At 36.5% G+C, this 243227-nt stretch overlaps 2 protein-coding genes across 3 annotated transcripts; one reads left to right on the top strand and one right to left on the bottom strand.

Annotated features, from left to right (window-relative positions):
• The first annotated feature begins 51057 nt into the window (after positions 1-51057).
• LOC149806584 (ferric reductase 1-like) lies at positions 51058-147044 on the top strand. Its single transcript, XM_089955082.1, has 16 exons — positions 51058-51401; positions 106606-106803; positions 108414-108535; positions 113987-114084; positions 115507-115729; positions 126251-126451; positions 126799-126897; positions 135366-135519; positions 136348-136464; positions 137382-137497; positions 139146-139232; positions 140535-140615; positions 141093-141192; positions 141801-141947; positions 143453-143559; positions 145090-147044. The coding sequence occupies exons 1-16, from the start codon at positions 51359-51361 to the stop codon at positions 145183-145185; spliced, it is 1989 nt and encodes a 662-aa protein (XP_089811208.1). The 5' UTR covers positions 51058-51358; the 3' UTR covers positions 145186-147044.
• A 20136-nt stretch (positions 147045-167180) lies between these two features.
• Positions 167181-220975, bottom strand: LOC149806583 (intraflagellar transport protein 52 homolog). Of its 2 annotated transcripts, none has more exons than XM_089955063.1 (14): positions 220914-220975; positions 215820-215947; positions 207388-207475; positions 204749-204878; positions 199662-199737; positions 198004-198066; positions 191634-191760; positions 189011-189094; positions 188531-188599; positions 184865-185019; positions 184152-184239; positions 180359-180467; positions 171639-171784; positions 167181-171071 (listed from the first exon to the last, which is right to left on the bottom strand). In XM_089955063.1, exons 1-14 carry the CDS (start codon positions 220938-220940, stop codon positions 170994-170996), a joined length of 1368 nt encoding a protein of 455 aa, XP_089811189.1. In that variant the 5' UTR covers positions 220941-220975; the 3' UTR covers positions 167181-170993. The 2 variants fall into 2 exon arrangements, with proteins under 2 accessions (XP_089811189.1, XP_089811195.1); XM_089955069.1 differs by having other exon boundaries at positions 215820-215944; positions 220914-220966.
• Positions 220976-243227: the final 22252 nt, after the last annotated feature.

The raw sequence follows: 243227 nt of genomic DNA, 5'->3' as shown, positions 1-243227 counted from the left end.
CAGGATGCGTTTTAGGCACCGTATATGGAAGGAGTTGAGCCGGCGTTCTTGCCTCATGTAGGTACTCCAGGTCTCACTTCCATATAGAAGGGTGCTGAGAACGCAGGCCTGGTAGACTCGGACCTTGGTGTGCTCTGTCAGCGCGTTGTTTTTCCACACCCTCTTCGTTAATCGAGCCATGATGGTATTTGCCTTTCCAAGCCTTCTGTCCAGCTCCATATCAATCGAGAGAGTGTTGCTGATGGTTGACCCTAGGTAGGTAAAGTTGTTGACTGCTTCCAGGGTGACCCGTTGATTTTTATTGAAGGGGCAATGGTGGTATCTTGCACGCTAACATTTGTTTCTTCCAAGCTGATGGTGAGACCAAACTGCGTGCAGGCAACAGCAAAACGGTCTCCCAGTCTCTGGAGGGCTTCCTCGGTGTGGGCCACAAGAGCTGCGTCATCTGCAAAAAGCATCTCCCTGATGAGCACAGCTCTCACTTTTGTCTTTGAGCGCAGTCGTGCCAGGTTGAACAGCCTCCCGTCGGACCTGATGTGTAGATATATGCCATCCGTGGACGTGTCGAAGGCGTAGGACAGGAGCAGGGAGAAGAAGATCCCAAAAAGTGTTGGTGCCAGTACGCAGCCCTGCTTCACACCACTGTTAATTGGGAAGGAGGTTGAGGAGGATCCATCATACAGGACTGTTCCCATCATATCTGCATGGAAAGAGATTATCATGCTGAGGAGTTCTGGGGGGCAACCGATCTTACTCAGAAGTTCAAAAAGGCCCTTCCTGCTGACCAAGTCAAAGGCCTTGGTGAGGTCGATGAACATCATGTAGAGTGGTTGACCTTGCTCTCTGCTCTTCTCTTGGAGTTGTCGTAGGGAGAAGATCATGTCTGTCGTCGACCTGCCTGCTCTGAAGCCGCACTGTGATTCCGGGTACACACGGTCTGCCAGCAACTGCAGCCTGTTGAGTATGATGCGGGCGTACACTTTACCAACAATACTCAAGAGCGAGATCCCTCTGTAATTATTACAGTCACTGCGGTCGCCCTTGTTTTTGTAAAGGGTCACAATTGTGGCATCACGCATGTCTTGGGGGACTACTCCTTCCTCCCAGCAGCGGCAAAGTAGCTCGTGCAGTGGTTTAATCAATGCTGGTTTTCCACATTTGATAGCTTCGGGCGGGATGCTGTCACTACCTGGTGCTTTGTCGTTTGGAAGGCAGTCGATTGCTTTGCTGAGCTCCTCTAAGGTTGGCACTTTGTCGAGCTCTTCCATGGTGGGCAGATTCTTTATGCTGCTGAGGGCTGCATCAGTGACTGACGTTTCTCGGGAGTATAGTTCTGAGTAGTGCTCCACCCATCTGGCCATCTGTTGCCCACGGTCTGTGATCTTCTCTCCCGTAAGGGATTTCAGGGGAGCGACCCCTTTCACTGTAGGGCCTAGAGCCTTCTTGATGCCACTGTACATACCTTGGATGTGTCCGGACTCGGCACTGCGCTGGATCCCTTCACACAGATGTTGCCAATACTCGTTCGCACACTGTCTAGCAATGCGTTGGGTGTTACTTCGGGCACTTCTGAGAGCAGCAAGCGTCCGTTCATTAGGGCATTTTTTGTAAGCTATGAAGGCTTTTCGTTTCTCCTCGATTTGTGGTTCCATCCTTGATAGGTGTGCATTGAACCAGTCCTGGCTGGGTCGTTCCTTCTTGCCAAACGTTGACATAGCTGTACTGTAGATGGCACCCTTCATGGCGTTCCACTTGGCTGTAGCGTCGTATTCAGGCAGGTCCTGGAGAGCCTTGTTCAGGGCAGACACATACTCCTCCACCTTGGCAGGGACTGACATCTGCGCAGTGTTTATGCGAGGACGTCCTTTTGGTTTTGAGCGGTGTAGCGTGTGTGGCTGTAGATGCACTCTGCTGCTCACAAGGGCATGGTCGGAGTCACAGTCTGCACTGTGGTAGGTTCTGGTGGAGAGGACACTGTTAAGGGCAGAGCGCCTGGTGATGACCAAGGCGAGTTGGTGCCAGTGATGAGATCTGGGGTGTTTCCATGACACTTTGTGTTGTGGCTTACACTTGAAGAAGGTGTTTGTGATGCACAGGCCATGGTAGGTGCATAGCTCCAGCAGTCTCTGGCCGTTTTCGTTGGTCTTTCCAGTGCCATGATATCCGAGGCAGGTAGGCCATGACTCGTGGTCCGCACCTACTCTGGCATTAAAGTCGCCGAAGAGGAATAGTGGTTCATTTTTGGGGCATCCTTTGATCTGTTCGTCCAGCTGCCCATAGAACAGATCCTTCACGTCTTCTGATGACGTGAGGGTTGGGGCGTAGACACTGATGATGTTGACAGGACCTGAAGCAGTGGTGAGGCGGATGGACAAGAGACGCTCAGAGCCCCCTGTGGGAGGTTCAACCGAGGCCAGGAGATTGTTTTTGATGGCAAAGCCCACTCCGTGCTGACGGGGCTCCTCAGGTTCTCGACCCTTCCAGAAGAAGGTGTAGTTTTCCTCTCTGAGGGAGCCACTAGAGGCAAGCCTGGTTTCCTGGAGGGCAGCTATGCTGATATTTAGTCTGGTGAGTTCTCTATCGATGATGGCCGTCTTTCTGGTGTCGTCTACTTCTCTGAGGTCGTCGGAGAAGCCTGTACACATGGTGCGCACATTCCAGCTTGCAAATCGTAGAGCTGGAGTCTTCTTTATTGGTTTCTTGTTTCTTTTGTCTGGTGTGGAATTACCGTCTGCTTGTCATGCTGAACAATACACTGAGCTCCAGACACCCACTGGAGCAGGCAGACTATGGCGGGTCAACACCTTATTGACCGGGGGCTGTCCGGCTTGAGGCGGGTGATAGTTGGCCAGTGGGACACGATGATCCCTCCCACCGTCAAAGCTGACCCGTGGCGCCCCTTCCCTACGCCAATCGGGTGGGACTTATAACCCGTAAACTGTCAGCTTCCGTGTTGTTTCCTCACTCAGTAGGCGTGGAGTATGGAGATCCTGGGCTGCCCAGACGTCAGGATCCCCCTCTCGTCCTTGCTGGTGGGGTCCAAAGGAATGCTGAGCATGACATTTGGCACCAGTTTGGATGCAGATATATAATGTCGTCTGGGAAATAATTACATCATGCAATGACTTTGAAGGTCAACACACTTGTTCTTTTTTATTGTTTATGCAAGCCTTATAGTTCAAGATCTTCTTTGATATAATAGCTGTATGTGACTATTGCGCTAGCTGCCACAAACAATGACTGAACATATTACAATAAATTGTAGAAACGTGAATGCAAAAGAAGAAAATGTCCACCTCCCTTTAGAGGCTATATAAACCTCTTGCATCCAACGTCTCTCAAAATGTGCATATATTTTGGAGTCCTATTAATCATGCTGATCTAACACAACATAGGTACAACGGACTAAACACAGATACAATTTAGCTCGTATGGAGTAATTCAGGAGTAAACATGTAATATCATTATAGTTACTTAATAATAATCTTTAAGAAACTATAACCATGGCGCAAACAAAAAACATTTACCACATATTTCATTTTGGTAAAATGTATATCGATAATCTATGAAATCAGAACTACCTGTTTCTTGGGGGCCCCGAGTGGCCGAGTGGTCGAAAGTGCTCTCCGTTACGGATCACTGCCATCTCACCTCTGTCTGCGTGGGTTCGAGTCTCGGATTCAACCAATGTAGATATGCCAGTAGCTTCTCGTAGGTCGGTGTTTTTTCCGGGGTTTTCCCGGGTTCTTCCTCTACCATTAATACTGGCCGCCATGTATAGCCAATCGTGTGCTGAAAAATGGCGTAAAACCCAACAACAACCTGTTTCTTGTTATCTTTACAGATGTTATATATTTACCTGAAACTTCTTTAAAATTATGCTAGGAATTTTTTTGATATGTACCATCCTCCTTTAATCTTCTGTTAGATCCGATATCTGCACATAAGATTTTCTTATCAGTTTGATTTTTATCCAGTTATGTGCATCTTCAGTTTACCTCGCAAGAATTGGAAAATATGAGGAGTACTAAATTTATAAAGATTGATGAGATTAGCTGATATTTACATAATCTAATACATGATGAACTTATGCTCTTAAAATAATCTTAACAATGGTTACAATCCTTATTTAATAGACCAGCTATATTATTATTGTAGGCCCAAAATCACTGCCAAGGTTTTAAGTGTATAATGATAACAGGTTAAAAGAGTTTACAAATATTGTTGACAAGAACAGGCTGGATACTTCAGAAAAGTAGCAAAGATGACGCACGTGTGATATTAAATGAAAGATATAATTAAGGCAACCATTTTTCTGCTTCACGCTTATTAACTCCTACAACGTGCCACATCCTGTTTAGCAAGAAATGTGGGTCATCACAATCACATCTTACTGGTGTTAAAATAAGTGTGACACATGCATGCACGCCAAAAATAGCAATGTATTGACCATGCATACAACAATGTCGTGTAAACGGAGGTATAGGAGTTAAAGAATGTTCAACATATTTTTGCTAAAACAGTTAGGATCGCTTTATATGTCAAGCTCGAGGGAGAGAGAGAGAGAGAGTACACTTTCGTTCAATAACATAATGAAGGACCTATACCATTCATTTACATAACAATCCATTTGCCTTATCGATTGCTTAGCAAATTGCTGACCAAAGCTATTTACCAAAAAAAATTACATAAAAGCATATTCTGCTCTGCCTACTATTCACATCGTAGATATGTTGTCCATTGACAGAGGATTTATGACCAGCATAGTAAAAATTAAATCTACAGCATGTAACGAAAATATAACACTTACCACAAACTAGTCCTGTAACAAAATATTATTTCCTTTCAAGTTTACCGGAGTCATCTTTCAGTGTGTATGTACCCTCCTCAGTCATTTCAAAATGTCTCCATTCTTCTTTTATTAGCTCTAACATCATATGAGTGAAGAACACCTTCCATGGTCCTCCTAGGTAGGAAGCTTCTTCTCCATAAAACGTCACCTTAAAGGGTACCAGAAGGTTTGGCGCTTCCAAGATCTCCGCCATTCCTGTTTCAAACATATTCATCCGAGACACATAGATGGGCTGGGTTTCACCCTCCAGAGGTTCTGTTAGTGATGTCTGATATAACTGTCTTCCAATCATTACAGATTTTTTAAAATAACACAAGACTGCTACTGGGTCATGAATGTCCTTGCTGTGGCAACAAAAAAAAGAGCAAGTCAAGGTACTTGAAGTGCTTAATTCAGGTGAAATTTTATAAACTAAGACGGCATCAACATATACTGAAAAAAAGAGGAAAGAAAAGCAAGGGAGTCTAAGAATCTTAAAATGTGTCATTTGTATCTAACTTTCTTAATTCAAAGGGCAAGCAATCATTCCTATGCATCTGGTGGTGAGAAATAAAGATATTTACTGAAAACATATAACTGCAGTCAAACTATATACAGGAATTAATATATTTTACTTGAATACCAAAGCAAAATAAATACCCAACAAGGTTAACTAGTTGATAGACATAGCATAAATCGATGCTTATTGGTGTGTGTGTGTGTGTGTGTGTGTGTGTCTCAAACAAGCCTTTAATATTAAGAAAAAAGTTCTATTTGTGCAGATGGCAACATTAGCAGGTCACCTAGCACAAACATACGTAGTCTAGCATGTAAAATGAACTAATTAGAGTAACCTGCATCTTAGTCTGCGTTATTATGACCCATCTAGACAAAGGAATTTCCACTATCTCATATAAAGTAGTGCATTGCTGAAAAGACACATACTGGCCTCAAGAATGAAACTTTGTTTTTCATATAACTTTGATCAAAGATTGTTGATCGATAATTTTCTAAGCATGAAAGTATACAGCAACAATACAACAAGGCATCTCATAATAGGATCTTTCCCAAAATTGTTTTTAAAACATCTTACACTTCTTCCAAAATCACATCCATGTTGTCAACTAAACAAGAAGACCTGTAATCTGTCATTACAGTATGATGCAGATCACCAATGTTGGGATGTCTGGTTACGTCGTTATGCTATTCACTAGTACCAGTGTTTGTTGATCCAACACCATGCTCTTCACTGGTACAGTGTACTGTTGCTACTATACCAGCATGCTCACAAGTGCCAGAGTTGGGAAGTGTGGCCACGACACTATCATGCTGTCTGATGTCTGGAAGTGTGGGTACATTACTATACATTTTACCAGTGTTGGGAAGTGTGGCCACGACACTATCCTGTTGTCTGATGTCTGGAAGTGGTCGGTACATTACTGTACATTTTACCAGTGTTTGGAAGTGTGGCCACGACACTATCATGCTGTCTGATGTCTGGAAGTCTGGGTACATTACTGTACATTTTACCAGTGTTGGGAAGTGTGGCCACGACACTATCATGCTGTCTGATGTCTGGAAGTGTGGGTACATTACTGTACATTTTACCAGTGTTGGGAAGTGGGGCTACATTACTTTATTGTTCATTGATGTTGGTAAGTGTTGTTACAACTCTAGGCTGCTCACTAACGTTAGCTTGATCATCGCTAAAACATTGAAATATAATTACAACATTTGATTAATCAGATTATTATAGATCGATTCAGATTTTATGTCCTCCTTTAAGTTTCATGAAAACCACATGCGTTCTTCAAGACATGCTTTAGATACAAACTGTACTGTAATAGTTGAAAGATATATAGGACACAACTGGAATGGCTATCAAGTGGCATATTAATTAATCAAGGACAATTAAATTCCATCAACAAACTCTGTCAGATTCAAGAGGATTGACAATGAAGTAAAACATGTTTAGTGGATTCCAAACACATATATGCAGTCTACTTCCAGTAAATCATATATCAATTTTGCAGGAACTGTACGAATGTAAATCATATATCAGTTGTACATGGAACTATACTATACTCTACACAAATATGAATCATTTATCAAATGTACATGCAGTTACACACTCTAAACAAATATTAATCATTTAAGGCAAATAATCAAGTACTGAAGGATGGACAGAAGACCGTCACACAACTTATCTGGTCCTGAATTAAGTAGATCTAAAACCTCGGTTCAAAGACATACAATTTACTTGAAAATTTCAATTAAATTTGTATCTTCTCCTGATATCTGAAAATCATGAAAACAATATGTGGGTACGTTTTTAGCAATAACACTCTCATCTCCAACATTACGTAAATACTCTGCACTCATGATACCATTGTATAAATTTAGTGATCTAAATAACAGGCACTTTCTAGCCAAACAAAATGCATACGCTTTGATTCGGTCTAGGTATCAGTAAAGTTTATAAAAATACTTTCAGCAGAAAAGCAAAGCAAAACCTCATTTACACGGCACTTTATGTTCGCTAGCCAAGGTTCCGATAGGATAATCCTATCTACATCTTGGTGGATAGAACATACATACTGGTGCTTTGTCCTAGTGACATCTATTGGATTTCATAAGCTGCCCCCCATCTTACGTAATGGTAACTAACCAATAACGTGGTGCATTGTACGTTGGCCGAAAATGGTGGAGGCAATTGACCTAAAAGGGTACTTTAGATGTTTAACCTCGAAAGTATGACTATGTGCCAGAGGGAAGCCATTACATGTGTATTTGAGTGAAAGGAATTTGTGCAAACAAGGACTGTGACTAGAAAATTGCTAAGTTCTCAGTCCATTCTAGCTGTGTGCTCCCCTTGTCCCGATCATGTAGGAACAGTGTTCAAATTTGAACAACTAAATTTTGATTGGATGAGGTGGCTTCCAGTGAAATTCACAGACCTGAAACACAGAAATATCTGCCCGATACGCCAAGGCGTAGATAGGGTTATCACATCGGAGCCTTGACTTGCGAAGATGACAGCCCTTAGAAATTGCACCTTTGTCTAACATATATAAATTGAATATAAACGGAGGTAACATACTGTTGGATTAATTTTAAAGCTTTAACATGGTCAAAATACCTGATACAATTAATTGATAATTAGACTACCTTACCTGACAAGTTTGCATGTGTTCTCTCAGATCTTTTATAGGTACCATGCTTGAACAAGACAAACACTTTTCTTGTTCTTCAACGGAGCCTTTTATATCAATTATAGCGATACTCTTCTCAATCGTCCTGATGTATATGCGAGCTACACCGAACTCCCTAATGTATTCTGCACTGCAGCTTCCATGACTTACTGTAGTTAAAACTTTTTTGGAGTTGCTTTTTAGCGTTAACACCTCAAAACCACCACGCTGATATAAAGCCGGAAAAGAGCTGGAAAACAGATAATGAATATTACATTTTTTTTAATTTCGAGTACGGAAAACAGTTTTATATCAATGTTCACTCTTAAACTCAGTTTAAAAAACTTTATGTACTGTGACTGTTTGGCGTTACGATTTCAGAAATAGAGATATGGTTAAATTTATTTAGAAGGTTGGTTCAGGCTGGAAATATTGAATGGATGATGTTGAGTACTGAGAGGAATCGTCATCGAGTCTTATATTTCATTAACTTTTTGTATATCATTCAATTATTTTTACTCAGATAATATCGTTTTGTTAACGTATCTAAAATTTGGTTTATACTTTTACTTGGTTTTGACAAGTAAACCATAGGATGTAGATTGTTCAACCAAATCTTACTTGTCCACTTAAACGTTAAGAAAACAACCTGGTCATACAAGTAGAGTATTAAAACCAACCGCAAAAAAGGATACCGTTAGGTCTAGAAATAAAATAGACCTTATCTACTGAATCTGTAGGTTTCAAATTTTACATAGTGTTTCTGAACTTCAATTTTGTGGAATATATTATTTAAAAATGTAATAGGAACTTAACGCATAATTTATGGTTCAACAAATGTTAGCTTCAACTATTCCCACTCGCACATAAGTTTGATGGTTTAGCAGTAAGCACTTAATTGTTTGATTTGCCAAGAAAAAATATTCTAAGTAAACATTAGAGAAAAACGTTTCCAGCTGGTATATTCTTTTCATGTTGAGGCGTGGGACAACTTAAAAATGGGATTTTGTATATTTTCGCATTGGTGAGAGCAAGTTAATTTCTATGACTTAACAAATCCGTATATTGTGAAATAGAAGTGCATATAGAGATAAAAATTGAAAGAAATATTTGCATCAAGAAAAACAGCAGATATAACTCACATCGACAAGCGAATGTATATCTTCTCTATCATGACTACAACTGTAACTCGATGAGCATCCTAGAGTCGGAAAAGGACTTGCAGAGTGCCTACCTGCTGAAGCTTTTTGTTTTTCCGTTCATTCTCTACAGATTTAGAACGTGACATACAAGCATTTATTCGCATGCACTTCACTCGTTTCCTTCATTTATAGATTTGCCGATCACATTTCATTACTTTTTTGAAAACATAAATACCTTAGTATGGCCTGTCTCACTTGAACAGGAAAAATAACTTTCTTTTCCCCAAGGCCATTTTTAATTATGATTCTCCATTCTTCCAGAGATGGAATAGTAGTAGAAGTTATTGGAACTCAGACAAACAAAAGATCGAGTCATAGTGCGACCTAAAATAGAAATATGTATCACCGCAGTTTACTTGCTTTGGTGACTAATCACCACATTTTACTTGTTTTGGTGACTAGAATCAGAACATAAAAATGAGCAATATTTCCTGAAACTTTATATTAGTTTATGTTGCATGAGTGAAGCAGCTAGGTACCGGTATGTGTTTGTGAGACATGGATGAACACACGTTCCTGTTGGACTAAAATTCAATGAAGAAATAAATATGCATGTATTTATAGCTCATACTTAGGTTTCATATTCTCTGTTGCAATTGTGTGTGAAAAAATGTGATAAATTGCATTTGTGTACATTTTAAATGTAGCCATTTCACCAGAATTTAACAAAGTACATTTGTGAATCGTCAACCACACTAACACAACGATATAGCAGAAACAACAACAACAACAAAACAGGGAAGAAATAAACAAATAGTAACATTTGTGGACCGTAAGACAGACACACATCACGCAGACAGTCAATACAATAGTTGGGGTACTTATTTTATATTCAAAATAATACTAGTACAGAATATTTAAAAAACAAACATTGTGCCTTGTTCTAGTGGTTAACTTGAATGTTGATGTGCTGTGGTGCTGGTGTCACATCAAGACAATAATGGCTATTTATTGATTATATGTATGGAATAATCTATTTGTGTGTGTGTGTGTGTGTGTGTGTGTGTACACGTTCTATTAGATGCATTGTTTGAAATGTATGTTTCCATTCATGAGTGTTGTCTTGGGTGTTGAATATGGCAAAAACAAAACAAAAACAGAAATAAAATAGTGATATATAGTGATAATGAAGGGTGCTTTTTCTTCTTCCATTAATCCTGACCAAATTGATATCAGTCCTACCAGTTCTCGACTTATATGGATTGAATCTCTGTGCAAAACAAAAAGAACATGTGACAATTCGAAGTTCACAGAAAAAGATGAAGTGGGTTTTTGTCATAGAATAAAAGATGATGCCTAGTTCATTATATTTTGGGAGAAATCAATAACATTTCATGTCGATATTCGTGTACTCTTCTATTGAAAGAAGACCCATTTGATACACTAGGCTTATATCAATGTTACAGGGCTTATATGTACGGAAACACATTCTATGAGTCATAACGTTTATTTAAAGTTTAGCGGATTTTACATTTTTACACATTATAAATAGGACATTAGCAAGTCACGGATAGGCAAACATTTAAATTAGTTGGTGTTAATGGTTTTATTGTTTTTCTCATAGCATTTAATTCAGTTTATTGGCTGTTGAATCTGCTAATTAAACTAATTAAATGGAACAGTTGCATAAAATTAAGTTAAAATTGAATTTTAAAATCGTCATGGCATCAACAACGCAGGAAGACAGACAGAAAGATGAAACACCGTGATGACAGCGATGTAGCTTGTGGAATCAAACAGCGGAAAAAGGAAAGGTTTGTTGCAATTATATACCATTGTTCTACTAAACAAGCGAATGTGTTCCTCCGACATCGATGCAGATGATGTGTGACTCGTAGATGAACCAGATGCAGAGGATGTAACTGATGATGAGGTGGAGGAAATCTAGTCTGCGACCCTCCTCAAGATAGATATTACATCATCAAGGTTGCTACTCATTTTTGAATTAAGATCAAAATTAGTAATAGTTATGGAACGCCATAAACTGTACTTGCGTGAAAGCTGTTGGTATGAACCGTATGTGTGGATGAATGTATGTATGTATTTTTAAATTCGCACTGTTTGCTTGTTAGTTTTGTTTTAATTTTTTAAAATTTCATTTTATGCTATTGTGATGTAATATTATATGTTGGACTTAACCCTGTCAAAAATCAAGTTAATTTTCTACTTGACCTTAATTACTGATTTTTTTAAGAATGTGAACATGACTTAAGATATTCTCTATGTGTATGGGATTGATATTAAAATCACTATCAATAGAAGTAAACATGTTTATTTGAGTCTGGGTCTTGGTTATTGGAAATTTCCCATAAATTGCCAGGTCTGCCTGTTGTTTACTACAGTTTGTAGTATAATTTTAGAAATTGTTATAAATATAGTAATAAATAATTACAAGTAAGATTTTTCTGGTAAACATTGGGAGCCTTCTGTAATAGCTTTTATTACAAAATGCTAATTGTGGCCTGAGATCAAGTAGAAGACTATGATCTTGTCACTGGAAAAATTTATTCATATGTGCTTTAAAATCTTAGTAGAATTAGTTTGTATTATTGTTGTGACCAGTAGTTCATTTGGGCTGGAATTTTAATTATTCCAATTATTTCTTCTCTGGAAATACAAAAGTACTCTGATAACATTCTTGGAAATAGAGACTTGGATTTATACAAAAGAAACGATATAATCACGGATTGTATTATTGTGATCCAACAAAAGAAAGACTGTTGACTAAACCACACTGTGTGTGTGTGTGTGTGTGTGTGTGTGTGTGTGTGTGTGTGTGTGTGAGAGAGAGAGAGAGAGACAGAGACAGAGACAGAGAGAGAATGAAAAAGCTTTCAAACAGTTGGGCGTCGAATCATTAGAAACTAAGTCTTTCCACTTTGAACAAATTTCTCTTAGAAGCATTACCACGTATTATGTTGTCACCCATATTTATACGTAATATTAATTTCATGTCGTATGCTAACATTACCCTCATCTCGTTTTAAGTCATGCTTACTGTACATACCTGACATATTGATTGGAATGCATCCGTCGCACTCCTTTTCATAATATTTTACTGAGTGCGCGTCTGCACATGTGATACTGGTGACATATATACATCTTTTATTGAATTTAAAAAATCTATGATAAAAGGTATAGATCCCTACGGGAGTACTTCTTACAAACATTACAATCACTATCGCTATTTAGCACCACCTTGACCAACAAGTTGTTCTTCCTTTTTCTGACATAACTGCTGACGCCACCAGTCATGTCAGAAATAAAAGACGGATAACAGCTTGTAGGTGTAAAGCACCACAATAAAACAATATCAAAAGAATAAATTAAAGACAACAGCAGCACAAATACCATGTTCACCAATAATAATAATAATAATAATAATAATAATAAGAAGAAGAAGAAGAAGAAGAAGAAGCAATGGAATCAGTTTCTTTTCTTCTGTCTGTCTGAATTATTCCAGTATCATGTCTCTATGATTCTTGTAAAATATTTTCTGTTTTCACAATTTTTAAGGAACTTTACAAAACCATATATAGCTATGAAAGTTCTATCTTCGTTTTTATTACAAATGTAGACGCACCAGAAATAATATGTAGATTGAAAACTGGAATGGAATTATAAAATTACCTGACATTAATAATTTATTCAAACTAGATATCCATGTAAAGTACAAAGTTATTATTTTGGTACTAGGTTTTACATATTGGAAGACAAAAGACAAAACTTTTCGCTTATAAAAAGATTAAATGTGGACATAAATAGAAACTACAAAAGAATAATTTAACTATTATGCCAATTGCTAAAACTTGTTTCACGAAGGTTGCATGCACAAGGTTCGTGTCAATTTTTATCACATGATTTTATAAAATTCCATGTTAATGTTCATTTCATAATTTTTATTTTTATTTAATTTAGTCTTTATTTTATTAAAAATAAATTAATAAATTTAAATTATTTATTTTAATTTAATATTTTAATGGCCATATTCTCTTCGGTGTTATTTTTAATATACATATTGCCATATATTATTACCGTTCACTGATAATACACTTAAAATATAGTCAAAAACAATGTCACGCCCAAAATACATCCTCCTTTATGTACTTTGATCAAGAAGTGACCAGCATATAAGAAATAAAGCAACATATACACTGAGTTTCTTGATATGTGGAAGTCTGTGAAACTGACAGGATTATACAATTTTGGAGAGAACGCTGTTATTGGTTGATCTTAAAATTAGTCATTGCTGAAAAGTTATACCATGACAATATATAAATAAATAAATAAATAAATAAATAAATAAATAAATAAATAAATGTATTTCTTCTTCTTCTTCTTCTTCTTCTTCTTATTATTATTATTATTATTATCATTATTATTATTATTATTATTATTATTATTTTGATATTTTGTTCTTGTTGGCACTGACAATGACATCAAAGTAGAAAAGTGATACAATATGCCTCCTTTTCTTTCGCATGTAAGACAAAATAAATTCTTTAAATTGCCTGACAATGTAATCAAGTAATCTTCAAACTCAAAGAAATCTGCTTTCCAAACAATACAGTGATACAGGATAGCAGCGACTGACATAAAAGTACACAAAAGACGTACACACAGCATATAAACACATATCGGTACAAAACTGTTTACATATATACATGGACTCTTCGTCTTTCTGTCCTTCCTCCTACATAAATCTTTTCAAGGAAAGAAAGAAGGAAACTATGATTTTAAGTTTATCGCGAAATTCTTCAAACGTGTTACGAAAATATAAATCAAAATGAAGAGTTTTCAGTTCCATGGCCAGTAAACCCTTTAGTGAAGCATCATTTTTCACATGAATTTTGAGAAAATGCATATTCATATCCACGAAAACGTTCTCCTTATCTCCTGTGTGCATACAGTCTTAAATATAAACACCCACATGTGTCTCGGCCACTGAAAAGGTCGCAATTTCGAAACTCGCGGCAGCATCCCATTTCTTTAAAAAACTTGTTTGTATTTGCATGTTCGAACACTCTTGCAAACTCGCTCATCCAATTAAAAAATAATTTTTTTTTTATTTTTAAATTCGCTTTCTAGGACGGGCAATTAACCTGGTCTTATATATAAACACCCACACCTGTCTGTGTGTCCCAGCTGCGATAAAAGAGGTCTAGAGTTCGAAATTCGCGGCGGCATAATATTTTTATATATACCTTTTTGGTATTTTTATTTTCAAACTTTCTTTAAATTCGCTCATCCCATTTTTTTGTATACGTTTTTAAAATATTTTTATGTTGAAACTTACTTTCATCATTCCCATCCTAAGAGACAGGAAATTGAGCTAGGTACAAATAAATACCAAATGTATGCTACTTAAATCAATGGATAGCAGGTAAAATCTAGCATCGGTCCAGCAGTCAGTAGAAAGTACAAGCTTAGACTGTTCTATGGCAGAGAGAGAGAGAGAGAGAGAGAGAGAGAGAGAGAGAGAGAGAGAGAGAGAGAGAGAAGAGAGAGAGCTGTTTTTTAAATTAAAATTCTGATAGAATCCATACCCTTTCCTTGTTATTTTCATACATCATTTGCTAAATTTTGGGTTTATTCAAGCATGATCCGTGCTTCTTCTTCGACATAAAACACTCCAAAATATATGACATAGCCCCCCCCCCCCCCACCATTTTCAGCGCGTTTGGAAAGGATAATGGGGTGTTTCAGATGCACTAAGAGTCGTGAATAAGGGATTCTAATAAAAAATATATTCGATATCAAAGAAAACAAAAAGCGCTGATATGTCGCTGCAAACTGGATTCAATGGCGTAAAAAGAAGAATTGATAACATACTGACCTTGGACAAATAATGTGTACGCATGTAGGGCCGGTAATGTAAAAAAAAAAAATACCAAAAGTGACGGGCAACAAATTTTTGGCTTAGCGTGCATGCTACGAAAGGTCATTAAACATGGTAAATACTATCATTAAGATCAAGATTTAATCTCTTTAGTTGATAAATCTCGCTTTGTTGAAGCGTTGGAAACTCGCGCAGTACAGGGCAGAACTTTAGAAAAAAATACACTCATATTCATTAATCTAGATAAAGTCACTTAATGCTGATTAGAAAACATAGTTCTTGTTGATATCATACGAAAAGAAACACTTACCTTTGCTGTCCAACTGTCGCCTGCAAAAAATCTCAGCTGTAAATACGCCTGTCGATTGTTATGTTTGGGCGTGCTAACATCAGTAGTGAAGTGGGGCACTATAGGGTCTATGGGAATTAGCATTAAAAACACCCCTGGGTCGATATAGGGTCTATGTAAATTTAACATGGAGAAAAATCGTGGGTCGATATAGGGTCTATGGGAATTAGCATTACAGACTTAACCTGGGTCTGTATAGGGTCTATGTAAATTTAACATTAATCACCCTGGGTCTGTATAGGGTCTATGTAAATTTAACATGGACAAAAAAAAACCCTGGGTCTGTATCGGGTCTATGTAAAATTGAAACAGGGAGGGTCTCTATTTTTTTAAAAAAAAACTAAATAAAAAAGGGGTAGGCAATGGAAAGACTATCTCTTTTCGAGAAATATGGCTGGCCCTGAAAAGGGCCTTTGGGTTTTCTTCTTCTTCTGCTTCTAATTTCTTCTTTTCCTCCACCAACTTCTTATTTTCTCACCTACACTCTTTTACTTCTTTTTTTTCTCCTCCTCTTCTTTCTTCTCTTCCTCCTCTTCTTCTTTCTTCCTCTTCTCATTTTCTTCTTCTTTTTCAATTTTTTCATTCCATGCTCTCATCCTTGTCCTTTCCTCTTCATCCTCCTTCTCCTCCTTTATTTCCTTCATCACACCACTTATCATATCCTTTGCTTTTCTTAAATTATTAATTTCCATTTTTGCTCTATGCGGACTATAAGAATAGTGATCTTCAACTAGTCGTACGAGCATTTGTTCTATCATTCCCAAATTGTCAAGGACATCTTGCAATGATTGAAATTTATCCAGGTGGTTTGAAGCCATCTTCTATGAAGAATGGTTTGAACGACGAATACTGTGGGTTCTTATACTTAAAGCGCGTACGTGAAGGAAAACATCCCCCTAAAAACATAAAATGGATCTTACCTAGATCATGACCCAACAACGCGCGGACGTGAAGGAAAACATCCCCCTACTTTTTTCATTTCATATAATATAACCCAAACTATACTCTCCACATACGCTAAGAAACCCATAATCTACTATTCACACAAACATACCAGAGCTCTTACAAACACTCAAACACACAAACACATACCCTCACATCTTTTAAAAAGAGTTAGTGTTTATATTCACACTACTCTACCTACACACATTGGCAAATCGATCGTTATTTCTTTTCTAGAGTATTGGGTAGCCCTGAAAAGGGCTGTTTTGTTTGGAACTTCATGGACACCTGGTTAATGGTGGCACCTTCCAGGCCTGGCGCCACATACACATCTTATCCCCCAGTTACTTTTTACCTTTTGGGGGGAGAGAGCAGAGGCAGGATATGTCGCTTCAGAATCCCAATTTTCGCTCTCTGGGATTCTGAAATTTTTTCTTCTCTCCTTTTCCTCCTCCTCCTCTTCTTTGTATCTTCTCTCCTCCTCTTTGTATCTTGTTTCCTCTTCTTCTTTATATCTTCTCTCCTCCTCTTCTTTGTTTCTTCTTTCCTCCTCTCTTATCCTTCCCTCCTCGACAATGGCTTCCGCGGCCAGTTCATTTAATATGCGCCTGGCATATTCCAGATGCACATGAAGTTCCAACAGTTTCTCCAGTCTCGTGTTCATTTTTGGTGTTGATCAATCAACAAGGGTAGCTGGACTGCCGAACGAGTTTCAATTTATACTGAAAGCGCGGACGTGAAGGAAAACATCCCCTAATAACATAAAATTGATCTTACCTAGATCGTGACCCAAAAAAACAGCAACGCGCGGACCTAAAAGAAACACTCACTCACTTTTTTATGCTACCCATCACTATTGTAAAATTTTTTATAAATCACTTCAATAGACTATCCACATACGCAAAGCAATCCAATCTAACTCCAAATATACACCTCTAACAGCCAAAAAAAAACAAACATCATTTTAATCTACTATCCACACCAATCTACTTTATCACTTACAAACACACAAACACACAATCCTATACACAAACACATACCCTCACATTTTAAAAAAGAGTTAGTGTTTATTTTCACACTACTCTATCTACACACATTGGCAAATCGATCGTTATTTCTTTTCTAGAGTATTGGGTAGCCCTGAAAAAGGGCTGGTTTTTTTTGTTTGCTATGGCATTCTTTTTTAGTTTCTAAGAATGCGATGTCCTCTGAGGATAGACTTTCTGGCGATAGGTCTGCTTCTTCGGAAAGAGAAGAAGAACTCTTTGGTGTCGATACGACAATCGACAAAGCCTCTGTCAGCTTCAGGTTGCTGCTGCTGCTGCTGTTGCTGCTGTTGCTGCTGTCTCTGAAGTCTGTACTTCTCTGTCCATTCTTCTTTTTCCCTGTTCATTTCTTCTCTGAAGAGCTCTTCTATCAGGTCTTCAGTGATTTTTAACATTCTCACATTCTCTATTTCTTCTGGTTTCGGTATCAGACTGTGTCTGACCCTATGCAAATTCACGTAGGTTTCGTTGAGCTTAGCTAGTTTGGAGCACATCTTCTTAGGAGGATGAGTCGACAATGGATGGCTAGACTGGGAACTACCCGGTTCTTAAAGTCAAAGCGCGGACGTGAAGGAAAACATCCCCCACACGGTTTTCGAGCCGCAACGTTCAGTGAGTGTCATGAGAGGGATAGTAAGAAATGAAAGAGCATCAATCCAACATTCTTATAGCTAAACAAACCACAAAGGCATTTTTTTTCAAAACACAACATTTTTATTCAAAAATCACTTAACACTAAACAACAACAACTCTAACATTTTTTAACAATAATATAACACTATAACATCAAACATTTTTTTTCTAATCACAAACATTTTTTTCTCAATTAACAATCTACTTAGAACAGGGCTGACAACGTTGTGAATGAAATTGTGATTTCCACTGTTGGAAATCATTAGGCCATTGATGGACACTACGTTTCCTAGCTTGAGACAAAAGATAAGCATAATGGTCACAAAACCATCGATCTACTTTCACATCGTTTCTAGCAGAAGAACGAGGATCAAAATGAGTCACTAAATGTTCTAAGGAATAGCCCAGGCTGCGATGATGCAGAAAATACACACAGTACTGTCCACACACCAAGGAATCTGTGCCTTGTAATTTCACGTTATTGAATCGGGTGGTCTGAGCATTTCTTCTCATAAAGTCGATGATATCGTCTTCCAAAGGGGGCAATCCGTACGAATCGAAATATTCCACACATCCTTCTTGAGGAAAGTAGACGGCTACCCAGTGGGTTCCTGGGAGATGACTCTCGTCCGTGTTGATCACGTAAGCTTGATGGTCTTTAGGTTTGCGATGAGGGACTTCATCTTTAGCACAGACGACAGGATTCCAAGAAGCTGTATACGAACTGTGGTTCAAAAGGTAATAAAGTTCCCAGGTATCCATTGTTTTCTGTATTGTTTTTTTCTTCTTCTTCACAGGTAATAATAAGTCGTCAATTCGATCCTGACTTTTTGCTTGAAAATGTCTGACGAATAAACGGTTATTCGTTCTGTTTCCTCACTCTGATTCAGGAGAGCTTCGATACGATGGATCTCTTGAGTGGTTAATGGTGGACAAGAATGTTCACGCAAGTCTTTATACCACTGGTGCAACACGTCTTTGTTTGAGATGAGACTCCAAGCTTCGTCCAGATACTCGTCCAATTTTTCTTCTTGACTCAACATCAGGCATTTATCGTGTTGAATTTGACTGGGATGATCGTTTTGACATCCATACCAATTTTTCTTGATCAATTCCGTCATTTTGTCGACCAAGTGTTTGGCAAAACAGGGGACTAAATGGGCTTCTTGTTCTGGCCATCTCGACTTCGTCATGACAATTTCTTCGTCTTTGTCTTGGGATTCTCCTTCCACGGTCTCCTCACATTCCATGTCCAAAGTTTCTTCACTAGGTAAAGAGGGATAACAGTCTTCCATGGCTTCTAGTAATCTAGAATGACTTCTCTCAAACTGTTGATTTCTATGGTATTATCGAATTCTGCATACAGGATGACGTTCAACGTTGGATTATCATCAGCACCGGGGTCTTTGATTGCAAACTGAATTTCCACACGAATCTGGCCGGATTTTATAGGATGGAAATGTCCCTCGTCGCTGCCTTGGTCTGGAGTGAAATCGAAAGCCCACAAAGCGTAACCTCCTGCATAATCCTCGTACGTAATGCCGTGACTGGTGTTGGTTCCTAACTGTCCGGTGGCTTCGTACAGGGACAAGTACGACCTCAAGTAATTCTTCTTTTTAAAGTCAGGTTCGAAAGGTCGGGTACACAAGGTCTTGCCATCGGGACTGACTTCAATCTTAGACACGTCAAAGTGTTTAAAGTAGAAAGGATTTTTTTTGATAGTTCCGTTGAAGGCTTCATTCTCGACGATACCAATGATTAAACGTTTGGGTAGCTGTCCTTGGAACAAATGATCTTCGATCATGGATCGCTGTCCCTTGGGAATGGTGAAGGTTTTCACTTCCACGCGTCGGATCGGATACTTGGCGGTCGTTCTGCTCAACGTCTGACTGATGTCGTTACCTACTTTAGGTAGCACTTCCACACGTCGCACGTAGAGTCTGGCTTCTTGGATTTTGGTTTTGTAATCGTCATCATTAGCCAATAAATGGAAAGCGGTACTGCTCCGATTCAGTCTCAGGCGAACATTCACCCCGTTCAGCAAATATTTCTCTTGCAACCACATGTCCAAATGTAAACGATCCATCAGTTCTAAACTTTTGTTGACTCCTTTGATTCTGTCTCTTCGTTCTACAAATCCCGCATTGTGTTCTTTGGTTGTATCAATTTCTAATGATTCAAACTGATCTTCATCGTCAGCTTCCCATACCACACAGGCATTGAGATGAGTGTTCTTGGCATCTATTCCGTACGTCAAGAGATTTTCCAGGTAGGCTCGATAAGGGTAAGTATCCATGCTGCTGCTGACCAGTTTGTTGTTCAAGTACAAGTCCACTCCACTGAACAAGGAATGCATGAAATTGTTGATGGGAGCTACTGCTTCAGTGTCTATATCACCTCCTGTCTTATCTACAACTTTGACTTTCAGGTACAAGTAACTGCTATTCAGATCGATGTAATCTTCGGGCTGTCCTTTGATTTCAAACTCGATGGGAGCGGAATCGGTCAATGAGGAGACGGGGTGAAATTCCACCCACTGAGATTCTTGCATGGTCATCATGGTGGGGGGGCATGGCAAACAGATCCAGTTCCGTCTTGGAACAAGCGCAAGACTCTCGGTGCATCATTTTTTTGTTCTGTGTCTCAATAATCGAAAACGTCTAAGTCTCGAACGGTTCTTCTTTTCTTGGCCTTTCTCGTTTGAAGTCTGGTGAAAGGGTGTTTTCTTCGTCGTCGTCTCTTTCTACCTTGTCCTTGCTGAATGCCTGATTCGGTAGCGTGCAGGGCATTTATAGGTGTGTCTCGTCGGCCTAAAATGTCTTTACCCGTTTGCAGCAAGACATTTTTGCCTGCCCTCATCAAGGCTTCTTTAGGGTTTTGTTTGTCGATGATGACATTTTGAAGAAATTCTTTGCCTTGCGTCAGTGCCGCATCTTTCAAGGCGTGCAATCCGCGTGTCACCATCGGTTTCAACACCGGGGCCACCGAACGAAAGGCCGATTTTAACATGTCTCCTAAACCGTGTCCTCGCTGTCGAGCAACCCCTCGGTACACTGGATACATGACTTACTTACGTGTCGTGAGAGAACCGTTTTCGAAAATGGAGTTTCACCGTGACTTTTCCTTTGGTGAATGGAATATTTTGTCCCAAATCTCCTTTTATAGTAATGTTGACTGTGTCCAAATACGACTTGCTGACAGGCAAATAGTGAGGATGGACAAATTCGCGGTGGACGTGGTAAGTGTTTCCACCTTCCTCGTCAGCGTTTGCGGCAGAATCCACTTTGAAAGGAATGACACGCAGTAACGGTACGGAGGTGTGTCCCACCACGTTGTACTCCACCACATCGGAGTACACGAACATCAAATTCAGTCCTTGGTTCAGTTCTACCGGGGTACGAAAATACTTGGCAAAAGAATCGTTGTCATAAATGACTGGTAATTCGGGTTTTTGTTCTACTTTCTTCCTCAGCTCCATGTCTCCGCCCAACATGTCAAACAATTCAGGACAAAATAAGAAAGACATCATTTTACGCCCCTCAGGAAATTTCATCAGGAAGCGACGAGCTGTTTTATGGTACTCCAGGGTGACGATACCTTTATTGACACTTTCCAAAGCTTTCAGAAAAACGCCATTAAACCTGGTGGCTATGGTGCTGACCAAATGTTAACCACTAAAATAATAGCCTGGGGGAATGAACAAGTGATAGGTGGTGTACTTTTGTGTACGGGTTTTCTTGTCATATTTGCTATGGGTTTCCATCCACTGTTGCATTTGTTCGTCATGAACTTCCACATCAAATTTATTTTGATTGGGAAGGACATTGAGGACTTGGGTCGGGTGAATCATTTCTACTAAAGCCACTTCCCAATGGGCTTCGTGATCTAAGGGGATGGCTTGAGGTAATTTGGCCGTGTAACAGCACAACGTGTTGTGGGGAAACACCTCCATGGAACTGTCACTGGGTAAGGTTAAGTAAAATTGGTTTTGGTGACTCATAATTCCAGAGTTCTGTGGCTGTCCGAGGGGTTAGTGGACGTCAGAGGCGTGTCTCCGCCCAAAATGGGGTTCTGGTTGTGGTTGGAGTGGTGACTGGCACTGGCACTGGACACAACGTTCCCGTTCGAGGAGAATTTCAGGGAGGGATTGGGAAGCAGGTAACCGATGCAACTGCTCAATAAAATGGTCCACAATTGTTTGTCTCCTTGTTGCAAACTCAAATTGGCAATGGCTGCCCCGATGACACAATACACCACGAAGATTTGGCAGAAAAAGACGATTTGCGTTTTAGGCACACGTTCTCCACACCACACCCACAAGGGTTGTTTTTGTAAATCTTGCACAGAAGAACTAGGGGAAGAAGGACTGGTCGACGTAGCTGCGTCTGCTGTGTGAAAGGGCATGATGGTCACTTCTTCTTTTTATAGTCGATGACTTGCGAAGCGTCGATCCAAGAATCGAAACTGGGTGGATATCCTTTCCAACGTACTTTGACTTCTTTGACACGTCGTTTGCCCACTTTACGGATTCTGCGTTCGAGAATGCTTTCGATGTCGTACACGTCGTCTTCTTTTTTGGTGACACGTTGTAACTCGGGCAAATAAAACGTTCCTTTGAGTACTTCTCCGTTCATGTCTTCCAATTTATAGACGGTTGGATGACGGCCATGCACTCGTCCAGTGACGCGAAACAATTCGGTCGTCCAATTAGGTAAGTAACCTTTGTCGAAAGTGCGTTTGGTTTTGCCAATGCGCACCCAATCTCCTACGGCCAACTCTCCACTTTTCTTGGGGACAGCCCTCGTCGGGGACGTACCGAACAGACGCTCGAACACCAGCACTTCGTTGTCGGGAGTCACGTCTTGCGGGGCACGTCCGATGCTTCGATGGTAAGATTGGTTGTACGCTTGCACCAGGTGCGGTAAGATGTCGATGTACTTCAGAGTGTGGTGATGCGTAAAATATTTCCACATGCGTTCTTTCAAAGTGCGTTGAAAACGTTCCACGATGCTGGCTTTGGTTTCGGGATTCTCGGTGGTAAAAAAATGAATGTCACGTTTCTTTAATTCTTTTTGGAAAGCTTGGTTCAGAAATTCGGTGCCTTTGTCCGTTTGCCATCGAAGAGGGTGACGACCGCTTTGTTTCAACACCCGTTGCAGGGCTCGCACTAACTCGCTGCTTGATTTGGAAGTCAAGGGCACGACCCAGGCAAATTTGGAAAAGACGTCGATGACACAAAACAAATATTTGTAACCACGATTGTAGCTGGCCAAATGAGAGACATCGGCTAAATCGGCTTGCCATTGATGATCGATGCCTTCCACTCGGGTGCGACTTCTGGCAAACTTGCGTCGAATGGGTTTGTGTAAAGTGTAGGTAGCTTGTTCTTGTAACCATCGTTGCACTTGAGGTAAACGGAGACTTTTCAGTCGAGTTTTGGCAGCACGATACAATTTTTGAACTCCTGCGTAACCTGCAGGATGAGAGGGATCGTAGTAAATGCTGGCTAAGACTTTTTCCATTTTTGTGTTGGTGTGTTAATAAGTCACCCACTCTTCGGTGATGCTACTTTGGGTGGGTCGAAAGGGTGGTTTGGAAACAGATTTACGTGTCCGATGGGCTACGGGAGTAGAAGTCGAAGGTAGTGGTGGAGGTGGCAATGGAATGGCTTTGGTTTTCTTTTCTTTTTTCGCTTCTGGTTTCCCTTCTTTCTTTTTCACTTCTGTCGAAGGAGGCGTGGACATCATCTTTTTAACCCAAGCTTTCATTTCTTCTCGTTGGGGTGTGGGGGACGGGGTCAACAAGGATGCTGCAATCTTACTCGAAATGGGAGCTGCTGACGGTGTTTGAAACACTTCGCGCATCTCTTCTTCCTCAGGTCTTTGTGGGGTAGCATCTCTGGTGACCCTTGGGGATGGAAGTGGTGGTGGTGGTGGTAATGATGATGGTGCTGGACTTTTCATCAAGGTCTTAAAATCTTTTAGAGTGGGTAAAGCTGTTTCGTCTAAAGCTTTCTGGTGAAAGAGTTGCAGTCTTTGCAAGAGTTGACCGTACTTTTGCGATTTTTCTGTTTCGGACGGATGGGAGGGATCGTAGTAAATGCTGGCTAAGACTTTTTCCATTTTTTTTCTGTTGGTTGGTGTGTTAATAAGGCACCCACTCTTGGAGGAGGCTACTCTTTTTCTCTTGGGGTATTTTCTTGGATTGCAATGCTTTGCGTGTGCGACCGGCAATAGGTGTTGAAGAGGAGGAGGATGTCTGAGCGGGGGATATCGGTTCTTGTTTCACTTCTGTCTTCACTTCTGTCTTCACTTTCTTTTTCTCTTGTGATGAAGAAGGGGTGGCCATCATCTTTTTAATCCATCCAATTCTCGAGGTAGGTGGTGTTGTTAACTTGCGTACTTTTTCTGGTGGAGTTTGAAACCCTTCTTCTTCTTCTTCTTTTCCTTTTTCTGTCTTGGTCACTGGTACTGGTGGTACTGGTACTGGTACTGGTGATGGTGCTGGACTTTTCATCAAGGTCTTAAAATCTTTCAGAGTGGGTAGAGCTGTTTCGTCTAAAGCTTTCTGGTGAAAGAGTTGCAGTCGTTGCAAGAGTTGACCGTACTTTTGCGATTTTTCTGTTTCGGACAAATCTTGGCGATCCATCAAGGACTGCAATTCGTGTTGTAACTGGGACAACTCGCTCAAATTGGGATTGGGAGGTAAATGCGGGGTGTGTTGTTCTTGCCACCGATGGTATTCCATCCATCGTTTGTAAGGCACTAAAGCTAGTTTTCGTCCTTCCATGGGTTTGTCAGGGGTCGATTCTGAGATCTTGGAACTTCCGAGGCCTTTTTATCTTGCTCCCACCAGTCCTCCCAACATGGTTCCCAAGACTCCTTTCAGTATGGGGCCTAACAAGAGAGGTAAAATACCTCCACGTTGCACTAACATCTTCTTTTTTTGACGAATGGGAATTTTCTTTTGAACCATTTGGCGAAGAACGTGACGATGTTTGCCTAAGCATTGTTTCTGGTGTTTGGACAAAGGGATCGTGCCTTTCAAAACGTTCAAACAACATTCGCACACGGTATCGATGACCTCTTTGGAGGCCGTTTGAATGAGTTTTTTTCGTAGGGGTGGAGAAGCTTTGGACAGGACAGATAACAGGTCCCCATGTTTGGCTAAACGTGGTGGCAGTCCTTTCCTTTTCTTTCCTTGGGGTTTTCTGGAGGGTGACATCTTTGAGTCTTTAGGAGCACCTAAAAACACTGATACCCTACTCGGTCACAGGCCTTTTTTATACTGGAACGCGTCGCCATTGATTGTCTTTACGTCGTATCAGCTTGAGGACAGGCATGACACGTCGTGCAGGGGTACGTAACGGACTAAATCGAGCCAGTTCTTGCTTGGACAAATCCAGTAAACTTTGTAACATGCCCGATCTTTCATGGACTTTGATTTTGGGAGAAGGTACATTGTGAGCAACAGCCACTGCCACTAAATGGGAAGGTCCTGCCACTGGGGAAGTTCTTTTGGGGGTCATCAACGGAGAAGTTCTTGGTGTGATCAACGTCTCCAAGTACTCTTCAGTTCCTGGTGACATCAACGGAGAAGTGGATAAACGTGAGGCTGCCGGGGACGCAGTCACCGCTGTGGCAGGTCGTGGTTTGCGAGTGTAAGGCTGCGTCCTGGCCGAAGTGCCTCTCTTGCGACTAGTTTTCTTCTGTGGACTTTTCTTTTTCTGAGGACTTTTTCTCTGTTTCTTTTTCTGGGGGCTTCTTTTCTTTTTTCGGGGTGGTGTCTGGTAAGAGGAGGGTCCCGCCACTGGAGAAGTTCTTCTCTTTGGGGACTTGGTCTTTTTCTTCTTGGGGCTTCGTTGAACTTTTGTCTTGGGGATAACTTTGGGGGCATTAGGATCCCATCTTAAGAGTGAGCGAATGATGACCCCTCCTAGAGTACCGCTCCCTCCAGGTTTCAAAATGATTTGTTTTTTGGTTTGAGTGTCGATGCGGGGATCGGCCAGTTGGACCAAAGCGACTTTGTTTCGATCGAAAAAGCGTTGGGTTTGATGAGGAATCTGAATGATTCCTTGGAGTAATTGACGTGCCGTCACCGTGAACCATCGTAAGACTTCTTTGAGACTAGCTTCTAAGACACGAGCTCGTGTTTGTGGATCTTTTTCTCGACTGATGCCATACAAGGCACGAATCAATTTGACGGGAAGATGCGACTGAAGGGACGTCATGTTCGCACTGAGTGTGAGACAGACGAAAAAGGGTCTGAGGTTTTTATAGATTTTTTTCATGGGGACTGAAATGAAGTCGAGGACGGAGACGTGTACAGGACAGGCCCTCCGTCTTGGCACCAGTGGTGAAACAAGTGGGTACGAAATCGCAAATCCTCGGGGGTCGTAGGTTTCAAATCGACGAGTAAATAGGCGTGTGGCGTTTGAGTGGCATCGTCGTACGCCTGAGTCAGCCAAGGCGTTCCTAACTGTTTGGCTAAGACTTGCACTTGCGATTTATCTCGAGGGCTTTTAAACAAGACCACGTAATGCGCATTGAGACTGATGGTGCGATGGGCTTTACTTTGTTGAAACAAATTTTGGGTGATGTAAATGACACTGGCATTACGGTGATGCCCTTTGCGCGTGAACCACAATTTAATTTCTTCTTCGTCTTCTCCTAACATGTCGTCGAAAATGACCAAATGGGTTTGACGGGAGTCAGAGACGATGCCGTCGTCTTCTTTAGGAATGCCTTCCACAAACACGATGGAATCGCCTTGACTTTCTCGCAAGAGGCTGTACGCCGATTGCCACTCTTTGTAACACCACACGATCCGTTGAGGGGGCCGATCGATCAAATGATGTTTATGTTCGATCAAACGTTTGACGAATTCGGTTTTGCCAGAACCGCTAGGTCCAGCAATGAGCATGTTAAAGGGATGGCGAAGATACAAAGCCTCCCAACTGGCACGATCTAAGTGTTCGTCGATGACTTTGACAGTAGAGGAAGAGGGAGCAGAGGTAGCCATGGTGTGAGAAATGTCACTTGTGACACGAAAAACGAACAAGACAAGAGTTTATATACTTTTTCAGAACACGTTTATTGAATGTTTCAAATATGAACACGAAAGACAAAAATACATACAACCCAAATAGTGATGTACAGGAATATAAAACACAGCAAAGCGATCAAAGTGGAATATAAACAAGTGTCTGTACAACATGTTTTGGGTAACCAAGATGTCCTAGGGACAGTGTGTAATGTTCTTACAGTCTCTACATGAGGTATTGTCACACAAGTGTCCTCCCGGAATGACCTTTCAGGAATGTCCATGACAGTCCTGTCCTGAAGCGAGTGGTTGTTCTCGGTGACGGGTTCTTCTGGCACCGTCACTAACACAGGTTGAAAAGTAACTTTTTTCCTTGAACAACTCTTGTGCATACTGGGCCACTTCTTGGGTCCAAGCCTCAAAACCCCCCTTTTTCCAGTCACGAACATCTGTCCAATGAGGGTGTAAGTCACAAGCTACACACACATCGTCATACACGTCTTGGGTAGCTAAAAGTTGACGAATCTTTTTTTCCTGTTGAGGTCGAGAAGTATCCAGATGAAACCGCAAGGCTTTGAGCAAAAGGAGTTTTTCGTGACCATTTAAGGCCATGGAGGTGGTAAGTACTGATCGTAAAGAGTCCACAAAGAATCGGCTGGTAAACGAAATCCCAGAAAACAAGTCACTAAGACACACACCACTTGTCGTCCCAAATTGAATGGATAAAGTTCTTGTAATAATCGATGGTAATGATCCACGGTTCGAATATGGTCATTGAGTTCCTTCCACGGAATCTGTTGGATTACATACGACATAAGTCGTGGCATAGCTGCCTGTTTTTATAGTCTCTTTGTTTCGAAAAGAATACACGTACTTTCTAGCCAGTGATGTTCGTTTTCCAGTGGGGAATGTAAATCTTGCATACTGTAACCGAAACGTCAGAGTTCGATTAGAAGTTTCCTCTTCCGCTAAGTAGCTTCCACGTAAAATATGTTGGTAATCCTTTACCTCGTCTTCCTCAATGGGTTGCTCTAGGTGAATCTCGAAGTAACCAAAATGATCAACACGTGAATCATCGGGGGCCTGGAAGTATTGAACAAGGTCTGACCACTGAAACAATTTCTGACGAATCAGTTCTCTTATACCCTTCAGGTACCAGTGGTTAAAGATCTGGTGACGTAACGGATGCAATTGTTCTTTACGTTTCACTTGTATTTTGACCAGCTCTCGGTAAATGCGTTCTCTCAACTCCACAGGCAAAGCACGAATGTTCTCTAGCAAAGTATCCATGAATAGGTCATACTAAATCCTCTTTGGTCTGACACAAGAAATGTACTCTTTGCACAAACATGGTTTCACTTCAGTGTCGAATTTAAATCGTTGAGTCACTAATCTACACATTACAATTCGTTCAGAAGTTTCCTCTTTCACTAAGTTGACATTGCGTGAAAGATGTTGGTAATTCGTTAACTCTTCCTCTGGAATTCGATGCAGTACGTTTACAATGATGTAACTACAATCGTCCATACCAAACCAATCCTTTTTAAAACTAGAGGATCGTTGATCAATGTCTGTCCGATGGAACACTTTCAATTGAATCAATCCTTGTATAGCCTTCAGGTACCAGTGGTTCAAACACCGGTGACGTAACGGATGCAATTGTTCTTTACGTTTCACTTGTATTTTGACCAGTTCTCGATAAATGCGTTCTCTCAACTCCACAGGCAAAGCACAAATGTTCTCTTGTAAAGTATCCATGAACAGATTATTATGGTAAGAAGTTACTTCAATGTCTCGGTCCCACTAAGGGTAAGTAATGACAATTCGGTGACCATCGAGCATGTTCTACGTAGGCCGAATCTTGCGGTTCCCAGTGGTGAAGTGACACACCGCAACTGAAGCACTTGACTTTATCTCCTTCGCCCAAGTAGAAAAATCCGGCTCTGGCTAATTCTTCGGGGGTCGGTCCTCCCAGATACTTTGGCCATTTTCCTTTGAACGATTGAAGACGATTTTCAAAGTCGCAGTATTCCGACAAACGCACAGGAAACGAATATTCGTTTTTCACAGATTCGTTTCGATGAGGGTTGAGTGACATGGGCAGGAGTTTGCTCAGGGCTGGATGACATCCGTAGGGGGGTAGACGTGAAGGTGAACATTCCCCTTTAAAACGAAACCCAGTAAAATGTCCAAGAGGACGAGCGGCATCACTTTCGCATCCGACAGGTTTGACACGCACAGCATCACTTTCCATGATAGGGGTAGGGGCACTAAAGTTCCCATGATGCTTTACGGCATCGCTCAGGTCACAAGGTACAGCATCGTACCCATCGCAAGGCTCACAATCGCATTCCACTTCCGAAGCCTCACACTTGAATTGTGTCCTTCTAAACAACTTGTTCTGTGTTTCTCTGAAAGTATTCATCTTGTTCGCTCGGTCTTGGTAGTCACAATGAACTATCGATCTTGCCTAGGGTTCCTTTTTTATATACAGACCAATACCGACGTGACCGTACGGTAAGGTGAAATGATTGGGAAGTCGAACTCGCTTCTGGTATACAATTTGAGAGACTTTTTCCAAAGGTCGACTGACGATGTGGTGAGTGGGTAAACGTACAATCTTGTTCGGTTGGTAAGTGGTCACTTTAAAGTTTCCATCCTCTCCCGATTGCAAGGCTTCTTTCAATACCCCAAAGTTGACCACTCGACTGGTACGATAATTCAGAGTCAGTCCTTTCACTTTGCACGTCGTGTGCACTTCTCCTTGTTTGTCCCGGTATTCGTAGCCGTAATTTTTGGGACCGTCACTGACGAAACTTAGAATCTTGTCGTCGGGATGCTCGTCTGTCCAGGCTCCTAAACGGTCTCCTTCGATGTTAGGGTGATGTTGAATCGGGTGATGGATGTAAATGCAGCTGTCCGTGTCAAAGTACAGGACGCGTTCCCCTAACACTTCTAAAGCTTCGTACAATTTTAAGCGAGCATGAGCTGTCACGTAAGCCGCAATGATGACATTTCCAAAAGGGTCGTCTTGTACAAAGTCCAGATCTTCTTCGTAATTGACCAAGATCAAATTCTCTCGAACGACGTCCACGTGTTTCATGTATTTGGTTTTGTCGTGAATCATCTGGAAGTAGCGGGAAGGTTCTGTCAAATATTCCGTCTTGGGTAAACACGGTCGTTGTGCCATTTTACCCCACAAGCAATTTAACATCACTTTGGCAAACGATCGCCTGCCTTCGTTTTTCTCGATGTGGTCTAAAGAGATGCCTTCTTGTTCATAGTATTTCTCTTTGAATTGTATTTGGTCTTCGGGAGTGTGACACCAGGAAGGATAGCCGCTGGCTTCTTGTTTCAGTTTCAAAAAGGCATCCACGTAGTCAGCGAAAATGCCTTTCTGACTGGGATCACCCTTGTGGTACTGTTGTGTCTTGGGAAAGTGGCAAATTTCGTACACTTCTAACAGTTGGTATCCCATGTCCAGAGCTTTGAACAATTCTACGCTGACCCAGGTTCCCGTCAAGGCACGTTCTTCCTGGGTGTGCTGACAAGGCTGGTCTTGGTTGCACGTTTCGGCACAAGTACGGCACAATGGAAACATCAGTTTGCCTTGACAATGGTGAGGTAAGACGGGATGGTATAGGTTCGTGGGAGGCAAAACTTTACACTTGATCAAGCCTTCGTATTGTCGAATGTTTTTCAGGTCGATGTGTTCCGTCAGCAATTGCGGGTGCCCTACAGGAAAGCGACAATATTTGCACACGTAGGGATACAGCGAACACACGTCCAAGTATTTGATTTCTTCTCCTTTCTCTTCGTCGGCTTGGTACAGCAAACAGGTGGCATTGGTCCTTCCTCCGTACAAACTATCCCTCGGGTTCAGCGGGTCCATGAACTGGTAACTTTCCACGAGGCGTTTAAACTCGGGATCGGTTTTCATACGGTGATCGTACTCGTGTTCCCACATTTCCACCACTTGGTATCCTTCCTGTTCTAACTTTAGGCGCCGCTGACAAGTGTCCTGGTACAAGTCTTCCATGGTTCGTTGCAAAAACTGATTTTTAGTGCCACGGTCAGGGTAACAGACGGGACATCCGTGAAATAAGCAGCCGTTAAACTCGTACACGATCTTGGGGTTTTCTAAGTCCCAGCCATCGACCGAATACGTTCCGATGGTCTTTTCACCCCCTCCGTTGCGGGCATGCTGAATCCACTTGTCTTCCTTGTCGCACAAGTAATGTAACCAACGTAGGGCTTTGACCGAGTATTGACGTTTGACAAAGTGGGTCGTTTGAGGACTGATGACAGCCACGGTGTTTTCAGTCATGAATCGTTGTCGATACACTAAGGAACACGCTTTGGCAATGGTGCAAGCTTCTTTCAAAGGATCGACCCCTCCGTGTTCCATGAACAGTTCTCGAACTTTTCCACAGCAACGTCGTAAAATGTCCACGTCGGAACGACAATACTTTAGCATTTCTTCCTGAAAGTCGAAAGGGTCCGAGGCGTGAGCCTGGTACCAAGCGTAGAAAGCTTCTCGTTGTTCGGTACGCATGTTGTCGGGGTCGTAATAGTTAGCCTCAGGCAAATGGGGTAAAACGGCGTGTTGATTGGCTTCCGTATTGAAAAAGTGTGGAAAGTACCCTTTAGCCATTTCTGTCATTCCAAACGTTTTAGGCATTCGACTCAAAGGCATGGCCAAATAGCTCATCGAATCTTTAAACTGTACTTGTCCCACTTGCATGAAAATGATTTTGGCCCCGTTCAAAGTCACTTTAGGACGCTCGGTGCCTTGTTCCGTATAGTATCTGAGAAGAAACTGTCCATCGTATCCGGAAAAATTGTGAGCCATCACCGTGGCATGACGATGACAATCTCCGTAACGTTCGATGTCCTCTTGGCTCCACGTCTTGTCGATGGGGTCTAAAACCCATTGGGCAAAATCGGCTAACGTGTTTGGTCCCCGAAAGATTTTTTCACGCCCTCCGGGAATCTTGCTGCAGTGAGGGCAATGACTGAAGATAGGTTCTTGAATGCACTTCTCGCACGCTCGATGAGCCACGCAGAAATTAGGAATGTGAATGCCAGTCTCTTGCATGCATTCGAAATCGAAAAAGATGAAATTGCCTTTCTTCTTGTGACCGTCCTCTTTCTCTGGTGGGGGATGGTATTTTTGCACGTAGCATTCGTGTTCCAAGTCCACGATGTGGTGACAAATGTGACATTTTTTCTTTCCTCGACATACGTGTGCCTTGGCATTGTTGGTACGTATGCCTTGTCCACACGCGGGGCACAATCTCAGCAGTTGACAAGCGCATTTCTTCTGTGAACCTTGCGTCTTCAAATGTTGTTGGTAACAGGTAGGGCTGACAAACGTGCGCAGACAAGTTGAACAAGGCACTGGTTCTTCGCTCAGACAGGGTGGAGAGGCCAAACATCCTGAGCATTTCCATCCACAATGTTTGTGCTGCTCTCGATTATTATAACCATAGTCACATTTCTCACAATAATAAACATATCCCAGGAATCCAGTGATACTGGTAATGGTATCGAAATGGTCATCGTGATGATAAACATGAATGTATTTTCCGTCCTTAAAATCTTGCCCTCGAAACAACAGAGGCCCGCGCACTTCTTGAGGGTGCACTTTCAAGGTGTATCGTGGAGCTAGGGCATCTTGCAATTTTTGCATCTCAGGAATGCCACAGGGTGTGTCTTTGGACAGGCCAGCTTGTCGTAACAGGAGTTCTGCTTCACTTCGTTGTTTGGCTCGGTCCGATTGTCGAATGTTCTCCCAGTCTCTTTTCCATTCTACCGTGTCGTTCTTGTTGGCATAGGTTCGTCCCACCACGATGGCACGGGCTAAACACATCTGGTCATGAGGATTGTGAATTTGGACAAGGCTACGCTTAATGCTGCGAAGGTCGTTCACCAATAACATCTTTTTGCGTCCGGTCCCTTGAGGAGGAGAGACGTGGGTCATGTCCAATGTGGCTTTTCCATCGGTGATGTCAAACTGGTCATTAGATTGTTGCACGTGTTGAATCTTGTCCATGACTTTGGAAACGGTCAATTCTGCAGGGGTGCTAAACTCGATCCAAACAGGGGATTTCAAACCGTCGTGTTGTATGGAAAGTCTCAAGCGGTCGTCTTCTTTGGGTTGACATTGTCGCTTGAGTGCAGTGAGCAGAGAATCCCACACTCCGGTGATGAACCCTTCTGCTTTCTCTAACGGTACTTCGGACTTGAAATCTTTAAACTTCACCGTGTATTTGTAAGCCGTGGTTCTAAATTTTCTAGAGGAACGCTTTTCCGTCTCTCGAATGGAATAGTATTTTTCAGGGTTGACTAAGGGTGGTGAACTTGGTTTAGAGGGTTCGGATTCTGGTTCACTCATGTCCTCTTCAAAATCACTGGCATGAATTTGTGCCAAGATTTCAGCCCTGGTTCGAGGCGATAGATCACGTTTCTGCCTCTTACTTTCTTCTTCTTTCTTCTCGAATGAATTAGATCGTTTCATCTTGAAAGCAAAAAGTCAAATGACTCAAGTTCAAACACCATGAGCTTCTTTATAGTCATAGCAGACCAGCGTATATAAAAGGGTGTGCGTCTTGTCCTTTCACTATTCATTTCACTCTCAAGCCGAGCACAACGATGGAAGAGACTAACCAGATGGAACGTTTCGTCAGAGCTTTGCGAGGGGTCATTAGAAAATTCTCTTCAGACCAGCCTACGGACTACTCTCCTTCCTTTCGAGATAAAAGTCAAGATACTTGCTATATCTGTCAGAAGAAAGGGCATTGGTCTTCAGAGTGTCCAGACCGTCAAAAAAGAACAAAAACAGGGACTAAAAAAGACAAAAGTCAAGATACCTGTTATTATTGTAAAGAAAAAGGACATTGGTCTCCAGATTGCCCAAAAAAGAAACAAGAGGAGTCAGAAGAAAAGAGGGATTCTTCAGAAGAAGAGAGGGGTTCTTCAGAGGAAGAAAGCAGACAGGTGAAGAAAAAGAAACAGGAGAAGAAAAGAAGAAGGGAAGAAAGTGAGGAGGAAGAAGAGGAAAAGAGTGTGACAGTGAAGAAATTCAAAAAACAGAGAGACTAAACAAGGAGACAGAAGAAGTCAATGAACTTTTTATTAAAGTATTGTGTTGTGAATTGTGAATTGGATTGTAAAAAATGGAGAAAAGAATAAATGAATGATATAAGGTAAGTGCCTTTGAGTTTTGATTTTAAAATAAGAACGTACACTCACGCACTCATACACAGACACGTACTATAAGGGTAAAATGGGTGGGGTTTATTTTTTTTTTGAGTTATTGGCAAATTGAAATTGTATTTCTTTTCGAGAAATGTGGGTGGCCCTGAAAAGGGCCTTTTTTCTTCATGGTGAAAGGGTGAGTTTAAGCAATCAACTTTAACTGCCTTATGCCTTTGCCACGGCCAAGGCCTACTTCTGGACTGCGTAATGATGATAATGATTGGGTTGAAATCACTAAGGGTGGTACGGTAGGCTTAGTCACAGGGTTGACATGTTTGGCTCGGGAAGGTCGTATTCTCTTCGGTCGTGATAAAGAAGTCTGATACATTTGTTTCAGACTTCTTAACTCCGCTAAAATGTCCAACAGTACCGTGACCGTTTGATTTTCACCCTCTTGTTTCTTTGCTGCTACTTCTTCTTGCTGTTGCTGCTGTTGTTTTTTTCTTACCTCTTCTTGTTGTTGCTGTTGCTGTAGGAGAAAAGCCTGTTCCGCTTCCTTTTGTCGTTGTATAAATTTCTCCAATTCTTCTTTCTGTCTCTGTCTAAAATTTTCCACTTGCGGTAATGAAGAAGGTAACGAAGGTTCCGGAACAAATTCTTGCGAGGAGAGAAAATCCACAAAATCCCAATTCACCTCTTCTGAAAGTAAGTCCGGGTTCCCTTGGGCGGTCTCCCCTGCTGGTGCACCCCACTGGATCGTTTTCTGAGTTTCCGTCATGTTGAATCACTATCGCATAGATTGACTGCACACAAGCGCTAGCGAATCTATATAGACTACGTGACGTCACAGACTGCTCTCTTCAGATTGGATGCGGGCTGACTGAATTCTGTAACGCGTGTTCGGATTGGTGAATGAACTCAATCCGTTTCAATCCTTTCTGTCCCTATAAATAAGCGCAGTTCACTGCATTGATTCACCTATTCTCGGAGCCTCAACATGTGGACAGACGTTGAATCTTCAACCCTTGTGTCAACAATGATGTTCAGGACGGACATGCTCATGTATGTCCGATCCAAGTGGACCGTTGTCCACAGGACCAACAGCAGCCTGTGGATAAGAAGAGTCTATATAGAGAGACAAGGTTGCCTCAAGAGAACTCTGATGTATGGCCCTGCTGTAAGACGAAGTTTGAGGAAAAGAAGATGTCGCAAATGCCCTTTATGTTAAGGGCATATTAACATAAACCAAAGGCCCTTTTCAGGGCCAGCCATATATCTCGAAAAGAGATAGCCTTACCATTGCCTACCCCTTTTTTTTATTTAGTTTTTTTTAAAAAAAATAGAGACCCTCCCTGTTTCAATTTTACATAGACCCGATACAGACCCAGGGTTTTTTTTGTCCATGTTAAATTTACATAGACCCTATACAGACCCAGGGTGATTAATGTTAAATTTACATAGACCCTATACAGACCCAGGTTAAGTCTGTAATGCTAATTCCCATAGACCCTATATCGACCCACGATTTTTCTCCATGTTAAATTTACATAGACCCTATATCGACCCAGGGGTGTTTTTAATGCTAATTCCCATAGACCCTATAGTGCCCCACTTCACTACTAACATCATACGTCATAGATAACAGAGACTCCCTGTGTTTGTTTGAATTTGCGCTAGATGATTTACATTTTGACCTTAAATTGTAATGCTGTTTCGAGTCAGACCGTTTACTTTCCGTACATTTCATTTAATACCACGTCATTTGGAATATGAATTGATCATTCCATTCTGTTCTTCAGACCATTTCAACTAATGCCAGACCATTTGGAATCTGAATAAATCATTTCAATTTTTGGGTTAAAAATCATTTCATTTTAGACTTCATTATTTCATTTAATACCACCTCATTTAGAATCCGAATTCATCAATCCGTTTTGTTCTTTAAACCGTTTCATGTAATACCACGTCATTTGGAATCTGAATTCATCATTTCATTTGTTGGGTTAAATCATTTCATTTCTTACTATATAATTTCATTTAATAATACGTCATTTGGATTCAGAATCCACTAATCCACTTTGTTCTTTAAATCATTTTATTTAATACCAGATCATTTGGAATTTGACGATTTCATTTGTTGAGTTAAATCAGTTCATCTTAGACAATATCATTTTATTTAATAGCACGTCATTTGGAAGCATATATTATCATTCCGTTTTGTTCTTTAAGTCATTTTATTTAATACCAGATCATTTCGTTTAATGCCACGTCATTTGGAATCTGAATTCATTATCTCATTTTTGGGATTCAATCATTTCATTTCATGATACGTCATTTCATATCACACAGCATCATTTAGAATCTGAGTCCATCATTCCGTTTGTTGGGTTAAATCATTTCATTTCACACTACATTATTTCATTTAATACCACGTCATTTGGAATCTAAATTCATCATTCGATTTTGTTCGTTAAATCATTTCATGTGACACCATATCATTGGAATCTGGATTTATCATTTTATTTTGTTGGGTTAAATCATTTGATTTCATACTATATCATTTGATAAATGCAATTTTGGCGGTGACGGCTGCCCATAGTAATTACCATAAGGGATTGTTATTTCGTTCACAAGCATTCTGCACAAATCGTATACCATTGCCTTTGTATCATCTCCTGTAACATTTACATCCACTGATATAAAAACTGATCCAGACGCAATAATTACATTGGGTCCATACTTAGGGATTGCGTCTTGTAATGTGTGTTCAGGCTTGATAATACTCTGAGTGTTTGCATTGCAAATGTGTGCTGGATTAAGATGTAACACCCTGTTGTGTTTTTTTTTTCTTTTCTTTTCACTATGAAGAGTTATGCTTTTTACATTTGTTACCATCACTGTGTGCTAGCACGTATTAATTGGTACAGAAACTAGAACCAGGATGAACATTAAAACAATTAGAATTTCAATTGATACATACCTACTTATGGGAACACTGGTAAAAATCAATGAGTTGAGGTGGTCGATGTTTCCGTCTGAACTTCGACATTTATCGTTTCGAACTACTTTGTTTTTCATTTTCACCGTTCGCATCAAATGGATCAAATAATTTAAACAGATAATTACTGTAAATGATGGTTCACCGTTCGCATCAAATGGATCAAATAATTTAAACAGATAATTACTGTAAATGATGGAGCTTTAACTATCACAGCACCAATGACACCTGCTATATACACTGCAGTTTGGTATTATACTTTTATACTTTCACCGAAATTTCATAAATATTTTAAATACATTTTCTATAACCCATACTTGATGCTCTCATCTGATATAGGTTATAATTAATTTGCACACTCAAAGGACAGTAAAATGAATTATATATATATATATATATATATATATATATATATATATATATATATATATATATATATATATATATATATATATATATATATATATATATATATATATATAAATATATATATATGAACATATATATATATATATATATATATATATATATATATATATATATATATATATATATATATATATATATATATATATATATATATATATATATATATATATATATATATATATATATATATATATATATATATATATATATATATATGAATATATATATATATATATATATGAATATATATATATATGAATATATATATATATATATATATATATATATATATATGAATATATATATATATATATATATATATATATATATATATATATATATATATATATATATATATATATATATATATATATATATATATATATATATATATATATATATATATATATATATATATATATATATATATATATGAATATATATATATATATATATATATATATGAATATATATATATATATATATATATATATATTCATATATATATATATATATATATATATATATATATGAATATATATATATATATATATATATATATATATATATATATATATATATATATATATATATATATGCATGCTTAGTTTATTTGTAATCTCAGTCTTAACTTGAAATGCGATTCTCTTGATACCTATTTCCGTTATTCATCCCAGTTTGTAATGTCTATGTTATTATTCATTTCAGTTTTAACCGTTTTAATGACTTTACGCATTGCAAGAAACCGCCCCGGTGGCCTATTGGTTTAGAGCGTCCGCCTCCGATGCGGGAGGTCGTGGGTTCAATCCCCGGCCGAGTCATACCAAAGATTTATAAAAATGGTACTAACAGCTGCCTCGCTTGGCGCCCAGAATTAAGAGGTTTGTGTTAGGACTGGTCGGCCTGGTGTCATGATAATGTGAATGGGTGGGACAACATGCTACATGTCTGCGGCATGATGCACCAGTCCAAGACATCACCATAAACTGCCATATTGCAGACATCGTAGCGATATGGCTGATAAATTGTTAAAGTTACGCTAAAAGTCTAAATCACATCACATCACATTGCAAGAAACTTTGATCTATATCGGTTTTAACCGTATTAATCATTTTACAGACTACATGATTCATTCGATCTATTTCGGCTGTAACCGTATTAATCATTCTACAGACTACATGATTCATTCGATCTATTTCGGCTTTAACCTCATTATTCATTCTACAAACTGCAAGATTCTTTTGATCTATTTCGGTTTAAACCACATTAATAATTCTACATATGCAAAAAGTATTTTTTATCTATTTCACTTTTAATGCACATGTATCTGTTTTAAACATTTGTCCCACTCATTTATCTCTTGACTGGTACGTTTTATCCATTCTTACCAATCCGATAACATTGGTTAGTTTTCGGTCAACACATTGTTTAATAGCTGGTTTAGGTTGTTCCATTCAAGCAGTAGGCTGGTTTTGAGAGTTCTTAAAATCTATTCCCTAACCATTTTATTTTGAGTTGGAAGTACTGTTGACAGTTTTTACTTCATCCAATTCATTTTCTAAGAGTTGGAAGTACTGTTGAAAGTTTGTACTTCATCCAATTCGTTTTCTAAGAGTTGGAAGTACTGTTGAAAGTTTGTATTTCATCGAATTCGTTCTCATAGAGTTGGAAGTACTGTTGAAAGTTTGTATTTCATCGAATTCGTTCTCTAAGGGTTGGAAGTACTGATGAAAATTTGTATTTCATCGAATTCGTTCTCTAAGAGTCGGAAGTACTGTTGAAAGTTTGTATTTCATCGAATTCGTTCTCTAAGGGTTGGAAGTACTGTTTAAAGTTTGTATTTCATCGAATTCGTTCTCTTAGAGTTGGAAGTACTGATGAAAATTTGTATTTCATCGAATTCGTTCTCTAAGAGTTGGAAGCACTATTGAAAGTTTGTACCTCATCGAATTCGTTCTCTAAGAGTTTGAAGTATTGTTGAAAGTTTGTATTTCATCGAATTCGTTCTCTTAGAGTTGGAAGGTTTGTATAGTATTAGATAAGCAGCGTCTCTAACCTCTTTTATTTGTACACTTTTCATCCATTTCTTTTTACAAGTCTTGAATTTGTTTGCTCTTTTAATAACACTATTCAGTACAACATATTTTCTTGTCTATTTGCTGTCGTACTTGTTGTCTCCAAGGTTTAATATCGTTAAGATCTTATTATCAAAAGTCGTACGTACTAGAAATGAGCGATTCTTATCAAAAGTCGTACGTACTTGAAATAAGCAATTCTTATCCAAAGGCTTACGTGTTTCAGTATCCAAAATGACCATCCAAAGTCTTAATACTTTAATCTCAAAACTTATCATCCAAAGTCTTACGTACGTGAATATAAAAGAATTATCATCCAAAGTCTTACGTATTTGAATGTCATAAATTACCATCCAAAGTCTTATGTACTTGAATGTCATAAATTACCATCCAAAGTCTTACGTACGTGAATATAAAAATTATCATCCAATGTCATACGTACGTGAATATAAAAAATTATCATCCAAAGTCTTACGCACGTGAATATCAACAAGTTATACAAAATATCTAGGAGCTTCATCATTTTATTTCACTCGTCACATAAAAACGATGGCTATTCGAGTAATTGATTTTTATTGTTCTAACATCACACTTTTTGCCTCTGATTTCTTGAAGAATATAAAATAAGTTCATCATGATCGCTTAGGTATATCTGTGTTATTTACATAATGTGGAAAACATATGTTATACGCATACCATGAAAATTTACTACTTTTCCGTCCTGGCCATCAATGCTGAAACATATTAAAATATTTGTAACAGATAGAGACGCTTACGAACACGAATAATAACTAATTTATTAGTTTCTGGTGTCATTGTTTTGATTTTTAAGTTTACATAATCCATAAACTGTATCAAATGTCTGTATGGAGATCTAGATATTAAAATCCTTACTACTTAGACTTGCACATGGCTATGGACATCCTTTAATTATTATTCAGATCGAAGGAGCCTTTAACCGCATTTCAAGCACTTTATGTTCTTCAGTCGGATTCTGACAGGTCATGATATCTACTTTGACTTCGTTCGTGTATAGAATCTTCTTTTAGCCATGACCAACAACAAAATCTAATTTTAATGAAATGGATATACAACGATTTCTGCTAAAAATTAAATTATTAACAGACTTCTTTTTCAGGGAGTCTAATGACTGTAACACCGATTTTAATTTGATTGTGAGGAGTGTATATAGCAGAGAATTGTAACATTAATACATTTTCTGTTTGCTATAAGCCTCTCCTATAATTTATTTCGTATTGAAAAATCCTTATTATCTCTTTAATAGCATTTCGTTTCGTGTTTCGTTTTTCGTCCCTAATGCGTTCTTTATTTTCGTGTCTTTGTTGTACTCTGTAACCACAATATTAAATTCATATGAATGAGCTCGTTATTGCCCATCACCCTACCATATCACAAATACTGTTCACGTTACTAATGACAGAGGTTTCTATCTCAAGATGTTTGGAAACTTTGTAGTAAATTAATCTTTTCTTGAAAGCTTTAGCCACAAATCCTAGCCAAGTTTCACCAAACCGATAAAAGCCAGAGGATTGATAAATCTTGCTGCTATTTCTGCAAGTCCTAAACAAAAGCAGGCGCAACACATATCTCACGTGAAACAGTCGTCATACTACCCTCTACACAGTTTGAAAATGCATTTGCTGTTTAGTATTTCTTCTGACAATTATGTAATGTTTGATCTATTTCACTAAATAAGTTTTAACTTCGTTCATCTTTTGGCGCCAAAAATAAATATCGTTTTCTTTTGGCAGTGTATGATAGAAAGATGGTGCAGTTGATGATTTCACTCCCATTTATACGTATGAAACAACAATTTAGATTTAGAATTTTTAATGGATTTACATCAAGGTTTATTTTCTTTGCATCTGTTTAAATTTTCACTACACTGATATTACGAACTTGTTCTCTTCGCTGACAGTTTTATTTCTTCTTTAATCGATGCAATTAGACTTATTCCTCGCTACGCTCGTCTCATCAGGTCTATAAATACTTATCTTTGATAAGTTTTTCCCCTGCCAATAGCTAATGTCACTGGTTGTTCTTTAAGTGTTTTGAGATATAACAGGTTTTTAACCAACTGTGTTCATTTTGTACACATCAATACCAAATATACGCCAATAATACCACCGCCTATCCAGTAGTATGTTATCTGAGCTTTTTCAGTTTTATCTTGCCATTGTTTTAATATGCTGCTTTATATCTTTTAAATTTCCTTGAACGTTTTACAAGTTGTCTAGCAAGTTGAACTTTATATAGATTATCTTCTTAGACAAAGTTTCCCTCCCTGATGATTTGTCAGCATTAGGCGTTTTTTTTTTCTTTCTTTTCTCTACCTTCCTATTGTAAAATGCAGACTATCAGCCAAATCGAGATTTCGGTGATAATTGCCAATTAACAATATTTCAACTACCATTAATATCAGCTTAATGATTATGTTCAAAGTGTCAGTAACTTTGAGTAACAGATGTTCAATGAAATAAATATAAAATATAAAAGATGGGTCTTAAGGCAAGTTAAAACTACAAAAAATAAAGTTCTAAATAATTACTACTTAGTAATGGTTGCTTCAAACGTTAATGTGAGTATGGCAGAAATAGAGAACACCAAATAAGGAATAACTTTATCGTTTGGGAAAAAAAGAAAACAGAATACGAAAGTTAATACCCGAAACAGTATTATAAAATAATTGATATTACAGTGAATATAGTGTCAGATTATACGACTTTTCGAGAGATAGAATTTTACTGGCATTAAATGAAAACATCAAAATCCGATACTACGGTGAAACTACTTAGTGCTTTATCTATCTATTTCTACAAGAGATGATTACACTTTACAAAAGCTAAATGATTTCTACAAAAGAGGACTAATTTTTACAAAGACTAAAGTATGTCTGCAAAAGATGGCCAATTTTTACAAAGACTAAAGTATGTCTGCAAGAGATGGCTAAACTTCACAAAGACTAAAGTATGTCTGCAAGAGATGGCTAAACTTCACAAAGACTAAAGTATGTCTGCAAGAGATGGCTAAACGTTACAAACCCTGTAATAAAACAGATCCAATAGCTAAGAAACAGGCTTCGACTTACCAGTAATATCACTAATAACAGCAATGTGTTTTAGCAGCTCGTGAATTTGTCCAGATATTGCGCTCAAGTCTCCTGATATGTAAGTATGCATTACTATCTTTTCTTAAAATGTAGACGAATTTTGCTATCTTTTAGAATTGTTTCATAAATTTGTGATATTTTTTTCTGGAGAGGAGTCTGATATGTAACATAAAATGTTACAAAATGTATCCGGCAGTGGAGAAGCTGTGACTTTGTTTACGTGCGTTTGCAATAAAGAATCGACTACTTGATATCATTGTCTGCAAAGATTTTTTGCACACGAACCATACTGTATTTTTTTAAAAAAAAAAACATTATATCGCATGTACTTGAATTTCCAAACGTTTGCCAATTCGTTGTATCTGCTTTCTTTTATATCATCATTGTATGGCTTTTAACTGTTCGAGGTATTGTTTACAATTTTTATACACCACACTGGAGTTTTAAATAAATACTTATACATAATGTTAATAATGTTAGAGACGTTTTAACAGGATGGGACTGGATTTAGCGAAAACAATGACAACAATTTCGTATTTACTTTGAATGTAATTGAACGATGAATGAATCAGACACAATATTGATACACATTATGCCCAACAATGGATTTAACAGAATGATAAGCACCGTGTTCAAGAACTGATATAAGAAAATGACATCGTGCCTAAATCAAACCAATCAGAATATATAACTTCAACAAGTAATCAGACAAGAAATAACCTTTGGAACTTATAAACAAATGAGTGATATGTGGAACAATCATCATGCATCAACATACAAATATAAAAAATGCATGATTATACAACCAAGGGTATCACAGCATAGGACTGATACACAAATATGAACAATGTCGCAGAATAGAAACCGAGTGGGTTTTTGGACTAAATGAATAAGACAAACACGGTGTGAGAAAGATGGAAATTTATGAAATGAATTAATAAATTTTATATATGTAAAAATACAATGATACTCTCACGCTCTCAACATACGATTTACTCAATCACTCTACACAACATTCACACTTTCAAAATAAACCAAAAATATGAAATCAATATGAAGTACAGATCCAAGAAACTTCATGGACTGCAAATACGTTTCAAACAGTATTATACCAACAAGAGAGATTCACATAATCTCAAATATGAACTCCGATTAAGATTCAAAATAATCTTATGAACACAGCTAAGATTCAAAATAATCTTATGAACATAAAAATGCAAATGGAACAATAATTGAACCAAACGTATGCTTTTAGACCCCTTGTACAGTCGCACGATTCCTTGGGTTGGCCCACACTCTTATCGGCCACTCTTACCCTTTATGGATCTACCACATGTACAGTCATACGTATACACGCACAGACAGCATACAGCACCCTTTTGAATTTGCTAGGTCTACGTCCGTGGCACAGACATACATACGTACATACACGCGTATCGACAGCACGCAGCCTTAAATACTCTGGAAACTCCAGACAGCTCTAAACAACTTTAGACAGCTTCAGACATCTCTAGTAAACTCTAGTCAGCTCTAGTCATAGTCACAGTCACAATCCCAGTGACAGTCACAATCACAGCGACAGTCACAATCACAGCGACAGTCACAATCGGCTACAATAAAACCAAATTGGTCATAATAAACGTTTCTGTCAAATCTCTAGATATATGTTAATACATTAACCTCTAATAGTGACTTGTAATTCAAAGCTCAGATCTGCGTTGTAATAAATGCATTATTACGCGATCAGACATTACAAACAGAATAAGCTTCGCATATCAAATGAAATATAAATTTAACACTTACCCCTATGGCTGGAGAACAATGGAGAGCGTACACTCATTGACGTGATCCAAAACGACCAGTGTCGGTTTTAGAAATTGATCTTACATAAATCCACAGGAGAGTGAGTAAAAGTCAGGGTAAAATACCCGTGCATATCATGTTATTAATGTTCCTACGTCACAAGTAATTTCTGGTGAGGTACATGTTAATACAGTCGCTTACCTGGAAAAACACTTATACACGCTATATAACGTTGTACGCATGTACAACGAGAAATGGTCAAATAGTTCTAAGGCAAAACCAAGTTATTTTTTGTGCTAATTCTGTGACAAACGATATCTGGTTATATCACCAAGGTGATAAGCCAACTAGAATTTGTTCTAGAAGTACCCTGGATGTGGTGAAAATCCAGACAGAGCTCGAGGTAATCGGGTTTCTCACTGCATGCACTTCTCGCGGGCAGCAATGGGTAAATCGAACTCAGTAGCTCGAAACAACCATGGATGATGATAAACTATCCTCGGGCAACGCACTACTTGGCAACGAAACCCAACTGCCGTTTCGTTCATGTATAATGCACAGACAAATTGCCACACACAATTCCGTGATAGATACATTTAAAAGGTGTGCTTTTTAAAATATATATTTTATATATTTGCTAATTCATTCATTGCACATTCAGAAGCTGGTATTTTCTAGTCTTGTAAAATTCGTTTTCCCTTTTTTAATAACTACTAAAGATATTGTACTTTAGACTAATTCCAGCTGATTTGTTTTAGCACATGAGAGTAGACATTTTGGTTAGCTGTATACTTGGATCATATACAATTTCCACAAGTAACATATCCAAACAAAATTAGGCCATAGTACATGAAAGTAACATAGAGTTATGCTAACATTCTCACCATTTCACATGTTGCAAATACAAATAACTTCACCTTACACATATCGCTCTCTCTGAATTTTATATCGGTAGAGCGCCTCCTACATACACGACCGTCAGGGAGATCGTCTTTTTCGTCTCAAAATGGTTATATACCCAACCAATATAATATTCAATCATGTACCATAGACCTTAAAATGATTCGCTTATTTACTATGTTAAATGTTAACAAATAAATGAGAAACTGAATTAATTATATTTATAAAGCAACACTTGTTTACTGCTTCTCCACTTCGTGCGTTTCCGTAATTATGATAAGTTTGAAAGATCATTTGGTTTGCTTTTCTATCCTCCATTTTCTAGTTCCTAAAAAGAGGGGAAGAGCAAAGTCAACTTCGAGATCAATCATACGAATCATACCTAGAAGGTATGTCGATAGCTGCCATTAGGACCACCTCTGCTATTTGCTAAACAAATGAATGCAAGATAAGTTACGAATGATATAATTATTTTCATTCGTAATTTCTAGGTCATTCTTACAGTCAGTCTAATTGTAAGAACAGCCGAGGTATTTCGAACACTTTGTGGGTGTTTTACGGAGAAATTTGCGGAGAAATGTGTGTCATATTTATTTTTCAGATCTGATACAAATTATTCGTGTGCTGATTTGATGATAAAATATATTATTAATACGTTAGGTTGATCTAAAGAGCTGGATCACATTGAGTTGACGGTGTCAGATAACCAGATTTAACGAGACACGAAGCGTCAAGTTCGATCTAGTAATCTGGACCCGTTCTCTTCAGACCGATGATTAAGTTTCTCCTTTTAAATGTCACTTAATAGCGGAAAAAATACGTCAAGTCAAATGACGTCATGGAAACAGCTAAGTTAAATGTAACAACATGTAATGACGTGTCAACAGCTTTTTGTTGAATCACAGAAGATAATATTCCAACTTTTTAATTCTGTGTAAATTTCGATAAATCTCTTTGTCCAAAAATTAATTTAGAGCACTAGTATTTCCAGGGAAAAGAATCACTTTTCTTTAAAATAAAATAAAATAATCAGCCCCAAAACTGGTCACAACATAACACACCTGGATGTTTCCAGTGTTAAGGCAAGTATGACTATTATTTCTCAAATTATCAAAAATAAAATTATCTCAAATTATCAAAAATAAAATTATCTACAACGCAAAACAGATACCCGGATGTGGGTCAATCCTCAGTATAAACCTAATTGATGCATGTTATTTAACACGTAGTCCAAGTATGAACTTGATTCTTCTTTATTAATCTTACTCTGAGAAAGAATTTTTTTAAAAAGTTGTTTACTACAAAATATCACTGGTTCTAAATCAAGGTCAGGAACAAGGTCAGCATTAGATACAATATTTCTGTAAAGTTGTTTACGTCAGAAGTATATAACAATCAGTCAGAACGGAACTCTTTTCTAGCAAAGAAGGTTACATTACAATATCGAGTAATGGAATATAAAAAAATAAAACAAACAAACAATTAAATTAAATCGAATATAAATTAAATCAAATATACATGACAATTATCATGCGAATGTAATAATTATAACGCATTTGTCAGATATATCTCCATAAAACAGATTCAAGTTAGGATGTCTATCGTATATAACTATGTCGTGTAAATAGTCATTTTTGGAACATTATTGCCGATCAGTCGGATGCTTCATCATGTAAATATATGCGACAGTCGGGTACCTCATAATGGCAATATGTCAGACAGACGGATACTTCAGCACGTAAAATATATACGACAGTCGGGTACCTCGTAATGGCAATATGTCAGACAGACGGATACTTCAGCATGTAAAATATATACACAGTCCGATACCTCTTACTGGCTATATACCAGACAGTCGGATACCTTAAATGGCATGGTTGCACTCTAGTAGTACGTACTTTACATAAATAACAATAATTTCACAGTTTTTTCTCACTGGTTATCTTGGCTATTTAAAAAGATCATCTAATTATCTTAGATATTGTTAAAAGGACATTTCATTCCATTTATTTTGGTTTATTTTTGATGTACGATGTAGTAGTAAATGCATTCTCACAGTTCAGGAGGCAGATTCCGAATGTACACTTTTAAACTGTTAATTTACATGAATGTCTTCCGCCAAGCTGACAATTTTTAAACTATATAGCTTTTATATAGCATTTAGGTACGAATGATTAAAAAAAAACATCTATGTCGGGGAGGAACAAATTGTTTTCTTTTTTGGACACTGATGTTGATAAGCTCATAACCATTAAACTTTTTTTTTGTTTTTGGTACGAACATATTAATAATAAAAGTTGGTATGGTGTGCACGTAACTTCTTTCCGTTTTCACCAAACATAAAATAAAGTCTCTTACGCCATTTTCACAAAGAAGATACACATTACAATTTTTAAGTTTTGCTGAATAAAAAAGCTTTACTAATCAAGATAAAGCAGATAGCGCGTCATAGTTTTATCTCAGTCAGATTACAGTCGACCATTTACATCAAGTCCAGAACTCTGTTAGGGAACTACTTTTGTTCACATGACACAGTATGGCTGTGAAAGGGGACAAAATTCACAATCTCAGTATTGACGTCATTTTTTGTTGCACACGTGATGCACACTGCAGAAGGAGAATCAGCAAAGCCAATATCCAAATAGTACATCCGAATGTATTTCTCAACCTGACGGAAATGGCTTGGCCAGGTACTGAGTTTCATCTGTAACAACCGAATTTCATTATTACCTACCCTTTGGTAAATTATAAAAAGCAAGGCGCAGATATGATTTTAAAATATTTTAATTTCTTTCAAACTTTCTGAAAGTTACATATGTTACTGAACTTGAAATACTCAGTATTTTCAAGAAGACTAACACTTTTTTGCAATTCTTCTACCATAACCAAGTACGTCTCAGTCGAAGTGATATGAATAAATAATATGAATGATTATTCTAGAAAAGAAATTGGATTTCAATTTAAATTTAGAAATTAAATTCAGATTCTAACCCAATGATATGAAAGAACTAGATCACACCGCCTCCAGCGGGATGCGCTTCGCAGGAAACAGTGGACAAACGAATTAAGTGTGTAATTTATATTAATCAAATTACATGTTATTTTTTTGTACAAGTCAACAGACCGTGACAATTAATGAGACCACTTTCACCTTCATAATACCTCAGTTTTATATGTAATTCCGTTAACTGCCTATCATAATGTAACTTCTGATCTAAATAAATAAAATCGGTATCTTTGTCCATGCGAGTGTCTGATTATTATCCAACCTTTGACCATAATCTATGAAAATCAGTGGACACATGTATCTGTCGCTACTGGTCAATGGTCTGTCAATCAATCCTCACTTGCAAGTGCTAAGAATAGTATGTCACTTACAAAACTAACACCAATTAAATACTTTAGTGCGATTACCGAAGGAAGAGAAAAAAAAAGAAATTTCAGACCATAATGAAAATTTTTACCTTTCGAATAGAATATAAACAGATAATCATGAACCGAAACCAAAGTGTTGTGTATTCACACAGTAAATAAACAAATTATAAAAAACACACAATGACTCAATGGGCGAACAAAACTGATACAAGTGAAAACTGCTTTGGAATACTTTATGGACGATATTTCATGCTGCATCGAAATCTTAAAAACAAAAATTGATGTCTTCACACAGTTTGGAGAAACAAATTACCATGTGCCCATCTCATCGTTCCGTACCTTAAGCGGTCAGCTCCGACATAAAATGAAAACTGTTGCAAGTTTAGCCAGTCCTACAAGCTAACTAGACAGAGCATCTTCAAACCTATATGTGAAATAATGCTTGCCAGAAGAATTGGAAAATCAATAAAGTAAAGTCAGTAAGGTCAAATTTCTCAACCTCAAACGTGGAAATAAATAAACAAAATACGAAAATAATTATAAGATTAAAGAGTGTTATACACTGGATAATAGATTAAATTAGCAAATAAACTCAAGATGAAATAGTGTTAAATTAAAGGGTTTTGTACACTATAAAATAGATTGAATTTATAAATGCAGAGATATGGGAAGACGCGACGTTAAGCTCATATGTTAAGAATGGCAAATACTATAAAAGAAAATGGCATTTGGAACGACGAGTAGCTATGCTGTAATAGACTTTAGCTCCACGAAGTTGAAGGGTTTGCGATCATTACGTTACAAGTTGCAGGGTTTGCTATAATTACGTTACAGTTACAGGGTTTGTGTTCATTACGTTACATCACTCAGCAATCTTATTAAAATCAGATGTCCGCTGTCTTACGTGAAGATTTGATATCGAACACTCAAAAGTCATGTTCTGGTGACCTTAGAATTTGCAAATGAAAATGTAGCTTTCAGAAATTTGAAAGTGAATAAAATAGTTCGGCACACATTGATGCTCTTCAGTCTTACTCCTCAGCCTCCCAAAGGCGATGATTTAAGATTTGATGTGATTGCCTGATAAAATTAGGGATTATAGTAATAACATGGATCTCCAGAACATGACTTTTTAATGGTCGCTGTGAGACCTTCACGTTGACAGCGTCGATTTGATTTTAATGCGATTGCATCACATAGCTACAACATGGCACGAGCATTTTTGGGGGGTTATCGTGTGAAGATCACTTTTATGTGGCTATCTGTAAACAGCAGCAATAATCGTTGTTGCATTAGGTTTAACGCTTGTCTGAAATACAAAATATCGTTAAAACTCGAAATGTCGTGGGACTAAACCTTTGCCGCAATTTTCGAAACTTTCGACTTTTTCGAGGTGGTGCATACGATCAATTTTCACACGGCGGCTGATTAAATCATTCAGAGTATTCGAGTGAATGTTGTCAGTATTGCTGAAGTTTTACTGTAATTACAAATTCTTTTGGTGGGCAGAGACATCGGGTATGACAATTGGTCATTCAGTTATTATAATGAATACCAGGTTCTTATTTGGAGCCATTCTTTACATTCTCCAGTTGGCATGAGCTGCTTTGAGTTAACGGGCCATCGTTTACAGAAAAAAGATGATAGACGGCGCCCCTTTGTTTTCATTTTTCTTTATTTAAAACCGAAATATCAAAGTATCATAGTTACTCGGTCCGAATACAATCTTCAGCTATATCGGACACCTCTCTCCAAATGTACACGGATACATAACAACATATATGAAAAGTTCTTCTACTAATTATTTAATGTTTATCTTTTGCAGCAATGATATGCATTTCTTGCGTCAGCAAAATAAAAAGATAAAAGATAACGAATACATCCACAGATTCGGTCCCTGCTATTTGAGTTCTCTCTCTCTCTCTCTCTCTCTCTCTCTCTCACACACACACACACAAAAGCATACATTTTCTGGCTCCTCTGCATTGTGGTCTAGATATACACATGAGGATTTCTTGCGCTTTTCGCTCGGGGGCATATGAACCTTCCGTGTTAATATATCAGTCTGGATGACAGTCTGCCATTCGACACGAGAACGGGCACTCGCTGAAAACACAAGCCTACAAGCTTCTCGGCGTTTGAATCAATCTTGGAGAAGGACTTCAAAGACGAACCACGTTATTTATTTTTATTTTAACGGTCACTCACTGAAAACATAAGACTACAAGCTTCTCTACGTTTAAATCAATCTAGGAGAAGGATTTTAAAGGCGAACCACGTTTTTTGATTTCGTAACATTGTGGAATCTAGGAATTATATGTCTTCACATGTACTTTGCTTTGATATTACAATACAAGCAACAGTGATATAGCAATGTTGTTCCAAGTTCGTCGTGGAATTATGAATTTCCCACTTGGTAAGTATATTATATCTGAAATTTATTGAAAAAGTCACATTTACACTATCTTTTGTGTTCTTTTACCATCACTGGCTTGACACAATGGATAGTGAATTTCTTGTGTTATATTACCAATAGAGACAAGTTATAAAATATAAGACACAGGAGACTGTGTGCGAGTATGTTCCAGAGGAAACCAGCACAATATTGGAAGAAGAAGAAGACAACGAATGTGAATTATTCGTGCTGTATTACCATCAGAGACAAATTCTAGAAGTAAAATAGTTTGTATATAATTAGATGATTCATTGAAGTCCATGTCTGTTCAATTTCGCTGCCAGTTAACTAATTTATTCACCTTCACTTCCAAAGAGAATCTTTATTAATTTCGCAAAATAGTAGCTTTAATAGAAGCATTGACTTTACTTAAAAAAGTGAACTTCAAAATTTGAGTTAATTCCAATCAGTGCTTGTTATGTTACCCGAAATCAAAGCAACTATATAATGGCATCATTCAAGTTTTACTTTGTGGGATTTTATGGGACTTTGTTGGATCGTATGGGACTTTGTTCGGTTTTGCGGGACTTTCCCGGACTTTCATTCATATGCATATTAGGAGATGCTAGGTAAGGTTGATGGGCATGGTGTAATTATTAACTGCTCAAAGGTATAAGCACTCGTTATGGCTCATGCATTTTCATATTAATTAAGATGTCAGCTAAGCGTTTTGGACCAGTAAGTGAGAAAGGAAAATTTCAAACTTTATTTGATATAAACCGTGATAAAGTGCATGCAGATAATTATAGGCTGCACATAGTGTTAAAAGTTTTGCGAGAATATGAACTTGTTTTATGCTCCTATTCTAAAAACGGATTTCGCCAGCAGCTATTTTTTTAGAGCTTGTAGTTTTTGTAGAGTCTGAAGTATAAACAAATGCCGATTTTGCGTCAAATGTTTGTGTTCATCTTGTAGCCTATAAGAAAGCTCTTGAAAGTTCTCTATCAATACGTTAAAACGCGATTATAAACAATAAAATTAATTAATTATCTGAATTTAAGTTTGTCACAATTTTAGAACGTGAGCCTTGAGATTATATAACTGAACTTGAGCTTGGAATTCAGTTTCTACTCTAGACCAATAAAATGTTACTTCTCGCCAGTTTCTACTCGAGAACAATCAAAAGTTACTTCCTGCCAGTTTCTGCTCCAGACTAATCAAAAGTTACTTCTTGCCAGTTTCTACTCTATACCAATCAAAAGTTACTTCCTGACAGTTTCTACTCGAGACCAATCAAAAGTTACTTCTTGCCAGTTTCTAATTTAGACCAATAAAACGTTACTTCTTATGAGTAAAGTCTTTTGTGATTGGATGCTACATTATGTCAAGCTCAAAATCGCATGATCACATTTTTCAATCCATCATACTATTCAGACTGTGACGATGAACTTACTCAAAATCTGGAGATCCAATATCAATGGATCTTTTTAAGTAAACGGTTCTCTTATACCTGTTGCTGAAATAACAAAATTTTAAAATTGGCTGTAGACTAATTTTCATCCGCATATTAGATAGTTTGAGGATAAATGTCAAAAAGTGCTGGATTTATATACTGGTTGTTTTAAATACAGTCAGGGGGCTAACAGGAAAGTCTTACTCCGGTTATACATGGCTTACGTAAGATCTAGACTTGGTTACAGCTCGATTATGTAGTTATCACATTGCAAATCCTACCTGCAGATTCATGATCATATGCAAAATCAGGGATTGGGAACATTTAAAACTCCATACTAAGGCAAACGAACCATCACATTATCTCACAGGAAAAACCTTGGCTTTTCATACACTACCAAACCATCCTCTAACGAGACTCATACACTACAAAACCATCCTCTAACGAGACTCATACACTACCAAACCATCCTCTAACGAGACTCATACACTACCAAACCATCCTCTAACGAGACTCATATGCTCGTATTTAAACCAAAACACTGAATGATCCATATTTTGACATAACGCACTCGTCCTCCTCTGGAAGCAGAAAAAATGTCAATATTACACTATTCTATGTTGTTAAACACATCTAAACAATATATTATAGTTGCCAATTCAAAATGCCCCTGATCAATCAGCAAGTTTTTTTTTTAATAATATAGTAAACTGAGTAAAATCATACGCTACAGTCATGGCCATACATCTCTGTATATAGACGGTTAGATGCAGACAAAGTTGCAGCTACTGTTACAACATCCCAGTGCACTTCTCTAGCCAGTAACCGCATACAAGCTTAATTTTTACATTATACGGTACGTCTCTAACCAGTAACCTGATACTACCTTAAATTTTACGTTCCTCGGCATCGCCATAGCCAGTAACTTGATACAGCCATATACTCCAAGGCACGCGCTTGTCAGTCACACGTAACAGCCTTAACATTTAGACCCCACGTCACCTCCCTAGTTAGCAACCTGATACATACATCATTTTTTACACACCACGGTACCTCTGTCAGTCACCTGATACAGCGTTGTGTTTTTAGATCCACAGCAACGCTTAAGCCGGTAACTTAACACAGCCTTAATTGTTTTGTCCCTTGATACATCCTTACACCCCAGGGCACCTCTCTAGCCAGGAACCTGATACATCATTACACCCCACGGCGCCTTTCTAGCCAGTAACCTGATACATCCTTACACTCAACGGCACCTTTCTAGTCATTAACCTATACATCCTTACACACCACGGCGCCTTTCTAGCCAGTAACTTGATACATCCTTACACACCAAGGCACCTCTCTAGCCAGCAACCTGATACATTCTTACACACCAAGGCACCTCTCTAGCCAGTAACCTGATACATCCTTACACCCCAAAGCACCACTCTAGCCTGTAACCTGATAAGCCTTAAATTTTACCTCAGAAATTAAAGGAATATTTTTTAAAGTGATAGTGCTACTATAGAAAATCATCAACAATTTCATGAAGTGTATATATATATATATATATATATATATATATATATATATATATATATATATATATATATATATATATAATTAAACTGTACTAAGGACAGTTATAGCACTGTACAAGGTGTATTAATAGCACCGTGCAAAGGGCAGTAATAACACTGTACAAGGTGTAGTAATATTACTGTGCAAATGACAGTTATAGCACTTTACAATAGATAGTAATAGCACTGTACAAAGAACAATATTATCACTGTACAAGGGGTAGTAATAGCACTGTGCAAAGGACAGTAATAGTACTTAACAAGGGATAGTAAATATTTCTGAGCAAAATGACATTATTAGCACTATACAAGGGGTAGTAATAACACTGTGCAAAGGGCAGTAATAGCACTGTACAAGGTGTAGTAATATTACTGTGCAAATGACAGTTATAGCACTTTACAATAGATAGTAATAGCAGTGTACAAATGACAATAATAGCAATGTACAAGGGGTAGTAATAGCACTGTGCAAAGGACAGTAATAACACAGTACAAAGGTAACATAAAATAAACAAATTCCTTCTAGACTTAAAAGTCTGTCACTGTTGTCTTTTATCAACAAAACTTTTGAGGAACGTATTCGTGGACGTTTAGACACTTGGTTCAGATAACAATTTTAACGTTTCTAGTTCACTCTAGCATGGTATCTGATGAGTTTAGGCTGCACTACATCGATTTTCTTGCGGTTACAATTAGTACAGCATAACATAAACACGGGTTCACATGCTTTAGGTACTTTTCTAGACACAACGCTGGCAGTATATACCCTGCGACACAAAGAGTTATTGTTTAAGTTGTTCCCTTTATGAATTACAGGTAAATCGCTTTAGACATGTATCAATCTGTACAAACAATTTAGAGAGCAATGATTTGTCAAGAAGCATTTTTTTAAAAATTGATTTTAGCTCGGTCAAGGAGTGAGACACGGGTGTGCTGTCGATTTTGATGTATAAACTAATACTCCAGGTTGAGAGTAGTGGCTTTGGAACAAAGATTAGATCCACAGCTATGGGACATTCAACCTTAGCTGATTATATATTCTGCTAGCTACTTACCCAAGCAATCTGCAAAACAAATTTCTTTGCATATACGCCAAACAAATGGCTATTTGACCTTGTGTTGTTGTCTTCCGTCATAAGTGTAGGAATAATGCCAAATTGCGCCTTGGGGCACTATGACTTTCGGTCGCATATTCTGCAATACATCTGGGAAGTAGGACACCGAATTAACTGAAAATTTAAGTTGCATGACGCACTTGTAGAGTCATGCAATAAAAGGGCAATTTCTTTTTACCATTTGTTTGGTACTGGCATTAAATCGAATAGAGTTTTTTTTTTTTAAATATCAATTATGGTTTTGAAAAAGCGTTTGGAGTGTTCAAATGTCTAAAGAAACAGATTTTTGAGAAGTTCTATTCGATACATGAATTCTTGCTAACTGCTTCATGGCAGTCAGCTACAATATATACTTCATACATCATATTTCTGTTGATTGTTCTTATATGTTAATTCAAGAAACTCTGTTCGGTATTTCCTGGCATATAATTTTCCCTACGCGTTACATTATTTATCTCATAAGATGAGTTGCAGCTGCAATATATTCAAGGTGAAAGGTTAAAGTTTACCAGATTGTGTAATATACAACAAATACCTCCAAGGCATCTGTCCTGTATGCAGTGGCGTCACTCGGGTTGGTGTCACCCAGTGCGGTAGCTCATGGTGTCACCCCCATGGTCCTCCTTCCGTAACAGACCATACAGAATCCTTAGTAATGTCATTTTGGTGTCACCCCTTCTGATGGTGTCACCTGGTGCAGTCTGCACCCCCCCCCCCCGCGTCCCCCTAGCGACGCCACTGCTGTGCCTGCTAGTCATGTATTTAACTATGATCGGTTATCCGCTTATGAAATCCGACTAGACAGAGCAGTGTGTGCTCTGTAAAATTTGCAATTTTTCATTTTGGTGTCACCCCTCTGAGATGGTGTCACCCGGTGCGGTCCACACCCCCCTAGCGACGCCACCGCCTGTATGCAGCATATTTTGTTTCACTGTGTGTAGCTTTGTACCAAAACAGAGAGTTGTATCTTGTAATGTCCGCAGTTCATACAAATTTTAATGATGGATATAATTTAAACATTTTAAAGTCTTATATTCAATTGTGCAAGATAGATGGACTGTGTCATGATAGTCCTACAACATGTTTATTGAAATATTTGTATATACGAACTCATTTCTGCTGCATCTTTGACTTTTTCTTACAGTATACGGTATTCAAAATGAAAAGATTATAGGTCTAATTAGTAACAAGCAAACTACATACATTATTCGGTGCTTGATAGGAATAAAATACATGTATAACTGGTGATAATTCCACGATCCATAATAAGATTTACTTCTTTCACCATATACTAAACCAAAAAGGACATCCACACATCATGGAAATGTTCAACAGTTTATATCACCTGTCCACAGCAACTTTGCGACATGACTATTGTGTCAGTAATTAAACATTCCTAACTGGACTCACGTTCTCTCCATCTTAGGTTGAAAATTATGACTAGTGACGACGGAGTATTTCAGTACTTGGACATAAGCATATATACATATGTATGTATGTATGTATGTATGTATGTATGCATCTACGTTTTCACTTAACAATGTTTTTACACATAAACACGTCTCATTTTTTAAATGTTGAAGCTCCTCTTTAACACGGAGCTCAGTGCTTTGGTAAATGGTCTTTCGATGGGAATTTTGTATGGTTTCATCAAAGAGTGGTGTATTTTTTCAAATTTACAGCGACACACATCTGCACCATGATGCACATTTTTCTCGAACAACGATGACAAATGTTTCTTGTTTTAGATGTCTTCTGATGTATGCGTCATGCACACAGTACAGACCGATATCAATCTGATCCTTTATATCAATCACACATATGTCATGTTGACATTCGTTGTGACAGGGCCTTAAATCTCCCATTCATCTTGACTCTGTACATAGCGGAATCAATCAAGTTATACTTCTTGCAATTCATTTCTTAATACTTCATTTAGCGGTCTACTTTTACTCTTTATAAGTATGATGCAAATGTGCATTTAATTAATCTACAAGTCAGAGTATAAACATCAGTAAAACCTGTATATTTTTATATGAATCCCGAGTATTTTATGTTTGTCACAAGAATTCCAGAATGTAACAATTTACAGCTTCATGCATTCTAGCTGTAGATATATCCTATATCTTTAAATATGAAACTGGAGTGTTAACGTAAGATGGCATTGACATGGAAGTATATATAGATAATTCCTGCGGGTCACGTGTGGGATAATGTCAAATGTCGTCAACTGGCAACTAAAGTACTATAATTAAGATCGTTCTTGCTATCGTTATAATGCCACCATACATGTCTAACTTGATAAATTTGACACGATGTTAATTAGGCGAAATGAAAAAATGAAAACAATCGACTATTCCTTTAAATATGTATGAAATTTGTAAGCGAATAATATTTACATGCTAACACATATTACCTAAATATGATACTTGTAACTACATAAAAGACGAATATAAAATATTGATTTTATTCCTGCAGCACAACGCGCAACTTGTTGAATTTGTCAGAGGGACATGTCAGTCCGTCGTATGGCCAAATCTACCAAGACAGTAAAAGAAACTAAGGACTAAATTTAATCCGAAGTATGGCCAGATTTACCTAGAGAGTATTTGAAATTAAGGTCCGAATTTAGTCCCTTGTCTGGCCAGCTTTACCTAGACAGCAATAGAAACTAAAGTCCGAATCCAGTCCGCCTTATTGGCAAGATTTACCTAGACAGTAAAGAAACCACGTTCGAAATATAAAATCAGAAGCACAGCAAATCCGTATTACTGTCTAACTATACTGGTTTATTAAAATAACTAAAAATCAAAAACTGTAAAGTCCCTCTGTGCCCCTGTTATTCAGTTAAAACATATTCTGATAACTTGACTGGTTGGATACTGGCTTTAAATCAACCATTTTACGAATGCAATAAATATTAAAAGTGATTTTAAGGTTCAGTTTATCTATACCAAGATGAGTAATCTGACATTATCCTAAAAGTATCATGCCGCTTTAAGCTACGTGAATATAAAGCACATTACGAAGCATATTTTAATTAAATCATGGAGTAAACATTCGTATAAAATCACGTTCCATTTTTTTATTATTTGACTATGAAAAAAGTGAAATAGTTCTATATTACAGACATAAGTAAAATTAAAGCAATGATTTTTGCAGAAAAAAATGCATTTCATATTTTTTAAAAATTTTCAAGTTAATTCTTTTTACAGCTGATAGCTTTACACTAAAACAACGCAAGCAATCACGAACTCTTCTAAAATATTTAATTTCCGACAGTCAAAGGTTATTTTGAATTTGTTCTTTGACAAGGTGGCTCAAACAAACAATATGGTTCCCATGCATGATTAAAGTTCACTGTCATTATAATGACATTCTTTTTATTGCCTTCAATCATTTCAGTTTTGTGATATTTGCATCTCCAGGAGATATACATACTTAAACAAGTAAACTAAGTTGTCTGTTCGTTTGAAGACCAAGTTACGTGTTTGATCTCCTGCGCTAGTTTAACTGTCAAAGGTAGTCACCAAACAAGTAAATTCATTCTCAAACCTAACTCTTGAGTAAATGTAAACGTAACTGGGGTTTAGTTTCGGTGTGAACTTCAAAAGCACAGTTCCTGATGATTAGACTCATGCCCAATATCTTCAACATTGGGAAAGTGAGGTGGGGTTGTAGCTGTCAAAATATGAAAATATCCAACGAGATGTAAGAGCACGATAACAAGTAGGCTTTCTTCTTGAATATGGGGTCATTGTTCTGAAGGGGCTTGAAAATCGTCACTGGAGGACGACTATATATCCCACCATACGACATTAACGCTGCATGCCAACAACAGTTGACTATATTTATTGTGTGGGTACTGCTGAAACTCCCCCGAATGACATTCCACTAAATTTGCACTCTATAAAAATATTTACAAATCGTGACAATATAATATAAACGAGTCTTAGAAGAAGAGCTTTCAAAAATGAAATGTTGCTTTGTTTGTTTGTGTGTTTATTTTTGGCCGGCACCCAATCACTCGGCCACCACGGTTTACATTGCTGGAATAAACATGTTTGGTTATAACACATCAGCACGTTGGTAGAGGAGACATATATATATATATATATATATATATATATATATATATATATATATATATATATATATATATATATATATATCGGATAAATTAAGATTACGTTTAAGATAAAAGCGGTTACACTGTATCCCATCATTTTTTAGACTACCGCTCAATTATGTTAACCCAGATACCAGATATGACGCACACGTACAAAACACACACATACAATCAAGTTCCGAGATATCTTCATGCAAATCTATTGACATTTTGACGACGAAATTTAAGTGTCCTGAATGCTTGCTTGCTGTTTGATGCATGTTGATCAATTTGTCCAAGAACCAATATTTCGTGAAAATGCCTTGCAATTTCACTTGGGCATCTCTTCCTTTCTTTGGACACACACACACACACACACACACCTTTTAAAACAAGATAACCTCGGTCCCCGTTCAAAACAGAACCGATTTTCGGAGTTAGTATTCTATTTCTTTTGCAAACTTTAGTGCTAGACAAATAAAAAGGCTTTTCTGGAATTTATTTTGGTAGCCAATATTGTTCTGGAACAAATAAACATGTAAATGAGTAAAACACAACACCCAAGAAACACTTCTTCAATAAAACGCATTAAGTGTGCGAAGCCAAACTTCCCAGGGCAATCATATATTTCCTGGATATTAACACGATGTTGTTGTTTTTTTGTTTTTGTGTTTTCTTTTTTGGTTTTTAACATCTCAGTACCTTCTAAGACGATTATAAAAATTTCATAAATATATGTGGATCAATTTCCATATATTTCACATATGTGAGTGGATAAATGTTCATTCGATACACGACTGACCGCTGAGCAGTAAACAGGTGGACTGGTCCGATAAATCAATTATTTTGTTGGCACGGTCGACGTTTTTGGAATATCGTCTATGACAGAGATTGATGGAAGCTTATTTATTACGACACCAATAGGTCATGTGGCTCTCCAGTTACGTATGTAAGATATCAGTGTAGAAATAAAAGAATTTGGGACATTCTTTGTAGTGTGTGCCATATAATACCCCGACTCGTACACGTGTCAAGCTATGTCCATTTTGTAACAATGAAACATTGTATATGCCGCCGCCGTTAATTCAGCTTACACTAGAAAGAAAGATTTTGACATAAACATTGAAATTTACAATGTACACTCTATTCACACATTCTCTCTTCTGTCAGATTTAGCTGTCGCCAAGTAACCTACTGCTACCATTATTACCGCTCAAGTGGCCGAGTGATTAGAGCGTCCGCCTCAGATACTTGATGTCGCGGGTTCGAACTCCGGCCGAGTCATATTAAAGACTTATAAAATGGTTCTAACAGCTGCCTCACCTGGCGCTCAGCATTAAGAGGTTAATGTTAGGACTGGTCGGCCCGGTGTCAGGATAATGTGACTTGGTGGGACATCATGCTACATGTCTGCGTCATGATGCCCTAGTGCTAGACATGACTATAAACTGTAACACTGCAGACAGCGATATGACTGAAAAAATTGTTAAAGCTACGCTAAAAAATCCAAAATCACACACAGACACACACGCACGCGCACATACACACACTCTCTACTACTACTACTACTACTACATGTATGGATGGATGGATGGATGGATGGATGGATACCATAAACTGCAGTGATTACAATCCTGTACGATGACTGCAAATACTAAGTGGCTGATTACTTGGTTTGAAAACATAACTTCCTAACGGCTATGCACACAATGAAACAGCTAATCACAGAAAACTGGACGGAATCTATAACCAAAGGCGCAAGTACAAATAGCATACGCCATGTTTGTTACACTATGTACGGATGAATGTGCGGTTTTATTTAATTCACACGTTTAGATAAAGCCTGTAACAATTCTGTCTCTTTTTTTTCTTTGTTTGAAAAGATCCATCGATTTCAAAATGAGTAATTATTATACTTCCAATCAGAATTTTAATCTGGGATCAAGATGAAAAAAATTTGTCAGGTGGGTTAAACATTCAAACATGCTATGCGTTTTAATAACTTAACTATCATTCTAATTTTCCCTTGGATTTGAATTGAGTATACGTAGTACGTCATCGGAAATGGAGCAAAAGTTTTGTATTTGTCTTTCTATTATCAATTTCATCAAATGCATAGGCTTATATTTGCATGGTCATCGTTTATGAGACACGCAGTTCTAAAATAAACTTTGATATCGACACTTTGATTGGAAAGAATTTAAGCATTTTTAAAGATTAAAGTTAAAGAAAAATAACAATTGTGTGTAAGTTACTGATTACATAAGCATGTAAACTTTGTATGAAACATGTTTAAAAGATACAAACTGAACCGTATCATGTCATTCGGTTGGTTGGTTTCGAATTTCACCACATGTGCTAAGAACACTCAAAATATTTCCTTGTCTATGCATCATCTATCAATCTAAGTACATCGCTGTAGTAGATTATAACTTCTTCCTTTTCAGTGAATCAAATGTAAACACGTTTCCATGAATTGTAATTGTCTCATCCTGGACCATAACGACCAATGAGTTGACTTATCAAAACTCACGTGAACTCGTGATCTTTGGTAGTTATGTGTGGGGGGGGGGGGGTTGGGGGGGGGGCTAAAGAATGTCAGGGTGTAAATTGGAATATAAAAATGCTAATGATCACGACGAGAATGCCAGGAATATTTCGCATTATGTATACATATACACAATTAATTCCGCTATATCTTGTTTGTAACGAACTATAAATAAGTTACATTGTTATCTTGCTTATCCTGGCATAAATACTCAGTAACCCTAACAATGCTTTTTATGCCCCTGTCATAGTATACAGATATATGTTAATCAATCCAGGCCCAGCCCTAAGGCAAGGCGAACGAGGCAACCGCGTAGGGTCCCGCGCTACTCCGCAATGCATTTTTTCTTCGCTTGGGGCCCCATGCTCATCGCTTGCTGCCTTGGGCCCCGCACATCCTAGGCCCGGGCCTGAATCAGTCTGTGTGTATTCGTCCTTCTCGTACGTCACAAACTTCATTACCGCTCAATGACGTTTAAGACACTTAACCGACAATTACGAACTTTTATACGGAGTTTATTATATAAAAAAAGCAAACAACGCCATGTGCCTCCTTGACATTTTTCTGGTTCTTGTTTATTCCAGGAATTAAAATTAAAAAAAGAAAATAAAAACAGTTATTGATCCAACTCTGATTCGAGGCACGTGCACACTCAAAAGGCTTTTACATTGACTGAAGTAATCCCAGCTTGACACATATATATCCATTTTTAATTCACAAACACGCTAGCACGCATACCCCCACCCCCACAGACAGAAAGTTTACTCATGTATATTTTACTTTTGAATGGATAAAATCGAAATCGAGAAACTTACTTAAAACAAGACACTTCACTTTAATATCTTAAAATTTGAACGAAATAAAACGTTATAAGGCTTGAGATCAAATGTTACAATGCTTGATGAGATTTTAAAGGTTATAAAGTTTGATGAGATCAAATGTTATAAGGTTCGAAAATGCTTTTCAGCTGTCTAGCTAATTGAAGTCATTGGCAACACTCGTCAGCGCCCTCTTCCTTGATGGAGTGGTGACCAAAGCTAAACAGCCCATCGCGAAAAAAGTTTTTCTCACTCATATAGTGTTGGTAGGTATATTAATATATCTTTTACCATAGATAACAGATAAAATAAGTCACATGAATATAATGACTGGATGATGTAATACTTAATTACAGAGGTACATGTGCTATTTTTGGGTGTAATAGATTGTACAGCCTCGAGCTTTGTTGTAGTAATATGTTAATTTCCGGATCTAAGCCATATGTATGCAGGTGTCCTTTACGGCCTATGCTGTCTTGATCATTCGTGACTTACCTACATAATATACACACTGTGTACTGACAATTCGGACCGATGTAAACTGGCATCGTAACGCAGCCTTCACAACACCAGCGTAAGGCATTACCGTACTTTTTATTGAGAGACTGCGGTTGGTTAAGACGTGTTCCAAACGGAATTGTTGACAAAAAGGCAAATATATTGTAGGCGCTTCTTTTCAATGCTCACCGTTTATTTCAAAGCATTTTTTCATCTAAAGCCAGACATACACAGTCTAAATTTGAAGAGAGAGAGAGAGAGAGAGAGAGAGAGAGAGAGACTTATCAAAAGAACCAGGGAAATATGTGCCTTCGTGCCATATAGGTAAAAAAACCCAGCCAAAAGTCAATTTACTGTTATTTGAGGTGCTAACATAACTTCAATAGAACAACAACCACAACAGCTACGACCCTTCTCAATAAGAAAGCAATAGTTGGTGTCGAAGTGTACGGTAAGAAACTGGTGACAGATGAGCTTTTTACATTTGAGCGACTCTGTGGAACCTGGTACCGTATCGCACAGTATTTAAAGAACAACAACAGATTTGGTATTTACTGTATTTAAAGAACACCGGTAGATTTTATTTTGAATATTTTTAAATTACAATGGTAAATTTTGTAATTATCATCTATAAAGAACAAAGGTAAATTTTGTATTTTTAAAGCATTACTTGACTTAGAAATATTTCAGACATTGGAGGCTTTAAGCCTATTGTAGATATAACCTACTTTAAAAACGAAAGGATAGACCTAAATAAAATCCTTCATTTAATTGCCGGATTCTCTTTGCGAGACCTAGTCTTTATTAGGTACAGTTTATGGTATTGATAATGATGTCAACGGTTTGGAAAGTCGTTGTTAGTGTAGCCTTCATTTCTTGATATGTCAAATATATATTTAATATGAATATTCAGCGAATTTTAAAATTGAATAGACAAACGCGAGAACACTCGTATTTATATACTAATAATCCCTTCGTTTCATTAAAAATGCTTATCAGAAAACAAAGTTAAACAAGACCTACGCGTTTGACCAAAATGTTTTTACAATGTACAGTCACCTACAAACTTGTTGATCCTCGTACTTGAGACCTGCTGACCGAAATCTAATTATCTCTAACGTATTTCCACCAAACTTTTGTGGAGAGAGAGAGAGAGGTCACATTTTAAGGAGGAGGAAAATAAACGAGCAAGTGAGAGATAAGAGACTGAAATTGTAAAGATCATGATGTATAAAAAAAGAGAAATAAATGGGTGCGATACCTCTTTGAGGTTATATCACTAAGAGGTCCTGGTTAGTTTGGCTTTTTAGAAGAAGCAAACATAACACTAGGTCAATCAATTAAAAATGGTTAAACTGGATCAACGACTGTATCTGGCTGATCCTTCCAGCCAACAGACAATTTGTATTGAAATTAATTTGTATTCAAATGCGTGAAAGTTTAGAGTATGATAATTTCTAACAGAACAAGCCGACAACAAAACATCACCTATTTAACAAATTTGCAATGAAATTTCTGACAAAATTTCAGAGTTGCAGATTTAATCGAAAACAACAGGAATAAACTTTATGACGCGTATGACTTGTTTAAACGGAGATTCGGTGCATTGTTTAATGCCGTATTACCATTACAACTCTTACGAGAAAGTGTGAAATATACATTGAAAATAAAACAGCAATTCCAACCAATCCAATAAAGGATACATAATTGATTAGCTGCATTAGAGAATGACATGGATAATAAATCTCTGGAAGAATACAGTAATTTATTCTCCCAGTTGGAACTATTTAAAAAATGCCTGACAGAGATGGGTACTCATGAAAACGTGATATTCAGTTCATGGTATTTGTAGAGTATCAAACTTTATACCAACTTTTAGTAAAATCATTACGAACGTGTTTATAAAAAGAGGTATACTCAGCGCTGCCAGTATATACCACAGCAGTTGTAAACTTTCAGGCAGCCATATAGCTTTATTTTCTCCCTGGGCTGATGGTAACACAAGCATTGTCCTATTCAAAGCTTTCTTTTAGGTTAGTGTCTGTAGTCATGTATATCGCTGGTTTATACACATATTTATCTAAACAATTTAACTGTTATCGGTTGGAAAGTTTGAACAACTTACTTTTACCTTTCCCATACAAATAATACTTTCTAATACAAAATATTTAAGATCGCTGGCACATGTATATAAAATAATTTCATAAATATATACTATAATGGTGATATAGAATGGATAAAATGGGAGAAAATAACAAAAGATGGTAGAAGAGAGAAAAATCTGGAGCCTATGTCATAGATACGTTGAAAAGATTAAAGCATTATTGGAATAGAACCTTTTCTTGATTTTAATATCTTGAAACATATAATTTAATTTAACTTTGCTCTTTTGCTAGTTTGAAATCACTTGTTAATAATAAATTTAGATTTAAATTCAATTGGTTTAGTTCAAGTACTAATATGCATCTCTGAAGAACATACCTTGTTTTCCTTGCCTTTTCCAAAAACTTCGACATATGTGTTACTTAAACATGCTTTGTAAATGTGCTTCCGTATTAAGCTCCAATTAGCGTCACTTAAACATACTCTGTAAAGATGCTTCCGTACGGAGCTCCAATTTGTCCTCAGTTTAACGTGTATAATGGATACGTTACAATCACCATGCCAACAGTTTTTCCAAATATTATGTTCTAGAACCAGGGATCATTTGAGCTCCCCATCTTAATTATTTTAAGACGAAACGCAGGAAGTTAACAAACACATGCCATAATCATTGTATACTAGTACTCCGTGTTCCATGGTGCAGTTAGATTGTGGACTACACTGCCATAGTTCTTTGTTCAGGTTGACTCCATCGCGGCATTCCGCTACCGTCTCGTCAACTTTCTCCAGATATAGATCATATCCAACTTTTTGAATTCGCTTTTTATTTGTACAAAAGCTTTTATATTGTATAAACTCAGCATCTTTGCGTCACACGTGTTACTTCTTTCACCGCATTGTCATTATACTCATTTATGAGGGAGGTACTCAAAGAAGAAGAAAGAACACCCCACCCCACCGCCAAGACAGACAATGAGCGTGTGACATTATTTGACGACAAAACAGATGCACATTTACCCTGGAAAAGTCTTACATAGTTGATGATGTTGCCGAAATTCAAAATTAATGTTCATTACGTCTTCTTGGTTTTTATGTTTTAATCCTGTTATGGTCATATGTCTTTGGTTTCGATTGTAATGTGTTTATGTGCGATTTTGTTCATGTACGTATATGTAGGTCTTAACTCTACATATCTAGTCATATGATGCTGATGTTCTACATCCCCTCCTTAACATCTCTTTAGCATAAATCCTGCCGTGTGTCCTGTCTTATACATACCTTTGATATAATTTTTAGTGTGTCCTGTCCTTAACATCTCTTTAGCACAATTCCTGCTGTGTGTCATGTCTTATACATATCTTTAGTATAATTCCCGATGTTTGCTGTCTTATACATATCTTTAATATAATTCCTGCTGTGTGTCCTGTCTTACATATATCTTTAATATAATTCCTGCGGTGCGTTCTGTCTTATAAATATCTTTCATATAATTCCTGCTGTGTGTTTTGTCTTATACATATCTTTAGCATAATTCTTAGTGTGTCCTGTCCTTGACATCTCTTTAGTACAATTCCTGCTGTGTGTCTTGTCTTATACAGATCTTTAATATAACTCTTACAGTGTGTCCTGTCTTATACATATCTTTAATATAATTCCTGCTGTGTGTCATGTCTTATAAATATCTTTAATATAATTCCTGCTGCGTGTCATGTCTTATACATAACTTTAATATAATTCCTGCTGTGTGTACTGTCCTTAACATCTCTTTAGTATAATTCCTGCTGTGTGTCTTGTCTTATACATATCTTTAGCATAATTCTTAGTGTGTCCTGTCCTTGACATCTCTTTAGTACAATTCCTGCTGTCTGTCTTGTCTTATACATATCTTTAATATAATTCCTGCTGTGTGTCTTGTCTTATACATATCTTTAGTATAATTCTTAGTGTGTCCTGTCCTTGACATCTCTTTAGTACAATTCCTGCTGTGTGTCTTGTCTTATACAGATCTTTAATATACCTCTTACAGTGTGTCCTGTTTTATACATATCTTTAATATAATTCCTGCTGTGTGTCCTGGTTTATACATATCTTTAATATAATTCCTGCTGTGTGTCCTGTCTTATGCATATATTTCATATAATTCCTGACGTGTGTCCTGTCTTATACATATATTTCATTTAATTCCTGCTGTGTGTCCTGTCTTATACATATCTTTAATATAATTCCTGCCGTGTGTGATGTCTTATACATATCCTTAATATAATTCCTGCTGTGTGTCCTGTCTTAAACATATATTTCATATAATTCCTGCCGTGTGTCCTGTCTTATACATATATTTCATAGAATTCCTGCCATGTGTCCTGTCTTATACATATATTTCATATAATTCCTGCTGTGTGTCCTGTCTTATACATATCTTTAATATAATTCCTGCCGTGTGTCCTGTCTTATACATATATTTAATATAATTCCTTCTGTATGTCCTGTCTTATACATATCTTTAATATAATTCCTGCTGTGTGTCCTGTCTTATACATATATTTCATATAATTCCTGCTGTGTGTCCTGTCTTATACATATATTTCATATAATTCCTGCTCTGTGTCCTGTCTTATACATATCTTTTATATAATTTTTGCTGTGTGTACTGTCTTATGCATATATTTCATATAATTCCTGCTGTGTTTCCTGTCCTATACATATCTTTAATATAATTCCTGCTGTGTGTCCTGTCTTATACATATATTTCATATAATTCCTGCAGTGTGTCCTGTCCTATACATATCTTTAATATAATTCCTGCTGTGTGTCCTGTCTTATGCATATATTTCATATAATTCCTGACGTGTGTCCTGTCTTATACATATCTTTAATATAACTCCTGCTGTGTGTCCTGTCTTATGCATATATTTGATATAGTTCCTGCTGTGTGTCCTGTCTTATACAGATATTTCATATAATTCCTGCTGTGTGTCCTGTCTTATACATATCTTTAATATAACTCCTGCTGTGTGTCCTGTCTTATGCATATATTTCATATAATTCCTGCTGTGTGTCCTGTCCTATACATATCTTTAATATAATTCCTGCTGTGTGTCCTGTCTTATACATATATTTCATATAATTCCTGCAGTGTGTCCTGTCTTATACATATCTTTAATATAACTCCTGCTGTGTGTCCTGTCTTATGCATATATTTCATATAATTCCTGCTGTGTGTCCTGTCTTATACATATATTTCATATAATTCCTGCTGTGTGTCCTGTCTTATACATATATTTCATAGAATTCCTGCTGTGTGTCCTGTCTTATGCATATATTTCATATAATTCCTGCTGTGTGTCCTATCTTATACATATATTTCATATAATTCCTGCTGTGTTCTGTCTTATACATATCTTTAATATACCTCTTACAGTGTGTCCTGTCTTATACATATCTTTAATATAATTCCTGCTGTGTGTCCTGTCTTATACATATATTTCATATAATTCCTGATGTGTGTCCTGTTTTATACATATATTTCATATAATTCCTGCTGTGTGTCCTGTCTTATACATATATTTCATATAATTCCTGCAGTGTGTCCTGTCTTATACATATCTTTAATATAACTCCTGCTGTGTGTCCTGTCTTATGCATATATTTCATATAATTCCTGCTGTGTGTCCTGTCTTATACATATATTTCATATAATTCCTGTTGTGTGTCCTGTCTTATACAGCTATTTCATATAATTCCTGCCGTGTGTCCTGTCTTATGCATATATTTCATATAATTCCTGCTGTGTGTCCTGTCTTATACAAATATTTAATATAATTCCTGCTGGGTGTCCTGTCTTATACATATATTTCATATAATTCCTGCCGTGTGTCCTGTCTTATACAGATCTTTAATATACCTCTTACAGTGTGTCCTGTCTTATACAGATCTTTAATATAATTCCTGCTGTGTGTCCTGTCTTATACGTATATTTCATATAATTCCTTCTGTGTGTCCTGTCTTATACAAATATTTAATATAATTCCTGCTGTGTGTCCTGTCTTATACGTATATTTCATATAATTCCTGCTGTGTGTCCTGTCTTATACAAATATTTAATATAATTCCTGCTGTGTGTCCTGTCTTATACGTATATTTCATATAATTCCTGCTGTGTGTCCTGTCTTATACAAATATTTAATATAATTCCTGCTGTGTGTCCTGTCTTATACGTATATTTCATATAATTCCTGCTGTGTGTCCTATCTTATACATATATTTCATATAATTCCTGCTGTGTGTCCAGTCTTATACGTATATTTCATATAATTCCTGCTGTGTGTCCTGTCTTATACGTATATTTCATATAATTCCTGCTGTGTGTCCTGTCTTATGCATATATTTCATATAATTCCTGCTGTGTGTCCTGTCTTATGTATATATTTCATATGATTCCTGCTGTGTGTCCTGTCTTATGCATATATTTCATATAATTCCTGCTGTGTGTCCTGTCTTATACATATATTTCATATAATTCTTGCCGTGTGTCCTGTCTTAAACAGATCTTTAATATACCTCTTACAGTGTGTCCTGTATTATACAGATCTTTAATATAATTCCTGCTGTGTGTCCTGTCTTATACGTATATTTCATAGAATTCCTGCTGTGTGTCCTGTCTTATGCATATATTTCATATAATTCCTGCTGTGTGTCCTGTCTTATGTATATATTTCATATGATTCCTGCTGTGTGTCCTGTCTTATGCATATATTTCATATAATTCCTGCTGTGTGTCCTGTCTTATACATATATTTCATATAATTCGTGCTGTGTGTCCTGTCTTATGTATATATTTCATATGATTCCTGCTGTGTGTCCTGTCTTATGCATATATTTCATATAATTCCTGCTGTGTGTCCTGTCTTATACATATATTTCATATAATTCCTGCCGTGTGTCCTGTCTTATACAGATCTTTAATATACCTCTTACAGTGTGTCCTGTTTTATACAGATCTTTAATATAATTCCTGCTGTGTGTCCTGTCTTATGCATATATTTCATATAATTCCTGCTGTGTGTCCTGTTTTATACATATCTTTAATATAATTCCTGCTGTGTGTCCTGTCTTATGCATATATTTCATATAATTCCTGCTGTGTGTCCTGTCTTATACATATATTTCATATAATTCCTGCCGTGTGTCCTGTCTTATACAGATCTTTAATATACCTCTTACGGTGTGTCCTGTTTTATACATATCTTTAATATAATTCCTGCTGTGTGTCCTGTCTTATGCATATATTTCATATAATTCCTGCTGTGTGTCCTGTCTTATGCATATATTTCATATAATTCCTGCTGTGTGTCCTGTCTTATGCATATATTTCATATAATTCCTGCTGTGTGTCCTGTCTTTTACATATATTTCATATAATTCCTGCCGTGTGTCCTGTCTTATGCATATATTTCATATAATTCCTGCCGTGTGTCCTGTCATATACAGATCTTTAATATACCTCTTACAGTGTGTAATGTTTTATACATATCTTTAATATAATTCCTGCTGTGTGTCCTGTCCTGAACATCTCTATAGTACAATTCCTGCTGTGTGTCTAGTCTTATACATATCTTTAATACAATTCCTGCTGTGTGTCCTGTCTTATACATATCTTTCATATAATTCCTGCTGTGTGTCCTGTCTTACACATATCTTCAATATAATTCCTGCTGTGTGTCCTGTCTTATACATATCTTTAATATAATTCCTGCTGTGTGTCCTGTCCTTAACATCTCTATAGTACAATTCCTGCTGAGTGTCCTGTCTTATACAGATCTTCAATATAATTCCTGCTGTGTGTCTCGTCTTACATATGTATGTTTAATATAATTCCTGCTGTGTGTCCTGTCTTATACATATCTTTCGTATAATTCCTGCTGTGTGTCCTGTCTTACACAGATCTTCAATATAATTCCTGCTGTGTGTCCTGTCTTATACATATCTTTCATATAATTCCTGCTGTGTCCTGTCTTACACTTATCTTCAATATAATTCCTGCTGTGTGTCCAGTCTTATACATATCTTTCATATAATTCCTGCTGTGTGTCCTGTCTTACACATATCTTCAATATAATTCCTGCTGTGTGTCCTGTCTTATACATATCTTTAATATAATTCCTGCTGTGTGTCCTGTCCTTAACATCTCTATAGTACAATTCCTGATTTGTGTCCTGTCTTATACAGATCTTTAATGTAATTCTTACAGTTTATTATTGTTAACATCAGACCACAGTGGGTTGAACATATAAAATCTTCATTTATTATATATTTTGGTAGCATCAGAATGCAGTAGGTTGAACATCTGAAACTTCATTTATTAGGTATTATTGTTAACATCAGACTACAGTGGGTTGAACATATAAAACCTCATTTATTAGGCATTATTCTTAACATCAGACTGCGGTGGGTTGAACATAAAAAACCTCATTTATTAGGCATTATTCTTAACATCAGACAATAGTGTTCATATAAAATCTCATTTATTAGGTATTATTGTTAACATCAGACAACAAAGGTTTGATCATATAAAACTTTATTTATTAGGTATAATTGTTAACATCAGACAACAGTGAACATATAAAACTTCATTTATTAGGCATTATTGTTAACATCACACTACAGTGGGTTGTACATATCAAACACATTTATAAGATATTAATAGCTTCATGCTGCAACCTACGTACACACGCTTGTTCATTGTGTCATTATTTCTCAATATAAACGTCCTATAAGTATGAAAGGTATAGATGACACTATTTCAGTCTTGAATTCTTTCCATTATGTTCAAATGTTTTCAGGGAACGTGTGTCAGCTTTCTTCGGCGTATAGAGTTGTAGCACATAACCGACACATCATAGCATCTTGTGGTAGTTAATTTCTTTCAAATTGTGACTATATTTATTCATGTGCCCTACTACAGTAATACACACTTGTTGTCATGGGTTGAACGACATTTTCCCGCACATGATAGGCTGCTATATATGGGTGCTAGTATATTTGGTATCATTCAGAGGAACTGGGAGCTAAGTGCATTTGCTTAGGATACACAACGGTAACCGACTAGAGCTGTCCTGGACAGGTATCGAAGACCCATAGATTAGTAGTCCAATGATAGATATCATTATGTTTCTGTTATTGTGAATATGGGAAACGGTACTCCAGGATATAAGATTTCATCTTGGCGGAAAATGACATTTTGGGTTAGAATATTCATCATTGTTTTTGTTTTTTCTTTGATGGTGATAGTGACTTGGAGAGTGGTGTGTGCGTGTGTGTGTATGTGTGTGTGTGCAGTAGCGTAGTAAGTGGGGGAGTAGCGCCAAGACAACGGATATAATTTTTTTCGAAAATGGCCAAAATTGTATTCTTTTAAATTTATTATTCTTGAATCCCGACCTTTCAGAAAATTACACAACACATCCGTATAACAAGAATATGAAAACTCGTTTTCTGCTGCCAGTGTGTACTTCACGGACAATCTGCTAGTCTATCCATCACACACCGCAAGACCCTCTTTCTCATCACAGCGAGGGAGGGGGATCCAGACATCAATCTGTACTATCGCCTGACACAAATCAGTTAAAACAGACATATATTTTCGATCACTGAGCAGTTCGCAGTGTTAAAGGCTTGGAACACTTATCGTCATTAGGTTGTTGTGTTGACGCCTCTATATTTTTTGTAAACAAACAGGCCACAGCTCTCCCCAAGTCCCTTTGCTGGTGAGAGGGGCTCCAGTGGCGTCACTAGGGTTGGTGTCACCCAATGAGGTATCTCATGGAGTTACCTCATGGTCCTTATTCCGTAACAGACCATACAGAATCCTTATTAATGTCATTTTGGTGTCGCCCCCTCTGATGGTGTCACCCGGTGCGGTCCGTATCCCCGCACCCATCTAGTGACGCCAATGAGGTGCTCTAGCCTAGTTCCAAGAACCGTCTCTCGGCTTCGGCCCTTCAGGCTTCGTATTATGGCCCTTTGGGTTGTCATCGTCATCCTGAGCACCATTTACTCCACTGGCTCCATGCACCATTTACCCTTAGTACGCCACTGTGTAAGCCAACCTGTTCTGAGTCGAACTTTTTTTCAAAAGACAAATGGTTGGAGGGAATTTTACTGTTTATTGGGGGCATAAAATGTGGAATGTGTCATAAAATCTCAAGTTGCTTTTCTGTCTAATACCGCAAATGTTCCAAAAAAAAATCATCAACATGAACTACTGAATTTTAACATAAAAGAAAAACGTTCACGTTTTTCTGTCCTAATGTCTCTTTTAATCTTTGATTGATAGCATTAATGCGACTTTTTTCGCTTAACATGTAAATAATGAAGTAAGGACTGCCTTTCACAAGTCACATGTAGTTTATTATACGAATCAACGTCAATCAAATCTTGACAAGACGCACTTTATTCACAAGAATTAATATTTTGTTGTTAAGGTTTTAAAAAAATTAATGAATTTTCTGGTAATGCAACTTTTAATGTTACAAACAGAACTTGGATCATTTCGATGGGAATCTTTTGGAACTTTCATTAAATGCATTTTGATCCTTATAACTCAAATGTGTATTATTATAATAAAGATTATGGTTGTTTAGAAAGAGTCGCAAGACCTTTAACATTGCCCACACGTATTATAATCTTTCTTATATTGAAAGTTAGCAGATTCAGTATTCAGTAACATTATGAGAGCTGCTTAGTTTGTTCATTTCAGTACATATACTTTGTAAAGAAGTTGCTGCTGCAGCAAATTTTTCTATGATGACGTAGTTTGTAAATGTGAGAACAAATGCTGGAAAGATTACGAAGTCTGAAGTCAAATGGGAGATACTTTGCCCAGCCAGACGACCATATGTGGGGAAAACGAACATTTTATACAACGGTTCGTACATTTCCGTTAAATTCGGGAAAACGAACCTAGTAAGTTTTCTTAACTCTGAAGCACAATAATGAGTTTGTGATTTAGATTTTTAAGGTAGCTTTAAAAAAAATGTCGAGTCGTATCACTACAACGTCTGCAGTGTGGCAGTTTAAAGTGATATTTAGCACTGGGACATCATTCCGCAGACATGTAGCATGATGTCCCACCAAGTCACATTATCCTGACATCAGGCCGACCAGTCCTAACACTAACCTCTTAATGACGAGCGCCAGGCGAGGCAGTAGTTAGAACCATTTTATAAGTCTTTAATATGACTCGGCCGGGGTTCAAACCCACGACCTCTCGCATCCGGGGCGGATGCTCTAACCACTAGGCACCGGAACGGTCATAAGGATGAGTTCATCGCCTAATGTAATGACCTTTTATGGAAGCGAGGTTGTATTCTTCGCTGGCTAAAATCACGCATACAACCCGTCGCCTGAAGGCGCGGCAGTAGCTTTGTAAGACTACATGGTGAGAGTTCGTCTTTCTCTACACAAAGGAATTAATTTTTTTAATTTTAAAGGCTTTCTTTTAAGATAATAGTGCAATGCTTTGAATGCTCAGAGACATCGTGATACACTTACTTTAAAACGAATGGATTCAATTCTCGTTCGAAACATTTTAAGCGTATAGTATTTTTTATTATATAATATTTATTTTTGAATATAATGTGAACGTTTTGTTTACATTTTAATAAGAATTTATGTGTATTTTGTAATCACGGAATAAACTATTGTGAAGACAATTTCATGCCCAGTAATAATTAATTTAGAAATAAAATATCCTTAAAGTTACAGAGCATAATATTTGGTTTTTATGTCAAACATTCAATAAAATACTTTTCTATAAAATGATTTTGATATTAGTTTGAAATATTGAAGTTTCAAGCATTTAGTCTGTATTTAACATATTCGATATTTAATTATTTACATTATATTATAAAAAACAGAAATGACAGAATTGTATGAAGTTGGTAAGCTTTGAATAAATATAATAATGCACTTTATATAAAAATATATCACTTTATGTGTGTAATTTTTAATATTGAATATTCTATAATTTCATTAAAGTAATTTCGCAAGATTAAACGATGAGAGTTCGCCTTTCTTTACAGTTAGAACTCAGTACCTCTCCGCACCCCAGCTATGTAAAATAACCATCAACATCGCAAGGAGTGACGACGCAGTAAAGGAGGCTCAAACACTATTACTCTCTTTGACAATCTGTCAGTATCACTCCAATAAATTGGTGCATGATGAAAAGAACTTTACCTTAAATGATAATCACATAATAATGCGATGAAAGTACTAGATAAATTCACTTCATTATGTATGTATGTATGTATGTATGTATGTATGTATGTTTGTATGTATGTAAGCTCTATCAATGATATACAACGAGATGAATACATTTTTCATTAAAAGGAAACGAGGGTTGCTGAGTTTCCTATTAATGAAATATTTATACAAGGAGTGGTATATCATTGATACAGTGGACATACTATACATTTATTTTATTTATATCACATACAAATGCACATATTTGCCATTTGAACGGAGTTAAGATTGACTACAGGCAACTGTGTCTTGACCGAGTGAATGAACTCCTCACATCCTTGCCGAGTGTGTCCGCTAAAAAAAATGTAGTTCTGTGTCTTTTGTAGCTATTCATAATCACCTTTGCATAGTGGTAAGTTGATTGCTTTCTTTTTTTTGTTTCTGTTTTTATTCACATTGATTAAATCAATATAAGACACACTTATGGTTTAAACATGAGTGATGGTCTTAATAAAGAAAGTAGAGCACTTCAAACACATAGATAGCCTCTTCAACACTGAACACTCAACCATTCATGTACCGTCGCATGGAAATTAGTCTGGTATATAAACTAAGCGAAATGACGAACCAACAAGAGGTAATTAACATATTCTGTTATATTTACAGTTGATCTAAGTCATTATCCTGCTTTAAGTAACATTACTACCGACTATAAAATTCTCTCTCTCTCTCTCTCTCTCTCTAGTAATACAAAAGGGGATTTCGGCCTCACCCCTCAGCCAAGTATAAATTTCAGAAATCATTTTAACCTTTTTGTACTCATTTTGTGATTTCATATTGATCCATTCTTAAAACAAGTATAAATTTAACTTTGTATTCTGCTGTACTGATTTTGACATCCAAAAAATTAGTGTTTTATTATTTCGTTAACTAAACTAGAATTAAATTACTCACTAGATTTTAACACCAGCTCGAAAATTAACTTTGATTATAAATTTGTCTCAGAAGTTAGAACTAAGCCCCCTTTTGGATTACTACATGGGATTGTTTTTTTCTGACTGAATTGCGCAGCAATTACTTTTTGAAGGTGGGGTCAAAATCCCTCCATGTTTTTAGATGACGTTGGTGCTATGCCGATGAATCATCTTTGTCCTCAGCATTTTCAAAGACAACAGGCTCACTTACTTTTTCATCCATCACAACTTCATGCTCTTTTTCATCATGTTGTTTTATGTGTTCAAAGACCTTCAATATTTTTTCAATCAGTCAAGTTGATGACATCGTTTTCAAGATTTTCGAAGTCTGCTTTATTAATTGATTCCGTTGTCTTGATCACTTTTTCTACTTGATCAGAAAAATATGTGAGAAAAATATACTAGGTTATCACATGATTTTGCAACATCACCAGTTATCTCAATCACCTTTTCAATTTGTTTTGCAAACTCAATCAAGTGATTTTCTATCTTGCTCACTATTTTAAGAGTAAAATTGTCTCGTGGCCAAACTATCCAGATTTTACTTGGTCAAGCTATCCAGTAATACTCTTCATTAAATTCATAAAATGAGAGGTAAACGTTTATTTTTTTGCTCTCGTTAAATGATTCCAATACCTCCACGTTTGTCATTATCTCATTGTATTCATTATAAACTTCAACATTGTTCAGATCTATTGTTAGTTTTGTGTATTTGTGATATTGGACAGTGCAATGTGCCTATCTCATGAACTATCAAACACTAAAGTTTATCAAGCACTCAAGTGTATCAAGCACTCAAGTGTATCAAGCAAACGAAATTAAAGGCTACTACTATTAACATTAACCAATGCAAAGTTTATGTCACTTGAATCGTTTTAGAAATCACGACCTGTTATCTCTTTGCTTATTATTACGACAGAAAGGTTTACCATTGTATTGAAGTTTTTCTCGACCACGATCTCTCACACTTATCGTTCAAGCCTGGTTGAATATTTCCTTTAGCATATCTTTCACGTCCGTTATAATTAAGTTTAGATAAAATTCGTGTCATATTTTGTTCTCATACGTTTTCTCATATTTCATTATCCTACGTGGTAATATTTAATTCAGCAAATTATCTGTAGTTTTAATCTATTTATAAAGTCAGCTAACTCCTTTCAAGTAAGATTTTATCTCATTTAACACTCTAGTGTAAACAATGAAAGCTATCTTACACGACCATTTTAAAAATAAATCTGATCGTTGGATTTATCTTTATCGCTATCATGTCCAATGCAACGTCACCTCCAGACACAATTTTTACAAATGGATTGATCAATACTCCAGTTGTTGCCAAACCAGTTGTTGTGATTATTGCTGGTAGATGATCAGTTATCTTTAGCATCCTGCCGTAATAAGCATAAGATTTTCTTGCGCAATATCATTTTTGTGGTAGTGCGTGTAATAGGCGATCAACCTGTTTTTGTCCTCGATCGCTATGTCATCCGATATATGACTGAAGTGCAAATACTTTTTCATTATTATTATTGACTTTATTGTTCTCTAGGCCAAAGAACAAATCATAGGGTAGCTTCTCCAACAACCGTTGAAAAATCAACGTTCTCAGGTTGATTGCGAAATGATTTGTATTTGTCGAATAGCGCTGCGTTTTTATCCTTCTTCTGTTCCCTTTAACCAGCTGTAAATGCTCGGCGAACAACTTTGCCATAATTTGGCTCTGTTTCCTCTTTTACAACATCGTTGATGAATAATGGTGCTTCTACACTATCAATAAAACTGATGGCTTCTCTCACATACTATAACGGCGTTTCTGTTGCGAAGCACTTCTCCAGGACAACGTAAGCTGTTGCATATTTTTTAACGTAATCAATAACATTCGGATCATCGGCATTTATTGCGATCTCTTTGTTTATTGGGTTAAAAATAATCAGCGTTTGCAGAATCGTTGAGAAGATTTTTATATTTGTTGAAGAATGGATCATTTTTGTTTCTAAATTTATCTCTTTTATGAACAGGCGGAAGGTCTGACAGCATGTCCCTCATTAATCGTGATGATAAATCAGCTTTTTTCACATGAGTAATATTACGGTAAACTTCATAACGATCTATGAAGGTGGTGTGCTGTCTTAAATGAGCTGAATTTATTGTTTTAATTATTTTAACATTAATACAAAAATCCTCCATACTTACTAAAATACGTTGATTTTGAGTCGGTTAACTTTTCTATTTCTCCCTCTGAATACACAACGTCAAAATGTATATCAGGTTGTTTTAACTGCTCATATATTTTTCCATTGGCTATACCAGGTTTATCCTTGTGTTTATCAATGAAATCGAACTAATGATTTTACAGCAAAATCAACAACAGGCTTAACAAATAAATGTCTTTAGCCAATAAGAAAAGCACCAGAAAATAACACTGATTCAGCAGCTAGTGTTCCACCATACTCACCAATTTTTTAAGTCATCAATGGGCTCTCTATCAACAACTATTCGAGCGTTGCATTTTTCATCGGCAACATAAACACAATGACTAAGGTTGAATCTGTTGCTAATCGAGTCGCTAAAATTTCTAAATCTCAATTTCTTTATCCAAAACAGTAGATCATTTGGTTTTTTGTTATCAACTACTTTTTCTTCCTCGTCGGTTAATTCTTTGCGATGTGGTCACGGCAGAATTTGAAGACGTCCACAACATCTGGCTGACCAAGATAGTCAGCTAGCACATACTCTTTTTTCTCTTTCAAGATTTTTAAGTAAATGCCATCCACGCAGCGTAGTACTCAGCATCAGGATAGATATTGAACTGTTTTACTCTGTTTATTATGTTACTGAAGAGAACTAAATATGCTGTCCGTAGCCCATCATCCATCACGTCATGCGTCTATATCAATAAATCAAAATCCTTAAATCTTAATCCTAGCCTGTCATGCAGGCGCCTCTTATGAAATCGATCACGGATTTTTTTAGTGTCTTATCATGTGTTTTTTGTCTGATCAGTCATAAATTTATGTCTTGTATAATATAACTCATCAGTTTTTTTCTTTATCAATTTATTCCTGGTTAACAATTACCACGAGAAGTCTGGTTGAATCTCATTTACTGTATTATCAATCAGGTCAGAGATCTCCTCCCCCATTTTGCTGATTCTATCTTTATTTGAAAAATGTTGCATCACGTTGTAATCATCAGTCTTCCTTCTTAACTCATCACGTCTCATTGCGTGAAAAGATTGAATATTATTATCTTTTTCACGATCAATAGTAATCTCAACGAGATCAGGATTTTCATCATCTTTCAGCAAAGGATACGGTACTGATAAAATCTCATCAGTTTAAACCTGTTCATAAAATGATTCACACATTTCCGAAAATTCGGCCATTATTTTATTCTTCACACACAAATTTACACCTGATCATCGAGGGTATCAATTTGAAAGCAACTCAATTCTGGGTTTTCTCCTTCAGCATTAGCATAGTGGAGTCTGAACCATCTGTATTTTGTTATTGTTATCACAGCGAACTCTTGTGCTCGTAGACCAATATAAGTTGGATTAGCTGCTGTGTAAATTGATACAAATGACGCATTATCATTTGACCCCTCAAGTCTCCAGATATACATTCTCTCATTACCGCTAGCTCGACCTCGTAAAGCAAATTTGTGTATTGCCGCAGCAGTCGGACACTCTACCTGAAACCAAAAATTGTTTTTTGTTCCTTTTGGTGTCCACTCATTTGTGTTTATAGCTGTTGTTAAATGCCATAAATAAGCATAAAATGGATTAAAACCATTATAAAATGACGAGGCGCTAACACTGAACCCAATCCTATTTGTTTAGTCACCATCACCAACCGGTGCGCTAACAAATGTTATTCTGTTATTTTATATTTTAATTACTCCAGCCGTATTACCACCTGATTTACTTAGCGCATAACCTTTCACATAACCAACACTTGCTGCATATGTATCATCAGTTGGTGTTGTTTGTGCTAGACTTATTATCACTCGGTTGTTCGTGTAAATTGAGCAGGTGATCCCAAATCCATTGAGCGAGGCGTACTTTGTTAATTCTGATGTAACTATTGAGTAATTAACAGCATCAGTATCACCAGGAGGAAAATTAATTGGTAACCAAGTTATCTAGCCACTAGCAAACGCTAAATTACATGTCATGGTATTACCAGCTTTATTTACTTTCAGGTTGTTTACTATGTTCAACTGATTTAAACGTGTTGCTTGTGTTGCATCAGGATTCAACAAAGGATAAGTTGTCTCTAGATTTATTAGCTTTATACCCTACATGTTGGGATCACCTGTCATAGTGTCACCAGCTTTATTTACCTTACAGTTGACTTAAGCTGACAGCTTGAGACAAATCGCCACCTTTTGATGAATAAGCAGTCTGTAGATTTATTATCTTTTTACATCGTCATGTCCAAATTACCTGTCACGGTATCACCGCTTTTGTCAACTTTCAGGAGAACAACTGTCAATAATTGTCCTAAGCTTACAGCTTGAGTGAGATCATCACTTGGAAGAGGAAAATCAGTCTGTAAATTTGTTATCTTCTTGCTTGACATGTTCAAGTTACCTGCCATAGTACCATCAGCTCTCAAAACATACGTATCTACAACAACACCATCACCAACAACTGTATCACAATACAGAAACCTGTTGATGACTTTTTTTACTTAACGACGGTCTTAATTATGACAAGGTTTTCATGTACACAGTTAACCCACAGCATGACAAATATCAATTGCTCAAATACTACAACGACAAGCTAGGTGACGAATTTGGTATAATCGAAGATATTTTTGTGCTAAAGGACCCAGATGATGTTATCCAAGTTTTTGAGTTAGACGCAAAAGAAAACAAAATTGCTGTTTTTGACGACATACCACTTGAGCACGGTGAGATGCAGAGGATAAAATTATATTTCTCTTTGTCAAGAAATAAACGCTGCAACACAATTTATCTCGCACAAGGAATTTTCAACATTTATCGATTCATCAGACGAAACGCACGTTGTTTCATTTTGTTTTATGGACTGGACAACACTGATATTCAAAACATTGCCAGAAATCAATGTGGCGACGTCTCAAAAGAAACATTTGCTGAATGCTATCACAATTCAACAGGTAACAAGCATGACTTTGTTGCATGATAAATTTTGCAACGATAGATCTAAAATGTTTCGTCGTAATCTAGATCAATTTTTGTGTGACTAGAGTAATATGAATAGGAAAGAAATATTTTGTAAGCTAATCAAACAACAAAGGAGGTTGAAAGAGGCACGGACTGTAGCTAGACTAGGAGAACATAAATCAGAGGAGGAGACTGCGAAACTGTTCAAACCAGTAACAACTGAAATACTTGGTGATAAGTCTGCTGATACTGTTGCTGATCCAGCTACGGTAAAACAATTAAGGCAAAAAATCTTAAGGGTTTAATTGATAAAAAACAAGTCGCTGTAATCGCCAACGTTGAGGAAAAGGTTGATAAGACCGTAGCTGACTTGGCAAAAATACAGGAGCAACTTAGTGAGCTAACAAAATCTAAGTCAATACAAAAGATATAAATCTTGAAAAGTAAACACAATTTATGATCTGATAAACGGCACTTTTAAATGGCTGAATAAAGAAAATCTGCATGGAATTTTAAAGAAAAGGCCTTCTGCAGGTGACCATTTACCTGGGGAGGAGATAAAATTCAAGAAAGTAAATAAATGTTTTAGGATAAAAGAAAGCTAGCTAGCAGCTTTTTAAATTTAACGTTTGATAAATTTCATGAAGATAACACTCCGTCTTCTGGGAACTACAGGTTTTTGCACATAATTTACAAGATCCCAGTTATCATAATTGATGGTTATAAAAGAGCAAAAAGAGATGAGAGAACGATCCACAGTGGAGGTATAATGTATATCATCAACAAAGACCTCGATCATTTTAGTGAAAGGGTGAAAGCTGATCTCACTAGAAAAGCTAGCGAGAAATATGGAAGTAATGTTATTTATCAATCACTAAGTGATGTTGTTGATTGTCTATTATTGTTGATTTCAGCTAAGGAAGCAGGTTACACTGGAACTAAAATTGATAGTGAGATAGAAGAAACACTTGATTTTCTTAGATCAAAGAATAACTTGTCTACACCAAAGTCCAATATTTTGTACAGCGATCTATTATAATTAATGATCCAAAGATCTTACGTAAACTGAGTGAACAACAAAAACATTTCAAAAACGCTTGGACATCGGCCAGGTTAAGGGAGAGTGAAATTGAACAAGATCTCGAAAACCTGTTCAAACCGGAAACAACAGAAATATTCTTGAAAAATCATTTGAGACTTCACTTGAACCAGCAAAACTTAAATAAATTCGAGAAAAAGGTCTAGCTGGTGCTCTTGATGATAGATCAGATCTGACGAAAACCGAAGTTGACAAACTTAAGACTGATGCTGTTAATATTAGCAGTATAATTAATGAGCTATTAACATCAGATTCTCGAGGTGAAATATCTGCTGAAGAACCTGGTACAAAGACAATCACAAACAACTCCATCAAAATTCTCAATCCTGAGAGTGTACTTGACGTCATCGATTTTGATGATGTTGACCTAAAAAGCATCAGCAGCAAACATTTCGACAGTCAAGATCCTGAGAAAATTGATAAACTAGGGAATAAACTTATTATGCAGATAGAAAAATCTTTTTATTATATTGTGAAAGAACGAGACGAAGACTCAATGAAAAGCCATTTTTTATCCGACATTTTTATACTATGTTTATCAAGTACACCACTGAATATAATAAATTCATGGATGGAGATGAAATTGGTTTTGGTTATGATGGCGTCGCAATATATCAGTATTACAAATAAAACTTTGAGAGATTAAAGGAAGGCATATTGAGGCGATACATCAGCAAATGTACGACTATGGTCATGGTATAAACATTTACCAATCAAATGACGAACTAGTTAACAGATTAATATCTTTGATATCGACTTAAATTATTGAGATACTAGATCATTTGAGAATAATGGTGTGATGACAAGTGAGTACAAGATACTCCACGATGATCTGGCTTGATTTTATCCACCATTAAATATAATGAATTCAGCTACACTGCTGTTTGACTCAAAACAATCAAGAGAAAACAGTTAAAATTGTTCTGTTACTTTCATACCTCTGTTACAGCTTGATCCGAAAGAGGAATATGAAATAGGTTTGATCTTAGCTACAATGCGGTCGTCAGGTATTCAACTACAGCCACTTGGATCATCTGCTTGTGGTTATTATTGTGCTAGTTTTATCAAGCAAACGAGCAGAAGCAAAACAATGTATTGATTTCATAACTAAGTTTGATCCTGTGCCATCAATCAAGAATAATCGTGTTGCAGTTTTATCTAAAAGCTGAATATAACATGCTCATGTATTGCTTGAAGTGTAAGAAGCCAACGGAAAATTTTAATCCTGAAGAGGTAATAACAAAAATAATCGAAGGATGATAAAGAGGTCTTGCGACGTTTGCGGAAGCAAGAAAAGTGTGTTTGTGAAGAAAGAGCTATCACCAGCACTAACTATAGCAGGAGAGGACATCTGACGTTAAAATAATTAAAACAATGAAATATGAAATGTGTGATTGTAGTGATGACTGTCATTTGGAAAATGAAGATAACAAGATTGTTACTTACTCTAAAAAGTGCGACCGCAGAGATATCATTGGTGAAGCATAGCAACTTGGACCAATTGTAAAAAAGATAACTATCGGCAAAATTGATGTTCACAATCTGATAGGTAAATTACTACGATCAAAAGGTGGTTGAACACTGCTAAAATATAAATATACTGGTGCATGGAATCCACTTGATGAACAACTTGATGAAAACGATCAACCATTGCCAGGACAAGAACCTAACAACATAGTCGCCATGAGACATGCCATTTGTTACAATGTGCTATTAGATGAGCTATTATCAATGTAACCAATAGGTATTCGTGAGAATATTGATAGAAGGCTTGCTCAAGGAATAACTGGTGTAAAACATAAGCTTGTTGTTGGACTAACTGATCTTCAACAACTTGCGAGAGAACTCCATAAAGCAAAAAACAATTGATATGAAGAAAGATCGTTTCAAATGCAGTAGATGATATCTGGGCAGCTGATCTAACTGACATGACACAACTAGCTGATTTCAAGCAAGGTAATACATATTTACTTAATATTGTTGGTTGGTTCAGCAGATTTGGATTTAGTGTACCATTAAGAAATGAAGGGTGCTACAATAACAACTGCATCTAACGACGTTATAAAAAAATTTGAGAGACAACCAAACAAGTTGTGGAAAGATGGTAGTTTTGAGGTTTTCAACAAAATGTTTGAAGATTTTATTGATAAGCCTAACATTGAAAAGTATGTGACAGGTGATGAAAAAAATTTTATTGTTGAAAGATTCAACAGGACACTAAAGGAAAAGATCTACAAGGAGACAACAGCAAATAACACAAACAATTACACAAGTTCATTACAAAAGATTGTTGATGAGTACAGCAACACAAAACACAGATAAATTAAGATGACACAAAATGAAGCAACAAACATTCCGCTGTTCGCTAACAAGAACCATTTTGAGCAATATCAACGTGATCTAGAAAAAAGTTATCAAAGCGAAACAAGTTTAACAAAGATGATCGGGTCAGAATCTTAGTAGTAAATGCGACCAACAGTTGTAATGTTCATGAAGAGCCGCATCACAGTATCGAAAAATTCTTTCCCATCAAATGTTAAATCAAACTTTTTTTTAGTTTTTCTGCTACGTGACATTTCTCTTGTTTCGCTTGTTTCTTGCTTTTTGTTGAATATGTCGATCATCATCAACTACATCACCTTGATCTGGAGTGTAAACAGGTTCTTCATCAGGAAGTGCTATTGGTTCTATTGCGATAGTTTTTTTTATCTGCTTGATCAGACATCTTGTGTAAACTAGTAAGAAATCTTGAGAGATTCACTTGCTATGTAAGTATACCCCAGTTTAATTTGTACGTTGTTTGAAAATGTTGAGTTTGTCGTACCATCAGCGACCTTTCTAAGTCAAAGTCAATGCCAAAATGTTTACCAGCTGCATTGAGTGATTTAAATTTTCCTCTCTTCACCTGTTTCCAAATGCAACAAGAGAACTGGCCTTGCTGTTTTATTGTTTTTCTGTGTTAGCTCGCAAACTGTTTTCCGACTCCAGATTAAAAACTCGGTCATTTTAATGCTACTGATGTGATCGATTACGAGACCATCAGTAATGACACCATTGTAGCACTCGTAATTTATCCTATGGACGTAAATAGTTTTATATTTTGTATTTTCACCTGAGACTCTAGCAGATAAATAGCCTGCATTATTAAGATTTACGAGCACTTTCTTTGTTTTTGTTTCTTGTTCTTTTTTCTCTTTTTTTTCTAATCATGCCGTCTTCATTTGATTCGTAGTTTGTGTAAATATGGTGTGTTTTATATTCGTCTTCCAACGACAAATTATCGATATCATTGTTCTTTCTATCACCATCAACATGATAGACTCGTTTTCCCTCTGGTACATACCCGTTGAATACTTCATAAATAAATATGCACAAGAACATTTCATGAAATTTATCTTCCTCAGTTGTTCGAATCATCACAACTTGACCAAAAGGCGTCGATTGACCAAATGTTTTATGTGTTGTAATGCTTATGATTTGGCCTGGATTGTTACCTGCGCACAATAAATATATACTATGCTGACAGAACATTTCATTATCATCAAAATCACAGTCATCAAAGACCTCAATCATGATAATCTTTGGCAACATTTTGCTTTATAAATTCCATCTCTCGAAAATGAAACGTTTGACCTTCCATTTAGAGAAGCAATATACAGTATATAATAATGCCAGGGAAAAATATCAACACTAGCTGATATGATTCCCACTAACAAGATCGCACGAGATGAGAAGATAAGAAGGTTGAAAAGATTGCATCAGAATCTGACAACAAAGCAGTATGGCCCAGTGAGGGCGATTTCTGATGTTTATAACATCACCAGATCAAATCATGATATCGTCGACTCACTACCAAATGGATTAAACAGAGTTAGATTTGCTGATGAGTTCAACGACTTGATAGTTTATCTTTGGTCAACAGATCTCAATTAGATCGAGGTATTATGGAACAATATTTCACTCTCTCAAAAACATTTGCTAACGACCCAAAAACAAACATTGAGCTGAAACAGTTGCATAATGATTTTGAAAGACTACAGCAACAAAAACAACAGAAACAAAAAGTAAACAAAATTGAAAACGAGATTTAAAAAAACAAACATCGCGTCAAGCTGAGGAGCATTACACGAAAACAAATTGTTGCTCTAGAAATTTAATCAGCTTTTGCCTGATTTGATAAATTATTTATGTCCCACAACGAAAAGAGACTCAGAGATGGATTTGATCAACATGATTTGCTGACATTGATGAAACATAATGTATCAAACGAAATTAAAAAAAGCTAGGCGGTATAAAATTAATTGTTGGTGCAAATGCGCTGATGAAAATACAAGTTGGTGAAGAGGAAAAAAATAGTTAATCAGTTGTACCAGGAAATAATGAACAAAGTAGAGGCATAACACAAATCTGGTTCAGCCTGGACATTTGAGAAAGTAAACAAGATAACTTTTCACACTGGAAAGACAGCGCCATTAAGAGGATCATCTTACGTCAAATTACCTGAATTTGTGCAAAAGCAAGGATCATGCTTGAACATAAAAATACAACAATGAATTTAGCTTCTTGTGGTGTGTTCTAGCTCACATTTATCCATCAAACTGTCACAATCCAGAAAGAGTTCCAAAATACAGAGAGCACATTAACAAAGTATACTTTACCAGACTTCAGCTTCCACTTGCTGAAAAAGATATTCCAAAGTTTGAAAAGTTGAACCCTGGTATCACAATCAATGTCTTCGGTCGGCATTGAAAAGCGAGCTGATTCAGAAGCAAAATGTGTTGTTTATCCAAGGTTTATCAACAGAAATGCTATGATAAAAAGATAAATCTGCTGCTGTATAAAAATCATTACGTGATCATCAGAAACTGTTCTAGATTGGTCAGCAAACAATATAACCAACACAAGACAGCTAAGTCCTTCTGTTTCAAATGTTTTCAAGTTTTTTTTCACTCAGTATAGATGATGCTGGACAAAGACAACAAAAGCGTGGTTTATCGTGAAGTTTAGACTATCACAAGGTCAAAACAAGAAAAATACTTTGTTGAGTTTGCAAATAATAGCAGAAAACTAATGATGCCTTTGCGATTTACGTTGATTTCGAGGCGACACTTGAGGCAGATGAAGCAGCATTGGATGATCCGAGTAAATCTTTTACCACAATTATTCAAAATCATGTGCCATATTCGGCTGCTTACAAATTGGTCTGTTCTGTTGATCAAGAAAAAATAAAGATAAAATAAAACTCTGCAGATGAGCTGGTCAAGCACAACGGTCATTGAAATATTTGCTGGGTGAGTTTGATGAGATAAAAAAAAGTGAACCAGCTAAGATGATAAAGTTACAAAAAAGCAGGCAAATGATTTGAAGACAGCGGCAAATTGTCACATTTGTGAAAAGACATTTGGTGATGACAGAGTAAGAGATCGTTGTCACATCACAGGACGATATCGTGGTGCTGTTCATGATTAGTGTAATCTAAATTTCAGTTTGCCTGGTTTCATTCCATTTGTGTTTCATAATCTGAGAGGTTGCGATAGTCATATGATTGTTAAAGCATTAGGTGATGAATAAATAATACAATTGATGGGTAAAAGCAAGATAACCGCGATATCAAACAATTTTGAGAAATATACGTCATTGAGTATTGGTGTACTAAGATTTATTGATTCGTTTCAGTTCATGGCGAGCTCACTTGAAAGCTTGGTCAAGTCATGTGATGTTTTCAAAACTCTTGAGGATTACTTTCTTGAGTCATCAAATGATTTCAATAAAAAATAAATTTACCCATATGCATATGTTGATAGCTGGTCACGATTCGATGAAACTGAGTTACCGTCAAAGGCAAGATTTCACTCAAAGTTATCAAATGAAGATATAGTAGATGATGAATACGAGTTTCCTAAGATGATCTGGAATACGTTTCCGATAAAAAAAATATTGGTGAATATCAAGACTTGTATTTAACCACTGGTGTATTTGAAAATGTTAGAGTTGTATTATCAGCTTGATCCGGCATGGTATGGTTCATCACCAGGACTCAGCTGGAATGCCTGTCTCAAAATGAGTAAAATAAAATTGGATTTGTTCACTGACTCTGTCATTGAGCGTGGCATACGTGGTGGCATTAGTGTCATCACAAAGCAAATGTGAAAAGCAAACAACAAGTACATGACAAATTATGTTCATCAAAGTACATAATAAATCTAGAAGCAGCAATCTTTATGGTTATGCAATGAGTCAAATGTTGCCTGCTTGTGATTTTAGCTGGTTAACTGGTGAAGAATATAAGAAAGAAACAGCAATTGAAGTAGATGATAATGTTAGCTACATTGTTTAAATTGAGAAACTTCATGATATACACAATGATTATCCATTTTGCGCTGAAATATTGTTCATCACTGATGACGTGTTGAGTAAACAACAAAGAGCAATGAAAGTTAAATTGGGTCTTGGTGCAAGTAAGGCGGAGAAGCTGATACCAAATCTGATGAATAAAACAAAATCTATGTGATACTTCAAGCTGCACTGAGACAAGCTGTTGATCATGGTTTGATCGTGAGAAAAGTTAACAGAGCAATCAGATTCAGACAAGAAAGACGGCTGTAACCGTATATCAGTTTCAATACAGAACAACGTAAGTTAGATAAGACAAATTTTGAGAAAGATTTTTTGCAAGCTGATGAATAACGCTGCTTTTGGTACGACAATGGAGAACATCAGAAAAAGGCTCAATATTGAGATAGTAAATTACGTTGAACTAAGAAATAAATTGGTGTTGAGTAATTCGCCTGTGAGTATGAAAATATCTGGTGAGAAACTTGTATCAATACAACGCAAACAAACAAACAAATTTAGTTCTTGACAAATCAATCTATGTTGGTGCTGCTATTTTTGACTTATCAAAGATGTTAATGTACGATTTTCATCATCACACGATGAAAAAGAATTTAGGCGACAGAGCACGGTTCTGTTCACTGACACAGATAGTTTAGTGTATCAGGTTAAAACAAATGATATTCATTACAACATGACAAAGAGCAAGAAGCTGCTTCATCAATCAGATTAGTCTAATTTTTTTTTGTGATGATATAAAATAAGAAAGTGATTGGCAAGTTCAAAGACGAACCAAGTTTTATTCCGATTTCAAAGTATATTGGATTAAGATCTAAAATGTATTGCTTGCTGTTGAGTAATAAGGGCCAAAAGAAAACTGGTAGAAGAATCCAAAAATCTGTTATCGAAAACAATGTTACTATGACGATTATGAACGAGCAATGATAACTGGTAACGTTGAGAACAATGACCACCATCAGATCAGATCCCCATGAAATTAAAACCAGAGTACTAAACAAAAAAAAGGGTTATCATCATTTGGTGGCAAACTATATAGTTCTGATGGTATTGGTACGCTAGCTTACAGACAATAAAAATGTTGTCGAGTATTTAAGATAAATGATAGATGTGCATAGTTTAGTTAACGAAATAGTAAAATACTAATTGTCTTGGTCTCTAAATCAGTACAGCAGTATAAAAAGTTGAATTTATATCTGTTTTAAGGGTGGATCAGTATGAAATCACAAAATAAGTACAAAAAGACAAAAATGATTTCTGAAATTTATAATTGGATAAGGGGGTGAGGCCGAATCCGTCTTTTGCATTATACTACTACTAGTACTACTACTACTACTACTCTCTCTCTCTCTCTCTCTCCTTTGGTCTGTTGACTTAACTTTATCCATCATGCATAGATTCAGAGACATCTTTGTATGACAAAAGAGAAAATTCTCTACCCTCGTACTTTTTTTTGCTACGATGGGAAGGGGGGGGGGGGCGTTGGATATTTTCATATTTAATCAACAATAATCGATTTTTAGAACCTTATGATAGGTTTTAAAAAAACAACAACAAAATCAATAGCAACAACAAAGCATTAAATTACAGCATGTGTGCCTCGTAACCAAATATTTACCGTAGAGTGTCGATAGGCTGTTGCAACTTTGTATCATTGATTATATAAACACTGTATTATGTTACTTGTGTAAGTTTAGTTTCAATGTTTTCACCCAGCCCAAATCCTTTTTCTCTCTCACTCCAATTTCTGCGTATTTTTCCCTTATGCTTGAGAGGGGAGAGGGGAACGGAAAGCAGAAAGGATTGCGATGAAATTGTGTACCATATTAATTAATTAATTAATTTATTAATTAATTAATTAATTATTATTATTATTATTATTATCTGTGGATTTTTCCCAAACATTACCATCCAATGTTTCATCGTCGGATATTTGTGAGTCTAATGCAAAATTGTGATGAAACAAATGTAGATCAACTATGTGACATTTGCATACAACATCCGCACAAAATCATTATCTCTTACGTGGATGGGGCTAGTGGAAGAGGGAAGAGAAATTCTGTATCCACGGAGCGTATGGGATATCACGTCTCAAAATTCATGTTGGTCAAATGTACATTCTCCTGAAAGAGCTTGACACGTGCGTTTCAAATGAATTCTTTGAGCATATTGTTAGCAACAGTAACTCACGTCTTTGCGCAGCAAACCCATTATATAACGTGCTTCAGATATTTTGTTTTTATAAAGGTACAATCATTAGACAGAAATTCTTGGATTCTTTTACGTAATTGTTGCTGTAGCAGCAGAGGGGGCGAATCCGACAACTTTTTAGACAAATTTCGATTAAGGCCTCAAAACGACAAATAGAGCCTTCCTTCGAAATCTCACTTTTCGAACAAAAAAAAAATAAAGTCTCCGTTTGGCAAATGGAGCCTTAGCGTTTTTTACTCGAAAACGCTATATTTCGCCACAACATCTCGTTGGTGTTTTCCCGTGGTAATCATCGGGCGTCCCGCGTCGATGTCGTCGCCCCCTCTGCTGCTATGATCTTACAAACAGAGTGATCACTAACTCCTCCTCTTGTAGGTCAATTAGGTTATTTGACTGATCGGTAATTCTAAAATTAATTCTCGTTAAAAACCGATCATGGCATCGCATATAGACCGGATTAATCGGACTCTCAATGATCAAAAATCCCGGAGGGGCTGTTGGTGAAAACGAATAAAGGATATACCCCTGTTGAGCTTGATTTGATTGCTTGGTATTCACCTGGTAACTCCCTTCGATAACATCGCACACTAGATTAATCGCTATCACCGATGCAATATTTACGTTGTATGGAGCAATATGCCTACCACCATCTCCGTTATCGTATCTGAGGATAGTTGATGGGGGGGGGGGGCGTCCGCGGGTGGATTCTTAGGCCATCCTAGTATGGTTCTTATTGAACTGTTATAAATATCAACCATATACCCCGGTGTGCTTATTTCAATCGTCGACGATAACGTCGGTTCATGAACCGTAATAGCGATTTTTGATTCTTTTCCTGTGATCGATTTTATTCTGCGTTGAAATTCCTTATTGATTTGTTCTATTTGGTATGACCCAGTTGGTATTGTAACCTCCTCCCAGTCTGGGGTTCCATCGGGTTTATTTGTCCATGCAAAAACCAGCGAGTTATTAGGTTGTTGTCCGTTAAATGCGTCCGCTCGGATATTAGGCCAACTGTGATATATTCGCAATTTTGCCAGCGCTATTTCCTTCACTGGAACCGGTGATGGAAAGTTCACACTGAATTCGGGTTTCGTTGATGTCACTGATATCATACTTGTTTGTACCGGAGTGGTGTTCTCCGCGATCCGCTGAAGCAACTGAAACCCTTCGGGGTTCAGCGACATTATTATTATTCGTTGTCTTTAGTGTCTAATTTCAGCAACCAGGTGGTTCCGGCTTCCAGTTAAAAATCCTCGATTTTTGACATCGCGGAGCTATACAACTGGACCATCGTGGAGAATTCAACATCGGATACGAACAAATTATCAATCGATAATGAGATCAACCCGGATAATTTCGAGTACGCGTCGGATACTATTTGATGTTTTACTGTATACTCGTTGAGTTTTTTCTGAAAACACGATGATATCTTTCTAGTGATTGCGTTGGCGACTCCAGCAACTGTTGTCATCGCGGAGACAGCGATTGGAACAGCGATCGGGGCTATCGTGGTCACCGTGGATAAAATAACACCGGCGCCAGCTACTATACCCGACACCGAGTACACGACCGCGTCGATGGTGGTTATTTTTCTGCGGTATTTTTTTATTTTTGCACGGTATTGTTCGGAAAGCGTTTTCAAATTCGCGGAGAATTCTTTTGCGGTATCGAATCGATATTGATGTGACGTCGGTGATACCTCTGATTCAATTACCCTGGTGGTCATTTTATTCTAAAAGAGCTAGTGTTTTTAATTACTTAGATTCGCTACAAATTCCACATACCATGTGATGTTTGCCCGGGCTAAATTTCCATCAACGGCATAAATTGTAAACTGTTCAGTTGCGTTCTTGTCTATAATTGTTGATATTGTATTGTTAAACCCAGATGAACTCGACGATAATATATTAAACTGCATCATTGAAACCAGTGTCAATCGATAAATGCCCTTAACAGTTGCGGTAGTATTTACTGTATTCTGTGTAGGAGTCCAATCGAATGATCCATGCCGAATTGTGTATACTGTGTTGATGATGTTCTCATGAGGGATTTTTATTTTTTCGAATTGCTCTGCTACTCTCGGTAGTCCGTCTTTAATCGCTTCAACATCAGTTCCGATTATTTCTATTCTCCGCAAATTCGCGTCTATATTATTCTTGTTCGCTGCAACCCTAGTAATGAGTATATCTATTTCCTGTATATGCGCGTCCACATTTTTTTTGTTCGCTGCAACCTTAGTAATGAGTGTATCTATTTCCCGTGTATGCGCGTCTACATCTTTTTTGTTCGCTGCAACCTTAGTAATGAGTGTATCTATTTCCCGTGTATGCGCGTCCACATCTTTTTTGTTCGCTGCAACCTTAGTAATGAGTGTATCTATTTCCCGTGTATGCGCGTCTATATTATTCTTGTTCGCCACAATATCAGTTTTGATCGTTCCTATTCTCCATTCATGCGCGTCTATATTATTCTTGTTCGCCACAATATCAGTTTTGATCGTTCCTATTCTCTGTTCATGCACGTCTATACTTTTTTTATTCGCTACAATATCAGTTTTGATCGTTTCTATTTCCCCTGTATGCGCGTCTATATTTCTTTTGTTCGCTGCAACATCAAGTTCGATTGTTTCTATTTCCCCTGTATGCGCGTCTATATTCCTTTTGTTCGATGCAACATCAGTTTTGATTGTTTTTATTTCCTGTCCATACACGTCTATATTTCTTTTGCTCGTTGCAACATCAGTTTTGATTGTTCCTATTTCCTGTGTATGCGCGTCTATATTCCTTTTGTTCGCTACAATATCAGTTTTGATTGTTTCTATTTTCCGTCCATGCGAGTCTACATTATTTATGATCGTTGCAACATTAGCGCCGATTATTTCTATTTCCCGTTCATGCACGTCTACACTCCCTTTGTTCGCTGCAACATCAGTTTTGATTGTTTTTATTTCCCGTCCATACGCAGTGATATCATTTATAGTTGTTGTGATTTCATCCAGCTTGGTATTTTTTTTACCAAAGAATTTATCAAAGTTGTCATCGATCCTGTTAACATTTTTTCGTAACGTGTAAAATTGGCCCGACAGCGTTGTAAACTCCGAAATAGTATTTTTTATTGTTGTAATATTCGGTTCGGTTACCGTCGGGGTCCCGAAAAAACTAGCGGTAGTGAGCTGTATATCGGTGATAGATTTTTTCACCTCGGTGGCAGATTTTTTCACCTGCGCGTCGAGTTCGGTCACCGATCTATCCAACCTTATAAAACCGTCTTTGACTAATGTTACCGCCGATATATGTTCACCCGGTTTGAGTCGTCCGTCGCCGGTATACAACGCGATAGTGTCCTCGGCGGCATCACGCTGTCGTGTTAAAACATCATCCAGGGACACATTACTGGATTTCAATTTACCCTGGCGGTCTTGAAATACGACTATTTCACCTGGGTCAACACTGGTTAAATTCAACGTATCGGCAATTTCATCCTCGATTAGTTTTTTTATGTCATCGGTGGCGAGTGTTTCCGTGGATTCCTTCAGCGCCGAAACCGGTCGTCCCCAAATATCAATCATCGTTATTGTAAAAAAAAACGGCGTTTCTAATTAACCCGCCGGGCCTCTACGACCCCACTAGTGTATTCGTTTACAACTACATGAGGTGGTTTTCGCGATGATGAAATCGCCGCGAGTACGTTCAATGCCTCACGGCCACATATCGGTGGGTCACTTAATCGCTGTGTTGGCAACGTGGAATAAAAAGCCCGGGCTGAACACGCCCGGATATACCGCATAAACTCGTTCGGCGGGGCTAACCCGTATGAATCAAAATAGACGATTGCACGCGGATCAATCGCGTATGCAACCCAATGAGTTCCCGCTCCGGAGGACCCATCGAGGTTAATTATGCCGGTTTCAATATTCCTTGGTGCCGCCGGTAATTGATCCCTCATAAAAACACCTCTGAAGTTTTTTATCGCTAACGCGTTTGCGGCGTCTATTAAATCAAAATTAGACATGGGGGTCAATAAACGGTTCCCGGTAGTCTTAGACCCTTTCCCGAGTACCATGAATACGGGGTTCCCGGTAGTCTTAGACCCTTTCCGGCTACGGGTCGTTTTTTTTTATAGCCTTTCCCGGTTGCCTTCTTCAATGCCATCCCCGCCTGGGTACCAACGGCTCCTAACGCCGCCGCCTTAGCCACTGCTGGTGCGGCAGCGGCAATCAACGCTGGAATCGCAGCTAACAACGGAAATATCCCGCCGGTCTTTTCCATGTTTTTAATCGCTGCGGCCGAGAAATCTACCTGAACACCCTTTTTATTCTCCATCGCATTATTGAAATGTTTTATTTGACGCGCCGTCAACGATATCTTATGATTACCACCCGCCATCTGTGACGGCTTCAGCGTTATTGTGGTCCCGCACTGTTTAGCCGACTTTGATCGTAATTTCTTGACTTGACCATCAGTCAACTCTACACTGACGACACTATACGACATTTTATTGTAAACGCGTTTGTGCTTTCAATTACATGTTTTCCACTGGTGCATCAATGATTCTCATTCGTCCACCAACACCTTCTAGCAGCATTGATTTATCGCTGAGGATGACAGCAACCGCTCTGTAATTAACACCACCCGGGGCTATACGAGCTCGGAAGTGTATATCAACGACGGACTGTCTCGTTAAATCAAGATGTTCCAACGAAAAGTAATAAATCGGATACAGGTTTTTAAAATCAAGTTGTGATATTTGCAAACCAGTGTCGACGTTTTGATCACGACCCATGTATGACAGCAATCGATGATACACACGTGCGACATGGTTGTCGCCGTAATTAAGCTGTATATCCTCGGATGGTTCCTGTTGTCCGTTTATTCTCAGCGAAACATCCCTGACTCCTAATTTATCAAATATCATATGGCTGCGTTCTTGACTGCCCAATCGTTCCCTATTCTGTAGCGCTATAAAAATATGACGCGGGGCTGAAACACCCTGTTTTGATGCCAGGTGCCATGTAAACGTATCGGCGACGTTATCCTCTTTAGCATCAGTTGTTACCGCTAGCCAACTCAACAACGATTTTCCTCCCTGTTCCATAAATGCTAACAATCGTGCTTCCGTGGTAACTGATGGAGTCAGCACCGGCATCCACAATGCCATTTTAGTTAAAATGACTTTACCGGCAGCGACGCCAGCAGCATGCCATATTGCATTGTTATCATCACCCCTTCGCGTCAGCGCGATTGTATGCTTAACCCCATAGATAACCCTCCTGACATTTCTGCAGAATCCAAATATGTGATGGAGTGGAATCGCGCATGAAAACTGTCGGCGTGGTCTTTGCAACATTGTTACTCGTGCTGCGAATCCCATATTGTAATTATCGTTAAGACTTTTTATAACAGTGAAATTAGCGTCTGGTCTTGCTCTGCGGTCTGGGTTATTTGCTTCAGCCTGATCAATTGCGGTATCTCTTTCCACCAGCACGTTAACGTATTGAAGATGATCAGCGTTATCGGTGGTGTCCTTCGCAAACATCATAGATGGGCCCGTCGATCTCGTATAATCGTCCGAGTATCTCGCTAACCCAATTATCGTCGTTGCAACATCAACCTCGCGTTCTATTGATTCAATTTCTCGCCCGTCAATAAGATATCTGGCGCTCTCAAATAACGCCATGATACCGTTGTTAACGAAGCCAACTCGAACACGATCGTTATCTGCGTATGGTGCATTATCGGCGGTATTTGTCACGAGTTCTCCCTCAATTTCGATAAACGCTTCACATGGCAGAAAGTATCTACTGGTATCTTGGACTTGAAGTTCAATTCGCGATCGTAGGTCGGGTTGCGCTGCATAATAAGAATAATATTGATAATCACGGACAGAATCATCCCTGCGCACTGGGGCATCCATATCAAACGCGGGATCAGCGGTTCGCGCAAACATTTTATTATTTATCATGTTGATGTTTTCAATTGCGATTTTCTTTGAATTCTGTTTAAGACCACTCCCCCGCTATTGTGTTCATGGGCGCGTTGGTGGATGACTGAGCCGCCAACGACTCTAGTTTTTCTTCCACGGCGTTATTTATTACTTTACTGACATTTGCAGGCATCACCGTCGTTGATGGCATCACCGGTGGTTTCTGTTTTTTTCTTGAAAATCTTTTGGATTTCACCAACGACATTAGTTTGTCCTTTGCTGCAGAAAGCGCCTTTCCGGCAACATCTCCAATGGCACTAATACCCTTATCACGAATAACATCAATAGCCTTCATTCCTAATTGTTTGGCTAACGGCGCTACTTTTGGAGCCATTCTTGTAAATAACCCCGCAATGGTGCTACCGAGACCATCTCCATAGTACGCGCGGTAAACAGGCAATCGCGAGTTTACCACGTAGACGAGTACTGGTTTATCATGGTTGTAGTGTATGATCATCCTTATTAAAAACACCAGTTTTCCAATTAATCATCCACGAGCTCGTCTATGAGCGTTCGATATGCATTAATGTCCATAATACCGCCTGTAAATAACCGCTTGCAAATATCAGCAGCCTCATTGATTATTTCCGTAGAGTTATTTCCGGCTCGTTTTCCTCCAATTAATACCTCTAGCCGTGATATATCACTGAGAACACTACCAGGACAGGTAACACTAGCGTTTTCAACTAGACCACTACCACTTGGATACCCCTCTCCGCTTGTTTTTTTAGAACCAGCTTTTTTTTGACGTTTTTCTCGGACTTCTTCTTTTTGCTGTTGTATATCATAATCATCAATTCCCCTTCTAAATTCTTTATATCCCAATTCTTTTGTATCCAAGCGATCAACCCCCTTATTCGTTTTATACAACCAATTAACCCAGTCATCTCGTTTTATATTACTGTTTTTATACTCGTCTTTTAAAAAGTCTTTTCTTGAATGATAGCTTTGAGCGGCAAAATTACCAAAAAACCTATACTCGTCGGATTTCCGTAATTGAGGTTGTTTTATTTGTGCTATAGCCCCTTCAGTGAGTTTATCTATAAAGGGGGCTCCTTTTTGAGTGGAAATTTTTTGAAGTTCACCAACATCACCCTGTTCAGAATCATCAATATCAGCTAATCGTTCATACTCTCGTTGGGTTTTTATATCACTGGAAAGTTGTTTTATCCGTTGCTGTGTTTGTTCTGTCTCTGCTGCTATCTTTTCAAGTACAGGAAGAAGAGGCACCTCTTTCCGTTCGCCTTCCTTAGGAATATCCCCATATATTGCTCGTTCTGTTGCCGCTGTAACATCCTTAGTCGCTTTAGTTACCGGGGCAAAGAGTTGTTCGCTTCCAACAGTAAAATCGGTTTGTAGTTGCTGCCGCGTTTGAAGTTGTTCTCGGACCCTGTCTCGTAACGGTATGAACTTTTTAAGCGCCGCTAGCCGCTCTCTGGCTAGCCGAGTAGTGAGTGATTCGCCTACCATTATTGCAATTGCGAAGCAATTTCTAATTTCTCGCCGGAGGCTCCGTCTATAATCCTTCTAATGTTTTTGATCTTGCTAGAAATCTCCCGGCGTCGTTCATAAACACGTCCGAGTTTTTTTCGTATTATTTCAACGGCAGTAAATAGTCCAATGAATGCATTTGCGTCATTGTGGTACAAGTTTTCATTAATCGTATGTTGTAATCGTTTTACAAAAAAATACTCGCGGGCCAGGGTAAAACGCCCCCGTTTCGACTGTTCGTTAATAATTTCATAATCGGATAATATTTTTTCACTGTCGAGACCATCAGATAATTCAATTCCTTGATTTTTTAATTTTGAAATCTCGGCTAATATATTATTGATGTCTTCGATATTCATTATTCCTATAGAACATCTTGTTTTTAAATAAAAAAAAAATGAACCCCCGTGTATCAATCCCGAGGTGTTTAATAATTCGTTTTCTTCCGGAATGGACAATTTATTGTCAGCGCCATAGGCGCCGGTGACTTCGTCAGCGCCATAGGCGCCGCTACATATGAAAATCGAATTATATGCCCGGTCTTTTTTGAGATTGCTGTTTGATATACTCGTTCTGCTACTTTTCGTATTGAGGCGATACAAATGTCAAAGTATCTACTGGCTTCATTCATCGACTGAAATATTTTTTCCTCGTGAGTTGTTGTATCAAATGACTTTACGGATTTTGCTTTCTTTGGGTATTTACCGGTTTGGCCTTTTTTGGTATTTTGACTCTGCGAGACAGCTTGCAAGTTTATAAGAGAATTATCAGTCTTATTATTATTAATATGATCAATCACAAGTCCATTTTCGATTAATCCGTTGAATACCTCAAATACCACCCTGTGAACATGGTACTTCTTCTTTCCGGCACCAAACATCAGATACCCCTGATTACTTACGGTACCAACCGGCTTCTTCAGTTTGCGGTTTCTAACAATGCCGTCGCGAGATGCCTCGTAATTGACGAGCACAGGATGCGGCTGAAATTCTTGGTCCATTTGTATAATAATACTACTTGTCTAATTTATTATTTGGTTTAATTATGAATCTTTCAACGTAGTCTTGGGGGGTTTTGATGACGAAGTCAGCGGTGGGGTCAATGACGGCGTTTTTAATTCGCTTGTCATAATAGCGTTTTAGTTCCCTGTATCGCTTTCCGCCACAATTGATACACAACTGCGATTTTCCTCTTACACCGACGTGACAAACCAAGCACGGGAGGGGGCCAAGAGAACCATTACGAACGCTTTGTAAATGATACCCGCAGAATTCACCTCTACATGATTTATTGCACGGGGTTGTCGACCCAATCATCAACCATTTGCAGTGATTCATTATACTATATTCTTTCATTTAAATACTTGTTTTAATTATATGGATGAGTTTGAGAGATTAGCAGCAATTAAGCCCTGGAAAAATATTAAGTTCAATCTCGATAGAGTCCTCAAGGACACACCAAAAGCGTTAATAAACGATAGAACCCTGTTGAGTAAAATACGCGATTGTATCGATGAATTCAAGCGTGATGGCGCATCTCATAGTTGGTCAACATTTCGAATTGATGGCGTTGTTGATGCTACCATGAACGACAACCGCGCAGCAACGATAATATCACAACTTGACGGTAAAAGGTATTTCTTCAGAGTAAAATTCATTGTCCGGGTGGAATCAGGTAATTGGATCATACGTGATAAATTTGAACCAGTTCTCAGCGACATGAAAACAGTCATTGTTAGCCGCGACTCCAAGCCGGGGTTGTTAACCGGAATTGACAGACCATACTATGAACGAGCGTATCCTGAAACAGCAGTTGTTTATGGAATATACCCGTTAAATAAGAAACCTGATATCGGAAAACTGAAACCGATGAAACAGTCAACGGGGATAAATTGTGTAGCAGAACGAGTAATAGAGCATTTTACAAATGCGTGTCAAGGAAACAAATTGACTGATTTACGACGTAGCAAAATCAACCAGTGGGAACTAACCGTAAAAGAGCGTGGAGCAACCATCAGCGACATAGCGAGATTAGAAACATCGCTGAGATTTCCAATAACCGTTACAACGATAACCGGTGAAGTATTATACGAATCAAAGTACAAATCAAATGGGGCCCCAATCAAAATTATTGATCATAACGAACACGCATGGACGCCCGCGATCACAATATTTCCACGGGATAGAACAGTAAAGTATATCCCGGGGGAATTCCTGGGAGAACAATTCTCCAAGGACGGTTTTCTCGCGGAGAGGAAACTATTTGATGCTATTGCCTACTTGTGTAAAAACGACCCTGTATCAGTGTGGTTACTTCGCAGCGCTGATACCTTTGATCAGTTTGTAAGACCAAACGGTGAATTATATCGCACTGAAGCGTTTCACAACAGGATGAAAAAAACCGCCATGGAATTTGAGGAGCATGATGAACAACTGCTAACAAATTGTTTTACGATTCCATCGGTTGTAGCTCATGTTGCAGCAAGGAAAAATGCGTGGAGACCAACGCGCAAGGAATTTCTGCCGGATGTACAATCCAGTTGTTTGGAGTATTATCACGGTGGATTATGGAACACTGAATACAACCGCGACGCTATGATCTCGGTTGATATGGTTGCCTGTTATCCAGCGAGTTTTCTCGGGTATGGATCCGCCGCTAAGTACTTTAGACGATTTGGACACCCCAGACATGAAATGACTCGTGTTGCTATTAATGGACCACTGCCTGATTTTGATTTAACCGGATTCGCTCGCATAGTATCATTTGAATTCGCGGCAGGACTTCATCGCTGTTGTTATATTTGGATCGGTAGACACATGGCTGAAAAGAGATGGCTTCCAATAGCGCTGCTACGGTATATGATTGATTGTAGCATGCTTGTATCGTTGATTGTCAGTGACGCGATTATATCATACCGGGCGCAGACTGAAGTCTGGTTACCAGAACCGGAGCGTCTAGATAGCATAATTGACGAGTCCAGAAAACACATTGATGCCGACGAGGAATATATCATCGAATGGTCCAGGAGGATATTCAACCAACGAAACCGCGAGGCAAAAGATCTCGGTAGAAGAATAATTGGTAAGTTCACACAAGGTGGAAAAAACCACGACTACAAACGATATTGCTCACGGCTGATTATAGATGACGCAGAATATGATTTCGTAATCAAGGACGCAGTGGCAAAAAATAGATACGTGAACTGCAAAACAGCTTTCTTGTCCAATGGAACAAAGTTGGGTACAGTTGTTACCTACAGCGATGGAGACAGCCCGGCATATCCACATTTGAGGGCGTCTATGCTGGGTTACGCCGCTATCAATTTATTCTCGATGATAAATAGATTTCCCGACACCGCGGTTAGAGTAGCCGTTGATTCGTTTTATATAGACGTAGCGTATAAGGGAAACTTAGCCGAGTTTACTAGTCCGGACGAGAGTTGGGGTATATGGAGAATTAAAAATGAAATACGACGCGATTATTCCCCGTCAGCAGATGTCACCGTTGAAAATAATTACTTACGCGGTGATAAATTGTCAGAATGGTCTAATGCACCACCGTGTTCTGATCCAATTTGTAGACATAAAACAGTTTATTTAAGCGGCTGTGGCGGGTCAGGAAAGACGACTCGGGCAATTGAATTATTTCGAACGCGGGCAAGTATAATCGTGCTTACACCGACCCATAGACTAGCGCGAGAAATAAAACAACGAAATGTTGACGCCGTTACTTATCACAGCTTTTTTCGATACAGCGGCGGTGAGTGGACTCCTGATCGAATGGGTGAAAAATTTATTCCTGGGGTTATCATTTGGGATGAGATATGTACTGTTTCGTTAGACGTTTTACAAATGTTTCTTGATTGGTTGCTGCGCGCGAATACAGCGGTGATCATGTGTGGCGACCATGGTCAACCACCACCATTTGTCGGCGAGGGTCCACATGATTGGTTAAAGGGTTTTGTGGACTATTATGAAGAAACCGATACTGATTACCGAGCACTTGATGAACAACTGCGCGGGGTTAAAAAATTAATCAGATTACAGCCGGATAGAATTCAGTGTGAAATAATCCGCGAGGTGATTCCGGAAACGCCGTTAAATGAATTCTGGGAAACATGGAGACCAAACGATTTGATTGTAGCGAGTAGAAAGATAGTCAGAGACACACTTCAGCGGAAGTTGTTTACGTTGCATAAGGAAAAGTTTCCAACGCGTCCAGTGCCGTTATGTTATAGACCCGCGGACACACGGCGGCAGAACATTGAAGTTGAAATTCCAGGCCTGACAGCGTCAGGGACAGAAAAACAAATTCTCGTGCTGAATGATATTGTGCTCGTTGATATCGGTGTCGTCGAGGACGCGCTACGTGCTGATAAATCCCCGTGGACGCTAGGATACGCAACAACAATACATTCCTCGCAGGGACTAACCATCACGGACACAATTGTTTGGATGGTTGATAATCGCATCGAATGGTCGAATCTAGTCTATCTTGCAGTGTCCAGAGTACGAAGGATAAATCAGCTTCGAAGAATTGTTATTGACGGAGTCACTGACGGAGTCGCTGACAAGGTCAGTGACGACAACGACATTATCGATGCAAGCGTCATTGATAGAAAACTCTCGGGTTACCGCCAACAGGATAAAAAAAAAACAGCGGCGTTTTGATATTGATGCCGAATTAATAATTGCGTTACGACAACAACAGAATAATCACTGCGCGAGTTGTAATTGTGTAATGCGCTGGCGTTATTCGGATAAAGACGCTCGCCAATTTACCGTGGACAGGATCGATAACAGTCTCGGTCATGTCAAAAACAATGTGAGGTTGACCTGTCTTGAGTGCAATAGACGCAACGGCGCTAGTTAAGACCACGCGGGGGTAATTGAGTATCGTCAGGTATCACTTGTAGTTGCTCGCGTGTAAATCCACGCTGAGGAGCAGTTGAATCCAGTCTATAGATCGGTGGTCTACCAGTTGATCGTGTTATCGTTGATATGTTATGTGTGGTAACACTCCAGATAGGATCAGTAGCTCTTTTTTTACCGCCTTCAAGCTCTCCTGGTTCATACAGATATCTAACAGTGACATCGCCGAGAATCGGCTTGGAAACGCTATCTATTTTTGATTTTCCGGGTATATACTCGTATTTAATCGCGTCGCTGGGCTTCATGTTGATTGCTCGGGTAATCTCGTTATTTAACGCTGCAATTACACCTGGCAACCTTTTGACCCATTCACGAGATCGTTTTTCTTGGATGAATTCCTTCGCGTATTGATATCCAAATAACCGTTCAGCAACAGTCCGATTGAATCGTTCAACAATTGCCTGATCACGATGTAGCGCAGTATGACCTCGTCGTACCGCGACGCTATGATGTTTCAGCGTTGATAAAACAGCGCCGCGAAATTCACTACCGGGATCAACTTGTAATAGATTTGGCCAGCGCAGAGGGCCTCTTCGATAAATTCTTTCAAACGCAGCGGCTACTTCAGTTGCTGACTTTGTTTTTAACGGCTCCGCTTGTTTGTATCGACTCGCAACATCAACTACGGTTAGCGCGTATTTGTAACCGTTGTCATGCGGCAGAAATAGTATATCAGCCTGATGAACTTCATTGGGTACGCTGATATCAAAGCGCGAGAAGTTGATTTGTTTAGGTGGTGGTAGATAGATTTGCCATATAGCCTGTTTGGATAACCAATTAGCCGCAGTGGTCTTTGTTACCTTTGCAGCGCTTGCGAGTTTACCAATTCCGGCCTTTCCTTTCCAGTATCCTCTCGGAGAATAATAGATGGATTCCATGTTGTTATTATAAACGCTAGCGTTTTCAATTACCAGCGCGAGAAGCTCCGCTTCCAATCATTAATTTACCTTTCATAGCCGATTTTACCAACCATGAGGCCAATTTTTCTTTGAAGGATTTATCGGGAATAGCATTTAACGCGTGAATTAATTTTACATCCGCGATATGACGCTGTTGCAGATCGCTACTTTTGTAGTAAGCAACATCATGAGCATGACACGCCTTATCGATAGCGTTTATTGGATACTCACCGGGTTTGGGCTGATTTTGATCATCGAGTCTGATATCTAATCGCGTTCCGGGGCCACAGTAGTTATATCCTGGAAGGTGCTTTTCTCCTGGATACTTTGCCCACGGGGTTCCGGGGAGTTTTGATAACTTGGCTGCAATATCACCTCCTCGCTTTTTTTTAAAACATCTCCGGGTCTAATAGAAATAAATCTAAATTTCTTTGTACCGCATTGTACACACTTACCAGTAAGCGCCGATCTGTTATTTCTTGTTGTAGCGGTTGTCATATCATTTGTGCCAGTACGCACTCTACACTTCACACAATATAGATCCATAATTTATGTATAGAGATATGAATATAATTGATTTTTCGGCGACTAAAACAAGAGAACCAGTTAAGCATGTTGCAGCGTTACCAAACTCGATCCGGATGATTATCATCGGACCATCTGGATCCGGCAAGACGCAATTGTTACTCAATTTAATAATGAGATGGATGAAGTGGGATAAGTTGTATTTGGTTGCTCCTAGCGTGGATGATCAACGATGCTACGAGGTGTTAAAAGATTTCAACGAGAATGCATCAGCGATCGCTAAAAAAAATGTTATTGAGTTTATTACAGATATCAATGATGCACCGGGTATCAATGATATTGATGGCGGCGTTAACAATCTAGTCGTGTATGATGATGTTATGTTAGACAATCAAAAAAACCCAGCTAGGATATTTTCCAGAGGCAGGCATAAAAACACTGACGTGATATATGTCACTCAACGATACACTCAGATTCCAAAAGTAATTAGAGACAACTGTAATATTCTTGCTGTGTTCAACGGCGTTGATACACACACGCTACGAAATATTTGGCAGACATGGTGCGGCGGTGACATGGACTTTAATGTTTTTCGAAACTTTTTTAGTCATGCTCAGTCGACCCCACATGGATTTGTAACGATAAATTTACATGATCCTCGGACACGATATCGTATCGGACTTGACCAAATATTCGGTTAAATTGTAAATAACCACTTAGCAGCAGAGGGGGCGATGACATCGACGCGGGACGCCCGATGATTACCACGGGAAAACACCAACGAGATGTTGTGGCGAAATATAGCGTTTTCGAGTAAAAAACGCTAAGGCTCCATTTGCCAAACGGAGACTTTATTTTTTTTTTGTTCGAAAAGTGAGATTTCGAAGGAAGGCTCTATTTGTCGTTTTGAGGCCTTAATCGAAATTTGTCTAAAAAGTTGTCGGATTCGCCCCCTCTGCTGCTGCTGTTTATTCGAATTGCAGAGATGGAATCGGTGAACTGAGTCAGATTAATATTAAGGTCTTCTTGACGAAACAGTCAATCATGAAAAGTTACAAGAATAAATAAATATATTGATTAACTTTGTCATAATTGTTTTGTTTTGTGTTCTTCTCTCTCTCCTCAAGCTGCTCCTCCTCCTTCATCTTATTCGTATCATTACAGATTCAAGTCCGTGGTTCTTCCTCCTCATTACCCTGTTTGTCCACGTACGTGTCTCACTACAATTCGGCAAAGGGGCCCCGGAGTCCAAGTGTGCTGACATGCTCCCCATTCACGGTAGTACCCCCGCCCAGCGGGACGCATCCCCCTATACGGTCCAAGTGTCTGCAGCAACGTACAAGGCTGGGGACAAAATATCAGGTGAGGTACATTGTATACTGAGAAAGAGTTGTTTAAAGTATTTGCACATGATGGATGGAGTCTGTCACTGAAATGAATCTAAGATGCCCTGTTAACGCTAATCAGAAGAAATAAGGATCGTTAATCATGTAATGATAGACTCACGTTATGCATGATAGACTCACGTCATGCGTGAATGTAGGTTTTTCATACATTCAAAAATTTAAAAAAAGACCTCTGCAGTTCGATTACATGCCACAGATAAAGTATAAATCCAAAATAAAGTTATATATAATTTACAAAACGGTTTCAATAGTAGTATCGTACAAAAATGCAACTTTTATTACACAGAAATTTCTTCATTAGGTCATGCTGGAATCAAAATATTATTTGAACATTTATCAGGGATAAGACTCATTCTCAAGTAAAACAAATTATGCAGAGAGAGAGAGAGAGAGAGAGAGAGAGAGAGAGAGAGTTGACCTTGTTTTCATTTTGCTACTGAATTAAGGTAGCTAGTCCTTGTATACCCTACGGATTCTAAGAGATGCTACCTCCAAATAATGTAAATTTGAACATATATCTTAACATGGGATAGTAATGATTTTCAAATAGTGAATATCCAAAGTACGAAAAAGGAATGACGTGGATAGCTAATTAGATAATTTGTAATACCTGGTATTTTTGTATTGAGACCGATGCAGTGAAAACATAAATAGTTCTCGTGTGTGTGTGTGGGTGTGGGTGTGTGTGGGTGTGACATGGGTTTTACGGATTAATCATATGTATCGAATACCAGATCAACTATGTAAAATTAAATGGATATATAAAAACAAAGTAATATTTCATGGAAATAAAATATATCATTCACACATCTTTGCTAGGCAATGGTCAACGTCCAATTCGTTATTTTTTTTTGTATGTGCCCTCCCGTGAATGTAAGTGTTACTCCTCATGGTAATAGAAGTCAAATGACCAATGAAAGAATGCCTTACACATGTTAGGTATTCAATACTGCGACTTTTATTTATAATACACTGTACCTATAAGACTTGACTTCAAATAAAGAAAAAAAAACAAAAAAAAACGTTCATGCAAAAGTTTAAATCTGATTCACTGACATGCGATATGCATTGTTGCCTACGGAGACTTCAATAACTATTTCCATCATCTATCTCGGTAAAGGCAACGAGCAGTCTTATTGGATTAGTTTCTTTCAGCTTCATCCGGTCAAAGAGCTGAGCGTCAAATAGTATCAACGAGGAGTCAAATGGTTTAGCAGGAAGACATGCACACTCACAGTTTTGATTGTTTACTGATTGCAAGCACGCTTTTGCCACATCAAATGTTTTGTGTCCTACCATATTTTGTTTGCCTTAAATTGCTGTTTTATTCTTTATCATTGACTTAATGCATGTTTTTGGATAATTTTAATCAATTATTCATGACTAATGATACCTTTCTGCACCGTCGTCATCACTTTTGTTTTTCTCCTTCTCCCGTTATCACTGCCATCATTGGTATTGATATTATCAATATCATTAACTACTACCATCATCATCACGTGCATCATCGAGTCAGATCGCCATAACTTTCCTTTTCTTTCATATGGTAATATTTTTTCCATGCAGTTACAATCAGCGGCCGCGGCGACTTCAGAGGCTATTTATTAGTGGCCAAGCAAAATGCCGGAACGCCTGTTGGGTCATTTGAATCTACTGAAGCGGGGTCACGGGTCATCTCGTGTACCCATGTAAGTATATCACGAATACAAAAACTCTTACAATTTACATCTGCACTCTTTCAAGAGCACTGGAACAAGCACAATAGTGAATAAAAATTCTAAACAAGACGCTTTTGATATTAGGGGAGCATGACAAGTGAAAATAGATTTCCGTAGATTTCGTAATGGTTCTATGGAAACTGTGTTCATTGCTACCATCTTGCTAAAATTTGAATGAATCATTTTCTGTTCTGCTTTAACTGTATGATGTTAAGATGACCGATGTTCGTGTTAATGTCTAACTTGATGTTAATGGCAAGCATATCAACCTGAAAACATAATTGGATTTTGCAGTAAATTATTATGCAGGATCTATTGATGTTCAAGAATGTGTATTCATTCAGAAAAGACAAAGATGAAAAGAACGTTAGCACAGGAATAAAACCCATGTAATAGAAAAGTCTGAAATGTGCAAAGATTGGTTATTGAGTCATAAGGAAATATACCAGGAAATGAATCGACTCGGCATACGATCATGACGTATGTCATCAAAATCATAGAACTGCATTTTAGGTGTATGACGACAAACGTTGGTTTCTTGACAAAATGAATACATTATGTCATGGACACGTGAGCACTCGGTAGTCAAAAGGATTCGAGACGCATTACAATTATTGTTCAATTATTTTGTTTGAGAATCTGTATACCTTTCTCCTTTCATTTAATCCTGAACAGCAAGGAATTCGTCATAATTCCCGTTGTTTGTTTGGTTCTTCCTGTGGAAGACAACCAAAATTAAAGTGCACTGTCTCTAAAATAGTTGATTACAAAGTTTTACTTTGGGAAATCAATCATGCAAATCTTTTGAAATGTTTTACCATTTTGAACTATTTTGGCTAGTTTAGTTGCTTTCATTTTATGTGGATAAAACTACCACAGTCATCAATCGAAAACGGTATTTGTACCTCGGTAAATATCAACTAGTGACTCTTGCTACATACCTAATTTAGTGTCATGAACTATCATAATTGCCTTTTTATCTTTTAAAGACCATTTTTTGTTCTAAGCAGAATAGTTTAACAGATGGTAGCGATATAAAAGAAAGAGTTTCTGTATTCAGTCTATCATATTTGTTTTCTGTATTCAGTCTCTGTCAGATTTTGTTTATGTATTCAGTCCCTGTCAGATTTTGTTTCTTTATTCAGTCTCTATCGCATTTCATATCTGTATTCGGTCTCTATCACATTTGGTTTCTGTATTCGATCTCTATCACATTTGGTTTCTGTATTTAGTCTTTATCACATTTGGTTCTGTATTCAGTCTCTATCACGTTTGATATATGTATTCGGAATTTATCACATTTGGTTTCTGTATTCGGTCTCTTTCACATTTGGTTATGTATTCGGTCCCTATCACATTTGGTTTCTGTATTCAGTCTCTATCTGATTTGGTTTCTGTATTCAGTCTCTATCAGATTTAGTGCAAGCGTACCGCAACAGGTCATTTTACAAATTAACACTAGGTTGTTTGAGGTTCATCTATTCATGGTGAGACAAGATTGTAAAGTAAACTTGCATAAAGCATAAGTGATTTTACTGATTGATTTAAATTATTACCTGAGTATCAGACACGAAATAAATATACATTATCTGAGTTTTAGTATCATCTTTTCTACTGATTTCCAATGGGACACCCTGTTGAACATTAACCAGTATAAGTAATCTACTCTACCATCTGTTATGATGTGTTTTTATTAAATCCAGACAGTTTTAACGATTATAGATGTGAAAATTGCTACCATCTACATTACTTCTTTCTTTTTGATTTTGTTGTCATTCAAAGAAATACTTTGTGGCTTCGTAAATTGTTTTGTCAATTGAAAAACACATGTATAAACCATATCTTGCCGACCCTTTTTGTGACTGAGCTTCTGTTATATTCATGAGCTGTAAATGTTATATTCATGAGCTGCTGTAAATGTTATATTCATGAGCTGTAAATGTTATATTCATGAGCTGTAAATGCTATATTTATGAGCTGTAAATATTATATTCATGAGCTGTAAATGTTATATTCATGAGCTGTAAATGTTATAGTCATGAGCTGTAAATGTTATATTCGTGAGCTGTAAATGTTATATTCATGAGCTGTAAATGCCATATTTATGAGCTGTAAATGTTATATTCACGAGCTGTAAAACATCTCTCGATCACTATATTTTTTCACAGTGTCAAAACTTTTTCACAACTTATTCTGGTTGAAATAAGTGTAGCATTGCTAAAGTTGTTGTATTGGCTGCAGTGCTGATTATTTTCTTCCTAATTACGTAGTCATCAAATAAAATAATTTAGGTTCTACTTGAATAATTAAGCTACTGCGCTCGAGATTAATGTTGTTATTATACAAATGTTTTCTAGTTCGCAATACCTATTATCGCTTTATTATTTCCAAAGTCTTTTGCAAGAGTTAAGTTAAATCTGAAATCTCGAGGAAAGACACAAGAAACGGCAGACAGTGATTTTTTCTATCTGAACGTTTAATGGCATTCTAACAATTTTCTTATACCCTTTGCATAACCTATCTCTACACTACACAACCATGATGATGATGATGATCGTCCATCGGTATCGATGAGGACCATTCGATGTCATCGATTCACTGGGGGTGGGTTCGGAGATGGCTGATCAGTCCGATCCGGAAGAGTCCGTTACAGTGGGGACATGGATGTACAGGTTGTTGACTGGGAGTTGCGGAACTGCTGTTACTGGATTTGTGCAGATCACGTTTCTCAGCTACGTTCTTTTCTTCTCAAAGGCTGCCGCACCGGCACTTACTTCACTGCGCCAAGCAGATCAGTTAGCAGCTACACTCTCCCAGCTGTCAGGATCAATGCTTAAGTCCTTCAGCGAGGCCTTGAGGGTGTCCTTGTACCTCCTTTTTTATACCACCGTGAGATCTCTTGCCTTGATGTAGCTGTCCATAGAAGACCTTCATAGGTAGGCGTTCTACCGGCATGCGGACAACATGACCAGCTATCGGAGTTGTGCCTTGCTCAGCATGGTCTGGATGCTTGTCATGCCAGCCTGGGTGAACACCTCTGTGTTCGGTACCTTGTCTTGCCATCTGATTTTCAGTAGTTTTCTCGGGGAGCTCATATGGAAATGGTTCAGTTTTTTAACATGGCGCTATACACAGTCCATGTCTCGCAAGCATTGAGGAGGGTGGGGAGAATAACCGCTGCGTATACTTGAGTTTGGTGGCAAGCTTGATGCCTGTCCTATCCCAGACAGTTCAGCGGTGTCTGTCAAATGCTATGCTGGCTTTGGCAATCCTGGTGTACAACCAACTATTCAGTTTCAATGTCAGTATTTTGTGTATGGCCTACCTCTACCTGCACAACAAACTATACAGTTTAAATATCATTATTTTGCATATAACCACCCATCTTTGTATGTCATGAAGATCTTCTAGTCTTTCATGATAAAAAGATCACCGATTCTTTATAATACGGTGATCACAAGCATGAGATATTGAAGTATTTCATGATAAAAGATCACCGCTGCAGCATAATATGGTGATCACAAGGATGCATATATATATATATATATATATATATATATATATATATATATATATATATATATATACCAATGTATTATTAGTATATCCTTTCACCAGCATGATCATAAAACAAAATACTAAAGGGTACAATGGAAATATTTGACTATGCTTAGGTATTGCCAGCTGTAAAGTTGGATTTAATGTTGCTTGTGATGTATGTAATACGACGTTTAATGTTGCTTGTAGTGTGTGTGATACGACGTTTAATGTTGATTGGTGTGTATGTGATACGAAGTTTAATTTTGCTTATAGTGTGTGTTATACGACATTTAATGTTGCTTGTGGTGTATGTGATAGGCTATTTAATGTTGCTTGTGATGTATGTGATACGACGTTTAATGTTGCTTGTAGTGTGTGTGATAGGATTTTTATGTTGCTTGTGATGTATGTGATACGATGATGTGCTGGATTTAATGTTGATTGTAAAATGTTTAGCAGAGTGTGGTGGATATGACAGCACAGAGTGATTCGACTAAAATTACTTGTCTAAATTAAATATATTTCTAATAAAGTTAGAGAGCTGGCACTTTTGAAAACAGCTTGCTTTGTATTTCTAAATGTATCGGTTGTCATTTAATAGTGTGCTTATTTGGATGTTATCATTTTTTAGTAAAGTATTACTGGAGATGTCTTTCGATGGTAAAATCAAAACTGTTATTCTCTTTCACGTTGTTTCGTAACAAAGCTAGATTTACCTTAATAAACATTATATTTCCATACCGACATTATTTTGACATTATTGCCTTCATGATGAACTCATAAAATATTGATATCTCCACTTTGAAAACTGTTCAATGTATGATGTGTTCAAAAATACAAACTTTTGTGGATACGTGACAACCTCATATGGTTAACTTTTGGCATAGACTATAGCACAAACCATACCGTAGGCTGGGTATAAGATTTGCTGAATGGTTTAGCTCCTAGGGAACCAATGAACATAAACGATATTGCACGACCAGTTTCTCACCAAGTCATCAGTAGGAACGGTCTCAGCGACAGGTTGATCAGTGACCTTTTCAATTCTATGAGACGATTTAAACCATGTTTGCAAATTAAGTTAGAGGCCGTACCCTGTAACTGCTAATTGATTTGCGCGTATCTGGTGCCCTGAGATCTGATATGTGGCAAATAAGCCGAAAAACTGATTGTATCTTGTCTCTGTTGTAATAAAGTCCTGCTCGCTGAAGTGTCATCGCCACACAGCAGCAGCATCAATAATAATAATAATAATAATAATAACATAGGATGCCATAATATGCTAACAACTAGTTTACATTATGACGGTGCAGTTAAAAGAAGCATTCATGTAACTACTACAGAATACACAAGATCTACACCATTAATGAATACAAATGTGACAGAAGTTAATGCGAATTACACAAGTTTAACATCTTGGTATCATATACATATATTATAGACACCACGCCGCACAAATGTAATGCGCTCATAAAATCAGGATTGCTCATTGATATATTTGTAGCGGTAAAAAAAAAAGCCGAAACATTACGGGCTTGTTTAACATTCTGCAGACTACTCCATAAAACTGTACTCGCGTAGGTAAAATATTTCTTAAGCGGAAATTATCGCTCAGTTAAATGACACGAACTCACTGGATTTCTGTAAAGAAATAAAGTGAGTTATATATTCATTTACACATATTCTTTCACTTTTAAATCTTATAGAACAACGAAGACTGACTTTAAAAGACTTGAATCAGTTACTAGAATCCATTATAAACATAATTGTAACAGCATATCCAATCTAAAACAATTTTTGGTTTCGAGGAACATTTCAATTGTCTGAAATTTAGTGGGAAGTGACTGAACATTTTTTCTCCACATTTACTATTTCGTATAGGGTGGACATGCCTTGACACACTCATCAAAGAATTTGAAGTCCAGCGTGACTACCCAGTGGACAGCTCCGGACACAGACGTAGGAAATATCATACTGTTGTAAGTACTACATCCATCCTGCACTAATTTTACTAAGCGCAACGTGCCTTCTGTGCTAATTTGACTAAGTGAAATGGGATTAAATATCAGAAATCTGACTGGGTGAAAAGAAAACTAAATATCTCTTGGACAATTGGGGTCTGAGCAATGGAGTTGTAACATGTGTACTGTTATATAAAGCCATTTCCAGTTGTGTGTGTGTGTGTGTGTGTTTGCGTGTGTGTGTTTATATTTGTAAGTGTGTGTTTTGTTTGTGTTTGTATGTTTGTGAACGTTTTTGTCAAATTTAGTCTATGAAAACTGACGTTTTTAAACATTTCTGAATTTCACGCCTCGATTGCCTTGTATATTTTCTACAAGATGTAAAAATCTGTTGTAGTGCTCCGAAAAACGTTAAAACTGTTTATAACTCCTACATATAACGGCACCAACCTTCTTCGGGTAGGGATTAGAGATGATGTGGAGTATTGCACACAAAGTCACTTAAACAAACCCTTCCTTAGCATCAGACATGTATGCAGTTAAAGTGAGAAGAGATAGATACAGTTCTATCTCCATTACCCGAATATGAAGGGTGTTTTCTATATTTCACAGTAAATCACAGTAAATTTTTCAGTTCTACTCCAACTGGTTCGGTGGCCTAGTGGTTAGAGCGTCAGCCTCGGATACGGGAAGTCGTGAGTTGAGCCCGGCCGAGTCATACCAAAGACTTATAACAATGGTACTAGCAACTGGCTTGCTTGGCGCTCAGCATGAAGAGATTAGTGTTAGGACTGGAATGGTTGACCTGGTGTCAGGATAATGTGATTGAGTGGGACATCATGCTACATGTCTGCGACATGATGCCCCAGTGCTAGACATCACTATAAACGGTCCGCACCACATTCTTGGTTAATGTCCATCCTGATACCTTAACTTGGGAACCTAATAAGTCCACTCTCTGACATTCTTGGTTAATGTCCATCCGGATACCTTAACTTGGGAACCTAATTAGTCCACTCTCTGACATTCTTGGTTAATGTCCATCCGGATACCTTAACTTGGGAACCTAATAAGTCCACTCTCTGACATTCTTGGTTAATGTCCATCCGGATACCTTAACTTGGGAACCTAATTAGTCCACTCTCTGACATTCTTGGTTAATGTCCATCCGGATACCTTAACATGGGAACCTAATTAGTCCACTCTCTGACATTCTTGGCTAATGTCCATCCGGATGCCTTAACATGGGAACCTAATAAGTCCGCTCTCTGACCATATATGCATTAGCTGATTGTACATAGAAATGCAAGATTGAGCATTTAAGACTGGTGCCTGGGATTCCTGGATCGGGGAGATGCAGGATGGTGAACATTACTACTACTACTATTATTATTATTATTGTTGTTGTTATTATTATTATTATTATTATTATTATTAAAGCGCCACTGTTGTAGCAGACTACACCGAATTCTGGGTTAATATCAAGTCTCCCATAATCAGCCCTACTCGATCAATAATCAACAAAACTACCACCACCACAACTACCACCACGTCACGTACTACAGTTACACCTATAGTACCACCGGTAAGAAGAAAGCTACCGTTTGTACCCGTATCCACTTTAACCACCACGCGGACCACCACTGAGAAGACTGTGGAAGAGGTACGTATTTATTACTTTGTTCGTTGTAGAGTTCTCACTTTTACATGGGTGACGCTATCCAAAACACACAGGTATTTACCTACCTTATAGACAGACAAATGGTACCTTACAAACTGAAAATCAATATCTGTTTAAATTTTTAAATCAGACACGTAACGTTCACTGGCAGGATCTGAAAGTCATGGACAATTCTGACAGCATAATGATATGTAAATTGTGAATGCCACGTGATGAAACCTATTGCTCACTTGCTGGAATAAACATTTTACATGCTTAGTTCTACCGTCTGATACCAATAGACATTGTATAGGCATATTTCTACTAGTAGAAATTTTATTGACTTGTACTGTTTTGATAATAATAAACTTGTTATAGGCTAAGTTCTACTGTTTTGATACCAATAGACATTGTATAGGCATAGTTCTTCTAGTATAAATTTTATAGACTTAGAAGAACTCTTTTGATAATAATAAACTTGTTATAGACTTAGTTCTACTGTTTTGGTACCAATAAACATTTGTTAGGTTTAGTTCTTTTGTTTTGGTACCAATAGACTCTGTATCGGCTTCGTTCTACTGTTGTGATATAATCTACATTTTGCAGGCTTTGTTCTACATATATTTTATATGCTTAATTATAGTGGTTTGAAACCAAGAGACATTTTATTGGCCTAGTTCTAATGTTTTAGTAAAGATAGACATTTTTATTTCTGAAAAAAACCCTGGAAACCTACAGCAACTGAATATATTGAAGATGATGGTTCTTGAAGAAACACTGTTCCTAAATATTTTTTTTAACTGTAATGGAAAATCCTGGTTTCTGGTTTTAAAAGAAAGAAATAATATGATTTTTCATGCTAAAGATTTGTGGGTCTTTATCTGTGAGGTAAGGTTAATTTTTTCTCTAAGTGGCCAGGCTAAGGTGTTCTATTTGATAGCTTTTTGTGTGAATTTTTAAATGTTTCTTTGAATATTTTAGTGAGGAAGACGGGTTATTTTTATGTGAGAACAAAAACATGATAAATAAATTTTAAGAAATCATGTAAGAAGCCAAACCTCAATTTGGAACTGTATTTAAAATATGTCACAACAGCACTAATATTAATATATAGAATATTCCATCATATGCAGCACTGTATCTCAAACGGAAATGAGAAAAATAGACCTTTTCAACCTATTTCAGCTTGCAAGAGAGTAATCCAATTCTCTGTCCTTTTTCCTTTGACCCCACCATGTTTACACAGATATAGCTTTCAGAATATTGGGTTAAAGTTAGGCAACTAAGACTTGTTGCCTAACACTTTAATTATAATTTGACGGCAAGAATGTCTAATAGCTTTATTTAGCCATCAAGAGTTGTAGAACAAACTTTGTGAATTCATTTTTTTCTCCCGAAGTCGATATCGTGTACAAAACTGTGTTTGGCTTTAGTAGGGATTTCTAAACAAATTTGTATAGGCCTCTAAGGAACTTATTATTATCAGTAATGTGTCTTTTCTTTTGGTGTATGACTGTAGATTGCAATGAGCTATACATAATTGTTGACTAGTTTTAAAATCGATGGTAACAACGCACCTGTTTACAGGTTTATGTGATTTATATTGGATGATTAAGTCAGGTTGGTTCTGTTGCGACATGAAGTATTGTGAAATATGTCTCGTGGGAGGCATTGGGACATAGATCGAGTAGGAATATTTCCTGTGTTCTTGTTCTGATATCAGTCTGCAGATGTATTTAATGTTGTGTTTTGATTTAATTTGAGGGGAAATATTTATTTAAATTATTTGTTGGAAAATTAAAAAGTGCTCATTGTATCTGGGCTAAAGCAATAATTCGTTATTCATGTGAATTTATTCAAAGGAGTTTCATAAACAGCCATTATGTATCATCAAGACTATTGGCACTTCAGCATATTCAAGGATACTGGTACATTAGCACATTCATTCGGAACACTTTTGGACTTGTGATTAAACTTGTCGGATTATTTTTGGATTTAATTAAAATTACAATTCGCTCCTCTTAAATTTTCATTTTATATCTTAGAAAACGAAATTACTTTTTAAGGTTTACAAAACTTTTTGGATTTGCTTCTTTCTGTTACTTAGTTTAGGATAGTAGAGTAGAAAATTATTGGATGCTCGTCCAGGATACCAATTTCTGAAATTTGTTTTAGAGAAATTCAATTTGTTTTTATATAAATTTAAATTCACTTTGCGTCATTATTTTCTTGCTCTCTGGTATTATGATTTAATTTAGTGAAACCAACAAGGTTTCACATTGTCAACTAGAGTGGAAACATTTGTTTCTGATCTGACACATCAAGGTTTAGATTCTTTAAAAGATGACACATTTCAGGAGCTTGCAAACACTATTCTAGTTCGAAAGCAAAAGCATCTTTGGCAAAATGGGAAATATAAATATTTTGATACAGTATTTGGTGGTAAAGAATAGTTTGATAACAATAATGTGGGTTTCATTAGTAAGTCTCTATTAGACTCTGCAATGAAATTAAAGAAGGACAGTTAAAAAAACCAGATGGAAAAAGAGTTAAGAAGACATCAGATTCAGAAAGAAAATATGCAAATCCTAACCCAGAAGGAAGAAAGAGAAATACAAATGAAAATGGAAAAGAAGCAATGGAAATGCAATTTAAACTAAACGAATTAGAACTGGCAAGCATACAGCACTCCCAGTTAAGTTCAGGTTTTCATTTTACCAAAAAATATTAGGTTAGTACTCTCTTTTTAAATAAATGAAGTAGATCGATGTTTTTCTAATATTGTGATGTGCCTAAGGGTCATGAGTTGGTACCTGAGGTATATCGCCAGAAGTTTAGGAAAATTGTTGACAAAAAACCAGGCAAATTCATGACGAATTTGTATGGAAATAGAATAACTGTTTTTCCTAGGTGGTGCTCAATCAAGAGGGTTGATAAAGATTAAAAAAACCTTACACAATTCAGATTAGTTGAAGAGTTGAAGAATTGTGTGAATAGTGATGTCAACACCGATCTTGATGAGCACAAGGTAGAAACATTGGAAGATGCTGCTCGTACAACCGACGATTATTCATTGACTCACACAGTTTCATTTGTCAACTGTTTTCCTCTCAGCAGGTTTTATTATGAAACCACTTCAGTCTCACAGGAGTACTTCCAGATCTCAATCTGCTATAATTTTTATGAATCAAACTTCTGATAAGATGGTCAGAAATCCTTACATCTCCCTACATCCACTTACAACGATAAATGGAGATGTTATTTCTAATTCCTATAACTTATAAATAGCAACAGAATAATGACTATTTAAAATTCTCTTATTACTAAGATGTCAAGGTCACAGTCAGCTATAGAAAAAAATTGTTGGGTCAATCAAACCACAGTCTGATTTTATTATGGAGAATTAAGAAGCATTCGTATCGAAAGATTCTATATCACTTGTTGGTATTTTGATAAGCCTATCCCTATCAAAATATTAGGGGACACAGAAGCTTCTCAAAGACTTTTATTGTCACGTACTGCCCTTTTCTTAGAAATCTTTTTCTAGTGAAAGCATTCTTATTCAGGGAGTGTGTCTTTAATTATATACCTCTCGATTTTGTAAATTTGTCATCATAATTAGTCTCAAGACAAATGACAGTTGGAACAGTCTATTCTTTATCTAGTGAGGGTATTCATTAATTATAATGCAACGGTCTAGCTGGAGATTAGGTTGTGGATAATTCATTTGTAACTGATAAGCCTTGTTTTTTGGATACTGATTCCATTGAAAATGAAATTCCTGATTTATACCCAGCTTGTGCAGTTACTTGAGTTGTTGCAAAAAGGAAGTTCTTGAGAATGAAGTTGATCAGGATAATATTTCTTTAGCTTACACATGAGGTCACTTTTGCTTCTTATATTGATAATCAAAAGGTCTTGATCACAGTGATCCCTTTTTAACTACACATTCTCTCAATTCTAATCAGAGCTGCAAAAGACAAACACTCAATGTCAAACCGGAAGTAGATCGTGGTATCTCTCGCTTGTTTCAGAGGGCTATTGTCGAAAAGGTTACAGAAGTACCCGATTGTTAGTTTGTTACAAAGAGAGTCCTTATGAAAAATAGAGACGTCCTGAACTACTTCTTGGTGATTAGTAGTCAGTGAGCTATCAAATTATTGTTCCAGATTCGTAGAGACAAGAAATGTTTAGTTTAGCCAAGAAAGCTCCTTTGGATGGTCATTTATTGGTCAATAAGACCTATAACAAGAACTTGAATCATTCTTAATCGCTGGAAATTGAAAGTGATGTTTCTAAGTTCTGTAGATCTTGTCACACTTGTCAAATGTTAGTTGAACTGTTATGTATATTTGATTTAATTTATATTTGATTTAATTGTTTGCAAGTTTCAAAATCTGTCTATTTTTTAATTTTATTATATGTCAAAAAATATAGTTCTGTTTACGAGGAACTCATACTTTTTCCAAAAAATAGTTTGACCTGACTGTTAATTTTTGTAAACATAAGGCTGACCTGGCTCCCGACCTTAATTCATAATTAGTAACAGTCACGTCAACAAATTATTTTCAAATTTCTTTTTATTGTGGGAATAATAAGAGTGAGATCGAGGCTGTATTGAATACGTCACCCTATACATGTAAATAGATTTAGTGAAGTAAACAACTTTTATTATCGGAGTAAAATGATTGGTTCTTATCAAGGATAAACAAGGGCTGCGTGATTTTTTATATGTAAACATGATCACGTGACCCTTATCCGGGAATCTGTTTTACGCATTATTCAAGTTTTAAACCATTGCTTAGAGAGAGATTGGACAGTCTGGGTTTAAAAACGATTGATGTCAATTCGTTTCCTTCTGCTGTAGCCAGTTTTCGAGTAATATGTTAATTTTTCTTCGGATATTTGGATTCTAAAAGATTAATTCGTTTCTCTGGAAATATTTTGAGTGCTCTTACAGAATTCTTGAACAAAGACATTTCTTAAAAATTTTATTCGAATTTCAAACACCGGATTTCTTCTTGTGTTTATACAAGGAACTGTAGACCACACCATAATACAGGATACAGTATACGTCATCTCCTTCCATCTTGCATTCTTCGTCGGGACTCGAACTTGAATTCATTAGAACCTTTTATTATTAAGACTTCTAAGATTTTATTCGTGGATTCTTCTTGGATACATTTTGGATTTGATTCTTAAAACCGTAAGTTCATACTTTTTATTTTTACAGTATTTTTCCAGGGAAATAAATTATTTGTTAATTTTTTTCAAAGCTTGATGTTTTCACTCTTTCCTGTGTTAATGTTTATTAGAGCCTAACACGTAATATAAGAACTGGGTAGCTCGTCCTGGATTTTGAATTTTGGATAGAATATTTCAGAAAACTTTGTTTTTTGAAAGTTGAATTCCCCTAGCTTTTGAAATCTTTGTGAAATCGACAAGCTTTTTCTAAAATATCATCAAAAGTAGAGAATCTTTTAAAACTGTACTCAGGAGTGGTTGAAAATTTTGAAAATGGAAGTACAGCTAAACAAGTTGGAATTCGAGATAAGACAGGTTCAGTTTCAGATCGAAAATATACAAATGGAAAGAGAGATGGAAGCAAGATGAATGCAGTTTCAGAAAGAGATGGACATAAGATTAATGGAGTTGCTAAAAGAGAGTGAGCAGAGAGAAAAACATGCATTTACAAGCGGAAGAAAAAGAGAAAGAAAGACAAATGTAGTTACAAGAAAAAGCATTTACAAGCAGAAGAAAGAAAGAAAGACAAACAAATGCAATTACAAATCGAACAAATGCAATTGCAATTAGATAAGGAAGAAAGAGGGAAAGAGAGGGAATTTCAAATTCAAATAAAAGAATTAGAGATGGCAAAGGGAAAACACTCTCCTACTTTTGATGTTTATAAAATATCAAGTTAGTACCTCCTCTTCTGGAAGAAGAAGTAGACAGATATTTTCTTCATTTTGAAAGAATTGCTGAGAGTTTTAAGTGGCCAAGAGAGTACTGGAATCTAATATTGCAATGTGTATTCACTGGTAAAGCTAGCGATATTTACAATTCAGTGTCACTAGAACAGAGTACTGACTATGATGTAGTTAAGGACTATATCTTGATGGGTTATGAGTTAATCCATGAGGCTTATCGGCAAAATATCAGAAACTATAAAAAAGAAGCTGACCAGACCTATGTCGAATTTGCATAGGAAAAAGCACGACAATTTGATAGGTGGTGCTCTTCTTGAAAGGTTAATAAAGATTACGAAAATCTCAGAAAACTCATATTGGTTGAAGAGTTTAAGAAGTGTGTCCATATTGACATTAGGGTTTATCTTGACAAGCATAAGATCGAAACCTTGGAAAATGCTGTTCGTGCCGCTGAGAATTATGCTTTAGCTCATAAAGTTTCTTTTGTAAATAAGACTTCTACTCAACAGTCTTATGGCAGAAAAGTATTTCAGCCTAATACAAGCCCTTCTAAATCTCAAACTGGCACAACTTCTAAAAATCAAACTTCGGAGAAGCTTGATTCAAGATCCGTGTCTCTTCCTACGTTTACCTATTGCAAAAAAGGACACGTTATTTCTGATTGCTACAAACAGGGGGAAAAAAAGGCATCAGAATCAAGACAGACCTATTCCAAATGCTATTATTTCTAAGAGGTCAAGGTCACGGTCATGTATTGAAAGCAATACATTTGTTGGGTCTAACAAACCCCTGTCTGATTTTGTTATGGAAAATTATGAACACCATTCATATCGAAGGGTTCTATATCACTCTTGGGTGATTTAGCCAATCCTATCACTATTAAAACTTTAAGGGACACAGTAGCTTCTAAGAGTCTTTTGTTGTCAAGTATTTTGGCTTTTTCTGCGAAGTCTTCTTCTAATGAGAGTCTTCTTATTCAGGGAGTCGAGTGCGGCTTTGTTAATGTTCCTCTCCATTATGTAAACTTGTCATCAGACTTAGTCTCAGGACCCGTGACAGTCGGAACAGTTACTATTTTATCCCTTGAGGGAATTCATTTATTACTAGGCAACGACCTAGATGGAGACAAGGTTGTGGTTAATCCACTTGTAACTGACAAGCTTTGCTTGGATCAGAAAGTAGATCCAATTGAAAAAGAATCCCTGATTTATTCCCAGCTTCTGCAGTTACCAGAGCTATGGCAAAGAAAGCTCTTGAGAATGATGTTGATAAGAAAAGTATTCCTTTAGCTGAGACGTGTATTGGTCAGGCTTTTGATGAGGTCACTTTCACTCCTTGTTTGGATCAGTCAAAGGTATTGATCATAGTGATCCTCTTTTAACTACTCATTCTCTTTATTCTAATATATTCTGAAAATATGTCATCAGGCTTTCAAAAATATGATTAAGTTATATTGCTTTCAGGAAATATTGGGATCAAGGTGTTCATTTAATATTGTTTGCTGTTAAGGAATTTGTTTTAAAAAATCATTAGGTTTTAGTTCTTTTGAACTATTTTTTACATACTGTCCGTAGACCATTTTAGTTATTAAAGAGAAACTTCTATCAGCCAAATATTGAGATATTAATCTTTTTGGTTATGTCTCTGTTTTCAAAACGAAGTTGTCAAAGGCCTGTGAAGCAACAAGAACTAATCTTCACTCGGCTGAGTCAAAAATGAAGTTAAGGTATGACCAAAATACAAAGGAAATGAGATTTCTGCCTGGTGATAAAGTTCTGGCTCTCTTGCCCATACCTCAAAATCCTCATTAGGTGAAGTCTTATTATCTTTATTAAGTTAAAAAGAAAGTAAGTGACTCAGATTATATCATTAACACTCCTGGTAGGCGAAAATAGAAACAACTTTGGCATATAAAGCTGCTAAAAGGAGTATTTTTTATAGTGTCAGCCCTGTTAGTCGGTCAGTTAATTAAGTTGTAAATGCCCCACATAGTGACAATTTAATAAATGGCAATCGGGCTCTGCCAACTTTGGCTTAACCAGTCTTCGAAATATGGAAGTAAGAATCTGGACCAAGCACTTTCACTTCTACAGGCACAAGAAATGAGCGTATTAAAGCAGCTGTTATGTGAATATTAACACTTGTTGACAGACAATCGATTACGAACATATACTGTCTACCATGACGTTTGGAATTGTAAGTTTTACATCCTTACAAGATGGATACTTTCCAGCAGGAATGTTGAAAAAGGAAATGAAGTATTTGCTGGAGAATGATTTTATACAACGAAATAAAAGTAATTAGAGGTCACCATGTATTCTTGTGCCGAAACCAGATTATGCTTTCCATATGTGTATTAACTATAGAAAAGTGAACGTTGTCACCTAAACAGAGTCATTTCCAATACAAAGAATCGATGACTGCATTGAAGAAATTGGAAATGCAAACTATGTTCGACCATATGAAAGGATTTTGACAAATTTCCCTCAAAGAAAGAGCAAGAAAATCCGGCATATGCAATCCAGATGGACGTTATCATTATAAAGTGATGCCATTTGGTATTAAAACAATCTTCCTCAGCAGTCAAGCGTTCAATGAACATGATAAAATCTGGTATAGATTGATGTGATGCGTGCATCAATAACGTCATAATATACATCGACGTGGAAAGATCACCTGGAAACCATTCGGATATTCATTGATAGGCTTGGTTATATGCAAATTGGACAATTAAGTTAAGCAAAAATGAGTTTCACCGTGCTTGTGTTACATTTTTAGGAACTATTGTGGGACACGGTCAAATTAAACTTGTAGAAATTATGATTAATATCTCCGAATTACCAGTGCCTAACAGTAAAAAGCAACTGATGCTTTTTTTGGGCATGACTGGATATTATCGGAAATTTTGCACGTGGGAGGTATTGTGACATATTGAGTAGGAACATTGCGATGTAGAACCTTAGGGTGTATATAAGCGAAGTATTGAACGATGAGTGTCTCCAGATATATGAGATATGATGCATGGTATCTTGACGCGAGAATTCATGTCATTTATTCACACACACACAGACACACACACACTTAGCATACATGTAAAACGCTTAGCTACCCCACAAAATAAATCATAGTTTTCACATTTTGATAATCACCGTTTTTGTATACTAGCATTTTTTGGCATTATTTAGTTTCTGTAAGGCTTGGCTTTTGATTTCTTTATACAACATTGTCCTGCATATTTTGAAAAATCATTGATAAAAATTTAATATAGATTTTAGGAAGATATCTTCATGTCTTTACATCATTATCATAATATATGTACAGGACGAGGATGGAACATATTCCCAGGTTGTTTACTTACCCCCGGTAAATATTCATCTGGTGATTGTTCTTGGTTGGCACTCCTTTATTGAAACATATTCCCAGATTGTTTGCTTTTTTATAAATAAAGCGAAACTCACATGCTCGAATACATTAATTTTTATTTTTAACCATTTTTATAACAGAGGAAATTTTCTTTTTCTCGTTTGTTTTCAACAATGATCTACTTACTGGACAAGGTTCTGAAAAGCAACTAATCACAGCGAAGTCACTGGTATTAAAATTTATTTGCTCGTTACATAGCCTCAAGAAGATGTATTAAACTGGAGTTTGGCCAAAACATCTGTTGACTTCCGATGATTAACGCTGCATTCTAATGTGGATTTGATGAAAAAATAACAACATATTAATTTTAACAGGTTTTTACTTTGATCTATACTTTCCTAACTATTACTTTTGCTTCTGAAAAAAATCTACAGAGAGTATTTTTAGTGTTTTCAGTTTGCATTCTCGTAAAATAGAACTACATAAATGAATACTTGCAAAAACATTTTCATTCACTTTTTCTGAATATTGTATTATTTCTTGTAAACAAAACATTAATGTTTGTGTATTTCGTTGTTTATGAAACAAACAGTTTAAATTAGTTTCACTTAATTTGTAAAATATTCTCAAATATTAAGCCTCAACATTTTGTGTTGAAATAATATTATCGGTAATATGGGGTATTGAAAACAGAAATACTCTAACCAGAATAAATTTGACAAGTTTTAGACAGTATTTTATAATTCTTCATCCTATTCTTATCAGATCTCTGGCTGGCTGCCTGGTCGTAAACCAGCCATTTGCTTGGATTAAACACTCTATTTCACGTTTTGTCAAGTTCGTATGATAGTTTTGTTGCGATCAATTATGAAATAATTTCGTTGGAACATATGTAACATTGATTGAGTGGTATGCAAATATGTAGTCTGAGTGTCGTGTACCGAGAAACCGTTGTACACCAGATACTCGCCGTAATTGAATGTATCAAATATACCTCTAGGAAACAGTATCCATTCACACTATGTGCTAAACTTCAATTGTATAGCCAACTGCAGTGAGATATACAAATATAAGCACGCGCATTATTTTCGCATTATTTCGTGTCAACTTAAGGCAGATCACATCAAATGTTTTAAAGATAAAACAACATAGTCCACGTGCAGCTCTGATATTTCTTGATTAACGATTGTATTTTGTATTAATGATGTATCGTTCTTTTTATATTACACAGGCTGCAGTGATTCAAAGGGGTCACATCCTGATGGATAATGATTGTGGTACGGTTAAGGGATGCTTCTCTGACTGCAGTAACAACATTTGCAACTTTCTGGTCACATGGCGTGACGTTGGTGATCACGTCGACTTCGAAATTCAAGGCCGTGGAAAATTGGATGACTGGATAGCTATAGGATTTTCATCCGATACTAAAATGGTAATCAACATTCTAAGATACTTTATCGTTTTAAAACAATCGTGCCAAAAACAATTTCTTTTAATCTTTCTTTGCTATATGTATAATGCAAGAACTGGCTATTTAGGGAGAAGTGATCATTATTTTGTTCTTTTTTATGTATTGTTGTGAAAGCCAAATTATATATTACTATGAACTGAGAAAAGTGTTGCTGAAGGCAGTGCCAAACAAATATAGTTCGTTTCTCACGAGTCATCCGCCTTTGGTTACCTTCCTATTCTTCCTGCCTTCTCCTTTTTCTTCTTATATTCTCCAGTTCATATTATTTTCTTGTGAAAGAAAATACAGTTTTGTCTGCTGTTTTCTAGGGAGACGACAGTGTGGTAGATTGCATTGGATATGGAGGTGTGATTCAGATTAAGCAATCGTACAACACACAAAATTACGACAACAGACCCATCCAGTCGGTATGTGCCCGTTTGATTTATTTTATAATGATTTATTCTTGTTAGACCACGTTCTGTGTCATGACCGATACAACTACTATTAAATAATGCAAGAGAATAGTGGACTCCTAGTAGAGGAGTTAACTCTTACGAAGAAAAGGTACGGGCACATCAATTATAGAATGTGAAAACGTAAATATGATTTAGCATGTCTTCGTCTGATTGTCCTTATACAAAACAAATTAATACTTTGCTGTATACTAATGGGAAATTTATTACTATTTCGTTTTTAATTTGCATGTGTAATTTACATAATAAGTGTAAGAGCAATGCTGTTCAAAATAGTTAAAGGTCATCCTCGGTTAAGTCTATGAAATCGTTTCTGTTCTGGCCCCAGGAAAAATAAAAACTTACTGTGGAAACGTAACTTTTCAGAAACTGCTGAAACTTTGTTTCCTCACTCTCAGACGACTCGAATTTTGAGTTTCGGGTGTCTCTTGGCCTCATCCCTGATTTTTCTAGATTCAACTCCTTGTTTCACGATCTCTTGAACGTATCCCTGATTTTTAAGACTCAAACTCTCAGTGTTAAGTTCTCCTGGCCAGATAACTGATTTGATAGACACCGGTTCAGGATCTCAGGGCCTGATTTTTTATTTATTAAACCCCAACTCCAAGTTTCGGGATCTCGGAGCCTGCTCCCTGATTTACTAGTCTGCAATTTTAAGTTTCATGATCTCTGAGTCCGAGAACTGATTTACTACACTTGAGCTTCTAGTTTTAGAATATCGGGGCCTCATCTATCATTTACTAGACTTCAGTACAGAGGTTCAGATCTCTTGACCTGGTCCATGATGTACGAGGGCTCCAGCAATTTAGGATTTCGGGCTTTATCACAGATTTACTAATTCATTGTATGCAACATATCTCATTCCTAACCAGCGTTTTAATGCACAATAATTAGGATTAAAGAATTTATACTACATTCAATAAGTATTAGCACACCTCTTTATCAAACCGTACATGAATATAGAGTAATATCAATCTTTAAAACAAATACAGCCCTTCACTCGTACAATTAACACTAGGTATAAAAGTATTTAAAACCGATCTTTCATTACGTCTGACGGTGAATATGATTATATCGGTGTGTTATATTATTGATTAGCATTGGACATTCAATCAAGGGGGCCCCGAGTGGCCGAGTTGACTAAAGCGCTCATGGATCACTGCCATCTCACCTCTGTCTACGTGGGTTCGAGTCTCGGGTTCGGCCAATATGGGCATGTGAGAAAGCTTGTCAGTAGCTTCTCGTGGGTCGGTGGTTCTTTCCGGGGTTTTCACGGGTTCTTCCCCCACAATTTATACTGGTCGCCATTATAGCCTATCTTGTGCTGAAAAATGGCGTTAAACCCTACAACAACAACAGTTTCGATCAAGCTGTTTTAGTTTAATCAAATGTTGCTGCTGGAAGGAAGATTCTCAATGTGCCAAGTGAAAAGTCTTCAGTTTAAAATTCTCAGTAAGAAAATCAAATGTCAAGTTTTAAGAATCTTTTTTTTAATCTCATTTATTTTGGCTTAAAAGCACAGAAATTAAAGAAATGCTAAATCACCATCATCAATAAAATGGAAATTTACGATTTCGTAGATTTTTTTGCTCCCTCTTACTCTCTCGAACTTTGATCTTTTCGCCTGCCGATCACCAAGGATCCATAATTTTCCTTTTATACCTTCGTCAAGATCAGTTGACAAGTTCTTACTTCAAATAGGTGAAATAAACCGACACTGAGGAAAAGGCAGACGAACAATAAATGACAGCCGACATTGAAATTGCCAAAATAACATCTTAGACGAGAGAAAACTGACAAGACGGTAATGCTTTATGTACTTGCTATAGTTACATATCAATTATCTGTAACGTACTTTGCGGTTATGCATATTCTGGGTGTGAAGCGCACTTAAGAAAGCACGTGCTTACTTGATACTTTAAGGTATTTATAAATTAGCTATAAACATACATGTACAAATTATGACTCTTAACGTCGTGATAAATCTCACGCACCTTGAATAGCATTCTCTCAATGTTATTTGTACATAAAATACAAGCACACGTTTAAACCCCACAAAGATAGGACAGTATGTAGTCAGTACTCAGGAGAGGGGCTCGAATTAAGAAAGTTCTGTGATTTTGACATTGCCCTATTTCAAATTACAGACTGTAAATGTTTGTATAAATTTGAGTCTTGTACTGAAAACGTTTCTGTGAAGTCAATGCCTTGTCTGGTACTTTGCAAACATATTTAAGTTTGGAGTAGTGATTGTCCTAATTTTTACCTACTATCGATAGCGGTTCTTCCTTCCTTTCAGCTCAAATATTACTATCAACGCAGTATGCAGTCTAACTTGACCATATATAATATCCTTAGGGGCCCCGAGTGGGGGCCGAGTGGTCTAAAGCGCTCTCCGTTACGGATCACTGCCGTCTCACCTTTGTCTGCGTGGGTTCTAGTCTCGGATTCGGTCAATGTGGGTATGTGAGAAAGCTTGCCAGTAGCTTCTCGTGGGTCGGTGGTTCTTTCTGGGGTTTTCCCGGGTTCTTCCTCCACCATTAATACTGGCCGCCATGTGTGCTGAAAAATGGCGTTAAACCCTACAACAACAGTAACAATATAATATCATTAAAGCATAGGGCCAAACTTTGGAAATTGAAACAGCCTTTGACCTAACTCCTGAAGCTTGAGGTCACTAGCCGCTTGCTCACTATGTTCCTCGTGGCTAAAGAAAAAAATTCATAAAGAAATTAATTAGGATTATTTGTTGAAATGATCTATAAGGATTGATTTTGTTCATGTTATCGCTTTTATTGTTAACGCATATCACTGGAACAGTCACTTAACTACAAACATAAGAAAATCGGGATTGAGTCATGTCCGATTCTAGAACGTTAATCTTCCCATTTAATTTTCCATCGTCAATTTTTTTTTTTTTTTTTTTTTTGGGGGGGGGGGGCACAATGTTAGCGTCAGTCTTGAATATTAATTTCTATGTTGCCATTGGATTATTATCGAATGGTTTCTTCCCCTAACTTTTGACCACAGGAAAAGGACGGAGATAATAAGGACTGGGCAAAAATTAAAATCGTACCCAAAGATACTTTAAAGGGAAAAGCTAGTTTATGTATTAAAACGTTGATACTAAAACGAAAGAAACCATGTCGATAATATGATTACATGTTTCAGTGGTATAGGTACAAAATAACGCATGCGTGTATTTTTCAGAGTTGGCGGAAAGAATGAGTCAGATATAGGAAGCGATACGTCGAGGCCGAAGCTAATTCATAAGCCATATCAAACGAGTTCTTACCCGACTCAGTACACAAAACAAAGAATACGGTTTTGTATTTATTATATCCCCTCTCTACCTTGTCTAAATATTTTTACCTTTACTGTATGAATACACATCATAAAAGTTCGATTCACTGTTTCTAAAAATATCTAAGCGCGGAACTTTAGAAGGCAACTAAGTAGTTCGAATCTTTATTTGTGATACAGAAATACGGATTGAACAGCTGTATCGCACGCCATATCAAGCATATAAGATTAGGCTGATACGTAAGTCAAATTATAACGTACATACCGTAATGATAGATGTGCAGTGTAGACTCTAGTAATGAACTGATTAGTTGAACCTATCTATTATGTAGGGTCTCCTCAAAACTGATGGTCTTGATTAAAAAGCGACACGGGAAACTGAGGTATCTCTATTTCCCCTACTCAACATACACTCTGTCATCAGTGTATCATACGAGATGAAGTAATATCTCACGGGAAACTGATGTATCTCTATTTCTCCCACCCAACATACACGCTGTCATCATTGTATCATACGAGATGAAGCAATATCTCTTTATGATTGTAGGTTACATATTCAGATCATTATTAATTGTAAACATGTTTACTTCAGTTTGAGTTAAAGATTAATTTTAATTTTGACCTTAGAAAGTTCCAGAAATTATCAATTAAGTTGACAGAGTATTTCCACAAAATGTTAATTGCAACCTAGGTCAAGTGGAGGGGTATATAAACTTTTTTACTTAAGGATTATTTTTTCTTGTCTTAACATCCGAATCATTTGTCCACATTTCACGGGTTAACATCGTACATCGAAGGAGTAATGTGCAAGGAATCCGATGTACTTGTTTCATTATAATGTTACATTTTGGTCATGTGATAAACAAACTCTAATATGTGTACTCTTTTTAAATAGCATTTATGAAACTCGTGGAATAATTTCAGTGTTGTTCTCTAAGAACTCGCCAAAGATTCAAAAAAGTTCCATTTGAAATAATAACTCGTGTATGAACTTATTCGAAATAAGCACTCGTGTAGGATCTTCTGACGAGAGCTACAGGCATAACAAGTGTAACATTTAATCTGTTATATTTATCACACACACACACACACACACACACACACACACACACATGAAACCATCATTCCCATATTGTACCATGAACAAATATTGATCTTAAACAATTTGTAAAGGCTTAACCAAACGTCAGTTGTGAAAATATTATAGAAGAAATAAAGAGAATGGGAAGATAGTGGTCGTTTGAACGAAATTATACAAAATAAGGATGAGAAAATTAAAGACTCGAACCTTGCATTGACAAGGTAAGGTAATCAGAAATGCGTTTCGAGGAAGACCTACATCAAACGGCAGAATAATCATACAAATAATATATATCACCCAATACAGTCATGAATCAGCAAAATTGCTTCACTGGAGTGAAGAGGAGAACGAAAACAAAATCGTTGTTTTTATCTCGAATTAAGGCAGATTATGGCCGAGATGAACTTATTCATGTAATATACATACGTACAACCACCGAGTGAAAATTACAAACATTCGAATCCTACAAAAGTGGTCAAATATCAACGGAGAAACGTATACAGTTCGTGTTACTGTTCCGAAAACGCTATTTGCCAGAACTTTGTAAGCGGGATTTCGGCCTAAGTATGTATTAGCGAGGGAATGGTATGATAAATTAACGATCCAGTGTTTCCAACATGCATATAGTGTATTGGCTATAATTTGAATGGTTACGGTAAACATAGTGACTTGGAATGCGAAAGGCATTATGTCAGGAACTCCCTAACGTTGTTCTTTATTCCATAATGTAGATATCGTTTACATACAAGAACATTGGAGCAACTACACTTTTTAGAAAGTATCCAGAGAGAATTTACTTCTTTTGCGACACGAATAACAGATGTCAAACGTCTCCATGGATAAGAAAACGCCCCTCTGGATTTGGAGGAGTTGCAATTCTCCATCGAAAGTCACTGTCTGTCTGTCCAATCAAAAAAAAAAAAGTCAGAAACAAAAGAATTATTGCAGTTGAAATTGCGCGCTGTCATATTATTCATGTTCTATGTTTGTTTCCTTCTATGAATGCCTCTTTAGATGTTTATAAGGAAGTAATGGAAATTGTGGAATGCCTCTATGATGAGAATAGGTCTTGTGAGTATTTGTGGTGACTTCAATGCAGAGCTGCCGAAAGAAGTGATTCAGTGTTATATCATAATGCAAAATGACATTAAAGAGGCTGTGAGAGAGCTGAAGAAAAATAAATCACGTTGTCATGATAAAATATATACAGAACATAATATCTTTTCAGAACATAATATCTTTGCCTATCAATCGAATAGTTCTAATTTGTGTCATGTATACAATCGCATCGTCTCCTTGGAAACGTATCCTGACTATTTTAAAAGTGCAATTGTTAAAGTTGGAATAAATAGTCTCGACATGAATAACTACAGAGACATTTTAATCGTCCCCGTTTTTCAAAAAGTATTTGGAAGAATACTGTTCAAAAAGACTTACTTATTCAATGAAAGTATCAATTTCCCTTACCTATTCCATCAGGGATCTCAAAACCAATGCAGTGGCATTACTTCAGCCTTTATTACAAAGGAGGGAGTACCCCACCATTTTGAAGGTCACTCAAAAGTATATACTGCATTCCTGGATAATGCGAAGGCCTTCAATACAGTATGGTATTATAGCTTTTTCTATAAGCTTTTCTCTCTTGGAGTTAAAGGAATACTGTGGGGATTAATTCGTAATTCTTTCCGACATGTTAGGGCCTTTGTTCTCCTCAACGACCAACATTCGAAACCATGAAACCATACTAAGTAAAACAAGGGGTGGGACCAGGAACAACGCTATCAGCGTGGCTATTCTTAGTCATGATAAATGATCTAATATCTTTACTGTGGTCAACAAAATGTGAAGTACATGTTGGTACGTTAAGCATCCCATGTGTTATACTAACTGATGACACAACCCTGCTATCCTCATCATTTAATGGCAGGTGTATTCTATGCATCCTAGTGGAGAATGTGATACTATGCGACCAAAAGCAATATTGTAACATTTTCAAAGGAAAGAATCCTGCAAGAAAACACATTCATGCTAGAAGATAAGAAGATTCCTAAAGTGTCGTCGAGAAAATATGCTGGTGGAGATGCTCTCCTCTATGACTTTTCTAATACTGCTACAGTGAAAAGCGCTGGTGATGAAGGAAGATTGTTATTTTGTAACTTGTTGGAATGGGCATAGGAAAGGATGGTACTAGTGCTAAAATCTGGTCAAAAATAGTTTTACCTGCCATGACGTATGCATGTGAATTGTGATCAAACTTGACTCAGACCCAGATATGTGAGCTAGAAATCTGTCCAAGAAAAGCTGCAAGAAGAATTATAGGTCTGGGTCAGCGTTCTTCTAAACAAAATACAATTAACCAGTATTTAATTGTGGTCAGTTCAGGGATATATTGATAAAATCAAATTAGGTTTCTTCAATAAAATATGCAGAGCTAATGGTTCATTAGCATGGTGATTTGTGTTCAACAGAAGCATTTTTGATCTCCGGACACACAAGTGTGAGAGCATTGGTTTTGCTAAACATATATACTGTGTTCTTGTTAAATACCAGGTTGGAGACTTCTTCTTCTTATACATGAACACCTCATACTCTGCACCGAAACTTATCTGGAATAAGATTGTTGAAACAACAGTTCACTATTTCGAAGAGAGATTGTGGAGATGAAAACTGGACCAAAGCCCTGAAATGTAACAGCATGCATACTGCCTTTGAATCATGTGCTGTCTGGAAACTGAAAACGTTTGCCTGATAAACTTAGTCTTTTTCAAACATTGCTAATTTAACAATGTGTTCAATTTATCCGAGGATGATGTATAAATGTAAACTTTGGAAAAGATTAGTCACATACAGGACCAATCATATGCTTCTTTACTGCCAAGCAATTAAAGAATGAAAGCAATGTTATGTCTGAACAAATAATAAACGTAGTAGATATATTAGCCTCACATTGGTTTTTCCGTCAGGACAGCGACTCTCTATTTCTTATCCTTTTTTGGTAAGAGAGCGGAAAACTTTGACTTTACGGATGACATAACATGGCAAAATTTAATCTGTTTGGTGCCAGAAGGATTAGAATCAATGTCCAGAAGAATAAATGTGATTGAACACGATATCTGACATTATGTTTATCAATTATATTAATTCAATGGACCGATTTCATTTCTGACTACCATCTACATTAGTCACAACTGTGTGTTCTTTATGGTACTCCGAGGGAGAGCCAACGCGATAATTGATTTAAAACGTACCAGCCAAATGTAAATAATTATAATTCTTCCAATATGTTTGCATTTTCTTTTGCATGTTACCTTGAACGTATTTCCTGTTATATTTTTCATTTCCAGTTGGTTTTCTTGTTCGTGTGTTTTTGTATTGTGTGTTTCCTTAAAACTTTCAATTTCTAGGGTACTTTGTACCCCTTACCCATATATTTGCATACATACATACATACATACATACAAGCTTATTCAATTATTCAAGATTAAATATTTGTCGGTATCTTGAAAATGGGTATTCAAACTCCTACTTCATGCTGCGGCAAATGTCTAAATCAAGCAAACCGTTAATTGTTCGCTGCTCCCCATAAGACCTCCAATTCTGTACTTTCAGCCTCGGTTGTCTTATGCCACCTGGTCTCTCCTCTGTTTGCCCTTCATCACTGGTAACCTCATTTGTCTTGCACCATGTAGCGTCTCTTTAGCTTGCCCACCAAATTTCATCTTGTTAAAAACAATAAAAGAAAACGAAATTGACTCGGCATGTAACTATGACATCATCACATATTGGCCTTGTTTAGAAGATGATCTTGTCAACATTATAAAGACTGATGTTTGTTTTGGGGGGGGGGTCGGAGGATGCGCGAATTTCTTTCAAAGGAAGATTTTTAAAACAACATTTTTTGGTATAATTTCTGTTATTTGACCATGTGATAATTCGTAACAATGTTTCATTTTGGTAGAAGTCCTTTATCCTGAAGTTTCCCATACGGAGCAAAGTGTTTCTGAACAGGTTTTGTTTGTCTTAATTTATATCATAGCCTACACTTGGTCTGACCAATACTAGATGGGAGTACAAAGATGGCATCATTCGCTGTAGCTTCAGTCGGCAAAAGAGGGTGCCTGGGGACACACAGATATTCGACCTGGAGCAAGACTGGTATATCATGTATGGAGAAGGCCCTTCCCGTCTAGGTCAGCTTAAAATTATTTTATCCTTTGTCTACCAACATTACATGCAAATTTTAACCTGTATTAAATACTCAAGTACATATTAGTGAATGGTATGCGATCTAAAGGAAACTATAGGCCCGTCATGGTCAAAAGTGTTCTATCTATTAGTGAAATATGGACTCCTAAAACACACCTGTGTGGTTTTCTACTGTCGCATTTTGTGGATATAATTATGGTTGGTCACTCAAAGGTTTTAGTCGCTATAAGTTGATTTCTAATAAGTGTGGTATACATTCTCAAGTATTTGTAAGATTTCGATCATGTGTGTCCGCATTTCTAAATAACTGATCGTCATTGCTTTGGAATCAATACGGAGAGTTAAGTCAATAATTTATTTGTGCCGGAGAAGCTAACGGGAGCAATGTATACACGTATAATAATTTTTTCTGTTGCTCTAATGTGACCTTTTAGACAGTCGAATTGAAGACTGGATACGAAAGAATATTTCATTCATCTATCGCTTGATTATACCAAAATTAGAACTGTTACAAATAACACAATCATGTATGCGTTGTTCAGAAGTATAAAATAATGAAACGTTCGAAATATCTTCTCAACTATTATAAATTATTACAGAAACATAATTTTTGGAGTTTCATACATATATATTTTACAAAAAGCGACGATTTTACGGAACTCAAACCAAATAGTTTAAACAAAATAGCCATACATGCGTTTGTCTTGATTTCTTTTTGAAAAAGTCATAGAAATCCAGCAAATATTGGCTTATTCTGATCAATTTCGGTAGTTTTGATAGAGTCGTCTATCTGAAATATTGATATGTTGCAGGATTCGTAAAGGACATGCATGCGAAGATCCCATCAGTTTCCCAGATAAAGGTAGATTTGCAAAGTTTACAAATTATTGGTGGAGAAACGAAACAATACCCGCTTGTGAAAGCACATGGTAAATATTACATCTTACTGCCGTAAAGTTGGGATTAAAAATATCAGGACATTTTCTTTATTATATATGGAAGTTGTAGTAACGAGGGTGTCATTGTGGCGTATTGTAGGGACAGTAAACATGACTCAAGCACAGTTTGATTTAAGCCGATAATGGAGAGTAAATAGGTTGGAATTGCATTATTTCGTAAATAATATAGAGTAAAATTGTTCAAAGGCATTATTTCGTAAATAATATAGAGTAAAATGGTTCGAAGACACTATTTCGTAAATAATATAGAGTAAAATGGATCGATGGAATTATTTCGTAAATAATATAAAGTAATATGGTTCCAAGACACTATTTCGTAAATAATATAGAGTAAAATGGTTCGAATGCATTATTTTGGAAATAATATAGAGTAAAATGGTTCGAATGCATTATTTCGTAAATCATTTCGTAAATAATATAGAGTAATATGGTTCAAAGACACTATTTCGTAAATAATATAGAGTAAAATGGTTCGAATGCATTATTTCGTAAATAATATAGAGTAAAATGGATCGATGGCATTATTTCGTAAATAATATAGAATAATATATTTCGAAGACATTATTTCGTAAATGATATAGAGTAATATGGTTAGAAGTGCATTATTTCGATTTACATGTGCTTGCATCTGATTCAGTTATTTATGGCGAAGGTGCATTTGTATAAATTACAGCACTGCTTTGTAGCATGTATTTAAAAACTTAAAACACATAACCATAAAGGACGTTAATAATAGTTAGCGAATAATCGCTAAAGAGAAGCAAGCGCGTTGGAATTGTATCCGTTCAAGTAGTGTGTGATTCATCGTGCGTGCTCTTGAAAGTCATAACTACTGTACGATTTGTTTTGTTTTATGGGTCTAAGATATATTAACTCCTGGATTTTAGGATCTCTGATGATCATCGCCTGGGTGATGCTGGCCGGCATAGGGATCCCCACTGCTCGTTACTACAAAAACGTGTGGTCAACAAAAACATTCATGAAACAAAAGATATGGTTTCAGGTATAACCTAATCAGCTTTTTGAGTACAAATCACACACACACACACACACACACACACACGCACACACACACACTCGTTCAGTCATTTGTATCACATAACGTTCACATATATTAGCGTCAATATGGCTTAACACTTAGCAACGTCACGTAGCAACGTCATTAAGTAATGCAAATTCCTTACATTCATGTGATAAATATAATCTTAAATCAACTGAATAACGCAATATAACAATTGCTTAAATCAGCTCTTTTTATATATTTTATACAACTCATTTCATACATTTCACATCAAATGATTTAAGCATCCTGGGATTTATTTGAGATAAACTTCAAACTTATTCTAAATTGTTCAAAAGCTTAACCTTTTTATATTACTTCAATTGACCAAACAGTGGTCTCTATCTTTCGTGAGGAAGACTAAAATCCGAACCTTAAATATCAGGAAATATCTTTATTACACTCCCAACAAAATTTCATTTCATCCACCTTGCTGAGTTTTCCTTTCTTGTCAAAACGTACCAGCGTTACAGAATATTAATTCTCATGGAATTGGGGATGGACGCAGGACATGTGGCTGGGGGAATATTACTTTGCTTTGTTCATCTGTTTACTAAGACTGTGGTTGCCATGCCACATCACGACTTCCATCCCACTCACTCTCGTGGCTGGCTTGTCACGTACGAAAGAAACACGCTGTTTATAGAATCTAAATATCAAACGCTGCGGTCGACAGGGCTCAAATAAATCTAAATATTTCCAGCTGACAAACTAAGTAGAATGTCCTGTGTGCTTACTTACCGGTAAATTTTCGTATGATTGCCTTGAGGCATATTAAGAAAACATATTAATATATGTAGATAGTTAAATGTTTCCGCATGACAACTTTAATACCAGTAGAATCCTTCAAAATATTATACATGTCTTGTTGTTTATATTCGGCAAAAGTAGCTTTGCCCCACCAGACCAAGTTTACATTTAAGTATCTTTGCCCCACCAGACCAAGTTTACATTTAAGTATCGTTGCTCCACCAGACCAAGGTTACATTTAAGTATATTTGCCCCACCAGACCAAGGTTACATTAAAATCTCTTTACGCCACTAGACCAAAGGATACATTAAAGTATCTTTGCCCCACCAGACCAAGCTTACATTAAAGTCTCTTTGTCTCACCAGACCAAGGTTACATTTAATTATTTTGCCCCACCAGACCAAGGTTACATTTAAGTCTTTTTGCCATACCAGACTAAGGTTACATTAAAGTCTCTTTGTCCCATCAGACCAAGGTTACATTAAAGTCTCTTTGTCCCACCAGACCAAAGTCAAATTTAACCCAAACTTGTAAACAGAAGGCGAACTATGTAGGGCAGAAAAAGTCAAACACTGAAGTTAACATGCATGTAAATGTCGACAGGCCCTCATTTAAGGCCCAACAACGCTTTTTGTGCCAAAGAAAACATGAATTTGTAAACATTTTGGGAGTAACTGATTTTAGTCTTGCATCATTTACAGTGTTTTTTGTTCTTTCACTTAGCAAGCAATATAAATTCGCCAAATGATTACTGAGAAATATTTTGCTATAAAGGGCATTACTATAAAGAATGTCGTTACATTTTGAATTTTTATGTATTTTTAAAAAAATCTGTTTTAGGTACACAGAGCCACAATGGTATCATGCTTTGTCTTGACGGCAATCGCATTTATTATCATCTTCGTTGAATCTGGAGGATACAGCAATGTAAGATACCTTAATTTTCACTTTAATATATATCCTGGTGAAATTTGTAAAACTGAAATGTAGTTGTTGGCAACAACAAAAAACACACTTAAAGGAAGGATAACATATACTTACTCTAAACACGCATACTTAGAGTGGAACTGTATTTAAAGAAAACTTTATTTTAATAGTAATAAATGATGGTCGACTGTGGTGAAGCCACTAGTGATCCTTGGATATGCGGATACAGACTTCAGAACTCTAAAGTGCGAAAGGAATGCTTTAAATAGTTTAAATGTGGTATCACCACGGCAACGAGTCTTCTTTTCCTGATTTTCTTCTTATGTATTAGCAGCAGTGTTTCTTTCTTCTCACACATGTAATGAAATCCGTTGTAGCAATATCCTAAAGATTATGTTTATTTCTCGCACATGTAGTGAAATCAGTTATATCTTAATTAAAAGATCATGCTGTCATGTATATCTATAGTTTTGGAAACATTTGGTACAATATATCTATATTGTATGTAATCTTTGTTTATGACTAAATTGTAGTAGTCTTCTTATCCATCGGTAAAGATTCTATTTTTATAGACATTAAGCTATAAATAGTTTTTGACAAGTTCAATTCGACCTATTCAAATTTGGGGTAATTTCTTGTTGGCTGGTAGGGTCAGTTGGGTTCTTAGAAGAAGTAAGTTATTTCCCATTGGATGTGTTAGGTCACGTTTACAGATATTGTGAAATATTATATTAAGTAGTAAGATCTGTCATGTGGGGTATATTGTGATATACAGTCGTAATAGACTCTTGAAGGTGTATATAAGGAACTGATAAATCAAATTCATTACTATTTATGCATTATTACTCCATATGTTAATATCAGTCCAAAGATGTGTTTAATGTTGTGCTTGGATAATTTGAGAGGAGACATTTGTTAGGATTATTCATTGCAATTACAAAATGCTCAATGAACTATAACATTATTTTGGAACTATTGGGAATTATTCAAAGGAATGCTGGGCAATGTCATTGTGATACGTAAATTCGAGGATCTGAAATGCATTCGGAAGATTCTATCCTTTTGGACCTCTACATAACTCTTTAGAACTATTTTGGTTTCACTTCATAATTCTTTAAATTCCTCTTATATTTTCATTTTAAAACTTTGATAACTGAATTATTTGTTAAATTTTAAGAGACGGTTTGGATTTTCTTTTCTGTTACTTAGTTTATGACAATAGAGTCGTAAGAATGACTTTATTCTTACATATGTATTAAATTACTTGAAACCGTATCCCAAATATTATGTTTTCTATTTCAGATACCAAAACGAGAGGGATATCAGTATCTACAAGCTCATCCCGTTTTGGGAATCATTGTCACTATCCTTTGTGTATCCAATGTATGTATCATTCAATAGAATCAAGGAAATAAATTTACTGAGGAAGTCAGTACTGACGATCACTTGTAAAAAAAATCTTCATGAAACTTTTCCACAAGATGTGACTTTCGACAATGATACGTATGTAAGAGGGAAATGCTGTCCAGACACTCTGGACACATACGTACCATTTGCTCCATTTGCGTCATTTCGTTCTTGGATTTATCTTAAGTACAGAAAGGAAGAGCTTTCACATAATATGAATCAAAAAGAAATTTTAGTTTCCATCAGAGAATGCAAATCCAGATTATTATAAAATTAATGTTATACAATTATTCCGCGAAACTTGCACTCTGAACGATTGAGGAGAAGTATGATATTATTCAATACCTCTCTTTAAAGGTAACGTGAAATCTGGCGAGAATATGACCATCCTTCAGGTAGTTTTGCTCTATGGTAAAATCGTCATCGTTACCATTATTATTATTATTATTGCAGCCTATAATGACCCTTTTCCGCCCACATCCTGGTACCAAGTACCGTCCTATATTCAACTGGGCTCACTGGGCAGTCGGAATGTCAGGATATATTTTATCAGGTATTTTGATTTGGGGACAGTTACTGATACAATAATTTATATAAAAAAAAATGAAAAGGATTATACTTGTCTATATACAAACAATCTATACCATGCTAATAAATTGTATGTGCGGTCGACGAAATTAATAAAGATTATTAAGAAAATCCATAAGTAATTCTGCATGTCAGTTTGTGATGAGATATTGACTATGGAAAGATACCGTATTATTAACTTCGATGCTAGTAATGCATTTTTTCAGGAAGTTGAACGAAATTTTATTACACACGGACTCTTCTCTGTGTGAACGTAATGCAACCAAATATAACTGGTCTTAACCATATAATAGATCATGTAAACCTGACTCTTTTGCATGTAAACCTAATACAACGCGTGTTAACCATTTCACGTATCACGTTAACTTGACTATTCCATACAACGCGTGCTATTTTATAGAACACGTAAACCTGACTATTGTCTATATAAACCCACTACAAGTGGTATCAACTAATTCATTGAGAAAAAGCAGACCCAAAAGTAATCTGACAGTGAAATACTTCTGAAAGCCATGACTTCAATGAAAAATACCTCCATGCATACATTCACTCCTGTTTAATATTACTCTCCAGCAATCTGCATATGTTTTGGATTCCAACTGAAGAAGTCGGGGACGCCAGACTACGCCGTTAACATCATGATAGGTTACGTGGTGTACATCATAGTGATAGACATAGCTATGGAGCTCATCGACTGTTATGGCCGCCGCAAAGATTCAGGTGGGTACGATATTTTAAAAAAGTCGAGAAAAGACTCATATGTGGAAGCTAATTACCAACCCAAATCAAACAAAACGTCTGTCAGATATATATATATATATATATATATATATATATAGAGAGAGAGAGAGAGAGAGAGAGAGAGAGAGAGAGAGAGAGAGAGAGTATATCGACTGGTCTAAGAATCGTGGAAGTGTGTTGCATGCTAAATATCATACTGTTAGAGGAAATGAGCTCAAAAGTCTACATGAATTATATACTGCATGCCATTTTGCAAGTAATACAGCATAAAATTTCACTTTGTATTTTCACATCGGTCTAAGTGATCATAAGTGACCAGTGTGAATCACTATACACTACATTTTCTTAGATGACAGATATCAGTTAAAGATTCATCCCTTAATCTTGGTGAAAATGGGTGGGCTTGTACAGAACTTTAATTAAACGTAAATGATAGATTGCACTGGTCACTAGAGTGATGCAAACCTTGTTACAGTGCCCGACTGTTTCTATGTTCGTTGTGTTGAAGAAAATAAACAACAACTTTGTATTGAGATTCTTAATGTATGTCCTAACTGTATAAGTCTTTAGAGTGGACAACCCACTTCCATCCTAGTGGTCCGGGTCATAAATCAATTCTAGGCATCTACTTTCTGTTTCAATGGCGTAAAAATGTGATAGTCTTGATGTTAATTTTATAAATAATTCGTTCTAATAACTTCATTACGCTTACCTAAAAGAATAATATTATCTTTTTTATAAGCACGCGTAGTTCTCAAATCTTATTCGTCCTGTTTGGTGCACAAGATAAATTCTCCTGAAGGTATGAATAGTCTCTCCGATGATTTTTACACGTTAGCACAATTTCTAAGACACTAGCGTATGTAATGCGATTTCCAGTTGGTCGGCTGTGAACATGTCCCTTTTCCGCCTCATCTGACGCGCTGCCAATAAAACTCAGTTTGCAACAATTAAACTACCATTATCATCCACACGTAGGCAAATGCAAGGCTATAATCCCCTAAATTGTACGCATAAACTCACATACTCGAGTGCAAGATTGTGATTCCCAAAATTCGTACTCGTAAACTCACATACTCAAATACAAGGCTGCAATCTCCTAAATTGTACACGTAAACTCACATACTCAAATACAGTCTTGTAATCTCCTAAATTGCTCACGTAAACTCGTATACTCAAATACAATGCTGCAATCCCTTAAATTGTACAAGCTGTAAACCCTTAAACTGTACATCTAAGCAAACTTATTCAAATACATTGTTGTAATCGCCTATATTGTACTTGTAAAGTCATATACTCAAATACTATCATATAATCACCTAAATTGTACACGTAAACTCACATTCAAATAAAGTGCTTTAATCCGCTAAATTGTACATGTAAATTCACATATTGAATACTATTGAATAACCACCAAATCAATCACAGCAGTTCAGTTGCTTGAGAAGATGCACTTGCTATCATAGTTTCTTCCGCTTTTGTAGAAAATATTAATGCCATGGAAATGACTGCACCCGAATTAGGAGCAAACACCGATGTTCAAAACGGAGGAACAGCTCAACAAGTACAAAAGAAGGAGACAAACAGACTGGTACTTGTACTTTCTTACACTACACACAAGTTGACCTTTAAGAAGAAAACAATTGGCGAACCTCTCATTTACTTATATTTTCTTTCCTTTTTTCACTCGGCAATAGTATCTACAGTAAAACTACTTAGCTTAAGCATTCTTTGCAAGACAATCATATTCACCAGCGATAAAGGATAAAAATTAAGGAGCTCAACACAAAGACATCCAAAGCGATGAATGCATAATTTAAGAAACATGCACATGGGTGAAGTTAGGCACCAAATTCGGAAAGATGATGTAACTGAATTTTGCATATAGGGGAAGTGGTTACCAAAAAGGGCATTACTCCCTACATCTCGTTCTGTTTTTGTGCTTAGCTTTACCAGATGACATTAAAATTGTGTGATTGTATCTTCAAATATTTCCTGTTCCTGTTATAACTTTGGAACAAGTGTACGTTCACCACAAGACCGAGCCAGAAAACAACCTCGAGCACACTGCGTGAGTTTGGCTGGAGGTCGATATCTCGCCCTTTCTCCAATGACCTCAAGACATCAATAATTGTCAAATGGTGATGGTCCAACCTGAAACAATATAAAACATGGGAAGACACGATTCATCACCTCTATGTATTTTCAACATGCTAGCTTGTCCTATTTTCGTCTCCTAATGTAAAACTTACGCCAGCTGTAATCAAGAATGGATCAATTTTCAAAAAAACATCCCAAGTTACCGCGTTCAATTCATGACATACTGGAGAAACTTCAACATTTGTTGGACGATTTCTAAAATTTACCAAGTACCGGGATGGAAGTTGTCATTAGCATTCTGATACCACTGGATTTCACCACTGACGGAAAGGTAGGGGGTCAGAACAACCTCTATTATAAAATTTAGCACTGAATACAAGCTGACGATATAACGCGAAGAAATGGATAATTGTATTGTGCCGTAGGTAAAATTATCATAGTAGCGTAAATAAAGATAATTATCCAAATGCTGAATGTATTCAGCTTTGTACTTATCTTTGTTAATGCTCTGTGTTGAACTTTCCTTTCCGTCCATTGTGAAAACCAGTGAGATCCGAATGCTAACGGCAACTTCCATCCCGGAACTTAAGTCTGTGAAATCAATAAACAAGTGTCGAATTTTTGCCAATATACCATGAATTGAACAATATCTGTTGAGATGTATTGCAAATTGATCCATTCTGCTGGAGTATGTTTTACGATAGGAGACGAAAATAGTACAAGCTAGCTGGATTGGAAGTACCGAGGGTGAAAAATTTTCTTCCCTTGTGTTATATTATTATAAGTCGCCCATCCAATCACCCCATTCCTCTATCCATTGACCCATACCTTTAATTTCCATTTTAACGAGACCCTGTGGGTTTTATAAATATCTTCCCAGCACCGATTCCCCATAATCAAACAAATAATCACTAAGATGTAACAAATATATGAATGGGATGGTAAAAGGAAACATCTTCAAACTCAAGAAAAAGGGAAGAAACCCAGCAAACTTAATATTTTCACATCTTTCTCTTTGCAGGACAATCTAGTGAAACAGTATATGTTCGTTGGCCATATTGCAGTAACCGGAGCATTTGCATTAGTACTGGTCCTTGTTGTAACGTTGCATTATTGAACTTTGTGTGTGTTACTTGCTCGCCTTAAGCTTTTTGCTTCATCAGTCGAGGAATTCTATGTACGTAGTAAATGTTGAGGTTTTGTGTACTTTTCAGCTGCACAACGGTGGCGAGGTACATTTCGACCATAGAACGATAACGAGGTCAAATCTATTCAAGAATCATTTTTCAAATGCAGATCTACGTATGTGTATATATTATTTGATGTTCCGATTTCTAATTTAGATTTCTTTATACTTTATTGCAAATCCATGAGGCTGTGACATTTAAAAAGTGAGCAAAACACGTAGATTGTTTCTTTTTTTGAGGTTCCCTGCATGTGTCAGTTCAGCAGTAAACAAGCTAATGTACACAGACTCGTGTTTTAATCTTGTAAGCATCTAATGGTCGGGTAGTAGATTTGTTATTAGAAGCATCGAACTTTGCTCTCTGTACATAATATGAAATGAATGTTTCAAAAGACATTCACTGTGGCTGTTAGCATAGTCCATTATGCTCAAGTCGTTCCAGGTTCCTCGTAAATTTAGACTCGCCATCGTTTTGTAGTCAGATTGTAATAATCAAAGCTATCACACACGCAAATATGCCAGGTTTGTACTTACACGTGCTTTTCTTGCCATAAATATTAAAAGTCTACATTTCACAAATTGGGTGACGTGTCCAAGTGCTTCTGACAATATGCAAAGTGTTGTTTCATGAGAAGTAACTTGTCTGAAATAATAAATGAATTCTTTGCTATTCCTTAATATATGCAATTCAGGAACGTGGAACCTACGGCCCGCGATCTGGTTTATTCTTTTACATTTATATCATTAAGTGTGGGTTTAAATTCGCCATGTGGGCCAGGAGGAAGCTGCACACACCTGATTTAATTTGATATGTTATGAAATGTCATATACGTGTTAAACTGTTATTCGAGTTCTAACATTTATGTTGTAGATATATGACCATTTTTACTAACAACAAAACATGACACTGTTGACGACTGCTGGAGATAAACTTCCTGTGGAGGATTCACCTTTGTAAAAAGCATTTATCGTCTTAGCGTCCTTGGTGAATAAGATAAATTTATATTCAGGAACCGTCTGGTCTGTAATAAAATGTGGTAAATTCTATGAGAACATTTTTCTAATAATTTGATATTCCCACAAATATCGATTTTAAAACACACTGAACAGGACAGGTGTTCTGTAGAATTCGACCATGACCAAATAAAAAATAATCGACCTATAACATCGGTTGGAAATGAACTTCAATACGAATGGCTAAACAATAGTTTGGAAAATCGGCAAGCTATTACGAGTTAATATGCTTTACAGTGATATACTTTAACTGACGTCAGAGTGGATGAGACATTAATTACATTTATTTTCTACAGGTGATAAATATGTTTTTATTGGAAAAAATAGTTCAGGCATTTGATTGCTTCTATCAAGCGAACTATGAACACTGCATACATTTAATCAGTAAAGATTGTTTTTTTCACTTATGGAAAATACAAGGTTAATTTTAACAACTTTCTCAGCTCATCACCATGATTTTTCCCCAGCTTTAAAGTGACGAGTTAAATCAATCATTGCCAATGACTCTAATTTGAAAATTTTAAGTAGCTGAAACAAGGGAAAGCTGTTTTAGATAATTAACATCACGATGCTACATTTAATCTATAACTTAAGTACTGTCGTGTTTTATTCTTGCACATGTTTCTTTATATATATTTTTCTTTCAGTTGTCACATTAGTTCTACATTCTATATTGCTGTATTATTATATATGCAAATAACACACAAATGAAAAAGCAGTTCCATGTTTGCCTTTCTGTAGTCAACATTTATTACATAAAAGTTACATTCATTTTATGTCATGGTTTTATTTAGTGTACATCTTTTGATACTGAAATATATTTTTAAACGAACATTCGCCGTGGTTCAATGGCTCGCGTGCTCGATTCGCTAGGTGATGTTTGAGTCCTGCCCAGACCAATATATATATATATATATATATATATATATATTGGTCAAGACTATTACTTGACATAGAAGTTTCCTAAAACTCCTGTAGGGTTACTGCAAGAAAAATAATTTAAAACATAAAAATTATAGCGCACTGGTGCAATAAAATTTTGGAATCAGAAAATATATGTTCCTTGTGAACACTATGCTATCGGCGACGACAACACAAAAAAATTCAAACATTTCTAGCGTTCTAACGAAGCGAGAATATAATATTAATCTAAAGCTGAGCTGTGTTTTTTGGAAGCAAAACAATGGTACAAAACAATGGTACAAATCTGCTTTGTATTGAATATAACAGTTTTCAGAGGTGATATAAAAAGCTCATGAATTTATCATGAAATAAGTAATGCCTGTGACATAAATGAAGTTAGCATAAAATAGACAAATCCAGTGACACAAATATCGTATGAATTTACCATGAAATATACAATGCCAATGACATAAAATAACTCATGAATTTAGCATGAAATAGACAATGCCAGTGACGAAAGATAGTGCATATTTTTACAACTTTGAACTGAATAAAAATGTGTTCAGGGATAATACGTTGAAAAATAATATTCTAGGGAATACAAGTTGTTTTCAAACCTAAAAAGATATATTCTAGTGTTTCACACAAGACGGAGACTACATATTACTTTCAATGACATTTAAATTAGCAGCATTAACCCTGATTACATACAGGGTTAAACAGTCCAATATGAAAAAGGAATAAATAACACCAAATTGTATTCCGAAAAGTGTCAACAGTACAAATCGATCTTCTCCAGTTTTACCAGCTTAGTCAAAAGTAATTCAGCAAAAATGGAATTTACGTAGAACAAAGATAAATTTAAAATAGCACATGCTGAGACAATATACGAAGTAGTGTTTTGAGATTAAAAAAAGGAATTGCCAAAGCTGACGTAAGTCTGCAATCATTCATACGTTTGGAACGATTAAGGAAAATTTGCAAATGACTGAAAATAAATGTACTCATGGACAGTATATCATAATATGAAGAATACGCAAGGCGTTTTTATTCCGTTTTAGATGGCCTACCGAAAAACAGCATGCAACACATTTTATTTACAATTCTGGAAGTTAGATTTCTTAAAACAAATCAGTTTCGGGTACAGGTTAAACGGCGCAAAACAAAAATATATACATACATGTCACCCCTTGTGCGTTTTTTTCGGTGATAAGCAGACATTGTTGACATGTGACACAAATACATTTTTGGTGATATGGAGACATTTGTTTTTACTTGTAATGAAATACATTCTTTTGGTCATAGACAGACAATGTTGACATGTAAAACAGATATTTTTTTCGGTGATAGGTAGACATTGTTGACATGTAATACAAGTAAATGTTTTCGGTGATATATATTGTTTACATGTAATAAAAATACTTGTCACACAGTCGGTACACTTTACATATAGTGTGTGAAACTTAATATTGTTGGTATAATAAGCACACAAAATATTTGCGCAGTAGTCTCTTTACTGTTTGGCTGCGATCGTGGGAATTTTCCTTTCCCGCCTTCTGGAACGTTCTGTTTTCACTATTTTAATCAACATTTTTTCATGTGGTGCATCAATGGAAAGATAAGCCTGGCGGAGCCCATCCCTCTCCCGTCTGGATGACCACATCGGAATTCACTGATATAGTGTGGCAAGCCCTGGCCCTGAGCACATGGTCGGTGAGATCATCTTTGAGCCATTCCGTCATGGCCGTTGACTTCACTGAGGAAGACTTCTGCCCAGTGATGCTGTGCGGTCATCACACTATTTTACCCATAGTTGGGAGACTCATGGGGGCAGAAGCGTCTTATTCCATCCCGTACGGATCCAACGGATTTGTACCACTGCCCCAAAATGTACTGCTGCAGAGCAGGCAGGCTTCCGAGCAGGAAGGAGCAACACAAACACTGACTTGATTGAGCGCATCAGCACAACCTCCACAGCATACGGTATGGAGATTAGCGCCGAAAAAACCAAACTGATGACAAACAGCACCAATGGCATCATTGCAGAAATAAATGCCTTTGGACAGAAGCTGGAAAGAGTCACATGCACCAAGTACTTGCGATCAGTTGTCACTGATGAGGGCTCCTAACCAGAAATACTTTGCAGGATTGCCCAGACAACAGCTGCAATAACACGGTTAAGACCAATATGGAATGATGCTAACATTGCTTTTGGTTCCAAAAATTTGGCTGATGCGCTCGATTGTCATATCCATCTTTCTGTATGCTTGTGAAACATGGACGCTCACATCAGATATACAAAGAAGGATTCAAACCTTCGAAATGAGATGCTACTATAAAAAAAAAGCGTAAAGTGAAGTGGCACGGTCATATCTCAAGATCATCTGGATTGGCAACAACAATCTTGCAAGGCACAGGGCGAGGGTGCAGAAAAAGAAGAAGACAGAAAAAGAGGTGGGAAGACAACATTAAGGAGTGGACAGGCATGGGATTTGGAGATTCCCAAAGGGCAGTAGAGAACAGGGAAACATGAAGGGATTTGGTTATAAAGTCAACTGTGGTGCCCCAACGACCTCTTGGGTTAAGGGTTATATGATGATGATGATGATGATGATGATGATGATGATGATGATTCAAAGTTTTGGCGGCCATTTTTCGAAATGATTGTCCTAATGGAACTTAGAAACAAGTGGTAACATCTCAATGAATATGGTCAATTTACCCTATAGATATTTGTTACGCCATGCATAGCATATCATTCGCTGAAAATGGCACAAAAGCCCAAAACAAGAACAAACAAAAACAAATCAAATAAGTTTATTGGTCAGTTGATAACGTCGTGGAAAGCGTTTGTAAATGTATCTTATAGGAGTAACTAAACTCAACTCTGTTCACATAAATATGAAGTTATAAACCAGTCTCCCACATGACCGAAATTTATGCAACCACAGCAGTTTTACGCTGTCAAATAGACCAAAAGAACCACTGCTTCGTAGTACGTGATGCAATTCCGACACTCTATAAAATGTGTCTATGTTTACTGTTCCAAATCAAATAATGCAAATATCAGTTACAAATAAATTACGGTAAATCTGGAATTTCTGCTTCCAGTAACCATCCTTTCACACGAATATCCGAACAACTGGAATGTTTAGAAGTGAAGCTGACACACTTTAATGTGAACATGGATCGTCTACGATTACCATAGTCAAACAATGTGACATCATACGAATTTTCATTGGAAATTCTGTGTTGAAAACCATTTTATCTGTCTAAAATGTTTGATATATTCGGAAGTAAACGTTTCCCTTTTATTTATAAACTGTAAAAATAAATATACGTTTAAAAGTTAATGGTAGTAAAAATGTGTCTGTGACGATTTCTTATGCACAACAAATGAAATGTCCTACATCTGAGTTAGAATGAACGAAATAATTCCTTCTTCTTTCTCTCAAAACTATTTCCATTAAAATGAAAACTATGTTGTAAATTTAGTCTTAAATGGCCAATGATTTAATATGATATCCAACTGTTTTAATAAATTAAATATTACATCATGAGTCATTTGAGATCTTCTGTATGTCTACAATGATAGATGATTTATGAAGATACGTTTGGGCTGAAAAGTAAAACATGGAAACGGAGATGATATAGTCGACGAATCTCTAGAGAATTATGTAGAAATAAATAAGTTTATGAATGACGAAAACTGGCCCAGTCAACATGATATATATGTAACATTTACTTGCCCACTCATATGCCTGCGTATTACCGTTTCTTCCAGGAGTACGAAACTATTTCTGGACCAGTCAGTATGATTAACATACCGTCCACACTACAAAGCAATTAGCAAAACACAATACCTTGTTTTCTTATGCTTTCCACTCAGCATGAATAAAAGCCAAGGGAGCTAAATCTATGAGGTATTTTTGCTTTGTTATTTTTGTCGGCTTAACGCCATTTGCAGCACACTCTAGGCTATTGTGGCGGCCGGTTTAATTTATGCAGAAAGAACCCTGTAATACCCAGGAAAGAACTCACAACCACACGAAACTACTGTATAGCCTGCTCACAAACCAGATAGGACCAGCCAGAGAGGTGAGATGACAGTGATCGGTAAAGGCGAACGCTTTAGACCATTCGGCCACCCGGACACCAAGTTTCAATGTGTGTGTGTGTGTGTGTGTGTGTGTGTGTGTGTGTGTGTGATTTGTTATGTATATTTCATTTGTAGTGTGTGACTTTGTCCGTAAATTAGTTTAGGAGTTTTGACCACCTAAAGAATGTAATTTTTTAAAATGATATTTTCTTGGATTTCAGTTCCGATCCTTGGTGTTTCCCTTGAAATTTATATCGTCTATCTGATTTTTGTCAAAATGCCTATTTGAATGTATATTCAAGGCCTGACTTTGTTTACAGTCTTGTGTAATTTGCCACTGAGATGACCGAGTTTTTTCTCTCCAGAAAATGCTATTGCGATGTAGGTCAACTTGGGGTGTATATAGGAATGAAGTAAACAAAGCATTTATTCCTTTTTTAATATTATTCTGTGAAATAACTTTTATTTGTGTTCAGATCGAATTTGTAGCTAATCATGTCTTTCGATTATTCATTGGAACTACATGGTGCTCATTTACTGTTTGGAGTAAAATGTTATTTTGAGTTTATTGTGAACTCATTCAAAGACATTCTGTATTATATCATCTTGATGCATCAAGACTATTGGTACATCGGCATATTCATTATAATTAAATCGGAATTCATTCTTATTCAAGATCGGAATTCATGCGGAACACTAATGGAATTAATTCGGTCCCATCTATATTTCTGGACTAGAACTTTTAGGATGATTTGGGATATAATATGCAATACTATTAATTTCTGTAAAAAAAATATTCACTTTTTTTCTAGGGAAATAAATTATTTGTTGAATTTTATTAAACTTGCTTGTTTTTGTTTTTCTGTTACCTAATTTAACACCAAAGAGTGGTAACATAAGGGGGGAGGCACATCATGGATCTGAATTTCTTTAAACATTTAGGATTTATTTTTTAAAAATCATTAAATTTAAATTTACTTTATTTTGGAAGTTTCGTTGTCCATGGTAAAGATTTTAATTTCAGGCAGTTGAGAAATCTTTACTGAAAACAGCGAAGGTTTATAATATCATCTAAAGTTGAGAACCCTGGAAAGGTTAGAGTCCTTGAAAAACGACGATTTTGCTTGAGCAGAGGCGGCTTTAGGAGTACGCGGGGCCTAGGGCTGACAATGACCGCGCGGGGCCAGAGTATCGGTATCTCGATTGGTATGCTACTGCAAACACTGATTATAAAGTTGACAAAGTTGGCTTCGCAACTTTGAGTGCATTACGTGCGGCCTGTATCAGCGTTTCCAATTTACCGGAGAATATAGATTGATAAACTCATAAGGACGACCTTAGGCCTTAGGCTTGAAGCGCGGGGCTCCCTCAAGAGCGGGGCCTGGGCCGGTCTCCCCACTTGCCACACCCAAACGTCGTTCATGTACTTGAGATTGCCAGACATTATCATCTTTCTGAAGCGAAGGCTTCGTTAATGAAGCAAGATATAAACAATCCAGTATTTGGTGCTAAAGAATTGTATGACATAGATAATCATATTTTGGACCTGACCATGTCCAAAAATCAAGTTCATTTTCTACCTGACCTGAACTATTGATCGAAGTAAAACTATGTATCCTGGTCTGAGTAAAGGACGTTGTTTTGAACGTTTTTTTTTTTTAATTAAACGTTTAGTGACAGATCTTCTAACTAAAACTTTATCTTGTAAATATTTGGAAACCTTCTAGAATGAATTTTTTTCATTAGGTAATATGTGTTTATAGAAATGCTGTTAGCTGATTCACGTACAGGACTATATAATCCAAAGCTTCTAAAAATTATTTATTCTTGCTTTATGATCTGAGTGAAATCTGTTGTATCATTGTGCCCAGTGTTTCATTTGGGCTGGAATTTATTTAGTCAATTAATTCAAGTGATTCTTCTTTAGAAATAGAAAGTACTCAAGATAACATTCTTGACAACGAAGTCTTGGATTTTATGGTGAAATTCAGATTAGAATTTTTCTAAGATTGTTTCTATTGCGATTGAACAAAACCGCTGGCACATCATTACGACACAGGCCACCACAGGCACATCAACACTTCCAGCATTGGATTCATTTTAGAATATCACTAAAGTTTGTTTATAACTTTAATCATTAGGACACTTGTTCGAAATTCTATGATTTTTGGGGAGTTATTTTTGCAAGACCGTAAAACAAATTCTTTAATTTTTCGCTTTGCATTCTAAGCTAATAAATTATTTGTTGAATTTTATAAAACTTGTTTGTTCTCACACTTTTCTATTACTTATTTCAAGACAACAGAGTCGTAAAACAAGTCAACGGCATGGGTTTGTATTGGAAAAAATACATTTCTTAGGTCAAACCAACCCCAGTCCGGTTTTATTAACGAAAATTATGAACCATTCATGTCGATGAGTTCTATATCAGTTATTGGTAATTCTGCCAAGCCTATCCATATTAAAATATTAAGGGACACAGGACCTTTTCAGAACCATTTATAAGCAGCTACTTTGCCTTGTCTGAGAAGTCATCTTTTAGTGAAAATGTTCTTATTCTAATTAAAACATTAAAAGACAATCGTTCATTGTCGAACATGAACAAGATTCTGAGATATCCTGTTTTTTGTATACGGCTATTATCGAAATGAATCCTCACAAGTACCAGTTTATTTTGTTAAAATTGGGGTTTTATATGGAAATGGTGTCCACCTGAGGTAATCTCTATCTCACTCGTTACGCCGATCCCATAGACCAGTGGCGTGGAAATGGGAGCGCCACTGAGATATCAAGATCGTCTTCAAAGGGCGCATCTAGAGGCGACCCAGCGGGACAAGATACACTGCGTCATAAACAAACAGTAGAGCTGCATAAACTCCCTAGATGTGAGCCATTTCTTTTTGGAAATGGAAATAGGTGAAGTCGTACAGATGAGGGAGACGACACAGAGGAGAAGGTTTGTAAAGGCCCATCGACTTACGTTCAAGCAGAAGAGAGCGCGCGAAACTGATTAACAATTCCTGAGGTATGAAAACCGCATGGCTATCCGTGAGGACGTAAGGACAGGAGCGTGAGAATATACATTTGTCAATACAGCTGGCAAATTTTGTTTAAACGGATGGAGAGAGGAAATGATATTACCATACTAATCTTGAATTTCGGTGAAAGTATGAAATAATTTAGAGGAATGAGGTCAAGGATTGGTCTGAGCTTGCAACTGGCTGTCCTGAACAAACTTTGGATGAAAACTCCGTAGATTGTGGTATTCCATAAAATCTATACCGCCAGATTATCAATGTACACCCGAATCTTTGCTGTAAAAAGTATCTCCTTTACAGATTCCGACGCTACTTCCGTCAGGATTAGAGAGGACGAAAGGGGAAGGGGTTGGTATAATGAGAAACGAAGCTCCTCTAAGACAATCTCGATCGCAAACTCGCTTGACGAAAGAGATCAATCCGACGCTGTTTGAAAAACAAGAGTCTGGTGCCCTATACTGGATAGCTGTCTGCTGCAGGTTGACGACTGGCAGCAACGCTGAGACAGTGGCGACGTGAGGATAGAGAAACTAAGTATATTATTCACACGATACGACTGCCTCTGAGAGTGATTAGTTGCTTGTCTCTAATACAGGATTGTGTTGTTTTAATGGTTTTTGGGTTGTGCAGGGAATAATTCCTTTTCCCCTTGTCTCCCGTCATCACGTCTTTGAGTGCGAGACGGAGATGATGTAAAGGCGATAGTAGGTGCGCTGAGGATGGAGGGGCAGTTCTTGGGTTGCATGCCTTTGCACTGCCTCTAATTTGCCACCAAACAGCATATACCTGGAAGTCAATGGCTAAAATATGAAAGATAATTCACAGGATGGCACACCAAGCCATGACACATGATTTGATGGCTTTCCAAAAACCTTGACCTTATGCGACATGATACGTGTTACGCTTAACCTCGTTCAAGCAAAATCATGCCATGATCCAGGCATGTACATTGTTGGACTTGTTGCGAGTCTGAAAATCAACAAAGACGTTAAGTCCAACAGGGAAGACATGGCAACTGTATAGCAAACTAACTTCGAAGATGTGTGAAGGACGCCTTTATAGGCAATACAGGAAGCAGGCGAAGTCAAACTGACCGCCGCCATGGGGGCGGTACAGATGGAGGAGAATGTTATTTGGTATAGCGCCAGCGCCAGACGAATTTCAGAGGAGAATTGATACAGCTTTGGGAGGGATTCAAGGTGTGAAAGCAATTCATGATGATATTCTAGTTTGTGGAAGTGCTGAAGATGATGCTAAGGCCACAGAGGATCACGACAGAAAGCTTCGAGAACTTTTTGAGACATATCGCAAGAAGAATGTTAAAATGAACAAAGACAAGATGAAATTGAGGCAGAAGGAAGTCACATTCATGGGACATGTGATCTCTGCAGAAGAGTTGAAAGTTGACAATGCTAAGGTAGAGGCACTCAGAGAAATACCTACACCGACGGATAAGCAGGCAGTCCACCGACTGTTAGGTATGGTGAACTATTTGCAGAAATTTGTCCCAAGGCTATCGGAAGTGACAGAACCATTGAGACAATTGATCAAGAAGGACGTAGTTTTATAGGGATCAAATTTATGACAAATGCCTTCATGAAATTAGAGAGATATTGACATCAGCACCAGCGCTAAGGTACTTTGACCATGAGAAGGACACTATTCTTCAATGTGATGCATGGGGCTCCGAATGGCCGAAAGCGATCACCGTTCCGGATCACTGCCATCTCACCACTGTATGCGTGGGTTCGAGTCCAAGGCTCGGCTAGCGTGGGTACGTGGGAAAGCCTACCAGTAGCTTCTCGTGGGTCGGTGGTTCTTCCCTGGGTTTTCCAGGATTTTTCCTCCACCAGTTATACTGGCTGCCATGTATAGCCTATCTTGTGCTGAAAAATGGCGTTAAACCCTAGAGCAACAACAACAATGTGATGCATCGGAAACGGGGCTAGGGACTTGTTTGCCTCAAGAGGGGCTCCAGTTGCCTATGCCTCACGCGCACTCACAGTGACCGAGGTAAATTATGCACAAGCAATAGTTTTTTGGAATGAAAAGGTTTGAAAACTACATCTACAGGAGACGAGTATTCATAGAAAGTGACCATATAAACCACTTGAAATAATCTGCAAGAAAACTTTAGTTAGTGCACCAAAGCGGCTGTAAAGAATGCCATTAAAACTGCAGAAATTTGACACAGATAAACAGTTTCAATGTGCGCATGCGTACACTGTAGAGTTACGCAAGAGTTGTTCTTGAATTGCGAGTAAAAAATGGCATTAACGTGTGCTGTAAAGCTTTAACTGTAGGAAGTCAAATCATATTTGATTAGGCAAATTAAAACAAAAATATTAAAAAATGTGTTTCCAGTTGGCGGAATGTCCCTGTTTCTTATTGCCGACCCTCGACTTCATCCCCCAATGGTATAAAATTTGTTTTTAAAAAAATCACATGGCCGAAATTGATTTGCATATCTACAGTCCGACTATACATCCCCGTTTGTTTGTAACCCTACCAATGTCAATAACGAAAACGTTTAATGTGATACAACGTGCACAGAGTTAAGTCAACTGAATCACTGATTAATAATTTCTAACCTGACTGTGACCAGAATGGCACTAATACTGGCATCCCCTGCACCTTTCATGCTTAATGGACTTCCCCAACAAACAAACGGGAAGGTACAGAGCGGTGTTGCCCATTACTCTGAAGTGCTGGAAATATTATTTGATTTATAGACAATGTTTATAAAAAAAATGAAGAGAAAATAACTAATTTTAAAATCAGTGAAATAGGAAATAATAATAATAATAATAATAATAATAATAATGAGGACTTTGTATAGCGCCTAATCTTTAGAAGCTCTAAGCGCTTTACAACTTTAGACAACACCTATAAGATAAGAAACATAATAATATTATTATAAAAACAAACAACATGAAATCAGAAAAACATTTTTAAAAAATTAAAAAAATGCTGAGAATATTTCAGGTAGGAAACATTATTAAGTCTTTATGTTTGTTCTTGCTGTCGAAGTAAGTGAGTTTTGAGAGCCCTCTTGAATGTGATCACTGTCTTTGTGTCTAAGTTCAGTGGGCAATTCATTCTGCTGGGCCCTGGTATGCAAAAGAACGCTGTCCATATGACTTTGTTTTCATACTTGGAATAATGAGTATACGATTGTCAGAAGAGGAGCGTAAGTATCTTGCTGGTGTCTACACATGGGTGAGGTCAGATAGGTATGTTGGATTAGAGTCCGACAGTGAAAGGTAGCACAGAGAACAAATTTTGTGTTTGATTCTGGATCGAATGGATAGCCAGTGTAGGGTACAGTGCAGCGGGGAGGTGTGCTCTGATCGTGGTACTCTAAGTATGATCCGAGCAGCTGTGTTTTGAACTTTTTGAAGTTTCTGGAGTAGATATTGAGATGAACCAGACAGAATTGAGTTACAATAGTCCAGTCTTGAAAGTACTAATGAACACACAAGTGTTTCAGTGGCATCAACCGAAAGATATTTGCGAATTGAGCTGATGCGTCTCAGCTCAAGATATGCACCCTTGCATATGTTCATGACATGCTGGTGCAATGTGAGAGTACTGTCCAGAGTAACACCTAGGTTTCGTACTGATTGTATGAATTTAATGTTGGCGTTGCTGATATTTATTGTTTTAGGTCAAGGATGTGAATGAGAAAGTCTTTGTGTTGTGATCAGAATGGCCTCAGTTTTATCATCATTCATCTGCAGCTTGTTACAAGTCATCCATGATTTCACATCAAAAATGCACCTCTCTACATCTTGGATGGTATCATCAACTTCAGTTGGGTGGCTAGATTTGTATATTTGCGTGTAATCAGCGTACAATTGATGAGACACTGGATGATGATCTATGACACTTGAGAGCTACTGAGTGTACAGAATGAAGAGAACAGGTCCAAGAACAGACAGCTGTGGAACACCACAACATAGATCAACTGGGCTGGAGTGTATTCCATTTGCAGATACAATTTGTGTATCACATATCACAGCCTTTTTCAGTTAAAAACAATATTTTATTTCAGAATCCATTTTTAAATACTAATTTGTGTCTAAATAGCGTTTTTACTAGTATTTAAAACAGAATTAAAAATTACTTTCATACATCATGAATTGTTTGTTTTCATTTAGAACTAGCTGCAAGATCACAAGTTAACTTCTTGTTTACCGGCATTTTATACAGGGCCTGGAAAGGGTACTCATACATCCGGGCTCTTCTAAGCAAATGGCAGCGCTGATGAAACTGTTTATCGGTGTATTGAATTTGTCCTAGAAAGACGATACAACCAGGATTATCCCCACATTCAGTGGGCCAAGATATCCTCTTCGAGGTACGAATGATACTATCCATGAGTGTATGACATAAGTAAATGGTTAGACATACATGTATATGCAGGATGTAGTCTCAGATCAATATGGATAGCTTACTGAAATAAAAAAACAGCCAGGACAGGTGTCAGTATACGGAAGGCAATGCAGACGGCTGTTTGCCAGAGTAGTAGCAATGCTGGGAAGATGGACGGGTCTATAAATAAAATCCCTGGCAATGTGAAGGTTCCATGTCTCATTTTGAAGAGGCCTTGGGTGATATATAACGGAAGGCATACGGTCATTGAACGATATGGCTCAAGAACTGGATGGTACAGTCAGGAGCCGAGACGGCATCAAAACTGAAGTGCGGCTTGACGGAATGGTTAATTCAAGTAAATTATAAACCCCATGCACCCGGACTTACAGATCTGAAAACCATGCTGGGACATGCCAGGGGACTTGCACCACTTGGCCTGCCTAGAATGGGTGGAAACTCATCCAAAGTGTCAAATTTCTCAATTAAAACAGAAAATGGATGGATCAGGGGAAATTGGTCAGAACTAATAAATTATATTGTTGCTTGTTGTACCAAATGACACACCTGTAACTCCAGTGAAGGTGTAGATGTCAGAGGAATATCATTTTTTGCTGGCTTTTAATTCTTGCATTTAGCATAATTATATAATGAGCATTACCTCCATTACGAATTTACAATGTAATTATTATGCATCATTTCATCGATGAGAGGCGTGCTTTATGCATGGCAATATGTATAATGTACTTAACTAGAACACGTCTTTCAGCGTTTTAGCAAGTGAATTTTGTTACTTGCATTGTTTATTGGAACATGCCGACTCGAGATGTTTCGGCACCATCTGATAAGCAGATTCGGTATGTATTGTAACCTTGTATGATAATTTTACGCATAGTTTACATGTTATTCATAACAATATAATGAAATTACCTTGTATCATGCATAATTCCACCAGGACATGGTCAATTTATTCCATAATTCCAGCGTTTTGCTGTGCACTCACTGCCAGTACATATGAACCCGCCATTTGCACTCTTTTGGTCAGCGAGCGCTATGGAATCTGATTGGCAATTGGTCACATGAGCTTTGACTATAAATAGCACCACGCGCATGTAATATTGAACTTCACTGTTAACTTGTCCAGCGTTCGGAGCAGATGGAAGTAAAGCATCGGGTGATGTACCAATTTCATCCATTCTATAATTCTCAAGCTGTGTTAGATAAACATAGTCAAGTTGCCAAGGTTAGTTCTAATGAAGTTTGATAGGTTTGCTTGACATTACGGGGAATCCCAGAATTTATTTATTATTCATGAGGTGGTCTGTTACCGTATTGGTTGATATGATTCCACCTTCAGTGAATTATAATCACGTTTAACCTACGTAAGTGAAGGCAAGAGATCATTACAATCTATATAATCCTGGGAAACATGCCTATTCTTCCCTCAGGAACTGATATATAAGTATATTAATGTTAAGTCGACACTAAACCAATACCCTTCACCTTCATTACAAGGCAAACTCGCGTGGCACCTTCACCTTACGATACTCACCACCTTCAGCACTTGAAGGTTAATACTTCACCTTCACCTTATTCACCGCCCCAATTTAAGCAACTCTTTCTTGTACTTCCATAACGTGAATTCTATGTGATATAAATCATTACAAATATATTTTTAATCCACTCAGAGAGGGGTGGAGAAGGTGCAATCATCTTTGAAGCTCCATTGCACCTTCCCTCACGGGAGTCGATCACCTTTGTTTCCCGTGATTATCTGGTTTAGATAAGTCCATTACATGTTCACCTGTTCTTGTACTTAAGGTAATTTACAAATAAATACTTTCGATGTTTATTATATACGGTCTTGTGTTATTCTTTCTAATCAAAATCTAGACAGGAGGACCCAAAAATACTGAAGCCCGGATACGGCATAACAATTAGTCGTCATATTTGATTCTGAAGCAAGAACATAATAAAAAAAAAGAAAAAAAGAAATGCATAGTTAACTGTTTAAGGAACAACAGAGAAACCTGTTATACCAGGTGTGATAAATAGTCGTCGTGCGTGAACATAAACTTAAACACGTGTTATTACGATGTAGACATACTCAACCATGTCGTCTCAGAATGCAGAAACATCCACAAAGGTGAAAAAATTAATATAATTATGGTCAAAATTCCAAACATAATGTATACCATCTGTTGTATAAGCCTTATGACATCCCCCCCCCAAAAAAAATCCTCAATGGATGTGATGAAAAGATTTCCAATGGATTTTCGAGGCTAAGTGAATGACGTCAATTTACGAGCAAAAGCTTTAACTAACACGACCTATAGGTGGCGAGGGGAGGTAATGGATAAGAGTTAGTGCCCTTTGTCTATAAAATGTAGACAGGAAAGAACGAATTTTCGTTTTTGGTGGGAGGTAGTAGGACTTATATTCCTAACATAATGTGACTGGGGAACGTATCTGAGTGAGAAATAAAAAAACTTGGTAATAAAATTTATGGTAATATTGAAATAATCCACAAACTTCGAAAAAGGCAGAAAGAATTATGCTAAATTAACATTTGATACGCCTTTCAGAATTTTATATTCGAAATTAAAATGGCTGAAATCTGAATACAAATTAGCCTACCAAAAAAGTTCATATTAATGATCACTGTAAAAACTGAATTTTGTCCACAATATCTGTATAGTATGGTGCATCTGATTTTAAGAGAGAAGAACAGTGCCAATAACCAAATGAGATCAGTTACAAATGATTACTGCAGAACATAATTTCTAAATTCGATACTTTAAAAAACCATTTAATTACTCTGGTGCTACTCAATGAAATTGCCTCCCCAAACTACTATATCAGAATTACACATACCTCTTTTCAAAACAAAATCATGTGATTCTTATCTCAAGCAGCACTTTTCATTGTAAATATTGAATACATGAACTCCAATGTACTATGTTAAAGCACTGCATATACATTTTGTGCTTTTATACTGAATGTATTTGAGCATACTTTACCAGTTTGGTTTTCTTTGTTGTATTTATAATAGTTTGTTCATCCTTAGGCTGAAGAAAACAAGGAAAATTTAGCTGGTAAGTTAAAAATATTACATTTTAAAGACCAAATGATTTGAGAAAAGCCAAATTAATGTACAGGATATCCAACAATAGTGCTCCTGCATATTTACAATCACTATTCCAGTATAGGCTACCTGGAAATACTCCCCACCTGTGATCCATGTCCACCAAACGGTATAAAATTCCCAAACCAAATAAGGAATTTTTTAAAAAAAAGTTCCAATACTCTGCAACTTTGCTCTTGGAAAGCATTCCAGTTGAGATTAGAAATGCTTACTCTATTTCCTTCTTCCAAACTAATATATCCAGTGGCTTCAGAGATGCAGCTAAAATAAATTCCATTGTATGAGGGCCTCAAGGTAGATTAGTCCTTAGCTAATTGTGTTACCCGCTTTAAATAAAGTCATTATTATTATTAAAAATATATAACCTGAAGAATAGTTAATAGTGAAGGTACACCTGAAACACTTGTGAAATATGTATATGAAGTTTCAAAGAGCAGGAACAGTTTGACAGTTATGTTCTGGAAAGAAAAATCTTAATCAACACAGTGATATAACTATATCAATTGGGTAAAAAACATTTGGCGGAGGGGGGGATAAAAAAAAAGGAAACAAGCAAACTTGATAAAAAGACTATCCAGAATAAGTTGTTTTTCGTTCAGTCTATATTCACCAACCTGTACCTTGACCACTCAAAACATAAATCATAGACATATATGCATTGTGTGTGTGTGTGTGTGTGTGTGTGTGTGTTGGTGTGATTTAGAGTAATCATTTTGTTCACATACAACATGCTTTAAGCTTGCACATATTAAACCTTTTCTCTGGTGGTCTACACCCTAATAAGTATGCTAGTGAAATTGGAAATTGATATAGCTATTGTATAAGTTTGCTAGTCAAAGTGGAAATTGATATAGGTACTGTATAAGTATGCTAGTGAAAGTGGAAATTGATATAGGTACTGTATAAGTATGTTAGTAAAAGTGCAAATGGATATAGGTACTGTATAAGTATGCCAGTAAAAGTGGAAATTGATATAGGTACTGTATAAGTATGCTAGTGAAAGTGGAAATTGATATAAGTATTGTATAAGTATGCTAGTAAAAGTGCAAATGGATATAGGTACTGTATAAGTATGCCAGTGAAAGTGCAAATGGATACAGGTACTGTATAAGTATGCTACTGAAAGTGGAAATTGATATAGGTATTCTATAGGTATGCTAGTGAAAGTGCAAACAGATAAAGGTACTGTATAAGTACGCTAGTGAAAGTACAAATGGATATAGGTATTGTATAAGCATGTTAGTGAAAGTACAAACAAATGTGCGATGTGTGATGTGGTTTGGATTTTTAACGTTGCTTTAACAATTTTTCAGGGGTGCCCCGAGTGGCCGAGTGGTCTAAAGCGCTCGCCGTTCCGGATCACTGCCATCTCACCTCTGTCTGCGTGGGTTCGAGTCCAAGGCTCGGCTAGCATGGGTATGTGGGAAAGCCTGCCAGTAGCTTCTCGTGGGTCGGTGGTTCGCCCCTGGATTTTCCAGGGTTCCTCCTCCACCAGTTATACTGGCCGCCATGTATAGCCTATCTTGTGCTGAAAAATGGCGTTAAACCCTAGAACAACAACAACAACAATTTTTCAGTCATAACGCTAGGATGTCTGCAATGTGGCAGTTTATACTGATGTCTAGCACTGGGGCTTCATGCTGCAGACATGTAGCATGATGTCCCACCCAGTCATATTATCCTGACAACAGGCCGACCCGCCCTAACACTAACCTCTTAATACCGAACGCCTAGCGAGGCAGCTGTTAGTACCATTTTTGTAAGTCTTTGGTGTGACTTGGCCGGGGATTGAACCCACGACCTCTCACATCCAAGGCAGATGGTCTAACCACTAAGACATCGGAGTGGTTGTAAAACCAGATAAAGGTAAGTATAAGTATGCTAGTAAAAGTACAAATAAATATAAGTAATGACATGTATACTAGTGAAAGTAGAAATTGATATAGGTATTGTATAAAGTATGTTAGTGAAAGTACAAATGGATATAGGTAATGTATAAGTATGCTAGTGAAAGTGCAAATAGGTAAAGGTACTGTATAAGTATGCCTAGTGAAAGTACAAATGGATATAAGTAGTGTATAGGTATGCTAGTGTAAGTACAAATGGATATAGGTATTAAGTATGATTGTGAAAGTGAAAACAGATATCGGTACTCTAATAGGTAAAGGTACAGTATAAGTATGCTAGTGAAAGTACAGATGGATATAGGTACTGTATAAGTATGATAGTGAAAGTACAAACAGATAAAGGTACTGTATAAGCATGCTAGTGATTGTACAAATGGTAATAGGTATTGTATAAGTTTGCTAGTGAAAGTACAAACTGAATAAGCATGTTAGTGAAAGTACAAATGGATTTAGGTACCGTATAAATATGCTAGTGAAAGTACATATGGTTATAGGGATTGTATAAATATGCTAGTGAAAGTGAAAACAGATATAGGTATGCTAGTAAAAGTACAAATGGATATAGATATTGTATTAGTATGGCAGTGAAAGTGCAAACTGATAAAGGTACTATATAAAGTATATTAGTGAAAGTACAAATGGACGTAGGTACTGTCAAAGAATGCTAGTCAAAGTGGAAATGGATATAGGTACTGTATATGTATGCAAGTGAAAGTGCCAAAAGATAAAGGTAATGTATAATTATGCTAGTGAAAGTGGAAATATATTTAGGTGATGCACAAGTACTCTAGTGAAAGTGGAAATTTATATAGGTACTGTATAAGTATTCTAGTGAAACTGAAAATGGATACAAGTACTACATAAGTATGCTAGTGAAAGTGCAAATGGATATAAGTACTGTATAAGTATGCTAGTAAAGTGGAAATGGATATTGGTACTGTATAAGTATGTTAGTGGAAGTATAAATGGATATAGGTACTGTATAAAGTATGTTTGTGAAGTACAAATGGATATAGGTACTGTATAAAGTATGCTAGCGAAAGTACAAATGGATATAGGTACCATATAAGTATGCTAGTGAAAGTACAAATGGATACAGGGATTGTAACAGTATGCTAGTGAAAGTGAAAACAAAGGTACTTTATAAGTATGCTAGAGAAAGTACAAATGAATATAGGTATTGTATAAGTATGCTAGTGAAAGTGAAAACACATACAGGTACTGTATAAAGTATGCAAGTGAAAGTACAAATGGATATAGGTATTGTATAAGCTAGTGAAAGTGAAAACAGATAATGGTACTGTAGAAGTATGCTAAAAAAGTACAAATGGATACAGGGACTGTATAAGTATGCTAGTGAAAGTACAAATAGATACAGGTATTGTATAAGTATGTTAGTGAAAGTACAAATGGATACAGGTATTGTATAAATATGTTAGTGAAAGTACAAATGGATACAGGGATTGTATAAGTATGTTAGTGAAAGTACAAATGGATACAGGTATTGTATAAGTATGCTAGTGAAAGTACAAATGGATACAGGGATTGTATAAGTATGCTAGTGAAAGTACAAATAGATACAGGTATTGTATAAGTATGTTAGTGAAAGTACAAATAGATACAGGTATTGTATAAGTATGCTAGTGAAAGTACAAATGGATACAGGGATTGTATAAGTATGCTAGTGAAAGTACAAATAGATACAGGTATTGTATAAGTATGTTAGTGAAAGTACAAATAGATACAGGTATTGTATAAGTATGTTAGTGAAAGTACAAATGGATACAGGGATTGTATAAGTATGCTAGTGAAAGTACAAATAGATACAGGTATTGTATAAGTATGTTAGTGAAAGTACAAATGGATACAGGTATTGTATAAGTATGTTAGTGAAAGTACAAATAGATACAGGTATTGTATAAGTATGTTAGTGAAAGTACAAATGGATACAGGGATTGTATAAGTATGCTAGTGAAAGTACAAATAGATATAGGTATTGTATAAGTATGCTAGTGAAAGTACAAATAGATACAGGTATTGTATAAGTATGCTAGTGAAAGTACAAATGGATACAGGTATTGTATAAGTATGTTAGTGAAAGTACAAATGGATACAGGGATTGTATAAGTATGCTAGTGAAAGTACAAATAGATATAGGTATTGTATAAGTATGCTAGTGAAAGTACAAATGGATACAGGGATTGTATAAGTATGCTAGTGAAAGTACAAATAGATATAGGTATTGTATAAGTATGCTAGTGAAAGTACAAATGGATACAGGGATTGTATAAGTATGCTATTGAAAGTGCAAACAGATAAAGGTAATGTGTAAGTATGCTAGTGAAAGCACAGACATATATAGGTATTGCATATGTATGCTGGTGAAAGTACAAATGGATATAAGTAATGTACAAGTATGCTAGTGAAAGTACAAGTGGATAAAAGTACTTTATAAATAAGCAAGTGAAAGTACAAATGGAAATAGGTACTGTATTAGTATGCTAGTGAAAGTACAAATGAATATAGGTACTGTATAGGTATTGAAAGCGCAAACAGATAAAGGTAATGTATAAATATGCTATTGAAAGTACAAATGGATATAGGCAGTGTACAAGTATACTAGGGAAAGTGCAAACAGAAAATGGTACTGAATAAGTACTTAGTGAAAGTGCAAACAGATAAAAGTGCTGTATAAGTATGCTAATGAAAGTACAAATTGATATAGATACTGTATAAAGTATGCTAGTGAAAGTACAAATGGATATAGATAATGTTGATCAAGCTATACCAATAATGTCCAAAACAAGTTTACAATTCAGTGTGTTATTACATAACTGACTTTAATATTTCTCTACATTGCTTATTTATCCCACTAACTACAGTCATCTGGATTTATCAGTATCCTCATAGTAAAATGTTTCTCAATGTTGCTTATTTATCTAACTAACTACAGTCATTCTGATTTATCAGTATCCTCATAGTAAAATGTTTCTCGGTGTTGCTTATTTATCTCACTAACTACAGTCATTCTGATTTATCAATATCCTCATAGTAAAATGTTTAGAGTTCAAGGCCAAGGCCAATATTCCTCAAACTTCAAACCTGCTCACCATTTTCATCTGCTTTCAATTCAACATGCAAATTTGGTCGTACAGACACTGGACACGTCTAAAAATTAATATTTTCATTCCATCAAGGTTGTCTACACACCAGAGCTGTGGCATAGGCCAATATAATGTTCTTAGAACAATCAATCAAACTCAAATTAAAAATAATCTTTACATTTAACAACTCTAATTAAATTAAGTACTTATTCAAATGATGGAATCAATGATAATTCATGTTGATAATTTATTTTTTTATATTTATATCCTAAGCACAATCATACAAATGAGATCTATATTAATTGATAAAGCCAGGGCAAAAAAAAACATATTGCAATCACCTATATTGATTCACTTATATTTTACCAACAAGAAACATAAACATACATGCATGCAAATCTCTTAGTTTTATTTTTCAAAATAATTTACATTATCCAATGATTGACATAAAGCATGGACGGAGAGCGTTATATATATATTACCTTCTGGTATTTAACACTTAAGGAAATATCATAAATACATTTATTGCATGTAAAGCACGAATGACATGGAACAAAAACCGGAAACAGAATATAGTAAACTTCAAATGTTTCAGTATATGTCTGAAATGAAACAAAATAAGGCCCACCCATTGGCAAAAAATATCTTTCTCAACTCAATACCAAACACTAATGATACCAAAAAGTTGAAAAATGGTGTTGTAAATTATGCAACTCTTCAAGTTTTGGGTCCAATAAAATACATCTATTTGTTTTAATGGTCAATTATGGAGTGTTTTTTTTTTTAAATGATCTTTCAATATTCCAAACCTGAAAAGACCAAATTCATTTTTGTTGGTTTTAATAAAACTTTAGAACGTTACTGGTATATCATGCCATGGAAATGGGAGCTAAGTGTCTTTCCCAAGAACATGCCAGGGCAGCCAAACTCTGCTGGTCTTGGTGGATAACAAACACATAACCCTTGGATTATATGCCCAATGTTCTAGCAACTGAGCAATTACTGACTGTCCCCCATTAATTCATTGTAATACATTTCCACTGCATTGTTTACAAATAACTGCGTTTGAAAATACAAATACTGGAGCCTGTACTACCTGCCCCTGATATGTATATGGAACTGATATATGCTAGGACTAACATAAGAACTAAAGAGAAAGGAGTTTGTGACAGGTTGTGAAATGAAAGGTCATTCTGTGGAAATTAAAGAATGACTACTGCTACACCTATTGTCAATATCATCAAAAGATGATGAGATAGAAAGGAAAACAAATTATGACAATTATTGGAAAGAATTATGAAAATACTGTGCATACCAGTTCAGAAATCAATCACTGTTTTTTCTAACTTTCATTCAATGTAATTTACAACGGAACAAATCAGATCCATACATTTAGTCAAATTTATTGACAATACCTCTAAATAAAACAATTCTTTATATGGGTGACCCCACCCCCTTTAAAAATAACCCTTCATCTCCTAATATAATTTTGCCATGTTCTACTTTATATTCACTACCCTTATTTCTCTATCATAAATCTATAAAACAAAGGTTTACATGAAGAGATGTGTTTGTATTTGAAATTTCTGTGTCCTATGAAAGGGAGAGAACTTTATTTTCAATATTCTTCCTCTTCCCTGTCTTGTTTTCTGTTTGACTAAATGATGTCTAAATCATTTCTTCTTAGAAAAATAATTACAATGAGTAGCAGGGAATATATAAAACAGCAGGTGCAAAAAGATCTCTAGGTTTTATAATCTTTCTTCGTTTATAAATTTTTAACAATGGAAAACAGGCTTTTTCTGTTTTAATCACACATTTTGACTGTAAATGGCACAAAATTCATCATTTCTACCTGAAATGATTTCACAATCAATACACTTCTACATTAGTGGCTGGTTTATTCATTCAAGGTTGATGATGTATAAGCAATGCCAGGCCCTAATCAAGGAAGGTAATGCCATCAGTAACTTTTGAACAACCTAATTTCATTTATTTTAACCATATATTTTGGAAATTCTGTTAGTAAACTTTATGAGAAAAGGATCTTTAACCAACACAAAATATTCTATAAAAAACACGAAAAGTTAACACTGATTTTCACCATAAATGATCTTTTAAGATAACTCTAAATTAGAATTATAGTGATAGTACAAGCGTACCAGTTAGTGAATCTAAATGTCAAACTGCACATATACAGACTATTTTCAATGCTATAAATAAAATTCCAATTTAAAAGCTGTCTGGACTTCAGAGGACTGAAAAAATATTTAGCATTTGTTACACATTTTCAAATGAATTGACAGTATGTTGTTGAGATTGTTAATTCCTCAGATCTTTTAACTCCACAATTTTAATGAAAATGTACAGAATTCTAATGGCTGAAAACCAACAAATAATGTGCCAAAATATTGAAAAAGACTGACAAGTGGTATTCTAATGTAAGAAAGTGTTAGGATGATATCTTTTATGAACCGCAATTTTACTAGGTATAGGTTTGTCACTATGAATATCTTCTTCTAACAAGACTATTTCATAAGGCATTAGACACTGATGTGCCAAGTTTTGATATAAATAAATAAAACAAGATTGGCTATATAAATAAATAAAAATAAATAAAACATGATTGGCCACAGAAATAAATAGTCTTAAGTTTATCCACATTGTACCCAATTAATTTCCAATTAAAATGTTTATGGTTTAATTCTTTCTCGTTTTATTTTAAATCATGTAAGGTGCATTTTATTAAACAATTTTCACTTCAACCTGATAATCAACATCTTAAGGACAAACAGCAATGTACAGCTCCTGAAAATATCTCCAATATCAAATATTTACAGCAGTGTAATAATTGTATAGTCATTTGAGTAGTTAATTATAATAATGGTATTGAAAATCCTCTTTTGCCCAACATGTGAATGTAAGTGGCTTTTCATACATTAAACATCATTGACAAGCTACAAGAAAAATGATTAATCTTTGCCAAGGTGTCTTATCAAATGCATTAATAACACAATTAACCACTGTACTACAAGAGTTGTCTTTCCTGACAAGATCATTGCTGGGTGTCAGTAAAGTTCTTTTGATGAAATATACTTTGTACAATTAAAACTTGTGTGCTATTTAACAGCTTCCATGTTTAAAATACATTGAAAATACTATAAAACAAATATTATCAATGACTGACACCTTAACTTCCTCATATTCTTCATCAAGATCAGGAAATTACAACTCTGTTCCTTTCATAAAAAATGTTAGGAAACCAGTGAATACTTGAATATACAAAGAAAAAATAGTGCCTTTAATGTGCTTAGCATGGGAAATGTACAATCAAATATTATTTTGGAAATGTTGTTTCATGTTAGTTTTTAAAGACTAATACATTTTAAAGTATTGTAATCAATCTTACAGTTATCTGCAATAACTAAATACATTTGTCCAGTGATAGGCTTGGTGATTCTATCAATCACATTCATGCATTAAATGAACCACTACAAGCATTAAGGCCTTACTGATGAATAAAATCAATCTTATTTTCATTTCTTTATGACAGAAAAATGAGAGTGGTTCTGAGATGCATCATTTCATTTTTGACTTTGTATGCCTCACTCATTATCTGCATTAGTTCCAAGTTTTATTAACAATATGGACCTCTAAATATAATGCAACTGTTTTAATGGAACAGTAATACCATGACACCATGTTGCTTGGGGTGGTTCAATATGTCTTAAAGACGTTTTCAGATTATCAACTGTTTTGTTGAGAATAATAAGATCTTAGCCGACACTGTATGTATCACAAATAAAATATGGGTTACAGACTCTAGAAATAGATGCAAAAGAAACGCAGTTTGACACAGCTTTTATACCAGAGGTATGACTGAGATATAGTGAACCTTGCTAATGAAGCTCATCTGCACTGGACCTGAATTACCATCTAACTTATGTTTCAAGATATGAAACAATAAATGACTCTCAAGGCATTTAAACTGTGGGCTTAGTTGTCCCTTTACTGTGAAAGTAACACATTTTCAGCAATGTGTTCAGATTGTATGAAATTTGGATGTAATGGTCCTGATGCTATCATTATAATCAAAGCCCAATTAATAACAGAATGTTCAATGTGTTATCTCTTCTTCAAATCTACAGTATTCCTTCAGAAAGTCATGCTATCTGCTTCCCCCCCTGCAAGGCCCCGTGTACCTCCATACTGAAATGTGTCATAGTCTTGCTCCTGAAAAAAAAGAATACATTCTACATTAGTCAGAAATGAAAACTATATTTATACTAAAGTACCATAATGATTTTAGCTTTTTAATATTTGTCACTGCTGCAAGTACTAAAAGTTGCTCTGAGAAAAACAATATATCAAAGTTACATGTTGATTTTCTCCATTTTAATTTTTAAAAACGCTAGGAGAACAAAGCTGGTCACATAACTTCCATGGGAAACTGGAATTTAGCTAGTTTGTTCTGACTCAATATCCAACTCATTATAATCAATATAGCTTTAATGTTAACCTCTGGTTAAAAATGTATTCTGTAATACTAATACATTAGTAACTTTGAAAAAGTAAAAAAAGCATAATGTTCAGCAGTCTTGTTTTTCTACTTTGCTACACAAAATAAAATCTTCAATATAATATTTTGTTGCAAGAACATAATAAATATAAACTTTTACTGATTAGGTAAGAACTTTCCTTTTACTACTGATATTTTGATATTTTTAATTTAAGATCCTACCACTTTACATCACTGATGTTGCTCTGCTGTTGACAAATATGCTAACTGTTCATGCAAACCTGATTAAGTTTCTTGAATTCGACAACTTGAGCAAAAATATGCTCCAGTATATGCTTTGCATCTCTCTTATCCTGTGGCAGTTTGGTGGTCACTCCCAGAATATCTCCACATTCCCGTACATAGTACTCTAAGTCATCATCAGTACCTGTAAAAAGATAGGACTATTTGGAATTAGTAAGTCATTAAGCTGATCAAGTACTACCTTCAAGATCTGATGTGTCAATATGATTTTTAGAAAAATGGAGAGATAACTCTAAAAGCACTACACAGTCAAAATTGATTATTATATAGGACACAAAAAAATTTCATGATACAAAAGCATACCAAATATCAGGAAGATATCTCAATGATTCTGGAGAAATTCACCAGAAAAGAGTGTACAAAATTGATGGACAGATGAAACAATTTGTAACTGAAATGGGATACGTCTTACAATGAGCATACTCCATTTTCTTCCAGGACATAATGTCCAGTAATGACCTGAAATGGGTAGACAGACTCCATTCTCTTCGAGGACATAATGTCCAGCAATAACCTGAAATGGGTAGACAGACTCTATTCTCTTCCAGGACATAATGTCCAGTAATGACTTGAAATGGGTAGACAGACTCCATTCTTTTCCAGGACATAATGTCCAATAATAACCTGAAATGGGAAGACAGGCTCCATTCTCTTCCAGGACATAATGTCCAGTAATGACCTGAAATGGGTAGACAGATTCCATTCTCTTTCAGGACATAATGTCCAGCAATAACCTAAAATGGGTAGACAGACTCCATTCTCTTCCAGGACATAATGTCCAATAATAACCTGAAATGGGTAGACAGGCTCCATTTTCTTGCAGGACATAATGTCCAGTAATGACCTGAAATGGGTAGACAGACTCCATTCTCTTCCAGGACATAATGTCCAGTAATGACCTGAAATGGGTAGACAGACTCCATTCTCTTCCAGGACATAATGTCCAGTAATGACTTGAAATGTGTGGACAGGCTCCATTTTCTTGCAGGACATAATGTCCAGTAATAACCTGAAATGGGTAGACAGACTCCATTCTTTTCCAGGACATAATGTCCAGCAATAACCTGAAATGGGTAGACAGACTCCATTATCTTCCAGGACATAATGTCCAGTAATAACCTGAAATGGATAGACAGACTCCATTCTCTTCCAGGACATAATGTCCAGTAACGACTTGAAATGGGTAGACAGGCTCCATTTTCTTGCAGGACATAATGTCCAGTAATGACTTGAAATGGATAGACAGGCTCCATTTTCTTGCAGGACATAATGTCCAGTAATAACCTGAAATGGGTAGACAGACTCCATTCTCTTCCTGGACATAATGTCCAGCAATAACCTGAAATGGGTAGACAGACTCCATTATCTTCCAGGACATAATGTCCAGTAATAACCTGAAATGGATAGACAGACTCCATTCTCTTCCAGGACATAATGTCCAGTAACGACTTGAAATGGGTAGACAGGCTCCATTTTCTTGCAGGACATAATGTCCAGTAATGACTTGAAATGGATAGACAGGCTCCATTTTCTTGCAGGACATAATGTCCAGTAATAACCTGAAATGGGTAGACAGACTCCATTCTCTTCCAGGACATAATGTCCAGTAATGACTTGAAATGGGTAGACAGACTCCATTCTCTTCCAGGACATAATGTACAGTAACAACGCAAAAATGGGTTTACAGACTCCATTTTCTTATAGAACACAATGTCCAGTATTAACCTGAAATGGGTAGACAGACTCCATTTTCTTAAAGAACAAAATGGCCAGTAATGACTTGAAATGTGTGTACAGTAATGTAATGTTCTATATAGTCAAGGACTGTGTTTTAGCAAGAAATCCATTAGTCATTAGAAAACGTGTTTAATTGGTCACATAAGATAATGATTTTACTAACTGTTCCTCCCAAGGACACTTCATTCTCAGCTTGCTGCTGATCTAACAAGCTTTAAAATCAGAATCCATAGACCCAGATTGGCCACTGCATAATGCACCAACAGATCTGGACTATATGCAATCTGTTAAAATCAATCAGAAGAACAAATAACACTGACCCTGATGTGCTGGTGCATTATGGGATGGCAGATCAAGGTCTATGCTGTCTGCAGTTGGACCTGACTTATTAGCAAGTATACATGGTAAATACTATGTTCTTGGAATTCTTTAACTTCAAGAGAGTGATATCAGATTAAATTTAGATTTTTTTGTTCCTAAGTCATAAACTGTACCACTATGATTAAAGGATTTTCATAAAATAAATTAACTAAGCCTTAAATGTATTTTTGGTTACTGTTAAGAAACCATTAAGATACAAAACAGCCAATTAAAGTTTTGCACAGATTCTGCAGTGATAATATTGTTAAGTTGAAATGCTACTTTTAAAATTAAGAACAAAGCTATTCCATAAAATATATGTTGAACTTGGGGAAATGTGTGTCTATATAAAAAAATATCATCAAAACCTCATTTTCTAAATGAGTTTTCACTCTCAGTCAATCAAAACTGACTTTTCTGGAGTTGAGTCATAAATAATGGTTTACAAAATATCTCATGACAACATTAATACACACAAATTGTATTATTTTGTTGAGGTCAATTTGCAATAATGAGCTTCACAGTTGCTAATAAGGTTAGCACTGGTTACCGAGATCATGCCAGGATTCTAAGTAAAGGATGGATCTTCTTCCTTGTCATCAAAAGAAGGTGGTAGTAGAAAGGGAAAAAAATATTTATGATATACCCGTCACTTAAATATCAATCTCTTTCTTCCTGCTCCACTCTGTTTGTCTTCTATTAAAATCAAAATCTTCACAGGATTAAATGTGTGTGTGTGTGTGTGTGTGTGTTTTACATTTTTAATGTAGCTTTAAAAAAATCAGTCATATCGGTACAATGTCTGCAGTGTGGCAGTTTATAGTGATGTCTAGCACTGGGGCATCATGCCATAGACATGTGTCATCATGTCCCACCCAGTCACATTATCCTGACACCAACCTCTCAATGCTGAGTGCCAAGCAGCTGCTAGTATCATTTTTTAAGTCTTTGGTATCACTCAGCTGGTGTTCAAACCAGCGACCTCCCACATCCGAGACAGATGCTCTAACCACTAAGGCCACCAGAGCGGTCCACAAGATTAAGTATTAATCTGTTGACTGTTTCTGACCTTAATCTGTTCCTTATCTGTGATGTGAGACTCCCTTTTTAGTCTTAAATCTCAGAACATAAAGAATAGCTTGCTTAGCCAGTTGTGAACTGTTCTTTATGGTTGTTTTGTAGAATTTTCTAAATGATATCTATGCTCCCAATTCCTTTTTACTATATGTACTGTAACATCCAAGATTTCTGAAACTTTTGCATAAAAGTTTTGTTTCTTCTTTTGCAGTTCATGTAAGTCAGCATCTATTATTGACCAATAATTACCATCCTCCACTTCATCCTTCCCTTTCGTCATTCTGCTATACACTTGCACATTTGTGCCAGCATTTACTTTAAGTTGAAAAGAACCAGCAATTTTCTGCCCATCAATGCTAGACTCGGCTTTCAGAAATGGAGCAAAGTTTGCTCATGCACAAACATGATGAAATGAAATCAATTGAAGAACCCCTTTAGTACAAAAACATGTTTTTCTATTATAAATAATTGATGTGATTTCCTTGCATTCTTTTGTATTAACCACATCTGCATATTTTGTAATGGGCAGAACTATTTTGATCAAATATCATCCATGCTTTTAAATCTTTTAGATTCTGTTTCAATTTTTTTAATCTTAAAAATTAAATAAAATGTTTATACTGATCAAAGCACATTGTTATATGCACAACTCTGAACTAATTTGCTGGAGTTCTCATGCAACAATGCCTTCCAAAAGTGCAAATGTATAAACTTGATCATGATTTGTGAATTTCATGCCCTCGCAGCATCTATGTGGTCATCACATTATCTTGTTAACTAAAGTGAAGTTTTTGGTGTGGAGAAGGAAGAAAAGTTTTTGTTATGGGTTTAATGCCATGTTTCAGCACCTGATCATCTATACATGGCAGTCAGTATATCTGGTGGAGAAAGAATCTGGGAAAATCCTGTAAAGAACAACCAGATCTACTGGCAATTTTTCTCATGTACTCACCTTGGACAAAGCCAAGATGTCAGTGATCTGTAAAGCAAGCCCCTTAGACCATTTGGCCACCCAGGGCCTTAGACCATTTGGCCACCCAGGGCCTTAGACCATTCAGCCACCCAGGGCCTTAGATAATTCAGCCACCCAGGGCCTTAGACCATTTAGCCACCCAGGGCCTTAGACCATTTGGCCACCCAGGGCCTTAGACCATTTAGCCACCCAGGGCCTTAGACCATTTGGCCACCCAGGGCCTTAGACCATTTAGCCACCCAGGGCCTTAGACCATTTGGCCACCCAGGGCCTTAGACCATTTAGCCATCCAGGGCCTTAGACCATTCAGCCACCCAGGGCCTTATACCACTCAGCCACCCAGGGCCCTGGGAAGGAAAGGTTGGAGCACTTAACAGCTACACATAACAGTTACACAATGCCTAATCTGAGTTGGTTTGATTTATCTGTCACAAATGGACCTGCTGTACAGTACAACATTTGATTTATCTGTCACAAATGGACCTGCTGTACAGTACAGCATTTGATTTATCTGTCACAAATGGACCTGTTGTACAGTACAGCATTTGATTTGTCTGTCACAAATGGACCTGCTGTGTACTACAGCAGTTGATTTATCTGTCACAAATGGACCTGCTGTATACTACAGCATTTATCTGTCATAAATGGACCTGCTGTACAATACAGCATTTGATTTATCTGTCACAAATGGACCTGCTGTACAATACAGCATTTGATTTGTCTGTCACAAATGGACCCACTGTACAGTACAGCATGAGGGTGCAGCCAGAGTGTATCTATACTAAGTGGCATGTCCAATGATTAAAGAAAACCAGCAAGGATTGATGTACTGTAGCTGTTTTATCACACAGGCACTGACCACTAGTCTCTTAAGGTATCAGCTTCAGAAGATAATGCAATTTTTTTTAAAGTGCAATTTTTGGGACTAGAAAGTTGAATTTAGGGCATGCTTCAAATCATGTCACTAGTTAGGCAACTTTTGCTACAAACTGTGACTCCAAGAAAAGAAAAGGAATGTTGACTGGTTTACTCTGGTTATTGTGTATTTGACATTCAAGCAATATCATGGCAAATGGACAGGTACATTGGTCTGCCAAATAAAAATACATTTTTACTACTTGGTTTTCTAATGACAGTATTGTTGTTTATTGTATGAATCTATGAATAAATATTTTTAAATCAGAAAGATAAAGAGCATCTTCAATAACATGAATATTATTGATAATAAATGATGAGTTTAACTGATTACTTTACCTAAATTTAGTAAATGAAGTCTATGTTTAAACAGTCTATTGGCAGATGGGATAGTTTTTCAAGTAGCATTCCACCAACATTATGGCTTGTTAATGAGAAATAATGTAATCATGTTTCCATTTGCAAAAAAATTAATTTTTATCTCTTGGAATTCTTCAATCACATCAATTCCTCAAAGATGCAGACCATTACTTGGAAATCAAAATTTGAATATAATATGGATTCTATGTCAATAGTTATCTGTCACTATTTTGTAACTATCACTGAAATTTACCCTGATTCATATACAATAAATTTTAGGTTACTAGGCAACATGTTTCATATTTATTGTAAAATTCTCTAGTGATTGCAGATATCTATACAGGAAGCCATAGTAACAAGAATCCACAAATGTATGGCACATGTGATGGTTTCCACAATAAATACTTGTTTAATTACTCTACTGTAAAGAAACAAATTCACACCCATTTTCATTTCGGATCATAAAACATAAAAATAAGTAAAGATTTCTTCTCTTTACCATCTCAATTTCTTCAGTTTTCAACCAGGGACCCTGAGTGGCCGAGTGGTCTAAAGCACTCACCATTAAGGATCACTGCCATCTCACCTCTGTCTGTGTGAGTTCGAGTCTTGGATTCGGCTAATGTGGTTATGTGAGAAAGCTTGCCAGTAGCTTCTTGTTGGTGGTAGTTCTTTCTGGGGGCTTTCCCGGGTTCTTCCTCCACCATTTATACTGGCCGCCATGTATAGCCTATCTCATGCTGAAAAATGGCGTTAAACCCAACAACAACGAAAAATCAATTTTCAACCAAAGGGCCAATTTCTGACAAATGTATAATACTTACATACCCAACAACTTACATATACTTTTGCATCTTTTATGGATTCAAGATCAGTATGGTAAGATATCTTTAAACAAATATATGTCTGCAGATGTTTTGAGTATAAGGGTGGATGCTGGTTTCATTTGGTAGTTTATTACAGGCTATTTAGTACTGGGACAATTGGAGTCAAGTGCCTTTCCCACACCAGTGGCCAATCGTGGCTAATGATAGGATTCAAACCTGCACTCGTTTGGTTGCAAGTCCTGCATGCTTACTCCTGACTAGCCATGACTTGTGCCTCCAATAGTTGCAATATGTAGAAAGACATCCCTGAGTCAAGGGGGGGGGGGGCAGGTGCAGCATATGGGTAGAACTACAAACATTTGAAACGAGCCCAATAACTGTCACAAACTAAAATCATATGAAATCAACAGAAATTTCAAATCTAGAATTAACTGCAAAATTTTAATATTTCCAATTGATGAGTTCACCATTTTTCCCTTTAACATCAGTTGTGCATTTCCACACTATTTTCATTGCTGACTTATTAGTTTTTTAAAAGTTGTTTAAAATTTTTTTTAAAGTTTATTTGTTATTCAATGGCTGGGATTTCAATTTCATGAGCCCCTACAACACAATCTGGTCTAATAGTACATGACTTTCTGTGTGCATAATTATATTAACAGAATTAGGTAAGACAGTATATCAATATTAAGATTTTTTTAAAGTAATCTATTCCACTGTTCCAGATTTTATAAGACTTTCTCATTTTGATCTCAACAAATTTAACTTGTATCAGATTCAAACTTAAAATAAACATGAGCAAATGAGCACCACACACAAGATATGATATACCCAAAGTAGCTACTTCTTTTATTGATCTCTTTCATAAAACCTTTCTTATTTTTTTAAAGTGCCATTTTAAAATCGATTCTGTTGAATCCAAATAAACTTAGTATTTGAGATTTAATTCAAAATACTGTTAAGTTCTTTTTTAAATTTTCACTTTGTCTTCCAGGGAAATAAATTATTTGTTGAATTTTACAAAACTGATTGGTTTTTGCTCTTTTCTATTACTTAAGACCACACAGTCATAAATTTCCAATTAAATTCCTATACTGAATGTGCTATGTTACCAACAGTTTTAAATGTTCTGATGTGCCAACAGTCTTGTATCACAATGATATAATCCAAATAGTCCTTGAATGAATCCACAATAATTCCAAAAAAGTGATTTAGTTCTAAAGTCAATGAACACTTTATAATTCCAATGAATAATTTAAATAAACTCTTAAATTATAACTGAACACAACTAAAAGACTGAGTCCACTAGACAGATGCTAAAATAGAACTAAATAAATCTTATGTAAATAACCTTATATACAGACTGTCACTTGACTTATGACACAAAGGAAATTTCTATCAAATTCATAAACAAGGTCAGATCTGTTTACTTAAACTGAAGCAAACTACCTGGCAAATATCAGGTAGACCATGTTTTAGCAAGGGGAAAATCAATGTCCTGAATTCAAATCCTAGATGAAAACCAAGGTCCTGAACTCAAATCAAAGTGGAAAATCAAGGTCCTGAACTCAGATCCAAGCAAGCATGTTTAACAAAAATGAGATAAGTCAGACTGGTCCAAACTCCTACTCTCAATTATGGACAAATGTCAATGACACAATCCAAATTAAACATACAGAACACTACTCCTATAATTTTTATATGTTTTCCTGGAGTACTTTTCATTTCTGTTGGCTGAAACATTGGCTTCATTCATGTTCCTATATCTTACTGTTTCTGAAACCACCCTGTCCCATAAAAACTGACAACTCTGGTGGCCTAAGTGATGAGAGTGTCTGTCTTAGATTCAGGAGGTTGCTGGTTTGATCTCCGGCTAAGTCATATCAAAGATTTATAAAACTGGTACTAGCAGCTGCTCTGATCGGCACTCAGCATAAAGAGGTTACTGCTAGGACTGGTTGACCTGGTGTCAGGATAATGTGAATAGGTGGGACATGATGCTACATGTCTGTGGCATGATGCCACCGTGCTAGACATCACTATAAACTGCCACACTGCAAACATCATAACAATATGACTGGACTTTGTTAAAAGCTACATTAAAAATCCAAATCACACACACACACAAATACACACACACACTAACACAAAAAAATGAAAATTATATACTTTCCCAGAACAGAATGTTCTAAAGTACTGCTATAAATAAATACAAATTATAAATTATTCTTTTGATTTCTTGCCACAGTATAATTGGTATACTACAAGAATATTTCACAAACATGAAACATGTGCAGTTTAATGGAGTGTTATACCAAAAAAACTGCCCAGAATGTTAAAAAAGAATTAGAAATTTTGAAACCAAAAAGACCCAAGTGGTCATGCAGATAACTTTTACACCTATAAATAGACTGATATTTCAAATTAAGTTATGAGCTGAACAACTCACATTTATTTGTCTGCTGTGCTAATCTGACTTTCTCTGATGAGAACTGTTCATCCAGATCAAACAAATCCAGACATGGAGCTGGCAACTCTCTAAAACTGGGAGGAAATACCTGTAAAAGAACGTATCTAACAAAATTACTTACATTCATTTTTAGAAGTGGCTGTAAATACTGTCACATGCAAAGATAAATACATGAATATATCTACAAGGTTTAATGGCATATCAGCTCAGTCCTAACTATCAAGTGCCAAGTAAGTTTGGGTATCTAATAAAGTCATACAAAATAAAGAGAAAGGTTGGCTGGTTGATAGTTTTTAATAGTATTTTCAACACATTATTGGTTATAACATACTGTGGTAATGGAAGCCAAGAGCCTTTCTCTTGGATAACATGTCCAATGTTCTACCAATTGAACTAACCCCACCCACCCACCCCGGTTAAAAATGCAAATTCCTTAAAATAAGTCACATCTGATATAAACCACATTCTTTTCCAAGTCAAATACCTACACTGGATACATCCTTGTGCAAAAAGATTGTTTCCATTAGTTGCCTCTTACTATATGCAGGACAGCAACTGGCATATTTTATATCCCCGAACCCACCTTGGTAGATAAATACATGTAAATTTATCAAATAAATTCCAATATTTTCTTTCTATAATATAAAAGATTTTGCCTACTACCAAATTTTTAGCCAAGTTACTATGTCATTATAACATTTAATAATCAAAATCATAAATTTATATTTCATGTGTTTGTGTATTTAATAATTAAATTTATAATTTTATACTGCATGTGTCTGTGTGTTTCATAATTAAATCATAATTTTTCCTGTAAGTACTGATGTATATTTACAAAATCTGGAATGTATATTTATTACTTACATATAACAAAGATTGTCTTATTCATTATGGTACTTTCTGCATCATATGCCAGCAAAGGGAATAATTTTCTTGATGAAATTTCGCAACTTATTCCAAAGAATATCTTTGAAATGTACCATAAATATTCACTTATAAGTCTGGTCCAACTTCAAACTGCATAGACTCAGATCTGCCATCACATAATGTGATCTGGGTCTATTCAGCCTGTAAAGAATAATCAGTAGAAAATATAGGAACTGATCTGCCAGTATATTATGTAATGGCAGATCTGGGTCTATATTGTTTGTAGTTGGAATTGATTTGGAAACGAGTACATAGAGTACATACAGCAGTGTAGTTAGTTTTCTTAAGTGATGCTACTGCAAGGTTAGATTTTTAAAAACTCTCCAGTATGAAAGTTGTTGTTGTTGTTGTTGGGTTTAACGCCATTTTTCAGCACACGATAGGCTATACATGGCGGCCAGTATTAACGGTGGAGGTAGAACCCGGGAAAACCCCGGAAAGAACCACCGACCCTCGAGAAGCTACTGGCAAGCTTTCTCACATATCCACATTGGCCGAATCCGAGACTCAAACCTACGCAGACAGAGGTGAGATGGCAGTGATCCGTAACAGAGAGCGCATTAGACCACTCGGCCACTCGGGGCCCCTCCAGTATGAAAGTAGAGTCCCACAGAATGATATCTTATTTTCCAGCAGTATGGGCTTTCAGAAACAAAGAAACAAATGTAAAAATTATGCTGATGCATGGGCATCACTATAACTTGCAATTTTATTAACTTCAGATTCATTTTAAGGCCCAAGGTATCACCATGAAACAAAGGGTTCCCCCTTTCCTCCAGTCTGAATTTGGCTGTCAAGTGATCCTCTTTCAACTACTCATTCTCTTTATTCTAACCAGGGTGACAAACAACAATCACTTGTCGCTGAACAGGAAAAAGATCCTGAGATCTCCTGTTTGTTTCAAAAGGCCATTAGTGAAACTGAAGCCATTGAAGTTCCTGTCTGTTATTTTATTACAAATGGAATTCCTATTTGAAAATGGAGACCTCCCAAGGTACCTGCTGGTGATGAGTGGTCAGTCAACTAACAAATTGTAGCTCCAAAACCTTACAGACAGGAAATACTTAATCTGGCCCATGAAACTCCACTGGCTGGTCATTTAGGGATTAATAAAACTTATCACAAGATCTTGACTGAATTCTAATGTCCAAAAATCAAAACTGATGTTGGTAAATACTGTAGATCTTGTCATACCTGTCAAATGGCAGGAAAACCCAATCAGAAAATACCTAAGGCTCATCTACAACCTATTCCTGCCTTTGACAAACCATCTAGTAGAATTATGATATATTGTGTTGGTCCTTTACCTAAGATCAAGTCAGGTAACCAATACCTGTTGACCATTATGTGTGCATCAACAAGGTTTCCTGAGGCAATTCCTTTAAGAAAAATAAAATCTAAAACAGTTATTGTAAAAGCTTTGATAAAGTTTTTAACTCAGTTTGGGCTTCCCAAATCTGTCCAGTCTGATCAAGGTTCAAATTTTATGTCTGGAATTTTCCAGCAAGTTATGTACGAATTAGGCACTGGACAATTAAAATCTTCTGCCTATCACCCTGAGAGCCAAGGGGCATTAGAAAGATTCCATCAGACTTTGAAAAATATGATTCGATCATATTGTTTTGATACTGGTCAAGATTGGGATGAAGGATTCGTTTACTATTGTTTGCTGTTAGGGAATCAGTTCAAGAAGCTCTAGGTTTCAGTCCCTTTGAACTGGTATTTGGACACACTGTGTGTGGACCATTGAAGATATTGAAAGAGAAACTTTTTTCTAATGAAGATACTGAAATTAATCTTCTTGATTATGTTTCCAATCTTAAGTATAAGTTATCAAAGGCTTGTGAGGTCGCAAGAGCAAATCTGCACTCTACTCAATCAAAAATGAAGTCAAGATATGATAAAAACTCAAAGGAAAGGAGCTTTCAGCCTGGTGACCGAGTCCTGGCTCTCTTGCCCCTTCCAACAAAATCCTCTTCAGGCCAAGTATTAAGGTTCATACACAGTTTACAGGAAAGTAAATGATTTAAATTACATCATTAATACTCCTGGAAGGCGTAAACAAAAACAACTCTGTCACATTAACATGCTAAAAGAGTATATTAAAAGAAACAGCCAGGTTAAACATGCAATTAATTTAGTTGTACCTGTCCCACTCAGTGAAAATTTGAGTGAAGAAATATTATCAGATTCTACTGTCAGATATTGGGGTGACAAATCTTCAGAATTCAGAAATTACAAAAGATCTGGACCAGAAACTTTCACATTTGCAAGAGCAAGAAAGAAATAAATTTAAAGACTTATTATTTGAATATGAGCACTTATTTCCAGATGTTCCTACAAGAACGAACAAAATTTTTTGTGACGATGAAATTGTAAATTCCAAATCTGTCAAACAACACCCATACAGAATGAACCCTCTCAAACAAGAATGCTTGAAAAAAGAAATTCAACATTTGCTGGAGAACGATTTTATAGAGCCCAGTAAAAGTGACTGGTGTTCACCATTCATACTTGTTCCAATACAAGTTAAAACTTTCCGTATGTGTATTGATTATAGGAAGGTGAATAGTGTGACAAAAACAGATTCATTCCCATTACCAAGAATCGATGACTGTATTGATAAGATCGGGAATGCCAAGTATGTCACCAAACGGAAAAAGCAAAGAAAATACAGGAATTGCTGTGTGGTTCCTAATAAGCAACATTTAGCTATATCTGAGTTGTTATAAATGGAGTTCAACATATGTGAAAGAAATCATTTTAATACTTTCATCTGATGTGAGCAATCATAGGAAAGCCTGTATTCAGATAGAGAAAACAAGACTTCTTTCAATATACTTACAGCAGGCTGCAGTGGTGGCAAGGGTGTCTCAAACTGAGGGGTGATCAGTGATAATGGTTCATGCTTTACACTCAACTGCTCATATGCTCTACATAAAAAGATATCACATAAAGTTGACTTAGAAAAACTTGTACAGATATCTACAAAATAAAATGTAAATTTGTCTTTCAATGTAATTTTTTCCAAAAGAAAGAAGCAAATCTCTTCTTTTCGCAGTAAAATAGCTGCTGTCTAAAAATTCAGCTTACATTAATGTTTCAGGCAAGACCAGAGACAAGCCTACCATTTATTTAGCTAGAAAGTAAACAACTTTAATAATGAGCTTATCTTGGGTGTGCAATGATGTACAGACATATGCATGTAATTAATTGCCGTGTTGAGCTACCACCAAGATAGGCTTGACAATAAAATGTATCCTTTTGTATTACATTTAAAAGATATACAAAGGGCAGTGGTTGAACTTTTGACAATAAGCTTAGTGAACTGGTTTAGTCACTATTACTTCTTTCTTATATTCTGATAGTTCACTCATTCACACATCCATCAAAAGATATAGAAAGACAGAGATATATTTTTTAATTCATATTGTATTATGAAGTTTTAGTTTTGTTTCATAAAGACCTGAATGTTTTTAAAGAACTTTACATTAACAAGACAGCAGAGAGACTTTTTATACAAATCAATATGCATTATTATATCCATGAATGACTCACTTGATAGCCTTTGGTACCAGACTTGTGTCTAATTTGAAGAGGGAGTTGTCAAACAGCTGGGTTATGTCCCTTGGTATGTCTTCACTCTCCTGCAGACATGTCTTAAGCTGCTCAGACAACTTCGCAATGTCTGGCAGCGTGTTGTAGTCAGAAATCTGATGGGAGAAAAATTATGAATATACTGATATGAAATACATAAAAAAAGCTTCCTTTGTACTGATGTGAATTTGTTATCAAAATGGCAGTACTTGGAGTTAATAATACTGCAAATATTAAATGCTCAATTATTCCAACCAAGGATGAAATTTCAACAAGAGTCCCTTGAATGGACTTACACTCTACTGGATTAAAAGAATTTGTAAAAAATCAAGACTGTTTCTTATTATAAATTGCTTAGAGTTGAATCCATCTGGTGGCCATACAGGATTTAAGATTGGCTCCTTCTTCATTTAGGACCAATTAGACATAATAAGTTCTCTGATAGGACCAGTCATTATTAGCAACAATAACACTGGATCGATATGACCTTTCATTCAGGAAGAAGTGGTGATAATAAGATCTTCAAGATGATGACCATATTTGATGTCAGATCAGCACCATTTTCATTTACAACCACCTAGACATCACAAGAAGTCTTTTCAAAGTGCATGTCAATAAGACCAGCCATTTCTGGAGGAACAGTGATAAACAGATTTTCAAGATGGACACCATGGTGGTCACACAGTATGTCAGATTGGTTTCATTTAGGACCAACTAGACACCATAAGAGGTCATCTGATGAAAACTCAATATGTCAATATGACTTTCAATGTACATGGCAGACTTCAAGATAGCTGCCATGCCAGTCATATTGGATGTCATATCAACGTCGACTAGACCTCATAATTAGACTTTGCATGAGAAGCTCATATTGACATGACCGTTCAATCTGGGTTGAGTAGTGATAACAAGATTTTCAAGATCTTGGCCATATTGCGGGTCAGACCAGCATCATTTTCATTGAAAATCAACTAAGAAGTCTTTTCAAACCCAATGACCATGAGTTCAGAAGAAGTAGCAATAACATTATTTTCAAGATGGCCATTGTGGCAGTAATATTGACCACACAATCTCCATTTCCATTTAGGACCGATCAGAAGGTGCTCTAAAGTTTCGTATTTTGCATAAGGTTAGAATTTTAAAGAGACACAATTTCCCCAGGTTTCTTCACTGGTTATACTGGCTACTTAAAAAAAGACCTTGTATATCTTAGGCATTGTTCAAGGAACCTTTAATTCCCTTTATTTTGGTGTATGATTGATGGGTGTTATATGGGTTATAAAGTATACAACTTGGCCTTACTCCAGATATGCATCTTTCAAAAACTGCTAGCTCCACTTGGTCATTTTTACTTCCTGGACTTCAAAGGTGAATTGTAAAAAAAAAGAGCTGATAACTTTTTTTTACATTTTATATATATAGTAATTCATCCATTGAACTTTCAGAAGCTGGTATTGTCTAGTTGGGCAAAATTCATTTTCCCTACTTTAATAGGTGCTAAAGATAGTGTACTTTAGACTAATTCAGGCTGATTTTTTTTAGCATAAAGGAGCAGTCACATACCAGTGTGCTTAGATCATGTACAATTTCCATGAGTACAATATCCAAGGAAATGTCAGCCACATTACATCAAAGTAGCATAGAAGTATGCCATCATTCTCTCCACTGTGCATTTTTAAAAGCAAACAACTTCACCTTATATATGTCAATCTCTCAAAAGTACAAAATAACTGGTAAGCACCCCCTAAGAAGTCTTTCGGTGAAAACCTCATGTCAATATGACCATCCATTTCTGGGGGGAATACGATAACAAGATTTTTAAGATAACTGCTATATTTTATGTCACACTGGCAGCATTTTCATTTAGGACCATCTAGACATTTTAAATACTTTTTGGGTGAAAGGCCCATGTTAATATGATATCCATTCATGAAGGAGTAGCAATAACAAGATTTTCACTATGGTAGCCATAATGGAGGTCAGATCAGTACAATTTTCAATTAGAGCTACCATAATGACAGTAAGTCTTGGGATGCGGAAAAATATTTTTTTCTGTCTCAAGACTTGTATACATGTAAACACTTAGTGACACCAAAATGTCATAACAAAATTGGCAAAATCTCCATACATCACACAACAGTGACTAGCTCTTTTTCAATTACCATATCAATAAACTGTTATAAACTACTATGACTGCTTCTATATTATTATTTTGTAAGAACATATTTTCCAATATCTCCAGCATGAAATAAAGATTTCATGGTCTGATTGAAGTTTAACTCTATTACAGTATACGGTACATGCACTGAAAACCAAACTTAGCATCACTTATATCCTTCTTTATTCCCAAAAATGTGAGATAAGAGTTTGTTTTATTAATAATTTTTACCAAACTGCATATTTTTCCAATCACATTTCAGCCAGGCATGCAATGCTGTTTTATTTACTTTGATCATTGCATTCAAGAGTTGCCATATGATTTATGTAAATATGCTTATTTTTGCAACTTTAATTCCAGGTCTGCAAGTCATTTTTTTAAAACTTCTACAATGCTATATTCATTCACTTCTGGTAGAAATATAAATTTTCAAATAAATATTGCATGAATCACAGTGTTGAAAAACTCCAGTATTGTCACCCAATCACTGAACTCTTTCCATTATTCATTCAGAACAAACAATTAGTATTTTTTATTGTATTTTTCACACAGTAAATCTGAGTAACATAATTCTTTCACTGCTCATAATAGTAAAGCATACATTGAAAATAAAAAAAGCAAAAAATGGAATTTAATCCAAGATCTTTGTCATGACAGGTCGACATATTTCCACTTGACTGAGTAAATGATATGTTGGAAGATATTTCTTTATTTATGTTATGGCTGTCTATTGAAAAAAAGTTAGGACTGTTACAGTAAAATTTATTTAAAGTCTTTTTCTATTCCTGGGAAAGCCACTAATTCATGGATTAGCTTTTAATTGTTTGCAGACCGTATCATAATTATCATAATCCAAACTGAGACACCAGTCAGTCCAGAGCAGCCATAAGAGTCATTGGATGTCTCAAGGGCACCAGTTTTATTTAGATCAAACTAGATTTGGGATGAATGTGCCTGTAAAGTCTGGTGAACACAATTCACTCAGTAGTTTACAAGGAGTTGTAATAACAAAAAGGTGCTAACTGATGCCTGACACCATATGAAAGGCCAACACATAAGCTCTTCTAGTCTGTGACCAATAAAACTACAATTATCATATTATTTATAGTAGCAAACATACAAAAATAACAATGATGCAAGCACAGACACATATTTATGATCTGAAGAGATACAAATACAATCGAGCCTTAATGATAAGACTTCCATTTATGAATCATATTAAAAAGTGATGTGAGTAATGATTTTAGATCATTCCACATTTATCATTTCATCTTTAAGTTGGGTAATTGGACAGTTTTCATGAGAACTGATCAGTCAGATCTGGCACCAGATAGTATGACCTTCCTTACAGTTTACTAATGTGTTGTGTGTGTGTGTCAGAGTGTATGTGCATGTATGCAACTGCATGTGTACACATGTATGTTTCTATGTGTGCAAGTGAAAGACACAGACTTAAATCTCTCACTTACCTCTGGGTCATCTGCATCAATGACATTTAGTTTGATTTCATCTGTCGTGAGGAAGTTGATAAGCACTTCCTAAAAATATATACAAACAGCAAAATAAACTTTCAATTATGGCACATGTTATAAAATGGTACTGCTGACACAGTGGTAGACAACTCAGTATAATCAAACCTTTCAAAGAGCTTAATGATCAAAGCTTAAATACCAAGTTTGATCAGAAACATGGCCTTCAAAGTGATAACTAGGTCATCCAATTACATGCAAAAATGCCACATTTTTTATATATAGATCTTGCTTACAATCAACTATGATCTTGATGATAAAGGTTTATGTACCTAGTGTGATCATAACCTGCTACAAAATGAAGACTCTAGAGTGTTCACATGCAAGTGTTGAGAGTTACAGTAGGACATGGATGGATGACAGATACAGGATCACCTGAACTTTGGCCTGATGAGCTAAGACTAGAGGGAAAATACTCACCAATATTTTACTGTTCTCTTCTTTGTCTATGTATTGGTCATGAAACATGTGAGCTGATCCCAAGACAGCAAGTTTTCCTTTACCCTGTAATTTTAAGGATAAGCTCATGACACACTTCAATGCAAACATGTTTTCAATGTTACTACCAACAGCTAATACAAAACTAATTTAAAGAAAAAGAAAAAAATGCAACAATGTTTATTATTTGTATCCTATAAGCAATTTACATGTGTTTTATTCCTGAAGGGATACCATCAGATATAATCTGTATCTTCCAGATTAGCATTCTTTGAATAAATATTTTTTTATACAAAATCTAAATACATTAATTTATTTAGACCTGTGGTGCAACGACTGATATATAGCCTTCATAGGTCAAGTTCTAAATAATAAATATATGGACAAGAGGCCCAAATGAGCTTGATATCACTCACCTGACTGGCATATGCTAAATAACCCAATGTACAAGCAGCTACCCACGAGATATGGGTCACTGAGTCTAATGCATTTTCTTGGAATTTTACAGATGCAATTGTTATGAAAGCAACTACAAGGTTTGAAACAGAAAGTACCCATCAAATGTGGTGAGATTCTAGTAGAAAACTTTTGCTACTGAGATTTTTGGAAAAGAAAGAACCCAAAATACACTTTTGCCTGTTGGTAAACCATTTTGCAACAGACTGTTTTATATATATATATATATATATATATATATATATATATATATATATATATATATATATATATATATATATATATAAGCACCTACTACTCAATGGTTAATTTTATTTCTGAATTCTGAATTATTTCAAGGGGAATCCATATTATATAATGTAGTACATCTGAATCTTTGCTCACTAATAAATGGCCTTGTTGCCAAGATATTTCCTGTCAAACCAGGATACATTCTGTCAAACCAGGATACATTCTGTCAAACCAGGATACATTCTGTTGAGTAGTGTTCAAGTCATTTAATATGGTTTACTATGTTAGCATATTTCAGTTAGCATATTTATGATAGAATGGCATCATAACATCAATTTCAAAGGCCTTTCAATTAGCATATTTCTCACAGAATGGTATCATAACATCAATTTCAAAGGCCTTTCAGTTAGCATATTTATGATAGAATAGTATCATAACATCAATTTCAAAGGCCTTTCAGTTAGCATATTCATTATAGAATGGCATCATAACATCAATTTCAAAGGCCTTTCAGTTAGCATATTTGTCATAGAATGACATCATAACATCAATTTCAAAGGCCTTTCAGTTAGCATATTTATCATAGAATGGCATCATAACATCAATTTCAAAGGCCTTTCAGTTAGCATATTTGTCATAGAATGGTATCATAACATCAATTTCATAGGCTTTTCAGTTAGCATATTTGTCATAGAATGGCATCATAACATCAATTTCAAAGACCTTTCAGTTAGCATATTTATCATAGAATGGCATCATAATATCAATTTCAAAGGCCTTTCAGTTAGCATATTTGTCAATTTGGTCAAATTCTGTTCAGTGGTTTCTGAGAAGAAGTCATAACAAGGTTTTTCCAGTAATAGTGGCTTCAGTCAATATTAACAATGGATCAGCATCATTTGTTCAAATCTTAAAAACTTTCATGATGAGGTGCTTTTTTGTCAAATTTATTCTGTTCCATGATTTTTGTGAAGCCGTTTAAAATAGAATTCTGAAACAGCTGCCATAATTTATACAAACTAAAGGAACTTATGCCAGTTGTAAAATCAAATTTGGTCAATTACTGTTCAGCCATGTTAAATAACTCATTTAACAGTTTGTCTGTTTTCAGCAATGATAGGCAGGTTTGATGACAGACTGGCATCAGCTATACAAATCTTAAAGGTCTTCATTCCAGAATATTTTCTTTTATATATGTTTATTATGTTAAGCAGGTTTTGAGAAGAAATCATTTGATGTTGCTTTTTTATAGTTAGTAAAGGTGGCTACATCTGATGGCAGATTGGCAACAACTGTATAAAAATGAAATTCCTTTTTTCAGATATCTTTTGGTCAATTTGATCAAATCATGTTCAAAACTTTGTAAAGGCATTAACATTTCATGGTAGATTGGCATCAGTTGTACAAAACTGAATGATCTTTATGCCAAAATGCTTTATATCAAATTTGGTCAAATTTTGCTTGGCCATTTTTAAGAACTTATTTTGAGGTTTTTCTTTATTTAGCATCAGCCACCATAAATGATGGAAGATTTGCATTATTTGTAAACACCTGAAATGCTTTCATGGCTAGATTGTAAAATTTTGTCTAATTCAGTTAATTAGTTTTCAAAAGGAAGTCATTTGAAGAATTTTCTATTTTGAGTAAAGGCAGTCATATTTTATGGTGGAATGGCATAATTTATAAATATGTGAAAAGCTTTTATGCCAGAATACTTCCTACCAAGGTTTGATAAAACAGGGCATGTGGATTGTTTAAAAGAAGTTTAGAAGAGGCACTGTTGACGGATAACACATGACCACAACATGCAATGGATGCTGAACCATACCATAAGCTAGCTTGGTCATCTGACAGACAGACAAAAACACAAGTATAATGCATAAACTGAATTAGATTGTGTAGGAATAGTTCCTCTTACCCTCTGTGCATGTAGAGCACAAACTGGTCTGTTGAGTGGGAAGGATACACTGCCTGTAGATAAGACTGCAACTGCTGGTTTCATCACATTCAGTGTAGCACCATAGGGATACAAGAAAGACAAGGCACTGCAAGTGGAATAAATCATGTGTAGCAAATTACTATAATTTAAAATATAAAACATATCTGTTAATTATTCTTTGGATAAAATCCCAAATATTATGTTTTTCATTTTTATGTGTCCTGGCTGGATGAAATCCCCAAAATCTGTATTTGCTATAACATTACCAACTAGCAACCATGATGTACCATTATCTTGAATATCTGCATGCTAAATTTTCTGCATATATAAATATAGATGGTCAGTGTTTGTAACTTTTGCTGTGGATATCACTCAAATGTTTACATCTCTAATATAAAACCTGCCAAACTCACTTCTAACATGTCAATTAACAGGTAAGTCAGACTTTAAGTGCCAATTACTGTATTTACCGTATGTTTTCGGACTGCAACAAATAATTACTTTTTTTGTCGTCCGAATACATATCAAATTCTTTAATTAGGTGTCCGAAAACATACAGTTGAAGATAGATTTATTCCCTCCCATGTCTGTAACGAAGTTACCGCTAGCTCACATGACAACGTGCTGCCATGAAATAAAACAAGTATTTTGTCAAGCACCATGGAAAGGATAATGAATGAAAAACAGGCATTACTTGCCTATTTTGTCTATGTGATACATGTCCATCCACCAGAAAACACAGCCATACATGTATCAGAGCCATGATTGTGTGCGTATTTTCCATTAGAACCGCAATATTACTATATAATCTTGCAATCCACAGTTTAACCCTCTGCTAATCGGCAATCATTAAAATCTACATTACCAACACGCGCAAGCTTAATTTCTGTGTAATTAAGATATTAATGCAAACTAAATAAAAAGATTTTGGAATTATAATTTTTAAGATATTTATGACAGAAACATTTTAGTATCGAGAGTAGAAATACCGGTACATGTATGATGGCTAATCTTAGAGCACCAAGGATGAGAGGCTCCATATGGGGTGAGTGTTGTATGCACGCACAGGAAGGGTAAAAATAACAAGCAAGTTGCAATATACGAGTTGGCGTGATTAATATGTTGGTATTTTTTTTAGAAATAAAGGTGGTTTATTTGTTGTGGTTCTCTATTTTTTTTCTCCCCACCTAGCCGAGGGTAGCTTCAAAATGAGTGGAGCTTGCTGACTCGAAACAATCGACTACTCAAAGACTGTTCTGATGTACCAGTATGTCGGAGATTTCAAGGTATCTAGGTGATAATTGTTAATAATAAAACTTGTGGGATTTCTTTGACATGTGTGTTCGGAAATAAAATGCAGCCATCTGGATTTCATTAAAAGAGCACACGATGTACCAAACATTTAGCACCCACAATCAATATTTATCGTCTACAAAGAAGTTTATTACCTGTAGAACCATAACTATGTTTAAACCTTGGTATATAATGCCTCAGGGATAAGGGGCTTGTTTTGTTGCACATTGCCAATGAATTTTAGTAATCCATACCGATTCTCCGATGTATTGTTTAATGATATAAAGCAGGGGTCATGGTTTCTAATCAAAGCCATAACTGTCACACCTGTTTGAAGTGGTTTTGTGTGTAATAATGTCTACAATGACAACCAATCATATTTTTGTTAGCCAATCAAGCTATTAAAATATAAAGTATAAATAAAATACCCACCACTATCAGAAGTTTATATACTGGATAGCTGTCGTTGTGAAACATAATATTGTTAGTACTGTAATAATTTTGATGGATAAGTTTATCATACGTTATGCAACAAGCGAGGAGGCACTGCCTAGTTCGTGGAGGGACTCTCCCTTGCTGAAATCGTCTCCAAAGAGGCCAGTAGGCCATCCACAGAAGCGACCTCGAATTAATGATTCTGAGGATGCATCACAAAAAGATCCGCCTACGAAGAAAGCTGCTCTAGATGACGAGTCTGATTATCTTGAACCCGAGAGTGCTCCACCCGGTTCTGTACGTGGTCACTATAAACATTATACATTAAAGCAAAAGCAGGATATCATTAACAATGCAAAATGTCTGGGAATTAGACCTACAGCAGAAAAATTCAAGATTCCGAAATCCACGGTGAGTACCTGGATGAAAATGGACTTTTCTGCTGATCTGAACTTGAACGGACATTTGCCTAAGCGTGGACAACCCATTTCATATGGACAAGCTATGGATGATAAGATAGTTCAATGGGTGCTCACTCAGCGTGACTTACAAATTCCAGTCAGTGTTGAGGGAATATGTATATATACCAAGGAGCTTGTCTCAACAGAATTTCCAGAAAGCAAATTCCATGCCAGTCATTCAAGGGGAGAGAGTTTCATGAAAAGACATGACTTTGTGCTCAGAAGCAGGACCTCTCTTGCCCAACGTTAACCAAAGGATTTGGAAGAAAAGATTGCTTTGTTCCATAAGTTTGTGATGGATAGATGTGAGGAGGAGGAGTTTGACAATAAGTTTATTATCAACATGAACGAGACACCAATGTACTTTGATCTTGTGCCAGGGAAAACGGTGGACAAAGAAGGAACGAAAAGCGTTCTGATTCGTACAACTGGCGCAGAGAAGAGACACATTACTGTTGTTTTAGCCGTTGCAGGTTCTGGCGACGTATTACCTCCAATGATTATTTTCAAGGGAAAGAGACAGCTAGATGCTAGATCTGAAAGCACCAAAAGGGTGGATTATCGCAGTTCAAGAGAAAGCATGGATGGACGAAACACTAATGCTGTGATGGATTGAAGAAATTTATTTGCCATTCACCAGAAGAGAGTGATCACTATTAGTTATGGATTTGTTCCAGGCTCACATCACTGATGACGTGAAGAAACAGTTGCGGCACAGAAACGTTGTGCCAGCAATAATACCTGGAGGCTGCACATCCAAATTGCAACCTCTTGATGTGAGCATCAATAAACCTGTCAAGAGCTACCTCTGCTGCAGCTGGACAGAATACATCAGGGATGCTGCGAATGCATTAATATCATCTAATGAAAGCAGCAACGGACGGATCAAGACAGCCAGCAAAGAGACTGTATTGGACTGGGTTGTAAATGCCATGGACACATTGAAGGTTGTTGTTGTTGTGGGGTTTAACGCCATTTTTCAGCACGATAGGCTATACATGGCGGCCAGTATTAATGGTGGAGGAAGAACCCGGAAAACCCCGGAAAGAACCACCGACCCACGAGAAGCTACTGGCAAGCTTTCTCACATGCCCACATTGGCTGAATCTTTGACTCGAACCGCCGCAGACAGAGGTGAGATGGCAGTGATCCGTAACGAAGAGCGCTTTAGACCACTCGGCCACTCGGGGCCCCCACATTGAAGGAAAAGCACACAATGATAATTAAATCTTTCAAGGTGTGCGGCATCAGCATCAATCTGAGCGGAAGTGAAAACGCACTGATCAGAAGTGACAAACAATTAAACAATATGGATGATGATAGCGATACAGAATTTGAGGGCTTTTCGCCCAAGGACCTACAAAAAGCTATGGACAAGCTACATGATACTGAATAATATATTTAAATATATTACAGCATTAAATCATATTTCTTTTCATTCTTTGATATTGCTACTTATTGTGTATGGCTTAATATAACAATGTTTATCTATCTATCTATCTGTATACATACATACATACATAAATATATACATACGATTAAAAAATTTAAATTATTTTAGTTCATGGAAATTCATGATCACAATAAATAATTGGCTACCAAATGAAGTGAATTTTGTATCAGTTAAATTAACGGTAAACACACTGTGAATTTTACAATAAAACGAAGCAGCAGATCTTCCTAGATTGTGTCCGAAAACATAAATTGTAGAAAAAAATTATAGCAGAGCAATGTCCGAAAACTTACAAGGCATTTAAATATTATATTTTCCACAAAAAACAGTGTCCGAAAACAAACAGTGCCTGAAAACATGGTAAATATGGTACACATGGAGTAATTTTGACTGTAAAGTTAGGCCCCAAGTGGCCGAGTGGTCTAAAGCGCTCTCTGTCATGGATCACTGCCATCTCACCTCTGTCTACATGGGTTCGAGTCTCGGGCTCGGTCAATGTAGATATGTGAGAAAGCTTGCCGGTAGCTTCTCGTGGGTCAGTGGTTCCTTCCGGGGTTTTCCCGGGTTCTTCCTCCACCATTAATACTGGCCGCCATATATAGCCTATCTTGTGCTGAAAAATGGCGTTAAACCCCATAACAATAACAACAACAATGACTGTAAAGTTAGTGTCTACTGTATATACATGTCCTTTTTTGACAACAGATATGACATAATCTCTAACTTTTATGTGAAGTTTCAATCATGGCAACTAAACAGCAGATTGACTACAGAGCCAAAAGGTTTTATTTCCCTTCAAGTAAGATGTCCATCTTGAGCTACAAAAACGACTGGAATTCTCAAATGGTGCATGACTATGTCTGGTTTGCAATAATTAGTTAATTCATTTTTATTTTGCTATCAATTTCATGCTGATGAGTTAAATACAAGCTATATACCAAAATAATTCAAAAAATCATAAATGCATTTTAAAATAAATCAAAATTTATTTTAAATCAAGATGACTGTAGCAGTAACTTCACTTCTAATAGGGAAAATAGGTAATTCTCTATAGCCAAACAAAGGAAATAAATGATCATGTTGATAATGTTTTCAGGCAATCATGTTTGAGTATGCATCATGTTACAAGTTTAGGCTCTTATAGAAAGTAACACGAAAAAAAGTGAAGACAACAGGCTTTGTAAAATGTAACAATTAATTTATTTCCTTAGAAAAAACAAGGTAAAAATGAGAAAAATAACTTATGATTTTACAAATCAAATCCAAAATTAATCCAATAATTAAAAAATAGAAGTCCTATTATTAAAAAGTCCAAAATGAATCAGACTTTGAGTCCCAATGAAATCCAAAATGGAAGACAATGACATCAGTTGTAACCTGTAAAATGCTGCAGTGTCAACAGTCTCCTGTTGAAACACAGAAAATATTATTCCAGTTTTTGAATCCTGTATAAATTTCGATCAATGTCCTTGTCCAAGAAGTAATTTAGAGCACTAGTATTTCAAGGGAAAAGAATCACTTTTATTTAAATAATTTGAAGAAAATAAAATAATTAGCCCAAACTGGACACAACATAAAACACATGGACCTCTCAAGTGTTAAGGCAAGAATGAGAATTCTTTCTCAAAACATTAGTAATAAATCTAACTACAATGCAAAGCAGATTCCCAGATGGATGTCAAGAGTTCATCCTTCTAGAAAAAACAAAAGTCTGTAACAATAAACATATGTTATTTTTCACGTACTCCAGATATGGCCTTGATTCCCCTTTATGAATCTTTGTCTGAGAAAGAATAAAATAAAAAATTTTAAAAAGTTGTTTACTAAAACCATTACTGGTTCTGAATCAAGGTCAGCAGCAGATACAAAGTTTCTATTGTTAGTTGTTTACTTTGAAAAATAATATTTAGTCAGAAATGAACTCTATTCCAGTAAATAAAGTTACATTACAATAGCATATAATGGAACAATTTTAAAAAAAACCTAACAAACAAACAATTAAATTAAATCAAAGATACATAACAATCATACATCATTGATAGTTGAAAGATTTTTTGAACAGATTTGTCTGTGCTCACCTGCTCCTCATTTCTCTGTTCTACTTTCATTTTAAGTTATAGTTTTGGTACTAAAAAGTACTGGAGCAAAATAACAAATCTCAACATTTACTACCTATCATTATTTTTATTATTTTAATATTATTAATATAATTTGCAAAACATTTTCAGACAATATGCAGATCTAAGTGGTTTGGGCCAAAATTCACTTCATCCATGGGGGCCTGAGATAAGATTTCCTACTGAATATGCATATACCTGTTTAACCAACAGTAGCAAGCATAATTAAAATTTGCTAGCAAAGTTGACCCAACATGACCTCTCATGCTGTCTGAATAAATCAATCAAAGTTTTTCTTCCAAACACAGCAACTTATCAATTGACAAAAGGGTGAGTAGAAGCTTGTTACATTCTGCTGCTGATGAATTTTTCTTTATGTATTTTTATGAAACGCAAGGAAACCATATCACTAGGAGTCACAGGTGAAAGCAAAGTTTTTAAAAAATTACGTTACTCCAAAAATACTTACCTGATAACATTACATTACAATAACTTTGTCTTCTATCTCCAAATTCAACCTATGTCATCATTTTTATGAATTTCATATATATGAGACAAAATATCAACACATGTAATTCTTATGTACTTACGATGCATCATTTCCATCATCTTCAACATGACCAAGCATTTTTCCTGCTGCCTGACTGATTGCTCTGAGAAAGAAATGGCAAGAATGTCATACAACACGTTTTATGAACAGAATAGATTTTAGAGTTTTACACTGCTGTCCAGGATTAATATTGTGTTATTTCCTTGAAATTGCAAACTGAAATTGCAATATCAACAAATCCTGCAATCTGTAATGTATAGTGATTTCTCCAACTTTCCCTAAGGATCCCCTGGTTTGAGTTTATGGGACCCTTCAGGGGACCCTTCCTATTATTTATCTACTTTAACTTACTACCTGTTTATAGCATTAACAAAATTATTAACATTTATATGAAGTTTCATTTAAATTACTATAGTAAATTCAAAATATTAGTTCCCATTGATACTAAATTATTGCTTAATTATCAGATGTTCTGATTTTAGTATTCAGCATAAAACAAATTTGGTAATTCCTTGTAATATGCTTGCTTAGAGTTCTATCAAAGCATGAAGCAATCTTGATCAAGGAGAAGCTTGATGCATGGTCTGAGTGATAAAATCAAGAGTATGAATAAATCTCTGGTTATTAGTTGGGACACAAAGCATAAACTTGTGAATGATGCAGATGGGTAGTTATTTGTGCATCATTTACAATACACTGCCAATGTATACAGCACAATCCCCATGTTCCTCTTTAAATTTTACTGTGAAAATAAGCATAAATGCACAGCCTTAAGAAAACAAATGAAAGTATTAATACAAAATTTAGGTTGAAATGTTAATTACTAATCATTAAAATCATTATATGGTAATTATATTTGAAATCCATACTTTATATACTTGCTTATAAGTTGGGTCAAATTGCAAATAGAACCTTAATGCACCATACGGGCATAATTTATATTGTCATTTCTACTGCTTACTCATTATAGACTGCTTAAACCTAGATCTGCAGGCACATTATCTGGGTGTATCAGCTAGACCTGACTTGCATGTGAACAAATATATATGATACACTGGAGCATGTATCTATCAAGCAAATATATGATACACTGGAGCATGTTTCTATCAAGAAAATATATGATACACTGGAGTATCTATCAAAATTAAAAAGTTTTTGCGCTATGTAAACAAAACCAAAGAGGATCAACTGATCAAACAAGATTTCTACAAACATCAATGATCTGATCCTGTATTATCACAACAACAACAACAAAAAACATGGACCAAATTACAATTTTCAAGGAACCACATGTGGTCAAGTGGTCTAAGGTGCCTGCCTTAACAGACCATTCACATCTCACATCTTTTCACCTGTGTTCAAGTCACGGCTTGACAAATGTGGTGAAAATGCTTGCCAGTAGCTTCCAGGCATTCCATGGTTCCTCTCCCACCAAATATACTGGACACTGTGTATAGCCTATCATGTGCTGAAAAATGGTGTGAAACCCCACAAAACCAATCCATAAAATTTGTCAAAACTTCAAAAGATACATGCATTTTCTAATCTTTGATCATTATGTGATATCTGTAAATAGCACATGACACACTAAGTGTGACATGGTTGTGATATTTTTCATCAAAGCTGATGTTTCATGTTAAAGAATATTTTAATACCAAGCCTAATCTGTTCTACTCAACTGTTTAGGACACCACTCACCTGTTTAGGACACCATTGGCCACAAACACCTCTTTGGGGTGGAAATACTTGTAATATGATGTCCTCACAACAGCATCTGAAAAGAAAAGCACCTGAATATTTGCACTAAATGATTACAATATCATGGCTACATATAGATGTAGTAATAGTCAAAGCCAGTGAGAGCTTTATTTCTACAAAGAACTGAAAGTGGCCATAGTCAAAGCCAGTGATAGCTGTATTTCTACATAGAACTGAAAGAGGCCATAGTCAAAGCCAGTGAGAGCTGTATTTCTACAAAGAACTGAAAGAGGCCATAGTCAAAGCCAATAAGAGCTGTATTTCTACACAGAACTGAAAGAGGCCATAGCCAGAGCCAATGAGAGCTGTATTTGTACATAGAACTAAGAGTGGCTATTGTCAGAGCCAGTGAGAGCTGTATTTCTACATAAAACTGAAAGTGGCCATAGTCAAAGCCAGTGATAGCTGTATTTCTACATAGAACTGAAAGTAGCCATAGTCAAAGCCACTGAGAGCTGTATTTGTACATAGAACTAAGAGTGGCCATTGTCAAAGCCAGTGAGAGCTGTATTTCTACATAAAACTGAAAGTGGCCATAGTCAAAGCCAGTGATAGCTGTATTTCTACATAGAACTGAAAGAGGCCATAGTCAAAGCCAGTGAGAGCTGTATTTCTATAAAGAACTGAAAGAGGCCATAGTCAAAGCCAATAAGAGCTGTATTTCTACACAGAACTGAAAGAGGCCATAGCCAGAGCCAGTGAGAGCTGTATTTCTACATAGAACTGAACGAGGCCATAGTCAAAGCCAGTGTGAGCTGTATTTCTACAGAGAATTGAAAAAGGCCATAGTCGAAGCCAGTGAGAGCTGTATTTCTACACAGAACTGAAAGAAGCCATAGTCAAAGCCAGTGAGAGCTGTATTTATACACAGAACTAAAAGTGGCCATAGTCAAAGCCAGTGAGAGATGTATTTCTACATAGAACTGAAAGCAGCCATAGTAAAGGCCAGTGAGAGCTGTATTTCTACAAAGAACTGAAAACAGCTATAGTCAAAGCCAATGAGAACCGAATTTCTACACAGAACTGAAAGCAGCCATAGCCAAAGCCAATGAGAACTGTATTTCTACATAGAACTGAAAGAGGCCATAGTCAAAGCCAGTGAGAGCTGTATTTCTACACAGAACTGAAAGAGGCCATAGTCAAAGCCAGTAAGAGCTGTATTTCTACACAGAACTAAAGGTGGTAATAATCAAAGCCAGTGAGAGCTGTATTTCTAAATAGAACTGAAAGAGGCCATAGTCAAAGCCAGTGAGAGCTGTATTTCTACACAAAACTGAAAGCAGTCATAGTCAAAGCCAATGAGAGCTGTATTTGTACAAAGAACTGATAGCGGCCACAGTCAAAGCTATTGAGAGCTGTATTTTGTACACTGAACTAAGAGTGACCATTGTCAAAGCCATGAGAGCTGTATTTCTACATAGAACTGAAAGTGGCCATAGTCAAAGCCAATGAGAGCTGTATTTGTACATAGAACTGAAAGCAGCTATAGTCAAAGCCAATGAGAGCTGTATTTGTACATAGAACTAAGAGTGGCTATTGTCAGAGCCATGAGAGCTGTATTTCTACATAGAACTGAAAGCGGCCATAGTCAAAGCCAATGAGAGCTGTATTTGTACATAGAACTGAAAGCAGCCATAGTCAAAGCCACTGAGAGCTGTATTTGTACATAGAACTAAGAGTGGCCATTGTCAAAGCCATGAGAGCTGTATTTCTACACAGAACTGAAAGCGGCCATAATCAAAGCTATTGAGGGCTGTATTTGTACATAGAACTAAGACTGACCATTGTCAAAGCCATGAGAGCTGTATTTCTACATAAAACTGAAAGCAGCCATAGTCAAAGCCAGTGAGAGCTGTATTTCTACATAGAACTGAAAGCGGCCATAGTCAAAGCCAATGAGAGCTGTATTTCTACATAGAACTGAAAGTGGCCATAGTCAAAGCCACTGAGAGCTGTATTTGTACACAGAACTAAGAGTGGCCATTGTCAAAGCCATGAGAGCTGTATTTCTACATAGAACTGAAAGTGGCCATAGTCAAAGCCAGTGAGAGCTGTATTTCTACATAAAACTGAAAGTGGCCATAGTCAAAGCCAGTGAGAGCTGTATTTCTACATAAAACTGAAAGTGGCCATAGTCAAAGCCAGTGAGAGCTGTATTTCTACATAAAACTGAAAGTGGCCATAGTCAAAGCCAGTGAGAGCTGTATTTCTACATAAAACTGAAAGTGACCATAGTCAAAGCCAGTGAGAGCTGTATTTCTAGATAAAACTGAAAGTGGCCATAGTCAAAGCCAGTGAGAGCTGTATTGGTAGACAGAACTGAAAGTGGCCATAGTCAAAGCCAGTGAGAGCTGTAGTGGTAGACAGAACTGAAAGTGGCCATAGTCAAAGCCAGTGAGAGCTGTATTTCTACATAAAACTGAAAGTGGCCATAGTCAAAGCCAGTGAGAGCTGTATTTCTACATAAAACTGAAAGTGGCCATAGTCAAAGCCAGTGAGAGCTGTATTTCTAGATAAAACTGAAAGTGGCCATAGTCAAAGCCAGTGAGAGCTGTATTGGTAGACAGAACTGAAAGTGGCCATAGTCAAAGCCAGTGAGAGCTGTATTTCTAGATAAAACTGAAAGTGGCCATAGTCAAAGCCAGTGAGAGCTGTATTGGTAGACAGAACTGAAAGTGGCCATAGTCAAAGCCAGTGAGAGCTGTATTTCTACATAAAACTGAAAGTGGCCATAGTCAAAGCCAGTGAGAGCTGTATTTCTACATAAAACTGAAAGTGGCCATAGTCAAAGCCAGTGAGAGCTGTATTTCTACATAAAACTGAAAGTGGCCATAGTCAAAGCCAGTGAGAGCTGTATTGGTAGACAGAACTGAAAGTGGCCATAGTCAAAGCCAGTGAGAGCTTTAGTTGTACAGTACTAAAATTGGTATGCTCTGGAAATGTATTTACACATTTTCTTACCTAACACCTTTTATTTGTTGGATGATAAACTGAAATTGTGTGCCAGCAAAATGGAAATAAAACCAGTGTAAATGTGTACTGTAATAATAATAATAATAATAAATAATAATAAATAATAATTGTCTTTTTAGCAAGACTGATTCAGTTAACTCAGATACAATAACCAACCATGATGTGCTCATGATATATTTGATAGTCACATGCGCATAAAGTATAAGCCTTTGTTTTCTATCTACCTTAACACCCTTTCACCACACACACAAAATTATAGTTTTTTCTATCAAATGAATTGCAACAAGCTAAACTGTGTATATATGTATGGACAAATGTTATGTATATTTAATCTATATTTGTTATTTTTTTCCTCCATGATCATGTATAATTGTATTTTGGACTTGACCTTATCCAAAATCAAGTTCAATGTGTACCTGATGTTTGATTTTGGTAAGCAAGTAATACATTGTTAACATTTCTCTATCAGAGTGGGTTAAATATGAGGATCATTATCATGGTCGGAGTCATGGACATTATGTTTACCATGTTCTTTATTATAATTTTAGTAAAAGATTGTATCTGTATACTTATTTCTAGAAATGCCTTTGGATCTACATCCTGGCACTTCTTTTGTGTCTTAGATATTTTTAAATATTATCTTGTTTACCTGAAAACTTGTGCCTTCTTGCTTGAACTTCTTTAGGAAGAATCAGTCTTATTGTTGTGTTCAGAATTTGATTTGGGTGAAATCATTTATTCAAATTATTATTCACTGGAAATGCAAAGTCCTCTTCATTAATATTCTTGGACAGAAATATTAACTTAGAATTATAGTGAATTCAAACAAGGACATTTTGGATTATATTATGATTCATCAAAAGACTGTTGGCACATCTCCACATCACATGCTACTCAAGGCACATCAACACATTCTGTGTTGGATCTTATTACGAACAATACTGGAATTTAACTAGAACTTTATCATTTAGACTGACAATAGAACTTCTGGGACTGTTTGGGATTTAATTCTCAATAATGTAAGTTCTTATTAAATTTTCACTTTTGTATTCTAGGGAAATAAATTATTTGTTGAATTTTACAAAACAAGTTGGTTTTCAGTATTTTCTATTACTTAGTTTAAGACCTTAGAGTCGTAATACAAATATGCATACTTGAAAATATTTTCGTTTACATGACTAATCAGGTTTTAGAGTTTGGACAATTTTTAGGACATTGCAGAATATACAGTAATAAGTTATTGGTGTGATAAAATTCACAATGACCTAAATTTCATGCCTAAATAATCTGAACCGTGCAAGCTTGTCACCAATGCATACCAACAAAATGGAAATGCTTGTATTTCTGAATGCCTTTCAATAAAATAGAACAAATTATGTCACTAAATCCCACAATATAGGATTATGTGAATACTTTAAAAACATATTGTCTGTCAAATGTGAGATTCTTTCTTTGGATTAAAGTCACATATCACCTGTTGGCATGCATGACTTGTTAGTTTGCACATGTTTGTGTGCTATGTGATGAAACTTAATACATTAACGTATCTTTAGTTCAGCTAAACATGAAGAAAACAGAAGACCATCCTGATATAGGTACATATAAGGTTCACTGGATAACAGCATTAAAGATCTGAATTTCTATTTCTCTCATATGGTCACCTCTGAAGTGCAAAGCTGCTAGATGTTGATAATTCTTAATTTATACAGCATAGGACAAAAATATGCCAGTATTATTTGTATTTTATATCACTGATTTTAGTTTTATTTTCTTGTCCTTTCACCACGAAACCTCTTACTTCCCAATAAACAACTTAAAACAGCTTAAAATGAGACCTGACAGGTAAAATTATAATATTCTCATGATCAGACCTGACAGGTAATAATAATAATAATAATAATAATAGTAATAATAATAATAATAAAAATAAAATAATAATAAAGTATTTAGTGAGGGTGACACAATTAGTACAAAACTAGAAGTTCATGTTCAGCTATGAGAGGTAAAATTAGAATAGTCTCAAGTTTAGCAAACTTCAATCACTGCAGGCGTACCATTATTAATCATGATGCCATGTTCCTCCAAGAAAAAGTTGACATTGGTCTCAAAGCGAGTCTCTCCTCCCTCACCCAGTAATACCAGAACACTTCCACCACCATCCAAATACTTCTTCAGTTCATCAAACTGAAAACAAACACGTGTTTTATACAACCATAGATTTCACAGAAACCATTTTATCAGTAAAGACTGTCTTTTCAAAAATACTTATCCAGTCATAAAAATTATATATGCATACATCCAATACTTAATAAATACAGTTAAAAAAGACATTAGCCATGTCCTTTGGCTTGTGTCAACAACAAAAGTTCTAAAACATCATCTGCTTGCCAAGACATTAGTCAGATGACTAACTGTTTTCTTCCTCAAGTATGTTATCTGCTGATGATTAGGAGAATAGGTACAAGGTGGAGAGAGTTACATCCCATTACCATGGAGTTTGTTCCATCTCCATTCTCTTAATGTACAATAGCATTGAGTCTCATGTGAGATAACCTTAGTACATTGTTTATACATGGTCATGGTTTGGAGAAAAGTTCTGACTCCAACATAAAGCTAGAGAATGTCATCTTTGAACTCAGTTTTGATGATGTCAGTTTGTGGAGGAAGTAGTTATGCTTAAATGCTATGTTTGTGGTGACTGCCCTCATCTTCTACCCAATATATGCAAAAATGTACTTTGATCTTGGATAATTTTCAGGGGTTGCAATGACAGAGTATCCTCCATTCCATGGCAAAGTGGCCATGCCCTCATCCCAACTCTGTATTTTATTCAGTCCAGGAAAAGTACTGAGCATTATGGAATGGGGCATAGTCAGTACCATGTTATACTGAACTGAAACTGGTGATGGACCTGTTGATCAATGATACTTTAAAAAGTACAATACTGGGTAGCCAATTTCAGTGTAAGTTATACAAAGCATCACAGGGAAAAATAGTTTTGTTTCTGTTGGTTTTTATGGTTTTAACAGAACTTGTTATGCATAATTTACTTTATCATGCCAAGGGAATGGGAGCAGAGTAGCTTCCCCAAGAACACATAGAGGCAGCATAGCAGGAATGAGGCTGAAATTTAGCTGAAGTATGCTTCCCTCCAAAGATATGCTGAACTGATGAACAAGCACAATTCTGTAAGGCCATGTGAGGCCTTGATGAATTATTGGCATTTGGCCTAATCCCTCAAGCCAAGTGAGACCACTCTCACCTGACATACACTTTGGTAAGCAGACAACTCTTAGCACTTCTGTTGATATATCAAAAGAAGCCAAAAAGACATGGTACAAATCTTTTTTTTCAGTCTGATAGAGCTGGGTTTAAGAGGAAATGGTTATTTATATAGTCTTAATGTATTTTGGTTCGGTAAAGTATCTGAAGAAGAAATAATAAAGATATTTCCTGATATGACAATGTAAATGCAAATTGTTTTAAATAAAGCAAGTAGTTGAATTAAAAATACTCTAAGGTCTTTGTAAATGTTAACATTTCTACTTGTCTTGGATGACAGAAAATCATAAAGTTTCTGTTGTTTATTTAGTACAAAGTCACAAGTCATTACCCACTCACAACTAATCTGGGAAAGAAGAGAAGTGGATTTTCTATTTTTGACTTCATCATTCACATTTGTGAATTACCATTTTTACTTCAGAAGAATTTTTACCATCTGCAACAGCATAATTATAATGAGGCAGTGCCATTCTTGATCTGCATAATTATAATAAGGCAGTGCAATTCTTGATCTGCATAATTATAATATAGCAGTGCCATTCTTGATCTGCATAATTATAAGGCAGTGCCATTTTTGATCTGCATAATTATCATGAGGCAGTGCCATTATTGATCTGCATAATTAGCATGAGGCAGTGCCATTCTTGATCTGCATAATTAGCATGAGGCAGTGCCATTCTTGATCTGCATAATTATAATATAGCAGTTCCATTCTTGATCTGCATAATTATAATAAGGCAGTGCCATTTTTTATTTGCATGATTATCATGAGGCAGTGCCATTCTTGATCTGCATAAATATAATAAGGCAGTGCCATTCTTGATCTGCATAATTATAAGGCAGTGCCATTTTGTATTTGCATGGTTATCATGAGGCAGTGCCATTTTTTATTTGCATGATTAGCATGAGGCAGTGCCATTCTTGATCTGCATAAATATAATAAGGCAGTGCTATTCTTGATCTACATTATTATAATGAGGCAGTGCTATTCTTGATATGCATAATTATAATGAAGTAGTGCTATTCTTGATCTGCATAATTATAATGAGGCAGTGTCATTCTTGATCTGCATAATTATAATAAGGCAGTGTCATTCTTGATTTGAAGAATTATAATGAGGCAGTGCTATTCTTGATCTGCATAATTATAATGAGGCAGTGTCATTCTTGATCTGCATAATTATATTAAGGCAGTATCATTCTTGATTTGAAGAATTATAATGAGGCAGTGTCATTCTTGATCTGCATAATTATAATGAGGCAGTGCCATTCTTGATCTGCATAATTATAATGAGGCAGTGTAATTCTTGGTCTAATTACTGAAATACAGATTAAGAAGAAAGACTTTAATAACAGTCCAAAAATGTCTTTTTATAAAATTTCATATGCGGTTGTAAAATCCTATGAAATACCTCAGTAACTGTGAACTTTTCCCTGCATCCAGCCAAAACAAAGATTCTGGCCGCTGACAGTTTCTCTGCTGTGATCTCTTCTTTGTTACTGAAATGGTGATATTACAACTACATGAAAGTTGTCTAGACTGTAGAGATTATCCAAATCATAACTTTTGACTCCATGAACCTTGAATTATGATGTATCTGACATATCCAACACTCAACACCATGTACAAACTTCCTAAATACGACTTTATGAATTACATGATGATTCTCTTCCGATGAATTTTATAAACTAGGACAGATAACTTGATACTTTTTATCTCTCCTAATTAAATATACAACCTTCTCTTATCTATAAATGAATGAAAAAGGACATCACTAACTTGTTTTTTCATTGACAGCCATGCTGGTGTTGGAGTAGAATATTAAAATTTTCATTTTCCTTAAAGTTTCTTGCATTATTACAAGCAAGTATAGAGGCTGATATTTTACTATTTGTTGCTCCTAACAAGCTCTATTGTAAAAAACATTTTTTAAAAGACCATAATATAGGTCAATCCTTATGATATAAACTCAAATATGCCAAGCATTCAGTGATTTTCAGGCAATTTAAGATCAATATACAAACTTAAAAATTCTGAAAATATAATTACGTCTAGTGGTCTCCCTTCAATGAAATTAGAGTAAAATGACACATTTTTCAACTTGAACACACACAAAACACATGAAGGGAGTCCCAAGGATGTAAATTATTTGACACTAATCACTTTTTTATGTCCTCAAAGAATAGTGTTCAAATTCCACTTTAATTTCATACATGTACAAAAGATAATACATATGCCTAAGATGGATTTTTAGACAATGTAATTGTCTACCATTATCAAAAGTACATCATACATCAGTCTGAAAATTAAATTTATAGATGAATTTTCAGGGATGAAGTTGAGTTTCCCTTTTCCAACACAGTATATGATACACATTTTATGTTGTGCTAGCAATCAATAAAATTGCCAAATGGGACCACTTGTGCTAGATGATGATTTATTTCAGTTCAAGCAACAAATGTTGCCCTCTTTTCAGCTGAATTATAATGCAACGTCTCTGCCAAAAACGCATGTAATGTATTTTCAAGATTGGACAGATGCCATGCATCACTTTCTTCCTAAAGAAAGGAAAATGCTGAAATAAATAATTTAACATTCCTTCCTTGAATGATTAAGTTGAAAGGAAAAAATAATTCAGAAAAAGATTAAAGTATCAATTAAAACACTGGTAAATGGTGGGCGAAAACAGAAGTTAAATGAGTGAAAACTAAAGTTAAATGAAGTCAATGTCCTAAATGGAAACTTTTATTGTTCTGCTCTGACCTTGTGAACTAATTAACTGAACTTGTCAACAGTTTTCAAGGGACTATATTTGGTGGACTATATCTGGTGGACTATATCTGGACTATATCTGGTGGACTATATCTGGTGGCTAATTGCAAAATGTTAGTGCAAACTACTTCCCACACTAGTCCAAAAAAAAAGATGAGGTGCGAGAATTAAAAACAACTTGAACATTGTTTGCTTTATAACATTAATGTGGGAAATTATAATGCAAGCAAGAAGGTATAAAACTTGGCAAATATTTACTGGCAGATCATATTCAATTTTTTAAAATCATAATGATGTTTATTTTATATTCATAGCAACATGATACTTGTTGAGTCCTTAAAATAAAACATTTTATGGTGAAGAACAGAATCACTACAAACTTGTTTTAGTCATTATTTACAATTGCTTTATTTCATAAAACAAATACATGCTAAATGGATTTGGGAAAAAGTAGGCCAATTCTAACTTTTCTACTTATGGTATTCAAGTTTTTAAGTGTTAGCTTTTTGCAATGTTTGAATGTTCACCCATTCTCAAAATTCAGGTCCCATTTAATCTAACCCCTATTTATGAAATTCTTTTGTTGATTAATTGGAATGTATAAGAACATTGACAAGACGTAACTGATTACTTGTCATTGTTACCAAATATACTCACTTTTAACTAGAGTCCAACTCCAAACAACATGGATCTTGATTTGCAGTCACATTATGCACTGGCAGATCAGGGTCTATGGTGTTTGCACTACTAACGGCTCCTGACAAATACTTACTCAGATCTACCAATGAATTATGTGATTGCAGATGTAGGTCTGTGCAGTCAGCAGTTGGACTTGACTTATAAGCAAGTATATACAGTACATAATTTACTTTTGTGCAGTCCAGTTTATGCTTACTCCACCCTAACATTTAAAAGATAAATAATGATTCTTGGTAATCACACATTTATGATTTGGACTACAACTTTTGAAATCCTACTGAGAACTGTGACACCCTATGTAAACTGTAAATGATATAAACTCCACCATAGCGCTCTTTGTTATAACACAGATTTAGATATAACATGATCATCATATGTAAACTGTAAATGATGTAAACTCCACTATAGCACACTTTGTTATAACAAATTTAAATATAACATGATCATCATGTGGCTCCCAAACATTTACAATAATTTTCACCAATATTCTGAAGTAATACAAACCTTTAGTCCTAGAATAAACAAGAGTATGATCTAATAATTTGGCAAGATCTGTTGCATTCTTGCAGAAAAATGTGGTGTAATTACAGCATCTTTCTTTGTATAAATAAAGATGCTACAAATTTGGGAATGTTCATTTTAATAGTGTTAATAGTCAATCACTGCACTCGGATTTGAGCTTGTATTTGAAAGATGTCAGTTCTTAGGAAAGCTGATGGAGTAAACTTGTCCAAATGGTCAACTTTATATAACAGTCATCTGTTCTCAACTGCCATTCTAATATCCCCCAGCAAATTTCCTATATAAACAGCATGTACAGTGCATATAACAAAGGGACAAAATGATGAACCTTTTCTGTGTGTCAATATGTATCATGGTTCACAACCAATGATAAGATACATTATCAATACACATATCAAACTGAAGGTCTTGCTGTCTTTAAAAGGACTGAAAGGTGATATCATTTTATGTTTCAGCATATGGGTCACATTTCCAGTGTGCAGATTACAGACCCGGATTTAGCATCTATTTATACGCCATTTACAGCCTTAACAAGATAACAGTGGAAACGAAAAACTATTGAATATATTAAATCCCCATCTACAAATTAAAACAAGGCAACTAATTAGTGTTGATAGAAAATTTGCTTCCTCATCAATTCCATGCTAGTTTATTTTACCCAGTCAGCATGTTCTATCACCTTTAATATACATCAAAATAAAAAGGACATTCCATATTTGTTCCCATGTATCATTTAAGTACTTTACTGATAATTTGATAACCACTTTTATGCAAAAGGTCTCTGTTGCTTTGTATCTACCTGGACTGATTTTGGATGTCTACACTTCCAGTATGTCATGCACTGAAAAATCTTGATTCAGTTCTGATTGGTGGTTGTTTTTCCTGGAGTTTAACAAACAATAATCACCAATCAGAACTGAATGCAGCATATTTCATTCACTGCATGACATGCCAGAAGTGAAGTCCTCCAAATCTGATGTACGGAATGTTTGTTTGCATAAGGGACAAGGGATAGGTGGGACATCTCCAGGAGGGTTGATAGCACGCACTTTTCTGGCTTACCTCTTCAGCTCTGCAGCTGATGTCCTGCTAGATTTGAACAAATTGGAACCTTTTTCATGGAGGAATGCCAAGTGACTCAATCACTTGCTGTTTGCTCCCAGGAATCAAGGTTTATTTTGAACGCTTTAATGCAGCTTCAGATTGTCTTTGAAGTGCTTCTTCTGACCTGTTTGGGATTAATGTCCTTTCTGTAGCTTGCCACAGAAGAGTTTCTTAGGCAGCTGGTTGTCTGGCATGTATACAACATGTCCCGCCCAGCGTAGCTGGTACCGCATCAGGATGGTGTGGATGCTGGGTACACTGGCTTGGGTGAGTACCTCAGTGTCTGGAACCTTGTCCTGCCACTTGATGTTGAGGATTTTCCTGAGACTTGTGGTGTGAAAGTAGTTTGGCTTCCTGGTGTGGCATTGATACACCATCCACATTTCACATGTGTAAAGTAGTGTGGAGAGCACAACTGCCCTGTAGACCTTTAGGTTGGTCTGGATGCTGATGCCTCTTCTATTCCAGACATTGGCATACAGTCTGCTGAAAGTTGAGCTGGCTCTGGCAGCATCAAAGGCCTTTGTCAAGTCGACATAGATGGAGAAGAGGTTGGCATTTTGCCCTTGACATTTCTCTTGTAGCTGCCTTGAAGCAAATACCATGTTGATGGTCCCATGAGGCAGTTCAGTAGGATTCTGGCAAGTATCTTTTCTGTGATTGAGAGCAAGGATATACCCCGGTGGTTGTTGCAGTCCTGGCAGTTCCCTTTGCACTTATACAGGTGGATTATGGAAGCGCCTTTGAATTCCTGGGAGATCGTCTCTCTTCTATCAGGGCTGTCCCCCCTTCCTTGTTGACTTTAACTGGGATGGAGTTTAAACCAGGGACGTTGCCACTGGAGAGCAGACAAATCGCTTTCTGTGTCTGGAGCAAGGTTTGGGGGTCATCCACTGCTTCGTTGATGGGTAATTGGGGGAGAAGACTGATGGCTTCATCATTGATGGATGACAGGCGATTCAAGATGCTTTCAAAGTGTTACGCACAACATTAAATAATTTTCTCTTGGTCAGTAATTAGTGTGTTCCTGTCTGCACTGAGAAGGGGGGATGATCCAGAGGATGTAGGTCCATACACTTCTTTCAGGGCGTTGTAGAAGTTCTTCATGTCGTGCCTGTCTGCGTAGCACTGGATCTCATCAGCTTTGCTGTTCAGCCATGTGTCTTGCATCTGATGGAGTTTCTGCTGTACAGTTCTTCATGTATTGTTGAATTTCCTGGAGATGGACTTGGCGTTGTTGAGGTAGGTTTGCTGGTGGCAGTGTTTCTCATCCAGCAACTGTTTGATCTTGTCGCAGTTCTCATCAAAACAGTATTTGGTGCTTTTCGGTTGTGGGTCCTAGGATTTCCAAAGCTGTGCTGTAGACCAGCTCTCTGAATGCAGCCCAGTCAGTCTCCACATTCTGATTGTCCAGAGGGGTGGATTTCAGATGTTCTTCCAGGGCATCCATGAGAGACTGTTTGGTACTGGTATGTGTCAGTTTGGTGATGTTTAGCCACTTAGGAGCCTTCTTTCCCAGCTGGCATCTTTTGGGCTGAATATGGATGTTGAGCTTGGTGATGATGAGGCAGTGGTCTGTCCAGCAGTTGGTGCTGCACAAGTACTTGGTCACATGCACATCCTGCCTGTCTCTCTCTTACTGACAATGACCTCAGTGCTTAGAGTGAGGGTGCATCAATGATGTCCAGTTTCAGGTAGGGAGGGGGAAGACTGTATTGGTGATCAGCAGTTCATGCTCAGCGCAAGTATGGAGCAAAAGGAGACCATTGCTGTAACAGTAAACCACTCCATACTTTCCTAGCACTCCATCACAGGCAATGTGATCACAGCCTAGAACTTGACCTTCACTTCATCCAAGTTGGTCAAAGTTGGAGTGTAGCAACTGATGATGGTAAGGTGCTTTCTTCCAGACAGGAGGGGGAGTTTCATGGTCATGAGTGTGTCGTTTACTCCCTTGGGAGGTCCAGCCAATTTGCTAATCAGTGCTGTCTTCACTGAAAAGCTTACACCAGTCTTGCAGCACTCTTCACTTCCTTGGCTGCTCCAAAAGGAAGTGTATCTTGAGCCCCTTTCAGAGTTCACATTCTCCTGCAAGCCAGCTCTCACTCAAGGCAGCAATGTCCAGTTGTATCTGGCAAGTTACTTTCCTATTAGGGCGGTTCTCCTCTGGGGTCTTTCATCATCATCTCTGTCCAGTAAAGTGCACACATTCCATGCACCAAATGTGAGAGGAACAATCCTCATTTTTTCCTTTGTATTTCGATAGCTGGAATAGGCTCCCTGCCAGCCAGCCACAGCTGGCTAAGGAGGTTTAGAGCAGGCAATGTTTAAGGCACCTTTTCTAGCCCCATCCTCATGACAAAGAGGTGAGCAGTACATTCCTGAAGAGGGCTGCTCAGTCACTCAGGGGGCTGCCAGACTCCACTGCTGCTCCGTGTCTGTCGTGAATGACCCTAATGGCCTGAGCCACCTGTGTGCAAGTTTGCAGCTATGGTTGCCAGTGTACCCACACCTGCCACTTTGTCACTTGCCTGTCACCACAGGATTTCAGTGGGGGATGAAATGAGATGGGTGGATGACTTGTGCAGTGACTCTGTTGTAAGTGAGGAAGAGTTGTGCAGTTCATTGACCTCACTCTCTTGCCCAAAAACATTGACGTCCAGCAGTATGACAAAGTCGAGACAGCCGGAGACGGAGTTGAGTCCAGTGGATGACCAGGATGTCCCTAGTGTCTCATCGAGCTCTTAGCACTCCACGACACTTTGCTGGGAATTGCCTTTCTGCCTGTTGACCATCTGGTGGTTCCTCTAGGCAGGCTGCCAAATCCAGTCTTCACATGCTAGGTAGTCAAAGCCTAACTCACTATGGGTTTTTAAGACCCATCGGCTACCCTCAGCCAGGTTTAGCAGGCCAGTTGAGGCTGTTTTACGGGATGTGACTGCTGCACATGCCACAGCTTCTTGGAGTCACAGGTGAGAGCTGAGTGCCAAGCAGGAACCAAAGGTGGACGAGCTATCCCTGAAGGAGTACAACTGCTTCCCCCAACCAGAGGTGCTACTCCTCCCTGGACAACCTGTACACCCCAGTGGCTTAATGTGCATAAAATATTAAACACGGAATTGGCTTTGGAGCATGGGGAAGCAGATTTGGAACCATGTGAGTTAGTCACCTTCTCTTAATTGGTTAAAGGGGAGTGCATATTGTCAACAATTTTTCTTTTAACTAACAGAAACTATTGTCTGTGCCCACTATGACTCTCTCTGATGAATTCTCAACAAATAAAAAGGCCAACAACTAATAATTAAGCATGACTACTGAAGATTTAAGTTACCTGCCTAGATTATTTTATACTGATTCGTCACCTCTGGTACTGATTTGTGTTGATGTTGCAAAATTATTGTTACACTGATATACAAATAAATCATTTCTCCCCAAATATAACTGTCACCTGTATTCCACAGTCAGCAACTAAATCTTTCTATACCAAATAAAGCTTAAAACAGTCACTACAATCATTGCTTAGTCCAGGGCACTCAGTAGTCAACCAACCAAATACACAACCATGTGCAACCAATGCAGCGATCAGAAAAGTTTTCTCAACTGAATTTATAAATCAATTAATTTACCATTCCAATAAAGTAATTGCCAACAATCACTGTCAATCTCACAGCATAAGGTTTTTCTAAAATAATAGGCAATGCTTTAAAAAAAAAACATAAAAAAGCAGTCACCTTCATACAGAAGTGGCTTTGCCATGTTGTCAAACAATAATCACATAGTCAATCAACCCATGAATTACACTGTCCATTCCCCTCATGACTCCATTTGTTTGCTAGCAATATTCATGCGATGATTGAAAGATTTACGTACACTATTCCAATTTGAATGGAATCTAGCGAACAAAATTCAAGCTGTTTTAAAGCACACTATTCTGATTTGAATGAAGTCTAGATAAGAAATTTCTAGTTGTTTTAAATATGCACACTATTCTGATTTGAATGAAGTCTAGATAAGAAAATTCTGGTTGTTTTAAATATGCACAGACACTGTCTAATGCCATCAACATGTACACATACATGACTCAACTATAAATGTTTTTATTATTTCCTTGCTTTATTTTAGGATTAATTTTTGGGGCACTGAATTTATACGCATCATGATTTATGCTAAAATTACTCAAATATATGCTACTTTGTGCAAATCTGAGATGGAATTATTAGATATTCTATTACTGATGCAATGACATCAAATGGTGAGTACATGTATGAATATTGTATCTATAGTATTCATCCTATACATGCATTTACCAATACTAGTAATCCACGTAAAATCAAATACTGAATATGCAATCACCATATCTGCAAGATCTGTTATTGAATAATCATCGATTTAAGATGGTAATTATACCTTTGAATAATCACTGATTTAAGATGGTAATTATACCATTGAATAATCACTGATTTAAGATGGTAATTATACCATTGAAGCATGAACTTGGTATCTATGCTTATACCCAGTGCTACCCACTCACCACTTATAGAACCTAGGGGATGTGCATGCATAATTTTCTTATTTTAACCAACTTGTCAAGCTATTGCACCATATTGTAAATATCACATGAAGGCCCTCTTTGGATCCCTACCATCATGCTATAGTTGGGTTTCACTGTAATTGTAATTTCAAAGACTAATAATTTCTGTTGACTATTTGGACATAACATACATGCTTATCTTGCCCATTACTTACGTGACTATCTTCCATGTTGACCTTAGTTTTCTGTTCAGTGTTTTATAGCCATTACTAGGTGTAAATAGTTCCTTCTTGGTACCATTAAAGAGAATAACATTCCTTTGATTCCTCTCTTCCGTACCCTGCTGAGAAAAGAAGTGCTAGTGAATGCAACATGAGTGTATGGTATTTAATAACTTGGAAAACAAACTTAATAAAGAAGGAGAAATGTGACTCAAAGAAGACTGATCACATTTTCTCCATTCATTGTTTTCCAAGCAATTAAATATTAACACATTATGAGAGGAGACCAATACATTTGTCTATTTTGGTAATTATTAAATTGATAAAAATAAATATTCTTGAATCATTCTCAAAATTCAGCTTGTCAAGATTGTTCAGGCGCATGACATTATGCTGAAAAAGTACAGGTTTGAATCATACCTGACTTCTCCATGGTACATACAGGAATGTTAACGTACCATGTCCATGAAGTAGGGTTCTAATATTAATACTACAGATGCTAAAACATCAATTGGCATGATCAGTTAACTGTACTTTGACCCCCATGACAGACAAGACAAATTCGCACTATAATTCACTTTCCAAAAAAAGGTTCACTATACATTATTTGGATATTCTATGATACATTATTCATTATACACAGTATTTACTATGATCTGTTAATGTTCCAAAAAAGGATGCAATATCTTGATATGGGTTTACTAAAAACACTGAAACAGATGAAAAAACTAAAATCAAAATATAAATATTTTCTACATAATAGTCATGAAGACAAATGTACACTGTATCATGGTTTGTACCTTTTCAAAACAATGATAAAAAAGCGAAATAAACTTTTAAGTGCTTTTTGTATGAATCACTTACCGTTTTCTATTTATAGCACAATACATGTAATGAAGTAACTTAGTCATACATGACTGGAAAGGTATGATAAAAGGCAAACTGCAATATATACACAGAATGAAGGTGAAAAGTGTCAAAGTACAAAAAGTATTTACTGACATATATTTACTTTAACTTTTAATAATATAGATTTTGGCGGACCAATTCCCTTAGCCATGTGACCCCTCTTCTTGTAAATATGGTCCTATTTCAATTGAGTACACCTCTCCCTCGATAACTCACACACATCGGGGTCCACATAGACCACACTATATGTGAGGTCACGAGTTATAGAGGAACCTTTAAACAATCCGCTAGACATCCAGAGAACCGCTGGGTTGGAGGGGGTTACTGGGTTGTTTAATGACTGAATCCTCGTTATACAATCGCGTCGAGATTAATTGTCAATAAAACACTTTTTCCAATGAAGTTGTTTGTTATTCTGTATAAATTATATTTATTTTTAAAATGTCCAACATCTCAAAGATTGGTAACATGATTCCAACTGGTTTTAACAACCAACATGGTGCATAAAAACATTCGTGTATTACATCACAGCCTTTTGTTTTGTTGATTAGTCTAGTTCCAGGAATGTAACGGATAGTATTTTCTGAAATAAGGATCTTCCAAGCAGGAAACCAGACCAACTGTTGATAAACTAATAAACAAGTTGTTGTTGTTGTTGTTGTGGGGTTTAATGCCATTTCTCAGCACACGATAGGCTATGCATGGCGGCCAGTATTAATGGTGGAGGAAGAACCACCGACCCACGAGAAGCTACAGGCAAGCTTTCTCACATACCTACATTGGCCGAATCCTGGACTTGAACCCATGCAGACAAAGGTGAGATGGCAGTGATCCATAACAGAGAGCGCTTTAGACCACTCGGCCACTCAGGGCCCGACTAATAAACAAGATTACCTTTTATTTAAAAAAATGCAACATTTCATGAGACTGTTGTCTACCTCAAAACTCAATTTTTTAATGGTTCAGTTAGTAAGATATTGATGCCGTGATTTCATTGCAAGTAACAGTGAAACTTCTTATCATCCCTGAGGATATCTCTACGTGTGAATTCAGGAATTCTCTGAAACTTGTCTTCCTCATAATTGTCCCTATCTGTGAAACAAAGCTCTTTATTTTACAAAGTACTCATTTTGCCTGATTGCCTTGCTATCTTTAATCCATTATGATTGATTAGGTTAATTTAAGGTAGTTTAATTAGATTACTGTACATACACAATAACATTTATAACAGTGTTCGATTGATCGACTAAAATGAGTTACTTGACATATGATGGGGGCTGCTGGTTCTTAGCATGTAGAATTTGTATGCCTTTTAACTTTTTTGTTAATTCCACCTCCTTTGATTCAAAAGACGTAATTAACGTGATAATGGAAAAGGAGGCACGCTTTTTATTTAGTGCAACAATACAACAAATGCTTCCATTAATCCAATATCAAAACACGGTTTTAATTAGGTTCTTAGAGAAATGCTCGCAGACATAGCTGTTATGGTAGATTGACATGTTTTACGTTTAATTACCAGAGGACACATTGCACTTATGATGATTACACTTAAAAGAAACTAAAAGATAGAACTAGAACACAAATTTCAGTTAATAAAAAAATATTTAATTGGTATTTATTCATTAAAGTACTGCCTCCACTAGGCGTAGGTGACAGTTTCATTGATTAAAATTTCCTTGAATATTGTTAATTACGGTGTTCTAAGAATGTCGTTTGGAAGGAAAATGTAACAAATTTGTATTACTTCTTTTTAAAGGTGATACTTCATAATGTTGATTAAAATTTCCAGGTCCTATCTACTGTTTTCGATGATAAAATAAGTGATAGATCAAAATTTCTGTTACCAATTTTTATCGTTATTTTCTTCAAGTTCAACAAATAGGGATAAGTTTTGGGGTATTTTATGATTCAAAAAATGGGATCCATGCATGACCCCGTGTTATAAGCAGGTTCATGAGTTATCAGGGCGTGAGTTATCGATGGAGTGGTGTATATTACATGTGGATTAGAGCAACATGACATTTGTCAGGTTGCAGATCCAAAGGTCAGTATTCAGTTATTCACTGAATCGATCTTGTAAACAATTTTTAAACGAACACTGTCCATTACAAAAAAATCCTGCTCAGATCTCTGTTGTCTGACAGTAAACAGAATGATTTATAGGATTCACTAGCAGATGTATCCTTTATATAATGGTCATCTGAAAATGAACTTTTCCATTATTTGTGTTTATCAAGGTTGTTCTCATATTTCAAAATGAAGAACACATTTACTTTTAAGCCACATTGAATGCATTCCATTTCTTGTTTCATGCTGAAGAATGAGAGATACTTGTACAGTATTTTGTAAGAAACATACAATCTGAATTTTGTGAAAGTGTTTCTCTTTCTAACTATGTGTTACTGTGTATATATTTTGTGTATGAAACAGACAGAGGATTATTTTATACTTTATTATTTTTACAACTTCTCAATACATTCTATTATGATATGATCAAATCAATTTATATGCAAACATATACCCATAAAACTATGAAGATTATATATTATTCAGATATTAAGGATGTACATCACAGAATTGTCAGTTCACTTTTTCACTCATTTTTAAATTTTCTAACAAATTTAGGAGATTGACTCTCTTTTTCCTCAGAGCCGACAATATCTTTTTGTTCTCTGGAGTCTGAAGGTCGAAAAATTCATCACGGGCAAGTCATTTCTGAGAATGAGATAGAAAAGAATATATGCTTCCTTGTGCCATTTTTAAAGATCAGATTATGCACTGAGTGTTATGTCCTTTCATTATTTTTCTGAATGATTCATTAATTAAAATACTCAAGGTTTTAAACGTTTTGCCGATTGAAGCAAATTAATCACCAATAAAACATAATCCCTTGCTCAAAACTGGCTTCTCATGAAGCCATATATTCCCATTTTGTCTGATTTTAATTTAAAGTACAATCTAAAAAACACCTATATTTTTTCAGAAATGAATCCAGTTAACTCATAAATTAGTCTTAAGTTTTAAACATTCCGCCAAATGAAGCAAATTAATTGCTAAAATAATTATTCAAGTCAGTCCACACCTTGACAACCAGTTTCGCGAGCTGCCATATGCTCAATTTCTGACCAGTTTGTTATAATTTGATGTCCAAACATACCAATTCTGATATGTGATCAAAAGGCAGTTCATTTGTGTCATAATAATTATTTCCTCTTCCTCTATCATAAAGTTCATACACAATCTCAAAACAATTCAACCGAATTCAGTTGCACCTAAGCGTTAGATCAGCCTGGTTCATATATATCTTCTACTGGTATTACTGGCAAAAGGGGTAAACTGTTCTTGAGCTGATGTCATTCAGTGCTTCTGATAGTACTTTTTTAATGGACATAGCACTGTTAGTAAGAAAAAACTAAGTCTGAGGTGAATCAAGGGTATTTAAGACTGATGCTCCAGCCCAAATCTATGTGCATCAATAAGATGCACAAGTCAAAATATCTGCACGTCAAAAATGGGTCATATTTAAATTCCATGATTCAAAACCGGAGAGTACGCATCTACTGTAAACCCCATATGAGAAATGCTGGTTTCTTTATTGTACTTCCAACAACCTTACAATTCAACGGATTTTGATGCAATATCAGCTTGTAACTAAGGCAATTGAGCAATTAGCAACAAATGCCAACGATGAACAAAAGGGTAATGTTTCTGTAAAGTCCGCAACACCAATGAACTCGCATGGCGGAGTATCCAGCAAAATATATCGCATAAAGATAAACGCTATTGTACACGTCTTTCTCAGTGTAATTCTGGTAATAAATAAGACAATTATAGAATTAAAAGTTATCGATGCAGTTGCTTCAAATTTTCTAACAATATGCTGAAAATGTGCCGGGTGTAAATCACGACCGCCTGCTCCAGTAACACAGGCAGGAACCTTTTAGAACCCCGTCCGCGAAGCAGAAGTACTAATATTAGTGCTACAAATGCTATAATACATCTTCCTAACATCCGTTGGCGTGCCTAGCTACCCGACAAATATGATTATTCTACTTCCATGAAATAAAAAGAAAACAAATGAATACTTAAAACTGGTCACACAATGTATTATCCTGTTTAGAATGGAACTATTTAACCCACATATTAGCCCCAAATAAACATTTTAATGGAATTTACCTCAACTGTAGGCGCCATGCTCGACATTGACGAAACTATTTTGGCACAGAATTCTGGGAATATTTAACGGTCTGACATGACAAAAATTTGTTATTTATTGTGAGGGAAATATATCAGGTTTGCAAACCAGACAAAGCGAATCATGTCCTAATAAGTAATCAGTATCAAGAGCGTAAAATTTGTTCCGGAACACAATGTATTCGACGTAATTGTGAAATTAAATGTGATGTATATGTGTTTGTCTTTATAAATAGGTAATATTATACTATATATTCAGCATGGAGAAACTTTCTATGCTTACGTGCATACATTAAAATTGTACATATTGAGTAAAATGAATATTTGTTTCTGGGCTGTGATTTTGGTCGTATTTACTAAGCGATATGTAGGTAAATAATGTTTATGAAGCAGTTGAAAATCTCCACACTCAAAAATAAAGTGGAATTCCGTTTTAATATCACTTCTACAAATCAGACATATTCTTTCGTGGTATGGAATGTATTCCTAGCTACCCGTAATGGCCCTAACATTCGGATAACCGCTTCTAAAGCTTCCAAAATGACTAAGATAAAATCAGTGATATCTTGATTTGGTTCTTGGCCAAAGTCTAACTTAATTAATTTGTAGACTCTTAAGCAATACAATTCACTGATTTTTTTGCATTTCAGGTTTGTATATCAATATCAATATGCTTTTGGTTAAGCAACTTCATCACCTACACCCTAGTTGCGCCTAGCCTCGCCACAACCATAAGAAATGAGAATATTAACCCATTTCTTACAACCTTGACTTCATGCTGATTTTAGACTGTTTATCCCTAAGTCATCCAGATCAAAACTGTTTGCAGTAAATATTGTAAGTTTCAATACATATTTACAGTAGTTTGTATGCACGCGCTCAATATCAAATGCATTACTAAAACGTCTCTCACTGTCAAATGCATTACTAAAGCCTCTCTCAAAAGTCCCAAATCTCCGTTCCATAAGATAGAACAGGCAGTAACTTACTAGCATAATTTTGAAAAATTATGCCAACTGATAATTTACCAAATCGAGTAGCAACTGGCCTTTGACTGAGAATAAGATTGGATGTTTCTTGGAACATGACAATTTGGCAATTATACCAAACACCTCGTGAAGAAAATACCATCCCTAGATATTTATATATGAAACCATTTTTAATCTGTGATTCCAAATGTGCCAGTTTTAGTACTTATATATGTGCCTTTCTTTGCGAAAAATAATAGGATTTTTATAAAAAAATCAACCTATATTAATTCCAATTAGTAGTAAATGGGGGCGATTCAGGGACAATGGGACTTACCGTTAAAAACAGGGTCCCGGCACTTTGGGGATTATGTAAATTTAACATGGGGAAAACTGGCCCGGCACTTTGGGGACAAAGGGAATTTAACATGGGGAACAGAGTTTGCGCTTGTCTAGGGACAAGGGGAATTGAACATGGGGAATAGAGTTTGGGCTTGTCTAGGGACAAGGGGAATTGAACATGGGAATAGAGTTTGGGCTTGTCTAGGGACAAGGGGAATTGAACATGGGAATAGAGTTTGGGCTTGTCTAGGGACAAGAGGAATTTAACATGGGAATAGAGTTTGGGTTTGTCTAGGGACAAGGGGAATGGAACAGGGGACTATAGTGTGGGTCTGTCTAGGGACAATGGGAATTTAACATGGGGAATATATCGTGGGACTGTCTAGGGACAATGGGAAATTTAACATTACGGAAACCCGTGGGGGGATATAGCCTCAAGGGAATTTAACATATGGAAATTCAACATGGTGGATCTGTATAGCGTCAAGGGGAATTGAACATGGTGGGACTGTCTAGGGACAATGATGGTAGAGGGTCAAACACAACAGAGACATAGACATACATACACTAGTACAAGCCTGAGATTTATATATAAAGCATTACCAAGACCTGAAATCTTGCTGGGGTGTTAAAAAATTTGCATAATTGTAATGATGCTATGAATAGCTATAATCAAGGAAATGCTCAACGACAAAATGGATGTGACTAAAAGTAACGCTAAAATGACGAAATTGTCCCAGAATTTAAAGCAAAATAAACATATCCCCGAAAATTAAATAACAATGGTTTAGACTAAAATGGATAAAATTAGTAACTACTTACAATATCAACTTGTGTGACGATCATGGATAAACACCCATGTATCTATTTATAGCTATAATCAGCTTAAATTCCTATGAAATCTCACTATCTATTTATACTACAACTTGTGGGTTATTCCTTTGGAAAATCGCACTATCTTTTTATAGCCTCAGCTTGAGTGACGTTCCTGTTTATGAACTCTAACACATATGTATAGCTACAACCTGTGGAAATCCCCAAGTCCATATTTATAGTCTCAAAAAAAACCAAAACCAAACATACTATCCATACAAACGTACGCGAACGCATACAAACCCCAAATATACTATCCACACAACGTCGCTAACGCATAAAATCCCCAACATACTATCCACACAACGTCGCTAACGCATACAAACACCAAATGTACTATCCACACTCGGGAGGAAGAAGAAAAAATACCAAATATACGATCTACACAACGTACGCGAACACACACACACACACACACACACACATACACACACATACACACACACAGAGGGAAGAGGAAAAAACAAAGCCCAAATATACTATCAACACAAAAGGGAGATAATACAAACACCAAATAAACTATCCACACAAACGTACGCGAACGCATACAAACCCCAAATATACTATCCACACAAACGTACGCAAACGCATAGAAACCCCAAAATATACTATCCATACAAACGTACGCGAACGCATACAAACCCCAAATATACTTTCCATACAAACGTACCCGAACGCATACAATTCCCAAATATACTATCCACACAACGTCGCTAACGCGGACAAACCCCAAATATACGATCTACACTCGGGAGGAAGAAGAAAAAAACAACCAAATATACGATCTACTCAACGTACGCGAATACACACACACACAGACACACAGACAGACAGACACACACACACACAGGGAAGAGGAAAAAAACAAACCCCAAATATACTATCCACACAGAAGGGAGATAATACAAACCCCAAATATGCTATCTACACATGGAAAAGGAAGAATACAAATCTCATACCTACTATCCACACGGAGGTGAGATGTAAATAAAATAAACCCCATATCTACAATCTACGCAGAGGGACACTTGCACAGACTTTTCACTTTATAAGTGTCACGAGAAAATTGTATATCCAATTTTTACCCTTTTCAAAAACACGCACACACTTGCAGCTTGACCAGAAATATGTACATCTTGTTTTGTGGATAAGTCACAGACAAGTCCAAGCATATATAGGTGGTTATGAACGTTAGGAATATCCCCTCATTTTTTCAGAAATATCAAAGCTTGTATGTGCATTTTCCCTTTTCCACTCTATATTAGTGCTTAAATTTGTTCCAAAAAACGAAAAAAGAAACGAAACAATTTTGAAGAAAAAAAACAACTGAATTTTGAATTCAGGTTTCTCTCTGTTTATAATTTTTTTCAAGTTGATGGTGCATGACAGAGTACATTCGCCTACCTTTCCAAAGTGAGAGGCATTTCTTCACATGTCATTGCCTTTATTAAATTCGGTTTCATTGGTTAGTTATCGTTAATCTTTAATTTTTTGATGCATTTCTTTTAGATAGAAGATTTAAGGCTTTCTATTGTTGTAACGGTATTTATGTTGCTTAGTCTGTTGATGAAATTATCTATAGCAAAGTGCTCAAGAATTTTCAGTTTTTTTTTTTATTTCAAGCCCTACAAAAGGAGACCAAGTTTGTCTTCAAAGACGATTGAAACTCTAAATTACACGGGCGTTAAGGAAAACATCGTTGTCTTCATACTAATCATGCTTGCCGTATGTCTTTGTGTTTTAGAGGTCATATTTCTTCTTAAGCAAATACACGCATCAATAGACAGACAGATTGGGTCATCATCCTTGAGGTTCACTGTACTTTCGGTTCTTTACTCATACAAGCCCCAAATTTATTAGTTTGAAGAAGAAAAAAAAGATAGCATGCCCCTCAATACTGTAACACGTCTGTTCTGACTCTACCGATGTGAGTGTGAGTGTTTATGTTAAAATGTTTAAGTGAGATATAAAAAATGGTCAGCTTGAAAACGCGAACCAATACTGTGACGCTCAGTATTTTGATGTGGTAAGAAGAAATGGTACAACACACACAAAGAGGGCTCGTAAGTTCACATTTCAGTCTGTCTGCACTGTAATGGTAACAACGCAAGAACATAAGGATTATTATGCCACACAGTCCTAGAACAAAACAATGCATCACCCGTTGTAAGCCATTTCATTGGCTATACTTATTTTCTTACCGCGTTCACTTCGAATTGACTTGAGTAGCTATTCAGACAGTGACGAGAATGGCCATACTTTACTGGGTCTATCCTATAGGCGATTTATATAAAAATATTTTAAAAAATTAAACTAATGCACGAACAATCGTACCATGGGCGATCCCATGGAAATTGTGTCCGTGTTATTGCAAAATACATCAACATTTAATTTAACCGTGCAGATCGCTAGAACAAACCTCTAATAATATACATTTTGAAAAGTGTTGTGTGACACGGATCGCCATTGTCGCTTGATGTCTGCTTTCTTGTTCGAAAAGAGATCGTTTCGTCTTGACTATAAAAATTTAATTTGACTAAGTTTTACGCACTACTTGAACTCATAAATTTACGTTGTAGGTGTAAGCCGTCATTCTCAGTTTTCTGGAAGTTCGTTTTTGCATTTCTCAGATGTGATACTATTTTTTATGGACCGAACGAAATTTCTTTTGGCGTGAATCAGGACCCGTGGTTTTGTGGCATAATTGGAGAGCACTGATTAAAGCTCAGTTATGCCGTCTTCGAAATCGCTGACACGGATTTGAACTAACACTTCAGGTTTTGTGTGAGGCGATACGGTACATCATTGCCTTTTACTTTCTCAATGAAATCGTTTCATCTTATTGCAAAATTACATTTGACTAGGTTTCATACGCAGCAGGTCCCTGTATATAGGGAGAGTGTCTTAGCGTCAGAGTATTCATTCCACTCTCAAACGATCAAGAAGATGGAAGAGTCAGCACAGATCGACCTGCTGGTCAAATATTTGCTAAAGTCATACGAAAGCATAATTCAGATGCGAAAGTGGCAACAAAACTTAATCTTTTGGTCGTTGATTTGATGAGAGTCATACGAAAGTGTGTAAGTGCTAATGAAGTTTGCTATATCTGCAAAGGTAAATGGGTATTTGTCTCCAGAATACCTGCTTCGTCTAAGAAAGAGAGACAAAAGTCAAGATACCTAATATCGTTGTCGGGAGAAAGGACACTGGGATTCAGAGTGCCCTACGAGAAAAGAGAAGAAACAGAAACAAAACGAAACAGAGAAGAGGGATTCAGAAGAAGAAGAAATTGAAGATGATGAAGAACTTGTGCCAGTAAAGACATGGAAATGGAAAAATTGACAATGTGACCCGATGCGTTGGCCCTGATGTGAAATTTCATACTACCTTCTAAAAGAGAATAGACCAAAAAGAAAACGTAAGTGTCTCTTAGTCTTGACATTCTATAATAAGGATGGCGCGATTTGTTTTTTACTCACACTTTATGAAATTGTGCTCTTTCACCTATCTCTATCCCTCTGGAACATGTTTTAGTTAGAACTGAAATGAAAGGATGTTTTCCTTCACGCATGCTCTTTAGGCATGCAAGTCGGTAAACAATAGTCAGTCTATTCATCCATCATTTTGTGTCTTGATGTTTCCTAAATCACACACTGATGCCATAAAATAACGGGTTAAATGGGTTTTGTAGTGTTGGGGGTGGGGTGGGGTGTAGGTGATTGGCAGAATTGGTCATTGCAGGTAAGGGCTTAGGTGCTTTCAAAAAACCTTTTCTTCTTCACTGTGTTGATGGAATATAATGGGCTATTTTCTTCATTCTATGTTGATAGTATATATAAAGGGTTATTTCTTCACTCCGTGTGGATAGTGTATAATGGTTTTCTTCTTCCCTCTGTGTGGTTAGTATATTATGGCTTTTTCCTCTTACCTCTTTGAGGATAGTGTAATATTGGGTTATTTATTTCTTCCCTATGCGTAGATTGTAGATATGGGGTTTATTTTATTTACATCTCATCTCCGTGTGGATAGTAGGTATGGGATTTGTATTCTTCCTTTTCCATGTGTAGATAGTATATTTGGAGTTTGTATTATCTCCCTTCTGTGTGGATAGTATATTTGGGGTTTGTTTTTTCCTCTTCCCTGTGTGTGTGTGTGTGTGTGTGTGTGTGTGTGCGCGTGTGTCTGTGTGTGTGTGTGTGTGTGTGTGTGTGTGTGTGTGTGTGTGTGTGTATTCGCGTACGTTGTGTAGATCGTATATTTGGTTGTTTTTTTTCTTCTTCCTCCCGAGTGTAGATCGTATATTTGGGGTTTGTCCGCGTTAGCGACGTTGTGTGGATAGTATATTTGGGAATTGTATGCGTTCGGGTACGTTTGTATGGAAAGTATATTTGGGGTTTGTATGCGTTCGCGTACGTTTGTATGGATAGTATATTTTGGGGTTTGTATGCGTTTGCGTACGTTTGTGTGGATAGTATATTTGGGGTTTGTATGCGTTCGCGTACGTTTGTGTGGATAGTTTATTTGGGGTTTGTATTATCTCTCTTCTGTGTTGATAGTATATTTGGAGTTTGTTTTTTCTTCTTCCCTCTCTATGTGTGTGTGTGTGTTCGCGTACGTTGTGTAGATCGTATATATGGTTTTTTCTTATTCCTCCCGAGTGTGAATAGTATATTTGGTGTTTGTATGCGTTAGCGACGTTGTGTGCATAGTATTTGGGGGTTTTATGCGTTAGCGACGTTGTGTGGATAGTATATTTGGGGTTTGTACGCGTTAGCGACGTTGTGTGGATAGTATATTTGGGGTTTGTACGCGTTAGCGACGTTGTGTGGATAGTATATTTGGGTTTTTATGCGTTAGCGACGTTGTGTGGATAGTATATTTGGGGTTTGTATGCGTTCGCGTACGTTTGTATGGATAGTATGTTTGGTTTTGTTTTTTCTCTTTCCTCTCTGTGTGTGTGTGTGCGTATGCCTGCGCGCGTACGTTGTATGTGTTTGTGTATTGGTGTCTGTTTGTTCCTATAAAACTCACTTTATCCCTATCAAATACACTCTACCCACCTACAGTAGCGCGTATTCAGGTCAGCCACTTGCAACACTGTTGCCATTTATCCCCTAGTGTTCAGTACAGTGACGTCACTTTTGCTGGAAATTTTGAGACTATAAATATGGACTTGGGGATTTCCACAGGTTGTAGCTATACATATGTATTAGAGTTCATAAACAGGAACGTCACTCAAGCTGAGGCTATAAAAAGATAGTGGGATTTTCCAAAGGAATAACCCACAAGTTGTAGTATAAATAGATAGTGAGATTTCATAGGAATTTAAGCTGATTATAGCTATAAATATAAATGGGTGTTTATCCATGATCGTCACACAAGTTGATATTGTAAGTAGTTACTAATTTTATCCATTTTAGTCTAAACCATTGTTACTTAATTTTCGGGGATATGTTTATTTTGCTTTAAATTCTGGGATAATTTCGTCATTTTAGCGTTACTTTTAGTCACATCCATTTTGTCGTTGAGCATTTCCTTGATTATAGCTATTCATAGCATCATTACAATTATGCAAATTTTTTAACACCCCAGCAAGATTTCAGGTCTTGGTAATGCTTTATATATAAATCTCAGGCTTGTACTAGTGTATGAATGTCTCTGTCTCTGTTGTGTTTGACCCTCTACCATCATTGTCCCAAGACAGTCCCACCATGTTCAATTCCCCTTGACGCTATACAGATCCACCATGTTGAATTTCCATATGTTAAATTCCCTTGAGGCTATATCCCCCCACGGGTTTCCGTAATGTTAAATTTCCCATTGTCCCTAGACAGTCCCACGATCTATTCCCCATGTTAAATTCCCATTGTCCCTAGACAGGCCCACACTATAGTCCCCTGTTCCATTCCCCTTGTCCCTAGACAAACCCAAACTCTATTCCCATGTTCAATTCCCATTGTCCCTAGACAAGCCCAAACTCTATTCCCATGTTCAATTCCCCTTGTCCCTAGACAAGCCCAAACTCTATTCCCCATGTTAAATTCCCATTGTCCCCAAAGTGCCGGGCCAGTTTTCCCCATGTTAAATTTACATAGTCCCCAAAGTGCCGGGACCCTGTTTTTAATGGTAAGTCCCATCGTCCCTGAATCGCCCCCATTTACTACTCCAATTCATCACAATAAGATTTAAGTCACTAGGCAATGTTGCATCACAATTTTTGTTTCAGAAAATATAAATACATCTTAGGCATTTGTTATGTATATTTAATTTGTATTGTGTTTTGTCTTTTCTCTATGATTATTTGTTGTGTATATCTGTATTGTGTGACTGATCTTGGTCAGTAATTGAGTTTTAGGTCAACTAGAGATGTAATTAGAGAGATTAATGATGCATCAATATATATATATATATATATATATATATATATATATATATATATATATATATATATATATATATATATATATATATATATATATATATATTGCTTGAAGCATATTTATCATTTTACTCTCTTGTTTACAATCTGTTTTCACTGTTCATGACATGCAAAAATTGATTGTTAGATAAAGTTTAGTTGAAAACATATGTGATTCAAATGAAAAAAAAATTGTTTCCACCAATATATTTCAGGAATTTTTTTAAGAAAACACTATATTGTTTGGCGATGATTATACGTTTCGTAATGATATTGTAATGAAATCGGGTAGCATTATTGAATATAACAATTTTTAAAAAGCATTAGTCTAAGAATGCAGACTGAGATAAATACCAACGTCGTAAAAAATAAAAACAATTTTGTCAATGGATGATCATCCTGTAATAATTTGTATAAACATACACAACAAAATAAAAGAAGAGAACGCAAGAAAACATCATCGCGGCAAGAAGGACAAAAAATATTCAATATCCAGCGAATATGTCTGTGCTATATTTTCCTGCTGCACCATAAGCAAGTGTCCCTCCTAACAAACAATTAAGAGAAAGCAATATTTATATTTAAAAAATCCTATGAGATTCTTATAAATACAAGATCAGACAAAACATCCAAATAATTACCGTACTAACAGTGAAGTATCTGACGAGGATCATGCTACGCAATGATGACGTCAATGAACCACAGACTGAGCTGAAAGAAGATTAGATGACAAGAAATGGCATTAGATACTTTTACTGGATTTCAGTCGTTTATGTTGGGGTTATCTTTATTTGCATTGGGTGGTAACTTCATAGCATGTAAATACATTTATTTATAAACAGTGAACACCTAAAATAAAACGTCAAAATAAATCCGTCGATAAAGATGGCCAACAAATGTGTGATATTATCAATGCAAAAAAGAGAGTTAGTTCATGCAGCAGCAAATGCAGCTTGATGACAAGAGAGATTAACGACACATCAGCTGATGCAGTTTGATTACTAGATAGATTAACGACGTATCAGCTAATACAGCTTTATGACTAAAGAGATTAACGATGTATCAGCTGATGCAGTTTGATTATTAGAAAGATTAACGACGTATCAGCTAATACAGCTTGATGACTAGATATATTAACGATGTGTCAGCTAATAAAGCTTGAAGACTACAGAGATTAACGATGTATCAGCTAATACAGTTTGATTATTAGAGAGATTAACGACGTATCAGCTAATACAGCTTGATGATCAGAAAGATTAATGATGCATCTACTAATACAGATTGATAAATATCATAGACGACTCACCAAGAATAAGCTTTAAAGGAGTCCCAATGCTGTACAAAAAGAGAGATAGACAAATGACCATGAAAATTAGTCTAATTCAACACTAGTAAACATCATGATTACTGTGCAAGTTTACACAGAATGTTTTATGTAAAATGAAACAAGAGTTTACCAAGAAAACATAATTGTTTCCACGATAAATAGAGAAATCGAATTTCTTTCTTTTTCGACTACATAACTAGAGAAAATAATGATGTATCAGCTGTTAAAGCGAAGGTCGTCACTTATTTACTACGATCGAGTTTCAAAGGAGGTTTAATATTTTATTGAAAAAAAGTTTTCGATCCAGCTGCATAAAATTTATTTAAAAAATCAGTATGGAACGATACTATATAGAAACGAATAGCGTGTGTTCATGACATTTATACCGATCATATTTTGATATTGCTTAATTTGCTAAGCACACATGATAATATATTGCGTATGAGTGGTCATAACTTAGATAACGTCAACACACATTAAGTTCAATACACGTACAAATAAACAGAGAAGCAAACGTGGATACCGAGTAAAGGTACATTTACTTTGCAGCATATACGTAAACGAATATTCAAAACAATCATGCTGAATCTGTATTGTTTTAATAGATGTGATTTATGGATATAACATGTATAACGATAACATTTTATGAGTGTGAAAGATGTAACATGAATGATGCAGTTGTAGAAGATGTAAAATGTTGTTTGATATGTGGTATTAAAGTCATTACAAAACATGAAGAAAGAATGGAGTTGAAAAATAAAATGTCATAAGTTAATAACAAATTAATACATTTAAAAATAGTCAACAATGTACATCGTCGATATGAAATAATGAATTATATTGTAAATCAAATCAAATGAGATAGTATAATAAATGCTCATGTTAGTTCGATTTCATTGCTAACATACTAAAATAAAAATACAACATTAGAGATTATTAATTAGTTTATGAGTTAATAAACAGGTAATAAAACGTAATAAAATAGAACAATTAGCTGTGATGTCTGGGAATTATTTAAACTAGTTTTCACATGTGTCAAAATTAAACGTGGTGAGCAAAACAATGTTTCCATTCATTATGACCAATATATTTTCAATGTATGAGTACATATTTAAAACCATTTAGCATAAATGACACCAAAATTTAAACAAGAACCAATTAAAATGGGAAAATTTCTAATCTAATATATGTTCACAGCAAGGAGAGTTGTGAAACCTACTATTTAACAACGAGAGAAACCAATATTGTTTTTGACGCTGACGATGATGCTCACGCATAGGTTTCATTTAACATATAAATAATGTATTTAAACGAACCTTGTACCATCATTGTGTGTTGTTACAAGGCTTTAACTGGATTTGACATAAACCAAATAGAAGTATTTCTTTGACTACATTGTCATTGTATATCCAGCCTCACACGACTTAAAATTGAAATGGTGACAAAGTAATCGCGATAATTTCCTGGTGACAATTTAGACAATGGTTACAATTCAGTATCTGTGTTGACCAGGTAACTATCCCTTTATTTGTTTTACTAATTGGTCTAACTTAAGGGACATAATTAGAAGGCAACCAACATAACCAAACTTAGCATATATTGTTAGTTATATATGTGAGATATTATATGTGAGATATAATACAGAAATACATTTTGTCATAAAGCACCTGCATGAAAATTAAAGGTTTTTAATAGCCTTTCACGCCAAAGATTAAATGTCAATGGAGGGTATGTTGATAGAAAACAATGTCGAACCTGTAGTTTTAAAAGATGAGATAGCTGCAAAGCTACAACAAAGCAAAATAAACATGCTTTCAATGCAGCCTTTGTGCCATTTTGAACATAAGGCTGTAGATTTGACATGGCCTTATGGTAAAGTTTTAATGTAATCAGCTAAATATATCTTGACGTCAAATATATGCAAAGTTTCCCATTTCAGACTTAAATTTATAATGCTTCCCATTGCCTGTATGGAAAAAAAATTGATGCTTTTGAATTAAAACAGGTTTTAACAATAAACTTTTGAAGAGGGAAGTAAATCTTGAAACCTATTGTGCTTTTAAATTACTTCCCTTAGATAGGTTCGTTGAATTCCTGCGACTTTTTACCCATACTTAAAATATGACTATAATTCAGATTTTTTTAATTCTTTGTTTAATTGATTCATTAATTATCAATTACACTTCAAATGCCGGCCGAGTAATACCAAATACTTATAAAATGGTACTAACATCTGCCTCGCTTGGCGCTCAGCTTTAAGAGGTTAGTGTTAGGACTGGTCGGTCTGGTGTCAGGATAATGTGAATGGGTGGGACATGATGCTACACGTCTGCGGCATGATGCCCCAGTGCTAGACATCACTATAAACTGCCACACTGCAGACATCGTAGCGATATGACTGAAAAATTGTTAAAGTGGCGTTAAAAATATAAATCACACACACACACACACACACACACTAAAAAGTACGGTGTGTAAAATGCTATACGGTGTGTAAAATGCTATGAAGGTAGTTTAAAAAATCTTCAGACCTCGATTTTAGTGACTGAACGTACGTATCAAAGAAATTCAAACACTAGCGCAACTAGATAAATCTATTGGGGTATGATTGGAGGGTAAACATAAAGAAGCATATCTGTGCCGTGTTAACAATAAAGGCCGCCTGGGTTTGACGTCTTGCGCTGAATTTCAGATCGGAAGGTCTCCTCTTTACTTCTTGTCATATGTTTCTATGTAAAAGAGAACCAAACCGTTGTCTTAGAGGCCTTCATACAACAAAAAGCAGATCAAATGCCTTCCGTGCTCAAAATAAAGTAAATTCTGTCATTTCCAACGCGTTTTCAATATGCACACAATATGCACACAAAATGCACACAATATGCACACAATATGCACACAAAATGCACACAATATGCACACAAAATGCAAGCCTTTCCAAAAAAGAGACATTTAAAAGTTTATATGTGAAATTATGATACACCTCAGAAAAGTCGTAAAGACTCGTACCCGTCTTGTAATGGGTTCACGCTGATACAAATGATCCAAGGTTGCCATATTAATGTGAAAGAAGTACCATAGGGAGGAACTGGACTCATGCGGGACTTAAGCACAACGAGCCATGTGACAAGATAGCAACAAAGATAGAAAAGAAGGCTTATATAATTTCATAATTTATGAAGCAAAAAGTCAGATTGCTGAAAGTAAACAAAGATCTGCTGTAAAATATGTGCAGTGCATATATAAATGTCCAGAATCTATAAACCACAAGGTGGGCATTTTGCGGAATACATGATATAAGTAAAAATAACATACACGTATTAATGAAGAAAAAAGTATAAGTTTTACCGTCTGATGGAAGGGTCCTCATGCATGTTTATATATCAGACGGCGAGTCATAAAAATCACTTTTGTGTGAAAACCTCTTTATTCAAAAACTTAATGACTAGTAAATTAGTCCTTTACTGGATAAAAGAAATTGTTAATATTCATCTGTGTATATTAATCTGAGATCTTTTGTTGATCTGTTTTTCAAGGCATTTTTTTAACACTTTTCATGATGTTAAATATTCATATCACATGCAATATTAATTCATACAACTCTGGCTATGACATTCATTTGTACATTAAAACATTGGCTGAAGTATCCAGATGAAGAGGATACCGAATAATGACGAGGTATATATTTAATTCAGTATGAATTGCATAACTTATAGCTGCATGAATGAACAATTTGTAGATAGCATCGGACTTATTATACAATCTTTATTTAAAAAATGGTGGTAAACATGAGCGAAGAAAGGTTCAGAGAAACATGGGTAGCTTTGAATGATTAAATGAAACACTAATATAACAGTTTTTATTGCAGGTATTTTTATTATTTCATGAAGCATTGTAATCGGAAAACATTGGATCTATTTGATTAGTGCCTACAGAAAGATACAGTGATACTATGGGACATTTTTTTGAGTAACCTAGAAAGGTCTCTACGCAAAATTACAAAACAGACCCTTCTCATTATGATAGTGCTCATCAATTATCATATCATCAATGTTTAAAATATACCTGGTGTAGAATTTGAACTTAAACATACTATGATCACTCCTGATGAATGAAAGTGTTTTGATTATTTAGTTTCTGCAGGCATAACGTTTTCATTGTTATCATAGGCACGGTGTTCCTTTGGAATACTACCGTGGCTGATATTATTTGGAAGATCCACAAATCCAAATTTTCCTTTAACCGACTTTTGTCCATTTTTCAATGACAAAAAAAAAAATCACGCCTTTGCATGTGAGTAAGCATAACTGTGTCGATCAGCGAGAACAACGACGAAGTTACACTTTTAAAAACAATCGATAGCGTATGTGTCAGCACAGCCTTTTTCGATTAGCGAGAACGACCATCATACTTAGCCTTAAGAGTATTTTTAGGTATGGGCTAGAGTGTCAGAACTTTTTCACTAGGTTGAAAAGTTCTTTCCTCTGTAGTTTCGTGATACGCTAAGTTATTTGATTTAGTAGAGCGAAATTAATTTCCTGCTAGTTCACAAGCCGTTGACAACTTATATTTGAAATCAGAAACAGTCAAGAGGATTCATTTTTTAATCCTCTGTTAAAAGAGATTTCTCTTTTAACAACGTCAGTGGTCCATGGACAATGTCTAAAACCTAGCTTGAAAGGACGAAAACCGGCCATTTGACAACAAGATCTACAGTATTTCGAAACATCAGTTTTAATTTTCGGCCAATACAAAAGATTTAAGACGATCTGATAAGTCTTATTGTGACTAGCCAATGGAGTTTCATGGGCTAGACTGCGAATTTCCTGTCTATACGACTTAGGAACAACAATTTGTTAGCTTACTGACCACCAGTGGATACAAAAGGTGTTCTCCATTTTCTCATAAGGACCCAATTTTTAACAAAATAAGAAAGTGGCACATCTGCGGCTTCAGTGTCGTTAATAAACAGATCTCAGGATCTTGTTCCTGTTCGACGACAAGTGATTGTCGTTCGTCACCTTGATCGGAATTTAAGAAACTGAGTAGTAAAATTAATATCACAATGTTTCAACACCTTTTTTTTATCAATATCAAGAGTAAATGTGACCTCATCTAAAAATTGACCAATAAATATGTCAGCCAATGGAATAATATCTTCATCAAGTTCATTCTCAAGTTATCTTTTGGTCATAATTCAAATAACTGTACAAGCTTGGTATAAATCAGGAATTCCAATTTTTAATAGGATCACCTTTTTAATCCAAACAAGACTTGCCACTTACAAGACGATTAAGCACAACCTTATCTCCAGCTAAAAACACCGTCAATGGGCAAATAATCATCCCTCCGACAGTCACAGGTACTGATACTAAGTATGATGATTAATTTAAATAATTGAGCGGAACACTAACAAAGCCACATTCTACTCCCTGAATAAGAACAGTTTCACTTGAAAAAGACATGAAGTAAGGCAAAGTAGCTCACAACAAAAGACTTTGAGAAGCTCCAATGTAACTTAAATTATTTATAAGGATTGTGTTGGCAAAATCAACAGTACGTTACATCTGAAAATTTTGACATGAATGATTTATAATTCTCCATAATAAAATCAGACTAGTTTGTATGAACCAACAAAAGTATTGTTTCCAATATATGACCGTGACTATTACCTCTTAGAAACAAGATCATTTGGAATATCTATGTCTTTATTGCTTATTTTTTAATTTATAGCAATCAGAAATAATGTACCATAATTTCTTACAATAAGGGCACATAGGAAAGCATAAGGATTTCTGATCAGTCTTATGTGAAGTTTGATTCTTATCAGTTGTGTCAGATTAAAATTTGGAAGTAATAATCTGCTACTGAGATGGTTTCATATCAAGAACCTGCTGAAGTGAAAACTTATCGTTAAAAGAAACTTTGTGAGTCTTTGAATCATTTTTTGTGTGTGATCTTCATCGTTTCTTTTTGGAGCTGAAGTTTCCTTACTCTTCTGAATCGTCTTGTGGTGTATCATAGCGATCAAGCGCCCCTTCCAAGATAGTCAGTGTTGCTTCAGGATAAAACGAGGGACCATATATATGGTGTTTGAAGCTCGTCAACTCCAAGAGAAATGCCAGGAACATAACTCCAACATGCACATAATATTCATTGACATGACAACCGTCTTTGACAGTCAGCTGTGGAGGCCTTTGGAAGATCATAACAAAATTTAATTGCCCAGAGAAATTCATGATGATGACATGCTCGATCTACAAGGGGAGGGGGTGGTAATTTTAAGGAAATTGACTGAAAGATCATGCATACCGATTTTTGTGTATTATAGATGATATCATTCTCAAATGCGTATTATTCAGATATCTGTAATAATTTCGTGAAACCGACCATGGAAGGACTTATCAATGACATCAGCAAAACTAAAATTGTTTTTAGGAAAATGACACATTTGGTGTAAAATGTTACCCCACGTGACACTGGCCCCGTTTACAGTTTAACTCGTCTATGCATATACTAAATAACAAAGGGGAAAGAACACCTCCCTGCCTTACCCTATCGGTTAAATATTTGGAGCTGGATACTACACTAACCTATGCACATAATACAACTGTTTGCCATGCTAGTTAACTAATGTATGAGCTTTGTAGACGAGTATTTGAATATCAAGCAACGTTTCAAAGAATGTCTAATGATTAAACCTATGAAATGCCTTACAAGCGTTGTCTACAATCATGTAATAGTTGATAGTTTCCTTACAAGACCTATCAAATGCCTTACATGCGTTGTTTACAATCATGTAATAGTTGATAGTTTCCTTACAAAACCTATCAGATGCCTTACAAGCGTTGTCTACAATCATATAATAGTTGATAGTTTCCTTACAAGACCTATGAAATGCATTACAAGCGTTGTCTACAATCATGTAATAGTTGATAGTTTCCTTACAAAACCTATCAAATGCCTTACAAGCGTTGTCTACAATCATGTAATAGTTGACAGTTTCCTTACAAACATAGAGGCGTAAGTCTGTTGAATGTTGCTTTTTAAAACCAAACTGATTACCAGATATTGTGACTTCACATCATTGTAGTACAAAATATTCACATAATTTTTAAATAACTGTTTTCAGAGCTACAGGTCTATAATTTTTAAATAACTGTTTTCAGAGCTATAGGTCTATAACTTTTTGCGTCCGTCAGGTTACCAATTTTACTTTTCAGTAGCCGGATAATTGTAAAATTTGTGAAATCATCTGGAAAAAAGTTATCTACAAATATATAATTAAATAAAATCATCAAAAGGACGAGAAGTCCACTATCTGAAAATTTAAAATGTTCCACGTACAACAAAACTGATCCTGGACATTTACCCTCTGTTTGTTTAGCTATGACACGTTTGATCTCAGAAAATGTGATTAGTTCCATACGACTAGAAGAGGCCTTGAATGCTAAAAACATACTCCTTATTCCGATCGTTTTTATCACTAGTTGGTATTATCTTCGCGGACCGACTGACTGTCTTGCACTTGTTATTTCACAGACTTTTACACAGTCAACAGTGTGTGTATCTCCGCGAGACGCTCACGTGATGCTCATTTGGTACGGCTCAAGCATGTTTTTAAAATATATTTTTGAGATTGATGCAGATAACGCGTGGACATGTTCGGAAAACTGATCTGGTAATTATCCGTATGTGGTCTGCGTCGCGTTTGCAAAGAAGTTGCTAAATCCATTTGCGTTCCGGTGTACTATGTTTTGTAACCCGTGTGCTTATGTTCATTATGTTCCTTTGAACAACACAAATACGTTGGCGTTGTTTGCATGTTTCGCTGGGTGACACAGATGCGGTCGATATTTGGTGACGCCCGCGAGAAACTGTTCGTGCTTGAATTTCTGATTGTCCTGCATGACACCGTAAATCATGATTTTGTTAATGTCACCGTTGATATCGTCAATGGACGGGGATTATTGATGTCTGTGATATATTCAATAAGGCCGTCTAGCAGCCCACTCGTGTTCCTAGAACCGGGATTGCTGAGCTCTGTGTACACACTTTGATTTAATCCTTGAGAATATCATCCGCACACGATTGGTCACACGTAAGCCAGCACATGAAGAGATTTAGTAACAACTGTCTTGCCTGATCCGGATGACCCGATGATGATCACTCGAAGAGACTTGTGGAATGCCGCGTGGTGCTTTTTTGGCTGCATAGTTTTTGCTGTCCGGGAAATCGATTATGTTAAGTGACAAATTCTTGTATAACATGGATGCAAATAGACGATCATATCGTGCTCAATGTCATGTGTGTACGGGGACGTCATTTAGACTAAGACAGTCACGCGAAACCTAAGATGTGCACGCGGGGGAGGATGTGTGCAAGAAAACGGTCTCGATATTGCATCTCAGTTGTGTAAACTGCCAAGCACTTCATGAACCAAGTATCCTGGCGCGAAATACCTACCTGGATACAGTTATTGTTGATCAGGAACTCGGCTCGATATCAGATTGGACATTCGTGATCAGCCAGACGTTGGTGAAGCGCAGACGAAACAGAATAATACCGTGTTTTATCACAACGACTTCAACCGAAAGACTTGAACAAAGCCCTATACAATGGCTCCGATTGTTACAAATGGATCACGGATGAGAATTTCCGAGCGCAGTGTCTGCGTTGATAGAACTCAACCGATGAAAGATTCTCCAGAGACACGCTAGGGTTCATCGAGGTCAAACCATCTTTGAGCGATTTGATCGGTCACTTTCTGAGCGATTTGTTTGGGAGTCAGTAAGCACAAGAAAGTGTACAGAGTGCTAGCACTCCAGAACAACGATCTCGTAAATGGGTCGCATAACTTTCCGTTGTTGCCGCGTAAATAACATGGTTTCACACGGAATTTCAATGAACCCCGATTATGCAATCAGAAAAAAATAATCATTGATACCGGTAAAGCGTTGAGCATTAACGCGGCAAATCGATCTCATTGAACCAGTACTTGGTCGTGATGCCATCATACTGTTCCTGTATTAGCCTGGATAACTAGATGGTGCAATAAAAAGAGCTGCTGATCACTTTCGGGCTTGCCCACGCACATGACTTCAGTTGTAACCCGTTATAGCGACACTCCAGTTAAAAGTTATCTTGGAGAATTGGGATAATCCAAACGTAGATTTGGTCGCTAAGAACTGCAAGTGAAACCCGAAAACACACAATTGCCATACGAATGGATTGTCTGAACGGCAATCACGACACTATAATATAACGTTACAATATTGAGGATCACGATGTATGACTAATCGACTGTCGCCGGCTCCATTATCCCATACCGTTTCGAGGTGCATTTGATCCCAGAGATTTTTCTGCTACTCTGTTAATGCGAAATTATCTTCTACGGCAATGTTATGTTCGTGTTTTTTTTATTGTCGCAGCTAAATGAGTATAGCGCGAACGAGATTGTCATTCTTACTTTACCCGATGTGTGTGTGTGTGTGTGTGTGTGTGTGTGTGTGTGTGTGTGTCGATAACCACCATCGACAACTGCGACAGGTATTCGACCCAGGACACAGCCAGATACGTGAGGTTTGACAATTCGATGCGATCGTCGATGATGCAGGTTTGTTTTTTATGCGATATCCTTAATCCTTGTGAATTTTGAAACGTTATCGCCTATTTGATGCACTAGTATGACGGCTTACCATCAAAGCCGGTTGTAGCGCTTGCTCGATATCGTTGAGAATCAGCGTGGTAGTCATATTTGAACTAGTATAGTCACGGGAATATTTCTTCAGCGACTGTCTTGTGGATGATACAAATGGAATAGTGTTTCAGAAAAATTTACTTAATGATGTTAGATAGTTCCTGTTAAATCTCGTCGCGCAATCGTTTATGCGGAACCACGATAAAGTCGGCGGGAGTCAACGTGGACAGGAAATCCTCTTTGGACATGGGATGGTAAGTTGTACATTTTTGGTCATACTGAATTCGATCAGATTTCAGACTCATTCGGAGATTCGGCTGCTTTGGTGGAGCTATACAGTTTCGCATTTTGCATAAGGGTTAGGATTTTAAAGAAAAAGAATTTCCCCGGCTTTCCTCACTGGTTATACTGGCTATTTAAAAAAGACCTTGTATATCTTAGGTATAATGCAAAGAACCTTTAATTCCCTTTATTTTGGTGTATGATTGATGGGTGTACTATGGGTTATAGAGTATACAGCTTGGCCTTACTTCAAATGTGCACCTTTCAAAAAAGTGCTAGCTCTACTTGGTCATTTTCACTTCCTGAACTTCAGAGGTCAATTGTATAAAAAAGAGCTGATAACTTTTTTTACATTTTATATATTTGGTAATTCATTCATTGCACTTTCAGAAGCTGGTATTGTCTAGTATGTCAAAATTCATTTTCCCTATTTTAATAGCTGCTATGTATAGGGCACTTTAGACTAATTCAGACTGACTTTTTAACACAAGGGAGCAGTCATTTTAGTTAGCAGTGTGCTTAAATCATGTAAAATTTCCAAAAGTACAATATCCAAAAGAAATATCATCCACATTACATTAATGTAGCATAGAGATATGCCAACATTCTCTCCACTGTGCATGTTTTAAATGCGAACTACTTCACCTTACATACGTCACTCTCTCAAAAGTACATATTATCTGGTGAGCGCCACCTTTAGATGATCGTCTTTGGCATGATAATCATCGTGGACTTCTTCACAATAATCAACAGTACTAACCATGCAATCGTGAGGAGATTCAAACGCCATAAGGCGGTGTGAGGGTATCGCCTTGCTCTGTGTACACGATCATCCATGTGGAGGATTTTTGCATCAACCATGTCAAGAATGTTTCTAACGCGTGTCTGGGAATTGCAAGGATCTCATTCCAGATAATCACGCGTGCAAAGTATTTTGTATACATCCTGCCTAGATCCCACGTATCCCCGTTGTACTTGAAGAAACTATGATACGTCTGTGATTTAACGCCTCCATGTAACATCCTCTTTGCTCACCTGGTGAAAGTGTAATAGCGATAATATTCTCCTCTGGCCGTGATATCGGACTATTCCGGACGCATTCGCAATTGTTACTGTTTGATTCTCCAGTGACGGAATGGTGCGTCAGGGGGCGATATTGTTACGTGTCTAGGCTCGAATAAACAATAACACAAGAAAGAGTGAAAACAACAAGCTTTGAAAAATATAAAAAATAATTTATTTCCCTGGAAAAATAAAAATACTGTAAAAATGAAAAAATATGAGAACTTACGGTTTCGAGAATCAAATCCAAAAATGATACAAGAATAATCCACGAATAAAGTTTTTGCAGTCCTAATATTTAAATGTTCTAATGATTTCAAGTTCGAGTCCCGACGAAGAATCCAAGATGGAAGGCGATGACGTATCATGTAGCCTGTACTGTGTTGACGTCTACAATTCCTTGTACCAACACAATAATTTATCCTCCGGACTTGGAAATCCAAACAGAATTATCAATAAATATCCTTGTTCAAGAATTCTGTATGAATACAATAATATTTCCAGAGAAACTAAATAATCTTTGAGAGTCCAAATAATTTGGAAAAAAAATAACTAATAACTAAAAAACTCAAAGGTTCATATTTGGTCACAACAGAAGAAAACAACTTGACATCAAGTGTTTAAAAGCAATGGACTTTGATATCTCTCTCTCTCTCTCTCTCTCTCTCTAAACATCACTATTAATACTAAGTACTTTGCAATTTCGGAAATGCCTAATTGCGAAATATATTGCGAAATAGAGGATGACGTGATCATGTTTACATGTAAAAGACACATTTCCTGCATGTCCTTGATAAAAACCAATCATTTTTCTCCTAGAAAAAGTTGTTTACTTGACCCTCAGTCAAGGTCAGGAACTAAGCCAAAAAATAGAAACACGTGTTTCTATTTTAGGTATCTAAGGAAAACTCAGGTCAAAATGAATTTTCTGGAAAATATCACATTCCTAGTAAATAAAATTACATTATACTGACATGTAAAGAAAATAAAAAGACTCCAAAACCCACAAATAATCAAAACAAATCAAATCAAACACAAATTAAATCAAATATAAATTAAATCAAATATACGTAACAATATCAACGTGTCTTTGCACGATTGTGAAAATGGATCACAGTTGTTAAATAATTTACTCACATTGTTAAATAATTGATTTTAGAAAACAGCACCGTTTGACATAATTGAGCACGGGAACATTTTCCAACAGTGATGGATCTTTTGCTCGAAGTAAAATGAAACAGTGGCGACTCTGATGGCATGCTGGAGAAATCTGTTAGATATCGAAACAAACTGATGCTGACGTACGTAAGCATGGCATATCTCAGGT

This window comes from Sinohyriopsis cumingii, chromosome 1 (assembly GCF_028554795.1).
Source record: "Sinohyriopsis cumingii isolate HCF-2022 chromosome 1, ASM2855479v2, whole genome shotgun sequence".
Lineage (NCBI taxonomy): Eukaryota > Metazoa > Mollusca > Bivalvia > Unionida > Unionidae > Sinohyriopsis > Sinohyriopsis cumingii.
The sequence above is the reverse complement of the archived record's forward strand: the minus strand, read 5'-3'. Positions and strand labels throughout refer to the sequence as shown.

Excerpts from the sequence above, each read along its gene's own strand:
- LOC149806584 (XM_089955082.1), top strand. The coding sequence starts at position 51,359 with ATGTTGTTCCAAGTTCGTCGTGGAATTATGAATTTCCCACTTG. Across the intron at positions 108,536-113,986 it reads GGGTCATCTCGTGTACCCAT|GGTGGACATGCCTTGACACA; the intron begins GTAAGTATATCA and ends TATTTCGTATAG. Across the intron at positions 135,520-136,347 it reads AGAAGGCCCTTCCCGTCTAG|GATTCGTAAAGGACATGCAT; the intron begins GTCAGCTTAAAA and ends GATATGTTGCAG.
- LOC149806583 (XM_089955063.1), bottom strand. The coding sequence starts at position 220,940 with ATGTCGAGCATGGCGCCTACAGTTGAG. Across the intron at positions 198,067-199,661 it reads GCCAATGGTGTCCTAAACAG|AGCAATCAGTCAGGCAGCAG; the intron begins GTGAGTGGTGTC and ends TTTCTTTCTCAG. Across the intron at positions 184,240-184,864 it reads CTGGTACCAAAGGCTATCAA|AGCATATGAGCAGTTGAGTG; the intron begins GTGAGTCATTCA and ends CTTTTTATGTAG.